At 42.7% G+C, this 238269-nt stretch overlaps 3 protein-coding genes across 3 annotated transcripts in view; 2 read left to right on the forward strand and 1 right to left on the reverse strand.

Moving 5' to 3' along the window:
* Positions 1-56176: 56176 nt before the first annotated feature.
* Positions 56177-203177, reverse strand: LOC109881958 (espin-like). The gene is made up of 14 exons (XM_031804181.1): positions 202136-203177; positions 195725-195918; positions 174699-174885; positions 167877-168059; positions 164255-164386; positions 159757-160006; positions 158463-158737; positions 153037-153198; positions 142519-142738; positions 120702-120847; positions 113225-113578; positions 67192-67271; positions 62213-62224; positions 56177-57040 (listed from the first exon to the last, which is right to left on the reverse strand). Exons 1-14 carry the CDS (start codon positions 202427-202429, stop codon positions 56893-56895), a joined length of 2637 nt encoding a protein of 878 aa, XP_031660041.1. The 5' UTR covers positions 202430-203177; the 3' UTR covers positions 56177-56892.
* Positions 202207-229534, forward strand: LOC109881957 (transcription factor HES-2). The gene is made up of 4 exons (XM_020474054.2): positions 202207-202314; positions 228048-228346; positions 228461-228644; positions 228768-229534. Exons 2-4 carry the CDS (start codon positions 228257-228259, stop codon positions 229082-229084), a joined length of 591 nt encoding a protein of 196 aa, XP_020329643.2. The 5' UTR covers positions 202207-202314; positions 228048-228256; the 3' UTR covers positions 229085-229534.
* Positions 229535-237820: 8286 nt separating this feature from the next.
* Positions 237821-238269, forward strand: part of LOC109881955 (transcription factor HES-2-like) — an 860-nt gene continuing 411 nt past the window's right edge. Inside the window, exons 1-3 of the mRNA XM_020474053.1 lie at positions 237821-237910; positions 238018-238113; positions 238249-238269. The exon at positions 238249-238269 is cut by the window's right edge and continues 411 nt beyond it. Coding sequence (XP_020329642.1) covers positions 237821-237910; positions 238018-238113; positions 238249-238269 — 207 coding nt within the window. The remainder of the gene's footprint in view (positions 237911-238017; positions 238114-238248) is intronic.

Here is a 238269-nt window from a genome sequence, read left to right on the forward strand (position 1 = left end):
ATCAGCTGATATCTCAAAGTGCTGTACAGAAACCCAGCCTAAAACCCCAAACAGCAAGCGATGCAGGTGTAGAAGCATGGTGGCTAGGAAAAACTCCCTAGAAAGGCCAAAACCTAGGAAGAAACCTAGAGAGGAATCAGGCTATGTGGGGTGGCCAGTCCTCTTCTGGCTGTGCCGGGTGGAGATTATAACAGAACATGGCCAAGATGTTCATAAATGACCAGCATGGTCGAATAATAATACGGCAGAACAGTTGAAACTGGAGCAGCAGCACGGCCAGGTGGACTGGGGACAGCAAGGAGTCATCATGTCAGGTAGTCCTGGGGCATGGTCCTAGGGCTCAGGTCCTCTGAGAGAGAAAGAAAGAGAGAATTAGAGCGAGCACACTTAAATTCACACAGGACACCGAATAGGACAGGAGAAGTACTCCAGATATTACAAACTGACCCTAGCCCCCCGACACATACATTACTGCAGCATAAATACTGGAGGCTGAGACAGGAGGGGTCAGGAGACACTGTGGCCCCATCCGAGGACACCCCCGGACAGGGCCAAACAGGAAGGATATAACCCCACCCACTTTGCCAAAGCACAGCCCCCACACCACTAGAGGGATATCTTCAACCACCAACTTACCATCCTGAGACAAGGCTGAGTATAGCCCACAAAGATCTCCGCCATGGCACAACCCAAGGGGGGGCGCCAACCCAGACAGGATGACCACATCAGTGAATCAACCCACTCAGGTGACGCACCCCTTCCAGGGACGGCATGAGAGAGCCCCAGTAAGCCAGTGACTCAGCCCCTGTAATAGGGTTAGAGGCAGAGAATCCCAGTGGAAAGAGGGGAACCGGCCAGGCAGAGACAGCAAGGGCGGTTCGTTGCTCCAGAGCCTTTCCGTTCACCTTCCCACTCCTGGGCCAGACTACACTCAATCATATGACCCACTGAAGAGATGAGTCTTCAGTAAAGACTTAAAGGTTGAGACCGAGTTTGCGTCTCTGACATGGGTACGCAGACCGTTCCATAAAAATGGAGCTCTATAGGAGAAAGCCCTGCCTCCAGCTGTTTGCTTAGAAATTCTAGGGACAATTAGGAGGCCTGCGTCTTGTGACCGTAGCGTACGTGTAGGCAGGACCAAATCAGAGAGATGGGTAGGAGCAAGACCATGTAATGCTTTGTAGGTTAGCAGTAAAACCTTGAAATCAGCCCTTGCTTTGACAGGAAGCCAGTGTAGGGAGGCTAGCACTGGAGTAATATGATCACATTTTTTGGTTCTAGTCAGGATTCTAGCAGCCGTATTTAGCACTAACTGAAGTTAATTTAGTGCTTTATCCGGGTAGCCGGAAAGTAGAGCTTTGCAGTAGTCTAACCTAGAAGTGACAAAAGCATGGATACATTTTTCTGCATCATCTTTGGACAGAAAGTTTCTGATTTTTGCAATGTTACGTAGATGGAAAAAAGCTGTCCTTGAAATGGTCTTGATATGTTCTTCAAAAGAGAGATCAGGGTCCAGAGTAATGCCGAGGTCCTTCACAGTTTTATTTGAGACGACTGTACAACCATTAAGATTAATTGTCAGATTCAATAGAAGATCTCTTTGTTTCTTGGGACCTAGAACAAGCATCTCTGTTTTGTCCGAATTTAAAAGTAGAAAGTTTGCAGCCATCCACTTCCTTATGTCTGAAACACATGCTTCTAGCAAGGGCAATTTTGGGGCTTCACCATGTTTAATTGAAATGTACAGCTGTGTGTCATTCGCATAGCAGTAAAAGTTAACATTATGTTTTCGAATAACATCCCCAAGAGGACAAACCATTCACAGAGACAAACTGATATCTTTCCGACAGATAAGATCCAAACCAGGCCAGAACTTGTCCGTGTAGACCAATTTGGGTTTCCAATCTCTCCAAAAGAATGTGGTGATCGATGGTATCAAAAGCAGCACTAAGGTCTAGGAGCACAAGGACAGATGCAGAGCCTCGGTCCGATGCCATTAAAATGTCATTTACCACCTTCACAAGTGCAGTCTCAGTGCTATGATGGGGTCTAAAACCAGACTGAAGCATTTTGTATACATTGTTTGTCTTCAGGAAGGCAGTGAGTTGCTGCGCAACAGCCTTTTCTAAAATTTGAGAGGAATGGAAGATTCGATATAGGCTGATTAGTTAAAAAAAATATTTTCTGGGTCAAGGTTTGGCTTTTTCAAGAGAGGCTTTATTACTGCCACTTTTAGTGAGTTTGGTACACATCAGGTGGATAGAGAGCCGTTTTTTATGTTCAACATAGGATGGCCAAGCACAGGAAGCAGCTCTTTCAGTAGTTTAGTTGGAATAGGGTCCAGTATGCAGCTTGAAGGTTTAGAGGCCATGATTATTTTCATTGTGTCAAGAGATATAGTACTAAAACACTTGAGCGTCTCTCTTGATCCTAGGTCCTGGCAGAGTTGTGCAGACTCAGGACAACTGAGCTTTGAAGGAATACGCAGATTTAAAGAGGAGTCCGTAATTTGCTTTCTAATAATCATAATCTTTTCCTCAAAGAAGTTCATGAATTTATCACTGCTAAAGTGAAAGCCATCCTCTCTTGGTTAGTTAACTTTGCGACAGTATCAAAAAGGAATTTCGGTTTGTTCTTATTTTCCTCAATTAAGTTAGAAAAATAGGATGATCGTGCAGCAGTAAGGGCTCTTCGGTACTGTCTTTCCAAGCTAGTCGGAAGACTTCCAGTTTGGTGTGTCGTCCACCTATACCACTTCCTGTGGCCTCCCCTCCACCTTTCCCTGAGGCTTATCGTTCTCCTTCACCGCACTCTTCTGTTGATGTTGGTGATGACAATGAGTAAGTCATCCCTGTAAATAATTAAATGTCTTGTTATTACAGATGAATTGTAGGAAGTATCTGAGCTTTGTTATTCTGAATGTCTATTTTAGTGTTGACCTCCAAACACTGCTGAAGTTAATGAGATGCCAACAGAATTAACGTGATGAGGGACAACGTTTATGATTGTGCAATTGGAGGCTTTCAGAGAGCCTGCTTTAATCCGGAGGCAAAAATAGACACGGTCTTTAGGGATGCTGATGAGGGTGGTCCCTCGAGATTTTCCCCGGCTGCTAATGAGTGCCATCCATTCCTCTGCAATATTTGAGGGACCTGATTTGCAAAAATGCCTTTCTTGCAACTCTCAAGGTAAGTTACACTTTACACCAACAAAGACATGTTTGTTTATGGCATTATGTATGACTTGAGTAAGACATTTGATTTTTGTACGTAATGTGGCCTCTATTTACTGTTTGTCTTCTGTGTGACAGCACTCTGATGGCGTATACAAGCAGGTGGGCCACATGATTACTGTTTGTCTTCTGTGTGACAGCACTCTGATGGAGTATACAAGCAGGTGGGCCACATGATTACTGTTTGTCTTCTGTGTGACAGCACTCTGATGGCGTATACAAGCAGGTGGGCCACATGATTACTGTTTGTCTTCTGTGTGACAGCACTCTGATGGAGTATACAAGCAGGTGGGCCACATGATTACTGTCTGTCTTCTGTGTGACAGCACTCTGATGGCGTATACAAGCAGGTGGGCCACATGATTACTGTTTGTCTTCTGTGTGACAGCACTCTGATGGCGTATACAAGCAGGTGGGCCACATGATTACTGTTTGTCTTCTGTGTGACAGCACTCTGATGGCGTATACAAGCAGGTGGGCCACATGATTACTGTTTGTCTTCTGTGTGACAGCACTCTGATGGCGTATACAAGCAGGTGGGCCACATGATTACTGTTTGTCTTCTGTGTGACAGCACTCTGATGGCGTATACAAGCAGGTGGGCCACATGATTACTGTTTGGCATCTGTGTGACAGCACTCTGATGGCGTATACAAGGAGGTGGGCCACATGATTACTGTTTGTCTTCTGTGTGACAGCACTCTGATGGCATATACAAGGAGGTGGGCCACATGATTACTGTTTGTCTTCTGTGTGACAGCACTCTGATGGCGTATACAAGCAGGTGGGCCACATGATTACTGTTTGTCTTCTGTGTGACAGCACTCTGATGGAGTATACAAGGAGGTGGGCCACATGATTACTGTCTGTCTTCTGTGTGACAGCACTCTGATGGCGTATACAAGGAGGTGGGCCACATGATTACTGTTTGTCTTCTGTGTGACAGCACTCTGATGGTGTATACAAGCAGGTGGGCCACATGATTACTGTCTGTCTTCTGTGTGACAGCACTCTGATGGTGTATACAAGCAGGTGGGCCACATGATTACTGTTTGTCTTCTGTGTGACAGCACTCTGATGGAGTATACAAGGAGGTGGGCCACATGATTACTGTTTGTCTTCTGTGTGACAGCACTCTGATGGAGTATACAAGGAGGTGGGCCACATGATTACTGTTTGTCTTCTGTGTGACAGCACTCTGATGGAGTATACAAGTAGGTGGGCCACATGATTACTGTTTGTCTTCTGTGTGACAGCACTCTGATGGAGTATACAAGGAGGTGGGCCACATGATTACTGTTTGTCTTCTGTGTGACAGCACTCTGATGGAGTATACAAGCAGGTGGGCCACATGATTACTGTTTGTCTTCTGTGTGACAGCACTCTGATGGCGTATACAAGCAGGTGGGCCACATGATTACTGTTTGTCTTCTGTGTGACAGCACTCTATGATGGAGTATACAAGCAGGTGGGCCACATGATTACTGTTTGTCTTCTGTGTGACAGCACTCTGATGGCGTATACAAGCAGGTGGGCCACATGATTACTGTTTGTCTTCTGTGTGACAGCACTCTGATGGCGTATACAAGCAGGTGGGCCACATGATTACTGTTTGTCTTCTGTGTGACAGCACTCTGATGGCGTATACACGCAGGTGGGCCACATGATTACTGTCTGTCTGGTACATGGGGGTGTAGAGCCACATTTTGTCAGAGAGGCTCTACAGTGTGGCCTACAACCTCCTGTGCCAGAACTGAAAGAAATTGTGGAATATGACTTCAGAGAGAAGTTGGAGAAGGTAAGTGACTTTATACTGTGATGGATGTTATGCTACAGTTAATTTGCACTAAGTTTGAAAACAATTAAGATTGTAGTTCCTGAGAACTTTTCCACATGGATCTGGTTTCCTTTTGCTGGCAGTCAATCTTTAAGGGTAGTGATAATCCGTTTGTTTTGCTAATTGTCCCCCAAACACAGTTCGATAAACAATCTAAGATCCAGTTAGCACAAGCTGTTGATGAGGCACAGGAAGTGGTAATGTTGGGTCCAGTGTGATGCATTCGTACATTGGAGAGGCCCTGGTGGAGTCAGCCACTAAGTTCTATTTAGAAAGCAGGATACGGGATGCTCTTGAGCAGTGAGTTTCCATATATCTAAGGAATCTCAAGTTTAGTTCAATTCTTCAGGGCAAATTGAATGTCCCCCCCTTTCCTTTTATTCAGTGGGGAACACATTCTCTTCAACCACGGAGAAGGTTTTCACTTCGGGGGCTTCAGCATTCCGAGGCTGGGCTTGCCAGTGGAGTCACAGCTCTCTCTGCTACCTCACAGCAAGCAGTACCAGAGCGCCAAGTCTAGGTCCAAGAGGCTTCTAAACAGATTCTACCCCCAAGCCATAAGACTCCTGAACATCTAATCAAATGGCTACCCAGACTATTTGCTGCTACTCTATCTATGCATGTCACTTTAATATCTCTACCTACATGTATATATTAACCCGACTAACCAGTGTCCCCGCACATTCTCTCTACCGGTATCCCCTGTATATAGCTTCCACATTCTCTGTATTGGTATCCCCTGTATATATTTTTTTACATTTATTCTTATTTATTTAACCTTTATTTAACCAGGTAGGCAAGTTGAGAACAAGTTCTCATTTACAACTGCGACCTGGCCAAGATAAAGCAAAGCAGTTCGACACACAACGACACATGGAGTAAAACAAACATACAGTCAATAATACAGTAGAAAAATAAGTCTATATACAATGTGAGCAAATGAGGTGAGATAAGGGAGGTAAAGGCAAAAAAAGGCCATGGTGGCAAAGTAAATACAATATAACAAGTAAAACACTGGAATGGTAGTTTTGCAGTGGAAGAATGTGCAAAGAACAAACAAAAATAATGGGGTGCAAAGGAGCAAAATAAATAAATACAGTAGGGGAAGAGGTAGTTGTTTGGGCTAAATTATAGATGGGCTATGTACAGGTGCTGTAATCTGTGAGCTGCTCTGACAGCTGGTGCTTAAAGCTAGTGAGGGAGATAAGTGTTTCCAGTTTCAGAGTTTTTTGTAGTTCATTGGCAGCAGAGAACTGGAAGGAGAGGCGGCCAAAGGAAGAATTGATTTTGGGGGTGACCAGAGAGATATACCTGCTGGAGCGTGTGCTACAGGTTGGTGCTGCTATGGTGACCAGCGAGCTGAGATAAGGGGGGACTTTACCTAGCAGGGTCTTGTAGATGACCTGGAGCCAGTGGGTTTGGCGACAAGTATGAAGCAAGGGCCAGCCAACGAGAGCGTACAGGTCGCAGTGGTGGGTAGAATATAGGGCTTTGGTGACAAAACGGATGGCACTGTGATAGACTGCATCCAATGTATTGAGTAGGTTATTGGAGGCTATTTTGTAAATTACATTGCCGAAGCCGAGGATTGGTAGGATGGTCAGTTTTACAAATCAGCTGGGCTTGACAATCTGGACCCTCTATTTCTGAAACTATCCGCCGCCATTGTCGCAACCCCTATTACCAGCCTGTTCAACCTCTCTTTCATATCTTCTGAGATCCCCAAGGATTGGAAAGCTGCCGCAGTCATCCCCCTCTTCAAAGGGGGAGACACCCTGGACCCAAACTGTTACAGACCTATATCCATCCTGCCCTACCTATCTAAGGTCTTCGAAAGCCAAGTCAACAAACAGGTCACTGACCATCTCGAATCCCACCGTACCTTCTCCGCTGTGCAATCTGGTTTCCGAGCCGCTCAAGGTACTAAACGATATCATAACCGCCATCGATAAAAGACAGTACTGTGCAGCCGTCTTCATCGACCTTGCCAAGGCTTTCGACTCTGTCAATCACCATATTCTTATCGGCAGACTAGCCTCGGTTTTTCGGATGACTGCCTTGGTGTCTGGCTAGACTGTAAACTCTCCTTCCAGACTCATATCAAACATCTCCAATCGAAAATCAAATCAAGAGTCGGCTTTATATTCCGCAACAAAGCCTCCTTCACTCACGCCGCCTAACTTACCCTAGTAAAACTGACTATCCTACCGATCCTCGACTTCGGCGATGTCATCTACAAAATTGCTTCCAATACTCTACTCAACAAACTGGATGCAGTTTATCACAGTGCCATCCGTTTTGTCACTAAAGCACCTTATACCACCCACCACTGTGACTTGTATGCTCTAGTCGGCTGGCCCTCGCTACATATTCGTCGCCAGACCCACTGGCTCCAGGTCATCTACAAGTCCATGCTAGGTAAAGCTCCACCTTGTCTCAGTTCACTGGTCACGATGGCAACACCCATCCGTAGCACGCGCTCCAGCAGGTGTATCTCACTGATCATCCCTAAAGCCAACACCTCATTTGGCCGCCTTTCGTTCCAGTTCTCTGCTGCCTGTGACTGGAACGAATTGCAAAAATCGCAGAAGTTGGAGACTTTTATCTCCCTCACCAACTTCAAACATCTGCTATCTGAGCAGCTAACCGATCGCTGCAGCTGTACATAGTCTATCGGTAAATAGCCCACCCATTTTTACCTACCTCATCCCCATACTGTTTTTATTTATTTACTTTTCTGCTCTTTTGCACACCAATATCTCTACCTGTACATGACCATCTGATCATTTATCACTCCAGTGTTAATCTGCAAAATTGTAATTATTCGCCTACCTCCTCATGCCTTTTGCACACAATGTATATAGACTCCCCTTTTTTTCTACTGTGTTATTGACTTGTTAATTGTTTACTCCATGTATAACTCTGTGTTGTCTGTTCACACTGCTATGCTTTATCTTGGCCAGGTCGCAGTTGCAAATGAGAACTTGTTCTCAACTAGCCTACCTGGTTAAATAAAGGTGAAATAAATAAAAATAAAAATTACAAGGTTATGTTTGGGAGCATGAGTGAAGGATGCTTTGTTGCGAAATAGGAAGCCAATTCTAGATTTAACTTTGGTTTGGAGATGTTTGATGTGAGTCTGGGAGGAGAGTTTACAGTCTAACCAGACACCTAGGTATTTGTAGTTGTCCACATATTCTAAGTCAGAGCCGTCCAGAGTAGTGATGTTGGACAGGCGTGCAGGTGCAGACAGCGATCAGTTGAAGAGCATGCATTTAGTTTTACTTGTATTTAAGAGCAATTGGAGGCCACGGAAGGAGAGTTGTATGGCATTGAAGCTCGCCTATATAGCCTCCACATTCTCTGTACCGGTACCCCATGTACAGTGCCTTGCGAAAGTATTCGGCCCCCTTGAACTTTGCGACCTTTTGCCACATTTCAGGCTTCAAACATAAAGATATAAAACTGTATTTTTCTTGTGAAGAATCAACAACAAGTGGGACACAATCATGAAATGGAATGACATTTATTGGACATTTCAAACTTTTTTAACAAATCAAAAACTGAAAAATTGTGCGTGCAAAATTATTCAGCCCCCTTAAGTTAATACTTTGTAGCGCCACCTTTTGCTGCGATTACAGCTGTAAGTCGCTTGCGGTATGTCTCTATCAGTTTTGCACATCGAGAGACTGACATTTTTTCCCATTCCTCCTTGCAAAACAGCTCGAGCTCAGTGAGGTTGGATGGAGAGCATTTGTGAACAGCAGTTTTCAGTTCTTTCCACAGATTCTCGATTGGATTCAGGTCTGGACTTTGACTTGGCCATTCTAACACCTGGATATGTTTATTTTTGAACCATTCCATTGTAGATTTTGCTTTATGTTTTGGATCATTGTCTTGTTGGAAGACAAATCTCCGTCCCAGTCTCAGGTCTTTTGCAGACTCCATCAGGTTTTCTTCCAGAATGGTCCTGTATTTGGCTCCATCCATCTTCCCATCAATTTTAACCATCTTCCCTGTCCCTGCTGAAGAAAAGCAGGCCCAAACCATGATGCTGCCACCACCATGTTTGACAGTGGGGATGGTGTGTTCATTGTGATGAGCTGTGTTGCTTTTACGCCAAACATAACGTTTTGCATTGTTGCCAAAAAGTTAAATTTTGGTTTCATCTGACCAGAGCACTTTCTTCCACATGTTTGGTGTGTCTCCCAGGTGGCTTGTGGCAAACTTTAAACAACACTTTTTATGGATATCTTTAAGAAATGGCTTTCTTCTTGCCACTCTTCCATAAAGGCCAGATTTGTGCAATATACGACTGATTGTTGTCCTATGGACAGAGTCTCCCACCTCAGCTGTAGATCTCTGCAGTTCATCCAGAGTGATCATGGGCCTCTTGGCTGCATCTCTGATCAGTCTTCTCCTTGTATGAGCTGAAAGTTTAGAGGGACGGCCAGGTCTTGGTAGATTTGCAGTGGTCTGATACTCCTTCCATTTCAATATTATCGCTTGAACAGTGCTCCTTGGGATGTTTAAAGCTTGGGAAATCTTTTTGTATCCAAATCTGGCTTTAAACTTCTTCACAACAGTATCTCGGACCTGCCTGGTGTGTTCCTTGTTCTTCATGATGCTCTCTGCGCTTTTAACGGACCTCTGAGACTATCACAGTGCAGGTGCATTTATACGGAGACTTGATTACACACAGGTGGATTGTATTTATCATCATTAGTCATTTAGGTCAACATTGGATCATTCAGAGATCCTCACTGAACTTCTGGAGAGAGTTTGCTGCACTGAAAGTAAAGGGGCTGAATAATTTTGCACGCCCAATTTTTCAGTTTTTGCTTTGTTAAAAAAGTTTGAAATATCCAATAAATGTCGTTCCACTTCATGATTGTGTCCCACTTGTTGTTGATTCTTCACAAAAAAATACAGTTTTATATCTTTATGTTTGAAGCCTGAAATGTGGCAAAAGGTCGCAAAGTTCAAGGGGGCCAAATACTTTCGCAAGGCACTGTATATAGCCTCCACATTGACTCTGTACCAGTAGCCCCTGTATATAGCCTCCACATTGACTCTGTACCAGTAGCCCCTGTATATAGCCTCCACATTGACTCTGTACCAGTAGCCCCTGTATATAGCCACACATTGACTCTGTACCAGTAGCCCCTGTATATAGCCTCCACATTGACTCTGTACCAGTAGCCCCTGTATAAAGCCTCCACATTGACTCTGTACCAGTAGCCCCTGTATATAGCCTCCACATTGACTCTGTACCAGTAGCCCCTGTATATAGCCTCCACATTGACTCTGTACCAGTAGCCCCTGTATATAGCCTCCACATTGACTCTGTACCAGTAGCCCCTGTATATAGCCTCCACATTGACTCTGTACCAGTAGCCCCTGTATAAAGCCTCCACATTGACTCTGTACCAGTAGCCCCTGTATATAGCCTCCACATTGACTCTGTACCAGTACCCCCTGTATATAGCCTCCACATTGACTCTGTACCAGTAGCCCCTGTATATAGCCTCCACATTGACTCTGTACCAGTAGCCCCTGTATATAGCCACACATTGACTCTGTACCAGTAGCCCCTGTATATAGCCTCCACATTGACTCTGTACCAGTAGCCCCTGTATATAGCCACACATTGACTCTGTACCAGTAGCCCCTGTATATAGCCTCCACATTGACTCTGTACCAGTAGCCCCTGTATATAGCCTCCACATTGACTCTGTACCAGTAGCCCCTGTATATAGCCTCCACATTGACTCTGTACCAGTAGCCCCTGTATATAGCCTCCACATTGACTCTGTACCAGTAGCCCCTGTATATAGCCTCCACATTGACTCTGTACCAGTAGCCCCTGTATATAGCCTCCACATTCTCTGTACCAGTAGCCCCTGTATATAGCCTCCACATTGACTCTGTACCAGCAGCCCCTGTATATAGCCTCCACATTGACTCTGTACCAGTAGCCCCTGTATATAGCCTCCACATTGACTCTGTACCAGTAGCCCCTGTATATAGCCTCCACATTGACTCTGTACCAGTAGCCCCTGTATATAGCCTCCACATTGACTCTGTACCAGTAGCCCCTGTATATAGCCTCCACATTGACTCTGTACCAGTAGCCCCTGTATATAGCCTCCACATTGACTCTGTACCAGTAGCCCCTGTATATAGCCTCCACATTGACTCTGTACCAGTAGCCCCTGTATATAGCCTCCACATTGACTCTGTACCAGTAGCCCCTGTATATAGCCTCCACATTGACTCTGTACCAGTAGCCCCTGTATATAGCCTCCACATTGACTCTGTACCAGTAGCCCCTGTATATAGCCTCCACATTGACTCTGTACCAGTAGCCCCTGTATATAGCCTCCACATTGACTCTGTACCAGTAGCCCTGTATATAGCCTCCACATTGACTCTGTACCAGTAGCCCCTGTATATAGCCTCCACATTGACTCTGTACCAGTAGCCCCTGTATATAGCCTCCACATTGACTCTGTACCAGTAGCCCCTGTATATAGCCCCACATTGACTCTGTACCAGTAGCCCCTGTATATAGCCTCCACATTGACTCTGTACCAGTAGCCCTGTATATAGCCACACATTGACTCTGTACCAGTAGCCCCTGTATATAGCCTCCACATTGACTCTGTACCAGTAGCCCCTGTATATAGCCTCCACATTGACTCTGTACCAGTAGCCCCTGTATATAGCCTCCACATTGACTCTGTACCAGTAGCCCCTGTATATAGCCTCACATTGACTCTGTACCAGTAGCCCCTGTATATAGCCTCCACATTGACTCTGTACCAGTAGCCCCTGTATATAGCCTCCACATTGACTCTGTACCAGTAGCCCCTGTATATAGCCTCCACATTGACTCTGTACCAGTAGCCCCTGTATATAGCCTCCACATTGACTCTGTACCAGTAGCCCCTGTATATAGCCTCCACATTGACTCTGTACCAGTAGCCCCTGTATATAGCCTCCACATTGACTCTGTACAGTAGCCCCTGTATATAGCCCACATTGACTCTGTACCAGTACCCCTGTATATAGCCTCCACATTGACTCTGTACCAGTAGCCCCTGTATATAGCCTCCACATTGACTCTGTACCAGTAGCCCCTGTATATAGCCTCCACATTGACTCTGTACCAGTAGCCCCTGTATATAGCCTCCACATTGACTCTGTACCAGTAGCCCCTGTATATAGCCTCCACATTGACTCTGTACCAGTAGCCCCTGTATATAGCCTCCACATTGACTCTGTACCAGTAGCCCCTGTATATAGCCTCCACATTGACTCTGTACCAGTAGCCCCTGTATATAGCCTCCACATTGACTCTGTACCAGTAGCCCCTGTATATAGCCTCCACATTGACTCTGTACCAGTAGCCCCTGTATATAGCCTCCACATTGACTCTGTACCAGTAGCCCCTGTATATAGCCTCCACATTGACTCTGTACCAGTAGCCCCTGTATATAGCCTCCACATTGACTCTGTACCAGTAGCCCCTGTATATAGCCTCCACATTGACTCTGTACCAGTAGCCCCTGTATATAGCCTCCACATTGACTCTGTACCAGTAGCCCCTGTATATAGCCTCCACATTGACTCTGTACCAGTAGCCCCTGTATATAGCCTCCACATTGACTCTGTACCAGTAGCCCCTGTATATAGCCTCCACATTGACTCTGTACCAGTAGCCCCTGTATATAGCCTCCACATTGACTCTGTACCAGTAGCCCCTGTATATAGCCTCCACATTGACTCTGTACCAGTAGCCCCTGTATATAGCCTCCACATTGACTCTGTACCAGTAGCCCCTGTATATAGCCTCCACATTGACTCTGTACCAGTAGCCCCTGTATATAGCCTCCACATTGACTCTGTACCAGTAGCCCCTGTATATAGCCTCCACATTGACTCTGTACCAGTAGCCCCTGTATATAGCCTCCACATTGACTCTGTACCAGTAGCCCCTGTATATAGCCTCCACATTGACTCTGTACCAGTAGCCCCTGTATATAGCCTCCACATTGACTCTGTACCAGTAGCCCCTGTATATAGCCTCCACATTGACTCTGTACCAGTAGCCCCTGTATATAGCCTCCACATTGACTCTGTACCAGTAGCCCCTGTATATAGCCTCCACATTGACTCTGTACCAGTAGCCCCTGTATATAGCCTCCACATTGACTCTGTACCAGTAGCCCCTGTATATAGCCTCCACATTGACTCTGTACCAGTAGCCCCTGTATATAGCCTCCACATTGACTCTGTACCAGTAGCCCCTGTATATAGCCTCCACATTGACTCTGTACCAGTAGCCCCTGTATATAGCCTCCACATTGACTCTGTACCAGTAGCCCCTGTATATAGCCTCCACATTGACTCTGTACCAGTAGCCCCTGTATATAGCCTCCACATTGACTCTGTACCAGTAGCCCCTGTATATAGCCTCCACATTGACTCTGTACCAGTAGCCCTGTATATAGCCACACATTGACTCTGTACCAGTAGCCCCTGTATATAGCCTCCACATTGACTCTGTACCAGTAGCCCCTGTATATAGCCTCCACATTGACTCTGTACCAGTAGCCCCTGTATATAGCCTCCACATTTGACTCTGTAACCAGTAGCCCCTGTATATAGCCTCCACATTGACTCTGTACCAGTACACCCTGTATATAGCCTCCACATTGACTCTGTACCAGTAGCCCCTGTATATAGCCACCACATTGACTCTGTACCAGTAGCCCCTGTATATAGCCACACATTGACTCTGTACCAGTAGCCCCTGTATATAGCCTCCACATTGACTCTGTACCAGTAGCCCCTGTATATAGCCTCCACATTGACTCTGTACCAGTAGCCCCTGTATATAGCCACACATTGACTCTGTACCAGTACCCCTGTATATAGCCTCCACATTGACTCTGTACCAGTAGCCCCTGTATATAGCCTCCACATTGACTCTGTACCAGTAGCCCCTGTATATAGCCTCCACATTGACTCTGTACCAGTAGCCCCTGTATATAGCCTCCACATTGACTCTGTACCAGTAGCCCCTGTATATAGCCTCCACATTGACTCTGTACCAGTAGCCCCTGTATATAGCCTCCACATTGACTCTGTACCAGTAGCCCCTGTATATAGCCTCCACATTGACTCTGTACCAGTAGCCCCTGTATATAGCCTCCACATTGACTCTGTACCAGTAGCCCCTGTATATAGCCTCCACATTGACTCTGTACCAGTAGCCCCTGTATATAGCCTCCACATTGACTCTGTACCAGTAGCCCCTGTATATAGCCTCCACATTGACTCTGTACCAGTAGCCCCTGTATATAGCCTCCACATTGACTCTGTACCAGTAGCCCCTGTATATAGCCTCCACATTGACTCTGTACCAGTAGCCCCTGTATATAGCCTCCACATTGACTCTGTACCAGTAGCCCCTGTATATAGCCTCCACATTGACTCTGTACCAGTAGCCCCTGTATATAGCCTCCACATTGACTCTGTACGCAGTAGCCCCATGTATATAGCCTCCACATTGACTCTGTACCAGTAGCCCCTGTATATAGCCTCCACATTGACTCTGTACCAGTAGCCCCTGTATAAGCTCCACATTGACTCTGTAACCAGTAGCCCTGTATATAGCCTCCACATGACTCTGTACCAGTAGCCCCTGTATATAGCCTCCACATTGACTCTGTAACAGTAGCCCTGTAATTAGCCTCCACATTGACTCTGTACCAGTAGCCCCTTGTATATAGCCACACATTGACTCTGTACCAGTAGCCCCTGTATATAGCCTCCACATTGACTCTGTACCATAGCCCCTGTATATAGCCTACACATTGACTCTGTACCAGTACCCCTGTATATAGCCTCCACATTGACTCTGTACCAGTAGCCCCTGTATATAGCCCCACATTGACTCTGTACAGTACCCACCCTGTATATAGCCTCCACATTGACTCTGTAACCAGTAGCCCTGTATATAGCCACACATTGACTCTGTACCAGTAGCCCCTGTATATAGCCTCCACATTGACTCTGTACCAGTAACCCCTGTATATAGCCACACATTGACTCTGTACCAGTAGCCCCTGTATATAGCCTCCACATTCGCACTCTGTACCAGTAGCCCCTGTTAGAGCCACACATTGACTCTGTACAGTACCCCCTGTATATAGCCTCCACATTGACTCTGTACCAGTAGCCCCTGTATATAGCCACACATTGACTCTGTACCAGTAGCCCTGTAGATAGCCGCCACATTGACTCTGTACCAGTAGCCCCTGTATATAGCCTCCACATTGACTCTGTACCAGTAGCCCCTGTATATAGCCTCCACATTGACTCTGTACCAGTAGCCCCTGTATATAGCCACACATTGACTCTGTACAGTACCCCCTGTATATAGCCTCCACATTGACTCTGTACCAGTAGCCCCTGTATATAGCCCACATTGACTCTGTACCATAGCCCCTGTATATAGCCTCCACATTGACTCTGTACCAGTAAGCCCCTGTATATAGCCTCCACATTGTACTCTGGACCAGTAGCCCCTGTATATAGCCTCCACATTGACTCTGTACCAGTACCCCTGTATATAGCCTCCACATTGACTCTGTACCAGTAGCCCCTGTATATAGCCTCCACATTGACTCTGTACCAGTACCCCTGTATATAGCCTCCACATTGACTCTGTACAGTAGCCCCTGTATATAGCCTCCACATTGACTCTGTACCAGTAGCCCCTGTATATAGCCTCCACATTGACTCTGTACCAGTAGCCCCTGTATATAGCCTCCACATTGACTCTGTACCAGTAGCCCCTGTATATAGCCTCCACATTGACTCTGTACCAGTAGCCCCTGTATATAGCCTCCACATTGACTCTGTACCAGTAGCCCTGTATATAGCCTCCACATTGACTCTGTACCAGTAGCCCCTGTATATAGCCTCCACATTGACTCTGTACCAGTAGCCCCTGTATATAGCCTCCACATTGACTCTGTACCAGTAAGCCCCTGTATATAGCCTCCACATTGACTCTGTACCAGTAGCCCCTGTATATAGCCTCCACATTGACTCTGTACCAGTAGCCCCTGTATATAGCCCACATTGACTCTGTACCAGTAGCCCCTGTATATAGCCTCCACATTGACTCTGTACCGTAGCCCCTGTATATAGCCTCCACATTGACTCTGTACCAGTAGCCCCTGTATATAGCCTCCACATTGACTCTGTACCAGTAGACCCCTGTATATGCCTCCACATTGACTCTGTACCAGTAGCCCCTGTATATAGCCTCCACATTGACTCTGTACCAGTAGCCCTGTATATTAGCTCCACATTGACTCTGTACCAGTAGCCCCTGTATATAGCCTCCACATTGACTCTGTACCAGTAGCCCCTGTATATAGCCTCCACATTGACTCTGTACCAGTAGCCCCTGTATATAGCCTCCACATTGACTCGTACCAGTAGCCCCTGTATATAGCCTCCACATTGGACTCTGTACCAGTAGCCCCTGTATATAGCCTCCACATTGACTCTGTACCAGTAGCCCCTGTATATAGCCTCCACATTGACTCTGTACCAGTAGCCCCTGTATATAGCCACACATTGACTCTGTACCAGTACCCCTGTATATAGCCTCCACATTGACTCTGTACCAGTAGCCCCTGTATATAGCCTCCACATTGACTCTGTACCAGTAGCCCCTGTATATAGCCTCCACATTGACTCTGTACCAGTAGCCCCTGTATATAGCCTCCACATTGACTCTGTACCAGTAGCCCCTGTATATAGCCTCCACATTGACTCTGTACCAGTAGCCCCTGTATATAGCCTCCACATTGACTCTGTACCAGTAGCCCCTGTATATAGCCCCACATTGACTCTGTACCAGTACCCCCTGTATATAGCCTCCACATTGACTCTGTACCAGTAGCCCCTGTATATAGCCTCCACATTGACTCTGTACCAGTAGCCCCTGTATATAGCCTCACATTGACTCTGTACCAGTAGCCCCTGTATATAGCCTCCACATTGACTCTGTACCAGTAGCCCCTGTATATAGCCTCCACAATTGACTCTGTACCAGTAGCCCCTGTATATAGCCTCCACATTGACTCTGTACCAGTAGCCCCTGTATATAGCCTCCACATTGACTCTGTACCAGTAGCCCTGTATATAGCCCACATTGACTTGTACCAGTAGCCCCTGTATATAGCCTCCACATTGACTCTGTACCAGTAGCCCCTGTATATAGCCTCCACATTGACTCTGTACCAGTAGCCCCTGTATATAGCCTCCACATTGACTCTGTACCAGTAGCCCCTGTATATAGCCTCCACATTGACTCTGTACCAGTAGCCCTGTATATAGCCTCCACATTGACTCTGTACCAGTAGCCCCTGTATATAGCCTCCACATTGACTCTGTACCAGTAGCCCCTGTATATAGCCTCCACATTGACTCTGTACCAGTAGCCCCTGTATATAGCCTCCACATTGACTCTGTACCAGTAGCCCCTGTATATAGCCTCCACATTGACTCTGTACCAGTAGCCCCTGTATATAGCCTCCACATTGACTCTGTACCAGTAGCCCCTGTATATAGCCTCCACATTGACTCTGTACCAGTAGCCCCTGTATATAGCCTCCACATTGACTCTGTACCGTAACACCCTGTATATAGCCTCCACATTGACTCTGTACCAGTAGCCCCTGTATATAGCCTCCACATTGACTCTGTACCAGTAGCCCCTGTATATAGCCTCCACATTGACTCTGTACCAGTACCCCCTGTATATAGCCTCCACATTGACTCTGTACCAGTAGCCCCTGTATATAGCCTCCACATTGACTCTGTACCAGTAGCCCCTGTATATAGCCTCCACATTGACTCTGTACCAGTAGCCCCTGTATATAGCCTCCACATTGACTCTGTACCAGTAGCCCCTGTATATAGCCTCCACATTGACTCTGTACCAGTAGCCCCTGTATATAGCCTCCACATTGACTCTGTACCAGTAGCCCCTGTATATAGCCTCCACATTGACTCTGTACCAGTAGCCCCTGTATATAGCCTCCACATTGACTCTGTACCAGTAGCCCCTGTATATAGCCTCACACATTGACTCTGTACCAGTACCCCCTGTATATAGCCTCCACATTGACTCTGTACCAGTAAGCCCCTGTATATAGCCTCCACATTGACTCTGTACCAGTACCCCTGTATATAGCCTCCACATTGACTCTGTACCAGTAGCCCCTGTATATAGCCTCCACATTGACTCTGTACCAGTAGCCCCTGTATATAGCCTCCACATTGACTCTGTACCAGTAGCCCCTGTATATAGCCCTCCATTGACTCTGTACCAGTAGCCCCTGTATATAGCCTCCACATTGACTCTGTACCAGTAGCCCCTGTATATAGCCTCCACATTGACTCTGTACCAGTAGCCCCTGTATATAGCCTCCACATTGACTCTGTACCAGTAGCCCCTGTATATAGCCTCCACATTGACTCTGTACCAGTAGCCCCTGTATATAGCCTCCACATTGACTCTGTACCAGTAGCCCCTGTATATAGCCCCACATTGACTCTGTACCAGTAGCCCCTGTATATAGCCTCCACATTGACTCTGTACCAGTAGCCCCTGTATATAGCCCACACATTGACTCTGTACCAGTAGCCCCTGTATATAGCCTCCACATTGACTCTGTACCAGTAGCCCCTGTATATAGCCACACATTGACTCTGTACCAGTAGCCCCTGTATATAGCCACACATTGACTCTGTACCAGTAGCCCCTGTATATAGCCTCCACATTGACTCTGTACCAGTAGCCCCTGTATATAGCCTCCACATTGACTCTGTACCAGTAGCCCCTGTATATAGCCTCACATTGACTCTGTACCAGTAGCCCCTGTATATAGCCTCCACATTGACTCTGTACCAGTACCCCTGTATATAGCCTCCACATTGACTCTGTACCAGTAGCCCCCCTGTATATAGCCTCCACATTGACTCTGTACCAGTAGCCCCTGTATATAGCCTCCACATTGACTCTGTACCAGTAGCCCCCTGTATATAGCCACACATTGACTCTGTACTAGGAGCCCCTGGTAAGATAGCCTACACATTGACTTCTGTACCACGTACCCCCTGGATATACATAAGCTAGCCCTCCACAAGTGACTCTGTACCAGTAGCACCCTGTATATAGCCGCCACATGACTCTGTACCAGTAGCCCCCTGTTATATGCCTCCATATTGACTCTGTACCAGTAGCCCCGTATAAAAGCTCCGACATTGACCCTGTATCAGTATCCCACTGTATTAGACTACTGGACCGGTAGCCCCTGTATATAGCCTCCACTATTGACTCTGTACCAGTAGCCCCTGTATAAGCCAGCCTCCACATTGAACTCTGTACCAAGTAGCCCTGTATAGAGGCTCGCCACATTGACTCTGTCACCACTTAGCCCCTGTATATAGCCTCCACATTGACTCTGTACCAGTAGCCCCTGTATATAGCTCCCACATTGACTCTGTATACCGGTACCAAGTTAGTAGCCCTGTATATAGCCTCCACATTGACTCTGTACCAGTAGCCCCCTGTATATAGCCTCCACATTGACCTGTACCAGTAGCCCCTGTATATAGCCTCACATTACTCTGTACCAGTAGCCCCTGTATATAGCCTCACACATGACTCTGTACCAGTAGCCCCTGTATATAGCTCCACATTGACTCTGTACCAGTAGCCCCTGGTATATAGCCTCCACATTGACTCTGTACCGTAGCCCCCCTGTATATAGCCTCCACATTGACTCTGTTACCAGTAGCCCTGTATATAGCCACACATGGACTCTGTACCAGTAGGCCCCTGTATAATAGCCCCACATTGACTCTGTACCAGTAGCCCCTGTATATAGCCTCCACATTGACTCTGTACCAGTAAGCCCCTGTATAGTAGCCTCACAGTTGACTCTGTAGCCAGTAGCCCTGTATATAGCCTCCACCATTGACCTCTGTAAACAGTAGCAGCCCTGTATATAGCCTCCACATTGACCTACTGGTGACCAGTAGCCCTGTATAAGAGCCTCCAGCATTGACTCTGTACCAGTAGCCCCGTGTATAATTATCTCCAACATTGAACTCGGTACCGGTAACACCCTGTATATAGCCTCCACATTGGACTCTGTACCAGTAGCCCCTGTATATAGCCACACATTGGACTACTCTGTACCAGTAAGCCCCTGTATATAGCCTACACAGTGACTCTGTACCAGTACCCCTGATTATAAGCCTCCAAATTGACTCGGTACACTAGCCCCTGTAGATGCCTGCCCACATTGACTCTGTACCAGTAGCCCGGTATATAGCCTCCACATTGACCTCTGTTACCGGTAACACCCTGTATATACGCCTCCACATTGACTCTGTACCAGTAGCCCCTGTATATAGCCACACATTGACTCTGTACCAGTAGCCCCTGTATATAGCCTCCACATTGACTCTGTACCAGTACCCCTGTATATAGCCTCCCATTGACTCTGTACCAGTAGCACCCTGTATATAGCCTCCACATTGATCTGTACCAGTAGCCCCTGTATATCACCAGCACCACATTGCCCCCTGGTATATAGCCACACATTGACTCGTACCAGTAGCCCCTGTATATAGCCTCCACATTGACTCTGTACCAGTAGCCCCTGTATATAGCCTCCACATTGACTCTGTACCAGTAGCCCCTGTATATAGCCTCCACATTGACTCTGTACCAGTAGCCCCTGTATATAGCCTCCACATTGACTCTGTACCAGTAGCCCCCTGTAATATAGCCTCCACATTGACTCTGTACCAGTAGCCCTGTATATAGCCATCCACATTGACTCTGTACCAGTAGCCCCTGTATATAGCCCCACATTGACTCTGTACCAGTACCCCCTTATATAGCCTCCCACATTGACTCTGTACCAGTAGCCCTGTATATAGCCTCCACATTGACTCTGTACCAGTAGCCCCTGTATAGCCCACATTGACTCTGTACCGTAGCCCCCTGTATATAGCCTCCACATTGACTCTGTACCAGTAGCCCCTGTATATAGCTCCACACATTGACTCTGTACCAGTAGCCCCTGTATATAGCCCTCCCACATTGACTCTGTACCAGTAGCCCCTGTATATAGCCTCCACATTGACTCTGTCCCAGTAGCACCTCTGTATTGTATATAGCCTCCACATTGACTCTGACCAGTACCCCCTGTATATAGCCTCCACATTGACTCTGTACCAGTAGCCCCTGTATATAGCCTCCACCATTGGACTCTGTACCAGTAGCCCCTTGATATAGCCTCCACATTGACTCTGTACCAGTAGCCCCTGTATATAGCCTCCACATTGACTCTGTACCAGTAGCCCCTGTATATAGCCTCCACATTGACTCTGTACCAGTAGCCCCTGTATATAGCCTCCACATTGACTCTGTACCAGTAGCCCCCTGTATATAGCCTCCACATTGACTCTGTACCAGTAGCCCCTGTATATAGCCTCCACATTGACTCTGTACCAGTAGCCCTGTATATAGCCTCCACATTGACTCTGTACCAGTAGCCCCTGTATATAGCCTCCACATTGACTCTGTACCAGTAGCCCCTGTATATAGCCTCCACATTGACTCTGTACCAGTAGCCCCTGTATATAGCCTCCACATTGACTCTGTACCAGTAGCCCCTGTATATAGCCTCCACATTGACTCTGTACCAGTAGCCCCTGTATATAGCCTCCACATTGACTCTGTACCAGTAGCCCCTGTATATAGCCTCCACATTGACTCTGTACCAGTAGCCCCTGTATATAGCCTCCACATTGACTCTGTACCAGTAAGCCCCTGTATATAGCCTCCACATTGACTCTGTACCAGTAGCCCCTGTATATAGCCACCACATTGACTTCTGTACCAGTAGCCCCTGTATATAGCCTCCACATTGACTCTGTACCAGTAGCCCCTGTATATAGCCCCACATTGACTCTGTACCAGTAGCCCCTGTATATAGCCTCCACATTGACTCTGTACCAGTAGCCCCTGTATATAGCCTCACATTGACTCTGTACCAGTAGCCCCTGTATATAGCCTCCACATTGACTCTGTACCGTAACACCCTGTAATATAGCCTCCACAATTGACTCTGTACCAGTAGCCCCTGTATATAGCCTCCACATTGACTCTGTACCAGTAGCCCCTGTATATAGCCACACATTGACTCTTACCAGATATCCCCTGTATATAGCCTCCACATTGACTCTGTACCAGTACCCCTGTATATAGCCTCCACGATTGACTCTGTCCAGTAGCCCCTGTAATATAGCCTCCACTTGATTGTACCAGTAGCCTGTATATGCCTCCACATTGACTCTGTACCAGTAGCCCCTGTATATAGCCTCCACATTGACTCTGTACCAGTAGCCCCTGTATATAGCCTCCACATTGACTCTGTACCAGTAGCCCTGTATATAGCCTCCACATTGACTCTGTACCAGTAGCCCCCTGTATATAGCCTCCACATTGACTCTGTACCAGTAGCCCCTGTATATAGCCTCACATTGACTCTGTACCAGTAGCCCCTGTATAGCCCACATTGACTCTGTACCAGTACCCCCCTGTATATAGCCTCCACATTGACTCTGTACCAGTAGCCCCTGTATATAGCCTCCACATTGACTCTGTACCAGTAGCCCCTGTATATAGCCTCCACATTGACTCTGTACCAGTAGCCCCTGTATATAGCCTCCACATTGACTCTGTACCAGTAGCCCCTGTATATAGCCTCCACATTGACTCTGTACCAGTAGCCCCTGTATATAGCCTCCACATTGACTCTGTACCAGTAGCCCCTGTATATAGCCTCCACATTGACTCTGTACCAGTAGCCCCTGTATATAGCCTCCACATTGACTCTGTACAGTAGCCCCTGTATATAGCCTCCACATTGACTCTGTACCAGTAGCCCCTGTATATAGCCTCCACATTGACTCGTGTACCAGTAGCCCCTGTATATAGCCTCCACATTGACTCTGTACCAGTAGCCCCTGGTATATAGCCTCCACATTGACTCTGTACCAGTAGCCCCTGTATATAGCCTCCACATTGACTCTGTACCAGTAGCCCCTGTATATAGCCTCCACATTGACTCTGTACCAGTAGCCCCTGTATATAGCCTCCACATTGACTCTGTACCGTAACCCCTGTATATAGCCTCCACATTGACTCTGTACCAGTAGCCCCCTGTATATAGCCTCCACATTGACTCTGTACCAGTAGCCCCCTGTATATAGCCTCCACATTGACTCTGTACCGGTACCCCCTGTATATAGCCTCCACATTGACTCTGTACCAGGTAGCCCCTGTATATAGCCTCCACATTGACTCTGTACCAGTAGCCCCTGTATATAGCCTCCACATTGACTCTGTACCAGTAGCCCCTGTATATAGCCTCCACATTGACTCTGTACCAGTAGCCCCTGTATATAGCCTCCACATTGAACTCTGTACCAGTAGCCCCTGTATATAGCCTCCACATTGACTCTGTACCAGTAGCCCCTGTATATAGCCTCCACATTGACTCTGCCAGTACCCTTAGATAGTAGCCCCTGTATATAGCTCCACATGACTCTGTACCAGTAGCCCCTGTATATAGCCTCCACAATTGACTCTGTACCAGTACCCCCTGTATATAGCCTCCACATTGACTCTGTACCAGTACCCCCTGTATATAGCCTCCACATTGACTCTGTAACCAGTACCCCCTGTATATAGCCTCCACATGACTCTGTACCAGTAGCCCCTGTATATAGCCTCCACATTGACTCTGTACCAGTACCCCCTGTATATAGCCTCACATTGACTCTGTTACCAGTACCCCCTGTATATAGCCTCCACATTGACTCTGTACCAGTACCCCCTGTATATAGCCTCCACATTGACTCTGTACCAGTAGCCCCTGTATATAGCTCCAACATTGACTCTGTCCAGTACCCCCTGTATAGTAGGCCTCCACATTGACTCTGTACCAGTAGCCCCCTGTATATAGCCTCCACATTGACTCTGTACCAGTAGCCCCTGTATATAGCCTCCACATTGCTCTGTACCAGTTAGCCCCTGTATATAGCCTCCACATTGACTCTGTACCAGTAGCCCCTGTATATAGCCTCCACATTGACTCTGTACCAGTAGCCCCTGTATATAGCCTCCACATTGACTCTGTACCAGTAGCCCCTGTATATAGCCTCCACATTGACTCTGTACCAGTAGCCCCTGTATATAGCCTCCACATTGGACTCTGTACCAGTAGCCCCTGTATATAGCCTCCACATTGACTCTGTACCAGTAGCCCCTGTATATAGCCTCCACATTGACTCTGTACCAGTTAGCCCCCTGTATATAGCCTCCACATTGACTCTGTACCAGTAGCCCCTGTATATAGCCTCCACATTGACTCTGTACCAGTAGCCCCTGTATATAGCCTCCACATTGACTCTGTACCAGTAGCCCTGTATATAGCCCCACATTGACTCTGTCCAGTAGCCCCTGTATATAGCCACACATTGACTCTGTACCAGTAGCCCCTGTATATAGCCTCCACATTGACTCTGTACCAGTAGCCCCTGTATATAGCCTCCACATTGACTCTGTACCAGTAGCCCCTGTATATAGCCTCCACATTGACTCTGTACCAGTAGCCCCTGTATATAGCCTCCACATTGACTCTGTACCAGTACCCCCTGTATATAGCCTCCACATTGACTCTGTACCAGTAGCCCCTGTATTATAGCCTCCACATTGACTCTGTACCAGTAGCCCCTGTATATAGCCCCACATTGACTCTGTACAGTAGCCCCTGTATATAGCCTCCACATTGACTCTGTACCAGTAGCCCCTGTATATAGCCTCCACATTGACTCTTGTACCAGTAGCCCCTGTATATAGCCTCCACATTGACTCTGTACCAGTAGCCCCCTGTATATAGCCTCCACATTGGACTCTGTACCAGTAGCCCCTGTATATAGCCTCCACATTGACTCCTGTACCAGTAGCCCCTGTATATAGCCTCCACATTGACTCTTGTACCAGTAGCCCCCTGTATATAGCCACCACATTGACTCTGTACCAGTAGCCCCTGTATATAGCCTCCACATTGACTCTGTACCAGTAGGCCCCTGTATATAGGCCTCCACATTGACTCTGTACCAGTAGGCCCCCTGTATATAGCCTCCACGATTGGACTTTGGTTGGTTCTGTACCAGTAGCCCTGTAATAGCCTCCACATTGAACTCTGTACCAGTAGCCCCTGTATATTAGCCCTCCACATTGACTCTGTACCCCGTATAGCCCCTGTAGATAGGCCTCCACATTACTCTGTACCAGTAAGCCCCCTGTATATAGGCCTCCACATTTGACTCTTACCAGTAGGCCCTGTATATAGCCTACCACATTGACTCGTTACCGTAACACCCTGTATATAGCCTCCACATTGACCTCTGTACCAGTAGCCCCTGGTATATAGCCTCCACCATTGACTCTGCTAACCAGTAGCCTTACCAGTAGCCCATGTATATAGCCCTCCACATTGACTCTGTACCAGTAGCCCCTGTATATAGCCACACATTGACTCTGTACCAGTAGCCCCTGTATATAGCCCTCCACATTGACTCTGTACCAGTAGCCCCTTGTATATAGCCTCCACATTGACTCTGTACCAGTAGCCCCTGTATATAGCCTCCACATTGACTCTGTACCAGTAGCCCCTTGTATATAGCCTCCACATTGACTCTGTACCAGGTAGCCCCTGGTATATAGCCTCCACATTGACTCATGTACCAGTACCCCCTGTATATAGCCTCCACATTGACTCTGTACCAGTAGCCCCTGTATATAGCCTCCACATTGACTCTGTACCAGTAGCCCCTGTATATAGGCCTCCACATTGACTCTGTACCAGTAGCCCCCTGTATATAGCCTCCACATTGACTCTGTACCAGTAGCCCCTGTATATAGCCTCCACATTGACTCTGTACCAGTAGCCCCTGTATATAGCCTCCACATTGACTCTGTACCAGTAGCCCCTGTATATAGCCTCCACATTGACTCTGTACCAGTAGCCCCTGTATATAGCCTCCACATTGACTCTGTACCAGTAGCCCTGTATATAGCCTCCACATTGACTCTGTACCAGTAGCCCCTGTATATAGCCTCCACATTGACTCTGTACCAGTAGCCCCTGTATATAGCCTCCACATTGACTCTGTACCAGTAGCCCCTGTATATAGCCTCCACATTGACTCTGTACCAGTAAGCCCCTGTATATAGCCTCCACATTGACTCTGTACCAGTAGCCCCTGTATATAGCCTCCACATTGACTCTGTACCAGTAGCCCCTGTATATAGCCTCCACATTGACTCTGTACCAGTAGCCCCTGTATATAGCCTCCACATTGACTCTGTACCAGTAGCCCCTGTATATAGCCTCCACATTGACTCTGTACCAGTAGCCCCTGTATATAGCCTCCACATTGACTCTGTACCAGTAGCCCCTGTATATAGCCTCCACATTGACTCTGTACCAGTAGCCCCTGTATATAGCCTCCACATTGACTCTGTACCAGTAGCCCCTGTATATAGCTCCACATTGACTCTGTACCAGTAGCCCCTGTATATAGCCTCCACATTGACGCTGTACCAGTAGCCCCTGTATATAGCCTCACATTGACTCTGTACCAGTAGCCCCTGTATATAGCCTCCACATTGACTCTGTACCAGTAGCCCCTGTATATAGCCACCACATTGACTCTGTACCAGTAGCCCCTGTATATAGCCTCCACATTGACTCTGTACCAGTAGCCCCTGTATATAGCCTCCACATTGACTCTGTACCAGTACGCCCCTGTATATAGCCTCCACATTGACTCTGTACCCAGTAGCCCCTGTATATAGCCTCCACATTGACTCTGTACCAGTAGCCCCTGTATATAGCCTCCACATTGACTCCTGTACCAGTAGCCCCTGTATATAGCCTCCACATTGACTCTGTTACCAGTAAGCCCCTGTATATAGCCTCCACATTGACTCTGTACCAGTAGCCCCTGTATATAGCCTCCACATTGACTCTGTACCAGTAGCCCCTGTATATAGCCTCCCACATTGACTCTGTACCAGTAACCCCTGTATATAGCCTCCACATTGACTCTGTACCAGTAGCCCCTGTATATAGCCTCCAACATTGACTCTGTACCAGTAGCCCCTGTATATAGCCACACATTGACTCTGTACCAGTAGCCCCTGTATATAGCCTCCACATTGACTCTGTACAGTAGCCCCTGTATATAGCCTCCACATTGACTCTGTACCAGTAGCCCCTGTATATAGCCACACATTGACTCTGTACCAGTAGCCCTGTATATAGCCTCCACATTGACTCTGTACCAGTAGCCCCTGTATATAGCTCCACATTGACTCTGTACCAGTAGCCCCTGTATATAGCCTCCACATTGACTCTGTACCAGTAGCCCCTGTATATAGCCACACATTGACTCTGTACCAGTAGCCCCTGTATATAGCCACACATTGACTCTGTACCAGTACCCCTGTATATAGCCTCCACATTGACTCTGTACCAGTAGCCCCTGTATATAGCCTCCACATTGACTCTGTACCAGTAGCCCCTGTATATAGCTCCACATTGACTCTGTACCAGTAGCCCCTGTATATAGCCTCCACATTGACTCTGTACCAGTAGCCCCTGTATATAGCCACACATTGACTCTGTACCAGTAGCCCCTGTATATAGCCTCCACATTGACTCTGTACCAGTAGCCCCTGTATATAGCCACACATTGACTCTGTACCAGTAGCCCCCTGTATATAGCCTCCACATTGACTCTGTACCAGTAGCCCCTGTATATAGCCACACATTGACTCTGTACCAGTAGCCCCTGTATATAGCCTCCACATTGACTCTGTACCAGTAGCCCCTGTATATAGCCTCCACATTGACTCTGTACCAGTAGCCCCTGTATATAGCCTCCACATTGACTCTGTACCAGTAGCCCCTGTATATAGCCTCCACATTGACTCTGTACCAGTAGCCCCTGTATATAGCCTCCACATTGACTCTGTACCAGTAGCCCCTGTATATAGCCTCCACATTGACTCTGTACCGGTACCCCCTGTATATAGCCTCCACATTGACTCTGTACCAGTAGCCCCTGTATATAGCCTCCACATTGACTCTGTACCAGTAGCCCCTGTATATAGCCTCCACATTGACTCTGTACCAGTAGCCCCTGTATATAGCCTCCACATTGACTCTGTACCAGTAGCCCCTGTATATAGCCTCCACATTGACTCTGTACCAGTAGCCCCTGTATATAGCCTCCACATTGACTCTGTACCAGTTAGCCCCTGTATATAGCCTCCACATTGACTCTGTACCAGTAGCCCCTGTATATAGCCTCCACATTGACTCTTACCAGTACCCCTGTATATAGCCTCCACATTGACTCTGTACCAGTAGCCCCTGTATATAGCCATCACATTGACTCTGTACCAGTAACCCCATGTATATAGCCTCCACATGACTCTGTACCAGTAGCCCCTGTATATAGCCTCCACATTGACTCTGTACAGTAGCCCCCTGTATATAGCCTCCACATTGACTCTGTACCAGTAGCCCTGTATATAGCCTCCACATTGACTCTGTACCAGTACCCCCTGTATATAGCCTCCACATTGACTCTGTACCAGTAGCCCCTGTATATAGCCTCCACATTGACTCTGTACCAGTAGCCCCTGTATATAGCCTCCACATTGACTCTGTACCAGTAGCCCCTGTATATAGCCTCCACATTGACCTCTGTACCAGTAGCCCCTTGTATATAGCCTCCACATTGACTCGTACCAGTAGCCCCTGTATATAGCCTCCACATTGACTCTGTACCAGTAGCCCCTGTATATAGCCTCCACATTGACTCTGTACCAGTAGCCCCTGTATATAGCCTCACACATTGGACTCTGTACCAGTACCCCTGTATATAGCCTCCACATTGACTCTGTACCAGTAGCCCCCTGTATATAGCCTCCACATTGACTCTGTACCAGTAGCCCCTGTATATAGCCTCCACATTGACTCTGTACCAGTAGCCCCTGTATATAGCCTCCACATTGACTCTGTACCAGTAAGCCCCTGTATATAGCCTCCACATTGACTCTGTACCAGTAGCCCCTGTATATAGCCTCCACATTGACTCTGTACCAGTAGCCCCTGTATATAGCCTCCACATTGACTCTGTACCAGTAGCCCCTGTATATAGCCTCCACATTGACTCTGTACCAGTAGCCCCTGTATATAGCCTCCACATTGACTCTGTACCAGTAGCCCCTGTATATAGCCTCCACATTGACTCTGTACCAGTAGCCCCTGTATATAGCCTCCACATTGACTCTGTACAGTAGGCCCCTGTATATAGCCTCCACATGACTCTGTACCAGTAGCCCCTGTATATAGCCTCCACATTGACTCTGTACCAGTAGCCCCTGTATATAGCCTCCACATTGACTCTGTCCAGTAGCCCCTGTATATAGCCTCCACATTGACTCGTACCAGCTAGCCCCTGTATATAGCCTCCACATTGACTCATGTACCGTACAACCCTGTATATAGCCTCCACATTGACTCTGTACCAGTACCCCTTGATAGCCTCCACATTGACTCTGTACCAGTAGCCCCTGGTATATAGCCACCACATTGACTCTGTACAGTAGCCCCTTGTATAGTAGCCCTACACATTGACTCTGTACCAGTAGCCCCTGTATATAGCCTCCACATTGACTCTGTACCAGTATAGCCCCTGTATATGCCTCCACATTGACTCTGTAGTAACCCCTGTATATAGCCTCCACATTGACTCTGTACCAGTAGCCCCTGTATATAGCCTCACCATTGACTCTGTACCAGTAGCCCCTGTATATAGCCTCCACATTGACTCTGTACCAGTAGCCCCTGTATATAGCCTCCACATTGACTCTGTACCAGTACCCCCTGTATATAGCCTCCACATTGACTCTGTACCTGTAGCCCCTGTATATAGCCTCCACATTGACTCTGTACCAGTAGCCCCTGTATATAGCCTCCACATTGACTCTGTACCAGTAGCCCCTGTATATAGCCTCCACATTGACTCTGTACCAGTAGCCCCCTGTATATAGCCTCCACATTGACTCTGTACCAGTAGCCCCTGTATATAGCCTCCACATTGACTCTGTACCAGTAGCCCCTGTATATAGCCTCCACATTGACTCTGTACCAGTAGCCCCCTGGTATATAGCCTCCACATTGACTCTGTACCAGTAGCCCCCTGTATATAGCCTCCACATTGACTCTGTACCAGTAGCCCCCTGTATATAGCCTCCACATTGACTCTGTACCAGTACCCCCTGTATATAGCCTCCACATGACTCTGTACCAGTAGCCCCTGTATATAGCCTCCACATTGACTCTGTACCAGTAGCCCCTGTATATAGCCTCCACATTGACTCTGTACCAGTAGCCCCTGTATATAGCCTCCACATTGACTCTGTACCAGTAGCCCCTGTATATAGCCTCCACATTGACTCTGTACCAGTAGCCCCTGTATATAGCCTCCACATTGACTCTGTACCAGTAGCCCCTGTATATAGCCTCCACATTGACTCTGTACCAGTAGCCCCTGTATATAGCCTCCACATTGACTCTGTACCAGTAGCCCCTGTATATAGCCTCCACATTGACTCTGTACCAGTAGCCCCTGTATATAGCCTCCACCATTGGACTCTGTACCAGTAGCCCCTGTATATAGCCTCCACATTGACTCTGTACCGTAGCCCCTGTATATAGCCTCCACATTGACTCTGTACCAGTACCCCCTGATATAGCTCACATTGACTCTGTACCAGTAGCCACCTGTATATAGCCCTCCCACATTGACTCTGTACCAGTAGCCCCTGTATATAGCCTCCACATTGACTCTGTACCAGTTAGCCCCCTGTATATAGCCTCCACATTGACTCTGTACCAGTAGCCCCTGTATATAGCCTCCACATTGACTCTGTACCAGTAGCCCCTGTATATAGCCTCCACATTGACTCTGTACCAGTAGCCCCTGTATATAGCCCATCCACATTGACTCTGTACCAGTAGCCCCTGTATATAGCCCCACATTGACTCTGTTACCAGTAGCCCCTGTATATAGCCTCCACATTGACTCTGTACCAGTAGCCCCTGTATATAGCCACCACATTGACTCTGTACCAGTACCCCCTGTATATAGCCTCCACATGACCTCTGTACCAGTAGCCCCTGTATATAGCCCCACATTGACTCTGTACCAGTAGCCCCTTGTATATAGCCTCCACATTGACTCTGTACCAGTAGCCCCTGTATATAGCCACACATTGACTCTGTACCAGTACCCCCTGTATATAGCCTCCACATTGACTCTGTACCAGTAGCCCCTGTATATAGCCTCCACATTGACTCTGTACCAGTAGCCCCCTGTATATAGCCTCCACATTGAATCTGTACCAGTAACACCCTGTATATAGCCTCCACATTGACTCTGTAACAGTAGCCCCCTGTATATAGCCTTCCACATTGACTCTGTACCAGTAGCCCCTGTATATAGCCTCCACATTGACTCTGTACCAGTAGCCCCCTGTATATAGCCTCCACATTGACTCTGTACCAGTAGCCCCTGTATATAGCCTCCACATTGACTCTGTACCAGTAGCCCCCTGTATATAGCCTCCACATTGACCTCTGTACCAGTAGCCCCTGTATATAGCCTCCACATTGACTCTGTACCAGTAGCCCCTGTATATAGCCTCCACATTGACTCTGTACCAGTAGCCCCTGTATATAGCCTCCACATTGACTCTGTACCAGTAGCCCCTGTATATAGCCTCCACATTGACTCTGTACCAGTAGCCCCTGTATATAGCCTCCACATTGAACTCTGTACCAGTAGCCCCTGTATATAGCCTCCACATTGACTCTGTACCAGTAGCCCCTGTATATAGCCTCCACATTGACTCTGTACCAGTAGCCCCTGTATATAGCCTCCACATTGACTCTGTACCAGTAGCCCCTGTATATAGCCTCCACATTGACTCTGTACCAGTAGCCCCTGTATATAGCCTCCACATTGACTCTGTACCAGTAGCCCCTGTATATAGCCTAGCCACACATTGACTTCGTACCAGTAGCCCCTTTGTATATCGGCCTCCACATTGACTCTGTACAGTAGCCCCTGTATATAGCCTCCACATTGACTCTGTACCAGGTAGCCCCTGTATATAGCCTCCACATTTGACTCTTGTACCAGTAGCCCCCTGTATTTATCGCCCTCCACATTGACTCTTGTACCAGTAGCCCCTGTATATAGCCTCCACATTGACTTCTGTCCCAGTAGCCCCTGTATATAGCATTCCACATTGACTCTGTACCAGGTAGCCCCCTGTATATAGCAATCCACATTTGACTCTGTACCAGTAGCCCCTTTGTATCTAGCCTCCACATTGAACGTCTGTACCAGTAGCCCCTGTTATATATGCCTCCACATTGACTATGTACCAGTAGGCCCCTGTATATAGCCTCACACATTGACCTCTGTACCAGTAGCCCCTGTATATAGCCTCCACCATTGACTCTGTACCAGTAGCCCCTGTATATAGCCTCCCCATTGACTCTTTACCAGGTTAGCCCCTTGTATATAGCCTCCACATTGACTCTGTACCAGTATCCCCTTGTATATAGCCTCCACACTTGACTCTGTACCAGTAGCCCCTTTATATAGCCTCCACATTGACTCGTACTGTAGCCTCATATAGCCTCCACATTGACTCTGTACCAGTATCCCTGTATATAGCCTCCACATTGACTCTGTACCAGTAGCCCCTGTATATAGCCTCCACATTGACTCTGTACCAGTAGCCCCTGTATATAGCCTCCACATTGACTCTGTACCAGTAGCCCCTGTATATAGCCTCCCACATTGACTCTGTACCAGTAGCCCCTGTATATAGCCTCCACATTGACTCTGTACCAGTAGCCCCTGTATATAGCCTCCACATTGACTCTGTACCAGTAGCCCCTGTATATAGCCTCCACATTGACTCTGTACCAGTAGCCCCTGTATATAGCCTCCACATTGACTCTGTACCAGTAGCCCCTGTATATAGCCTCCACATTGACTCTGTACCAGTAGCCCCTGTATATAGCCTCCACATTGACTCTGTACCAGTAGCCCCTGTATATAGCCTCCACATTGACTCTGTACCAGTAGCCCCTGTATATAGCCTCCACATTGACTCTGTACCAGTAGCCCCTGTATATAGCCTCCACATTGACTCTGTACCAGTAGCCCCTGTATATAGCCTCCACATTGACTCTGTACCAGTAGCCCCTGTATATAGCCTCCACATTGACTCTGTACCAGTAGCCCCTGTATATAGCCTCCACATTGACTCTGTACCAGTAGCCCCTGTATATAGCCTCCACATTGACTCTGTACCAGTAGCCCCTGTATATAGCCTCCACATGACTCTGTACCAGTAGCCCCTGTATATAAGCCTCCACATTGACTCTGTACCAGTAGCCCCTGTATATAGCCTCACATTGACTCTGTACCAGTAGCCCCTGTATATAGCCTCCACATTGACTCTGTACCGGTATAGCCCCTGTATATAGCCTCCACATTGACTCTGTACCGGTACCCCCTGTATATAGCCTCCACATTGACTCTGTACCAGTAGCCCCTGTATATAGCCTCCACATGACTCTGTACCAGTAGCCCCTGTATATAGCCTCCACATTGACTCTGTACCAGTAGCCCTCTGTATATAGCCTCCACATTGACTCTGTACAGTAGCCCCTGTATATAGCCTCCACATTGACTCTGTACCAGTAGCCCCTGTATATAGCCTCCACATTGACTCTGTACCTGTATATAGCCTCCACATTGACTCTGTACCAGTAGCCCCTGATATAGCCTCCACATTGACTCTGTACCAGTAGCCCCTGTATATAGCCTCCACATTGACTCTGTACCAGTAGCCCCTGTATATAGCCTCCACATTGACTCTGTACAGTAGCCCCTGTATATAGCCTCCACATTGACTCTGTACAGTAGCCCCTGTATATAGCCTCCACATTGACTCTGTACCCAGTAGCCCCTGTATATAGCCTCCACATTGACTCTGTACCAGTAGCCCCTGTATATAGCCTCCACATTGACTCTGTACCAGTAGCCCCTGTATATAGCCTCCACATTGACTCTGTACCAGTAGCCCCTGTATATAGCCTCCACATTGACTCTGTACCAGTAGCCCCTGTATATAGCCTCCACATTGACTCTGTACCGTAATACCCCTGTATATAGCCTCCACATTGACTCTGTACCAGTATCCCCTGTATATAGCCTCCACATTGACTCTGTACCAGTAGCCCCTGTATATAGCCTCCACATTGACTCTGTACCAGTAGCCCCTGTATATAGCCTCCACATTGACTCTGTACCAGTAGCCCCTGTATATAGCCTCCACATTGACTGTACCAGTAGCCCCTGTATAAAGCCTCCACATTGACTCTGTACCAGTAGCCCCTGTATATAGCCTCCACATTGACTCTGTACCAGTAGCCCTGTATATAGCCTCCACATTGACTCTGTACCAGTAGCCCCTGTATATAGCCTCCACATTGACTCTGTACCAGTACCCTCTGTATATAGCCTCCTCATTGACTCTGTACCAGTAGCCCCTGTATATAGCCTCCACATTGACTCTGTACCAGTAGCCCCTGTATATAGCCTCCACATTGACTCTGTACCAGTAGCCCCTGTATATAGCCTCCACATTGACTCTGTACCAGTAGCCCCTGTATATAGCCTCCACATTGACTCTGTACCAGTAGCCCCTGTATATAGCCTCCACATTGACTCTGTACCAGTAGCCCCTGTATATAGCCTCCACATTGACTCTGTACCAGTAGCCCCTGTATATAGCCACACATTGACTCTGTACCAGTAGCCCCTGTATATAGCCTCCACATTGACTCTGTACCGTAACACCCTGTATATAGCCTCCACATTGACTCTGTACCAGTAGCCCCTGTATATAGCCTCCACATTGACTCTGTACCAGTAGCCCCTGTATATAGCCTCCACATTGACTCTGTACCGTAACACCCTGTATATAGCCTCCACATTGACTCTGTACCAGTAGCCCCTGTATATAGCCTCCACATTGACTCTGTACCGTAACACCCTGTATATAGCCTCCACATTGACTCTGTACCAGTAGCCCCTGTATATAGCCACACATTGACTCTGTACCAGTAGCCCCTGTATATAGCCTCCACATTGACTCTGTACCAGTAGCCCCTGTATATAGCCTCCACATTGACTCTGTACCGTAATACCCTGTATATAGCCTCCACATTGACTCTGTACCAGTACCCCCTGTATATAGCCTCCACATTGACTCTGTACCGTAACACCCTGTATATAGCCTCCACATTGACTCTGTACCAGTACCCCCTGTATATAGCCTCCACATTGACTCTGTACCGTAATACCCTGTATATAGCCTCCACATTGACTCTGTACCGTAATACCCTGTATATAGCCTCCACATTGACTCTGTACCAGTACCCCCTGTATATAGCCTCCACATTGACTCTGTACCGTAATACCCTGTATATAGCCTCCACATTGACTCTGTACCAGTACCCCCTGTATATAGCCTCCACATTGACTCTGTACCGTAATACCCTGTATATAGCCTCCACATTGACTCTGTACCGTAATACCCTGTATATAGCCTCCACATTGACTCTGTACCAGTAGCCCCTGTATAAAGCCTCCACATTGACTCTGTACCGTAATACCCTGTATATAGCCTCCACATTGACTCTGTACCGTAATACCCTGTATATAGCCTCCACATTGACTCTGTACCAGTAGCCCCTGTATATAGCCTCCACATTGACTCTGTACCAGTAGCCCCTGTATATAGCCTCCACATTGACTCTGTACCAGTAGCCCCTGTATATAGCCTCCACATTGACTCTGTACCAGTAGCCCCTGTATATAGCCTCCACATTGACTCTGTACCAGTAGCCCCTGTATATAGCCTCCACATTGACTCTGTACCAGTAGCCCCTGTATATAGCCTCCACATTGACTCTGTACCGTAATACCCTGTATATAGCCTCCACATTGACTCTGTACCAGTAGCCCCTGTATATAGCCTCCACATTGACTCTGTACCGTAATACCCTGTATATAGCCTCCACATTGACTCTGTACCAGTAGCCCCTGTATATAGCCTCCACATTGACTCTGTACCAGTAGCCCCTGTATATAGCCTCCACATTGACTCTGTACCAGTAGCCCCTGTATATAGCCTCCACATTGACTCTGTACCGTAATACCCTGTATATAGCCACACTATTGTTATTTTACTGATGCTCTTTATTTACTTTATTTTAAACTGCATTGTTGGTTAAGGGGTATTGAGGTTTGAGGTTTGAAAGCGCGGATATCCAACCTGAAACTGTCTTTACCTCGGTGTCATATAATACTATTTGACGAGGTAGATAAGCTTTTAATTTTACATGTCAAATAACACAATTGTATTATAGAATGTTATATGTGCTGAATTTGCACGTGCAAGCCAAGCGCCACCACTACTATCGGTACAGTGGTTAGAGTGGGACTTAGAGGTACCCAGCTTCATTGCTCCAGACCACCGATTATGCATTTGAGTCCCAATGTTTTTATATGACCAATCATATCGAGTGGTTCCAATGACGAATTTGACACGAGCCTCCCATCCCTGGTGACTTTCTCCAACAAAGATGGCTGACAAAACATTACGGTGGAACCAAATGAAAGTAGTTATAACGTCATAACGAGTCAATCAAAACATTTATAATTGAGAGGAATAGTTAGAGACAAACGTTTGTGCATACTTTTTTGTCATGAAGTTAATTTATGAAAATCGCCAGCTAGCGAGCTGGTGTTATGACATTGAGTATGGAATTTTAATTTGTGTGGTTTAATGTTTTAGGGACTCCTGAGAAAACCAGCAAACAGTGGATGTAAAGAATCTAGCTAGCTAAAGCATTTACTGTAAACTATACGTACAATTGTGTAAGCTTGCCTTGCAATACAGTTGAAGTAACATAGCTAACTATTTATTTGCTTATTGTGTAGTGGAGGATAAAAATAACTGTGTACCCGGTCTGTGTATGGACCCTGAAACGCTTAGTATGAATATTAGTTCAGAACCTATTTATTTATTTATTTATTTACCTTTATTTAACCAGGTAGGCAAGTTGAGAACAAGTTCTCATTTACAATGGCGACCTGGCCAAGATAAAGCAAAGCAGTTCGACAGATAAAACGACACAGAGTTACACATGAAGTAAAAACAAACATACAGTCAATAATACAGTATAAACAAGTCTATATACAATGTGAGCAAATGAGGTGAGAAGGGAGGTAAAGGCAAAAAAGGCCATGATGGCAAAGTAAATACAATATAGCAAGTAAAATACTGGAATGGTAGTTTTGCAATGGAAGAATGTGCAAAGTAGAAATAAAAATAATGGGGTGCAAAGGAGCAAAATAAATAAATAAATAAATAAAAATTAAATACAGTTGGGAAAGAGGTAGTTGTTTGGGCTAAATTATAGGTGGGCTATGTACAGGTGCAGTAATCTGTGAGCTGCTCTGACAGTTGGTGCTTAAAGCTAGTGAGGGAGATAAGTGTTTCCAGTTTCAGAGATTTTTGTAGTTCGTTCCAGTCATTGGCAGCAGAGAACTGGAAGGAGAGGCGGCCAAAGAAAGAATTGGTTTTGGGGGTGACTAGAGAGATATACCTGCTGGAGCGTGTGCTACAGGTGGGAGATGCTATGGTGATCAGCGAGCTGAGATAAGGGGGGACTTTACCTAGCAGGGTCTTGTAGATGACATGGAGCCAGTGGGTTTGGCGACGAGTATGAAGCGAGGGCCAGCCAACGAGAGCGTACAGGTCGCAATGGTGGGTAGTATATGGGGCTTTGGTGATAAAACGGATTGCACTGTGATAGACTGCATCCAATTTGTTGAGTAGGGTATTGGAGGCTATTTTGTAAATGACATAGCCAAAGTCGAGGATTGGTAGTCAGTTTTACAAGGGTATGTTTGGCAGCATGAGTGAAGGATGCTTTGTTGCGAAATAGGAAGCCAATTCTAGATTTAACTTTGGATTGGAGATGTTTGATATGGGTCTGGAAGGAGAGTTTACAGTCTAACCAGACACCTAAGTATTTGTAGTTGTCCACGTATTCTAAGTCAGAGCCGTCCAGAGTAGTGATGTTGGACAGGCGGGTAGGTGCAGGTAGCGATCGGTTGAAGAGCAGGCATTTAGTTTTACTTGTATTTAAGAGCAATTGGAGGCCACGGAAGGAGAGTTGTATGGCATTGAAGCTTGCCTGGAGGGTTGTTAACACAGTGTCCAAAGAAGGGCCGGAAGTATACAGAATGGTGTCGTCTGCGTAGAGGTGGATCAGGGACTCACCAGCAGCAAGAGCGACCTCATTGATGTATACAGAGAAGAGAGTCGGTCCAAGCATTGAACCCTGTGGCACCCCCATAGAGACTGCCAGAGGTCCGGACAGCAGACCCTCCGATTTGACACACTGAACTCTATCAGAGAAGTAGTTGGTGAACCAGGAACCTCAGCTATCATAGTTGTTGTATCGACTTCAAGTCTGAATGGCATTAATGAAGCCTATGGATAGAGTAGAATATAATAACTTTATTGGGCCATGTCCTATATACATGTACTGTAGTTATTACCAAACACGAGATCCCCACATTGCAGCCTGCACATTGAATATATTCACTGATCATGTACTCTTCCTTGGCAAATAAAGGTGTGGTTCAGGTATGAATATCTGGGACATTCTTTTTCAGTCATATCCAATACCAGGTGTATCAAACTCCATTATTTGAATGATGCTGTGTCTGCATGTAGGTATTACAATTATACACTTCAACAGTGTTTACCACTCCTGCTCATGGGACATGAATAGACTAGAAACATGATTTAAGTGAAGGCTGATTTGTAATTCATATATACAGAAAAAAACAGTACACCACACTTCCTATGCATATCTAACTCCCTTCATCTGCATTAATCTGAGGACACAGGATAGTATTTCAATGAGATACTTCATTTCAACCAGTGGAGAATGTGAAACGCTTTATTGAAAGTTCATTATCCAGGTGTTATAAATATTATAATTGTAATATTCTATTATGAATACAAGTTCAATCTGTACTTCAATGCACATATGTTTTGCATTATAAAAAGAGGAAGAAAGGTGGGGAGAGAGGTATAGAAGACAAAAGGAAAGAGGTAAGAACAGAGGAGCAGGGAAGACAGCATAAGATGAATGAATTCCAATGCTACCTAATACTCTCTCAGTTCATCACAATTATAGTGTCTCTTGTGGTGTCTCCTAACCAGGTTCCTAGTCGGCCCGAAGGTTATCTTAAGAGCGGGTGAGGTGGCGTTAAGGGGACTGGAACCGTCTCTCACATCAAAACATACCTGCAGACGAGTGACAGATAGAGAGAGCATGATTAAGCCTTGTTTTTTTTATTCTAACACGGTCAGTCATCATAATCATCAGGAGGTGAAATGCAAAACTGACCTTGGATCATTAACTCTGGGACTACTACATCTCTATCTGTATTTCAATGTAAAGCATCTCTTTAATAATACTTCCTGTTGACCCAACCAAGTAGCCTCTCACCTATGATCATGCTGTGTCAGCTAGTTAAGATGCGGGAGGGGTTCACCAACACAGCTGATATAACCTAGAGGATTTAGGGAGAATGGGGAGAGGGATGATGTGAAGGAGAGAGACTTATTGAGAAAATAAGGTAGTTAGAGAGACTGTGTTCAACAGAAATCTGTGTGTGTGTGTAGTCTCACCTGGTCTCTGTGGTCTTCCTCCATGAATAGTGAACACTGAAGTGGATCCGAGGTTATAGAAATGCAAGTTGTGTGTGCCTTTGAGTGGTTACTGACTGTATGTGACGCAGACACCTATGAGTGTTAATTTTTTTTATTTTTTTTTTACCCTTTATTTAACTAGGCAAGTCAGTTAAGAACAATTTCTTATTTTCAATGACGGCCTAGGAACAGTGGGTTAACTGCCTTGTTCAGGGGCAGAACGACAGATTTTTACCTTGTCAGCTCGGGGATTCGATCTTGCATTCGGTTACAAGTCCAACGCTCTAACCACTAGGTTACCTGCCGCCTCTATCGGAGTGTACCTGAAACATTTAAATATAGAGGGCTATGTGTCTCACCACTTGGTTATTGCAAGGCTAACCCCCAGCGAAATGATGACTTGGCATTAACAGATAGTCCAGTGAAAATGGCTGAGTTTATGTGGAGTAAATCTGAATATTAGCAGCTGACATCTTAAGTTTTTTTTTATTAATGCTTGTGAGACAGGTTCCATGTACAAGACAGGCAGAGAGGAAGAGAGAAAAAGAACACAGAACAGTTTAATTACCTCTGGTTATGGACACTTTTGCCAGCAATAAAGCTTCCACGGCCTGTTCCTGGGACAGTGAACATACATCTGAAAGTAAAGAAAATAGCTTATTTTTTGTAGATATGAAAACAATAACTGAGATGACCGTTCAATCTAAAGCAGCAGATGTCATTTTCAGGATACGTCAATACAGCCCAGAAAGATTAACACCAGACTGGTACTGTGGTTGTTCATCAGGTGATGGGAAATATTCAATATGTACACAAAATAATATACTCCCCTTCCTTGAAAATCCAAGAAAGCCAATCGGGCGGAGAATGAGGCGTGGAATGGGAGATGGGAGTAACAACAATTTGTTGCAAGTTGGGGAGGGGGGCTAATAGCTGAACAATAGACTATTCAACCTTCACTAAAGAATAGTCTAATAGCCGAGCTTGGTGTGAAACCCCTCATAGACCAGATTTGCCCTGACGGCCAAGGGGGAGGTACAGCACTGATTATGCTTCTGACTATGAATGGGCAGTATAAACCAAAGAATAAACTGATAATTGTGCACGACTTCAAATGAAACGGAGCAGGTTTTGAACCATCAGTCCAGCGCATTATCGGCAGTGCACAAACGCATGCTCAAGCCGCAGACTCGATAGAGCACGTCCTTGCAGTAGCTTGCTACTTAATGCAATAAAAGTAATGACTTTTCAAATAAGTTACTTTACACGTTATGTTGGCTGACAATTTGTTAGCTACACTGTCCTTACAAACCACATAGCATATCATTACAGCAGTATGTACCGGTATATTAGCTATCTACCTAATGTTAGTAGTTATACATCAAACTTGCCAGTATATTAACTATAGGCTATACTACTCAACGTTTATTGACTTGATCATTCTTAGCTTAGCTAAATGGTATAGTCATTGTGCGTTCTCAATGGACATTCGGGTGCTTTCGTAAATTTGCTTTGGCTCTCTGATTTCAGAGCACGCTCGTCTGAGTGTACCAGAGCACAGAATCATGAATTTGCGAGCGCTTCACACCCGTTGAATATGGTGTCAGTAAACGTCGGCAAAAAAACATATATAAATGGAATAAAATCAAATATATATTTTCTTGGTAATATTTTCCCAATATTAGTTTGTCACATAAAAAAAAAAAATCTTCCCATGTAGCCTCTGGGGACTTCCCACATACCCCTAGGGGTACACATACCCCCGGTTGGGAAACACTGTTCTAGACCAATAAACTACTGGGTGTGCAGGCTTTTGCTCCATCATAACACTCCTTATTCAACTACACTGAACAAAAATATGAAATGCAACATTCAACAATTAATATGATTTTACTGTGTGTTACAGGAAATCAGTCAATATAAATTAATGCACTAGGCCCTATTCTATGGATTTCATATGACTGGGAATACAGATATGTAATCTGTTGGTCACAGATACCTTAAAAAAAGGTAGGGGGGTGGAACAGAAAAAAAGTCACTATTTGGTGTGACCACCATTTGCCTCATGCAGCGTGGCACATCTCCTTCGCATAGAGTTGATCAGGCTGTTGATTGTGGCCTGTGGAATGTTGTCCCACTTCTTTTCAATGGCTGTGCAAAGTTACTGAATATTGGCGGGAGCTGGAAGAAGCTGTCGTACATGTCGATCCAGAGCATCCCTAACATGCTCAATGGTTGACATGTCTGGTGAGTATGCAGGCCATTCAGCTTCCAGGAATTGTGTACAGATCTTTTCAGGCAATCTCATCCCAAATTGGTTTAGACATGATTCTTAGCGCCCCCTGGCTGAGTATAGAGAGATATGTTCTATTGCCCTGGAAGAGGTGGTTGACATGATGCTAGCCCTTTCAGTGAATTGGCTAGCAGAGATGTGAACAACCAAACCCCCTCTCCTGTTAGGAGGGGAGGAGGGGCAGTTTTACAACTTAACACCCACGTCATACATTCCGTAAAGAGACTCTCCCTGGCCATGCAGTATGGAGAGAGAGTTTCACAGTAAGTATTGAGAATTTTCCAGAACATGTGTGGCCATTATACATTTCAGGATAGTCAGCAAAACTAGTGCTCTCTATGGGTGCTCTGGGTCATTAGACATGTCTGGGAGGTGAACACGACTGGTTATTCCTGTAACTGTGTTATGGCCTAATATGTACTGTTGCTATGGTTACATCTCTTGGGTGTTTTCCAGAACATGGGTGTCCCTTTCAGAGGATGACATGACTGGTTATTTCTGTAAAATGTATCTATGGACTGTTGCTATGGTCCTACATGCATGAACCTGTCTTAGTCGAGAACATGTCTGTATTTTTGAACTATTGGTGTGGCTCTACAGGTTCAATGCCCTAATGTGAAACCAAACTAAAATTAGTGCAGGGCAATAAGATAACTGTGGCTAAATGCCAGAGGGGATGAGTCATTAAGAGGAGTTGCTGTGTGTGACGTCAGGAGGAAAAATGTATAAGAAGTATGTGCCAAGACTGGAAAGATAGTTGATTTCATGAACCAGCTCGGCTTGTATTATATTGTAATAAAAGTATTTGAACTCACAGGCTCCGGTACTTGAGAAATATGATTGACTGAAGGGATTCTCTGGCCCAATTCTACTACATTCCAGAATTTGAGAATGGAACAATATTCATATTTTGGAGAATGTGTAAAGGGTCGGTGGAGAAGCCAGCTACGTCCGTTTTGTTTCATGTTTGTGACCTCATGAAAGACAATACAGCCACATTACCCTAACTCTGTTTATATAGGAGCCTCAGTTATGAGGTTTGCATCTAATTCTTGTATAAAATAAATGAGTAAGGACAAAACTATTTTTTTAACCCTATAGGCTAGGAAGCGTGATAGATTGCGCCACATGTGAAATGGTATGAACTCTGAACTATTGATCACCTAAAGAAGAAGTGCATACTAAACTAGCATATATCAGACTGTAGCTGAATATATGTGCAAATCTAGTACAAGAACACTGACTGACATGGACGAATCTCCAGAGTGAGATGAACCTCAGACCACACGACGACCCAGAAGATTCCACAAAGAACAGAGCAAACCAGAGCCTCACATCACCAGCTTCACGTAAATACAGTGCATTGCTTTTCCGAATGAGCCTAGCGGCATATGTATTTATGTAAGAATAGCTTCTCAGCTCCGATAAAGACAAATGTTCCTTAGTCTTCCTTCCAAAACCCCCTTCTCTTCTCTCTGAATCTATCGTGTTATAGCCAAACTGTTTTTGTTTAGTCCACTAGGGAATCTTCCCTTCCATTGTTAGTAACCATTATCTACTGTTTGTTTGTTTATGAATTTCTGTGATTATGTAGTTAGTTAGTGAATAAATAATTGAGCCAATTGGTGTATGGATGATTTATAGTAAATTTACGAAGTTCAGATGAGACTGACGTGAGGTAAAGAATAAATAATTCATTAGAAGACTAATTGATCAGAAAATTATAACTTTGTAATTTGAAGATTTTCCGTGGTGCCCCAAATTCCTAGTTAATTAAATGTACATGATTAGTTTAATCACGTAATAATAATTACAGAGAATTTATTTGACAAAATAACAGTCTTCACCTTTAATGATGCCAAAGATACGACATGGTCTTCACTGATATATCTCTTAATGTAAACTACGCTTTGGTCTTATTATTGCTCACACAATTTATATTTGGCGCAAAATAAAAATAAAAATGTAATTGGAAATCGAAATGGCATGCCCATATATCCAATATTGACCCTCAGGGAGTTAGATGGAGACATGCTGGCTGTGTGGGGTTGGGGGAATGGGATGGAAGGTTGGGGATGGAGGCCCACTTCTTTTTTGTTTTCTGTTCCTGTTTATACTGAAGGTATTATTCAACTCTATAGTTATTTCTTACAGTTTTTTGTTGTTTATTTTTAGGGACAGTGTCACGACTCACGCCGAAGTTGGCTCCCCTGCCTGTTCGGGCGGGGCTTGGCGTTCGCCGTCACCGGCCTACTAGCCGCCACCGATCCCTTTTTCTGTTTGTTTTGTCTTATTAATTGCGTTTTCCTGATGTGCTTCCTTATTTAAGGCTGGTAAACCCGCCCGTGTTTTGTGCGGGATTATTTTTGTGTTACGTGTTGTGTCGTTGGGTGTGTTCATGCTCCGAAACCGTGTACCCTGTGTTTTGGGTTGGTCAGTATTTCTCGCACCCTGTGTTTTGGGCATTGTATTTTGGTGCCAGATTAAAGTGCACTTTTCCCTTTGGAACTCTGCGCCTGATTCTTACCTCACACACCCAGTCCCGCGTGACAGAGCCTACACATAGATTTTATAGACTTATAATTTGAAACGGATAAATGTACCCCCCCCCCCCCCCCCCAATGTACTCCAAATCCATAGAGGAACATTATTACAGTATTTCAACCAGCAGTGTAGCCAGAGAAGATCGCAACAGAGTTCAACACCACACCCTATTTTTGGTAGTAGCATGAAAATGATAACAATGCATTGTTGACACTGTTCACAAGTGTAAGTCAGTAAATTCTTCCTGTTTCACTACGGCAAACATATCACAGGTCTCACAGTTCATGGCTTCACCGTTCATCTCCAAATCGGACTCCAAATCAGAGGAATCCGACATGCTTATACATAGGTCAGAAACATCAGTCCTGTGACAGCCAGGTAACCTAGCTATTCGGAGCTAACCGGGGCTAGCCGGCCAAAGTTAGCTCCAGGTGACGGTAAAATCCAACCAACATGATGTGTTCAGAACAGTACGAACACCGTTGTCCAAAACGAAAACAAGTGTTTTAAAAAGTAGAAAATACAGAAGCGATGTACAACTGAAGTCGGATGTTTACATACACTTAGGTTGGAGTCCTTAAAACTCATTTTTCAACCACTCCACAAATTTCTTGTTAACAAACTATAGATGTGGCAAGTCGGTTAGGACATCTACTTTATGCATGACACAAGTCATTTGTCCAACAATTGTTTACAGACAGATTATTTTACTTATAATTCACTGTATCACAATTCCAGTGGGTCAGAAGTTTACATACACTAAGTTGACTGTGCCTTTAAACAGCTTGGAAAATTCCAGAAAATGATGGCATGGTTTTAGAAGCTTCTGATAGGCTAATTGACATCATTTGAGTCGATGTTGAATAAAATTACATTTAAACTTAGTCTACCGGTTGTAGAGAGATGGTAGGTACAGTGCTTTCAGAAAGTATTGTTTACCTGACTTTTTAGAGAGATGGTAGGTACAGTGCTTTCAGAAAGTATTCACACCCCTGGACTTTTTAGAGAGATGGTAGGTACAGTGCTACAGGTGCATTAGTGAGTACAGCGAGGTAAACTAGCTGCTATGAATAAAGAAATGGTTTTGAAGTTGGACTTCTCACCTCCTGACTGATTCTTCATCTCAAGAAGGTCAGCTAGGGTGGGTATAATTTGGGGAACGTTCCAACAGGAATCTGCAACACAAACTTCGGAAAGTACAAGGTTGCCAACAATCAACGCATACGAAGTAGCATGATCAATTCACCTAGCAAACTAGCTGCCGAATAGGCATCAACTCACCACGTAGCTTCTTATTCTTATTGTTTGTCCATAGGCTGCCAGAGTGTTGTTATTTAAGACGTTGTTGGAACGTTGCACAAATGAAACCAGTCAGCTAATTCAGTTGTTGGCTAAAGCCTGCACTGACCCTGTGTTTAATCAAGCTGACAGCACCTGGCTGGCATAGCTTGGTGATAGCTGCAGCTGGCTAGCCTATCTAGCTAATATTTCTTTGTTAAATAAGTCATGGTAAGATAGCAAGAGCCAGTGTCTGGAATGTGTTTCACAAGACACTCGTTATACAACGCCTTGCTATGAAAGTAGCTTGCAACTTAGTTTCAACGTTTCATCAAGGTATGTAAATACATGTTTGAAAATAAGAGAGCCGCACACTCTAGGAGCTCGGATGCAAACATTTAATTACCAACGTTTCGACAGCCAAGCTGTCTTCATCAGGGTATAATCACAAACACTGCGGGATGACTCGTTTATATAGTGTCAAAAGACACAGGCGTCTGTAATCATGGCCAAGAGTGGCCTAATATCATTGGTTAATTCTCAAATATTAAAATGGCATACAAAGAACACCATACAAACAACAAATGGATAGCATACGATCATAAATTCATTTTTGACTACACAAGCTTACAAAAAATTACAATGGCAGTCACAATAATCACAAGAATGGCTTCAGATCAAAGTCTACGTTGAGACCGAAGGGAGCAAGGGTCTTTAAGTTAAAGATCCAGGGAGCCTCTCGTTTTAACAATAAATTATCAAGGTCACCCCCTCTCCTAGGGATGGTGACATGTTCGAGGCCAATATAACGCAGAGATGAAATCGAGTGGCCTGCCTCCAAGAAGTGGGCCGCAACTGGGTAAGTAAAGTTTTTACACCTAATGGTGCTACGATGCTCTGAGATACGTACTTTTAATTCGAGCTTTGTTTTACCCACAATTTGTTACCACAAGGACAAGTTATAAGATAAATAACTGCCTTAGGCGAGCACGTAATAACACCTTTGATTGGGATCGATTTCCCGGTTTGTGGGTGTTTGAAGGATCTACATTTATAAGTGTCATTACATTGAGCACATTGTTCAGGAATATCTTGGGGTGGTAAATCAGAGTGTACCAATTGGTCTCAGATTTCTGCCCCGCGAGTATACGACCAAGGGAAGGTCCGAAAACACATTACCGAGACTATCATCGGATGATTCCCTTAATTTGTTCAGAGTGCTTTGAATAGCGGGTAGTTAAGAACACAACAATGCATCTTTTTGCGAGACTGACCTTGAAAAAGGTCATGTTTTGTTTTGAATTTTCTCAATAGCAATCTGATAATTTTTGTAGCCCTTCTCCTTGAACTTTCTTTGCGTCTCAGCCATATTTCTGTCGAAATCTGATTGTTTTTTGCAAATTCTTTTGATTTGACAGAATTGGCTGTAGGGCAAACTATTTTTCAAGGGAAGTGGGTGACAACTATCAGCCCTCAACAAACTGTTACGATCAGTAGGATTCCTGTAAAGATCAGAACATTATCTTCACACAAGATCAGAAGATCAAGGAAACTGATTTGACGTGTATCAGATTGCATAGTAAATCTCAGATGTTCAGAACAGGAGTTAAGAAAAGCATGGAACGCCTGGAGCTGTTTTGCATCACCCTCCATAGAACAAAAATATCATCAATATACCGTTTCCAAATAATGTTAGGCAAGAAAACAGTTAGACACAATACATGTTACCGTGGAAGCGATATCAACTACTGTGAGTTGAATGCCCGTGGTCTTCAGTCAGCTCAGCTGTCCTAGAACAATACTATATAACTGGCTATAACTTATCCGTTGACGTGTAGGCTACATGTGGACATTGCACAAATGCCGCCCAGCTTGATACATTTTCTGTTGTACATATCATATTGATGTGCTTCTAAAGACAGCATGCCTACACTTTACCTAACAAATCAAAATCTGTTCTGTGTAGTGTACAACTTCAGCTGCCTAACCAGAAGTAGAGTGGCATTTCTATAGTCTATTTGCCCAAATCTAAAGATGTGGCTGTCTAACACACTGGCATGCACAGGTCTCTGAGTGACGTTCTGTGTTCAAGTCTCCAGTGGGCGATGAAACCCCTTCCATCTATTTAATGTATTACAGGTTATGAACAGTCAGTCAGGTGGCAGGAGGGGTGGAGTACATCCATCCTGGATATGACAGTTTGCCTCACTGGTCCAGCAGGCAGAGTACAATAACTACAGTAAAATAACTATTACCATTTGATTGTTATAAAATACAATAAAAAGTCATATGTGTCTTGTTTAATTGTAATGTTGAGTACAAGGTATTTCCCTATTCAGACATCAGTATCAAATGGTCTTTGTCAGAGGAATGCGTTTACAAGACATTCACTCTTTCACGTCATAGAAGAGCGTTTTGCAACGGAAAATAAGTCCACTAAACAACAGAGTATGTTGTCCATTGAAGTTGTCTCTAGGTGTTTTGATATCAGATTCAGGATGAATAATAACTAGGTTTGAAAGGGTTTGATACACCTTAGGCCAGGAGTGTTTCCAATTCACATTACCCGACAATAAAAGCCCTAGCCCTAGGCTCATAGCTTACGAATAGGATCCAGAGTATGACTAGGTCATGAGATCAGTGCAGTCAGGTGTAATGACCAGGGGCCTCATTTACGTGTGTACATACAAAATATACCCCAAAATGTGTGTGCGCCAGTTCACGCAAATGGGAATTTATCAATGTATCAAAAGTAACTTGGCGTGAGAATGTGCTCACCTCCCTGCAAACTTTAGACCATGCGTACGCACATCTGCTAGTGGCTGAAATATTCTGTTGCAAGCTGGCAAGTAAGTATTTTGTGCAAATCGAGGATATGATGAAAAGGTAATTTTTTTTAAACTGGAAAACATATGAACAAGAATGCACCCATTTGCTGTTAGGGAGAAGAGTGAAAATCTGTTTTATTTTTAGAATCTAAAATAATTCGACATAGGAATCTTTTTCCTATTTTGTATAACAAACTCCTCACCTTTTCTGGCTGTGATGGGTTCATATTAGAGGTCGACCGATTATGATTTTTCAACGCTGAGACCGATTATTGGAGGACAAAAAAAGCCGATGCCGATTTATACAAATATATTTGTAATAATGGCAATACTGAATGAACACTTATTTTAACTTAATATAATACATCAATAAAATCAATTTAGTCTCAAATAATAATGAAACATGTTCAATTTGGTTTAAATAATGCAAAAACAAAGTGTTGGAGAAGAAAGTAAAAGTGCAGTATGTGCCATGTAAGAAAGCTAACGTTTAAATTCCTTTCTCAGAACATGAGAACATATGAAAGCTGGTGGTTCCTTTTAACATGAGTCTTCAATATTCCCAGGTAAGACATTTTAGTTTGTAGTTATTATAGGAATTTTTCTCTCTATACCATTTGTACTTCATAGACCTTTGACTATTGGCTGTTCTTTTTAGGTACTTTAGTATTGCCAGCCTAATCTCGGGAGTTGATTGGCTTGAAGTCAAACAGCACAATGCTTGAAGCACAGTGAAGAGCTGCTGGCAAATGCAGGAAAGTGCTGTTTGAATGAATGCTTACGAGCCTGCTGCTGCCTACCACCACTCAGTCAGACTGCTCTATCAAATCATAGAATTAATTATAATGCAATAACACACAGAAATACGAGCCTTAGGTCATTAATAAGGTCAAATCCGGAAACTATCATTTCGAAAACAAAACGTTTATTCTTCAGTGAAATGCGGAACCGTTCCATATTTTATCTAACGGGTGGCATCCCTAAGTCTAAATATTGCTGTTACATTGCACAACCTTCAATGTTATGTCATATTTATGTACAATTCTGGCAAATTTATTACGGCCTTTGTTAGGAATAAATGGACTTCACACAGTTCGCAACGAGCCAGGTGGCCCAAACTGCTGCATATACCCTGACTGCTTGCACGGAACACAAGAGAAGTGACAATTTCCCTAGTTATAAGAAATTCATGTTAGCAGGCAATATTAACTAAATATGCATGTTTAAAAATATGTACTTGTGTATTGATTTTAAGAAAGGCGTTGATGTTTATGGTTAGGCACATTGGTGCAACGACAGTGCTTTTTTCGCGAATGCGCTTGTTAAATCACCCGCTGTGATTCAATGATAAATTAACAGGCACCGCATCGATTATATGCAACGCAGGACAAGCTAGATAAAAACTAGTAATATCATCAACTATGCGTAATTAACTAGTGATTATGTTAAGATTGATTGTTTTTTATAAGATACGTTTAATGCTAGCTAGCACCTTACCTTGGCTCCTTGCTGCACTCGCATAACAGGTAGTGAGCCTGCCACGCAGTCTCCTCATGGAGTGCAATGTAATCGGCCATAATTGGTGTCCAAAAATGCAGATTACCGATTGTTATGAAAACCTGTAATCGCCCTAATTAAATCAGCCATTCCGATTAAATCGGTCGACCTCTAGTTCATATTCCCGAAGGAGTCATACAATAACTGACAGTCCTTTTCATACAGGAGTAAAAAAGGCACTAATTTTGTGAGATTAAAAAAAAGGGTTTCACACTGATGTACAATGTAGAGAAAACAGTGCAATTCAAGAGGGTAAAATTTGTCCATTTTTCTTTGCCCTATGTCATAAATTACATCGAATTCAGTGTCGGTTGGTGCCGCTTAATTTTTTTTATGAGCATGTCAGTTCATGCTGCAAGAGTTCTGATCGGTTGGAGGATGTCCTCCGTAAGTTGTCATAATTACTGTGTAAGTCTATGGAAGGGGGTGAGAACCATGAGCCTCCTAGGTTTTGTATTGAAGTCAATGTACCCAGAGGAGGACGGAAGCTACACCATGGTGTGCCACCTTATCGAGTGCTGTTGAGGTTACTGTATACCTTCACTGCAAAACTGTATTTTAATACATTAGTTGGTGACGTGAATATATTTAACATAGTTTTATCTAAAAAGGATAACTTAAATGTTTCACTATTTAGATTTTGTTCTGAAATTCACTGAGGATGGTCCTCCCCATCCTCCTCTGAAGATCCTCCATTTATATAATTATTCATTATATTGTTCTCCACAATATTATAATCTTAATATACTTGTACTTGATAGTATTGATGAAATAAGAATGACCATTTGCTGTGACTGTTGCTAGTTTAGACTGTGCTGCTCTTGGTTGTATCTTTTCCATATTTGGCGTCGTGAGGTGGTACATGATTCCAGATCCTTGGCTTTCATTGCCTATATTGGAGATCAATATGTGTTGAGAGGGGCCGTTTCTATGGCGGCACAAATACTCAATACAGGAACAGATTGTGTTCCCGGAGGGTGGATATTGAAATTCAGTCTCCTAGCTTTGTAAATAAATATATGGATCACAACCTTAAAAAAAAGCTCATTCTGATTTATCAGAGGCTGCTGCAGCACCCCGTACTTCCTGCAGGTCCTTTTCCAGGTATAAATTACTGCTAAAGATTTATCAGAGGCTGCTGCAGCACCCCGTACTTCCTGCAGGTCCTTTTCCAGGTATAAATTACTGATAAAGATTTATCAGAGGCTGCTGCAGCACCCCGTACTTCCTGCAGGTCATTTTCCAGGCATAAATTACTGCTAAAGATTTATCATCCTGCCAACAAAATAGACTGGTAGTTTATGTGAAATGTTTGACAGTATGGGTATGCTACAGTATTGGTGTGAGAAAGTTGCATATTTAATCTGAGCCTATACCAAGCCAGGGTATAGAAACTCAATAATCTATTGATAAACTAAATATTAAACAACAATTAATGCCAATAGTTCCACATTAGATAGCAAATAAGGGCGTTAATGTCACCATAAAAAGTGAATGGAAGTTCTAATGCTCCTTCACGCAGTTTTATGACAAGGTCTGATTTTTAACAGGAAACTTGCGCTTGTATGGTGTGGGCAGACTTTCAGAAATGGCGCAGGCAGAAATTGTGTGAAATTTATGCAAGGTTTATAAATGAGGCCCCAGAAAATACATGTATGAATTTTGCAACACCACTTTTGAACCAGTGGTGCCACCTCTAAACAAAACAATTGCATATACCCACACTGAAAACGCCACCATTAAATCAATTAGAAAGGGGTGTGAGTGTAGCGCCCCACGGTCGACGACTGCTGTGTTATTCCCTCTTGACAAAACGTAATTAAAAACTATTCATAAAAGTACAGTACCTGTCCAACTCGAAGAGATTCTCTTGCAAACAACTTAGTGTGACATAACGTTCAGTTGTTCGGCAATTGTCCAGCAGAATTTCAGAGAAATTGTAGGCTCACAGGCTGACCACACAGCTCGTGAGTGTTGCAAAATACATTTAGAAATCTATGTTATTCAATTATCGCACCCACACTGCTCGCACGCGCCAACAAGTGTCTGCGACGCCAAGGGCTAAAATAGAAATCAGTTCTATTTCTGACGCAGATTGCGCTGCAAGTCCTGCCTCTCCCAGCTCCTCATTGGTTTACAGAAGCAGGTACCCACATGCCATCTCCTCATTGGTTATACCCACGTGGGTGACTGAAAGACGAATGAGCTCAGTGGCGGTAATGTACCTAATTTATGAAAGTTGCCAATTGCAATATAGACAAGAGAAAAAGCCTGGAAAGAAGAGAGATGACTCGAAACGATTCGGTTGACCGTTTTATGTATGGATTAATTGGCGGAGTAAAGGACCTTGTGCATTTCAGGTAAAATAACAACTCAATGTTTATATCCCAGGACAAATTAGCTAGCAACAGCAAGCTAGCTAAATAGGACAAATGAGTTAGCAAGTGCAAGCTAACTAGCTAAATTGCCATAAATGTTCAATGCTTTTCGAACCTGTCCCCAAATTAATATAATTGGTTCAGAGTTTGTTTTTGATATTTCAACCTGCGTGTCGTGATCGCTTTTGGTGTGGGGGAACAAAATACATTCATGCACAATGGCGCACGCACGCAGACGGTTAGTATTCTGTAACGAGGAACTAGCTGTTGCTAGCTGACACGCTGTTGCTAGCTCCAACGCATTCAGAAGGAAATACATTCCACAAATTAACTTTTAAGAAGGCACACCTGTTAATTTAAATGCATGAAGCTGGTTGAGAGAATTCCAAGTGTGCAAAGCTGTCATAAATGCAAAGGGTGGCTATTTGAATCTCAAATATAAAATATATTTTGATTTGTTTAACACATTACATTGTAATGTTTTTAAAATTGTATTGCTGCCTTAATTTTGCCAGACAAAAGGTCAAATATTCCATTTGACAATCTGAAATTATAGTTTTACATTCATGAACCAACAATCTATGTAAGCAAGGCTGAGAACTGTAATATGGGAACAATGAAACAACAAAGTATTGAGGGTTACTATATACAGTATTAAATGTTTAGAACATCTTCTAATGGCAATGACGTTTACTTAGTTTGACATTTTCACATCAATATGCCATCCAATTAATTGAATATTTCCAAATAGTTTCTCAACAAGGACCATGCATTTCATGATATATTATGTTTGATACACTTGCAACAATGTGTCAACGGTCATTTCTAAAAAAGGAGAATGCCCGAGTTACCTATAGTTTGGTCCCTTGACCAAAAAAAAACTACAACATTTACCTAGAAAAAAAAACAGTAGGTGGATTGAAAATATAGTAAGTGAGAGAGAGAGAGAACTCTCCTCTAGTAAAAGGATCTGCTCATAAAATATTACATTCCACTGGTGAAAGCCAGATAAAGGACACTGATATATTTGTGGGACTTTTGCAATATTCAGTGTGCTGATGAGACTTCTGTTATGATTGTGCTCCTAATATTTTATACATCGATAAAAGAAAACTTGTTTGCTTGTTGAACTCATAGCGATTTGCTAAATGTTATGTGTTTTTTAATTAGCATGATTGTGGAGTGTTCAATCCTCTTGGATAACAAGAGATGTGCTTTTGGTTGGACAACACAGTCAATTATGACATCCATAAGACACATGCAACACAAACAATTCACCATGATCACAATAAGGGCATTGAAAAGTAAAAAAAAGAGTTAAATGCTCAAACTGAACAAAAGTATAAAAGCAACATGTAGTGTTAGTCCCATGTTTCATGAGCTGTTTCACTTCCTCTTAAATGTTGTGCACACGTGTTTACAAAGTTAACTAGCTTTCCTAGTTAAATAAAGGTTAAATACAAATTCTTAAAAACTATTCACATCCCTGTTAGTGAGCATTTCCCCTTTGCCAAGACTATCCATCCACCTGACAGGTGTGGCATATCAAGAAGCTGACTAAACAGCACGATCATTACACAGGTGCACCTTGTGCTGGGGACAATAAAAGGCCAATCTAAAATGTGCTGTTTTCTCACACAATGCTACAGATGTCTCAAGTTGAGGGAGTGTGCAATTAGCATGCTGACTGCAGGAATGTCCATAGCTGTAGCCAGATACATTAAATTCTCTACCGTAAGCCTCCTCCAATGTCGTTTTAGAGAATTTGGCAGTACATCCAACCGACCTCACAACCACGTGTAACCATGCCAGCCCAGGACCTGCACATCTGGCTTCTTTACCTGCAAGATCAAAGAATTTCTACACGAACTGTCAGAAACCTTTTTGGGGAAACTCATCTGCCTGCTCGTCGTCCACACCAGGGTCTTGACCTGATTGCAGTTCGACTTTGTAACTGACTTCAGTGGGCAAATGCTCACCTTCGATGGCCACTGGCATGCTGGAGAAGTGTGCTCTTCCTGGATGAATCCCGGTTTCAACTGTACCGGGCAGATGGCAGACAGCATGGCTTCGTGTGGGTGAATGGTTTGCTGATGTCAACGTTGTGAACAGAGTGCCCCATGGTGGCGGTGGGGTTATGGTATAGGCAGGCATAAGCTATGGACAACGAACACAATTGCATTTTAGATACCGTGACGAGATCCTGAGGCCCATTGTCGTGCCATTTATCCTCCTCCATCACCTCATGTTTCAGCATGATAATGCACGGCCACATGTCACAAGGATCTATACACAATTCCTGGAAGTTGAAAATGTCCCAGTTCCATGGCCTGCATACTCAGACATGTCTCCTCAATGAGCATGTTTGGGATGCTCTGGATTGGCGTGTACAGCGGTTTGTTTCCGCCAATATCCAGTAACTTCGCACAGCCATTGAAGCGGAGTGGGACATTCCACAGGCCACAATCAACAGCGTAAAGGAGATGTGTCACAATGCAAATGGTGGTCACACCAGATACGGACAGCTTTTCTGATCCACTACTTTAGAAAAAAGTTATCTGTGACCAGTCTGTATTCTCGGTCATATGAAATCCAAAGATTAGGGCCTAATGAATTCATTTCAATTGACTAATTTCCTGATATGAACTGTAACTCTGTAACATCATTAAAATCATTACATGTTGCTTTTATATTTTTGTTCAGTGTTATTTTTTTACTTAAATTACGTTATCCACAACTAACAATATTAATAAACCCATTTTAAATTACTTATGGTTGCAGTTAACCATATGATATTAATGTACAAAATAACAGATACAGGAGGGACTTTATCTATTTCCTGTTTCAACAATATCTCTGGAAGTTCAGATGGGCTCAATGAAAAATAGCATCATTAAGTAGAATATAGGTCTTTGTGCAATACATGGAGATGATATATACAGTATCAAAATGCCATTGCTTATTATGTTAACCATGACATTTTCCATCCTAAAAGCAAACCTACAGTAGAATACAACAGTCTAGTTTTAGAGCTCAATTATCAATGTAAGTGTGGGTGAATCAAATGCAGAGAAAACAGATCGTGGACAGTTTTTCTATTTATGACAAACTGCTCAACCTATAGCAATGACAACTTTTCCCACAATGGCCAACAAGACAGACCAACAGATCAACATTGACAAAGGTTGTTCAAGTGTGTGGAATTGTGTGGGAAATTCCGACAGAGTCATGTTAAATAATGTAAAGTAAAGCTAGTGTATATGATTCAAGTCTAAGGGTCTCATACAGTAGCGATACGTACAGTAATTTAGCCAAATGTTTTGACAGGAAAAAAGGGGTAGGAGCATCTATTCAATGTGCTCATGTTGTCCTTTGAATCAGACACCGCTAACGTTGCGACACGTACAGTTTTTGTCCACGGGACCTTGGTGCGGCCACACCATTTCAGGATGGCAGAGCTGCAAAGCATGTTGGGAGGTGGCATGGTCCTGTTTGGTGGGTCGTCACTAGTTAACACAGCCACAAAGTCATAATTATGGCTAAACTCTGCCTATTTCTATAATTTCACGTTTATTTTCAACCTAACCCTAATAACCTTAAATTAATGCCAAAATGCACATTTCTGTAGCTAATTTTGCCTTTTTGTGGATCTGGAATCTGACTTTGTGGCTGTGTTATCTAGTGGAAACCTGGTTGGGGTGGGGTGCGATGAGGGTTGGGTATGGGAGGGGATTTTGGTAGTGGTTGGGGGTTGGTTGACATTGAAGGGGAAGAGGGTTGGATGGGGAGGCCCTATCTACTGTTTCGCTATGTCTCCTTTCTTCAGGATGATCTGCCGTTGCCATGGCGCCAACTTGCTCTCGTTGTAACCCATGGTCCGTAGTCGCTCCTGCTCTTTCTTCTCCCCGCTCTCCTTTGCCTTGTTTGCAAGCTCCTCTTCTTTTCTGAGTGCACCAATAAGAGGGAAGGTGAATACAAGGTGTCAGTGTGATTCAATGCGTGTCTGTTTCAGCTTGTATTAAGAAACAATTGCCTGATTCTGGGCCAACCCGAACTCTACTGTGCTGTCTCTGATATGTTATTTTTACATGGTAACTATGGTGCATGCGTTACCAGTATAGCTTGCTCGGTTTGGCCCTGTTGAGTAAATAAAAAGGTCACTATTACCCTGGGACCCAGTCTGTTTAGCTCACCTCTCCTTGTCTGTCATGACACGGAGTACAATGAGTGGAATGTAAGCACAAAACAGATTCTGGATTTTAGGCTAGGTCACCACAGTCAAATGTAAATATTTGAGATGGGCTTAAATTAGCTGGGAGTTTAAACTTTTGGGACAATTCTATTGGTTCCATTGTACCGGGCAAACCAAAGCTCAAGTATTTGACCCTGGTCTGGTAACAATGAATACTTTTGGTACCTCCTATAACTGGTTACCACCTGGTAAACATACATTACGGTGTCATTTCTAAATACATACCAGGTAAAGAGACTTCTGCCTTAAGGAGGATGTAACTAACTTTTAAACGTGTCGTATTACAATGAGCAGGATCAATGAGTTAGTCACCTAACGCTGATTGCTGATTGTTAATGACCGAGTCCTATTGGATCAAAAAGGCAGAAACATTTGAGGGCTGATACGTCAATATAATGCCATGCTTGCCTCTAGTTGATCCATTTTATATGATGTCTTACGAATATTTATTATATGAGAGTTCGACTGCTTCATTATAACTCTGCAGGGGGATGTATGAAATGATGGGTGTTATTCTAATATTACTGACCAGTAGTTGGAAACCTTGATCTTTTCAGTCCATGTGAAACCAAAAATCTGCATGCTATATGGCATCACTACTAACCAGGATTCCCATGCAACCTTTTTATGTGAGTAAAGTACGTGTCGGATAAAGAATGTCACAACAGGGATAATGGAAATCAGCCAATTTTTTGGTAAACATTCCAAATGTTGACAAAGCAAAACACGCTAGACAATGTGGGATCTTTTTGTCTCGGTAAAATGTATTATGCGAGAAATGGTGGCGTAAATGCGCAAATATTGATATAATAACCATCATATCGAAGTAAACATGAAGTCACGCAATGATATGTTGTGTGGTGCTCCCACTACGACTTGGGAAAGCATGCTGTTTATTGGGCAGGTGTATTGTTTATTGGGCTACGGATTCAATCATTTGCATTTTATTATTGAACCTTTACTTTGGGAAGACATAGTGAAACCTAGGTCTCCTTTCCAAATGCGCTCTGTATAATACAACATACACACACATACACAGTGCCTTTGGAAAGTATTCAGATCTTCACTTTTCATACTTTACCCCCCGTTACAGCCTTATTTAATAAGCCTTACAGCCTCGTTAAAATTCAGCAATCTACACACTATACGGCATAATGACAAAGCAAAAACAGGTATCGACATTTTTTGCAAATTTATTTAAAATTGATATTTAAAAATGATTATATAAACATAAGTATTCAGACCCTTTGCTCTGAGACTTGAAATTTATCTCAGGTGCATCCTGTTTCCATTGATCATCCTTGAGATGTTTCTACAACTTGATTGGCATTCACCTGTGGTAAATTCAATTGATTGTACATGATTTGGAAAGGCACACACCTGTCTATATAAAAAGGTCCCACAGTTAACACAGTTAACAGTGCATGTCAGAGGAAAAACCAAGCCACAAGTTTGAAAGAATTGTCCGTAGAGTTCCGAAACAGGATTGTGTCGAGGCACAGATCTGTGGAAGGGTACCAAAACATTTTTGCAGCATTGAAGGTCCACAAGAACACAGTGGCCTCCATCATTCTTAAATGGAAGAAGTTTGGAAACCACTAAGACTCTTCCTAGAGTTGGCCGCTCGGCCAAACTGAGCAATCGGGGGAGAATGGACTTGGTCAGGGAGGTGACCAAGAACCTGATGGTCACTCTGACAGAGCTCCAGAGTTCTTCTGTGGAGATGAGAGAACCTTCCAGAAGGACAACCATCTCTGCAGCAATCCACCAAATCAGGCCTTTATAGTAGAGTGAACAGACGGAAGCCACTCAGTAAAAGGCACGACGGCCCGCTTTAAGTTTGGTCTGATGAAACCAAGATTGAACTCTTTGGCCTGAATGCAAAGTGTCACATCTGGAGGAAACCTGACACCACCCCTACGGTGAAGTATGGTGGTGGCAGCATCATGCTGTGGGGTTGTTTTTCAGTGGCTGGGACTGGGAGACTAGTCAGAATCAAGGGAAATATGAACTGAGCAAAGTACAGAGAGATCCTTGATAAAAACCAGCTCCAAAGCGCACAGGACTTCAGACTGGGGTGAAGATTGATCTTCCAACAGGACAATGACCTTAAGCACATAGGCAAGACAATGCAGGAGTGTCTTCTGGACAAGTCTCTGAATGTGCTTAAGTGGACCAGCCAGAGCCCGGACTTGAACCCAATCTAACATCTCTGGAAAGACCTGAAAATAGCTGTGCAGCGACACTCCCCATCCAACCTGACGGAGCTTGAGAGGATCTGCAGAGAAGAATGAGAGAAACTCTCCAAATACAGGTGTGCCAAGCTTGTAGCGTCACACCCAAGAAGATTCGAGGCTGTAATCGCTGCCAAACGTGCTTCAACAAAGTACTGAGTAAAGGGTCTGAATAATTATTTTAAATGTGATATTTCAGTAAAAATTTGTCTGAAATTTAAAAAAATGTCTGTCATTATGTGGTATTGTGCAGTGATTGATGAGAGAATCAAACAATTGAATACATTTTAGAAAAGGCTGTAAAGTAAAAAAAGTCAAGGGGTCTGAATACTTTCTGAATGCACCCACACACATACACACACACACACACACACACACACACACACACACAACATTTGGGCACACCTACTCATTCCAGGGATGTTATTTTTACTTTTTTACATTGTAGAATAACAGTGAAGATGTCAAAATTATGAAATAACACACAGAATCATGTAGTAACCCAAAAAGTGTTTAACAAATCAAAATATTTATGACAGCTTGGCACACTCTTGGCATTCTCTCAACCAGCTTCAGCTAGAATGCTTTTCCAACAGTCTTGAAGGAGTTCCCACATATGCTGAGCACTTGTTGGCTGCTTTTCCTTCACTCTGTGGTCCAACTCATCCCAAACCATCTCAATTTGGTTGAGGTTGGGTGATTGTGGAGGCCAGGTCATCTGATGCAGCACTCCATCGCTCTCCTTCTTGGTCAAATAGCCCTTACACAGCCTGGAGGTGTGTTGGGTCAGTGTCCTGTTGAAAACAAATGATAGTCCCACTAACCCCAAATGCGATGACGTATCTTTGTAGAATGCTGTGGTAGCCATGCTGGTTAAGTGTAGCTTGATTTCGAAATAAATCACTGACAGTGTCACCAGCAAAGCATCCCCACACCAACACACAACCTCCTCCATGCTTCACGGTGGGAATGAGATGTCTGTTACTTGAACTCTGTGACCTTATCCTCTGCAGCAGAGGTAATTCTGGGTCTTCCTTTCCTGTGGCGGTCCTCATGAAAGCCAGGTTCATCATAGTACTTGATGGTTTAAGTGACTGCAATTGAAGAAACTTTCTTGAAATGTTCCATATTCACTGACCTTCATGTCTTAAAGTAATGATGGACTGTCATTTCTCTTGTTTGACCTGTTCTTACCATAATACGGACTTGATCTTTTACCAAATAGGGCCACCTTCTATATGCCCCCCCCCCCCCAACCTTGTCACAACACAACTGATGGGTTCAAATGCATTAAGAAGGAAATAAATTCCACAAATTAACTTAAGGCACACCTGTTAATTGAAATGCATTCCAGGTGACTACCTCATGAAGCTGGTTGAGAGAATGCCAAGAGTGAGCAAAGCTGTTATCAAGGCAAAGGGTGGCTACTTTAAAGAATCTAAAATACATTTAGATTTGTTTCACACTTTTTTTGGTCACTTCATGATTCTATATGTTTCATAGTTTTGATGTAGAAAATAGTAAAAATAAAGACAAACCCTTGAATGAGTGTGTGTCCAAACTTTTGACTCGTGTGTGTGTGTGTATATATATATATATATATATATATACACACACACAATACTTATTTTACACCATAATTTGCAAATAAATTGATTAAAAATCCTACAATGTGATTTTCTGGATTTTTTTTTCTCTTTCTGTCTGTCATAGTATAAGTGTTCCTATGATGAAAATTACAGGCCTCTCTCATCTTTTTAAGTGGGAGAACTTGCACAATTGGTGGCTGACTAAATATATATACAGTGGGGAGAACAAGTACAGTATTTGATACACTGCCGATTTTGCAGGTTTTCCTATTTATTCCCTGCTGCAGTGTGTGCAAACCTGGTCAAGAACTACAGGAAATGTATGATCTCTGTAATTGCAAACAAAGGTTTCTGTACCAAATATTAAGTTCTGCTTTTCTGATGTATCAAATACTTATGTCATATGCAATAAAATGCTAATTCATTACTTACAAATCATACAATGTGATTTTCTGGATTTTTGTTTTAGATTCCGTCTCTCACAGTTGAAGTGTACCTATGTTAAAAATTACAGACCTCTACATGCTTTGTAAGTAGGAAAACCTGCAAAATCGGCAGTGTATCAAATACTTGTTCTCTCCACTGTGTGTGTGTGTGTGTGTGTGTGTGTGTGTGTGTGTGTGTGTGTGTGTGTGTGTGTGTGTGTATATATATATACACACACACACAAACACAGTCTGGGAAGCACAAATAAAACAAAAGTCACACAGAAAAACAGCTGCATTACTCCACTAAAAAGCAATACTATAAATTGCATCAGAACATCAAGATTAAATGTATTTTGAATTTTGATCCAAAACTACAGTGCACATTCTCTATTTAACACATTGTTATTCGGTACATTGGAATTTAACTGCCAAAGTTGTTTTTTTCCCGCAATACACACAACCTTTTGTAGGTTGTGGGAAAATGCACATATTGTTTTTATGTGGATTTTAGAATATTTGCATTTAAAATCTGTTGCAAATTGGATGGAAACCAAGATCATGATAATAGTTTGTGGCATATTATAAATGAACATTTTATAGAAAGTTTTCTTACCTTTTTTGCCCCCTGTCCGACCCGGAGAAGTTAGGCACAAAAAGGAATTGAAGGAAATAAAGTATTAATACATTCCAAACGTTACTTAACGACTACAGGAAATGATGTGTATAGTGGTTATACAGTAGGTAGCTAGCTATATGCTCTAAATATTTCAGGATCTACATTTAAGGAAATAAAGTATTAATACATTCCAAACGTTACTTAACGACTACAGGAAATGATGTGTATAGTGGTTATACAGTAGGTAGCTAGCTATATGCTCTAAATATTTCAGGATCTACATTTAAGGAAATAAAGTATTAATACATTCCAAACGTTACTTAACGACTACAGGAAATGATGTGTATAGTGGTTATACAGTAGGTAGCTAGCTATATGCTCTAAATATTTCAGGATCTACATTTAAGGAAATAAAGTATTAATACATTCCAAACGTTACTTAACGACTACAGGAAATGATGTGTATAGTGGTTATACAGTAGGTAGCTAGCTATATGCTCTAAATATTTCAGGATCTACATTGAAGGAAATAAAGTATTAATACATTCCAAACGTTACTTAACGACTACAGGAAATGATGTGTATAGTGGTTATACAGTAGGTAGCTAGCTATATGCTCTAAATATTTCAGGATCTACATTTAAGGAAATAAAGTATTAATACATTCCAAACGTTACTTAACGACTACAGGAAATGATGTGTATAGTGGTTATACAGTAGGTAGCTAGCTATATGCTCTAAATATTTCAGGATCTACATTTAAGGAAATAAAGTATTAATACATTCCAAACGTTACTTAACGACTACAGGAAATGATGTGTATAGTGGTTATACAGTAGGTAGCTAGCTATATGCTCTAAATATTTCAGGATCTACATTTAAGGAAATAAAGTATTAATACATTCCAAACGTTACTTAACGACTACAGGAAATGATGTGTATAGTGGTTATACAGTAGGTAGCTAGCTATATGCTCTAAATATTTCAGGATCTACATTTAAGGAAATAAAGTATTAATACATTCCAAACGTTACTTAACGACTACAGGAAATGATGTGTATAGTGGTTATACAGTAGGTAGCTAGCTATATGCTCTAAATATTTCAGGATCTACATTTAAGGAAATAAAGTATTAATACATTCCAAACGTTACTTAACGACTACAGGAAATGATGTGTATAGTGGTTATACAGTAGGTAGCTAGCTATATGCTCTAAATATTTCAGGATCTACATTTAAGGAAATAAAGTATTAATACATTCCAAACGTTACTTAACGACTACAGGAAATGATGTGTATAGTGGTTATACAGTAGGTAGCTAGCTATATGCTCTAAATATTTCAGGATCTACATTTAAGGAAATAAAGTATTAATACATTCCAAACGTTACTTAACGACTACAGGAAATGATGTGTATAGTGGTTATACAGTAGGTAGCTAGCTATATGCTCTAAATATTTCAGGATCTACATTTAAGGAAATAAAGTATTAATACATTCCAAACGTTACTTAACGACTACAGGAAATGATGTGTATAGTGGTTATACAGTAGGTAGCTAGCTATATGCTCTAAATATTTCAGGATCTACATTGAAGGAAATAAAGTATTAATACATTCCAAACGTTACTTAACGACTACAGGAAATGATGTGTATAGTGGTTATACAGTAGGTAGCTAGCTATATGCTCTAAATATTTCAGGATCTACATTTAAGGAAATAAAGTATTAATACATTCCAAACGTTACTTAACGACTACAGGAAATGATGTGTATAGTGGTTATACAGTAGGTAGCTAGCTATATGCTCTAAATATTTCAGGATCTACATTTAAGGAAATAAAGTATTAATACATTCCAAACGTTACTTAACGACTACAGGAAATGATGTGTATAGTGGTTATACAGTAGGTAGCTAGCTATATGCTCTAAATATTTCAGGATCTACATTTAAGGAAATAAAGTATTAATACATTCCAAACGTTACTTAACGACTACAGGAAATGATGTGTATAGTGGTTATACAGTAGGTAGCTAGCTATATGCTCTAAATATTTCAGGATCTACATTGAAGGAAATAAAGTATTAATACATTCCAAACGTTACTTAACGACTACAGGAAATGATGTGTATAGTGGCTATACAGTAGGTAGCTAGCTATATGCTCTAAATATTTCAGGATCTACATTTAAGGAAATAAAGTATTAATACATTCCAAACGTTACTTAACGACTACAGGAAATGATGTGTATAGTGGTTATACAGTAGGTAGCTAGCTATATGCTCTAAATATTTCAGGATCTACATTTAAGGAAATAAAGTATTAATACATTCCAAACGTTACTTAACGACTACAGGAAATGATGTGTATAGTGGTTATACAGTAGGTAGCTAGCTATATCCTCTAAATATTTCAGGATCTACATTTAAGGAAATAAAGTATTAATACATTCCAAACGTTACTTAACGACTACAGGAAATGATGTGTATAGTGGTTATACAGTAGGTAGCTAGCTATATGCTCTAAATATTTCAGGATCTACATTTAAGGAAATAAAGTATTAATACATTCCAACGTTACTTAACGACTACAGGAAATGATGTGTATAGTGGTTATACAGTAGGTAGCTAGCTATATGCTCTAAATATTTCAGGATCTACATTTAAGGAAATAAAGTATTAATACATTCCAAACGTTACTTAACGACTACAGGAAATGATGTGTATAGTGGTTATACAGTAGGTAGCTAGCTATATGCTCTAAATATTTCAGGATCTACATTTAAGGAAATAAAGTATTAATACATTCCAAACGTTACTTAACGACTACAGGAAATGATGTGTATAGTGGTTATACAGTAGGTAGCTAGCTATATGCTCTAAATATTTCAGGATCTACATTTAAGGAAATAAAGTATTAATACATTCCAAACGTTACTTAACGACTACAGGAAATGATGTGTATAGTGGTTATACAGTAGGTAGCTAGCTATATGCTCTAAATATTTCAGGATCTACATTTAAGGAAATAAAGTATTAATACATTCCAAACGTTACTTAACGACTACAGGAAATGATGTGTATAGTGGTTATACAGTAGGTAGCTAGCTATATGCTCTAAATATTTCAGGATCTACATTTAAGGAAATAAAGTATTAATACATTCCAAACGTTACTTAACGACTACAGGAAATGATGTGTATAGTGGTTATACAGTAGGTAGCTAGCTATATGCTCTAAATATTTCAGGATCTACATTTAAGGAAATAAAGTATTAATACATTCCAAACGTTACTTAACGACTACAGGAAATGATGTGTATAGTGGTTATACAGTAGGTAGCTAGCTATATGCTCTAAATATTTCAGGATCTACATTTAAGGAAATAAAGTATTAATACATTCCAAACGTTACTTAACGACTACAGGAAATGATGTGTATAGTGGTTATACAGTAGGTAGCTAGCTATATGCTCTAAATATTTCAGGATCTACATTGAAGGAAATAAAGTATTAACACATTCCAAACGTTACTTAACGACTACAGGAAATGATGTGTATAGTGGTTATACAGTAGGTAGCTAGCTATATGCTCTAAATATTTCAGGATCTACATTTAAGGAAATAAAGTATTAACACATTCCAAACGTTACTTAACGACTACAGGAAATGATGTGTATAGTGGTTATACAGTAGGTAGCTAGCTATATGCTCTAAATATTTCAGGATCTACATTTAAGGAAATAAAGTATTAATACATTCCAAACGTTACTTAACGACTACAGGAAATGATGTGTATAGTGGTTATACAGTAGGTAGCTAGCTATATGCTCTAAATATTTCAGGATCTACATTTAAGGAAATAAAGTATTAATACATTCCAAACGTTACTTAACGACTACAGGAAATGATGTGTATAGTGGTTATACAGTAGGTAGCTAGCTATATGCTCTAAATATTTCAGGATCTACATTTAAGGAAATAAAGTATTAATACATTCCAAACGTTACTTAACGACTACAGGAAATGATGTGTATAGTGGTTATACAGTAGGTAGCTAGCTATATGCTCTAAATATTTCAGGATCTACATTTAAGGAAATAAAGTATTAATACATTCCAAACGTTACTTAACGACTACAGGAAATGATGTGTATAGTGGTTATACAGTAGGTAGCTAGCTATATGCTCTAAATATTTCAGGATCTACATTTAAGGAAATAAAGTATTAATACATTCCAAACGTTACTTAACGACTACAGGAAATGATGTGTATAGTGGTTATACAGTAGGTAGCTAGCTATATGCTCTAAATATTTCAGGATCTACATTTAAGGAAATAAAGTATTAATACATTCCAAACGTTACTTAACGACTACAGGAAATGATGTGTATAGTGGTTATACAGTAGGTAGCTAGCTATATGCTCTAAATATTTCAGGATTTACATTTAAGGAAATAAAGTATTAATACATTCCAACGTTACTTAACGACTACAGGAAATGATGTGTATAGTGGTTATACAGTAGGTAGCTAGCTATTTGCTCTAAATATTTCAGGATCTACATTTAAGGAAATAAAGTATTAATACATTCCAAACGTTACTTAACGACTACAGGAAATGATGTGTATAGTGGTTATACAGTAGGTAGCTAGCTATATGCTCTAAATATTTCAGGATCTACATTTAAGGAAATAAAGTATTAATACATTCCAAACGTTACTTAACGACTACAGGAAATGATGTGTATAGTGGTTATACAGTAGGTAGCTAGCTATATGCTCTAAATATTTCAGGATCTACATGACTTTTTTTAATCAATCCACCCAACACAACTTGAGGGGGGAAAAGAGAAGATACAAAAAAAACATTAACCGAGGCAAACAGACAAACAACCAGAGAAATTGAAGAGATAATGGAGTAACAGTGTAAGCTCCTGATTGGAGTAATGGGATGGGTAGCACCGCCTCTCACTCACTTCTCTTCATCAAGCTTTTTCTTGATGATGTCCCTTCGCCATCCTGGCATGGACGCCAGGCGCGCCACCTCCTCATCCACCTGCAGAGGACCAAACGCACAAGAGCCCGTCACAATGGGGCCCACACTTTAAACACTGTCCCTGCCCAACTCCACTACTACAGTCTTCCCATTAGCCTCCAAGGAACTGAAACTTTTCCCATCCTTTGTTGTTTCTCCAATGATGTAGCTCACAAAGGTGAAGCACCTGATTATGGACCCTTTATAATGCTGACATAGTATGGCTGAAACATACACTGTGAAGAGCTGGCATCGAATACCATTTAAAAAACATTTCAAATACATTATCTGTTGCTTTGTTGAGCTTGCGTGGCGCAAGGTTTTGTAAATCTTTTCTTAACTCATTTCTTGAACTGCATTGTTAGTTAAGGGCTCGTAAGTAAGCATTACACAGTAAGGTCTACACCTTAGGTAAGGTCTACACCTGTTGTATTCGGCGCATGTGACAAATCAAATGAGATTTGGAGAGCCAGTTTTAAGTGACTGAAACCCAGCTCATTGCAGACAGGTTGTGGACAGTGCACACACACTGCCTGAAACCCGTCTCTTTCAGGTCCTAATTAGAGGATGGGAGCAATCTTGGATTTCTCATTTTCACCTGGCTACAGATCCATTATCCCTTGCATCCCTCTCACCCCACAGCGTTTCACTGGCCCTAGCCAACAGTATCCGTGTAAGCTTAGCTCTCTACACATTGCATGTCTTATGGTTCCCCTGGGAACTCTAGAATGGGAGTAAAAATATGTGATGTAATTTGATAGAAAGTGAGACAAAGCCAGTTTAATGCTACCTATACAACAGCACAGCAGCCATTGTAGATGTACATGGTTGTATGCTAATTGCATCATATAAAAGGCGTGCACTGCCGCAGTCGGAAGGCATCCATTCATACCTGGACGAGTAACAAGAACGGTTGCTGTTTAGGGAATGCATGGAAATTCCTTGAAGTCTTCATGTTGCAAGGCAGTACTCTTGAGCTAATATACTATGAACTGATAGGCAAAGACCAATACTGTGTCTTATTGTATATACACGTGTGCGCTGAATTTGGTAAGAAATTGAAATATGGATTGTTAAATGGTCCTTTGAACATGGTGGCCTTTCTTGCCATGATAAAATATGGACATTTAGATTAGAGGTGACACAAAAACCCAATTGATAAAATCCACTCAGAGGGAGAATTTCTCGTGTCAGCTCTCTTAAGATTCCTTCTCAAAACCCATTGGATGAGAAAGCCAGAGGTCCCACCCCTGTGACCTTCTCCTCCAATGGGGTTGAGAAGGAGGCGATGAGAGAGAAGACGTGAGGAGTATTCAATTAAGATTGTCCTAGAGCCTCAGACCTACTCATTCAATTCATTCAAGAGGCTTTATTGGCATGTAAAATGAACAGTAAATATTACACACAGATCCAAAAGAATAAAGACATTTCAAATGTCTTTGTCTATATACAGTGTTGTAACGTTGTGCAAATAGTTAAAGGAAAAAAGGAAAAATAAGTAAATATGTATTTACAATGGTGTTTGTTCTTCACTGGTTGCCCTTTTCTTGTGGCAACAGGTCACACCTTGCTCCTGTGATGGCACACTGTGGTATTTCACCCAATAGATATGGGAGTTTATCAAAATTGGATTTGTTTTCAAATTCTTTGTGGATCTGTGTAATCTGAGGGAAATATGTGTCTCTAATACGGTCATACATTGGGCAGGAGGTTAAGAAGTGCAGCTCAGTTTCCACCTCTTTTTGTGGGCAGTGAGCACATAGCTGGTCCGCTCGAGAGCCAGGTCTGCCTATGGCAAACTTTCTGAATAGCAAGGCTGTGCATAGTCAAAGCTTTCTTTAATTTTGGGTCAGTCACAGTGTTTCTGCCAATGTGTATTCTCTGTTAAGGGCCAAATAGCATTTTAGTTTGCTCAGTTTTTTTGTTAATTCTTTCCAGGGGGTCAAGTAATTATATTTTTGTTTTCCCATGATTTGGCTGAGTCTACTCACTACACATCATTTTCCTCCCCTTGAATCTCTGGGTTGGTAAAGATACAGCAGGTGGACTCGATGTAGCTCACCCAGCACACCAGATGTAGCTCCCCCAGCACACCAGATTTAGCTCCCCCAGCACACCAGATTTAACTCACCCAGCACACCAGATTTAGCTCACCCAGCACACCAGATTTAGCTCCCCCAGCACACCAGATTTAGCTCCCCCAGCACACCAGATTTAGCTCCCCCAGCACACCAGATTTAGCTCCCCCAGCACACCAGATTTAACTCACCCAGCACACCAGATTTAGCTCACCCAGCACACCAGATTTAACTCACCCAGCACACCAGATTTAGCTCACCCAGCACACCAGATTTAGCTCACCCAGCACACCAGATTTAGCTCACCCAGCACACCAGATTTAGCTCACCCAGCACACCAGATTTAGCTCACCCAGCACACCAGATTTAGCTCACCCAGCACACCAGATTTAGCTCACCCAGCACACCAGGTGGGCGGGGATTCCCATATGGAAAAGATAAGAATTCTGTTAAATTATTCTATATGTTCTACCTGGAACTTGTGATTAATATATATGGCAGCAGTTTCATAAAATATTCTTGTAATATCTGACTTGTATGGGTGGGTAACATTTAGACAGAACAGAAATGTTTTGTATAAAAAAATACAAGACATAGAAGGCTTAGCTTACAAGGTCTCATATACATGGGACATACACATTTCAAAGCCCTTGCACTGTCTGACATTGATGCACAAAATATCCCCCTTATTGAAAAAAGAAGCATAGTCCGCCGTGAGGACGAGCAGGAGCTGGAATGCCGAAGGAGGGAGAACAGGGGAGAGGGCGGAGCAGCAGGAGGAGCAAGGGGGAAAGGAGGGAGAACAGGGGAGAGGGCGGAGCAGCAGGAGGAGGAAGGGGGGAAAGAGGGAGAACAGGGGAGAGGGCGGAGCAGCAGGAGGAGCAAGGGGGAAAGGAGGGAGCAGGAGGAAGGGGGAAAGGAGGGAGAACAGGGGAGAGGGCGGAGCAGCAGGAGGAAGGGGAAAAGGAGGGAGAACAGGGGAGAGAGCGGAGCAGCAGGAGGAGGAAGGGGGAAAGGAGGGAGAACAGGGGAGAGGGTGGAGCAGCAGGAGGAGGAAGGGGGAAAAGAGGGAGAACAGGGGAGAGGGCGGAGCAGCAGGAGGAGGAAGGGGAAAAGGAGGGAGAACAGGGGAGAGGGCGGAGCAGCAGGAGGAGGAAGGGGGAAAGGAGGGAGCAGGAGGAAGGGGGAAAGGAGGGAGAACAGGGGAGAGGGCGGAGCAGCAGGAGGAGGAAGGGGAAAAGGAGGGAGAACAGGGGAGAGGGTGGAGCAGCAGGAGGAGGAATGGGGAAAAGGAGGGAGAACAGGGGAGAGGGCGGAGCAGCAGGAGGAGCAAGGGGGAAAGGAGGGAGCAGGAGGAAGGGGGAAAGGAGGGAGAACAGGGGAGAGGGCGGGGCAGCGGGAGGAAGGGGAAAAGGAGGGAGAACAGGGGAGAGAGCGGAGCAGCAGGAGGAGGAAGGGGGAAAGGAGGGAGAACAGGGGAGAGGGTGGAGCAGCAGGAGGAGGAAGGGGGAAAAGAGGGAGAACAGGGGAGAGGGCGGAGCAGCAGGAGGAGGAAGGGGAAAAGGAGGGAGAACAGGGGAGAGGGCGGAGCAGCAGGAGGAGGAAGGGGGAAAGGAGGGAGCAGGAGGAAGGGGGTAAGGAGGGAGAACAGGGGAGAGGGCGGAGCAGCAGGAGGAGGAAGGGGAAAAGGAGGGAGAACAGGGGAGAGGGCGGAGCAGCAGGAGGAGGAAGGGAAAAAGGAGGGAGAACAGGGGAGAGGGTGGAGCAGCAGGAGGAGGAAGGGGGAAAAGAGGGAGAACAGGGGAGAGGGCGGAGCAGCAGGAGGAGGAAGGGGAAAAGGAGGGAGAACAGGGGAGAGGGCGGAGCAGCAGGAGGAGGAAGGGGGAAAGGAGGGAGCAGGGGGAAGGGGGAAAGGAGGGAGAACAGGGGAGAGGGCGGAGCAGCAGGAGGAGGAAGGGGAAAAGGAGGGAGAACAGGGGAGAGGGCGGAGCAGCAGGAGGAGGAAGGGGGAAAGGAGGGAGAACAGGGGAGAGGGTGGAGCAGCAGGAGGAGGAAGGGGGAAAAGAGGGAGAACAGGGGAGAGGGCGGAGCAGCAGGAGGAGGAAGGGGAAAAGGAGGGAGAACAGGGGAGAGGGCGGAGCAGCAGGAGGAGGAAGGGGGAAAGGAGGGAGCAGGAGGAAGGGGGAAAGGAGGGAGAACAGGGGAGAGGGCGGAGCAGCAGGAGGAGGAAGGGGAAAAGGAGGGAGAACAGGGGAGAGGGTGGAGCAGCAGGAGGAGGAATGGGGAAAAGGAGGGAGAACAGGGGAGAGGGTGGAGCAGCAGGAGGAGGAATGGGGAAAAGAGGGAGAACAGGGGAGAGGGCGGAGCAGCAGGAGGAGGAAGGGGAAAAGGAGGGAGAACAGGGGAGATGGCGGGGCAGCAGGAGGAGGAAGGGGAAAAGGAGGGAGAACAGGGGAGAGGGCGGAGCAGCAGGAGGAGGAAGGGGGTAAGGAGGGAGCAGGAGGAAGGGGGAAAGGAGGGAGAACAGGGGAGAGGGCGGAGCAGCAGGAGGAGGAAGGGGAAAAGGAGGGAGAACAGGGGAGAGGGCGGAGCAGCAGGAGGAGGAAGGGGGAAAGGAGGGAGAACAGGGGAGAGGGCGGAGCAGCAGGAGGAGGAAGGGGAAAAGGAGGTAGAACAGGGGAGAGGGCGGAGCAGCAGGAGGAGGAAGGGGAAAAGGAGGTAGAACAGGGGAGAGGGCGGAGCAGCAGGAGGAGGAAGGGGAAAAGGAGGGAGAGGGGGAAGCAGGAGGTGAAGAAGTGGGAAAGCAGTCTTGTCCCATCGCTGCAACTCCTGTACGGACTCGGGAGAGGCAAAGGTTGAGAGCCGTGCGGCCCCTGAAACACAACCCAGACAAGCTGCACTGCGTCTTGACACAATGCCCACTTAACCCGGAATCCAGCCGCACCAATGTGTCGGGGGAAACACCGTACACCTGGCAATAGTGTATAGTGTCGGCATGCATTGCGCCCAGTCCGCCACAGGAGACGCTAGAGCGCGATGGGACAAGGATGTCCCTGTCGGCCAAACCCTCCCCTAACCCGGACATCGCTGGGCCAATTGTGTGCCGCCCCATGGGTCTCCTGGTCGCGGCCTGGAACCAGGATCTCTAGCGGCACATCTAGCACTGCCTTAGACCACTGCACCCTTATATTTGAATGTGAAACTTATAAAGGAAAGCATTTATTTTGTATAGGTTATATTGTCAGAACGTATACCTTTTCTGTAATATTTATAGATGACTCATGTATTTTGTCTCATATGTCATACCATATCTATGTAGGAAATTAAATCATGCATGTCATATATGGCAAACAAGTTAACACATATGCGCCACTGACATAAGGAAAAACTTGCCAGATACTTAGGTTACTTCATCAATTTTTGTACTCATCTTCTGCCATACAAGATTCTTATCGGATTTTCATCATTCTTTACCATACGGGTTGGTACATTAGGACTGATGGAACAGACCCAAAAGTGAAAAACATGGCCAAACGATGCACTGGGTGAGTTAAATTGAGAAAACCTAGTCATGCTAGCATTGAAAAGTCGTACTCTAGGGATGTTGTAGAACCTGCAGGAGCAAGTCACTGCTTTGATGTTTGCAGAGAACAACAGGGTGTTGTCCAGGGTCACGACAAGGTTCTTTGCACTCTGGGAGGGGACCACTGTGGAGTTGTCAACCGTGATGAAGAGGTCATGGAGCAGACATGCCTTCCCCGGGAGGCAGAGCAGCTGTTTGGTCGAGGTTGCGCAAAGGTGGTGGGCCGATATCCAAGCCGAGATGTCTGCCAGGCACGCAGAGTTGCATGTTGCCACCTTGTGTGTCAGAAGGGGGGGAAGGAGAAGAATAGTTGAGTGTCATCCAAATAGTAATGATAGGAGAGACCATGTGAGGATATGACAGAGCAGAGTGACTTGGTGTGAAGAGAAAAGGGCCTAGAACCAAGCCCTAGTGGACACCAGTAGTGAGAGCACATGATGAAGACACAGATCCTCTCCCCACCACCTGTTAGGAGCAACCTTCCAGGTAGTGTGCAATCCTGGAGTGTGCAAGGCGTGAGAGGGTGGAGAGGAGGATCTAATTGTTCACGGTGTCGAAGGCAGCGGAAAGATGTCGGAGGATGAGAACAGAGGAGAGAGAGTCAGCTTTGCAGAGCATCTGTGACACAGAGGAGAGCGGTCTCAGTTGAGTGAGCCGCCCTGAAGCCTGACTGGTTAGGGTCAAGAAGATCGTTCTTAGAGAGATAATGAGAGAGTTGGTCAGAGACATTACGCCAAAGTGTTTTGGAAACAAAAGAAAGGGACATGGGTCTGTGGTTTAATGTCAGAGGGGTCGAGTGTTAGTTTCTTGACAAGGGGAGCGACTGGCCATCTTGAAGTCAGAGGGGACGCATCCAGTGGTCAGGGATGAGTTGATGAGGGAAGTGAGGTCTCCAGAGATGACCTGGAGAAGGGAGGATGGGGTCAAGTGGGCAGGTTGTTGGGCGGCTGAACATCACTAGTCACAGGATTTCATCTGGAGAGAGAGGGGAGAAAGAGGTCAAGGTGTAGGGTAGTTCTGTTTGAGTTGGATCAGTGGACAGGTTGTAAGGCGGCTGAACATCACTAGTCGCAGGATGTCGTCTGGAGAGAGAGGGGAGAAAGAGGTCAAGGTGTAGGGTAGTTCTGTTTGAGTTGGATCAGTGGGCTCAGTAAGCAGAGTGAATGAGGTCATCAACCTTTTTTCCAAAGTGTTCGTCAGCAGAGAGGGAGGTGGTGGATGGTTAATGAGGTATGGGAAAGTGGAGAATGGTTTCCCAGGGATGGAGGTTAGAGTGGTAGAAAGTGCCTTTAGCAGCAGATCCAAAGTGTTCGTCAGCAGAGAGGGAGGTGGTGGATGGTTAATGAGGTATGGGAAAGTGGAGAATGGTTTCCCAGGGGGAAGGAGAGGGTTAGAGTGGTAGAAAGTGCCTTTAGCAGCAGATCCAAAGTGGTCGTCAGCAGAGAGGGAGGTGGTGGATGGTTAATGAGGTATGGGAAAGTGGAGAATGGTTTCCCAGGGATGGAGGTGGTAGAAAGTGCCTTTAGCAGCAGATCCAAAGTGTTCGTCAGCAGAGAGGGAGGTGGTGGATGGTTAATGAGGTATGGGAAAGTGGAGAATGGTTTCCCAGGGATGGAGGTTAGAGTGGTAGAAAGTGCCTTTAGCAGCAGATCCAAAGTGGTCGTCAGCAGAGAGGGAGGTGGTGGATGGTTAATGAGGTATGGGAAAGTGGAGAATGGTTTCCCAGGGATGGAGGTGGTAGAAAGTGCCTTTAGCAGCAGATCCAAAGTGGTCGTCAGCAGAGAGGGAGGTGGTGGATGGTTAATGAGGTATGGGAAAGTGGAGAATGGTTTCCCAGGGATGGAGGTCAGAGTGGTAGAAAGTGCCTTTAGCAGCAGATCCAAAGTGGTCGTCAGCAGAGAGGGAGGTGGTGGATGGTTAATGAGGTATGGGAAAGTGGAGAATGGTTTCCCAGGGATGGAGGTCAGAGTGGTAGAAAGTGCCTTTAGCAGCAGATCCAAAGTGGTCGTCAGCAGAGAGGGAGGTGGTGGATGGTTAATGAGGTATGGGAAAGTGGAGAATGGTTTCCCAGGGATGGAGGTCAGAGTGGTAGAAAGTGCCTTTAGCAGCAGATCCAAAGTGGTCGTCAGCAGAGAGGGAGGTGGTGGATGGTTAATGAGGTATGGGAAAGTGGAGAATGGTTTCCCAGGGATGGAGGTGGTAGAAAGTGCCTTTAGCAGCAGATCCAAAGTGGTCGTCAGCAGAGAGGGAGGTGGTGGATGGTTAATGAGGTATGGGAAAGTGGAGAATGGTTTCCCAGGGATGGAGGTCAGAGTGGTAGAAAGTGCCTTTAGCAGCAGATCCAAAGTGGTCGTCAGCAGAGAGGGAGGTGGTGGATGGTTAATGAGGTATGGGAAAGTGGAGAATGGTTTCCCAGGGATGGAGGTCAGAGTGGTAGAAAGTGCCTTTAGCAGCAGATCCAAAGTGGTCGTCAGCAGAGAGGGAGGTGGTGGATGGTTAATGAGGTATGGGAAAGTGGAGAATGGTTTCCCAGGGATGGAGGTCAGAGTGGTAGAAAGTGCCTTTAGCAGCAGATCCAAAGTGGTCGTCAGCAGAGAGGGAGGTGGTGGATGGTTAATGAGGTATGGGAAAGTGGAGAATGGTTTCCCAGGGATGGAGGTCAGAGTGGTAGAAAGTGCCTTTAGCAGCAGATCCAAAGTGGTCGTCAGCAGAGAGGGAGGTGGTGGATGGTTAATGAGGTATGGGAAAGTGGAGAATGGTTTCCCAGGGATGGAGGTGGTAGAAAGTGCCTTTAGCAGCAGATCCAAAGTGGTCGTCAGCAGAGAGGGAGGTGGTGGATGGTTAATGAGGTATGGGAAAGTGGAGAATGGTTTCCCAGGGATGGAGGTCAGAGTGGTAGAAAGTGCCTTTAGCAGCAGATCCAAAGTGGTCGTCAGCAGAGAGGGAGGTGGTGGATGGTTAATGAGGTATGGGAAAGTGGAGAATGGTTTCCCAGGGATGGAGGTCAGAGTGGTAGAAAGTGCCTTTAGCAGCAGATCCAAAGTGGTCGTCAGCAGAGAGGGAGGTGGTGGATGGTTAATGAGGTATGGGAAAGTGGAGAATGGTTTCCCAGGGGGAAGGAGAGGGTTAGAGTGGTAGAAAGTGCCTTTAGCAGCAGATCCAAAGTGGTCGTCAGCAGAGAGGGAGGTGGTGGATGGTTAATGAGGTATGGGAAAGTGGAGAATGGTTTCCCAGGGATGGAGGTGGTAGAAAGTGCCTTTAGCAGCAGATCCAAAGTGGTCGTCAGCAGAGAGGGAGGTGGTGGATGGTTAATGAGGTATGGGAAAGTGGAGAATGGTTTCCCAGGGATGGAGGTTAGAGTGGTAGAAAGTGCCTTTAGCAGCAGATCCAAAGTGTTCGTCAGCAGAGAGGGAGGTGGTGGATGGTTAATGAGGTATGGGAAAGTGGAGAATGGTTTCCCAGGGATGGAGGTTAGAGTGGTAGAAAGTGCCTTTAGCAGCAGATCCAAAGTGGTCGTCAGCAGAGAGGGAGGTGGTGGATGGTTAATGAGGTATGGGAAAGTGGAGAATGGTTTCCCAGGGATGGAGGTCAGAGTGGTAGAAAGTGCCTTTAGCAGCAGATCCAAAGTGGTCGTCAGCAGAGAGGGAGGTGGTGGATGGTTAATGAGGTATGGGAAAGTGGAGAATGGTTTCCCAGGGATGGAGGTCAGAGTGGTAGAAAGTGCCTTTAGCAGCAGATCCAAAGTGGTCGTCAGCAGAGAGGGAGGTGGTGGATGGTTAATGAGGTATGGGAAAGTGGAGAATGGTTTCCCAGGGATGGAGGTGGTAGAAAGTGCCTTTAGCAGCAGATACAGATGAAGAGGAAGTGGAAGGACGTTTTCCTCTATTTCAGCTCAGCTGCCCGCAGACCTACTGTTAGCACGCAGTCGATCAGCCACGGAGTGGGAGGGGAAGGTCGCGGACGAAAGTGGACCGTGAGAAACAAAGGATGCGGAAAGTGAAGAGAGTACGGTTGAAGAGCCGGAGTCAGGAGACAGAAGGATTTAGCAGACGGGAGAGAGGATAGGATAGGAGAGAGAACTGGATGAGAGAAAGCAAAGATTGCGGCGGCACATGACAATCTGGGTAGGGGCTGAGTGGGTAGGGTTGGGGGAGAGAAAAGGAAACAAAGTAGTGATCAGAGACCTGGAGGGGGGTTGCAGTGAGAATAGTAGGTGAACAGCCTCTAGTGAAGATTAGGTCAAGCGTACTGCCTGCCTTGTGAGTGGGAGGTAGGGCTGACCACAATTAGTCGACTGGTTTATTGTTAGGCTGTTGGTCGACCGAGATTGTTTTAGTCGAGCAGTAACAAAAATATATACAGTACCAATCAAAAGTTTGGACACACCTACTCATTCCAGGGTTTTCCTTTATTTTTACTATCTTCTACATTGTAGAATAATAGTGAAGACATCAGAACTATGAAATAACATATGGAATCATGTAGTAACCAAAAAAGTGCTAAACAAATCAAAACACATTTTCTATTTGAGCAATCCTTTGTCTTGATGACAGCTTTGCACACATTTGGCATTCTCTCAACCAGCTTCATGAGGAAGTCACCTGGAATGCATTTCAATTAACAGGTGTGCTTCAGGAAACTAGGCGTATGTCACAAGTCACGACTTCACAGGAGAGCCATTTTAACATAACAATTTTTTTTATTTGATCAAAATGCATTTTTTTTGCAGAAATTCCTTGTGGAACATGTTAACTTTAATAATAACAAACATGTATACCATCTGTAAATACAAATAAAATGGTTAAATTACAAGCCTAGTTGGTTTAGCCACAGAGAAAGAAGCAACCTTTCCACTAGCCATGATTGGCTGAGATAATGAGTTAATTTTTTATTTGACCTTTATTTAACTAGGCAAGTCAGTTAAGAACAAATTCTTATTTTCAATGACGGCCTAGGAACAGTTGGCTGGACATGCCGAGAGAGGAGTTCAGATTGGTCTGCCATATAGAGAACTTCTGTCTATTTGAGCTGGTCACTCTGTTGGTAATCCTGTCGAACGCAGCTTTAAAAATGTGTTGGGTAGTGGAGTGCTCTCCACTTTCTGGAGGATCGAGTCTTTTGAAATCAGTGGAATTACAGTATGATAGCTAAAGAGATGGAGAAAACACCTGTCTCCGGATTACATCTTCAAACGAAGGGCACTCACCCTCTAAATACACCTCTGCTGTTTTCAATCAAGATCTCAGCGATCACTGCCACATTGCCTGCATCCGTAATGGGTCTGCGACCAAACGACCACCCCTCATCACTGTCAAACGCTCCCTAAAACACTTCTGCGAGCAGGCTTTTCTAATTGACCTGGCTGGGGTATCCTGGAATGACACTGACCTCATCCCGTCAGTAGATGATGCCTAGCTATTCTTTAAAAGTGCCTTCCTCACCATCTTAAATAAGCATGCCCCGTAAAAAAAAATTTGAACTAGGAATATATATAGTCCTTGGTTCACTCCAGACCTGTCTGCCCTTGACCAGCACAAAAACATCCTGTGCCATTCTGCATTAGCATCGAATAGCCCCTGTGATATGCAACTTTTCAGGGAAGTTAGGAACAAATACACACAGGCAGTTAGGAAAACTAAGGCTAGATTTTTCAAACAGAAATGTGTATCCTTTAGTACTAACTCAAAAAGGTTCTGGGACACTGTAAAGTCCATGGAGAATAAGAGCACCTCCTCCCAGCTGCCCACTGCTCTGAGGCTAGGAAACACTCACCACCGATAAATCCACTATAATTGAGACTTTCAATAAGCATTTCCCTAACGGCTGGCCATGCTTTCCACCTGGCTACCCCTACCCCGGTCAACTGCCTGGCACCCTCCACAGCAACCCGCCAAAGCCCCCACCATTTCTCCTTACCCAAATCCAGATAGCTGATATTCGGAAAGAGCTGCAAAGTCTGGACCCCTACAAATCAGCCGGGCTAGACAATCTGGATCCTCTCTTTCTAAAATTATCTGCCGAAATTGTTGCAACCCCTATTACTAGCCTGTTCAACCTCTTTCGTATCGTCTGAGATTCCCAAAGATTGGGAAGCTGCCGTGGTCATCCCCCTCTTTAAAGGGGGTGACACTCTAGACCCAAACTGCTACCGACTTATATCTATCCTACCCTGTCTTTCTACGGTCTTCGAAAGCCAAGTTAACAAACAGATTACAGACCATTTCGAATCCCACTGTACCTGCTCCACTATGCAATCTGGTTTCAAAGCTGGTCATGGGTGCACCTCAGCCATGCTCAAGATCCTAAACGACATCATAACCACCATCGATAAGAGACATTACTGTGCAGCCATATTCATCGACCTGGCCAAGGCTTTCGATTCTGTCAATCACCACATTCTTATTGGCAGACTCAACAGCCTTGGTTTCTCAAATGATTGCCTCGCCTGGTTTACCAGGCTGAACTTTATTTTGATAAAGTTCAGTGTGTCAAGGGCCTGTTGTCCGGACCTCTGTCAGTCTATGGGGGTGCCACAGGGTTCAATCCTAGGGCCGACACTCTTCTCTGTATACATCAATGATGTTGCTCTTGCTGCTGGTGATTCTCTGGTACACCTCTACGCAGACGACACCATTCTGTATACTTCTGGCCCCTCTTTGGACACTGTGTTAACTAACCTCCAGACAAGCTTCAATGCCATACAACTCTCCTTCCGTGGCCTCAAACTGCTCTTAAACGCAGGGAAAACTAAATGCATGCTATTCAACCGATCCCTGCCCGCACCTGCTAACCCGTTCAGCATCACTACTCTGGATGCGTGGACAACTACAAATACCTAGGTGTCTGGTTAGACTGTAAACTCTCCTTCCAAACTCACATTAAGCATCTCCAGTCCAAAATTAAATCTAGAATCGGCTTCCTTTATCGCAACAAAGCATCCTTCACTCAAGTTGCCAAACATACCCTCATAAAACTGACCATCCTTACGATCCTCGACTTCGGTGATGTCATCTATAAAATAGCCTCCAACACTCTACTCAACAAACTGGATGCAGTCTATCACAGTGCCATCCGTTTTGTCACCAAAGCCCCATACACTACCCACCATTGCGACCTGTACGCTCTCGTTGTTTGGACCTCGCTTCATACTCGTCGCCAAACCCACTGGCTACAGGTTATCTACAAGTCTCTGCTAGGTAAAGCCCCGCCTTAACTCAGCTCACTGGTCACCATAGCTGCACCCACTCTTAGCACGCGCTCCAGCAGGTATATCTCACTGGTCACCCCCAAAGCCAATTCCTCCTTTGGTCGTCTTTCCTTCCAGTTCTCTGCTGCCAATGACTGGAACAAACTGCAAAAATCTCTGAAGCTGGAGACTCATATCTCCCTCACTAGCTTTAAGCACCAGCTGTCAGAGCAGCTCACAGATCACTGCACCTGTACATAGCCCATCTGTAAACAGCCCATCTAGCTACCTCATCCCCATACTGTATTTATTTATTTGTCTTGCTCCTTTGCACCCCAGTATCTCTACTTGCACATTCATCTTCTGCACATCTACCATTCCAGTGTTTAATTGCTATATTGTAATTACTTTGCCACCATGGCCTATTTATTGCCTTTAACGCCCTTATCTTACCTCATTTGCACTCACTGTATATAGACTTTTTGTATTCTTTTGTTCTACTGTCTTATTGACTATGTTTTGTTTATTCTATGTGTAACTCTGTGTTGTTGTTTGTGTCAAATTGCTATGCTTTATCTTGGCCAGGTAGCAGTTGCAAATGAGAACTTGTTCTCAACTAGTCTACCTGGTTAAATAAAGGTGTTCTCAACTAGCCTACCTGGTTAAATAAAGGTGAAATAAAAAAACTTAAAACGTAAAACATTTATGCAGGGTAGTAATTATATGTTCATTGTTGTTTAACTAGTTAACATTAGATGGCTGGCTTGCTAGCGAACTTCACATGATAGGTGTACAACACAAACCCTTACATGTTGTTTACTTAGCTAGCTACATGTGTTAAGCTATGGTGTACAACACCTGTTGAATATGACCGGTGTCAGTAAACGTCGGCCAAAAATAGTAATAAAATTGTTGCCAGCAGAGCTGGTTAGGCTGTTTTCATTTCATCCAGAGAGAAACAAATCATCAGCTAGAGCGTCAAGCGCGGGACTCTAAACTCTCCCAAGAGCGAAACGAGATGGGTGGGGCTAAAGCTTAAGAGGGTGTGAACAATGCTGAATGGGTGCAGACAAAAAAATAGCTCTTCACTAAAGGCCATTTTCTCAAAAGTGAGTTTACATGTTTATCAACTTTCAAAGCAGAATTACTTTCTCATTGTTCCTCAAAAATGCAGTGCATTTCGTAGCTCTGAGTCTCTACTTTTATCTCATGTAAAAAAACAATTTCAAATGTTGCTACATAAGACCAGATCCAGATGGCAAGAACAGCTCAAATAAGCAGAGAGAAATGACAGTCCATCATTACTTTAAGACATGAAGATCAGTCAATTCTGAACATTTCAAGAACTTTGAAAGTTAATTCAAGTGCAGTTGCAAAAACCATCAAGCACTATGATGAAACTAGCTCAAGAGGACTGCCACAGGAAAGGAAGACCCAGAGTTACCTCTGCTACAGAGGATACATTTATTAGTTAACTGCACCTCAGATTGCAGCTCAAATAAACAATTCACAGAGTTCAAGTAACAGACACATCTCAACATCTTCTATTCAGAGGAGACTGTGTCAATCAGGCCTTCATGGTTGAATTCATAAAATAAATAAAAACATTACTAAAGGACACCAATAAGAAGAAGAGACTTGCTTGGGCCAAGAAACACAAGCAATGGACATTAGACTGGTGGAAATCTGTCCTTTTGTCAGATGAATCCAAATGTGAGATTTTTGGTTCCAACCGCTGTGTCTTTGTGAGACGCAGAGTTGGTGAACGGATAATCTCTGCATATGTGGTTCCCACCGTGAAGCATGGAGGAGGTGTTGTGATGGTGCTTTGCTGGTGACACTGTCAGTGATTTATTTAGAATTCAAGGAACAGTTAGCATTCTACAGCGATACACCATCCCATCTGGTTTGCGCTTAGGACTATCATTTGTTTTTCAACAGTACAATGACCCAACACTCCTCCAGGTTGTGTAAGTTCTATCTAACCAAGAAGGTGAGTGATGGAGTGCTGCATCAGATGACCTGGCCTCCACAATCACACTGACCTCAACCTGGTTTGGGGTGAGTTGGAACGCAGAGTGAAGGAAAAGCAGACAAGTGTTCAGCATATGTGGGAACTCCTTCAAGACTGTTGGAAAAGCATTCCTCATGAAGCTGGTTGAGAGAATGCCAAGAGTGTGCAAAGCTGTCATCAAGGCAAAGGGTGGCTACTTTGAAGAATCCAAAATATATTTTGATTTGTTAAACACTTTTAGTTACTATATGATTCCATATGTGTTAATTCATAGTCTTCAATATTATTCTACAATGTAGAAATAAAGACTTTCGATTGGTACTGTATGTGTGTGTGTGTGTGCCCATCTCAGTGAACTAATCCATTCTGGAGGCCTAGACTAAAAGTCCATTTATGCTTGAATCTAAAATGTGGTGGGAGGCTCCATATGGAGGGTATGGACGCAACTGTACCGCATCACCATGCGCCTCCCAAATTTTGTAACAATGTGGAAGGGTGTGTATAGCTTGACATGACTGGTTGGCAGTAGGTGGGGGCGGTACATCCTGTATAAACACTTCTTGGTCCCGTCCCTCAAGTCCGTGAGTCAACACAGGAAGGAGTAATGGATGGATAGTTAATTTATTTCCAAAGCTGCAATCATGGGACACACAGTATGGATGAATGATTAGTAGTAGACGGGATATAAACAGCACTCCCACAGCAATTGACAAAAGAACATTGTCATTGTATAGTGGATTTAATAATATCTAATCATTCCTAATTTACTATAATAAAAATATATATTGTTTCCATGTAATCTCATTCACAACAGAATAAACTATCATCCATTTTAGTATAAAAAAAATACACATTTGTCAAAATACCTGCAATCATGGCCCACACACAGTATGGATGAGTGGTGAGACAGGATATAAACAGCACTCCTAAAGATGCATTCTCAAGATAGCTACCAACTTCAGAGGGAACATTAGCTAGCACAAAACCCACATGGCAAATAACATTTAAAGGGTGGCTTATTTGACACCAAACCAACAACATTAGTTACGAATAACATAAATTGCTAATGTATTATGTAAAATGTGGATTTTATGATGTAATGTCAACTTTATACAATTCTATCCCGGGACCATTCAATTTTCAACTCATCCATAAATCTGCAGTGGATTACCCAGAATTCCATACTTTTATCACTGTGTTAGACATTGTAAACACACTAATCCACCAGGAGGTGGCATAACACCCATTTTATGCAGGAATTTAAATCACACTGCTACACAGGCACGCATAGAAGTAGGCCTATAGGCTACCTGGCTTGTGCGCAAATGTAGGCATAGAAATGTGCCCATTTGGGACTGATAGTATTTCTGATTGGCTTAACTCATCACCACTAATGACCTGTGGAGCTTCTCAAAGTAATGTTTTCTTCACCTCAAACAGCAAGCAAACAACGTCTGTTTTTACGTCCATTGAGAATGACAATAGTTCCTCAATGTATTTGAAATATCTTTCCAGCTCTCTCACTTTCAATAACCACTCAGCGTGAAAGGGAAAATGAAAGGGGGAAATGTCATGCTCCGATACAGTGGATAGGTCATAAAATAGGCTTCTTATCAGTGCTTGACTTGGACTGAAATAGGTTCCGGTCCTCATTTTGGGTGTTGGTACTGTTCATATGTAGGTGCAGGAGTTCCACAATACTTTTGAGCTAATATTCTATAAGAGGAACGGGAGCTCAAGCAGGAGAACATTTGAGGTGCCGGTACTCAGCTCCAGTGAGCTCCTGTTCAAGTCAAGCACTGCTTCTTATCCCTGTAGGCAAATAGCCTACAGCTGTGTCTGTCCCAAGTTCACTGGAGCAGAATATTTTATACAATGTTGCAAGTTTGCTAGCGCAAGCTTCAGGCCGGAGCCAAGTTAATAGTTGATATAATATTTCAAGTTCGTTGCAGACAGGCCATGTGTAGCCAATATGATTTATAGGATATTTATTTTTTTATCTAGTATGTAGACAATTTTTACATAAACTCAACAAAAAAAGACATCCCTTTTTCAGGACCCTGCCTTTCAATGATAATTTGTAAAAATCCAAATAACTTCACAGATCTTCATCGTAAAGGGTTTTTAACACTGTTTCCCATGCTTGATCATTGAACCATAAACAATTAATGAACATGCACCTGTGGAACGGTCATTAAGACACTAACAGCTTACAGATGGTAGGCAATTAAGGTCACAGTTATGAAAATGTAAGACACTAAAGAGGCCTTTCTGCTGACTCTGGAAAACACCAAAATAAAGATGCCCAGGGTCCCTGCTCATCTGTGTGAATGTGCCTCAGGGATGCTGCAAGGAGGCATGAGGACTGCAGATGAGGCCAGGGCAATAAATTGCAATGTCTGTAGTGTGAGACGCCTAAGACAGCGCTACAGGGAGAGAGGATGGACAGCTGATTGTCCTCGCAGTGGCAGACCACGTGTAACAACAGCACAGGATCGGTACATCCAAACATCACACCTGCGGGACAGGTACAGGATGGCAACAACAACTGCCCGAGTTACACCAGGAACACACAATCCCTCCATCAGTGCTCAGACTGTCCGCAGTAGGCTGAGAGAGGCTGGACTGAGGGCTTGTAGGCCTGTTGTAAGGCAGGTCCTCACCAGAAACAACATTTTCTATGGGCACAAACCCATCGTCGCTGGACCAGACAGGACTGGCAAAAAGTGCTCTTCACTTACGAGTCGCGGTTTTGTCTCACCAGGGGTGATGGTCGGATTCGCGTTTATCGTCAAAGGAATGAGCGTTACACCGAAGCCTGTACTCTGGAGCGGGATCGATTTGGAGGTGGAGGGTCCGTCATGGTCTGGGGCGGTGTGTCACAGCATCATCGGACTGAGCTTGTTGTCATTGCAGGAAATCTCAACGCTGTGTGTTACAGGGAAGACATCCTCCTCTCTCATGTGGTACCCTTCCTGCAGGCTCAGCCCTCCAGCATGACAATGCCACCAGCCATACTGTTTGTTCTGTGCGTGATTTCCTGCAAGACAGGAATGTCAGTGTTCTGCCATGGCCAGCGAAAAGCCCAGATCTCAATCCCATTGAGCACGACTGGGACCTGTTGTGAGGGCTAGGGCCATTCCCCCCAGAAATGTCCGGGAACTTGCAGGTGCTTTGGTGGAAGAGTGGGGTAACATCTCACAGCAAGAACTGACACATCTGGTGTAGTCCATGAGGAGGAGATGCACTGCAGTACTTAATGCAGCTGGTGGCCACACCAGATACTAACTGTTACTTTTGATTTTGTACCCCCCGTTGTTTAGGGACACATTATTCAATTTCTGTTGGTCACGTGTCTGTGAACCTTGTTTAGTTTGTCTCAGTTGTTGAATCTTATGTTCATACAAATATTTACACATGTTAAGTTTACTGAAAATAAATGCAGTTGACAGTGAGAGGACGTTTCTTTTTTAGTTTAGTTGGCGATAGAAGTGACATTTTTAGGTTTGTTTAATTTTCATTCAGATTTGGATAGAATTTTGAGACATCAAGACGTTATTATAAATTAAATTAAACTTTCACGAATGTGCATATGAATCGGTAGCAATGGTAAGATAAATTGGCATTCCACATGAGTCAACCCACATGAGTCAGGTTGCCCATTACCGTCAACTTCAGGAGAGTAATTGCGGAATCTATCTTTGCTGTCATGGGGGTGTCTGTTGCAGTAGAGGAATGTTGGTTGACGAATGTTAATACCTACATCGACTGACTGGCTTTTTGTGGTGTGGTACTTTAGTTGTGCGACAAAGCAAAAAAAATAAAAAGGGCTAATTGGGTATGGGGAGCCTTGCATGACCTTTGACCTTTTACAAAACCGTAGAGCTCCAATCATGAACAGTAGTGATGTGGGAGAAAATTGATAGTTACATATCTGGATAAATATTATTTTGGGCGATATATTGTATCGTTTTAACAATATCACATGATTATTTATGCGGTATTTGGCTGTATCTCCACCAAAAGTCCAGTATTTTTCCTTCATAGCCTGTTCTCCATCTTCTTTTTAAATAGGGAGCCAATTTGTTTTCAGCACTTAATTCCATGACTGATCTAAACTAGTTTTCTCATGGCTTTCTCATCCCTCTGCAGACCAAATATCCACAGACAGCGCTAACTGGCTCCTCTACCAACGGTGAGTGTTTTTTGTACAACAGAGGGCAGGGACACCGGGGACAACACCCCTAGCACGTAAGAGGGATTCGGCGCATACGTCTGGGGAAGGAGAAATCCACTACCACTCCGCGACACGAGGGAAGGAGGTTCTCACCCAAGATTTCAGGCCTCTTTGATGCAGTGAAGTTGTCCTGTCCCCTTAGCAGAAAACACCCTTAAAGCATAATGTTTCCACCTCCATGTTTGACGGTAGCGATGGTGTTCTTGCGGTCATAGGCAGCATTCCTCCTCCTCCAAACACGGCGAGTTGATGCCAAAGAGCTCAATTTTGGTCTCATCTGACCACAACACTTTCACCCAGTTGTCCTCTGAATCATTCAGATGTTCATTGGCAAACTTCAGACGGGTATGTATATGTGCTTTCTTGAGCAGGGGGACCTTGCGGGCGCTGCAGGATTTCAGTCCTTCACGGCGTAGTGTGTTACCAATTGTTTTCTTGGTGACTATGGTCCCAGCTGCCTTGAGATTATTGTCAAGATCCTCCCGTGTAGTTCTGGGCTGATTCCTCACAGTTCTCATGATCATTGCAACTCCACAAGGTGAGAGCTTGCATGGGGCCCCAGGCCGAGGGAGATGGACAGTTATTTTGTGTTTCTTCCATTTGCGAATAATCGCACCAACTGTTGTCACCTTCTCACCAAGCTGCTTGGCGATGGTCTTGTAGCCCATTCCAGCCTTGTGTAGGTCTACAATCTTGTCCCTGACATCCTTGGAGAGCTCTTTGGTCTTGGCCATGGTGGAGAGTTTGGAATCTGATTGATTCATTGCTTCTGTGGACAGGTGTCTTTTATACAGGTAACAAGCTGAGATTAGGAGCACTCCCTTTAAGAGTGTGCTCCTAATCTCAGCTCGTTACCTGTATAAAAGACACCTGGGAGCCAGAAATCTTTCTGATTGAGAGGGGGTCAAATACTTATTTCCCTCATTGAAATACAAATCCATTTATAACATTTGACATGCGTTTTTCTGGATTTTGTTGTTGTTATTCTGTTTCTCACTGTTCAAATAAACCTACCATGAAAATTATAGACTGATTATTTCTTTGTCAGTTGGCAAACTTACAAAATCAGCAGGGGATCAAATACTTTTTTCCCTCACTGTAACCCTCAACACAAAATCACAGAGCACATAACTCTCATCACAAAATGCACACAATTGGATGCATTGGCACAGACATCTGCTCACACTAGTCAAAACACTCCAGAGAACTACTTCCCTGGCTCTGTCCAACCACCCTTCAGTTCTGGAAAGAAATAACACCCTTTCGGGTCTCATCATCCGACCTACCTCCCAAACATCATCAGTCCTTTTTAATCGCCTTAGCAATCAGCAAAAAAACAATATTACTCAACTGGAAAAACAGAAACCAATTTTCTGTTTTTCAATGGCCACGTCATAAAGGAATAAATGACAGCATCCACCAAAGACAAGATTCAAATCATTCAACATAAACTGCACCCCAGTACTCAACTCCCGATGAGCTGATCCCCACCTTAGTGTTTCCTCGAACTTATTATTATTATTATTATTATAAAACAATGGTATCTGTGTCTAATCAGGTTGACATAACCAATTACTTCCCCCAAAGACCAATATGAAATGTTATCTACATGTCCGGTCCTGTCCGCCTGTCCCTACCAGTACCTGTTGAATAATTGTGTCTAATCAGGTTGACATAACCAATTACTTCCCCCAAAGACCAATATGAAATGTTATCTACATGTCCGGTCCTGTCCGCCTGTCCCTACCAGTACCTGTTGAATAATTGTGTCTAATCAGGTTGACATAACCAATTACTTCCCCCAAAGACCAATATGAAATGTTATCTACATGTCCGGTCCTGTCCGCCTGTCCCTACCAGTACCTGTTGAATAATTGTGTCTAATCAGGTTGACATAACCAATTACTTCCCCCAAAGACCAATATGAAATGTTATCTACATGTCCGGTCCTGTCCGCCTGTCTCTACCAGTACCTGTTGAATAATTGTGTCTAATCAGGTTGACATAACCAATTACTTCCCCCAAAGACCAATATGAAATGTTATCTACATGTCCGGTCCTGTCCGCCTGTCCCTACCAGTACCTGTTGAATAATTACTTCCCCCAAAGACCAATATGAAATGGTATCTACATGTCCGGTCCTGTCCGCCTGTCCCTACCAGTACCTGTTGAATAATTACTTCCCCCAAAGACCAATATGAAATGTTATCTACATGTCCGGTCCTGTCCGCCTGTCCCTACCAGTACCTGTTGAATAATTACTTCCCCCAAAGACCAATATGAAATGTTATCTCCATGTCCGGTCCTGTCCGCCTGTCCCTACCAGTACCTGTTGAATAATTGTGTCTAATCAGGTTGACATAACCAATTACTTCCCCCAAAGACCAATATGAAATGTTATCTACATGTCCGGTCCTGTCCGCCTGTCCCTACCAGTACCTGTTGAATAATTACTTCCCCCAAAGACCAATATGAAATGTTATCTACATGTCCGGTCCTGTCCGCCTGTCCCTACCAGTACCTGTTGAATAATTGTGTCTAATCAGGTTGACATAACCAATTACTTCCCCCAAAGACCAATATGAAATGGTATCTACATGTCCGGTCCAGTCCGCCTGTCCCTACCAGTACCTGTTGAATAATTACTTCCCCCAAAGACCAATATGAAATGTTATCTACATGTCCGGTCCTGTCCGCCTGTCCCTACCAGTACCTGTTGAATAATTACTTCCCCCAAAGACCAATATGAAATGTTATCTACATGTCCGGTCCTGTCCGCCTGTCCCTACCAGTACCTGTTGAATAATTACTTCCCCCAAAGACCAATATGAAATGTTATCTACATGTCCGGTCCTGTCCGCCTGTCCCTACCAGTACCTGTTGAATAATTACTTCCCCCAAAGACCAATATGAAATGTTATCTCCATGTCCGGTCCTGTCCGCCTGTCCCTACCAGTACCTGTTGAATAATTGTGTCTAATCAGGTTGACATAACCAATTACTTCCCCCAAAGACCAATATGAAATGTTATCTACATGTCCGGTCCTGTCCGCCTGTCCCTACCAGTACCTGTTGAATAATTACTTCCCCCAAAGACCAATATGAAATGTTATCTACATGTCCGGTCCTGTCCGCCTGTCCCTACCAGTACCTGTTGAATAATTGTCTTGTGTGTCATGTTCGCTTGTTATTGTCGTTTTGGACTCACATCAGGTGAATAGGTTAAGCAAGTGTGGTGGGTAGGCAGGTCTGTAGATGTGGGTATGTTGGAGGGATGGAGACGGTGCAGAGAACTAACAGAGGGATGTTTTTGGTTGGGGTATTTGGAGCGGCTTCACTTTTAGAAAAAGGTATGCCCAAAACGTCCAATTAAAAAGAAAAATAACCCTTGAACTCATGTCAGGCTCTAAAGGAGATTCTTGAAGAACACATTTTATGCTCCAGGCAGAAAGTTAACACCGTTGATATCTAATGACGAAAGCAATCCAATGTCAAGATTGGCTACATCTGGGGGTAATTCAGGAGGGTGCCCCATGTTTACACATTGTTCAGACAATGCAATCTCCATAGACAAACATTGGGTAGTAGAATAACAGCACTTACAGTTGACTGGGGCAGCTGAAGAGCTCAGTGACCTTCAATGTGGCACCGTTATAGGATACCACCTTTCCAACAAGTCAGTTCGTCAAATTTCAGCCCTGCTAGAGCTGCCCCAGTCAACTGTAAGTGCTGTTATTGTGAAGTGGAAATGTCTAGGGGCAGTTTTTCAGGATTCGGGCTAAGCCCCTTCGTTCCAGTGAAGGGAAATGTCAACACTACAGCATACAATGACATTCTACACGATTCTGTGCTTCCAACTTTGTGGCAACAGTTTGGGGAAGGCTCTTTCCTGTTTCAGCATGACAATACCCTGTGCACAAAGCGAGGTCCATACAGAAATGGTTTGTCAAGAATGGTGTGGAAGAACTTGACTGGCCTGCACAGAGCCCTGACCTCAACCCCATTGAACACCTTTGTGATGAATTGGAACGCCGACTGCTAGTCAGGTCTAATTGCCCAACATCAGTGCCTGACCTCACTAATGCTCTTGTGGCTGAATGGAAGCAATGTCCCCACAGCAATGTTCCAACATCTAGTGGAAAGCCTTCCCAGAAGAGTGGAGGCTGTTGTAGCAGCAAAGGGGAGGACCAACTCCATATTAATGTCCATGATTTTGTAATGAGATGTTCAGCCTCCAGTATTAATGCTGCAGTAGTTTATGTGTCGGGGGGCTGGGGTCAGTTTGTTATATCTGGAGTACTTCTCCTGTCCTATTCGGTGTCCTGTGTGAATCTAAGTGTGCGTTCTCTAATTCTCTCCTTCTCTCTTTCTTTCTCTCTCTCGGAGGACCTGAGCCCTAGGACCATGCCCCAGGACTACCTGACATGATGACTCCTTGCTGTCCCCAGTCCACCTGGCCATGCTGCTGTTCCAGTTTCAACTGACCTGAGCCCTAGGACCATGCCCCAGGACTACCTGACATGATGACTCCTTGCTGTCCCCAGTCTACCTGGCCATGCTGCTGCTCCAGTTTCAACTTCCACCTGACTGTGCTGCTGCTCTAGTTTCAACTGTTCTGCCTTATTATTATTCGACCATGCTGGTCATTTATGAACATTGAACATCTTGACCATGTTCTGTTATAATCTCCACCCGGCACAGCCAGAAGAGGACTGGCCACCCCACATAGCCTGGTTCCTCTCTAGGTTTCTTCCTAGGTATTGGCCTTTCTAGGGAGTTTTTCCTAGCCACCGTGCTTCTCCACCTGCATTGCTTGCTGTTTGGGGTTTTAGGCTGGGTTTCTGTACAGCACTTTGAGACATCAGCTGATGTACGAAGGGCTATATAAATAAATTTGATTTGATTTGATTTGATGTTCGACGAGGTGTCCACATACTTTTGGTTATGTAGTGTATTAAAACATTTCAAAAGTGTGATGAGATATATATATAACTGTATGTATTATCAACAATCTAAAGGTTTATTTGCTAATGTGAATATATGAACATGTGAAAGTGTAGATGCAAAACAACACAGTAACAAAAATCATGATTCATTTCCATTGAATACAAACCCCGCTATTATTATTCAACAAGCTCCTAATCTGTTCTGAAAGGTGTGCATTGTTTACATCCTGATAAGGTCACAGACTGGGTAAAAATTATAGCGTGTAAGCCATTGCGTAACCCAGTTGAAACAAACACTGGAGACCTACTTTCCTCATCGTAGAGCTCATGCAACAACCAGCACCATGTGAGACCGAGGAAAATATGGCTCTGTTCTGGTTAACATTTTGTAGACGGCAAAGTGATCATCGTTCTTGATAATAAAGCCATCTTCATGGTCAATAATTGTATATGTAAGAAGCAATTGGTTTGATAGTCCATTGTGAGTATCAGGGGAATATTTGTCTAACCTATATGATGTTACTGTATGCATCTCTGACTAATGACAGCACAGTGCATCTCATGTAGAAGTTGAACTCCTACAGAGGTGAAACAGCACCCTAAAAATACACTAGTATAAATGTCATTAGAATGTTACTCCAGCATGCCAAGGGTGCAGTTTCTTGGGGGGTCAGGATGATATCAGTATACATGTCATTAGAATGCTACTCCAGCATGCCAAGTGTGCAGTTTCTTGGGGGCTAGGCGTAGGGTCAGGATGATATCAGTATAAATGTCATTAGAATGTTGCTCCAGCATGCCAAGGGTGCAGTGTCTTGGGGGGTCAGGCTTAGAGCCAGGATGATATCAGTATTGCGATACTTGTTACTATCGTTGCAAGGAAACAAAACACAAAGTAGATTTTAACTTTAGGAAAATCTTTTAGTTATTTTCCAAGCTATAGCACACAATATAGAGCAGGATTTTAAAGGACCGAAGACTTTTGGTCTGCTTAACATTTTCATTTTTGCCATGGAAAAAGATCTTGCGATACTGGTATGTTCCTGGCCCTTGTCTGCCCCCAACTGTTCTCTACAATATTTGACATTTTCAATGTTTACCCTCTCTGGGATAGGCAGGACAGTCCCACTTGGCCAATTGCCAGGGAAAATGCAGAGCACCAAATTCAAATAAAATACTATAAAAATCATACTTTCATTAAATCACACATGTAAGATACCAAATCAAAGCTACACCTGTTGTGAATCCAGCCAACATGTCAAATTTCAAAAAGGCTTTTCGGCGAAAGCTTAAGATGTTATTATCTGATGATAGCACAACAGTAAACAAAGAGAGAGTAGCATATTTCAACCTTGCAGGCACCACACAAAATGCAGAAATAAAATATAAATCATGCCTTACCTTTGACGAGATTCTTTTGTTGGCACTCCAATATGTCCCATAAACGTCACAAATGGTCCTTTTGTTCGATTAATTCCGTCGATATATATACAAAATATCCATTTATTTGGCGCGTTTGATCTAGAAAAACACTGGTTCAAACTTGCGCAACGTCACTACAAAATATCTCAAAAGTTATCTGTAAACTTTACCAAAACATTTCAAACTACTTTTGTAATACAACTTTAGGTATTGTTAAACGTTAATAATCTATCAAATTGTAGACGGGACAATCTGTGTTCAATACAGGAAGACAAACTCACGCTACTTTTCTAGTCATGCGACTTCTCAAAAAGGTCACTTCAAATGACACACATTCAAAATGGCAGGTACTTCTTCATTACACAAAGGAATAACCTCAACCAATTTCTAAAGACTGGTGACATCCAGTGGAAGCAGTAGGAACTGCAAACAAGTCCCTTCCAAATCTAGTTTCCTATTGAAAACTCATTGAATAGACAGTGACTTCAAACAAAAAATCATCTGAATGCTTTGCCCTCAGGGTTTTACCTGCTACACTCACAGACATGATTCAAACAGTTTTAGAAACTTCAGAGTGTTTTCTATCCAAATCTAGTAATAATATGCATATCTTATATTCTGGGGATGAGCAAGCAGGAAGTTGAATTTGGGCATGCTATTTATCCAAAAGTGAAAATGCTGCCCCCTATCCCTAAGAAGTTTTAAACATTTTCAGCAATACTCAGGTTTGATCAAATTATGTTACATAGCTTGCATTGCCTAAGTACAATATGTTCTATAATGTTTTTAATGACAAACCACCTCCTACACAACATTCTCCAACATAGGATCAGTCTTTTGGATTTCAAAGAACTACAACACATAAGAAACATAAACAAAGCGGTCAACCTGCCACTTGCTTTGGTAAACAACTGAGGGATGGGGCTTGAGAAATACCACTCAAATTGAACCACTCAAATTCATAGACAAAGCTATGGATGCAAGGACTGACCATCATGTTTTGAAGCCACAGTATAGTGTTTGTTTGAATTTACTTTGTTTACAAACATTGGAGTAAAACAAGCTGAAATTTTGGGTTCTGATGGGGTACGACCATTTAAGCTCAAATTTATACGCTTTATTCTTCAAGAATCAACGTCAATAACATTTATTTAACAGCCCAACAATTGATGTTTCAGAATTCAGGGAATCATTACTGGAAGCACATTTAGAGCCCTCTTCTATCATTACATCAGATTGTCTTGTCGACCACTGATGAGCAAATAAAAAAGTGCATTGACAGCCGCACATCCAATCACACACTGGATGCTCCTTTCCTTACTAAAACCACGTGTTACCTGAGACCTCAAAGCTACAACCCAGATTAGCTTTCTCTCCCTAGCATACGCCACTGAAGTTAGTTTCCTTGACCACGTCCTTCGTGGCATTGCTGCCTGCTTCTAGCCTAACACTTTTGTGTAAAGAGTATTCCACATATCTTTTGCAGATCCAACTCTGATGGTCAGATAAACAGTTCAGCCTTTTCCTTCCAGAAGGCAAAGATGCGCTTAATGTATCTGTTGATTGCTGAACTTTTTCAGTTCATAGATCAGTTTGATTGAGTATTCATTGTGCTCTTCTCTGGGTGGAAATTCATGTACCGGTGTGACTATGGTAAATTGAACTGGAGCAATGTCCTGCATCACACCCTTCCCTACACTCTGTACTGTGGTCTCCGCTTTCACAGCCTGGACTACGGAGTCTTGCACAGCTTCATGATCAGTATCCTGCCCAATGTTCTACGCCAAATCCTGCACAGAAGTCTGAACTGTGTCTTTGGGAACACTCTCCTGTGCTACACTTTCAGCTTTCACAGGATCCTGCACAGGCCCATTTATTGGCCTGTGCCCGGCCGGGGTGAGAAGGGGATGTGAGGGGGTGCTGTGTGATTATTTAAGGTACTCTTTGAATAGGTAGGGTTTCAGATGTTTTTGGAAGATGGGCAGGGACTCTGATGTCTTAGCTTCAGGGGAAAGCTGGTTCCACCATTGGTGTGTCAAGACAGAGAAGAGCTTTGACTGGAAACCAATGCAGTGTGCGGAGGAGCAGGATGACATGGGAGAAAGTGGCTAGGTTGAACACCAGGCATCCAGCAGCGTTCTAGATAAGTTGCAGGGTTTTGATGGCACAAGTGGGGAGCCCAGCCAACAGTGTTGCAGTAGAGATGACAAATGCCTGGATTTGGACCTGCGCCGCTTCCTGTGTGAGGTAGGGTTGTAGAGCATGAACCTGCAGGAGTGACTCACTGCTGTGATGTTTGCAGAGAACAGGGTGTTGTCCAGGGTCATGCCAAGGTTCTTTGCACTCCGGGATATGGACACCGTGGTGTTGTCAACCGTGATGGAGAGGTCTTTGAGCGGGCAGGCCTTACCCTGGAGGAAGAGCAGTTCTGTCTTGTCGAGATTGAGGTGGTGGGCCGACATCCAAGTGGAGATATCTGCCAGGCACTTAGAGATGTGTGTCGCCACCTGGGTGTCAGAATGGGGGAAGGAGAAATGTAGTTGAGTGTCATCAGCATAGCAATGATAGGAGAGACCATGTGAGGATATGACAGCGCCGAGTGACTTGGTGTATAGAGAGAAGAGGAGAGGGCCTAGAACCGAGCACCGGGGGACATGATTCGTAAGATACGTGCTGCAGACACAGATCCTCTTCATATCACCAGAAATCGTCTGGAGAAGGGAGGGGTACCACTGGACAGATACTAGGAGTCCCAGCAACTGATGCCAACTGCAACGTGGGATCCAAACTAAAAAGTTAGCTAGCTACTAAGAAACTTCCCAATATACTTTCTAAACAACAAACCGAGCTCTCCCTCGTGTCACGTTCAACAGGAAGTGACTCTCAGTTCATAGATCAGTTTAAAAAAAAAATGTTTTTACTTGAGTCCTCATTGGGCTCTTCTCTGGGTAGACATTAATGTGACTATGGTGACTTAAATTGGAGCAGGTGCAATGTCCTGCGTCACCCTGTACTACACTCTGTATTGTTGTCTCTAATGTCACACCCTGTACTACACTGTGTATTGTTGTCTCTACTGTCACACCATGTACTACACTCTGTATTGTTGTCTCTACTATCACACACTGCCCTACACTATGTATTGTTGTCTCTACTGTCACACCCTGTACTACACTCTGTATTGTTGTCTCTACTATCACACCCTGCCCTACACTATGTATTGTTGTCTCTACTGTCACACCCTGTACTACACTCTGTATTGTTGTCTCTACTGTCACTCCCTGTACTACACTCTGTATTGTTGTCTCTACTGTCACACCCTGTACTACACTCTGTATTGTTGTCTCTACTGTCACTCCCTGTACTACACTCTGTATTGTTGTCTCTACTGTCACACCCTGTACTACACTATGTATTGTTGTCTCTACTGTGACTCCCTGTACTACACTCTGTATTGTTGTCTCTACTATCACACACTGCCCTACACTATGTATTGTTGTCTCTACTGTCACTCCCTGTACTACACTCTGTATTGTTGTCTCTACTGTCACACCCTGTACTACACTATGTATTGTTGTTTCTACTGTCACTCCCTGTACTACACTCTGTATTGTTGTCTCTACTGTCACACCATGTACTACACTATGTATTGTTGTCTCTACTGTCACTCCCTGTACTACACTCTGTATTGTTGTCTCTACTGTCACACCCTGTACTACACTATATATTGTTGTCTCTACTATCACACCCTGTACTACACTGTATTGTTGTCTCTACTGTCACACCCTGTACTACACTATGTATTGTTGTCTCTACTGTCACTCCCTGTACTACACTCTGTATTGTTGTCTCTACTGTCACACCCTGTACTACACTATGTATTGTTGTCTCTACTGTCACACCCTGTACTACACTATGTATTGTTGTCTCTACTGTCACACCCTGTACTACACTATGTATTGTTGTCTCTACTGTCACACCCTGTACTACACTCTGTATTGTCTCTACTGTCACACCCTGTACTACACTCTGTATTGTCTCTACTGTCACACCCTGTACTACACTCTGTATTGTTGTCTCTACTGTCACACCCTGTACTACACTCTGTATTGTCTCTACTGTCACACCCTGTACTACACTCTGTATTGTCTCTACTGTCACACCCTGTACTACACTCTGTATTGTTGTCTCTACTGTCACACCCTGTACTACACTCTGTATTGTTGTCTCTACTGTCACACCCTGTACTACACTATGTATTGTTGTCTCTACTATCACACCCTGTACTACACTCTGTATTGTTGTCTCTACTGTCACACCCTGTACTACACTCTGTATTGTTGTCTCTACTGTCACACCCTGTACTACACTATGTATTGTTGTCTCTACTGTCACAACCTGTACTACACTATGTATTGTTGTCTCTACTGTCACACCCTGTACTACACTCTGTATTGTTGTCTCTACTGTCACACCCTGTACTACACTATGTATTGTTGTCTCTACGGTCACTCCCTGTACTACACTCTGTATTGTTGTCTCTACTGTCACACCCTGTACTACACTATGTATTGTTGTCTCTACTGTCACACCCTGTACTACACTCTGTATTGTTGTCTCTACTGTCACTCCCTGTACTACACTCTGTATTGTTGTCTCTACTGTCACAACCTGTACTACACTCTGTATTGTTGTCTCTACTGTCACACCCTGTACTACACTATGTATTGTTGTCTCTACTGTCACACCCTGTACTACACTCTGTATTGTCTCTACTGTCACACCCTGTACTACACTCTGTATTGTCTCTACTGTCACACCCTGTACTACACTCTGTATTGTTGTCTCTACTGTCACTCCCTGTACTACACTCTGTATTGTTGTCTCTACTGTCACACCCTGCCCTACACTATGTATTGTTGTCTCTACTATCACACACTGCCCTACACTATGTATTGTTGTCTCTACTGTGACTCCCTGTACTACACTCTGTATTGTTGTCTCTACTGTCACTCCCTGTACTACACTCTGTATTGTTGTCTCTACTGTCACACCCTGTACTACACTCTGTATTGTCTCTACTGTCACACCCTGTATTACACTATGTATTGTTGTCTCTACTGTCACACCCTGTACTACACTATGTATTGTTGTCTCTACTGTCACACCCTGTATTACACTATGTATTGTTGTCTCTACTGTCACACCCTGTACTACACTCTGTATTGTTGTCTCTACTGTCACACCCTGCCCTACACTATGTATTGTTGTCTCTACTATCACACACTGCCCTACACTATGTATTGTTGTCTCTACTGTGACTCCCTGTACTACACTCTGTATTGTTGTCTCTACTGTCACTCCCTGTACTACACTCTGTATTGTTGTCTCTACTGTCACACCCTGTACTACACTCTGTATTGTTGTCTCTACTGTCACACCCTGTACTACACTATGTATTGTTGTCTCTACTGTCACACCCTGTACTACACTATGTATTGTTGTCTCTACTGTCACACCCTGTACTACACTATGTATTGTTGTCTCTACTGTCACTCCCTGTACTACACTCTGTATTGTTGTCTCTACTGTCACTCCCTGTACTACACTCTGTATTGTTGTCTCTACTGTCACACCCTGTACTACACTCTGTATTGTTGTCTCTACTGTCACTCCCTGTACTACACTCTGTATTGTTGTCTCTACTGTCACACCACACCCTGCCCTACACTATGTATTGTTGTCTCTACTGTCACACCCTGTACTACACTCTGTATTGTTGTCTCTACTGTCACTCCCTGTACTACACTCTGTATTGTTGTCTCTACTGTCACACCCTGTACTACACTCTGTATTGTTGTCTCTACTGTCACTCCCTGTACTACACTCTGTATTGTTGTCTCTACTGTCACACCCTGTACTACACTATGTATTGTTGTCTCTACTGTGACTCCCTGTACTACACTCTGTATTGTTGTCTCTACTATCACACACTGCCCTACACTATGTATTGTTGTCTCTACTGTCACTCCCTGTACTACACTCTGTATTGTTGTCTCTACTGTCACACCCTGTACTACACTATGTATTGTTGTTTCTACTGTCACTCCCTGTACTACACTCTGTATTGTTGTCTCTACTGTCACACCATGTACTACACTATGTATTGTTGTCTCTACTGTCACTCCCTGTACTACACTCTGTATTGTTGTCTCTACTGTCACACCCTGTACTACACTATATATTGTTGTCTCTACTATCACACCCTGTACTACACTGTATTGTTGTCTCTACTGTCACACCCTGTACTACACTATGTATTGTTGTCTCTACTGTCACTCCCTGTACTACACTCTGTATTGTTGTCTCTACTGTCACACCCTGTACTACACTATGTATTGTTGTCTCTACTGTCACACCCTGTACTACACTATGTATTGTTGTCTCTACTGTCACACCCTGTACTACACTATGTATTGTTGTCTCTACTGTCACACCCTGTACTACACTCTGTATTGTCTCTACTGTCACACCCTGTACTACACTCTGTATTGTCTCTACTGTCACACCCTGTACTACACTCTGTATTGTTGTCTCTACTGTCACACCCTGTACTACACTCTGTATTGTCTCTACTGTCACACCCTGTACTACACTCTGTATTGTCTCTACTGTCACACCCTGTACTACACTCTGTATTGTTGTCTCTACTGTCACACCCTGTACTACACTCTGTATTGTTGTCTCTACTGTCACACCCTGTACTACACTATGTATTGTTGTCTCTACTATCACACCCTGTACTACACTCTGTATTGTTGTCTCTACTGTCACACCCTGTACTACACTCTGTATTGTTGTCTCTACTGTCACACCCTGTACTACACTATGTATTGTTGTCTCTACTGTCACAACCTGTACTACACTATGTATTGTTGTCTCTACTGTCACACCCTGTACTACACTCTGTATTGTTGTCTCTACTGTCACACCCTGTACTACACTATGTATTGTTGTCTCTACGGTCACTCCCTGTACTACACTCTGTATTGTTGTCTCTACTGTCACACCCTGTACTACACTATGTATTGTTGTCTCTACTGTCACACCCTGTACTACACTCTGTATTGTTGTCTCTACTGTCACTCCCTGTACTACACTCTGTATTGTTGTCTCTACTGTCACAACCTGTACTACACTCTGTATTGTTGTCTCTACTGTCACACCCTGTACTACACTATGTATTGTTGTCTCTACTGTCACACCCTGTACTACACTCTGTATTGTCTCTACTGTCACACCCTGTACTACACTCTGTATTGTCTCTACTGTCACACCCTGTACTACACTCTGTATTGTTGTCTCTACTGTCACTCCCTGTACTACACTCTGTATTGTTGTCTCTACTGTCACACCCTGCCCTACACTATGTATTGTTGTCTCTACTATCACACACTGCCCTACACTATGTATTGTTGTCTCTACTGTGACTCCCTGTACTACACTCTGTATTGTTGTCTCTACTGTCACTCCCTGTACTACACTCTGTATTGTTGTCTCTACTGTCACACCCTGTACTACACTCTGTATTGTCTCTACTGTCACACCCTGTATTACACTATGTATTGTTGTCTCTACTGTCACACCCTGTACTACACTATGTATTGTTGTCTCTACTGTCACACCCTGTATTACACTATGTATTGTTGTCTCTACTGTCACACCCTGTACTACACTCTGTATTGTTGTCTCTACTGTCACACCCTGCCCTACACTATGTATTGTTGTCTCTACTATCACACACTGCCCTACACTATGTATTGTTGTCTCTACTGTGACTCCCTGTACTACACTCTGTATTGTTGTCTCTACTGTCACTCCCTGTACTACACTCTGTATTGTTGTCTCTACTGTCACACCCTGTACTACACTCTGTATTGTCTCTACTGTCACACCCTGTATTACACTATGTATTGTTGTCTCTACTGTCACACCCTGTACTACACTCTGTATTGTTGTCTCTACTGTCACACCCTGTACTACACTATGTATTGTTGTCTCTACTGTCACTCCCTGTACTACACTATGTATTGTTGTCTCTACTGTCACACCCTGTACTACACTATGTATTGTTGTCTCTACTGTCACTCCCTGTACTACACTCTGTATTGTTGTCTCTACTGTCACTCCCTGTACTACACTCTGTATTGTTGTCTCTACTGTCACACCCTGTACTACACTCTGTATTGTTGTCTCTACTGTCACTCCCTGTACTACACTCTGTATTGTTGTCTCTACTGTCACACCACACCCTGCCCTACACTATGTATTGTTGTCTCTACTGTCACAACCTGTACTACACTCTGTATTGTTGTCTCTACTGTCACTCCCTGTACTACACTCTGTATTGTTGTCTCTACTGTCACACCCTGTACTACACTCTGTATTGTAGTCTCTACTATCACACCCTGCCCTACACTATGTATTGTTGTCTCTACTGTCACACCCTGTACTACACTCTGTATTGTTGTCTCTACTGTCACACCCTGTACTACACTATGTATTGTTGTCTCTACTGTCACACCACACCCTGCCCTACACTATGTATTGTTGTCTCTACTGTCACACCCTGTACTACACTCTGTATTGTTGTCTCTACTGTCACACCCTGTACTACACTCTGTATTGTTGTCTCTACTGTCACTCCCTGTACTACACTATGTATTGTTGTCTCTACTGTCACTCCCTGTACTACACTATGTATTGTTGTCTCTACTGTCACTCCCTGTACTACACTATGTATTGTTGTCTCTACTGTCACACCCTGTACTACACTATGTATTGTTGTCTCTACTGTCACACCCTGTACTACACTATGTATTGTCTCTACTGTCACACCCTGTACTACACTCTGTATTGTTGTCTCTACTGTCACACCCTGTACTACACTCTGTATTGTTGTCTCTACTGTCACACCCTGTACTACACTCTGTATTGTTGTCTCTACTGTCACACCCTGTACTACACTATGTATTGTTGTCTCTACTGTCACACCCTGTACTACACTCTGTATTGTTGTCTCTACTGTCACACCCTGTACTACACTCTGTATTGTTGTCTCTACTGTCACTCCCTGTACTACACTCTGTATTGTTGTTTCTACTATCACAACCTGTACTACACTCTGTATTGTTGTCTCTACTGCCACACCATGTACTACACTATGTATAGTTGTCTCTACTGTCACACCCTGTACTACACTCTGTATTGTTGTCTCTACTGTCACTCCCTGTACTACACTCTGTATTGTTGTCTCTACTGTCACTCCCTGTACTACACTATGTATTGTTGTCTCTACTATCACACCCTGTACTACACTATGTATTGTTGTCTCTACTGTCACACCCTGTACTACACTATGTATTGTTGTCTCTACTGTCACACCCTGTACTACACTATGTATTGTTGTCTCTACTGTCACACCCTGTACTACACTCTGTATTGTTGTCTCTACTGTCACTCCCTGTACTACACTCTGTATTGTTGTCTCTACTGTCACTCCCTGTACTACACTATGTATTGTTGTCTCTACTGTCACACCCTGTACTACACTATGTATTGTTGTCTCTACTATCACACCCTGTATTACACTGTATTGTTGTCTACTGTCACTCCCTGTACTACACTCTGTATTGTTGTCTCTACTGTCACTCCCTGTACTACACTATGTATTGTTGTCTCTACTGTCACACTCTGTACTACACTATGTATTGTTGTCTCTACTGTCACACCCTGTACTACACTATGTATTGTTGTCTCTACTGTCACACCCTGTACTACACTATGTATTGTTGTCTCTACTGTCACACCCTGCCCTACACTATGTATTGTTGTCTCTACTGTCACACTCTGTACTACACTATGTATTGTTGTCTCTACTGTCACACCCTGTACTACACTCTGTATTGTTGTCTCTACTGTCACACCCTGTACTACACTCTGTATTGTTGTCTCTACTGTCACACCCTGTACTACACTCTGTATTGTTGTTTCTACTGTCACACCCTGTACTACACTCTGTATTGTTGTCTCTACTGTCACACCCTGTACTACACTCTGTATTGTTGTCTCTACTGTCACTCCCTGTACTACACACTGTATTGTTGTCTCTACTATCACACCCTGTACTACACTCTGTATTGTTGTCTCTACTGTCACAACCTGTACTACACTATGTATTGTTGTCTCTACTATCACACCCTGTACTACACTATGTATTGTTGTCTCTACTGTCACTCCCTGTACTACACTATGTATTGTTGTCTCTACTGTCACTCCCTGTACTACACTATGTATTGTTGTCTCTACTGTCACACTCTGTACTACACTATGTATTGTTGTCTCTACTGTCACACCCTGTACTACACTATGTATTGTTGTCTCTACTGTCACACCCTGTACTACACTCTGTATTGTTGTCTCTACTGTCACACCCTGTACTACACTCTGTATTGTTGTCTCTACTGTCACACCCTGTACTACACTATGTATTGTTGTCTCTACTGTCACACCCTGTACTACACTATGTATTGTTGTCTCTACTGTCACACCCTGCCCTACACTATGTATTGTTGTCTCTACTGTCACACTCTGTACTACACTATGTATTGTTGTCTCTACTATCACACCCTGTACTACACTCTGTATTGTTGTCTCTACTGTCACAACCTGTACTACACTATGTATTGTTGTCTCTACTATCACACCCTGTACTACACTATGTATTGTTGTCTCTACTGTCACTCCCTGTACTACACTATGTATTGTTGTCTCTACTGTCACTCCCTGTACTACACTATGTATTGTTGTCTCTACTGTCACACTCTGTACTACACTATGTATTGTTGTCTCTACTGTCACACCCTGTACTACACTATGTATTGTTGTCTCTACTGTCACACCCTGTACTACACTATGTATTGTTGTCTCTACTGTCACACCCTGTACTACACTATGTATTGTTGTCTCTACTATCACACCCTGTATTACACTGTATTGTTGTCTCTACTGTCACACCCTGCCCTACACTATGTATTGTTGTCTCTACTGTCACACCCTGTACTACACTCTGTATTGTTGTCTCTACTGTCACACCCTGTACTACACTATGTATTGTTGTCTCTACTGTCACTCCCTGTACTACACTCTGTATTGTTGTCTACTGTCACACCCTGTACTACACTATGTATTGTTGTCTCTACTGTCACACCCTGTACTACACTATGTATTGTTGTCTCTACTGTCACACCCTGTACTACACTATGTATTGTTGTCTCTACTGTCACACCCTGTACTACACTCTGTATTGTTGTCTCTACTGTCACACCCTGTACTACACTATGTATTGTTGTCTCTACTGTCACACCCTGTACTACACTCTGTATTGTTGTCTCTACTGTCACACCCTGTACTACACTCTGTATTGTTGTCTCTACTGTCACACCCTGTACTACACTCTGTATTGTCTCTACTGTCACTCCCTGTACTACACTCTGTATTGTTGTCTCTACTATCACACCCTGTACTACACTCTGTATTGTTGTCTCTACTGTCACTCCCTGTACTACACTCTGTATTGTTGTCTCTACTGTCACTCCCTGTACTACACTATGTATTGTTGTCTCTACTATCACACCCTGTACTACACTATGTATTGTTGTCTCTACTGTCACACCCTGTACTACACTATGTATTGTTGTCTCTACTGTCACACCCTGTACTACACTATGTATTGTTGTCTCTACTGTCACACCCTGTACTACACTCTGTATTGTTGTCTCTACTGTCACTCCCTGTACTACACTCTGTATTGTTGTCTCTACTGTCACTCCCTGTACTACACTATGTATTGTTGTCTCTACTGTCACACCCTGTACTACACTATGTATTGTTGTCTCTACTATCACACCCTGTATTACACTGTATTGTTGTCTACTGTCACTCCCTGTACTACACTCTGTATTGTTGTCTCTACTGTCACTCCCTGTACTACACTATGTATTGTTGTCTCTACTGTCACACTCTGTACTACACTATGTATTGTTGTCTCTACTGTCACACCCTGTACTACACTATGTATTGTTGTCTCTACTGTCACACCCTGTACTACACTATGTATTGTTGTCTCTACTGTCACACCCTGCCCTACACTATGTATTGTTGTCTCTACTGTCACACTCTGTACTACACTATGTATTGTTGTCTCTACTGTCACACCCTGTACTACACTCTGTATTGTTGTCTCTACTGTCACACCCTGTACTACACTCTGTATTGTTGTCTCTACTGTCACACCCTGTACTACACTCTGTATTGTTGTTTCTACTGTCACACCCTGTACTACACTCTGTATTGTTGTCTCTACTGTCACACCCTGTACTACACTCTGTATTGTTGTCTCTACTGTCACTCCCTGTACTACACACTGTATTGTTGTCTCTACTATCACACCCTGTACTACACTCTGTATTGTTGTCTCTACTGTCACAACCTGTACTACACTATGTATTGTTGTCTCTACTATCACACCCTGTACTACACTATGTATTGTTGTCTCTACTGTCACTCCCTGTACTACACTATGTATTGTTGTCTCTACTGTCACTCCCTGTACTACACTATGTATTGTTGTCTCTACTGTCACACTCTGTACTACACTATGTATTGTTGTCTCTACTGTCACACCCTGTACTACACTATGTATTGTTGTCTCTACTGTCACACCCTGTACTACACTCTGTATTGTTGTCTCTACTGTCACACCCTGTACTACACTCTGTATTGTTGTCTCTACTGTCACACCCTGTACTACACTATGTATTGTTGTCTCTACTGTCACACCCTGTACTACACTATGTATTGTTGTCTCTACTGTCACACCCTGCCCTACACTATGTATTGTTGTCTCTACTGTCACACTCTGTACTACACTATGTATTGTTGTCTCTACTATCACACCCTGTACTACACTCTGTATTGTTGTCTCTACTGTCACAACCTGTACTACACTATGTATTGTTGTCTCTACTATCACACCCTGTACTACACTATGTATTGTTGTCTCTACTGTCACTCCCTGTACTACACTATGTATTGTTGTCTCTACTGTCACTCCCTGTACTACACTATGTATTGTTGTCTCTACTGTCACACTCTGTACTACACTATGTATTGTTGTCTCTACTGTCACACCCTGTACTACACTATGTATTGTCGTCTCTACTGTCACACCCTGTACTACACTCTGTATTGTTGTCTCTACTGTCACACCCTGTACTACACTCTGTATTGTTGTCTCTACTGTCACACCCTGTACTACACTATGTATTGTTGTCTCTACTGTCACACCCTGTACTACACTATGTATTGTTGTCTCTACTATCACACCCTGTATTACACTGTATTGTTGTCTCTACTGTCACACCCTGCCCTACACTATGTATTGTTGTCTCTACTGTCACACCCTGTACTACACTCTGTATTGTTGTCTCTACTGTCACACCCTGTACTACACTATGTATTGTTGTCTCTACTGTCACTCCCTGTACTACACTCTGTATTGTTGTCTACTGTCACACCCTGTACTACACTATGTATTGTTGTCTCTACTGTCACACCCTGTACTACACTATGTATTGTTGTCTCTACTGTCACTCCCTGTACTACACTATGTATTGTTGTCTCTACTGTCACACCCTGTACTACACTCTGTATTGTCTCTACTGTCACACCCTGTACTACACTATGTATTGTTGTCTCTACTGTCACACCCTGTACTACACTCTGTATTGTTGTCTCTACTGTCACACCCTGTACTACACTATGTATTGTTGTCTCTACTGTCACACCCTGTACTACACTCTGTATTGTTGTCTCTACTGTCACACCCTGTACTACACTCTGTATTGTTGTCTCTACTGTCACACCCTGTACTACACTCTGTATTGTCTCTACTGTCACTCCCTGTACTACACTCTGTATTGTTGTCTCTACTATCACACCCTGTACTACACTGTATTGTTGTCTCTACTGTCACTCCCTGTACTACACTCTGTATTGTTGTCTCTACTATCACACCCTGTACTACACTCTGTATTGTTGTCTCTACTGTGACTCCCTGTACTACACTCTGTATTGTTGTCTCTACTGTCACACCCTGTACTACACTCTGTATTGTTGTCTCTACTGTCACACCCTGTACTACACTATGTATTGTTGTCTCTACTATCACTCCCTGTACTACACTCTGTATTGTGTTGTCTACTGTCACTCCCTGTACTACACTCTGTATTGTTGTCTACTGTCACTCCCTGTACTACACTCTGTATTGTTGTCTCTACTGTCACTCCCTGTACTACACTATGTATTGTTGTCTCTACTGTCACTCCCTGTACTACACTCTGTATTGTTGTCTCTACTATCACACCCTGTACTACACTCTGTATTGTTGTCTCTACTGTCACAACCTGTACTACACTCTGTATTGTTGTCTCTACTGTCACTCCCTGTACTACACTCTGTATTGTTGTCTCTACTGTCACACCCTGTACTACACTATGTATTGTTGTCTCTACTGTCACTCCCTGTACTACACTCTGTATTGTTGTCTCTACTGTCACAACCTGTACTACACTCTGTATTGTTGTCTCTACTGTCACACCCTGCCCTACACTATGTATTGTTGTCTCTACTGTCACTCCCTGTACTACACTCTGTATTGTTGTCTCTACTGTCACACCACACCCTGCCCTACACTATGTATTGTTGTCTCTACTGTCACTCCCTGTACTACACTCTGTATTGTTGTCTCTACTGTCACTCCCTGTACTACACTCTGTATTGTTGTCTCTACTGTCACTCCCTGTACTACACTCTGTATTGTTGTCCCTACTGTCACTCCCTGTACTACACTATGTATTGTTGTCTCTACTGTCACACCCTGTACTACACTATGTATTGTTGTCTCTACTATCACTCCCTGTACTACACTCTGTATTGTTGTCTCTACTGTCACACCCTGTACTACACTCTGTATTGTTGTCTCTACTGTCACTCCCTGTACTACACTCTGTATTGTTGTCCCTACTGTCACTCCCTGTACTACACTATGTATTGTTGTCTCTACTGTCACACCCTGTACTACACTATGTATTGTTGTCTCTACTGTCACAACCTGTACTACACTATGTATTGTTGTCTCTACTGTCACACCCTGCCCTACACTATGTATTGTTGTCTCTACTGTGACTCCCTGTACTACACTCTGTATTGTTGTCTCTACTATCACACTCTGTACTACACTGTATTGTTGTCTCTACTGTCACACCCTGTACTACACACTATATTGTTGTCTCTACTGTCACACCCTGTACTACACTCTGTATTGTTGTCTCTACTGTCACACCCTGTACTACACTATGTATTGTTGTCTCTACTGTCACACCCTGTACTACACTCTGTATTGTTGTCTCTACTGTCACACCCTGTACTACACTATGTATTGTTGTCTCTACTGTCACACCCTGTACTACACTCTGTATTGTTGTCTCTACTGTCACACCCTGTACTACACTCTGTATTGTTGTCTCTACTGTGACTCCCTGTACTACACTCTGTATTGTTGTCTCTACTGTCACACCCTGTACTACACTCTGTATTGTTGTCTCTACTGTCACACCCTGTACTACACTATGTATTGTTGTCTCTACTATCACTCCCTGTACTACACTCTGTATTGTGTTGTCTACTGTCACAACCTGTACTACACTCTGTATTGTTGTCTCTACTGTCACTCCCTGTACTACACTATGTATTGTTGTCTCTACTGTCACTCCCTGTACTACACTCTGTATTGTTGTCTCTACTATCACACCCTGTACTACACTCTGTATTGTTGTCTCTACTGTCACAACCTGTACTACACTCTGTATTGTTGTCTCTACTGTCACTCCCTGTACTACACTCTGTATTGTTGTCTCTACTGTCACACCCTGTACTACACTATGTATTGTTGTCTCTACTGTCACTCCCTGTACTACACTCTGTATTGTTGTCTCTACTGTCACAACCTGTACTACACTCTGTATTGTAGTCTCTACTGTCACACCCTGCCCTACACTATGTATTGTTGTCTCTACTGTCACTCCCTGTACTACACTCTGTATTGTTGTCTCTACTGTCACACCACACCCTGCCCTACACTATGTATTGTTGTCTCTACTGTCACTCCCTGTACTACACTCTGTATTGTTGTCTCTACTGTCACTCCCTGTACTACACTCTGTATTGTTGTCTCTACTGTCACACCACACCCTGCCCTACACTATGTATTGTTGTCTCTACTGTCACAACCTGTACTACCGAGTCTTGCACAGCTTTATGAACAGTATTTTTCTTAATGTCTTCGAAGCTGTCCACCCAGTCCCGCTTCCCTCACTCAATGTCCAGGACCTTGCGGTGGAACTGGCGTTTCAGCTCCCAGCTGTAGCTGTCCGATGCGGTCGAACATCTCGCAGCATAGCAGGTGTCGGAACTTGCGCTCGCTGTGTGACATGTTCATCTCTAGGAGCTGGAAGTAAACCCGCATAAAGAGGTCTAGGGTCAGGGTTTCGTTCACGACCGATGCTTTATTCATGTGTGGAAAGACGTGCTCTGACCAGTAGATCATCTGGGACTGGCTGAGCTGGCAGATCTGGTGTGTGGGCACCTGGCTCATGATTGTCCTCCAGTGGCCAATCAGCGTCACCACCACTTGCCTGGACTTCAGGAAGAGGAGTGTTTTGTCATCCTGTCTCTGCATGTCTCCGTCCATCTCAGGGGTAAACCAGTTATCGTCATCCAGACCAACCCCTAGACTTCCCCGTCTGTGTACTTTGGCCTGTAGGACTCAGAGGGTGTACTTTCTCCAGTGTTCCAGCAACAGGAAGACGATAAGCTCATTCTTCATCTCTATGCACTCCCGGACGTAGCTCATGTCTGTCTGCACCTCCAGGCTCCGGATCAGCTGCTCGTTGGTCAGTATAAGGTCTGTAGACAGAACCTGTTTGAACTGATCCGACTAAGGGATCACTTTGTAAGACTGGTATGTAAGAGGAGCATGAGATGGTGTGATTACAGTTTCCTCCACTAGAGGTGGAGATTCCTGGACTGGAGGAAGGACTTTGTTGTTAGGAGACTGGAGCACAGAATCCAGTCCTTCTGAATAGTCTCGGGGTGATAACTGGACTTGCTTGTTTTGTCGTAGGCAAACTAGGACAGTTTCTGAATCTCATAGTTGGCCTTCAGTTCTTTCACAGAGAGATCACACTGCTTGATCTCCTTCTCCACCTCCTCCCTGGTGGAGAACGACTGGGATTGACCAATGACACCAGCGGACCCTCTGGCCCATCCTATTATTACTCACTTCCTCCTGAGCTTATCCGGGAGATATCAAATCCAAGAGGTCTATAGTCTTTCCTCCGAGAGTGGATAGGAGGATAATGCTGCTCAAGAGCATGGCTGAGATTTTGCTGCACCAGGCTGGTAGATCTTCCACCTGCTCGTAGACTTTGGGGTTGATGGAGAAGTTCTGCTGGTTGAGGGCAGCAGACACGGGAAGGAGTGTTGAAGCTCTCGCTCCAGCTCTTCCAGCTCCTTCTCCCCCTCTGTCATCTTGTGCATGACCTGCAGGTTCTCAATTTGCGTGAGAGTAGTGTCACTCCTGAGGCTGACAATGTCCACTGGCCGCAAACTAGAACAGAGGTCAAGGGACAGCAAAGAATAACATAAAAGAGGAGGGAAGGGGGAGGTTCCTTCAGCTTGCACTTCCTGGTGTACTGTACACACACAGCGCATGGTCAAACTTCATCACAAATGATTTACATGGATTTAGTGGTGCACTGCCTCAGTACACGCTTCATAACTCCTAGATTAGCTGAGATTCAGGGCACAGCCTTCTCCTTTACGGAAGCAGGGTGGCAAAATCACCAGCACACAACTGCTGCCTGAACATGGCTGAGTATGTGGGTTTATGGGATACACTTTTTTGGAGGTCTGCTTATAAACTGCTAACAAATAATTATTTATCAATATTAGTAAATACATGTGTATGTAAAAATCAATTATGGCAAGAACAAAACAAAAATGTGTGCTGTTGGGGATAATCGAGGACTTGAGTTGGGAAACACTTTTAGAATGTACTCATTGATAAATGAGGAAATTGTTACATCAACATAACATGTATGGTTCCTTAATAGGCTTGAGAAGCAATTAAGGCATCTGTCCCTATATTAGTACAGTAGCCAATGTCTACCATCTTGGATGGAACACGTACTGACTGTTAAGACTCTGAAATCTTATTTAACATTCCAGTCAAAACAAAGCAACACGTTTACATTAAATATAGATTATATAAATAAACAAACACATTCAAATGTCTGATAGGACTACCTTAGTAATAGCACTTAAAGAAGGGCAATGGCAAAGAAGCTCTCAAACTGCTTAAGGGGCATTTTCCCTGTGGGAATACATAGGCTTCAGGGTTCTAACCTGTCAATCATGTTTATTGTTCAAGACTGTGACGTAGAAGTCCGTCACTGGCCGAGGGCAGCATTTGGTATTTTAACGCACACACACATCCATCACTCCTCCCTGCTCCATTATCAGATAAGGTAACAATGTGGGTCGACACACAAATTAACTTTTTATTTTTACATTTCACACTTGTCAATGTTCATATTCAATATAAGCTATTTGTATTTTACTTATCGATGTTATGGATGAGCGCGTTTGTTTGTTCTGTTCCTCTCTCTCTCCATCTCTGTAGCTTCCGGGTATGCTGGATAAGGACACGAGCAAAGGGAATTGGGCTGACTTTGTAGTGCCTGTCCCAAATGGCTCATTAATGTAAATGGGCATATTAAAAGACACTGTCAGTAGTGATGTAATTTTGTAAATGTTATGTGGTGATATTGTTTAAAACACGTGTTGCAATGTATATCCTTTAGTATGTTTAGTTAATGGAAAATGTAGGTTTGACTAGGTAATTGCTTAATTAATTAGGGTTAATTGTTCTGAGGGGAGGGGGCTAGCCCTACAAAAGGAGCCTCTCTTTCAGTTCATAGAGAGGCCATTTTGGATTGAGCTGTGAATGGGGCAGCATTGTGTTTAGCTGGCCCATAAGGTATATGTTTGATGGCAGTACTGTTGTTTTTGTTCAGGAATCACTATGTAAATAAACACCCTGAAGCACAGAAGACCATTTGCGGCTTCGCCATCTTTTTATTTTGATAGAGGTGAAGTTTTCCAGTATAGCCTTCTGGCCTACTCTACGTGACAAAGACGCAAGTGTGTTACTTGTATTATGATAGAACTGCTGCCAATGTACAGCATCCTTTATGTTCAAGCTCCTACAGGTAATAGTATCAGATAATAAGGGCACAGATACTAGTAGCTAGCAGCCAGGCAGATCAGAGAGTTCAACTTTACATACCAACCTAATGATCATTAAAAAAATACATCATTCATTCTAATCACAAAACATGGGTATAAAAGCTTAAAAGTGAAAAATTAAAGACTGCTCGCGTAAAAGTCCTCAAAACCAACCAATCAATCATCTGACTACAACCTGTAGGCCGACTTCTTATGAGAGCCAGAAATAGATCAAATCAACAGTCAGATATTGCATCAACACCAATAAAACATGAAAAGCACTACAACTACAATGTTCTTACTCAAACCAAACCCAGGCATAATCATAACAACAGGTATCAGGTTGCGTTTCAATCCACTGCATCTGCCTATGTTGGCCTTTCATCATCTGCGGTGGAAGGTGGCCAAGCTACAGCGGTGTTTTTCAGACCATGAGACTTCCCAAAATGTGGTCCTCTCACAAAAACATCTAACTTCAGAATAGTTTACAAACTATTATGACCACTCAATGGAAAGGGGAGACTCTCACGAACACAATGTTGTTTTGCTCTGCAAACCCCATAAGTGCCATGGGACTCGTCTGAAGGTAACCCATACAACGAATGGAAGGATCGAGGTAGTTTTGTGCCAACAAAAATAAGAGGTTAAATATGTGTCCCAAAAAACTAAAATACTCCCTGAGCTTTCTTATTTCTCCTAGATTAGGACAGAAACTTCATTTGCCAATTTTGAATGTGTTAGTCAATGTTTATCAAATAATATTTCAAATTTTTTTTGGGGGGGGGGGATCCCTTTCAGGGTACTTAAATTCTAAATAAAATAGCTAAATAAAAAAAACAATTCCATATGTTCGCTAAGTAAACCCATTTAAACACAAAACAAACCCAGCCCAACCCACATTTCAGCTCAACCCTTTTAACCACTTCGACCTTGTTTTCCCCTCAGTGCCCGTTCTGTGACAGCAGCACAAAGAAAAGAGCTGAAATTGTAAATGTTTATCATCACACTCCTTTCTCTCATACCTCCTCCATTCACGCCTACCTTGCGCTTGTGTTCATCCTCCTCCTGCATCTTCACCTGGAGCTTGCGCACCATCACCTGCCTTTTCCATTCAGGGATGGCTCGGCCCTGCTCGTCGTGTGTGGGCACTAGGGCCTCCACGTCCGCCAGGCTACCCTTCCGGGTCTGTCCCATCAGGCTTGCTGCCCCGCTGACGTTCTTATTGAGGTGCTGCTCGCTGCTCTTGGAGGTGGAAAGGGTTTGGGGCGCGCTGGTGCCCACAGGGCTTGGGGCGGTGGGTGGGGAGGTGGCGCTGGCGGTGGAGGGCGGAGACATGGGCTTGGCTGTGGACGGGCTGACCGTGTGGGTCTGGGGCGGTGACATGGGGCTCTCTCCCTGGGGGGTTGGCAGAAAGAGGGGAATAAAGTTCAAAAGCTTCATTGTTCATTATGGTCAAACAGGAATGTCTTTGGCTTTAACTAAATAGGCTCAGTTGCGATATACATGAACTACACAGGATGTGCAACATTGAGGAATGACAGAAACCAAGACACACTATATATACAAAAGTATGTGGATTCAGCTATTTCAGCCACACCCGTTGTTGACAGATGTATAAAATCGAGCACACAGCCATACAATGGCCATAGACAAACATTGGCAGTAGAATGGCCTTACTGAAGAGCTCAGTGGCTTTCAACATGGCACCGCCATAGGAGGCCATCCAACAAGTCAGTTTGTCAAATCAACGGTAAGTGCTGTAATGATGAAGTGGAAACCTCTAGGCGCAACAACGGCTCAGCTGTGAAGTGGTAGGCCCCACAATCTCACAGAACGGGACCGCCGAGTGCTGAAGCACGTAAAACTCGCCTTTCCTCAGTTGCAACACTCACAGAGTTCCAAACTGCCTGTGGAAGCAACGTCAGCACAATAAGTGTTCGTCGCAAGCTTTATGAAATGGGTTTCCATGGCCGAGCAGCCGCACACAAACCTAAGATCACCATGCGCAATGCCAAGTGTCGGCTGGAGTGGTGTAAAGCTCGCCGCCATTGGACTCTGGAGCAGTGGAAACGCCTGAATCATGCTTCACTATCTGGCTTCCAGGAGAACGCTACGTGTCCCAAATGTATCGTGTCAACTCTAAAGTTTGGTGGAGGAGGAATAATGATCTGTTTTTCATGGTTCGAGTGCGAGCCAGGTCTAATTGTCCAACATCAGTGCCCAACTAATGCTCGTGTCTGAATGGAAGCAAGTCCCTGCAGCAATTGACAATGGGTGGAAAGCCTTCCCAGAGTTGAGGCTGTTATAGCAGCAAAGGAGGGACCAACTCCTTATTAATGCCCATGATTTTGGAATGAGATGTTTTACGAGCAGGTGTCCATATACTTTTGGTTATGTACGTATGTATTTGAAACAAGACTGACTGCCTATAGAATAAAAGGAGAACCTAACAAGTTGCTTCGGTGTGTCACACGTTGCAAATAACACCCACACAGAGCACCACTCATATTGAATTGCTTACTCATTGGTTTCACGGAGTGGAAGCTTTGGGCTAATTCAGTGTAATGCAAGCAAGCGTGGCGGTGAAGGCCATGCCAGCTCTGAGGGGGAGAACAATGGGTTGAGTCATCAAGTTAGCACTCCTCACTTCTTCTCCACGATGACAGAGTGAACAGTCAAAAGCATTAAAAACCACCATGGAGTGACATGTTTGTTCAGCCATCAGTGAGTCACCATTTGACCAACTGTTAAATGGTCATATTGTGATAAGTGCAAATGGCTGTGCAAAACTTTTGTACTTTTAAATGTATTTCTTTGTCGGGCATAAAATACTGTAAAAACACCAGGAAATCAGCTCCAAGTTATTTTAATTTAAGGAAATCTGTTCCAGAGTATTCTACCACATAATAAAGAGACACATGATCATATACCAGATGTAAGCTTGGTTTTATTTATTTTTTAAAAGTATGTTCCAACATATCTGTTTGAGTTTCTCGTGGTGAATTTACAGTCTACAAATTATTTGTAATTGTGTTCCCAGATTGAGAACATAATTACATAATTATCTGCTCAAGAAGAAAAATCAGCCCGTGGCTGAATCTAGTTGATGATCCCTGACATGTTGATCATGTGGGATGAAAGTCTCATGTTGCCGAGTGTGTCTCGTCACTTCAATGAGGTTTCACAGGTAAATGCACTGTTAGCACTCAATCTGGGATCCTTCTGATGCCTGAAAAACCCTTTGTTCCAGAATATAATATTTTTATCAGAGGCCACTGACTGACATTACATAATAGCAATATAAAACTCATCGCCACAGAAGCAATGAACGATATCATAGGCGTATTGTTTCTCGTTAAAACCCAGAAGGGGATACAAATACTTGCCAACACAGCAGCCTTTACAATTTCAGATGAGGCACCTTTGTGCCACTAACCTCTAGTCTTAGTTGTGGCTTGCAAAAGTATTCACCCCCTTCACATTTTTCATATTTTGTTGCCTTACAACCTGGAATTAAAATATGTTTTGGTGGGTTTACATAATTTTATTTACACAACATGCCTACCACTTTGAAGATGCAAACTATTTTATATTGTGAAACAAGCAAGAAATAAGACCATTAAAAAAACACTGTAAAGTCAATACTTTGTGGAGGTACCTTTTGCAGCAATTACAGCTACACGTCTCTCTTGGGGTATGTCTCTATAACCCTGGCACATCTAGCCACTGGGATTTTTGCCCATTCTTCAAGGCAAAACTGCTCCAGCTCCTTCAAGTTGGATGGGCACTGCTGGTGTACAGCAATCTATATGTCATACCACAGATTCTCAATTGGATTGAGGTCTGGGCTCTCACTAGCCCATTCCAAGACATTTAAATGTTTCCCCTTAAACCACTTGAGTGTTGCTTTAGCAGTATGCTTAGGGTCATTGTCCTGCTGGAAGGTGAACCTCCCATCCCAGTCTCAAATCTCTGGAAGACTGAAACAGGTTTCCCTCAAGAATTTCCCTGTATTTAGCGCCGATGAAGAACATCCCCACAGCATGATGCTGCCACCACCATGCTTCACTGTGGGGACGATGTTCTCGGGGTGATGAGGAGGGTTGGGTTTGTGCCAGATATTGCGTTTTCCTTGATGGCCAAAAAGCTCAATTTTAGTTTCAGCATTCTTCCCTATGTTTGGGGAGTCTCCCACATGACTTTTGGCGAACACCAAACGTGTTTGCTTATTTTTTTCTATAACTTCATTGGGATAGGGGCAGCATTTTCACTTTTGGATGAAAAGCATGCCCAGATTAAACAGACTGCTACTCAGTCTCAGATGCTAATATATGCATATTATTAGTAGATTTGGATAGAAAACACTGAAGTTTCTAAATCTGTTTGAATGTTGTCTGTGAGTATAACAGAACTCATATGGCAAGCAAAAACCTGAGAAAAAAAATCCAACCAGGAAGTGGGAAATCTGAGGTTTGTTGTTTTTCAACTCAGCCCCTATTGAAGATAGTGGGATATTGGTCATCTTGCACTTCCTACGGCTTCCACTAGATGTCAACAGTCTTTAGAACATTGTTTCAGGCTTCTACTGTGAAGGGGGGCTGAATGAGAGGGGAATGAGTCATAGGTCTGGCAGAGAGCCACGGGCTCGTGACGCGCGGTCATGTGAGAGTTAGCTCGCGTTCCATTGCTTTTCTACAGACAAAGGAATTCTCTGGTTCGGACAGATTTATGTTAAACATCCTAAAGATTGATTCTATACTTCGTTTGATATGGTTCTACGACCAGTAATATAACTTTTTGGACTTTTCGTCCGACCCGCTGGGCTTGCACGCGCGCTTGGATTTGTTTACCAAACGCCCTAACAAAAGGAGGTATATGGACATAAATGATGATGAACTTTATCGAACAAATCAAACATTATATTGTGGAACTGGGAATCCTGGGAGTGCATTCTGATGAAGATCATCAAAGGTAAGTGAATATTTATAATGCTATTTCTGACTAATGTTGACTATACAACATGGCGGATATTTCTTTGGCTGGTTTGGGCTCTGAGCGCCATACTCAGATTTTTGCATGGTATGCTTTTTCCGTAAAGTAAAAAAAAAAAACTGACACAGCGGTTGCATTAAGGAGAAGTTTATCTAAAGTTCCATGTATAATAGTTGTATCTATTATCAATGTTAATGATGAGCATTTCTGTGAATTCATTTGGCTCTCTGCAAAATCACTGCATGTTTTGGAGCTACTGAACATAATGTCAATGTCAAATTAGATTTTTGGATATAAATATGCACTTTATCGAACAAAACATACATGTATTGTGTAACATGAAGTTCTATGAGTGTCATCTGATGAAGATCATCAAAGGTTAGTGATTAATTTGATCTATATTTCTGCTTTTTGTGACTCCTCTCTTTGGCTGGAAAAATGGCTGTGTTTTTCTGTGACTTGGTGGTGACCTAACATAATCGTTTGTGGAGCATTCGCTGTAAAGCCTTTTTGAAATCAGACACTTTGGCTGGATTAACGAGAATTTTATCTTTAAAAAGTTGCCTAATACTTCTATGGATCTCCACTGTGGAGCTTTGCAACTCCTTCAGGGTCATTTTTGGTCTCTTTGCTGCTCCTCTGATTACTGCCCTGCTTGCCAGGTATGTGAGTTTTGTTGTGGTGCCATATTCTTTCCATTTTTTAATAATGGATTTAAAAATGGTGCTCAGTGGGCTGTTCAAAGTTTTGGATATAAAAAATAAAATAAAAACTCTAATCTGTACTTCTCCACAACTTTGTCCCTGACCTGTTTGGAGAGCTCATTGGTCTTCATGGTGCCACTTGCTTAGTGGTGTTGCAGACTCTGGGACCTTTCAGAACAGGTGTATATATACTGAGATCATGTGACAGATCATGTGACACTTACATAGTCCACCTGTGTGCAATCTAACTAATTATGAGACATCAGAAGGTAATTGGTTAGACCAGATCTTATTTAGGGGCTTCATAGCAAAGGGGGTGAATACATCTGCACTCACCACTTTTCCGTTATATATATTTTTAGAATTTATTGAAATAAGTATTTTTTTTTCATTTCACTTACCCAAAATAGTCCAAATTGGTGATGTCCATTACATGAAATCCAAATTAAAATCCATTCAAATTACAGGTTGTAATGCAACAAAATAGTAAAAACACCAAGGGGGATAGATACTTTTGAAGACACTGTACATCCTGGTTATAATGACAAACCTTTCCCTCAGCTACCAGAAAACAATTACTATTTGTTGGTAGTCTACAAAATGTATACAAAGGTAGTCTCTCCTCAAACTCAGGTCTGACTACTTCTACTACTGTCTATGAGGTGAAATGTCACTGATATTAATATTTCTGTCCTCTGCCATGGATTCCCAGTCAGTAGTAAGAGGATAACTATTGGGCAATGTCAAAGGGGGTGTGTACCACTGTTCTGCATCTGCTAACTCCTGCTTTGGCAAGTAGATACAGTAGCATGGCACAGTTTGTTTGAAAATGTCTTATGGTCAACAGACCAAATGATAGAATGTTGTTGTAATGCCTCTTTATGAAGGACCGGTGATCCTATATGACCTCCAACACATATTACTGAATGAGTCAAACTGCTTTGCTAATACTACTGTATCCTTAGCAACATATATAAAAAACGTATCTATATCACCAACCAAAACAGGACTTTGCATCTACACTCTTAGAAAAAAAGGGTACTATCTACAACCTAAAAGGGTTCTTCGGATGTCCCCTTAGGCAAACCCTTTGAAGAACCCTTTTTGGTTTCAGGTAGAATCCTTTTTACATGGAACCAGGGTCCTACCTGGAACCAGAAAGGGTTCTACTATGGTGACAGGAGAATAACCCCTTTTTCAAAGTGTGTATTGCTCTGATGGCTGGAGCCGTTGGTTGGAGCCTGCTGCAGCTTATAACAGCACCAGTTTTCCTTGAATATGTACTTCAGTGGAAGTTATGATTCGCACCTAAGTCAAATTTTCACTTTGTCTCCTATTGACACCAAAGCATGACTAGGTGAAAATTCTACTTAAATTGGAGTTAGGATTTGACCCATACAATATGATTGCATATTCTGTGGTGTGTGGATAAAAGTGTCTGCTACAATGACCATATCTATTTATCTATCTAGTGTTGGTGTTGTCATGACTGCCCTTGGGGGAGGATCATAGGTGCCCCCCCTATCTCTCTCTCTCCACAGTTATATGACTTAACGACAGGTCATAAATTCCTTGAAGAGACCCTCTCCCCCTTTGGACATGCAGTATGGGGAGAGAGGATTTCACAGTGGAACAGAGAAGCCATCAAAACGTCTATTTTTGAGATTGTGGAACCGGTCGGTGGGGAAGCAAAGAATGACCATGTTGAATTTGTTTCATTTGATGACCTCGTGAACGACAAGAGACCCACATTACTGTATCTTTGTTTGTATACACTTCTCAATTATGGGGTTTGTATCAATGTTGTATGAAATACATGATTAAGTATAAGAATACTTTTGGAAAGATGATAATGTGATCTTAGTCTTCTAAATGAGAATGGTTTTTCATAGTAACGTATGATCATAGTGGCCACGCCCCTATAAGCACAGACATTATACCCAAACGTCATGGAACGCCCCTTTCCACAGAACTAATAAAAGGACTTGTGACAAAAATGTACATTTAGTCAAGAGAACGCAGGGACGGGGTCCCCACGTTGAAATGGCTACTACTTATTGACCAAGCAGACTAAGGCATGAGCCGGATGTTGCAAAATGGTTTAAACTACAACTCTACCTAAGGACAAGACCAGAGAACGTAGGGATCATCCCCATGCTGAAATCTACAAACTAAAGAACAATTATTCAGTCTGCAGCTGTTTAAGTACTTTAGACTGGTAAACACAACCGATCGAACAACCGAATGGTACGCCTGACGTATCCATTATAACAAGCTACAACTACGAAAGACTGATCTCTGATGGACAAACCAGAGACTTTCTATCTACTGACTCTCTAGCAGAGGGTCCACTGAGTTTCCCGCTCTTGAGCTGTCCCCACCCCTTTCCTTAGTCTACCAAGCTGTCATATCGGTTTCGTCTACTAGGGACTTTTCATTGTATCATGTTAGTAAACAACGTATGACATATCGTGTGTGTGTTTATTTAGTTAGTAAATAAACAAGCCAATTTTAAATAAAGGTGAAATAAAATTCATTTAAAAAATAGTTTATCCCTGATTCATGATCTATGTTCGGGTTCGTGCAGATATTCAAGGGTTTGTGACATTCAGAATATGACTGATGAGGTAATAATACATTAATAAGTGACTAATCGATAATATATGAAAATATCTGAAGTTACATTTTCCCGTGGTGCCCCGACTTCCTAGTTAATCACTATTCCGTGATTAAACAAATCACGGAATAATTACACGGAGAATTGATCACATAACAGTCTTCACATTTAATAGTTATGTTATGACAGTGTAGAAGCCACATACATTATTGCCCGGCAGGCCGCTGTTGGAGAAGACTGTTGTGTAGCCTTTACTGTGTAGGGTGGGCTTCAGGTTCTTCCCCGCTTTTATTTCAGCCAGCAACTCCGTGTTGTCTCCGGTGCGGGACATCATGTTGAAGGATTTGTTGCCTGGGGAGGACAAAAGAACAGAGGAAAAAGTGAGAGAGAGAGCGAGCGAGAAATACATTCATTAGATTTATCATAAAGCAGCCACAAAAGCACATTTATGCAATAGACCAAAAAATAAACAATTCTAATTGGAAACCTCAAAAAGAGAAATGGTTGGATGGTAATTGTAAGCTCAAGGAAAAAATGTTAGATATTTATCCAAGACAAAACATTACCAACCACAAGATACAGATGTTCGGCAAGAATAATTGTGACACATTGAAAGAATACAAACATAACCTAAGAAATGAAAACATTTGAACATCTGAAACTCTATTGATAGAAACCAGTTCTGGGAGAAATGGTCTGAATGGAGAATAGAAGAATGATCATTCAAAATGACTACATTTGGAAAGATCATCTCTATGGAATAATAACATCTGAATTTAAACCAAATAAATATCCAGTAAAACTCAGCTCCCTAGAAAACACAATTAAACACTTCCAATTGACTATCAAATTACACAAGCTGAATTTTCAAATAAATTACAAAGCCTTAGGGTGGATTTACATGAGTAAAATATGTCTAGTGAGATCTATTTCTCTTCAACATCAAATGTTCTACTTTTCTGTTTACACTAGCCTTGGAGGTGGTGTGGCCAAAGCCACTTCCTTGCTTCATGAGTGCAGCTATTAGCATACCATAAATAGCATAGTATATAGACAAACAAAATAAGGATAGCAATTCAAACTATACAGGAGCTTTTCATTGAAACCATATTGTACATAGCATTACACACTTGATTAATGTAATGATTCACAAATGTGTGGATATTTTAAAAGCCTTTCATTTTTCATTTGGCTAACAGAGCAAAAATGCTGTCTACTGGTATTAAGGTTGTTCTTGCAGGGACATGTGGTGTGGGAGAGCCTTTTCCTTTACACTAACACTCAGAGGGTAGTGTGGGAGACGTCTCAGAGTTTTTAAGGTCGGTGCTGCAGTGGATAGCGGTAGTTTTATGGGCTCCTGACCAATTCTGCTATTTTGTGTGATTTTTTAAATCTATCTTTATCTATCTTAATTATCTGAACTATTTTTGTGCATAATGTCTCTGCCATCATTTCCTATGACGGAAAACAGCTTCTCGACATCAGCAACCACTAACCTCGGTTTGAGCACTGGCTTCATTAATAAGAGCATCAACAAAAGTCATCCCCACAGTGATAGTACGTACATATCCCAACCAGAAGCCGTGGATTACAGGCAGCATCCGCATTGATCTAAAGGCTAAGGCAGCGTCTTTCAAGGAGCGGGACACCATTTGGGACTCTTATAAGGAAACAACCTATGACAAGTCATCAAACATTTAAGAACGACTCCTACTACGCAGGCTCTGACGCTCGTCGGATGTGGCAGGGCTTGCAAACTATCACAGGTTACAAAGGGAAACCCAAAAGCCTTCATGCCTTCTCTGCTTGCTTTAAAGACAAGCAACACTGAACCATGCATGAGAGCACCAGCTGTTCTGGACATCTAATCTCGCTCTTAAATGTCTGATTTGAGTAAAACCTTTAAACAGGTTAACATTCACAAGGCGGGGCCAGATAGATTACATGGCTCACAACACCATCATCCCAGACACCCTGGAGCACTAACAGTGCCTTCAGAAAGTATTCACACCCCTTGACTTTTTCCACATTTGTGACCCGATTCAGGAAACTAGGCATATGTCGCAAGTCACGACTTCACAAAAGAGACGCTTGAACGTTTTTTTTTTTAGCAAAATGTGTTTTTTGCCAGAAATGCCTTCTCGAACATGTGAACTTTCATGTGCCTTAATAACAAACTTGTATGCCATCTGTAAATACGAATACAATTGTTACATTACGAGCCTTGTTGGTTAAGCCACAGAAAAAGAGGGGAATCTTCCCAGTAGCCATGATTGGCTGAGATAATGAGTGGGCTGGACATGCCAAGAGACAAGTTCGGATTGGTCTGCCATATTGAAGACGTCTGTCTATTTGAGCTTGTCGGTCTGTTGGTAATCCTGTTAAACGTGGCTTTATAAAAAAAATTATTGCGTAGTGGAGCTACATAAGTGTTGCTCTCCACTTTCTGGAGGATCACGTTTTTTGAAATCAGTGGAATTAGAGTATGATAGTTAAAGAGATGGAGAAAACACCTGTCTCCGGATTACATCTTCAAACTAAGGGCAGCTGTGGAATGGGATTCCTAAAAGGGCGACGCGTCCATGATGCACGTTGATGTAAACAGGTAAGATAGTCTAACTACATTTTCAGATATTACACGTTTCTAAATTTGACAAAGTGGTTTCATTTCAAGCTAGTGTACTGTTAGCTAACATTAGCTGGCTGCCTAGTTGACGTTGTTATAGGTCTCCCAGAGCCGTTTGCTTTTCTAGTTAGAGCCTAATGTTAGCTAGCCTAATGTTTTATCTTAAATTGTAAAAATTACACTGACATTGTGGTAGTGTATAGACCAGTGACAACATAAAAAAAAAATTGCAATTGAATACATTTTCAATTTCATTTTTTATTTAAACTTTATTTTACTAGGCAAGTTAGTTAAGAACAAATTCTTATTTACAATGATGGCCTAGGAACAGTGGGTTAATCTCCTTGTTCAGGGGCAGAATGACAGGGACAGATTTTTACTTTGTCAACTCTGGAATTCAATCTAGCAACCTTTCGGTTACTGGCCCAACAGTCTAACCACTAGGCTACCTGCCTCCCCAATTCAGGCTGTAACAACAAAATGTGAAAAAGTCAAGGGGTGTGAATACTTTCTGAAGGCACTATATTTATGTATGTGAGAATGGTGTTCATTCACTACAGCTCAGTACTCAACACCATAGTGCCCTCCAAGCTCATCACTAAGCTCAGGACCCTGGGACTGAACACATGCCTCTGCAACTGGATCCTGGACTTCCTGACGGCCTCCCCCAGGTGGCCACACTGATCTTCAACACGGGAGACCTCCTCCTGTACTCCCTGTTCACCCATGACTGCGTGGCCTCACACGTCTCCAACATCATCATTAAGTTTGCTGATGTCACGATGGTGGAAGGCCTGATCACTGATGACGAGACAGCCTATAGAGAGGAGGTCAGTGACCTGGCAATGTAATGCAAGGACAACAATCTTTCCCTCAATGTCAGTAAGACAAAGGAGCTGATCATGGACTGCAGGATATGGAAGGCCGAGCACACCCCCATCCAGGGCTGTAGTGGAACGGGTCGAGAGCATCAAGTTTCTCTCTGTCCACATCACTAAGGAATTAACATGGTCCACACACACCAACACACTCGTGAAGAAGGCAAGACAACGCCTCTTCCCCCTAAGGAGGCTGAAAATATTTAGTATGGGCCCTCAGATCCTCAAAATTGTCTACAGCTGCACCATTGGTAGCAGGCTGAGTCACCGCTTGGTATGGCAACTGCTTGGCATCCAATCGCAAGGTGCTACAGAGGGTACTGTGTATGGCCCAGTACATCACTGGGGCCAAGCTCCCTGTTATCCAGGAGCTCTATACCAGGCGGTGTCAGAAGAAGGCCCTAAAAATTGTCAAAGACTCCAGCCACCCAATTCAAACTGTTCTCTCTGCTACAGCACGGCAAGCACCAAGTCTGGTACCAACAGGACGCTGAACAGCTTCTACCACCAAGCCACAAGACTGCTAAATAGTTAACCAAATAGCTACCTGGACTATCTGCACTAACCTTTCTGACTCGTCACATATGCTGCTGCTTTTTATCATTATCATCACCTTACCCCTACCTATCTGTACATATCTATCTCAATTACCTCATAACCCTGCACATCGACTCAGTACTGGTTCCCCGGTGTACAGTATATAGCCACATTATCATTGTGTATTTATTCTTTGTGTTATCTATTATTTTATTTTTATTCTCTCTGCATTGCTGGGAAGGGCCCGTAAGTAAGCATTTCACTGTTAGTCTACACCTGTTGTTTTCAAAGCATCTCTTTACACTACATAAGTATCTCTCCTGGACCTAGTTTGTGTCGCCAAAGTTGGTTCGTGTGAAAAGCCCCTTGAAGCTGGAAAGGCATGTGGCCCTGATAGCATCAGGAATGAAATGCTTAAACACAGTACTCCCGAGCTGTAGAATGTCTTCGGCCCTATTCCCACTACGAGAGATGAAGGAGAGTCTGAGGAGGGGAGTGACTAAACAGATGTCTACTTTTCAATTCACATGACATCCTCTCCTTACCTTTCGTGGCAACCTGACATTCTTGGTCCGCAGTTCAAGTTGACCGTAAATATCCCAGTAGCCACAAGCCAGTAAGTACAAACTATTTAACAACCCAAGCAACTTTTAATCTAAAACGTATTACAAAATGCAATAATGCAACCAAACCATATTACACTCTTGATTAATGCAGACAATCCACAAGCATGTGCAGACAAAGGGTTAATTTCCCGGTCCATACACATTAAATTAGCTGACAATCCACAGCTAACTCCTGCTAGCTAGCTAACTAAGAAAGCTAACGAACAAACATGCTTCGTGATCAAGTAACGTTAGCAAATCGATAAAGTCCCCCCCCCCCATACGAATATAAATGTTCAGTAAGTTATCATATTGTCATTCATATTACTGCATAAATTAGGCTACACAACTTGGTAAACAAAATCATTTCTGCATCCTCACAAAAATGTGCTGACTGTAGCTACGTAAATGCGGATGTTTAGCTCAGGGCACACCAACCCTGTTCCTGAAGAGCTACCGTCCTGTAGGCTTTTGCGCCAACCCTAATCTAGCGCAACAGATTCTAATAATTAGCTGGTTGATAATCTGAATCAGGTTAGTTACAACTGGGGTTGGAGTGAAAAACTACAGGAGGGTAGCTCTCCAGGAACAGGATTGGAGAGCCCTGGTTTAGCTGAAAGGCGCTTTTAGGCTTACACTAGCTACCGTATTAAAGTTACCTTAGAACAAACCAGGCTTCATTTGATCAATATCATGGAAGTCATATGAGGTAAAAGCAAATTGCATTTTAAGAATGCTTTTGATTCCATTTGGCATGAATCATTTGCATTCTTAAAATCAACAAAACGTGCAAATACTTTCCCTCTGTTGTTCTGATGAACATGCTGGTTTATTAATAGCATGTGAATGTTCTGTGTTTGGGTAGAAAGACAACATTTTTTGCTTAGAGCATTATGTTTTGTGAGGAAGGTCTGATTATATTACAAAACCCTATAAAGCATCACTGGGGGTAGACTACACAACGTCATTAAATCCATTTATGTGAATAACAAATGTTGCATTAAACTATAAGAGAAAATAGTTTTTTGCACAAGAGGGGCCAGGGGTGTGGGTGAGACAGCGGTGCAGTCCAACCCTGTTCAACATCTACATCAACAAACTACCGATGTTGGACCAATCTACAACTACCGGGGACAAAAAAATTGGTGCCTCTGGTCTGGCAAAACATTTTATTCCATAAAAATACAATTTTCCAAAATAAATATTCCAATCCAAATCTGGTGCAAAATATTTTACCAATTTCACTATATTGAAGTGAGGTTTAGGGATCAACCTGCAATTATGATTATAAGCAATGGGAGGGGAAAAAAACAGAGAAAGTACCAAATAATGCCTGCAGAGCGGAAGACGGAATATTTGCTCTAATTGATAATATAAAGAAAAGGACACTAACATTTTGGCACTATTTAAAATGAAGCCCCAAAACATCCCTTCAATTCAAAGCACTGGAAAGCCAAGAGCTGAAGCTTGAAAAGAGTCCCCTATGTCAGTTGTTAAAAACACAATCAAACACACAGGAACATTAATTAGATTGTTACAGAAATTAAAACCTCCTATTTTAAATTGGGAAATTGAAACAAAAACACAAAATTTGCTATTTGGCTCTAAAAAGATCATACAAATTGGCAGAATATCTCTACTCTGTCAGAGATACAAAACAGAGACAGATCCTGACCAAATACAGGCTTAGTGACCACCAATTGGCTATTGAAAAGGTAGACAAAAAATAGTGCACTTCCTAATCCATTGCAAAAAAATATTATTCAGCAAGAGTAATTCTTCTAAGAAATTACAAAAATGACTGTCCCATTGCGTTCTAGCGACTCCTTGTTGCGGGCTGGGCGCATACACGCTGACTCGTGTCGCCAGTTGTTTCCTCCGACACATTGGTGTGGCTGGCTTCCGGGTAGTGAGCAGTATGTCAAAAAGCTGTGCGGCTTGGCAGGGTCGTGTTTTGAAAGATGCATGGCTCTCAACATTTGCCTTTCCCGAGTCCGTACGGGAGTTGCAGCGATGGGACAAGACTAACAACCAATTGGATGCTAAAATGCTAATTTTGAACAAAATCTGAATTTTTGGAACACTGCTGTACACCTTTTAAGATACACACTCCAAACCAACTTTAAATTAAACACTCCAACGTTTTAACTCCAATAACTCCCATTAGTTTTAACATGGTGTTTCAACCAGAGTGACTTAGAGAAGCAATTGATGATGATGAAATGCGTTGCTCAAGGGCACAGAGACTTTTCACCTGCAAACTTCTTCCACTAACAATAATAATAATAATAATAATAACACTTTCAGGCAGCTGAGACTACCTTTTCTAGTTATCAATATAATTATTGTTATTACTGGCGGGAATACCAACTACATTTTCACTGTGGGACAATGTAAAAATGCACCATTTCGCCCGGTGCTGTTTAAATCCACCATTTTAGACTGCCAACACTCAAGTTTCTGTGGCTTAATGTGAATGACTTCCACATCTACTGACCACAACCACACAACTACTGACCATAACTACACAACTACTGACCACAACTACTGAACAAGTCCATACTATAGGACCCAAAGAACCTGCAACACAACCACACTAGTACTGACCACAACCACACAACTACTGACCATAACTACTGACCACACCCACTGAACAAGTCCATACTATATGGCCCAAAGAACCTGCAACACAACCACACAAGTACTGACCACAACCACACAACTACTGAACAAGTCCATACTATAGGGCCCAAAGAACCCGCAACACAACCACTGACCATAACTAATGACCACAACCACACAACTACTGACCCTAACTCGGCTACTGACCACACAACGACATTCATATTTCTCTAGCTAGCTAGCACTGTGTTAACAAATATAGACTAACTTGTTAGCATGCCATCCTTCAATCTAATCTGGAAATGTAGCTAGCAAGGTAACTAGCAAGCCAGAAATAATCAACTACGTTTTCACTGTGAGACAATGTAAAAACACACCATTTCGCCTGTTGCTCTCTAAATCCACCATTTAAGACTGCCAACACTCAAGTCTTTGTGGCTTAAATGGTAACGACAATGGCTTCCACCCCTATATACCAGGGTTTCAATCCTGCTTGTGGCAAAATAATTATCATAGCTTTTTAAGTATATAAATTACAATTACTGTTGGGTTAAGGTTTATTTACATACAGTAGATTGAAGACTACTCCCTCATTCCACTAATACCACAGGATCTTTGCAATTCTTAGAAGCCCACTGCTCTTACACTGGTAGAGATAGGAACACCAACTTCCTGATAGGTCTCATGTTCAGAATACTCTAAATGAAGAACCCTGAAATTAAGGACCCTGACACTGGTAGACACCTGGCTGTTGAATATTTTCTCTTCGTCAGCAGACAATACTGAAGTAAGGCATGTGTGAAACGCAAAAGGGGAGACGAGAGAAATGTTTTGATGCAGGTTGTATTGTCTTTTTAGAGTACCTGCCTGGCTGCACTTGTAGTAAAATGACACTCTCGTGAAAGGACTATAGTGGGGCCTCCACTTTCCATTTAACTAATCGCCATATGGTTTAGAAACTAAAACAAAACAATTTTGGGCAGAGGGGTCATGTGCACCGAATTATATATTTCAGCAAATCTGCAAATAATCTGTGAGTGCAGCATCAAGGGAAAAAACAAGACTTTGCACCACTCTAGAACCAATGAAGAGATAAGATTGACACACTGCCAATTTGCTGCTATTGAGAGAAAGGGGCAGCAAATGATTTCACATGACCAATTCGGAACACAATCAAAATGCACAGGTTAGGGATGCTCCGGCACAGCTCATTGTGTAAAACTAGTTAAAACAAAAAGGCTGCCACGAGCCCTAATCCCCTTACAACAGAACAGTGCCCTAAAATAGGGTCTGCTAATAATTGCGGTCTTTATTGTTAAATCCGGGAACAAAAGCACTTTGTTTGGAAATTGTAACAGTGTAAAGGACAGTAGAGAAACAACAGGGGGTTTCCATCTGGTAAAGTAATGAATAGGCTACACAACCTGCGATGCCAACAGGTGATTTGTCTGAACTGTCATAATGTAACAAGTGACAATGGTGACAATGTCTATTACCGCAATAACAGTTATAAAACAATTGCTATGTTACCTGGGAAACATACTTATGCAATGCCTGCCATATTGAACAGCTAAAGTGATTTATAAAAATGGAAAATGCACTAAGTCAATGTAAAGAAATGAAGCGCAAACAACTCAATTTGATCAAATACCACAAACGTATTCAAATAACATTAACAATTAAAAAGGTACATTCAACAGGGCTGCCTGAACCCTCACAACAAAATCACCTGCTAAATGCCTCAGACTGACAGCTCAATCAGCAGGTGAAACTCTTACCTATATGATACAATGAACACGAGCAAATAACTACAGACTCATCATATAAAGGTAAAACTTTATTTTATTTTAATTCTAAGACACCAAAAGGTCAAATCTTTAATGTCCCAATGACAGACAAAGCATAAGTCTTGACACAAATAAATAAAACAGTAGGATAGATACATTACCTGAATTTATGGAACTCCTTTCAATTTGACGACCCAGTTCACTTTAGATCATTCATTCATTCCTACCCGACTGAGGCAAAAACAAGACTTGCTGCGAGGCAACAGAAACAGGAGGCAATGGCAACAGGCTGACTGAGCAACCGGGGCAAAGCTTCATGCAATCACCCACCCCTTCTTACTCCCTCTCCTCCCCCTCGCCCTCTCTCCCTCCTGTGCTCTCTCCATCTCTATCCTCAGAGAAAAGAGAGCAGCCATCTATAAAAGACCAGGGAGAAATATAAAGGAATCAGTGGTAATTGGCGCTGGCAGCGAGCAGCTTGCCAAACTGGGCCTGGATTTAAGATCCAGCCTCACCCCCCCTTCCCCTTCTCCCGTTTGCCTTACCCTGCCTCGTCCAGCACCACCCCATGCTCAAAGAGGCTCTGAGGGTGGATTAGTGGGAGGGAGAGAGTGATCTCAGTCAGTCAAGCTAATGAGCAACCTGACCACCCGCCTACCCCGGTGCAGGCGCACAGAGCCAGCCTGACCATTGATATAAGGCGAGATCAAGAAGCAGGCACCTATCAGCTCTTAGACACCATCCCGGACCATCATCCATTCAAAACCTAAAGGTACACGTCACATTCACCGGATTTCTTTCAATTGGACTGATTAACTATGTTTCATACATATATTTACATATAAATCCTCAAAGACCATAGACAAAATATCCATAAAATAGAAACCCCTGACAACTGATGGTATTACTCTGGGCCTACTTTCGTCTAATTGGTCCTAGTAAATCTTCATTGAGGAGCACAAGCTAAACTTTAGCAGTTCACAAATGCAGACAGGCTTAGGTTTGCATGGTGTGGTATTTTCTCTAGAGGCAAGAACGATGGGTGTGGATTGGTGTGTGTGTGCGAACACTATGTGCATGGCTGTGTTTAGGCTGAGGGTGTGGACATAGGACGTTTGCCAGAAAGGCAATAAGTAGGTGAAATAACTACTGACAGGTGCACTACTCAGTAAATAGCCATCCACAATGGAACGGTAATGGGACCACAATGTAACAGCAATATGATCACAATGGGACGGCAATGGGGACCAATGGCAACAGGTTTAGGGTTAATTTCTAAGCGTTATTGCTGCAGACTGCATCTGGGGGGGTGGTGATTTAACAGTCTTTAGTCTCGTTGACACCCCCCCACATTAAAGGGGAATTTCACCCTGGCTCTGCCACAACATATAGTCATTACTATATTACTATATTCTTGTTCTGAGAAATGAAGGTTATTCCATGTGAGAAACTGCCAAGAAACTGAAGATCTCATACAATGCTGTGTACTAGTCAGAGTTCCTCTGTGTTCTTTTTCCCATCTTAATCTTTTCTTTTTATTGGCCAGTCTGAGATATGGCTTCTTTGCAACTCTGCCTAGAAGGCCAGCATCCTGGAGTAGCCTCTTCACTGTTGATGTTGAGACGGGTGTTTTGCGGGTATTATTTAATGAAGTGGCCAGTTGAGGTTTTGTAAGGCGTCTGTTTCTCAAACTAGACACTAATATACTTGTTCTCTTGCTCAGTTCTGCACCGGGGCCTTCCACTCTTTCTATTCTTGTTAGAGCCTGTTTGTGCTGTTCTGTGAAGGGAGTAGTACACAGCGTTGTACGAGATCTTCAGTTTCTTGGCAATTTCTCACATGGAATTGCCTTCATTTCTCAGAACAAGAATAGTTTCAGAAGAAAGCTCTTTGTTTCTGGCCATTTTGATCTTGTAATCGAGCCCACAAATGCTGGTGCTCCAGATACTCAACTAGTCTGAAGGCCAGTTTTATTGCTTCTTTAAAATCAGGACAACAGTTTTCAGCTGTACTAACATAATGATCAATTAAAATGATCAACTTGGATTAGCTAACACAACGTACCACTGGAACACAGGAGTAATGGTTGCTGATAATGGGCCTCTGTACACCTATGTAGATATTTTATTAAAAATCAGACGTTTCCAGCTACAATAGTCATTTACAATATTAACAATACCTACACTGTATTTCTGATCAATTTGATGTTATTTTAATTTACAACATTTTTTGTTTTTCTTTCAAAAACAAGGACATTTCTAAGTGACCCCAAACTTTAACGGTAGTGTATATACTGTATTCTATGCTATTCTACAGTATCTTAGTCACGTAATGTTTACATATCTTGCATTACTCATCTCATGTGTATATACTGTTTTCTATACTATTCTACGGTATTAGTCACTTAATAATGTTTACATATCTTGCATTACTCATCTCATATGTATATTCTGTTTTTCTATATTATTCTAATGCATATTAGTCTGTCCCGCTCTGACATCGCTCGTCCATATGTATATAGTCTTAATTCATTCTTACTTAGATTTGTGTGTATTGGGTTATTATGTTGTGCAGTTTGTTAGATATTATTTGTTAGATATTACTGCACTGTCAGAGCAAGAAGCAGTAGTGTTTGTGTTATGTGTTTACAGGTGGTTAGGTAGCCCGAGGACCACACAGTACCTTCCAGACCATGTAATCAATATAGTCTACCCCTCTTCTCTTTTTACCTTTTCTTTTTTGTAAAACTCAGGTTATCTGGAGTTATTCCACAGTGACCAGCTGACAAATACCCCAAAGTGGAGGCATTTTGGGCACACAAACATTATGGATCGAATACACCTTGCGGTTATGGAGCACAAGAAGATAGAGAGACAGAAACCAGCAAGGGACACTGAAAGATATAAAAACAAGACTATAACAGTAATGACAACCACCTCATTCTTCTCTGTGCAGAATCTCAAAACACAAAAGACATGCCAAGGTCTACTATATGTCAAAGTCAATGGGCTGGGGGGATGTTTACATACAGTACTTTGAGATGAGGAAGGTTTTTTTAGTTGTGCTTAGACAGTAAATGAATTGTTGTGTATGAGAGCGATTGAGGTGCCATTTCTCCTCAATTTCCCATACACAACCATTCATACTGTGTTAGAACAGCCTTCCTTAGATTTTCACATCTTCTTTAGCCCCCCTCAGCCCATTCACTTTGTTGACTGATCTTTCCTCTAAAAAGCAGCTCTCATTGTCCCTTAACAATACGCTAGCCAGTCCCATTTGATTGATACATATACCAACAAAGGCGTGTTGCCCTACATCCCTTCCACAAAGAGTGTAAAATGCCAACACCACAACCATGTCTTTCCAGGAGACGTGCAGTACCAGCAAATGTTCTACTAGAGCACCAAACAGTTGGTGGTTAAGAAGCTCGAAACCACTTTCGACAGTCTTATCCAGTTGGCCGTTCACCGCAGACAGGACAAGCCCATTGCCATAAGAATAAAGAGTCTCCGCTTCCTCAGCCCGCCATGCCAAACACAATTGCCAATGTACTGAAGCCAGATAAAGGACCATGTTTGCATTTACACAGGCAGCCACATTCTGACCTTTTTTTTTCACTAATTGGTCTTTTGACCAATAATATCAGTTCTGAAAAAGATCTGATGTGATTAAGACCAATTAGTTGAAAAAAATATCAGAATTGGGCTGCCTGTGTAAATGCAGCCAGTGTGGCTCAGGATAAGACCATGTAGAACAGGGTTGGAGAACCCTGTTCACGGACAGCTACCCTCCTGTAGATTTTCTCTCCAATCCCAGTTGTCAATAACCTGGTTCAGGTTATCAACTAGCTAATTATTAGAATCAGTTGTGCTAGATTAGTGTTGGAGTGAAAACCTAAAGGACGGTAGCTCTCCGTGACTAATAAACCTACCCTAACCAGAAACCGTGGATAGATGGCAGCATCCACGCAAAACTGAAAGTGCGAACCATCGCATTTATCCATAGCAAGGTGACTGGGAATATGGCCGAATACAAAAAAGTAGTTATTCCCTCCGTAAGGCAATAAAACAGGAAAAACATCAGTACAGAGACAAAGTGGAATCGCAATTCAACGACTCAGACAAGACGTGAGGCAGGGTCTACAAGACAAAGGGAAAACCAGCCACTACGCGGACACCGACGTCTTGCTTCCGGACAAGCTAAACACCTTCTTCTCCCGCTTTGAGGATAACACAGTGCCACGACGTGGCCCGCTACCAAAGACTGTGGGCTCTACTTCTCCGTGGCCGACGTGGGTAAGACATTTAAGCGTGTTAACCCTCGCAAGGCTGCTGGCCCAGACGGCATCCCTAGCCATGTCCTCAGAGAATGCGCAGACCAGCTGGCTGGTGTGTTTACGAACATATTCAAACTCCCTTTCCCAGTATGCTGTCTCCACATGCTTCAAGATGTCCACCATTGTTCTTGTACGCAAGAAAGCTAAGGTAACTGAGCTAAACGATAATCTCCCCGTAGCACTCACTTCCACCATCATGAAGTGCTTTGAGAGGCTAGTCAAGGATCATATCACCTCTACCTTACCTGACACCCTAGACCCACTTCAATTAGCTTTCCGCCCCACAGATGATGCAATCGCACACTCCCATCTGGACAAGAGGAATACCTATGTAAGAATGTTGTTAATTGACAATAGCTCAGCATTCAAAACCCTAGAACCCTCCAAGCACATCATTAAGCTTAAGGCCCTGGGTCTGAACTCCGCCCTTTGCAACTGGATCCTGGACTTACTGACGAGTTGCCCCCAGGGTGTGAAGGTAGAAAACAATACCTCCACTTCACTGATCCTCAACACTGGGGCCCCACAATGGTGTGTGCTCAGCCCCCTCCTGTACTCCCTGTTCATCTATGACTGCGTGACCATGCATGCCTCCAACTCAATCATCAAGTTTGCAGACGACAACAGCAGTAGGCCTGATTACCAACAATGATGAGACAGCCTACAGGAAGGAGTTGAGGGCCCTGGGAGTGTGGTGCCAGGAAAATAATCTCTCACCAAACATCAACAAAACAAAGGAGCTGATCGTGGACTTCAGGAAACAGCAGAGGGAGCACCCTCCTATCCACATCGACAAAGCTTCAAGTTCCTCGGAGTACACATCACTGGCAAACTGAAATGGTCCATCCACACAGACAGTGTGGTGAAGAAGGCGCAACAGCGCCTCTTCAACCTTTAGGAGGCTAAATCAATTTGGCTTGGCAAACTACCCGCCATCCAGGACACCTACACCACCCGATGTTACAGGAAGGCCAAAAAGATCAACAAGGACAACAACCATGTCACGTTCTGACCTTTATTTCCTTTGTTTTGTATTTATTTAGTATGGTCAGGGCGTGAGTTGGGGTGGGCAGTCTGTTTGATTTTCTATGATTTGGGGATTTCTATGTTTCAGCCTAGTATGGTTCTCAATCAGAGGCAGGTGTCATTAGTTGTCTCTGATTGAGAATCATACTTAGGTAGCCTGGGTTGCACTGTTTGTTTGTGGGTGATTGTCTATGCTAGTGGCTTGTGTCAGCACAGGTCTCATTTGTAGCTTCACGGTCTTTATTGGTTTATTGTTTTTGTATTCAGTGTTCTGTACTTTCTTTAATTAAATATTCACTATGAACACATACCACGCCGCATTTTGGTCCTCTGATCCTTCTCGCCTCTCCTCTTCAGATGAAGAGGAGGAAGATTGTGACAAACCACCCGAGCCACTGCCTGTTCACCCTGCTATCATCCAGAAGGTAAGGTCAATACAGGTGCATCAAAGCTGGGACAGAGAGACTGAAAAACAGTTACTATCTCAAGGCCATCAGACTGTTAAAAAGCCATCACTAGTACATTAGAAGCTGTTGCCCTACATACAGTTGAAGTCAGAAGTTGACATATTTAACAGTATAACTTTAGACCGTCCCCTCGCGCGAACCAGGGATCCTCCGCACACAACAACAGTCACCCACGAAGCATCGTTACCCATCGCTCCACAAAAGCCTCGGCCCTTGCAGAGCAAGGGGAACCACTACTTCAAGGTCTCAGAGCAAGTGACTTCACCGATTGAAATGCTATCAGCGCGCACCACCGCTAACTAGCTAGCCATTTCACATCCGTTACACATATACCTTAGCCAAATACATTTAAACTTAGTTTTCACAATTCCTGACATTAAATCCTAGTAAATATTCCCTGTCTTAGGTCAGTTAGGATCACCACTTTATTTTAAGAATGTGAAATGTCAGAAGAATATTAGTGATTTATTTCAGCTTTTATTTCTTTCATCACATTCCCAGTGGGTCAGAAGTTTACATACACTAAGTTAGTATTTGGTAGCATTGCCTTTAAATTGTTTAACTTGGGTCAAACGTTTAGGGTCACCTTCCACAAGCTTCCCACAATAAGCTGGGTGAATTTTGGCCTGTCCCTCCCGACAGAGCTGGTGTAACTGAGTCAGGTTTGTAGGCCTACTTGCTCGCACACACTTTTTCAGTTCTGCCCACACATTTTCTATAGGATTGAAGTCAGGGCTTTGTGATGGCCACTCCAATACCTTGACTTTGTTGTCCTTAAGCCATTTTGCCATAACCTTGGAAGTATGCTTGGGGTCACTGTTCATTTGGAAGACCGATTTGCGACCAAGCTTTAACTTCCTGACTGATGTCTTGAGATGTTGCTTCAGTATATCCACATAATTTTCCTACCTCATGATGCCATCTATTTTGTGAAGTGCACCAGTCCCTCCTGCAGCAAAGCACCTCCACAACATGATGCTGACACCCCCGTGCTTCACGGTTGGGATGGTGTTCTTCGGCTTGCAAGCATCCCCCTTTATCCCCCAAACATAACAAAGGTCATTATGGCCAAACAGTTCTATTTTTGTTTCATCAGACCAGAGGACATTTCTCAAAAAAGTATAATCTTTGTCCCCATGTGCAGTTGCAAACTGTAGTCTGGGTTTTTTATGGCGGTTTTGGAGCAGTGGCTTCTTCCTTGCTGAGCGGCCTTTCAGGTTATGTCGATATAGGACTCGTCTTACTGTGGATATAGATACTTTTGAACCTGTTTCCTCCAGCATCTTCACAAGGTCCTTTGCAGTTGTTCTGGGATTGATTTGCACTTTTCGCACCAAAGTATGTTCATCTCTTGGAGACAGAACGCACCTCCTTCCTGAGCAGTATGACGGCTGCGTGGTCCCATGGTGTTTATACTTGCGTACTATTGTTTGTACAGATTCATGTGGTACCTTCAAGCATTTGCAAATTGGAAGGATGAACCAGACTTGTGGAATTTTTTTTCTTAGGTCTTGGCTGATTTCTTGATTTTCCCATGATGTCAAGCAAAGAGGCACTGAGTTTGAAGGTAGGCCTTGAAATACATCCACAGGTACACCTCAAATTGACTTAAATTATGTCAATTAGCCTATCAGAAGCTTCTAAAGCCATGACATCATTTTCAATAATTTTCCAAGCTGTTTAAAAGGCACAGTCAACTTAGTGTATGTAAACCTCTGACCCACTGGAATTGTGATACAGTGAATTATAAGTTAAATAATCTGTCTGTAAACAATTGTTGGGAAAATTACTTGTGTCATGCACAAAGTAGATGTCCTAACCGACTTGCCAAAACTATAGTTTGTTAACAAGAATTTGTGGAGTGGTTGAAAAAGGAGTTGTAACTACTCCAACCTAAGTGTATGTAAACTTCTGACTTCAACTGCACATAGACTTAATCACTGGCCACTTTAATAATGTTTGCATATTTTGCATTAGAGCTATTTGAAGTCATACACAACAGAGATGCTGCCTTTGCCAAAGCTACATTCACAGACTCATTTTACACACAGAAATCTGAAAACTAGTTAAAAGCCTGGTCATTATGTTGTTAATACGCTCTCTGAATGTACTGGGAACCCAGCTACGTCACTGAAGGGTTGTGTCTCCTCTTCTGGTTGTGTCTCCTCTTCTCTCCCCCAAGAAATGTATTTAGATTCTGGCCCCATTACTGACAAAATGTATATCATTAATGCAATTAATCACCATTTTATCTCTGTGAGATATCTATATATATAGATATGTGAATGTATTTCAAAGCCATTTCAGAATTATCTTAGCGACAGAACTCAGGCCATCTGGGTTAAATCTGAATTTTAGATTCAAAAAGGTGTTCCTCAGGGTTCTATGTTGGGTCCATTATTGTTCACCTTGTATATTAATGACATAGGAAACACTGTTGATACTTGTAACATTCATCTCTATGCAGATGACACAGTTTTGTATTCCACCTCGGTGCAGCAGGCAATTCGTGAACTTCAACATGACTGATTCATTTCAGAAATCACTTTGATCTTAAATTAGTGTTAAATACAAGTATAACCAAGCTCCTGCTGTTCTCTAGGTCATGAAATGTTGACCCTGATGACCTGCATAATTGCGCTACAAATGGAGCCCAAATTGAGCTCGTTTCTCAGTATAAGTACCTGGGTGTCTGGATTGATGACAAGTTGTCCTTCGTAACACATATAGAAAACTAAGAAGCTAAGATAGTTTTTTTATATCGAAATAAATCATACCTTAGTATTAAAAATAGGAGAAAGATTGTTCAAACAACACTTCTCCCTGTATTGGATTTGTGTGGATATTGTTTACATGTATGCGGCACAACCTCCGTTTTAAAACCTTGGACAATATGTTTTATCACAGGGGACAATTTGAGGACTCATTGTAGTCTGTATAAAATGTGGGATGGACCTCTGTCTGTAAGAAGAGAGCTGCATTCTCTTTCATTTATTTACACAGCAATCTGACAAACTCCCTGCATATGTAACTTCATTAATTAAGTTAAGAATCATAACTTACCAAACCCGTTCTCAGGAATGGATAACACTAGAGATCCCTTCAGTCTCCACAGATTTGGGAAAATCTGCATTTAGTTTTATTGCCCCTAATTTGTGGAACAATCTCAAAGTTCACAGCAGTTAGATGTGCTGGTGCTACTCAGGCAGTTTAAATGATTGATTGAGGACTATGTAGTTTAATGCTTTATTAAAGATGTTTATTTTGTGATTATTTATATGAATTGTATTGTTTTATATGTTTTATTATTCTGTTTTAATTGTCTACAGGACTCTTGTAAAAGAGCTGTTTAATCTTAATGCGAGTCCCTGTTTAAATAAAGGTTCAATTTAAAAAAACAGTAATGGAAAATCTTTGGATAAATAACATTACAATAAAAGACAACTTGAATTTGCCACCATTGTCTCAAGTTTTGAGGGAGCGTGCAATTGGCATGCTGACTGCAGGAACATCCACCAGAGCTGTTGCTGGAGAATTGAATGTTAATTTCTCTACCAAAAGCAGCCTCCTCCAACATCGTTTTAGAGAATTTGGCAGTACGTCCAACCGGCCTCACAATCGCTTCTTGTGGGTGAGCGGTTTGCTTATGTCAACATTGTGAGCAGAGTGCCCCAATGGTGGTGGTGGGGTTATGGTATGGGCAGGCATAAGCTACAGACAACAAACACAATTGCATTTTATCGATGGCAATTTGAATGCACAGAAATACCACCATGAGATCCTAAGGCCCATTGTGAGGCCCACTTTTTCTTTATGTATGTGACCAACAGATGCATATCTGTATTCCCAGTCATGTGAAATCCATAGATTAGGGGCCAATTAATTAATTCTTCATATTTTTTATTTTTTTACCTTTTATTTAACTAGGCAAGTCAGTTAAGAACAAATTCTTATTTTCAATGACGGCCTAGGAACAGTGGGTTAACTGCCTGTTCAGGGGCAGAACGACAGATTTGTACCTTGTCAGCTCGGGGGTTTGAACTTGCAACCTTCCGGTTACTAGTCCAACACTCTAACCACTAGGCCACCCTGCCGCCCCAAATATGACCTGTAACTCATGCAACAATTTCAAAGATTTTACTGTTGCGTTTATATTTTTATTCAGTATAATATACGCTTGTACTTGCCTTTTAAACAAAGCATCAAATCGTTACAGCTCTGAAGTGCACAAGCAATGTTATTCAATTCAAAATGTTGGCTAGACATTTCAATTCTGTATGGCAAGTGTGAATGTGACTGAACTTTGATGCTGCTTTACGCCACTGTTTGTTGTAGCTACGTTAAATCTAATCACACAAGACATGGCATCGACAAACTTGACAACCAAGTGAAGAATCTTGCAGTGCGTGGCCCCCGTCTGTGCTGCATCATTTAGTGTGCGCACCACTACGTTGGCAAGACAAAAAAAATCTAATTTGATTTCTCACATGCGCCGAATACAACAGGTGTAGACCTTACAGTGAACTGCTTGCTAACAATGCTTAAAAATAGTCAAAAATGGAAAATAAAACTAATTAAATGTAGTATACACCCTGGATTAGGCAAATATTTTTATAGTGAAACCAGCTTTTGTTTTAGAGATTTACAACAGTAAATTGTTCTATTATTGTTTCACCTCGCTGTTTGCTAGTAAACGTAGCTAGCTAGCTTGCTGGATATACTTGTAATTTACATCTGTTTGGAATCCTCTTGCGTCATGCATACCATTTTGTGAAATTGAAATGCATCCACGGTCATAATCATAACCAATGTCAACCCTCATCAAATTATGTTACATAGTAAAATTATTTACAGTTGTTGATGGCCTTTCTAGGGAGTTTTTCCTAGCCACCGTGCTTCTACACTTGCATTGCTTGCTGTTTGGGGTTTTAGGCTGGGTTTCTGTACAGCACTTTGAGATATCAGCTGATGTACGAAGGGCTATATAAATAAATTTGATTTGATGTTACAAGTTTGTTAACAAGTTACAAATGCGAGGCGTGGCACATGACAAGTTAGCAGGTGTCAGGCTAACTAGTTAGCCAATTCCAGTCATGTCCTAATGTTTGCTAGTAAACCAAGTTTTAGGAGGCTGGTTGTAATGTTGTAGTTTGCTATTTAGTAGCTAGCCATATCTACGACTAAAAAGAGAATAGGTTAAACAATAGAGACAAAAAAATTGCAGATTGTAAAACGTTATTTTTGGTCATACCTATGGCTACCGGTAGATGTTTAGCTAACTTAGTTAGCTAGCTACCTAACGAGCGAAGTTAATAAACAGAAAAATAACTTGATTTCCCTCCCACAATAACACAGTAGTAAGTTAGCCAGCAATACACAATATGGGCTAACAAAAGTTAGCTAGATATCGTATTATGTCATCTGCCCTCATGCTGGCATCGGCCATAGCTGAGCTTCTAATGTTTGCTAAATCCAACCCTTTGTTTCAAATCAGCTATATTCAGTTTGAAGCATGTATGGTTGAATGTCACCATGTAGCTAATAGATGCTCCATCTTCGAATTCGTGTTGATGAGGGGAATCACTTGAAGCCATTGCATCTGGTCAGTTCATTCAGTTTTGCCCAAAGAATTGTTGTTAAGCCTCTTCTTCGAAAAAGCCCATCTTGGGAAAGGGACAGGGGCCAGAGCACGAAGCACCGCCCAACACAAGTTGTAGTCTTTCAGAGACTGAAAAAAATGTCTGCTCTTATATTTAACAATGAATCTGCTGATAGGAACATCGCTGAAAGACGTCTCTCTATCGAACAAGGACAACCATATCTGAACCCACAAACAGTTTAACAGCCTACGCCAAATGCCAAAGAGCTGGACTACATCAATACACCGCAAGGCGTCATAGGGTGCATCATTCTGCGGGGGAAGCCCTGACCTGCCTTCCTCCTGTGCAATTATGTGTGAAACATCTCACGGTCCTAGAAATGCCTCAGACATGATGACCACAAGTCCAGATTCCACAGGGTGAGATTCCCCTTTAACTCCCTCTCGTCAGGAGGAAACGTGTGTTGCTGGGCTTATTGGGACTACTTCGGAAGATTCAGATAGAAATGTGTTGTGCAGAAAGGGTATGTTCAATGCTTCTCTGCCATGTTATTGACCAGAATCATGTCTGCTCTGTATTGTATGTCTTTCTGTGACGCTCTAAACTTTGCACACACCTAATTTGAATAAGTTCTCTGGTCTCTTTGTTCCACACCCATCTATAATTACAGCTTTAATTCACTCTTATTACCTCTTTATAACCCATGTATTGCCCATTTATTACATGCATCAACCAACCAGGGTACAGCCTCTGACCACATTTGTTTTGTAGTTTTCTGCCTAATCGACTGTGTCGCCAATGACAAACAGTCTCCAGCAGGCAGACGGTGAGACCAAGGCAGGTGGATGTGAAAGAAAGGAGAGGAAGAAAATAAAGGAAATGGTTTGTATGGGTTAAAAGAGAAGTCTTCTGCCCAGAGGGACGACAAGGATGTTGATTTGAGACGCACCTTAATTGCCCATGAGGGGATAAATAAAGTTGAATTGAAGCCACTAGTACTTACTCTTTATCACCCTAAGTGGGCCGCCTTCAGGCTGAGGAGAGGGGGACAGAAACTCCACACCTTTAGATAGGCAGCAGTGGAGAGAGAGAGAAGAGGAGGAGAGCGAGAAGGGGACAGACAGCAGGTGTTCCGGAGGGCAGGAGAGGAGAGGAGAGAGGGATAGGACCATTGACCCAATTGAAGGAGGAAAAAGAGAGCTTGTTAGTAGACGACCGTAATATAAGACAGATGAGTGTCAAATTCAACAGGACAAATCAAATATGAGAACGTTTTCTCTCTATGGTTTGGACTATAGAGCGGCTGACATCATAGTGCTGACGCAACGCCCCAATGCTCTGGAATGGAACAATTGAACATATTGGAGTCTATTGACACTGGTTTTGCCATCTGTGAAACTAGTAAATGTAACATGAAAAAGAACATGTTCAGAATGGACTGCAGTTACAAGAGGAGAGAAGAAGCACAATGCCAGAAAGAAAGGAAGGGATAGTGAAAAATAGAGAGAAAGTGAAAGATAGCAGGAGTGATGACTCACTTCCTGAAGAGGAGGAGGGGCGTCGCTGGTTGGTGCTTGAGGAAGGGCTGTACTGGAAGGTGGGCATTTCTGAGGGCAATGGCGGGGGAGGAGGGGGTGCCGGGGTGGGATTGCTGATGGGGAGTGGGGGCAGGGGAGGAGGGAGGGGCAACTCTTCGGTGGTGCTGTTCTGTGGGCTGGGGGCGGGGCTGTCGGCTGACTCCTCCAATAACAGAGAACCCTGATTGGATCATAAAGAATAGAAAATGGTTAGTTCATATCCCACCAACCAAAACATATAACATGAGGAAAATGATAAGGGTTGCCTGTCCATCTTAAATATAAAGGGCTCCATTTTGACAGAGTTAAAATGCAGAGATTTCAAATACTTGATCGAAAGCATATTTTTTCATTGAATTGCCTACACGGTACAGTTATCTTTAAAACCAAATCAATCCCTTTCCATGGACATTGTGAAAAGAATAAATGCAGCTAAAATTGTGACACTTTTTTTTGGTAACATCTCCCCATTTTTGCACAGTCAAAACATCACCCATCCGGATCTTATTGTGATCTCATTCCTTGACAGCTGAGAGGAAGTTGTCATAATGGTAGGAGCCAATGAACCATATCACTCCTGTCTTCACAGAAATACCTGCTAAGACAGTCCACAGTAGCTGTGCTGTGCTGGGCCAATAACATTATTATAGTGGGAGGAGAGGGGGGGAGTAATACTGTGACAGATGTATGGTACTATAGTTGACTCTGAAATGACGGCTCAATTAAACATTTGCTGTCTTAAATCTACACAAAGACATTACACCCAGCGGGAATAATAATTGAGTTAATCTAGTGTCCTTCTGGGGTGTGGGGGGCATCTGTTGCTGTGAGGAATAGAGTAATAGCCCCCCACCCCTCCGCACCACCCCCCACTACAGCCTGACAGTGACACTAACACAGCTGTTACAGAGTTAATGGACCGTGACATTTAACCCCTTTCCTCCTCCTCTTTTTACACGCGTGCCTGTCATTATGCCCCTCTTCCCCTATAATGAGGGGTCTCACGGGGGTCGCTCTCCAGCACGTGCCGGGCCCCAGCTGGCGATAATGATTAGACGTGGGGCGCCATCTGTCCTGTCCTTGGGGACGTGTAGGGGTTAGGAAGCCCCACGGAGTTCCTAATTGGCTCAATGTAGATTACACCAAGCTGATACCCATGAGATTTTGGGCCGCTCCCTGGGGGGCCTGTTGACTGTGCGTGCAAGACCTGATTGATCCGTGTCTGTGGAACTATTTGTCTGCTCAATTGTTTCTTCTGTGTTGACCGCAAAAATGGACATTTAGCTTATTTTATTTATTTGAGACAATATTCTTTAGGTTTAGTGAGTACAACAAAACCATAAGGTTTATACAAATTCAAGTCTGCATTTAAAGCATTTAATTTCCCTGGTAGTGATGACCAAAGTGTACACTAGTTGTCCTCCTTGCCTTTTCAAATCAGAGACTAAATTATAAATCAAATCAAATCAAATTTATTTGTCACATACACATGGTTAGCAGATGTTAATGCGAGTGTAGCGAAATGCTTGTGCTTCTAGTTCCGACAATGCAGTAATAACGAACAAGTAATCTAACTAACAATTCAAAAAAAAACTACTGTCTTATACACAGTGTAAGGGGATAAAGAATATGTACATAAGGATATATGAATGAGTGATGGTACAGAGCAGCATAGGCAAGATACAGTAGATGATATCGAGTACAGTATATACATATGAGATGAGTATGTAAACCAAGTGGCATAGTTAAAGTGGCTAGTGATACATGTATTACATAAGGATGCAGTCGATGATATAGAGTACAGTATCTACGTATGCATATGAGATGAATAATGTAGGGTAAGTAACATTATATAAGGTAGCATTGTTTAAAGTGGCTAGTGATATATTTACATCATTTCCCATCAATTCCCATGATTAAAGTGGCTGGAGTAGAGTCAGTGGCATTGACAGTGTGTTGGCAGTAGCCACTCAATGTTAGTGGTGGCTGTTTAACAGTCTGATGGCCTTGAGATAGAAGCTGTTTTTCAGTCTCTCGGTCCCAGCTTTGATGCACCTGTACTGACCTCGCCTTCTGGATGACAGCGGGGTGAACAGGCAGTGGCTCGGGTGGTTGATGTCCTTGATGATCTTTATGGCCTTCCTGTAGCATCGGGTGGTGTAGGTGTCCTGGAGGGCAGGTAGTTTGCCCCCGGTGATGCGTTGTGCAGACCTCACTACCCTCTGGAGAGCCTTACGGTTGAGGGCGGTGCAGTTGCCATAACAGGCGGTGATACAGCCCGCCAGGATGCTCTCGATTGTGCATCTGTAGATGTTGTTGCCTACCCTCACCACCTGGGGGCGGCCCGTCAGGAAGTCCAGTACCCAGTTGCACAGGGCGGGGTCGAGACCCAGGGTCTCGAGCTTGATGACGAGCTTGGAGGGTACTATGGTGTTGAATGCCGAGCTGTAGTCGATGAACAGCATTCTCACATAGGTATTCCTCTTGTCCAGATGGGTTAGGGCAGTGTGCAGTGTGGTTGAGATTGCATCGTCTGTGGACCTATTTGGGCGGTAAGCAAATTGGAGTGGGTCAAGGGTGTCAGGTAGGGTGGAGGTGATATGGTCCTTGACTAGTCTCTCAAAGCACTTCATGATGACGGGTAGTCGTTTAGCTCAGTTACCTTAGCTTTCTTGGGAACAGGGACAATGGTGGCCCTCTTGAAGCATGTGGGAACAGCAGACTGGTATAGGGATTGGTTGAATATGTCCGTAAACACACCGGCCAGCTGGTCTGCGCATGCTCTGAGGGCGCGGCTGGGGATGCCGTCTGGGCCTGCAGCCTTGCGAGGGTTAACACGTTTAAATGTCTTACTCACTTCGGCTGCAGTGAAGGAGAGACCGCATGTTTTCGTTGCAGGCCGTGTCAGTGGCACTGTATTGTCCTCAAAGCGGGCAAAAAAGTTGTTTAGTCTGCCTGGGAGCAAGACATCCTGGTCCGTGACTGGGCTGGGTTTCTTCCTGTAGTCCGTGATTGACTGTAGACCCTGCCACATGCCTCTTGTGTCTGAGCCGTTGAATTGAGATTCTACTTTGTCTCTGTACTGGCGCTTAGCTTGTTTGATAGCCTTGCGGAGGGAATAGCTGCACTGTTTGTATTCAGTCATGTTACCAGACACCTTGCCCTGATTAAAAGCAGTGGTTCGCGCCTTCAGTTCCACACGAATGCTGCCATCAATCCACGGTTTCTGGTTGGGGAATGTTTTAATCGTTGCTATGGGAACGACATCTTCAACGCACGTTCTAATGAACTCGCACACCGAATCAGCGTATTCGTCAATGTTGTTGGCTGACGCAATACGAAACATCTCCCAGTCCACGTGATGGAAGCAGTCTTGGAGTGTGGAGTCAGCTTGGTCGGACCAGCGTTGGACAGACCTCAGCGTGGGAGCTTCTTGTTTTAGTTTCTGTCTGTAGGCAGGGATCAACAAAATGGAGTCGTGGTCAGCTTTTCCGAAAGGGGGGCGGGGCAGGGCCTTATATGCGTCGCGGAAGTTAGAGTAACAATGATCCAGGGTCTTTCCACCCCTGGTTGCGCAATCGATATGCTGATAAAATTTAGGGAGTCTTGTTTTCAGATTAGCCTTGTTAAAATCCCCAGCTACAATGAATGCAGCCTCCGGATAAATCGTTTCCAGTTTGCAGAGAGTTAAATAAAGTTCGTTCAGAGCCATCGATGTGTCTGCTTGGGGGGGGATATATACGGCTGTGATTATAATCGAAGAGAATTCTCTTGGTAGATAATGCGGTCTACATTTGATTGTGAGGAATTCTAAATCAGGTGAACAGAAGGATTTGAGTTCCTGTATGTTTCTTTCATCACACCATGTCACGTTGGCCATAAGGCATACGCCCCCGCCCCTCTTCTTACCAGAAAGATGTTCGTTTCTATCCGCGCGATGCGTGGAGAAACCCGCTGGCTGCACCGCTTCGGATTGCGTCTCTCCAGTGAGCCACGTTTCCGTGAAACAGAGAACGTTACAGTCTCTGATGTCCCTCTGGAATGCTACCCTTGCTCGGATTTCATCAACCTTGTTGTCAAGAGACTGGACATTGGCAAGAAGAATGCTAGGGAGTGGTGCACGATGTGCCCGTCTCCGGAGTCTGACCAGAAGACCGCTTCGTTTCCCTCTTTTTCTGAGTCGTTTTTTGGGTCGCTGCATGGGAACCATCCCGTGGCGCTGGTTGTAAGGCAGAACACAGGATCCGCATCGCGAAAAACATATTCGTACTGGTGGTGAGTTGACGCTGATCTTATATTCAGTAGTTCTTCTCGGCTGTATGTGATGAAACCTAAGATGACCTGGGGTACTAGTGTAAGAAATAACACGTAAAAAAACAAACTGCATAGTTTCCTAGGAACGCGAAGCGAGGCGGCCATCTCTGTCGGCGCCGGAAGGAGACCCCTGGCCTATCAGTGACACGAAGGCATCCATTAAATGCCAGGGAACAATTCAAACTAGGGATGCACGAAATATCGGTGAGCATATCGGAATCGGCCGATATTAGCAAAAAATCCAACACATCGGCCCGATGTCTAGTTTAACGCCGATGTGCAAAACCGATGCCAAAGCTGACGTGCGTACGTATATAATGTAAGTAGATGACGTAATGACGCCATGAAAAATACAGTGCTACACAGAACAAAAGCAGAAATACTAAGCGCACACTTCCAACAACTAAACAAGTTCAAGTTGAGCAGTCATTTGAAAGAGTTGAGCGAGAAAACTCAAAAGGTGAAATCCATTAACGCCATGATAATGGAATTCATTATGCTACTTGCTATGGGCGTCACGATGACATTTGGACCAGCGATGTCAGCCCCATCAGCATGCTGAGTCTGATAGCACAGTGGGTCGACAAGGATTTCGTACTGAGGAAGATTGTATTGCTCAAGAATGTGCTGGTTCTCATACCGCTGCTGCCATTTCAATGGCATTTGAGAACATGTTTGAAACATGAACACACTTCTAGCGCCATTTGAACAACTGACTCGGGAAATAAGCTCATCAACTGCGTCTGCAGCAGACGTGGTACCCTCTGTCATGGCATTGAAACGCCTGCTCAACAAAACTGCCCACAGGCCGTGGGGGTAAAACCTACAAAAGTACCCGAGGCTGTGAACAAGGGATTCAGTGGTGTTCTCTGAGCCTCTTTACTGTCGCCACCATGCTCAATGCTTGGTACAAGGACCGCTAATTCGATGCGGACAAGAAACAGGGTTTAACGTGAAGTGTTACATAGACAGCTGGACAAGATGGAAACGGACACGGTGACAGTGCGCACAGACGAAGAGAGACCACAGACAGAGCTGAAACTTCACTACTTGACATGTATGATGAAATCCTGGTTGAGAATGAACAATGAAACAGCACAGCAAGTAAGTGAAAGAAACAGGGTTTGATTATGTTTTACTGGTAATGGGGACATACCTAAACACAGACAAATAACTTTTTGGTCAGTGTGGTGTGTGTAACCTTTATTTAACTAGGCAAATCAGTTATGAACAAATTCTTATTTACAATGACGGCCTACCCTCTGCCAAACCCGTACGATGCTGGGCCAATTGTGCGCCGCTCTATGGGACTCCCAATCATGGCCGGATGTGAAACAGCCTGGATTCAAACCAGGGACTGTAGTGATGCCTGATGCATTGAGATAATAAAGGTTAAATCAATTAAAATTTTTACCAGGAAGGGCACTGGCCAAGATAGGCAGCACCAAGTCATTACAAAAAAAATACAGACAGACAACATGAAAAACTACAAGTAATCTAGTAAAAACCATTGAATTCACAAGAGAATAAAATAGCAAATTAAAAACATTGACAGGTCAGGGAAACAGCCTCAAAATCCTTCATCAGTGATTTAAAAACACCAATCGGGACAAGTTCTTCCAGTTTAAAAGTATTTTGTAAGGTGTTCCAAAACGATGGCGCAGAGTACATGAAAGCCCCTTTACCAAATTCAGTTTGGACATTTGGAACAGTTAGTAGGATAAAGTCCAGCGAAAGAAGAGACTACCCACCACATTTCTGAACAATAAAAATGCCCAAATTAAAAGGTGGTAAACCTAAAATAGCTTTGTAAATAAAAGTATACCAGTGCCTGAGCCTAGGAGTGACTAGAGAAGGCCAGCAAACCCTGGTATAGAAAGTGCAGTGGTGCGTAAGGGTTTTGCAGTTTAAAATAAATCTCAAAGTGCCATGGTAAAGAGTGTCAATTGATCTCAAACACTGAGCGGAAGCATTCATATATAATATCCCCATAGTCTAGTAAAGGCATAAATGTAGCTGAAAACAGGCCTTATTCCTAAAATAAAATCCCAATTTCAGCTTCTGAAAGATAGTAATAAGTGAACGGTTCAGAGGTCTATTTCTTGCATTAGAAAACACCATTAGTTTAGTTTTGTCAGTATTGAGGATAAGCTTCAATTGACACAAGACAAGGTATGTTGAACAGTATAAAAAGCAGTTTGCATGTTCTGGAAAGCTTTTGTAAGAGACGAGGCACAACAGTAAATAACAGTATCATCAGCATAAAAATGGAGTTGTGCATTTTGGACACTTTTGTCTAAATAATTTATATAAATAGTGAATAAGAGAAGACCAAGTACAGAGCCTTGGGGCACACCATTAAAGACAGACAATTTAACAGACATAAGCCCATCAAATTGAGTGCATTGAGTTCTATCATGGTTAGGTAAACCATGCAACTGCATGCTCTGAAAGACCTACACTCGACAATCCCTGCCTTAGTATAGCATGATCAACTGTATCAAAAGCCTTACAGAAATCAATAAAAAGTGAGACACAGTGCTGTTTTTTGTCAAGGGCTTCAGTGATATAATTTAAAACCTTCATGGCTGCTGTAATTGTGCTATGCTTCTTCCTGAAGCCCGATTGGTACATTGATAAAATAGAGTTAGTAAATAAAAACTATTTTAGCTGTTAACTCAAGTATTTTCACCAGGGGTGACAGCTTTGAGATTGGCCTATAATTATTTAAAAGAGTTGGATCTCCCCCAGTTAAAAGTGGTAGGACAAATGCTGATTTCCAGATCTTTGGAATTTCATTACATTCCAGGGTTAGATTGAACAGATATGTAAGTGGTTCAGCTATGAAATCAGCTGCCAAATTTAAAAAGCAGGGATCCAAAACATCAGGACCTGCAGGCTTTATCTGATCTAAGGATTTCAGGGCTTCATGTACGACCTGCACTGAGAATGGCAAAAAGCTAAAAGTTTGACCAGCTCTCACTGGTTCATCCACACAGGGTTGTACAGAGACAGAGGACACTGAATCAAACAGCCTACCAGATGATACAAAGTGCTCATTGAAACAATTCAGCATTTTTTGTTTTTTTCCAGCAACAGAGTCCTTCAAAACACATGACGGTAATTCATTAACATTACTGTTACCAGACATAGACTTAATAGCCTTCCAAAACTTTCTAGGGTCATTCAGGTTATCAGTGGTAAGACATAAAATATTCAGACTTGGCCTTCCTGAGAAGAAAAGAACACTTGTTTCGTAACTGCCTAAAAATAAGCCAATCAGCATCAGAACGTGATTTCCTTGCTTTAGCCCAGGCTAGATTACGGTTGTGAATAATACAAGACAGCTCAGAAGAAAACCATGGATTAACTCGCCCTTTAACCCTGAACCTGCGGAATGGGGCATGTTTGTTTATTATTTGGAAGAAAACATAATGAAATAATTTCCAGGCAGTTTCCACATCAGGGATAAACTCAATCTGCTCCAGTCAAAATAAAACAATTCATGAAAGAAAGCCTGCTCATTAAAACTCTTCAGATTTCTCTTACGAATAAAACGTGGGTTTGTTTTAGGAACCTTAGTATTTCTAACAGCAACAACAGCACAATGGTCACTTAAATCATTACAAAAAACACCAACCGCAGAATATTTATGTGGAACATTTGTCAATATCAAATCAATCAGGGTAGATTGATCTGGGCATTTAAGATTTGGGCGAGTGGGTGAGTTAATCAACTGGGTAGGATTCATAGAATTACAAAAAAAAATTAAATCATCAGACACAGGCTTTAACCAACACCAGTTGAGATCACCAATCAAGATCATTTCACTGTAAAGAAGTTTAGACATAAGGTGCGTCAAAGAAGAAAATGCATCACCGAGAGCAGAGGGGGGTCTATGACAGCCAATCACAGTTATAGAGAGTTATAGAGAGACCCTTTGAAACGTCAATATTCAAAGCAAGAAATTCCAACTGTTTACATAGTTTCAGACTTTGCCACACTTACAGGGAATTTAGTTTTTACATATATATGTGGGGGTGTGGCTATATATATATATATATATATAGCCACACCCCCAAATTTCTTAACTCGTTCAGTGTGATTAACATTGTAACCACTTATACAAATATCCTTATCAAAAACAGACTTGCTGAGCCAGGTTTCAGAAAACACAATTATATCAGCATCAGTTGATTTAGCCCAAATCCTAACCCCATCAATTTTTGACAACAGGCTGCGTACATTTAAATGAAAAATACCAAAACCAGATCTTGATTTAAAATCAGAGGGGGTTTGGAGACATTGCATATCAGGGCCAGGGTTAGGTTGCACGTTACCTGATATCAACAAAAGAAGAATAACTAGGCACCTCGGTTTAATAACATTGTACGGCTTCTCTTTTTTAAGAGACCTACTGCAAGCGAATTCTCCAAGTGAGTTTCCAGACAATACAAAACAGTCACTTAAAACCATTAGACTTTGGTAGTGACACAAATTCGTACTGTTCACATCATGCCACAAATACATCGGCACTTGGATGAGTGGGCCGAGTGAAAAAGAGCGAGTTCCTGCAGACAAAATGTCTAATGGACGGGAGGGCACATTGTCAGATGTCCTCACCCAGCAGCAATGTTCGTTTTCTCCAGAGTTCAGTAAAGTCAGTGCACAAAGCAACAACACGAAAATTGTAATTTTCTCTGACAAAAAAATTAGAGGCCAACGAAGGTACGGGGAGAGAGGGACAGCGTGTATGTATGAGTCTGAATGTGAGTGTTTGCGCATGTGAGTAGATTGGGTGTTGAGGTCGATAGAGAGAACGTTGAGATTGTTGAGCTGCCACTGACAGCCAGGCGAAGAGCAAAAAAGGAGCAGCTTGGACGAGACACTCCGCAGACGAAGGAGGAACTCAGGCCAGCCAGAGCTAGGGTTACTTTGGTAAACTTCAAGTAATGAAGTGTCGAGTTGAGGACCCGTGATCTTTACACCAGCAAAAACAAAATAGTTTGCACTACACAACAACGAAGTTACGCAACCATAAATCATTTGGTTATTAGTAGGTTAAAATGTACTAGTCACAGACAAACGACTTGACATGCTGTCATCTTGGAAATGGATATATTTCAAAATCAATGATGTTATGGAAGATGACCAGGGGCCAGCGGGCAGTCATCCTCCTGCAGCTGTAAGTTCAAATCACCATGCAGTGCCTTAGACCGCTGTGTCTGTGTGTGTGTGTGTGTGTGTGTGTGTGTGTGTGTGTGTGTGTATGTGTGCGTTTAACTATTTAACTGTGGCCTCCTGAGTGGTGCAGTGCATCGCAGTGCTAGCTGTGCCACTAGAGATTCTGGGTTTGAGTCCAGGCTCTGTTGCAGCCGGCCAGGACCGGGACACCCATGGGGCGGCGCACAATTGGCCCAGCGTCGTCCGGGTTAGGGGAGGGTTTGGCCGACAGGGACATCCTTGTCCCATTGCGCACTAGCGACTCCTGTGGTGGGCCGGGCGCAGTGCACGCTGACACCGTCGCCAGGTGTATGGTGTTTCCTCCGACACATTGGTGCGGCTGGCTTCCGGGTTAAGTGGGCTGTTGGTGAGTTGGATGTGCTCTGTGTCAAAAAGTAGTGCGGCTTGCTTGGGTTGTGTTTTGGAGGACGCACGGCTCTCAACCTTCACCACTCCTGAGTCAGTATGGGAGTTGCATCGATGAGACAAGACTAACTACCAATTGGATACTACAAAATTGGGCAAAAAAGGGGTAAAACATTTATTTTTTTAAAGAACTGTACTAGAATGCTTAAAAAGGCCACAAAAATGTAAAATATCAATATTGGGTTTTTTTGGGCAAGGAAAATATTGGATATCGGTTTCGGCCAAAAATGTCATATCGGTGCATACCTAATTCAAAGCATAGCAATACTGCAGCCCTTAAGCCCTTACTGCAGCCCCCAAAACAAATGTCTCCCTCTTCTACAGTGAAAACACTATGGTCCTGGAGTGGCTTGTGTTCCAGCCCAGTACACCTGTTGATCAACTAATCATGGTCTTAGGCTGGACAACGATTAGTTTAAATCAGGTCTATAGTGCTGGCCTGGAACAAAAGCCTGCACATCCAGTTTGCTCTGCAGGACTGAAGTTGGAGAAGCCTGGTTGTCTGGTCCTGTTTACCTCCTTGTTAGGCACCATGGTTCGGACCCCACGGTAGTCGACCGTGTCGCTACCCAGGGCTTTGTAGTAGTCCCCCGTGCTGGGCTGCTTATTGAAGTTTCGAGACTTTCTGTTGGAGTCCACCCGGTGCAGCCTATCCTGGTTCTCTTCTGGAGTCAGTTGCTGGGTAGAAACAAGGGAGGGGCCAATGAGCAGTGAGTAAATAAATATGTTTGGGTTTGCGTGTTGTTTTTTTTGGCTTGCCATTTGGGTCTTTTGAAATACCGACAGTGTGGCCAAATGTGGCGTTTGGTAGCTGTGTGGAAGGAAGACTGAGCTATAAAAGCTAGGGTAGTTAAAAAGTAGGAGTAAGATATTTTAAGTGATCAGATAGTCTTTTGTTCTATATGATATATGTTTAGGCAAACAGTCGCAAAGCGTAGAACACAGAACATTCACAAAATAAAAATAAGTCTTAATCGCCTAACATGAAACCGATCTCCACAAAAAGGACATTGTGTTTTGTCGACATTTGAGGGTAAAAAAGATATAGTGTCACCTCTGGAGGATTCAGAGCAGAAGCAGCTTTAACAGCACCAGGAACAAAAAGTAGTTTCGTCTTTGCCTCTGGGTTAAAGCATCACCATTAATATTGCACAAAAGCCTTTGGGATCAAAGAAAATAAGATTTCACATTTACACAGTTCCTGTTTGAGGTAAGAGAGCCCTGTCGTGACCTCCCAGGAGGGGACAGAGATCAGTAACATGGCCCTCTACTCCATCTCGGGGCTGCTCCCTTACCCATTCCTAGCTCTCTAGGCCACCTGTTGAGAAGAAAGCTCAGACTTCTGACAACAGTTTATCCGAAAGGACCCATGTTTCAAAGATAGCTAGGCCTTTTCATGATATTATGGTAGTCCAGGGTTGGGGACAATTCCATTTCAATTCAATCAGTTCGGGAAGTAAAAATGTAGTGCTTTTCCACCTGTCTTTTTGGGGGTAGAGTATTTACCTAATGCAAACTATTGCATTAAAACTATTTACATTGCAAGTTTGACTCTAGCAAAAGCTGGGATGCGTCTGACTTTTCTTTCCATCTCCTCAACTCAGTTAAGCCACTTTTGGCCAGGCTTACTCAATGTGGGGAGCCTAAGGGTGATTGCTAAGGGTGATAGCCTAAACATGTTGCACTGTACAAAACAACACATGGCACCCAAGCAGCAGTTTGAGGTAAAAACTGTTTCTTCTTATGGGTTCTGTACTTATCACTATAGACATAAATATCTATACACACACAGAGTAACCAACCAGATACAGGATTATGCAATATTACTAAGTGTTATGCACATCATCATCTGCACATCTATCACTCCAGTGTTAATGCTAAATTGTAATTATGTTCACCTCTATGGCCTATTTATTGCCTTACCTCCCTACTCTTCTACATTTGCACACACTGTATATAGATTTTTCTATTGTGTTATTGACTGTACGTTTGTTTATTCCATGTGTAACTCTGTGTTGTTGAATGTTTCGCACTGCTTTGCTTTATCTTGGCCAGGTCTCAGTTGTACATGAGAACTTGTTCTCAACTGTCCTACCTGGTTAAATAAAAAGGTGAAATAAAATATACATATTTTAAAAAAAATGGCTGTTGAGTAGATCATTGTAGAAGCCATCAGATCAACTTCCTCAATTCAGACACCCACTTTTCCTGTCAAATCTCACCAAAACAAAAGCATCACAATTGCCGTCGCCATTTAAATTTGCATTGCATTCATTTAGTTTTCAAAAGGAACCGTGGCAAAAGCTAGAGACATTCAACAGATCAATAAATTGTCAAATCTAAGACCGGCAGAAATAATTGACCGACGTCCCCAACGTCAGTGACCTCTTCCCCTTTGTATTGTCCTGTTGTTTCTTCTTTTCTCTTGTCCTTTGTGGCTTCATGGGTGTTTCTGCATTGTTGGCTCACGTCTGCGGTCAAAGACGAGGTCCCCAAGCAGCACTTTGTGAAGTGTGGGTGTGCCCGTGCATACACACAGCGGGTAATGCATTTTACGTCATGAATCTTGTTCTGGGGCAGCTCTGCAGAGTGGTCACTATTTAGCACAGCCATAAAACCTTATTTTAAACATAACCACACTGCAAACCCTAATGCCTAACCCCAACAAAGTCTAAGACCAAAAAGCTAATTTTTGTTTTGACATTTTTGAATTTGAATTGTTTATTTATTTAACCTTTATTTAACCAGGTAGGCAAGTTGAGAACAAGTTCTCATTTGCAACTGAGACCTGGCCAAGATAAAGCACAGCAGTTTGACACATACAACACAGAGTTACACATGGAATAAACAAACATAGTCAATAATACAGTAGAAAACTCTATATACAGCATGTAAGGCAATAAATAGGCCATGGTGGCAAAGTAATTGCAATATAGCAATTAAAACACTGGAATGGTAGGATGTGCAGAAGATGAATGTGCAAGTTGAGATACTGGGGTGCAAAAGAGCTAGATAAATGAATAAATAAATACAGTATGGGGATGAGGTAGATTGGATGGGCTATTTACAGATGAGCTATGTACAGAGGCAGTGATCTGTGAGCTCAGGTCAAGACCTTTTACAACATAGCCAATTTTGGACTTTGCAGCTGGTCTATCTAAAGGGGTAATTGCTCAGTTCTGTGTCCAGGACAAGACTATAACCACCCTCAACACCTCCCACCACACGGACAGACCCAGTTATCCGTGTTCAAGCTGTTTCAGTCTTTTGTCTTTACTTTACTGTGGTCAGCGTGGTCATGCTGTGGCATACATCTAGTTTGCATGGGCAACTACTAGATTAGATCTACGGTTGGCTTCTCATGGTTGCAGAAGCAATGAGCATTTAAGTGTCCCATCATACATTGTAAATAATTTCATATTAAAGATATGAGCAAGTATGGTCCCATGTTTCATGAGCTGAAATAAAAGATTCAAGAAGTGTTACCTACACACAAAAAGCTTATTTTCTCAAACTTTTATTTATATCCCTGTTAGTGAGCATTTCTCCTTTGTCAAGATAATACATCCATCTGACAGGTGTGGCATATCAAGTAGTGGATTAAACAGCATGATCATTACACAGGTGCACCTTGTGCTGGGGAGAATAAAAGGCCACTATAATGTACAATGCCACAGATGTCTCATGTTGAGGGAGTGTTCAATTGGCATGCTGTCTGCAGGAATGTCCACCAAAGCTGTTGACAGATAATTTTGTTAATTTCTCTACCATGAAACACCTCTAACGTCATTATAGAGAATTTGGCAGTACGTCCAACTGGCCTCACCACAGCAGACCACGTATAACCACGCCAGCCAAGGACCTCCACATCCGGCGGGATGGGATGGTCCGAGACCTGCCACGCGGACAGCTGATTAAACTGTGGGTTTGAACAACCAACAAATTTCTGAACAAACTGTCAGAAACAGTCTCAGGGAAGCTCATCCGTGTGCTCGTTGTCCTCACCAGGGTCTTGACCTAATTGAAGTTCGGTGTCATAACCAACTTCAGTGGGCAAATGCTCACCTTCAATGGCCACTGGCATGCTGGAGAAGTGTGCGCTTCACACACATCCAAACCTAACCTAGCCATTTCCAAGACAGCCATTTCCAAGTTCAAGACGATTTAAGTCAACTTTAACTCGGCCACTCAGGAACATTACATGTTGTCTTGGTAAGCAAGTCCATTGTAGATTTGTCCTTGTGTTTTAGGTTATTGTACTGTTGAAAGGTGAATTCGTCTCCCAGTGTCTGTTGGAAAGCAGACTGAACCTCTAGGATTTTACCTGTGCTTATAGCTATATTCTGTTTATTTTTATCCCCAACAAACTCCCTAGTCCTTGCTGAAGACAAGCATACCCATAACATGATGCAGCCATCACCATGGTTTAAAATTTGAAGAGTGGTACTCAGTGATATGTTGTGTTGGATTTGCCCCAAACTTAATGCTTTGTATTCAGGACAAAAAGTTCATTTCTTTGCCACATTGCAGAATTACTTTAGTGGCTTGTTGCAAACAGGATGCATGTTTTGGAATATTTTTATTCTGTACAGTCTTCTTTCTTTTCACTGTCATTTAGGTTAGTATTGTGGAGTAACGACAATGTTGTTGACACATCTTCAGTTCTCATATTACAACCATTACACTCTTTAAAATCACCATTGGCGTCATGGTGAAATCCCTGAGCAGATTCCTTTCACTCCGGCAACTGAGTTAGGAAGGACGCCTGTAACTCTGTAGTGACTGTGTGTATTGATACACCATCCAAAGCCTAATTAATAACTTCACCATGCTCATAGTGAGATTCAGTGTCTTCTTGTAAAATGTTTACACTTCCACCCTTCTTTGTAAGGCAAAAAAAACACCCTGGTCTTTGTGGTTTAATCTGTGCTTGAATTTCACTACTCGATTGAGGGACCTTATAGATAATTGTATGTGTGGGGTACAGAGATTGGGTAGTCATGAAAAATCCTGTTAACCACTAACTTATGTGACTTGTTAAGACCTGTGAAACAGCAGAAACAAGAGATGAACTGATTTTGTACAGCCATGTATACACAATTTCCTTTGTACAGCCATGAAAACCTGCATTCACAATTACCTTTGTCAACTGAAGGCTCTGAGTGTACCATATCCTAATATGGAGTGGGGTAAGCTGGTCCTAGATCTGTATCTGAACTGTAGCTAAATTGTATCGGCGCTTCAGCTGTTTGAGCTTTTTGTTCTTATGGCTAATGGTCTGTTTGATCAGCTTACTGCACTGTGCTAGGATATTATCTTAGCGTGGCATCGAAAGGCAACCCTCTGTGAGGACTTGGCCATTTGTCACCAGCACCCAGAGAAAAAAACCTGGCGTCGGTGTCAGTGTGCACTGCCCGCCACAGGAGTCGCTAGTGCGCAATGGGACAAGGACATCTCTGCCGGCCAAATCCCCCCCGAAACCGGACAACGCTGGGCCAATTGTGCCTGGACTCGAACCCAGAATCTCTAGTGGTACAGCTAGCACTGCCTTGGACCACTGCGTGACTGGGGAGGCCTGGACAGCCATTTTTTTTCAATGGCATCGAATGGTTAGGTTGAGAGGAAATTGATCTTAATTCCTGATTACGGCATGTTCTCTCAATGGACACAGAAGTCTTCAAAAAAGCTTCTTAATTAATAGGACTGCATGTACAAGTGACTTAATAGTGTGTGTGTGTGTGTGTGAGAGAGAGAGATTAGGGTTAGTGTGTGAGACAACATGAAGCCTTGTGTGTGTGCAAGTGAGAGCTTGACAGTGTGTGTGCGCGCATTTTAATCTCTACACCAGGGATTGGTTAATAAAAACAACAGGACTGTGTCCCTTGAGGAACTTGAGTTGTGCCCTTCTGCTTTTCACCAGTAAAGGAAGAGAGAATGCTCACCACCTCCTCCACGTGCCTCAGGTTGCTCTTCGCCTTCAGATAGATATCGGCTGAGTCCGCGGGGGGCTGTGGCAGAGGGTATTCGGGGGGAGGCAGGAGCGGTTGGGAGGGGGAGTCAGGGGGAGGGGGCGTTGGCAAGGCCAGCAGGGGTGGGGGAGACGGCTGAGCGGTGGCGGCGGGCTCCTTGCACTTGGGAGCTCCGGGCTCCACGTCAGGGTTGAGCATATCCGTGTAAGTATGCATGTCATTTATGGCCGACTCCGCTGGGCCTCCGCCTGCGACAAGGACACAATGGGTCAGGGGTGAGATGGATGAGGTAGCTATAGAAATAGCTAGAATTCCTTGAACAGATATCACCATTCAAGTCAATGGGTGGGTGATGGGTGGACTAACAGCTGTTCTAGGAGTTCTATTTCTAAGGACATAGAAACACCCAGGTTGGGTATTGCACATTATAGCTGTTGAATGATTTTGTTTCATCCACATGCTTTGCGCACCTGGAAAAGCACTATAAAATCCATTACCTTTTTCTAATAATAGTGCAGGTGTGGAACAAAAGCCTGAACACCCAGTAGCTCTCCAGGATTGCATTTGGAGACACTTGGTTTGGATGCAGTGGTTGATTCACAAACAGATTATTTATCCTACCTGCCACTAGAGGGAAGCACTAGTATGGAGCGCTGTTGTGGCATCATACAAAGGAATGCAAATTGTTACATGGAATTTGTTCCAGTCTGATGAGTGGTGGTAGTTCCCACAATTGTTATGATAATAGTGTACACATTACCAAATCAAAAATGTCATGTTTGGGGTCACACACACACTCTAAAATTGGCGAAAGGGCAAACTGTTTTTCCATACCAGGCAAGGAAAAATCCTACAAATAGTGTATTCATAGATCCTGGCACCGATTGCCTCAACATAGCATGAACATGACTATTTTTTTCCCCTGTGTAATCTTAACTATTGTCCTTAATTCAATTTTCCTATAGTTCAATCCAGCTAGTTCAGAAAGTTAATGTGTGTGAGGGAGCGTGTGTGTGTGCACACACGAGTGTGGTGTGTGTGTAATCTGGGGTGTGGGCTGGGGTGCGTGTGGGGTGCATGTGTGTGAAATCTGGAGTGTGGGCTGGGGTGCGTGTGTGTGAAATCTGGGGTGTGGGCTGGGGTGGGTGTGGGGTGCGTGTTTGTGAAAGCTGGGGTGCGTGTGTGGTGCGTGTGTATGTGGGGTGGGGTGCGTGTGTGGTGCGTGTGTATGTGGGGTGGGGTGCGTGTGTATGTGTGTGTGACTGACCGGTGGGGGCTCGTGATGAAGGGGGTGAGCCGCTCTGCTTTTCTCCCATGCTACACTGGCTGGAGTTAGCTGAGTCGTAGTTGGACAGGGTGCTGGAGGGCGAGCCCATGTCGAAGTGGGCCGGTTGCTGGGTCTGCCGCGACCCCGCTGGGGACATTGTGTTGTTGGGGGATGACAGGCCCATGTTGGGCTGCTTGCTGTACTCCAGGTCGGCCGATGGATCCCTGGAAAGCACGCGGTGCGCCATACTCTGGATAAGACAACCATAACGAGGGGTTAACAAAACAAGGTCAACCAGGAACCGGGGGAGGGCAACCTAACGTAGACTGAAAAGGTACATTTCCTGAAGAAAATGAGTGTGCTTGCTTGTCTTGGGGTGTGTTCAGTGAAGTCAAACATTTTGAATGTTATATATCGAAATGTAACAGAGTTGACATGACTTCCTATTCTACACAACGATAATCATATCTCTTACACATGATACATTTCTATCTTGCTCTACATACTCAAGTTGTACAACTTACTGTACAATGGTTCCTCCTTTAAAAGTTGCGTCACACTGCGAGACACCTTGCATGCTGCTGCAGCATTCTGTGGCACATTATGTATTTGTCAACCATTTCTTCTGTTACTGCAAGTTATTGCTAGTTTGACCACCAGAGGGCATCTTTGAGAAGCATTTTATAGTATTCCGTATTGGCATTACCAGAGAATTTAAAACGTTTTTTTTTGTAATAACATAGTATATGGGATTGATTTGAAGAAATTTGGCTTAATTAATTTGATTAATATTATGTTGTTTCTATTCAGAGATAAACAAAAAACAACACTCAGGGGACAGATAGGATGGAATGGAAAATATGGCGCTGTACAACATAGGTTACAGGATTGGAGAATTCTAAGCCTTCATTAGACAACTTTGTTCCAATATTTCTGTAAATCAGGGATATTTATTCCCATAGTAATTCGTTATGGGTCCATAACCAACTCAATATCTGCCATTTGAAATAATATTTTTTATCATTAAATTATTAATGAAATGTGTTTGTTTATTAGGCTACTGTGCAGTCTACAATACATACTGCAGTAAACATGGGAAAGTGCCTAATTCTTTAAATAAGGGAGAGCAGGCCATGTCTGTACTACAAAATACGGGGACACCAGTGTTATTTCATAGTTGTGATCCAGAAATTAGTAGGTGTCCAAACTTTTGACTGGTACTTGCTTAATTAATATTATGGTGTTTCAATTCCATGATAATTGAAAAACACCCTGGGTTTCCGTTAGGATGGGACAGAAAATATGGCGCTGCACATTATCAGATTGTCAGTTTGTAAATTCAGACAGTTTCGCTCTCGTAGCACACACTGGACGTTCTGGCCTTACAACGGCAGTCAAGCACCCAAGCTAAAGTTTGCTAGCTACTTGCAGACACAAATGAGACTACTCTGACCATTTTACTCACCCTAGCAGAGCTGGTAAGGCAGTTTTCATGTTAACCGTTGGTGACTGTGCTGCTGGAAACAATTTAATTACGCTTTTTGCCGACATTTACTGACCCCAGCCATATTCAAGCTGTGTTGAGCGCTCATAAATGAATTATTCTGCGCTCTGGTACACTCAGACGAGCGCGCTCTGAAATTGGTGTAGATAGCCATAGCGAATTTACAAAAGCACCAGGATGTCCATTGGGAATGCACAACAACTATACCATTTCGCTAAGCTAAGAATGACGGGAATAATCATATCAATAAACGTTGGGTATTTAGATAAACTTGCCTGTATATTAACTATAGGCTGATGTATAACTACTAATGTTAGGTAGTTAGCTAACATACCGCTACATACTGCTGTAATGATATCCTATGTGATTCGTAAGGACAGCGTAGCGAAATTGTCAGCCAACATAACGTGTAAGGTAACTTATTTTAAAAGTCATGACTTTATTACATTGAGTAGCAAGCTACCCCTTGGTCGTTAGGACAAATCTGGTCTGTGATAGGATGAGGGTTTTCACACCTATTAGACAATTCTTTAGTAAAGGTTGAATAGTCTATTGTTCAGCTATTAGCCTCCCTCCCTAACTTGCAACCAATTCTTGTTGTTTCCATCTCGTTTCTTTCCCTCTTCCACACGTCATCATTCTCATTATGACGTTATAACTACTTACTTTTGGTTCCACTGTAATGATTTGTCAGACATCTTCACCCAGGGACGGGTGGCTCGCGTCAAATTCGTCATTGGAACCACTCGATATGGTTGGTCATATGAAAACCTTGGGACACAAATCCATAATGAGTGCTCTGGAGCAATTAAGCTGGAGCAATTAAGCCGTGACGCTGGGTACCGCGGTGCAAGCTCGCAACTTTGAAAAGAGGAACCACTGTATCTACAATGCAGAAAGATTGTTATGCAACAGAGTTTGCCTTTACAAAAGTAATTACACAACCCTATGGAGACACCGCTTGATGGTTGTGTAAACACCAGGTAGTGGGGAGATTTAACCTCTTGAAGCTAGGGGGGCACTATTTTTTTACTTCCCAAAGTAAACGGCCTATTTCTCAGAACCAGATGCTAGAATATTCATATACAGTGGGGAGAACAAGTATTTGATAACCGGCAAAATCGGCAGTTTCCTACTTACAAAACATGTAGAGGTCTGTAATTTTTATCATAGGTACACTTCAACTGTGCAAATTAATTACTTAAAAATCATACAAATGTGACTTTCTGGATTTTTGTTTAGGATTCCGTCTCTCACAGTTGAAGTGTACTGATGTACTGGCCTGTCTCCTGGTAGCGCCTCCATGCTCTGGACACTACGCTGACAGACACAGCAAACCTTCTTGCCACAGCTCGCATTGATGTGCCATCCTGGATGAGCTGCACTACCTGAGCCACTTGTGTGGGTTGTAGACTCCGTCTCATGCTACCACTAGAGTGAAAGCACCGCCAGCATTCAAAAGTGACCAAAACATCAGCCAGGAAGCATAGGAACTGAGAAGTGGTCTGTGGTCCCCACCTGCAGAACCATTCGTTTATTGGGGGTGTCTTGCTAATTGCCTGTAATTTCCACCTGTTGTCTATTCCATTTGCACAAGAGCATGTGAAATTTATTGTCAATCAGTGTTGCTTCCTAAGTAAGACAGTTTTATTTCACAGAAGTGTGATTGACTTAGAGTTACATTGTGTTGTTTAAGTGTTCCCTTTATTTTTTCCAGCAGTGTATTAGCTTTACAGTCAAGCTGGATTCAGGGCTCCCCCAGTTTAACTAAAAATGTTGCTGTGCGACTAATATATTTTATTTTGGGAGCACTGTGTATAATTGCATAACAATATTACACCGCAACACTTCTCTTCACTGCTCAAACAAGACAGGCTGAAACATTGTGTACAAATCATAACGCTACAAATGTTTAAATGTAGCTAATTAAATAAAATGCCAGGCACACAACCAATCTCTTTTCAAGCAAACTTTCCCTCAGAATTGTGCTGCCCCTTTCTGTCAGCTAAGTAATGGCATTAGCTAGCTAGCAAGAACAACAAAATGCAGCAGAATTGAAGCTTTCCTTAGCAAAAAACTAATTAGGAAATTATCAACACCAACCAGAAGATGGACAATGTCGGATATGCTGCTACCGATCCACCTCAGAAAAAGTCAAAGATCTACATGTTTCGAGAGGGGTGACTTCGTGAATTCAAGTGGCTAAGGAGGGATAAAACTACACACTGTCGTAAGTGTGGGGTAAAAGCAGCAGGGAAAACTTATTTTGCTTCTGGGTCCAGCAACCTAAAACACAAGTCATTGCTAAAACATAACTTATGCCAAAAGCACATCAATTTCCTGGACAAGTACATTGGGGAAGGGGGCAGGAACAACATCACTACGTCTACTACCAGACAGCCGTATTTGACAGGGAACAAGCCCGTGAACAGGCAGCTAACTCAGCTACAGATTAAATTGAACACCGCTTACTGCATTGCCAAAGAAGAGATGGCTTTTACCAAATTCAGACCCATGTTACTCATGCAGAAAAATGATGGATTACAAATCAACATATGGAAATTAGGTATCCTGTCAAACAGTTTAAAAGGTTCACCTATATAAAATGGTTTGATGTTGCACTTTAGAATACAGTTATTAAAAAGTTGTTTTTAATTCTGTCTTGCCCACTCTAGTGAGTTCTACATCAAGGTAACAGCTGATGACAATTAAGAATGATAGGACAGTCATTTGCAGTAAAAAAATAAATCTACATTTTGACTGGTGCTTCTTACTTTTGAAGTTCGGGGCAACAGTGCTACCAATGAAAAAAGTTAATTTAGTGCCCTGGCTGGAATAGACTTAATCTTCCTCTCATCTAGATATCCCCCCCGCCTACAAATTTCACCTGGGTTGTATTCATTAGGCACCAGTGGAAGAAAACGGACTACATTTCATTTTCCGTTGAAACAATTTCACTACAGTGTGTCCCGTCTAATGCATCCTGTGTCTCACCATGTTCTCAACGGTGCACAGGTACTTGGCACACTGGACGTGCCCGTTGTACTCTGCCAAGTCGGCCGACGAGAAGCCGTCCTGGTCCCGTATGCCCAGATCCACCCCATTCACCACCAGGATCTGACAGCACTAGGAGAGAAAGAGAGAGGAGAAGGACACACTGAACGGACAAAACTTTTTCTGTTCTTTTTAGGAGTAAGCCAAATGGCATCGGTAGGTTTGGCCGTTATCCAGATTGTCAAACCTTCATTCCGACATGTTGCTAACCAGGGATATTCGGTAATACTGGCACTGAACACAAGGGCCACTATTTTCAAGCCCCACTGACCCTCTGAATCCAAAGGTTAGCAATGCTAACAAGTACATGTAAAATCCCACAGTGAATGCTAGCTAAATGCTAACATGCACATTGCAAATATTTTATACAGTCTCTGACAAACCACTCTCAGGACAGACATCCCCAGATCAAAGTTATACAAGTAACAAAAAATGCTACTCACACAAAATAAATGTTTGACAGAAGGTTCTTGATCCAGGAGGGGATTCTCTGCTGTCAACTAGAGAAGCTTGTTTTTGCAAGAAGCTAACCACTTAGCTACTAAATTTGCTAACCAAACACACAACTGCAGAGAATTTTGCACATTTTATACCGTTAACTTAGTCATATCTGGCTGGCAAACCTTTAGTTGTGAATTCCATACTGTAACTAGATCTCCTGGAGTGCTGCAACAGTGAGTGATCCGGTCTGTGACAGGTGAAATGAAGTCTGCTTTATCTCTGTAACGGCATTCTTCCTCTTCTGAGGAGTAGCGAGAAGGATCGGAGGACCAATGCGCAGCGTTGTAAGTGTCCATAACATTTATTTTAAGATAAACTGAACACTATGAAATATAAAACAATAACCGTGAACATGAACGAAAACCGAAACAGTACCATGTGGAAACAAACACCCACAAACCAAAAGTGAAACCCAGGCTACCTAAGTATGATTCTCAATCAGAGACAACTAACGACACCTGCCTCTGATTGAGAACCATACTAGGCTGAACTAAAAAACCCAACATAGAAAAACACATATAGACTGCCCAACTCACACCCTGACCACACTAAATAAAGACAAAACAAAGGAAATAAAGGTCAGAACGTGACAATCTCCTAACGCAGGTGTTCCCATACTGGGATACGCGCAATGCCGTTGGGGATACTCCAAATAAAAATTAGATTTGTCGTTTTTTTTCACATTTTCAAACAGTCCATTTATATTTTCCAACGAGGCTATACATTTGGGTGAGGTTTTTTTCCTCGCTTTAGTAGCCTCGTTTCACTGCCAAAAAATTTAATTAAACCATCTCGTGTTCAGCGAAATAACAATGTCAAATACTGGTAGCCTAGTCAAATAATTAGCATCCAATCACATTAACCGTTACTCTCTCAGGGGAATTCCACTAATGGTCCATATGTAGCCAAACATAGTTGCTGCTCATTCCATTTGCTCGAAAATTGATAAATGGTTAAAAAAAAGTAAGGCCCGAGTCCATAGAGACACAGACCAGCTCTACTGGTAGTACTGATACTACTACTAGGACATCATACTGCTACTACCAGCTCTATTGATAGTACTGCTACTACTACTAGGACATCATGCTGCTACTACCAGCAGTACTACACCTGCACCTGTTGACGACACACAAGTTGTTCTGCTTCCACGACCACATCCAATGCTAGCATCAGTAATTCTACATTTGTTGTTAGCCCAGCTAGCATGGACACAGATGCAGCTGAAGAGCTACTGCCCCCTTACCCAGGAAAGCACTGAACAGACACGGACGTTGGACCATCGAAGAGGCGCACATATGATGAGAACAACATTGATTTTGGGTTCACTTATATTGGGAGTAGTGCCTTTCGTCAGCCACAGTATGTTATATGTGCAAAAGTACTCTCTCACAACTCAATGAAACCTTCACTCTTACACAGATATTTAGAAACAAAACATGCCAATTTGAAAAATAAGCCATGAAAGTGTTTTCAGAGATAATAAAGATGACTTTCAAGTAGTATAAAAGCAACAGATACAGTTAGTAAGGGCTAGAAGCGTCTTATATGGTGAACTACCGAGGGGCTAGGACAGGCAAGCTCCATACTATTGTGGAGGACTTCATTCTTCCTGCTGCCGCAGATATTACTGGGACAACGCTGGGGGAAAGGCCAAGAAGACTACACAGACAATATCTTCAAACACTACTGTTCACAATGCATTAGTGACATGGCAAGAGATGTTTTGAAACAATTACTGCTTTGCATACAAGCCAGTGAATTCTATGCGTTACAGCTGGATGAGTCAACAGACGTGGCGGGCCTGGGACAGCTCCTGGTATATGTCTGTTACGTTTATGCAGGGTCAGTTAAGGAAGACATCCCCTTCTGCAAACCACTGGAAACCAGGAGAGTTTTTAAGTACTGGACAACTTTGTGACATCAACTGGACTTTGGTGGTCAAGATGTGTTGGTATCTGTACTGACGGCGCAAAAGCCATGACAGGGAGACATAGTGGAGTGGTAACGCGCATGCAAGCAGTTGCTCCCGACACCAGGTGGGTACACTGCAGCATCCACCGAGAGGCTCTTCCTGCCAAGGGAATGCCTGACAACTTGAAAGAAGTTTTGGACACTACAGTGAAAATGGTTAACTTTGTGAAAACAAGGCTCCTGAACTCTCGTGTATTTTCTGCACTATGCAATGATATGGGCAGCGACAATGTAACGCTTTTACAACATACAGAAAAGTGCACTGGTTATCAAGCAGAAAAGTATTGACATGTGCACAGTATTATGTAGAGCCATGCCCACATGGAACTCTATTCCATATCAGGTAACTGATGCAAGCAGTATAAAAATACATCTTCTAGAACAGCGGGGACTGTGATGAGACACGCTTACACATACACATGATAAGACACGCAATCTACACACACACATGGATTTTGTATTCAGATATGTGGTAGTAGAGTAGTGGCATGAGGGCACACACAATGTGTTGTAAAAAGTGTTTTGAAATGTAATGTCATATTTTAAATTGTATATAACTGCCTTAATGTTGCTGGACCCCATGAAGAGTAACTGCTGCCTTGGCAGCAGCTATTGGGGATCCTTAATGAATACAAATACAGGCATGCGGCTCATACTCATAGCAAACATACAGAAACCAAAAACAGCAGGCGAACATACTAACAACATCGTCTCAGAGAGAGAGAGAGAGAGAGAGATGGGGAGAAGGAGTCAGAAACAACTGCAAAAGAGACGGAGGAAGAGAGAGACAGTGACAAAGACAGCAACACAGACGAATGTCAGCTCATTAAAAAAAAAATGTGCGTCTAACCTTAAGGAGACAATATCAACTTTCCTCTCTCACTCAAATGCATGGTGTAATGGGCTCCCTTGGCTATTTCTGGATTTGTATGAAGTTACCTGTTTGTAATTCCCATCCCCCTTGCTGTCTTGACTAGCCTCACACACAGTCCTATATGGTGTCTAACCCCATTGAACCATTGTCATGTGTTCTCCTACAGATCCCTCCCTATGTACGGTTATAAACTGGCAACCCCCCCACCACACACACCTCCAGCTCCCCGTTCTCGGCAGCATCGTGTAGCGGCGTTCCGCCCCAGCTATCGGTGATGATCTCGCCACCGTGCAGTAGCAGCCAGCTGAGCACCTTGGCATGGCCGCGGCTGGCGGCGAAGTGCATGGCCGTGGCACCGTCACCGTCCCGGTCTGACAGGCTGATCTCTGTGAAGCTCATCTGCAACGGACAATAGTAGAGGCTGAACAGTATGTAGCGCCAGCTGCCATTTGGTTCGGTAACACTTTGTTAGTTGGCTCCCCTTAGTTTATAGATGTTCAACTTCCCACCAACAAATTGGTATCCATTAATCCTAACATTAAGCATTCTCTATCAACCATTGGTAGTGGATGGGTGTTGCTCTGTAGACTAAAGAGCTTTAACTTCTTTGGTGTAGGGGGCAGTATTTTCACGTCCGGATGAAAAGCGTGCCCAGAGTAAACTGCCTGCTACTCAGGCCCAGAGGCTAGCATATGCATACTATTAGTAGATTTGGATAGAAAACACTGAAGTTTCTAAAACTGTTTGAACTATGTCTGTGAGTATAACAGAACTCATATGGCAGGCGAAAACCTGAGAAAAATCCAACCAGGAAGTGGGATATCTCAGGTTTGTAGTTTTTCAAGTGATTGCCTATCCAATATACAGTGTCTATGGGGTCAGATTGCACTTCCTAGGGCTTCCACTAGATGTCAACAGTCTTTAGAACATTGTTTCAGGCTTCTACCATAGTCACACACGCGGCTGTGAGCAGGAGCTCCGTCCCTTTCATTTCTAAGACAAAGAAATTGTCCGGTTGGAATATTATTGAAGATTTATGATAAAAACATCCTAAAGATTGATTATATACATCGTTTAACATGTTTCTACGAACTTTAATGGACCTTTTTTGACTTTTCGTCTTGTGCATTTGGATTACTGGACTAAACAAAAAGAAGGTATTTGGACATAAAGATTAACTTTATCGAACAAAACACACATGTATTGTCTAACATGGAGACCAGGGAGTGCCATCTGATGAAGATCAAAGGTTAGTGATTAATTTAATCACTATTTCTGACTTTTGTGAGCCCTCTCCTTGGCTGGAAAATGGCTGTATGGTTTTCTGTGACTAGGCGCTGACCTAACATAATCGCATGGTGTGCTTTCGCAGTAAAGCCTTTTTGAAATCGGACACTGTGGTTGGATTTACAATAAGTTTATCTTTAAAATGGTGTATAATACTTGTATGTTTGAGGAATTTTAATTATGGGATTTCTGTTGATTTGAATTTGGCGCCCTGCAATTTCACTGGCTGTTGTCGAGGTGGGTCGCTAGCGTTTCTAGCGTCCCACTTGTACCGGAGAGGTTAAGCACTTAGATGGAAGGGGATTATGTTAATCAAATGTGTTATTGTTGTGTATGTATGCGTGCATGTATGTATCTGGTGGTGAGCTGCTAATAAATTAATAAAACGCAAGGCATAATGTGCCATTTCTACTACAGGAACAATCATTCCTGGTTTTCTGGTCAAATGTTGCATATACATACATACATTACATACATATGTATGTCACCCCCCAACGCCAATTCCTCCTTTGGCTGCCTTTCCTTCCAGGTCTCTGCTGCCAATGACAGGAACGAATTGCAAAAATCACTGAAGCTGGAGACTTTTCATAATTTGCAAATAAATTCATAAAAAATCCTACAATGTGATTTTCTGGATTTTTCTAATTTTGTCTGTCATAGTTGAAGTGTACCTATGATGAAAATTACAGGCCTCTTATCTTTTTAAGTGGGAGAACTTGCACAATTGGTGGCTGACGAAATACTTTTTTGCCCCACTGTATCTCCCTCACTAACTTTAAGCACCAACTGTCAGAGCAGCTCACAGATCACTGCACCTGTACATAGCCCATCTGTAAATAGCCAATCCAACAACCTCATCCCATTCATCTTCTGTACACCTATCACCCCAGTGTTTAATTGCTAAATTGTAATTATTTCGTCACTATGGCAAATTTATTGCCTTACCTCCCTTATCTTACCTCATTTGCACACACTGAATATATACTTTTTTTCTAATATGTTGTTGACTGTATGTTTGTTTATTTCATGTGTAGCTCTGTGTTGCTGTTTGTGTCACACTGCTTTGCTTTATCTTGGTCAGGTCGCAGTTGTAAATGAGAACTTGTTCTCAACTAGCCTACCTGGTTAATTAAATAAAGGTGAAATATATATTTTTAATTAAAACGTACTTTGGTGCGAAAAGTGCAAATCAATCCGAAGCATGGAGGCCTACAAACCTGACTCAGTTACACCAGCTCTGTCAGGAGGAATGGGCAGAATTCACCTAACTTATTGTGGGAAGCTTGTGGAAGGGTACCCGAAACATTTGACCCAAGTTAAACAATTTAAAGGCAATGCTACCAAATACTAATTGAGTGTATGTAAACTTCACCACTGGGCATGTGATGAAAGAAATAAAACCTGAAATAAATCTCTACTATTGTTCTGATATTTCACATTAAAATAAAGTGGTGATCCCAACTGACCTAAGACAGGGAATTTTTACTAGGATTAAATGTCAGGAATTGGTAAAAACTGAGTTTAAATGTATTTGGCTAAGGTGTATGTAAACTTCCGACTTCAACTGTATAAAGGTCCCACAGTTGACAGTGCATGTCAGAGCAAAAACCAAGCCATGAGGTTGAAGTAATTGTCCATAGAGTTCCGAGACAGGCATGTGTCTAAGCACAGATCTGGGGAAGGGCACCGACACATTTCTGCATTGTTGAAGGTCCCCAAGAACACAGTGGCCTCCATCATTCTTAGATGGAAGAAGTTTAGAACCACCCAGACTCTTCCAGGAGCTGGCCGCCCAGTCAAACTGAGCAATGGGGTGAGAAGGGCCTTTGTCACAGATCTAGAGTTCCTCTGTGGAGATGGGAGAACCTTCATGAAGGACAAAGATCTCTGCAGCACTTCACCAATCCGGCCTTTATGGTAGCGTGGCCAGACAAGAGGCACTCCTCAGTAAAAAAGCACATGACAGCCCGCTTGGAGTTCTACCATGAGAAACAAGATTCTCTGGTTTGATGAAACTAAGATCATGCTGTTGGGATGTTTTTCAGCAGCAAGGACTGGGAGACTAGTCAGGATTGAGGCAAAGATCAATGGAGCAAAGTACAGAGTTCCTTGATGAAAACTTGCTCCAGAGTGCTCAGGACATCAGACTGGGGTGAAGGTTCACCTTCCAACAGGACAACGACCCTAAGCACACAGCCAAGACAACGCTGGAGTGGCTTCGGGACAAGTCTCTGAATGTCCTTGAGTAGCCCAGCCAGAGCCCAGACTTGAACCCGATCTAACATCTCTGGAGAGACCTGAAAATAGCTGTGCAGCAATGCTCAACATCCAACCTGACAGAGCTTGAGAGGATCTACAGAGAAGAATTTAAGGAACTCACCAAATACAGGTGTGCCAAGCTTGTAGCATCATACCCAAGAAGACTCAAGGCTGTAATTGCTGCCAAATGTGCTTCAACAAAGTACTGAGTAAAGGGCCTGAATACGTATGTAAATGTGATCAGTTAGATTATTTCTTTTTTTAATTAGCAACAATTTCTAAAAAACTGTTTTTGCTTTGTCATTATGGGGTATTGTGTGTAGGTTGCTGAGGGGGAAACAATTTAATCCATTTTTGAATAAGGCTGTAACGTAACAAAATGTGTATAAAGTCAAGGGGTCTGAATACTTTCTGAAGGCACTGTATGTCCTTTATGGTTAAAAGGGTACTAAAGTACATGTAGGTCTGTGGCGTCATGACATTTTGTCAGCTGATTATTGGCATGCAAAAAACTGCCAATCTCACGGTAATTGACCCTTAATTAGCATAAACATGTTTAGCATCTCCAAGCCTCCACTCATACAAGCCGCTGATGTGCCTTTTCTAACATCTACATTAAAAAATAAAAAGTATTTTAAAAAATCTATTTCATAATACACCATTGCAATAAACCCATTATTTTAGGCAGGTCTAAAGAAACATGACATAAATGTATTTCAGAAGAACAGAATATGAGCAGGCCTACTGTATGTTATCTGGCTATGGGCCATAGGCTGCAGGCTTGTTCAATTAGCAGACAAGATATGCAACCAGTCCTGTGCCATTATTTTATAGTAAAAATAATATAATTGAAGTGAATAAAATGGAAAAGGACATTTTATATACTTTTATATATTTATATTCTGGAGTGAGTGCGCATATGAAGTGGCTGTGTTGAGCGTAAAAGTGATCTAAAACAACTCTAAATCTAACATATAGAACCGATTTGGCATCTTCAGTTGTGAATGATACAAACCTTAAAATGCCATATATATATATATATAAAATTTTCTTTTTTCTTTATTTAACTAGGCAAGTCAGTTAAGAACAAATTCTTATTTTCAATGAAGGCCTAGGAACAGTGGGTTAACTGCCTGTTCAGGGGCAGAACGACAGATTTATACCTTGTCAGTGTAACGGCGTTCTTCGTTTGTCGAAAGAGAGTCGGACCGAAATGCAGCGTGGTGGTTACTCATGTCTTTAATGAAGAAAAAAGTGACGATACATGAAATAACTAATAAATACAAAACAACAAACGGAACGTGAAACTATTACAGCCTATCTGGTGAACACTACACAGAGACAGGAACAATCACCCACGAAAGACAAAGCGAACTCAGGCTACCTAAATACGGTTCCCAATCAGAGGCAACGAGAAGCACCTGACTGCTGATTGAGAACCGCCTCAGGCAGCCAAGCCTATACAACACCCCTAATCAGCCGCGATCCCAAATACTACAAACCCCAATACGAAACACAACACACAAACCCATGTCACACCCTGGCCTGAACAAATAATTAAAGAAAACACAAAATACTAAGACCAAGGCGTGACAGTCAGCTTGGGGATTTGAACTTGCAACCTTTCAGTTACTAGTCCAGCGCTCTAACCACTAGCCACCCCATATATACATGATGCAACTATAAGCTACTGATGATTTGAGAAAGTCGCAAGAAAAGCTTCCCTCAGGCTGCACATGCTCTTTCATCAAGTGATCGTACTTTCACCCATCAGACTATTCTCAATTCAAATGTTGTCTTTACTAATATATAAAATGAGTTGTGATTTAGAATGGCCCATTATCAAAGGGCCAGGTGCAAAAAGACATGTCATCTGTATGCAGTCAAGAGCGAATGGAGGCCGCTTTCCTACCAATTCATTTTTCAATCATGTTGGATAGTCTACTTCGGCCTGGTAGTCTACCTCAGCCTCTCGCTACGTGACAGGTGATATTCCGCCCAAACTCATGGTCGTGAGATATGATGTCGCTAAAAAGGTAAATGTGTGGGTGTTGAATTTATTATGGATTTATTATGGATAAATGAATAAACAATATCCCCATTTTAAATAGAATTGTATCTAGGTAAACTTATTCTCTGTTGTATAAGTAATAGACAATATGAGTTCATAAGAAGAAATTGTGTGACAGGACAAGGAGGAATAAAATGTTAATGAACACCATTTCTACTAGGCAGGAACAAATGGGTTGTGTGCTGTGTAAACACATAAGGTCGTTAGCCTATGGTTGACCCAACTGAAACTTAGCTCTGGGTTTTTTAGATAAGGCAGTGAGTGCATTCCTAGGGTTTCTGTTAATTAAAACTGTCAGTTCAGTGGTGATCGATAATGTTGAGGGGTCAAAAGTTATCTGGGAGTGTGTTAGTAAGTTAGAATGAACTTTTCACCTTACTTTGTCCCGGTCGAGAGGAGGGGGTTCGGTTAAGGCAGTGAAATGACGTCATGATCTGTATATAAACTGATGCATGTGTTTGAGTGGGAGCGCGCTCCGAGAATAAATTATATTACCTATTATTTAAAGACTGGTCTGCGTCTATTTTATGCAAACAAGAAATCTTACAAATTCTCATAAAATAGATGAAGAGCTTTCAATTGATGAAAGCACATTGGCATAATTAAATTATACTAACAGTGGGCCTAGAAATAATGAAAATATTAAAAAACATCCCTTTTACTAGGTTTTTTAAAATCACATTCACTATAATGGTAGGCTAACTCTGTAAGCCACCCTGCACAATCAATGAACCAACAGCATTGCGTAGACCTAGACGTTCTCTCCCAGACTCATGAATAGAACGTTAGGAGCATAGCATAATGTAACCAGTCCATCCAGTATAGGACTATCTATACTAGGACCTGATGGAGGGACGGTAGATCCCTAAGTACCAGGCCATTAGGACCTGATGGAGGGACGGTAGAGCCCTGAGTACCAGGCCATTAGGACCTGATGGAGGAACAGTAGACCCCTGACTACCAGGCCATTAGGACCTGATGGAGGAACAGTAGACCCCTGACTACCAGGCCATTAGGACCTGATGGAGGGACGGTAGATCCCTAAGTACCAGGCCATTAGGACCTGATGGAGGGACGGTAGAGCCCTGAGTACCAGGCCATTAGGACCTGATGGAGGGACAATAGAGCCCTGAGTACCAGGCCATTAGGACCTGGTGGTATTTAGAAAGTTGGGTACTACCAAAACATGTTCAGAGTGCATAGAGTGCATATTACCATGACTCAACGGTCACGTGAATTTTGACTGCGGTCATGATTCATGACTGCCGTTGTGGCAGTAATACAGTCACTGCAACAGCCCTATGTACACCCACAGTGGATTTATGTAGTGCTTGTCTAGGACCCAAACACACAATACAATATTACAAATACAGTAGAAGAAATGACAAAAGCAGACCGTATGAATCAGGACAATGACCTACCAGCCAGACAATGACCGTGTTATGGCCCATTTGGGCGGCAGCATGCAGAGCTGTCATCCCGTCATTGGCTCTGATGCTTGGCTCCGCCCCGCAGTCCTTCACCAGGTATTGGACGACCTCCAGGTGGCCCTCCTGGCAGGCCAGGTAGAGGGGTGTGGCACCATTCTTTGTTTGGGAATCGACAACGCTAAAAGAGGATTAACAGACCTGTATTCAACTGTATTGAATGAATTACCATGTAAAATTACATTGTGATTCTTGAACAAGGGTTTCTGAATACCCAAACTAATCTAATCACTGACAGGTCAACCATAACTTCATAACACCCTCAGATTGGGCTTGGTCAAAGTTGGAACCCTAAGTAGCCTTTCCATGAGGCTCCAGTCCAAGTCACCATAACTGGGGGAGTATTCTGATTAGCACATCAAGCCAACTCCACCCCCTGGAGCCAAACTACACCCTCAATGTTCTCACAGTTCCCCAAAGGCCAACAGGATAGACCATCCAAAGACAATTCCCACACTTGCCCCAGATCTCCTAGTCACAGCGGGAGGTCAAGCAGTGAACAAGTGCTTCCCCTCTAAATCCCATAAGGCCTTTCTTTATTTGGACACTGACTGACAAGCAGGCAATGAGCCCGTTAAGAGGCTTACCGCCCCGCTGCTTCTGCTCCTCACTACCCCAGGGTTAACCAGGCAGCAGTGTGGTGACAGGCCAGAAATGGAGGGAGGGACGGGGGACAGGTGGAGTGGGTAAGAGGGGGAGGGGGAGGGGTAAAGGAGGAGTGTCTCTCATCAAACCAAACAACTCCACCCCGTTTCACCTCACCGGACAGAGACAACATAGAACCCAAGCCAACAACTAACTTGACCGAGTAAGCCTCCCCCTTTGTTTTGTGTCTCAAAAACATGACAAAACTCCAAACAGTAGGTGTTACTGACAGGGCATCCTTAGGATTTGGGGTGATGCTCCAGGTCAAACCAATCACCCCTTAAATATTTCACCACAGGAAAGGGACCTGCAGTTCTGTCATCAGGAAGTGGGCAGACAACTGCATTATTCAGGAGTGTAACTAAAGTGTAACTAAAGAGCTCTCCTGCATCCCGGGGTCTGGAGAGGGAGAACATAGGTTTATGGAAAGGGGCTGGTGCTTATATACTAACATTCACACAACCCCCCTCAAATACTACTGGAGAAAAAAATGCACCAAGATGTCCATGTGCTCTTATGAGATGCCTCATAACAAGGGGGACTTACTGAGTTCTAGCCTAAACAGACTCAGACACTCCTGTAAAGGAAGTGCTTTTGGAGTACAGGTGTAGATTTCAAAGGGCTAGTCCTTGTGAGAGGGCAGCAATACAAAGTGCAACAGTAGATGACACCGTCGCACAAACGCACACACCCAATATATATCAATTTTTTTTCAAGCTATCAATTAGTCAACTTGAAATTACTGGATGTAGAGTGTACAAATACACACCCTTCTCCCCTTCAAGGCCAATCTTATCATTATTTCATAGATTATCTCACACACAGATCAACCTTTGTGTGAGAAAGATGGCTTTACATGGTCATACTAGTGCAAAAATCACTTACATTTTTGACATTCTCAATTATTTAGGTGCTACTATTTCAGTTTTCTAGCTTGCTGTGGCCTGCACCCTTAGTCTCAACAGGTACAGTTGCGGCCAAATACACTGCTCAAAAAAATTAAGGGAACACTAAAATAACACATCCTAGATCTGAATGAATGAAATATTCTTATTAAATACTTTTTTCTTTACATAGATGAATGTGCTGACAACAAAATCACACAAAAATTATCAATGGAAAACAAATTTATCAACCCATGGAGGTCTGGATTTGGAGTCACACTCAAAATTAAAAGTGGAAAACCACACTACAGTCTGATCCAACTTTGTAATGTAATGTCCTTAAAACAAGTCAAAATGAGGCTCAGTAGTGTGTGTGGCCTCCACGTGCCTGTATGACCTCCCTACAACGCCTGGGCATGCTCCTGATGAGGTGGCGGATGGTCTCCTGAGGGATCTCCTCCCAGACCTGGAATAAAGCATCCGCCAACTCCTGGACAGTCTGTGGTGCAACGTGGCGTTGGTGGATGGAGCGAGACATGATGTCCCAGATGTGCTCAATTGGATTCAGGTCTGGGGAACGGGCGGGCCAATCCATAGCATCAATGGCTTCCTCTTGCAGGAGCCACATGAGGTCTAGCATTGTCTTGCATTAGGAGGAACCCAGGGCCAACCGCACCAGCATATGGTCTCACAAGGGGTCTGAGGATCTCATCTCGGTACCTAATGGCAGTCAGGCTACCTCTGGCGAGCACATGTAGGGCTGTGCGGCCCCCCAAAGAAATGCCACCCCACACCATGACTGACCCACCGCCAAACCGGTCATGCTGGAAGATGTTGCAGGCAGCAGAACGTTCTCCACGGCATCTCCAGACTGTCACGTCTGTCACATGTGCTCAGTGTGAACCTGCTTTCATCTGTGAAGAGCACAGGGCGCCAGTGGCGAATTTGCCAATCTTGGTGTTCTCTGGCAAATGCCAAACGTCCTGCACAGTGTTGGGCTGTAAGCACAACCCCCACCTGTGGACGTCGGGCCCTCATGGAGTCTGTTTCTGACCGTTTGAGCAGACACATGCACATTTGTGGCCTGCTGGAGGTCATTTTGCAGGGCTCTGGCAGTGCTCCTCCTTGCACAAAGGCGGAGGTAGCGGTCCTGCTGCTGGGTTGTTGCCCTCCTACGGCCTCCTCCACGTCTCCTGATGTACTGGCTTGTCTCCTTGTAGCGCCTCCATGCTCTGGACACTATGCTGACAGACACAGCAAACCTTTTGCCACAGCTCGCATTGATGTGCCATCCTGGATGAGCTGCACTACCTGAGCCACTTGTGTGGGTTGTAGACTCCGTCTCATGCTACCACTAGAGTGAAAGCACCGCCAGCATTCAAAAGTGACCAAAACATCAGCCAGGAAGCATAGGAACTGAGAAGTGGTCTGTGGTCACCACCTGCAGAACCACTCCTTTATTGGGGGTGTCTTGCTAATTGCCTATAATTTCCACCTATTGTCTATTCCATTAGCACAACAGCATGTGAAATTTATTGTCAATCAGTGTTGCTTCCTAAGTGGACAGTTTGATTTCACAGAAGTGTGATTGACTTGGAATTACATTGTGTTGTTTAAGTGTTCCCTTTATTTTTTTGAGCAGTGTATATTGACACCTGTGTACTTTTCGTAAATAATTCCCTATTTCATCTAATTTCAGTAGAAATTTAAAAGAAAAACTGTCTCCACACCTTATTTGATTTTCAACATATCAGAACCAATTTTATTTTTGTAAACTTAAGTTTCCAAAAACATTTATAGAAATGAAAGACAAATGGAATTTACAAAATGATTGGCACCCCAGAGATAGTATTTGTATTTATTAAGGCAACATCCAGCAACATTAAGGCAGTTCTATACAATTCATAACATTACATTTCATAACACTTTTACAACACATTAAGTGTGTTCCCTCAGGCCACTACTCTAGTATCACATATCTACAATACAACATCTCTGTGTACATGTTTGTAGAGTGGTGCAGCGGTCTAAGGGACTGCATCTCAGTGCTAGAGGAGTAACTACTGACCCTGGTTCAGCGGTCTAAGGGACTGCATCTCAGTGCTAGAGGGGTCACTACAGACCCTGGTGCAGCGGTCTAAGGGACTGCATCTCAGTGTTAGAGGGGTCACTACAGACCCTGGTTCAGCGGTCTAAGGGACTGCATCTCAGTGCTAGAGGGGTCACTACAGACCCTGGTTCAGCGGTCTAAGACACTGCATCTCAGTGCTAGAGGAGTCACTACAGACCCTGGTTCAGCGGTCTAAGACACTGCATCTCAGTGCTAGAGGGGTCACTACAGACCCTGGTTCAGCGGTCTAAGACACTGCATCTCAGTGCTAGAGGTGTCACTACAAACCCTGTTTCTATTCCAGGCTGTATCGCCACCAGCCGTGATTGGAGTCCCATAGGGCGGTGCACAAATGGCCCAGCGTTGTCCGGGTTAGGGTTTGGCCGGGGTAGGCCATTATTGTAAATAAGAATTTGTTCAACGGAGTTGCCTAGTTAAGTAAAGTTCAAGAAAAATAAATAATGTGTAAGCGTGTATCTGTGCGTCTCTTCACAGTCCCTGCTTTTCCATAGTGTTAGTTTTTATCTGTTTTTTAAATCTGATTCTGCTTGATGTGGAATAGAGTTCCATGTAGCCATGACTCTACGTAGTACTGTGTACCTCCCATAGTCTGTTCTTAACTTCAGAATTGTGAAGAGACCTCTGGTGGCATGTCTTGTGGGGTATGCATGGGTGTCCGAGCTGTGTGCTAGTATTTAATTTTAAAAAAAATGTAAATGGACATTCAGCATGTCAACACTTCTTACAAAAACAAGTATAGATGAAGTCAATCTCTCCTCCACTTTGAGCCATGAGAGATTTACATGCATATTATTAATGTCAGCTCTTTGTGTACATTTAGGGGCCAGCTGTTTTGCCTTGTTGTGAGCTAATTGTAATTTTCCAAGGTTCCTCTGTGGCACCTGACCACACGCCTGAACAGTAGTCCAAGTGAGACAAAACTTGGGGCTGTAGGCCTTTTGATACTGTTGTTAAAGAGCCAGAGAAGCACTTTATGATGGACAGACTTCTCACCATCTTAGCTACTGTTGTATTAACATGTTTTGACCATGCCAGGGTTACTCCAGAACAGTTCAGTCACCTCAACTTGCTCAATTTCCACATGATTTATTACAAGATTTAGTTGAGGATTAGGGTCTAGTGAATGATTTGTCCCAAATATTCAAAGCCATTGGCATGTCATTCTTTTTTTTATTTAACTGGGCAAGTCAGTAAAGAACAAATTCTTATTTCCAATGATGGCCTACCAAGGCCAAACTAACCCGGATGACGCTGGGCCAATTGTGCGCTGCTCTATTGGACTCCCAATCACGGCCGATTGTGATACAGCCTGGAATCAAACCAGGGTCTGCAGTGATGCCTCTAACACTGAGATGCAGTTTCTTAGACCGCTGCGGAACTCTGGAGAACAAGATTGTGAGAAAAAATGTGTAAAGTAATTGGTAAAATTAGTAGTGACTGAGAAAAATAAAAAAGCATAGACAACTGCCCTGAGGAATTCCTGATTGTAACTGGATTATTTATTTTTATTTTACCAGATAAATTGACTGAGGACACATTCTCATTTACAGCAACGACCTGGGGAATAGTTACAGGGGAGAGGAGGGGGATGAATGAGCCAATTGTAAGCTGGGGATGATTAGGTGACCATGATGGTATGAGGAACAGCTTGGGAATTTAGCCAGGACACCAGGGTTAACACCCCTACGCTTACGATAAGTGCCATGGGATCTTTAATGACCTCAGAGAGTCAGAACACCCGTTTAACGTCCCATCCGAAAGACGGCACCCTACACAGAGCAGTGTCCCCAATCACTGCCCTGGGGCATTGGAAAATAGAAAAGAATTAAGAACAATTCTGGAATGAGTAGGTGTGTCCAAACCTTTGACTGGTACTTGCTTAATTAATTAGATTAATATTATGGGGTATCAATTCCATGATAATTGAAAAACCCTCTGGGTTTCCGTTAGGATGGAACAGAAAATATGGAGCTGCAGAACGTGACGCTCATAAATTTAGAGCATTGTCAGATTGTCAGTTTGTAAATTCAGAGCATTTTGCTCTTGGAGCACACTGGACGTTTGGGCCGAGGAGTAGGGTTGATTTGAGCATTCTGGCAGTCTAGCACTCAAGCTAATGTTGGATAGCTGGCAAGCTACTTCCAGACACAAATGAGACCACTGACCATTTTACTCACCCTAGCAGAGCTGGTAAGGCAGTTTCTCATGTTAACTAGAGCATTGGTGACTAACTGTGCTGCTGGAAACAATTTAATTACGCTTTTTTGCCGACATTTACTGACACCAGCCATATTGAATGGGTGTTGAGCGCTCATAAATGAATTATTCTGTGCTCTGAAATCGGTGTAGATAGCCAGAGTGAATTTACGAAAGCACCCGAATGTCCATTGAATGTCCACGACTATACCATTTAGCTCAGGGCTGAGTCACTGGCTTACTGGGGCTCTCTCATGCCGTCCCTGGTAGGGATGCGTCACCTGAGTGGGTTGATTCACTGATGTGGTCATCCTGTCTGGGTTGGCGCACCCCCTTGGGTTGTGCCATGGCGGAGATATTTGTGGGCTATTCTCAGCCTTGTCTCAGGATGGTAAGTTGGTGGTTAGAGATATCCCTCTAGTGGTGTGGGGGCTGTGCTTTGGCAAAGTGGGTGGGGTTATATCCTTCCTTTCTGGCCCTGTCCGGGGGTATCCTCGGATGGGGCCACAGTGTCTCCTGACCCCCCCTGTCTCAGCCTCCAGTATTTATGCTGCAGTAGTTTGTGTCGGGGGGCTAGGGTCAGTTTGTTATATCTGGAGTACTTCTCCTGTCCTATTCGGTGTCCTGTGTGAATCTAAGTGTGCGTTCTCTAATTCTCTCCTCCTCTCTTTCTCTCTCTCTCTCTCGGACGACCTGAGCCCTAGGACCATGCCCCAGGACTACCTGACATGATGACTCCTTGCTGTCCCCAGTCCACCTGACCGTGCTGCTGCTCCAGTTTCAACTGTTCTGCCTTATTATTATTCGACCATGCTGGTCATTTATGAACATTTGAACATCTTGGCCATGTTCTGTTATAATCTCCACCCAGCACAGCCAGAAGAGGACTGGCCACCCCACATAGCCTGGTTCCTCTCTAGGTTTCTTCCTAGGTTTTTGGCCTTTCTAGGGAGTTTTTCCTAGCCACTGTGGCATCTACACCTGCATTGCTTGCTGTTTGGGGTTTTAGGCTGGGTTTCTGTACAGCACTTTGAGATATCAGCTGATGTATGAAGGGCTATATAAATACATTTGATTTGATCTAAGCTAAGAATGATGGGAATTATCAAGTCAATAAATGTTGGGTAGTTAGATAGCCTATAGTTAATGGCAAGATTGATGTATAACTACTAACGTTAGATAGCTAACATACCGGTACATACTGCTGTAATGATATGCTATGTGGTTCGTAAGGACAGCGTAGCTAACAAATTGTCTGCTAACATAACATTTAAGGTAACTTATTTGAGATGTCATTACTTTATTACATTGAGTAGCAAGCTACCCCTTGATCGTTAGGGCAAATCTGGTCTGTGATAGAAGGGGTAGTTTTCACACCTAGTTCTGTTTAGACTATTCTTTAGTGAAGTTTGAATAGTCTATTGGTCTATTGTTCAGCTATTAGCCCCCCTCCCCAACTTGCAACAAATTGTTGTTACTCCCATCTCATTCTTTTCCCTCTTCCACGTGTCATCATTTTGCGCCTGAGTGGCTTGCTTGTGGGCGTGCTGGCAGGATATGGCAGCATCTTCAGTTGTGCGTCAAGAATTCTGCATACAGTAGCACGTTTGTATGAAGGTGTGGTTATTCACAGGCAAATTGTTATATGCTATGGAGGTACATTTGTGTGTTGTTGCAGAGAGCAAAACTTTTTACTTCCAATCAAAAATAATTGTTCTGAAAGCAACTTTTATCCGACACAAAGGAAGTCATAGCGGACACCTACGAAGGACTGTGTAATGGCATCTCAGGTAAGCAGCACTGGGTTAGACCAGAAAGTCAGGGACATTAAGGCAAGGATGCCCCATGCGGGCTTTAGAATGGTCAAAGGAAGTCTCCAAACAATGGGTCATCGTGTACAATGGCGAAGAGTTAGGGAGTCTATGCAGCGTGTAGATGGGGAATATGCAATGATACCTGCACCATCATCTAATGAACAACCACAATACCAGTCTGGTGTTAATCTTTCTGTGCTGTATTGACGTATCCTGAAAATGTCATCTGCTGCTTTAGATGGAACGGTCGTATCTCAGTTATTGTTTTCATATCTACAAAAAATAAGCTATTTTCTTTACTTTCAGAGAGCGAGCTGATCAAGGGGTCGAAAATGTAGATATTGCCAAATGTTCACTGTCCGAGGAACAGGCCGTGGAAGCTTTATTTGTGGCAAGTGTCCATAACCAGAGGTAATTTAACTGTTCTGTGTTCTTTTTCCCTCTCTGCCCGTTTTATTGTACATGGAACCTGTCTCACATGCATTAATTATTTTTTAACTTACGATGTCAGCTGCTAATATTCAGATTTACACCACATAGTCCAGTGAAAATGGCTGTGTTTATCTGTTAATGCCAAGCTTTGATAAGTCAGTGTCAACGCAGCCATATAATGCTGTGAAAGGATCCAGAAACTCTAAATATTTGGGTGGATTCCATCCTCCTACAATTTGGCTGTATAGCCTTTTGCCAAGATACAGTTGAAGTCGGAAGTTTACATACACCTGAGCCAAATACAATTCCTTACAGGTCTTGGCTGATTTCTTTTGATTTTCCCATGATGTCAAGCAAATTGCCACTGAGTCTGAAGGTGGGCCTTGAAATACATTCAAAGGTACACCTCCAATTGACTCAAATGATGTCAATTAGCCTATCAGAAGCTTCTAAAGCCATGATGATATTTCTGGAATTTTCCAAGCGGTTTAAAGGCACAGTCAATTTAGTGTATGTAAACTTCTGACCCACTGGAATTGTGATACAGTGAATTATAAGTGAAATAATCTGTCTGTAAACAATTGTTGGAAAAATGACTTGTGTCACACACAAAGTAGATGTCCTAACCAACTTGCCAAAACTATAGTTTGTTAACAAGACATTTGTGGAGTGGAAAATTAGTTTTAATGACCAACCTATGTGAATGTAAAACATCCGACTTCAACTGTAACTGCCAACAAATTCTTCTTGTAGCGATCAATGAGCTTACTGCAATGTTCTACTTGCAATTTGAACCACTCGTCAGCAGAAAACTGCTCGAATTCAATGTCGAGGTGTGCCCACCACAAACTGCTGTTTTCAGCTCGCACCATAGGTTATGGATGTGACTCAAATCCAGCATTTTTACTTGCACCATTCCAGGGTGCTTTTAATGTGTGTTTGGGGTTGTTGACCTATTGGAAGATCCACAACCTTCAGAGACAGTTTTTGGACACTGGTTTGAAAATTGCACTCCAAAACACCTTGGTCTTGCACACATTCAAGGCCCCCAGTACCAGAGACAGCAAAGCAACCCCACAGCATTATCGAACCTCCCCCATATTTGATTATAGGGAGGGTGTTCTTTTCTTTGAACACTTCATTTGGGCATTGGTAAACATAGGAAGATCCCACTGCTGAGGGAGACACTCAAAATCCCACCAACATTAAACAAGCCTACATTTTTTGGGGGAAATGTTCAGTGGACCATTGAAAACATTTGAGCTCTTTGGCAGTACAGATCAGCGGTGTGTTTACTGACAACCAAATTAAGCATTCCATAAAAAGACCCTACAATCAAAGATGGGGAGGTTTGATAAAGTTGTGTTGGTTTGCTGCCTCTGGTACTGGGGGCCTTGAACATGCGCAGGGCATGAAATCGGCACATTATCAGGTGTTTTGTAGTTCTATGCTCAACCCAGTGTCTAAAAAAAAAAAAAAAAAAAATATAGGGCTCCAATGAAGGTTGTGGGTCTTCCAGCAGGACAACGACCCCAAACACACATCAAAAAGCACCCAGGAAGGGTTGAAAAAAGATGCTGTACTGTTCTGGAGTGGTCAGCAAAAAGTTGAGATCTGAAAACAGCAGTTGGTGGAGGGCACCCCTCAAATGTTGAAGAATTAGAGCAGTTTGCTGCTGAAAAGTGGGACAAATTGTCAGTAGAAAGGTGCTACAAGATGCATTTTGTCTGTAGTTATCTTGGCCAAAGGCTGTGCAACCAGGCACTAGCTCCAGAATGACAATAATTCTGTCTTAATGTTTTTATTAAAATGGTAAACTTATGTTTACAAAATAAAATCTGTGCTACAATGTAGAAAATCCAATAAGGTGTGGTGACCAAAAGCTTTCAATTTCAAATTTTTTAGATGAACTAGGTAATTATTTGTTGAGAAAACTGCAAGGGTGCCTATCTATTTGGCCCAAACGGTATATTACATTTCAGTCATTTAGCAGACAATCTTATCCAGAGCGATTGAAAAGGTATTGATAAACATCAAGTGGTTAATAGACTTGGATAAACCCAGACAACAATACACCTTGTTAAAATTTTGAAGTTGTAACAAAAAGCAATACAGAAAAGTATTTAGGCTAATCCAAATCCTACACTTTAGACCCAGAGAGAGCGAGAGACACAGTTGAAAGTTCACCCACTGTCACTTAGTCTAAAAGGTTTATTTTATGGCCCTGTCGCTGTGCCTCCCTTGACCACATTCTGCAATTAAGCTCTGGCAAAGCTCTTAATCTGCTCTAATTAATTGTGAAACATGTTCACTGTGTGTGACCATCTCGCAGAGGGTTTCCTTGTCTTTTATGTTCCAGTAGCACTATCAGCAGAGACTCATCCTGTTAGCTTTGTTGAGAGACAGGATGACAGTGGAGGACAAATTCACTGATTCAGCCCTATGAGCCCAGGCCCATAACGAGTAAATAAACATTTTAAAAAGATAATGTTATTTTTGTATTTTCTCAAGCTCCCCCTCGTCTCTCTCTGCAGCAGACCAACTGTATAGTGAGAAATATGTTTGGAACATCAAATCGCAATATCCAGTCATAATACATATTGTATCGGCATCCAACATGCTGATTAGCATTGTATGCAAGAGCATTGAAGAATAAATGTACACGTTATTCAACCATTTCATCCAAACTGCTCGTGTGCGTCAAGCGACATCTGTGTAACCAAGAACTAAAATAGAACGTGGTTTCATTTCAGACGCTTGACGTGCTCCCTTCAACGCATTGGTTTATACAAGCATATAACCACGTGGGTGATTGAAAGATGAATGCACCTTAAAGTTGGTTGCAACCACCATATATACAGTGGGGAGAACAAGTATTTGATACACTGCCGATTTTGCAGGTTTTCCAACTTACAAAGCATGTAGAGGTCTTTAATTTTTATCATAGGTACACTTCAACTGTGAGAGACGGAATCTAGCATTGTCTTGCATTAAAAACAACACAATGTAACTCCAAGTCAATCACACTTCTGTGAAATCAAACTGTCCACTTAGGAAGCAACACTGATTGACAATACATTTCACATGCTGTTGTGCAAATGGAATAGACAACAGGTGTAAATTATAGCAAGACACCCCCAATAAAAGAGTGGTTCTGCAGATGGGGACCACTTCGCAGTTCCCATGCTTCCTGGCTGATGTTTTGGTCACTTTTGAATGCTGGCGGTGCTTTCACTCTAGTGGTAGCATGAGACGGAGTCTACAACCCACACAAGTGGCTCGGATAGTGCAGCTCATCCAGGATGGTACATCAATGTGAGCTGTGGCAAGAAGGTTTACTGTGTCTGTCAGCGTAGTGTCCAGGGCATGGAGGCGCTACCAGGAGACAGGCCAGTACATCAGGAGACGTGGAGGAGGCCGTAGGAGGGCAACAACCCAGCAGCAGGACCGCTACCTCCGCCTTTGTGCAAGGAGGAGCACTGCCAGAGCCCTGCAAAATGACCTCCAGCAGACCACAAATGTGCATGTGTCTGCTCAAACGGTCAGAAACAGACTCCATGAGGGTGGTATGAGGGTCCGACATCCACAGGTGGGGGTTGTGCTTACAGCCCAACACCGTTCAGGACGTTTTTCATTTGCCAGAGAACACCAAGATTGGCAAATTCGCCACTGGCACCCTGTGTCCTTCACAGATGAAGGCAGGTTCACACTGAGCACGTGACAGACGTGACAGTCTGGAGACGCCGTGGAGAACGTTCTGCTGCCTGCAACATCCTCCAGCATGACCGGTTTGGCGGTGGGTCAGACATGGTGTGGGGTGGCATTTCTTTGGGGGGCCCGCACAGCCCTCCATGTGCTCGCCAGAGGTAGCCTGACTGCCATTAGGTACCGAGATGAGATCCTCAGACCCCTTGTGAGACCATATGCTGGTGCGGTTGGCCCTGGGTTCCTCCAAATACAAGACAATGCTAGACCTCATGTGGCTGGAGTGTGTCAGCAGTTCCTGCAAGAGGAAGGCTTTGATGCTATGGACTGGCCCGCCCATTCCCCAGACCTGAATCCAATTGAGCACATCTGGGACATCATGTCTCGCTCCATCCACCAACAGACTGTCCAGGAGTTGGCGAATGGTTTAGTCCAGGCGGGGAGGAGATACCTCAGGAGACCATCCGCCACCTCATCAGGAGCATGCCCAGGCATTGTAGGGAAGTCATACAGGCACGTGGAAGCCACACACACTACTGAGCCTCATTTTGACTTGTTTTAAGGACATTACATCAAAGTTGGATCAGCCTGTAGTGTGGTTTTCCACTTTAATTTTGAGTGTGACTCCAAATCCAAACCTCCATGGGTTGATAAATTTGATTTCCATTGATAATTTGTGTGATTTTGTTGTCAGCACATTCAACTATGTAAAGAAAAAAGTATTTAAAAATAATATTTAATTCATTCAGATATAGGATGTGTTATTTTAGTGTTCCCTTTATTTTTTTGAGCAGTATATATATATATATATATATATATATATATATATATATATATACACACAGTGGGGAGAACAAGTATTTGATAACCTGCAAAATCAGCAGTGTTTCCTACTTACAAAGCATGTAGAGGTCTTTAATTTTTTATCATAGGTACACTCAACTGTGAGAGACGGTATCTAAACCAAAAGTCCAGAAAATAACATTGTATGATTTTTAAGTAATTAATTTGCATTTTATAGCATGACATAAGTATTTGATTACCTACCAACCAGTAAGAATTCCGTCTCTCACAGACCTGTTAGTTTTTCTTTAAGAAGCCCTCCTGTTCTCCACTCCTTACCTGTATTAACTGCACCTGTTTGAACTCGTTACCTGTATAAAAGACCTGTCCACACACTCAAACAGACTCCAACCTCTCCACAATGGCCAAGACCAGAGAGCTGTGTCAGAACATCAGGGTAAAATTGTAGGCCTGTAAGTAGAAGAACCTGCAAAATCGGCAGTGTATCAAATACTTGGTCTCCCCACTGTGTATATATATATATATATCATTCTATAGTCTATACAACCTTACCAGCTCTGCAGATTTTGCTGCGAGGAGGCATTAGATCATTTATTTTGGTACTGTCCACATGTACATGTAGCTCATTTTTGGTCACTGGTCCAGGATTGGCTGAAGAGTTGCAACATTTACCTGGAGCTAAAGCTGCAGATAGCAATACTGAGTGATTTGAAAAGTTAGTCAATCGATCAATACTATAATAATTATTTTTGCAAAAAATGTTATTTCATTTACAATCTGTAGAAACTATGAGAATATAACAGGTTCAGAATTGAGGATTGAGGATTGACCACAAGTTCTCAATGAGATTAAGGTCTGGGGAATTTCCTAGCCATGGACCCAAAATATTAATGTTTTGTTCCCCGAGCCACTTAGTTATCACTTTTGCCTTATGGCAAGGTGCTCCATCATGCTGGAAAAGGCATTGTTTGTCACCGAACTGTTCCTGGATGGTTGGGAGAAGTTGCTCTCGGAGGATGTGTTGGTACCATTCTTTATTCATGGCTGTGTTCTTAGACAAAATTGTGAGTGAGCCCACTCCCTTGGCTGAGAAGCAACCCCACACATGAATGGTCTCAGGATGCTTTACTGTTGGCATGACACAGGACTGATGGTAGCGCTCACCTCGTCTTCTCCGGACAAGCTTTTTTCCGGATGCCCCAAACAATCGGAAAGGGGATTCATCAGAGAAAATGACTTTACCCCAGGACTCAGCAGTCCAATCCCTGTACCTTTGCAGAATATCAGTCTGTCCCTGATGTTTTTCCTTGAGAGAAGTGGCTTCTTTGCTGCCCTTCTTGACACCAGGCCATCCTCCATCCTCTTCACCTCACTGTGTGTGCAGATGCACTCACACCTGCCTGCTGCCATTCCTGAGAAAGCTCTGTACTGGTGGTGCCCCGATCCCACGGCTGAAGCAACTTCAGGAGACAGTCCTGGCGCTTGCTGGACTTTCTTGGGCACCCTGAAGCCTTATTCACAAAAATTGAACCGCTCTCCTTGAAGTTCTTGATGATCCGATAAATGGCTGATTTAGGCGCAATCTTACTGGCAGCAATATTCTTGCCTGTGAAGCCCTTTTTGTGCAAAGCAATGGTGACAGCACGTGTTTCCTTGCAGGTAACCATGGTTGACAGGAAGAACAATGATTCCAAGCACCACCCTCCTTTTGAAGCTTCCAGTCAGTTATTCGAACGCAATCAGCATGACAGAGTGATCTCCAGCCGTGTCCTCGTCAACACTCACACCTGTGTTAACGAGAGAATCACTAACATGATGTCAGCTGGTCCTTTTGTGGCAGTGCTGAAATGCAGTGGAAATGTTTTTTGGGGATTCAGTTCATTTGCATGGCAAAGAGGAATTTTGTTATCAATTGCAATTCATCTGATCCCTCTTCATAACATTCTGGAGTATATGCAAATTGCCATCATACAAACTGAGGCAGCAGACTTTGTGAAAATTAATATTAGTGCCATTCTCAACTTTTGGCCACGACTGTAGGTTCAGAACTTTTGTGAAATAGCACAGTTACAAAAATGTGGCAAATATAAATCAAACTGGATGGACATCAGAAATAGGAGGAAGGCCAGGACTAAAAACAAACTGGATGGACATCAGAAATAGGAGGAAGGCCAGGACTAAAAACAAACTGGATGGACATCAGAAATAGGAGGAAGGCCAGGACTAAAAACAAACTGGATGGACATCAGAAATAGGAGGAAGGCCAGGACTAAAAACAAACTGGATGGACATCAGAAATAGGAGGAAGGCCAGGACTAAAAACAAACTGGATGGACATCAGAAATAGGAGGAAGGCCAGGACTAAAAACAAACTGGATGGACATCAGAAATAGGAGGAAGGCCAGGACTAAAAACAAACTGGATGGACATCAGAAATAGGAGGAAGGCCAGGACTAAAAACAAACTGGATGGACATCAGAAATAGGAGGAAGGCCAGGACTAAAAACAAACTGGATGGACATCAGAAATAGGAGGAAGGCCAGGACTAAAAACAAACTGGATGGACATCAGAAATAGGAGGAAGGCCAGGACTAAAAACAAACTGGATGGACATCAGAAATAGGAGGAAGGCCAGGACTAAAAACAAACTGGATGGACATCAGAAATAGGAGGAAGGCCAGGACTAAAAACAAACTGGATGGACATCAGAAATAGGAGGAAGGCCAGGACTAAAAACAAACTGGATGGACATCAGAAATAGGAGGAAGGCCAGGACTAAAAACAAACTGGATGGACATCAGAAATAGGAGGAAGGCCAGGACTAAAAACAAACTGGATGGACATCAGAAATAGGAGGAAGGCCAGGACTAAAAACAAACTGGATGGACATCAGAAATAGGAGGAAGGCCAGGACTAAAAACAAACTGGATGGACATCAGAAATAGGAGGAAGGCCAGGACTAAAAACAAACTGGATGGACATCAGAAATAGGAGGAAGGCCAGGACTAAAAACAAACTGGATGGACATCAGAAATAGGAGGAAGGCCAGGACTAAAAACAAACTGGATGGACATCAGAAATAGGAGGAAGGCCAGGACTAAAAACAAACTGGATGGACATCAGAAATAGGAGGAAGGCCAGGACTAAAAACAAACTGGATGGACATCAGAAATAGGAGGAAGGCCAGGACTAAAAACAAACTGGATGGACATCAGAAATAGGAGGAAGGCCAGGACTAAAAACAAACTGGATGGACATCAGAAATAGGAGGAAGGCCAGGACTAAAAACAAACTGGATGGACATCAGAAATAGGAGGAAGGCCAGGACTAAAAACAAACTGGATGGACATCAGAAATAGGAGGAAGGCCAGGACTAAAAACAAACTGGATGGACATCAGAAATAGGAGGAAGGCCAGGACTAAAAACAAACTGGATGGACATCAGAAATAGGAGGAAGGCCAGGACTAAAAACAAACTGGATGGACATCAGAAATAGGAGGAAGGCCAGGACTAAAAACAAACTGGATGGACATCAGAAATAGGAGGAAGGCCAGGACTAAAAACAAACTGGATGGACATCAGAAATAGGAGGAAGGCCAGGACTAAAAACAAACTGGATGGACATCAGAAATAGGAGGAAGGCCAGGACTAAAAACAAACTGGATGGACATCAGAAATAGGAGGAAGGCCAGGACTAAAAACAAACTGGATGGACATCAGAAATAGGAGGAAGGCCAGGACTAAAAACAAACTGGATGGACATCAGAAATAGGAGGAAGGCCAGGACTAAAAACAAACTGGATGGACATCAGAAATAGGAGGAAGGCCAGGACTAAAAACAAACTGGATGGACATCAGAAATAGGAGGAAGGCCAGGACTAAAAACAAACTGGATGGACATCAGAAATAGGAGGAAGGCCAGGACTAAAAACAAACTAAATATAACAATTGTAAAATAGATGATGTCCGTACACACACACACACACACATATTTACACCCAAAAAATATATGGGGGATTGGAAATGATGCAGACAATTACAATGATGAAAGTTGCAATATTAAAGCTGAGCCACCTCCTAGAAAAATATAACAAATCAAAGAAAGAAAGAACACTTTTCCCAGTATGGGGATATAATCTACATGCATGCAGCAGCCTCTGTTTTAAAACCTTTACATTCAGTCTGTCATTCAGCACTGTGTTCTCTCACTGGGGACAATTTTCATACACGTCACTGCATTTCGTATAGATCTGCTGGCTGGGAGTCTGACTACCAGAAAGGCCCAGCATAAGCTACTTTTTGTATTGTTGGATACAGACTTAAGCTCGTTTCAATATAATTGTATAATTAGTCTAAAAGTAGTAATTGTGTTATGTGTTAGATGGAATGGTCTATGTGCATTGTATTTGGGCAGAGGTAAAGTACAAAAGTGGGCCCGTCTCTAAGGGGAAGAATGATTCCATAACACGGAACCCAAACCGGCTACGCGCGTGTGACATCGCGCCCACATTTATTTTGTCCCTCCACACCAAAACGCGATCACGACATTGCAGGTTAAAATACCAAAACAAACTCTGAACTAATTACATTAATTTGGGGACAGGTCAAAAAGCATTAAACATATGGCAATTTAGCTAGCTAGCTTGCACTTGCTAGCTAATTTGTCCTATTTAGCTAGCTTGCACTTGCTAGCTAATTTGTCCTATTTAGCTAGCTTGCACTTGCTAGCTAATTTGTCCTATTTAGCTAGCTTGCACTTGCTAGCTAATTTGTCCTATTTAGCTAGCTTGCACTTGCTAGCTAATTTGTCCTATTTAGCTAGCTTGCTGTTGCTAGCTAATTTGTCCTGGGATATAAACATTGAGGTGTTATTTTACCTGAAATGCACAAGGTCCTCTACTCCAACAATTAATCCACACATAAAACTGTCAACCGACTCGTTTCTAGTCATCTCTCATCCTTCTAGGCTTTTTCTTCTCTGGACTTTATATTGGAATTGGCAACTTAAATAAATTAGGTGCATTACCACCACCGACCTCGTTCGTCTTTGTCACCCACGTGGGTAGAACCAATGAGGAGATGACACGTGGGTACCTGCTTCTATAAACCAATGAGTAGACGGGAGAGGCAGACTGACTTCTATTTTCGCTCTTGATGTGTGGGTCCAATAATTGAATAATATAGATATCTAAATTTATCTTGCAACTCTCGCGCACGCAACGTGAGCGATGTAGTCAGCCTGTAAGGGTAGAATAGGAGCCTTAGCACTGTGTCTGGAGTTAGATCGTAATTACTGTTCTATAAAAAACTGTCATATCTTCAATGTTTTATACCATTATATATTCTCGTAATATGAAGATACATTCTTAGGGATGGAAAGTGGTGTTAGGTTTAAGTTCTTTGTGTATGAGAATTATCTAGTGGACCGCGGTAGACTGCAAGAATGTGTACTACCTGTAACTTAAGGCTTCTCCTGACTGATAAGACCTGTAATGCGGAGGAGTACCTGACTCAAGCTGGGAAGATCAATCAATCTCTGGGCAGATGGAGTTTTCATCCTAGACACAGAAGGGGGGCCTAGTCAGAGATGATAAATATATGCGTTTGTGACTTTATATCATGTCTTGAAGCTATAACACCCAGTGTGGTGAATAAATCTAGCCTGAGCTTCCTTTGGCATTTGTCTGGATTATTGAAGCAGACTTTAACAGTATAGAAAACAGTTATTCAGAGACTCACTACCTCAGCTCACATATTATCTGGAGATCCAGTCATTTTCTCTTGTCTGGCTGGTTCTGGAGGTCCCACACTGACCAGGGGAAAAAGCTTTTAGTTGTTATGCCCCCAACTCATGGAATCGCCTTCAGGCCACCTTGAAATTAAATTTGCTTGTTACCATTGAACAGTTTAGATGGAGTTTAAGGGAGGTGATATGACAGAGTTGTGTTTGGTTTAATAAATCTTAATGTATTGATATTATTTATTGTATGTTCACAGCGGTCCCTTGCAAATGAGACCCTGGTCTCAATGGTGACACACCCAGTATATAAAAAAATGAAATTGCACCTTGTGTACTCTACTATTCTAATCCTCAACAGTAAGTTAAGACTCAGATGGAGTTCCAAATTCTTTTTTTGGGGAAAAGCTGATTCACGGGCTTATAAAAGTGGAACAGTATGTTGTGCTGTCAGAACTGTGAATTAGATGGATGATGTCAACTTACAAGTTTTATAGTGGTTAGCCTAACTCAAATGTGTACAAAGTAAAGGAACAGTGGGTTAACTGCCTTGTTCAGGGGCAAAATGGCAGATTTGTACCTTGTCAGCTTGGGGATTTGAACTTGCAACCTTTCGGTTACTAGTCCAATGCTCTAACCACTAGGCTACCCTTCCACCCCACGGAACACGGAATTTCATGCCTTGAAGTCAATTATCAAAACACACGGTGATCTGTGGAATGGATTTCAGGGAATATAGGGCCTTACATTTTTCCTGCACTGTAAATTGAGCAAATGTTTAGCATGTAGATTTCCAAGGCCTTGAAACCATCGGTCTGTAAATAACATGCTTTAGACAAATCTAATCCTCACCACGTACTGTGCAGCTAGCTAAGTCTGTGGAAAAAAGGGAAACTATAAGGAGCAAAATCATGATGCTGAATGCAAAGCTTTTTACATTTCGCTAACTAGTGCTCAATAAAACAAATGAAGGAACGGTGTTGCATGATAAAGGAGACATGCTTCCTTGGGATTTCTGTCAAACAGGCAAATTACCCTTCGAAATCCATAAGATAACATTCTGTTCTACAGTATGTTGCATCATAAACCCTGACATAAGAATACTATCTCCCCACAGGAAAAAGCTTTGGTTAAACAATGCCAGAGACAACTAGAAAGTGGTCCAGTTCTTCATGCCCATATTCGTTTCCCTCATTAGCGTATCGCTAGTTAGCTACTAGGCTCATCCAAGATGGCGTAGCAGTCAGACGTCTTTGTCCTTCGTCTTGTCGTGTCCCACGTCTGTCCCGAAGCAAGCACCAATTAGCCTGGAGCTAGCCCATGCTAGGCCCAGTCTCCCGGCTAGCTGAAGAGACCCATCAGCCACCCCTGGGCTACAATACCCGGACACTTTCTACTGCTGGTTCGGGGCACGGAACCCCGCCGATCCCTCACGACTGGACTACCGATGTAACCTGCTCGAGACCGTAACCTGCTCAACTGGCCCCTATGCCGCGATGTCCCCTTTATGCCCATCTGCTAGCCGCAGCCCGCTAGCTGTCTAGAGCATATTGGACTGTTAGCTGAATATATCCATCGGCCAATTTCTTGGGCAACTATACCTATTTTGCCAATTGGACTTGCACCCCTCTGCTACTCGGAACCCTACTAATCCATCACAACTGCTAGCTGTCTGAATCGCCGTGTCTTCAGCCAGCCCAACCACTCACTTGACCCCTATGACCCCACTTGGCCATGCGTGCCTTTCCCTAATGTCAATATGCCTTGTCCATTACTGTCCTGGTTAGTGCTTGTCTTATTTCACTGTAGAACCTCTAGCCCTGCTCAATATGCCTTAACCTACCATTTAGTTCCACCTCCCACATAATGCAATGACATCACCTGGTTTAAATGTCTCTAGAGACAATATCGCTCTCATCATTACTCAATGCCTAGGTTAAACTCCAATGTACTCATATCCTACCATCCCTTTGTCTGTACATTATGCCTTGAACCTATGCTATCACGCCCAGAATCCTGCTCCTTTAACTCTGTTCTGAACGTACTAGACGACCAGTTCCGTTAGCCTTTAGCTGTACCCTTATCCTACATCACCAGAGGAACAGAGGAGAGGTTTTTTAAATGTGATGACATTGAACCAATGAAGAAAACTGGTTGAAATCAATAACTTTTTTTCTTTGAAAAACATGATGACATTGTAGCAATTAAGAAAACTGGTTGGATTTGAAAAAAGTCAATTTTGTATTTATTTTACACCCAAATTGCAAACTAAATCCAATGACATTGTGACTTTTGAAATCACCATGCGGTAAAATGTGTTTATTGACAGAGTTAAAAACCTCTGCCAATAACTGAAAACTTAGATGTTTTCTGCTTCCCACTCAGAAAGTCCTAGCAAAATTCTTACTTCAGAAATGTTTTTTTGATAAAAAGCTATTTGTGCATTTTAAAGGAAATATATTATGCTAAGTTACTTCATTGTTACCCAGAAATGATTTTTAAAATATATATTTAAACATCCCAAAATTCTGTCAGGGTTAGCCATATTAGCGCTGTTTGTGGATAATAGCTAGGTAATTGGGTAGCTTAGTATTAGCATTGGCACTCTTACTTTGGGATGTGTCTCAACAGGAGTCGGAGGGAGGGCAAGTCTCCCTTGGCAGCAGCATAGTGGACAGCCAGGGCCCCAGTCTCTGTGGACACCCCGGCATCAGCCTCCCCGCTCTTCAGCAACCAATCAGTGATCTCGTGATGGCTGAACCGGGAGGCGAGGTGGAGAACGGTGGCTCCGGAACTATCCCGGTCCTGAAAAAGATCAGAAACGTGGAAAATATCAGAAATAGGCGTCAGGGCTTATGTGTCGGGTTAGCTCAGTTACATCCTAGTAGTAGCCTAGATCAAGGACACGTGTTACAGCACGTACGTACACAGGACTATTCAATGTCTGGTTTGTGCTAATGTATGCCTTGTATCGTCCAATCAATTCACTGGACTCACTTCACCTTTATGTCAGGAACAAGAGAGTACTATTTCTAAAACAACAAAATAGCTCCATACAGCATTAAAAAAGATGACATCATTACTCTGCATTCAAGTCATTTAAAAACAGATATGAAACCATTATTAAAAAGAGATGGGGTGAACCTGAAATAATTTGAAAGACGTTCATATATTATCTGAATATCTGAACACCGTGCCTGAAACCACTCACAAAAACAAGAGGTGTCAATGACACAGAGTGGAAATGAACAAGGACCACCCACCGTGTCAAACTTAATCTAGACTACATTACTAATGGTAAGAGAGGCCATATACAAATGTTTGCCATCACTTGCACACTTTGTGGTGGCTGTATAGTCTGTCAACCACGTAAGCCTAGCATTGAATGGTGAACACGTAGCGGTAATGAAGGAAGCTCTTATTAGGCTGCTCCTGTTACTAGCACTAGTTTATTGAGCAGAAAAACGGGCAAAATAATTGTAGTAGTAGTTGTCATCAGCAGTGTGTTTTCATGGACGCAAAGGGAAGCAATGTCTCCGTTTCATAATTTTCCATCAAATCACAAGAGGCTGAATGTATCTTACAGGAGAAAGCATCCAAGCGAGTGAAACAGCGGCCTTCTGTCTCTCTACATGTAGGCCATTTATCTGATGCTGTCTGGTCCAAACGACTATGACATTGTTGCGGCCCGTAGCATTGAAGGGATGAGACACCACCGAGCATCTGGCCTCCCTTGACCAAAAAAAATAACTAAATTAGCCACATCAGCGTTGAGCTAAACTGGGGATGGTCCTGACGCACCAAAAAACTACATGTTCAAGGAAGCCAGCTTGGATTTGGCAGCACATCTATCAAATCCCATTGAGAGCATACGGCATTGACAGAAAAACTACAATTGTTGCATCTCATTGTGTTGGCCAATTTTAGCTAGCTAGCCACCGGAGGGCCTTTCCTAAATTAGCCATGGATGTAGATAGGGATTTGAACTTGTGGTATAACTTAATTCTCTGTACTGGCCAGTGATTATGACGGTGATTCTGATCCAAACATTAATTCATACATTGTTGTGCCCCTGGCCTGAGAGGATGGAAGTTCAATATGTAGCTAGATGTAGAAGGCTAAAGTTAACTAGCTAATGTTTCCCTTGAATGGAAGTTAGGCTAGCGAGCAAGCATTTTAGGCAGGTAGCCTAGGACAACAAAAACATAAATAAATAAGAGTGTACTATATAACAGAGTGATAGACTGTTGTCAACATGAGAGGAGGATGGCATTGACATTGCAGTGCTGTAGTAGCGGAGGCAGCTCCTGTTTTCTTTGCGCTTTGCAGTAACTCTCCGTGGTTCTAAATCAATAGTTGTTAAGTGGTCCGAAAATGTCGGAAAAATTAACTTGCTTGACCATGCTGTAGGTCATGTAACTGTCTGTTACATGCAATATGCTTTGTGGACTTCACTGGACAGAGGTATCTATCCAGTTTTGTGATAAAACAAAAAAAGTTATGGTTGAATTTCTTCTGCCACTGTTTTCTTACTGTCTCAGCCTTTAGGCCTATACATCACGGACGCAAGGCATATGAATTAACGGGTAATAAACAATGCAATTATCACAACAAGTTGTAATATGGCTTTTTTTCAGGGGGGTGTTTGGCTTCCCCAGTGATTTTACCCATGCACCGCTACTGGTAGTCGTGCCATTGATTTGGGGAGAGTAACCACTTATTTAACCCCCCTAAAATGTTGGTGGACGGACCATCATGAGAATTTAGCTGCGTTTATTAAAAGTTGCTTGATGATGCATAGTATTAGTGAGAATGATGGCATACAAGTCACTCATCCCTCCTTTCCATGTACCCTCTCTCTAAAGCATGAGACACGCATGGGAGAACAGCCAGAGGAGTCACTCATCCCTCCTTTCCATGTACCCTCTCTCTAAAGCCTGAGACACGCATGGGAGAACAGCCAGAGGAGTCACTCATCCCTCCTTTCCATGTACCCTCTCTCTAAAGCCTGAGACACACATGGGAGAACAGCCAGAAGAGAGAGAGGCTCCATTACTTCCTTTTCAGTACTAGCGTCAAATTTATGCAAATTCAGTACTAGCGTCAATCCCGCCATTCAATTGAAGGAGCATGGGTGTGTACACCTTAAATAATAATTTGTGGTTCTTCAAAATGCAAGGCATTCTTTGGACCTCCTCCCTGTTTATTTTGTTGTCAACCCTTTGTATCATGTATAGACAAGCTCAGACATGTGGTACTGGGGGCTGCATTAAACACTGAAAGGCTAGTGGAGGTAAGCTCAATGCACACACTGGCACTAGTCGCCGCCTCCTCAATTCCATCATAAGTAGCCAACTCCCTGAGACCAATTTATGAATGAGAAAAATGATCCCTAGGTTTTCTGCTGCATTGGTCAGTGAACAAAGCAGTGTGAATTAGAGTTCTTCACAGGCGCAAGTTGAGAAGACTAAACTGCTTGGAAGTAACCCTGGATTGTAAACTGTCATGGTCAAAACATATTGATACGACAGTAGCTAGGATGGGGAGATGTCTGTCCATAATAAACAGCACTATCAACAAGGCAGGTCCTACAGGCCCTAGTTTTGTCGTACCTGGACTACTGTTCAGTCATGTGGTCAGGTGCCACAAAGAGGGACTCAGGAAAATTGCAACTGGCTCAGAACAGGGCAGCACGGCTGGCCCTTGGATGTACACTGAGAGCCAATATTAATATGTCAATCTCTCCTGGCTCAAAGTGGATGAGAGATTGACTTCATCAGTACTTGTTTTCATAAGAAGTATTGACAAGCTGAATGCACCGATATATCTGTCTAAACTACTGGCACACTACTCGGACACCCATGCATACCCCAGAAGACATGCCACGAGAGGTCTCTTCACAGTCCAGAACAGACTATGGGAGGCACACAGTACTACATAGAGCCATGACTACATGGAACTCTATTCCACATCAAGTAAATCATGCAATCAGTATAATTAGATTGAAAAAATATAAAATACATCTTATGGAACAGCAGGGACTGTGAAGCAACACAAACATAGGCACAGACATGCGCATACACACACACACACACGATAACATACACGCTAAACACACAGATTTAGTACTGTAGATATGTGTTAGTGGTGGAGTTGGGGCCTGAGTGCACACTGTGCTGTGAAATCTGTGAATGTATTGTAATGTTTTAAAATTGTATAAACTGCCTTCATTTTGCTGGACCACAGAAAGAGTAGCTGCTGCCTTGGCAGGAACTAATGGGGATCCATAAATAAATACAAATACCCAAATACCTGAGAGGGTCTGGATCCAGAATTCTAAATAATGTCACAGGTCTGGGTTGATTTTGATATGATTGTCACCGGTCTCTGGCATGTGTAATATAAACGGACTTGTCCTGAAGGGCCCGTACAGATCCGAACGTGACAGCGTCGGTCGAAAGAGATCATTTTTCATTTATGCTGCTGCTCTTGCTTTTCACAAGAGTGGAGCGTGGCGCATGTATTTTGTCGTTGGCCAATCATAAGTCAAAGCAGCAATAGGCTACAGTGTGTGGCAAAAGTTAACAGGTATCTATCTAATCAATGGAATTAAAATGACGGAATCAAAAGTTAAAGGATAGGCTACAACGACCAACAGGTAGGCTGCTACTTAATATTCTGACTGTACTGCAGACTCAATTAAGCTAACGTTAGCTAGTAAGGCTGCAGTGCATTCAGAATGTTAAGTTGCAACTTCTCCCAGGTTTGTACTTATTAGGGAACCAAACACATTAAGATTACACATAAAACAGTACATCATATAACATTACTACACATCTACAAAACAAACTGTATAATACCACCATACAACAATGTGCGTGTGTGTAGAGTGCGCGTGCGAGTGTCATGTGTTCATGTGTCTTCACAGATCATGCTGTTCCATAAGTTGTATTTGTATCCATTTTTAAAAATCTGATTCTACTGTTACCTGATGTGGAATAGAGTTCCATGTAGTCATGTCTCTGTGTAGTACTGTGTAGTAAAGGTTTCATTAACCTTTGACTATTGGATGTTCTTATAGGCACTTTAGTATTGCCAGTGTAACAGTATAGCTTCCGTCCCTCTCCTCACTCCTCCCTGGGCTCGAACCAGAAACACAACGACAACAGCCACCCTCGAAGCAGCATTACCCATGCAGAGTACGGGGAACAACCACTCCAAGTCTCAGAGCGAGTGACATTTGAAATGCTATTAGCGCGCACCCCGCTAACTAGCTAGCCATTTCACACCGGTTACACGAGCCTAATCTCGGGAGTTGATAGGCTTGAAGTCATAAACAGCACAATGCTTGACGCACAATGAAGAGCTTCTGGCAAAACACACTAAAGTGCAGTTTGAATGAATGCTTACGAGCCTGCTGCTGCCTACCACCGCTCAGTCAGACTGCTCTATCAAATCATAGACTTAGTTATAACATAATAACACACAGAAATACGAGCCTTAGGTCATTAATATGGTCGAATCCGGAAACTATCTTCTCGAAAACAAGACGTTTATTCTTTCAGTTAACTACGGAACCGTTCCGTATTTTATCTAAGGGGTGGCATACATAAGTCTAAATATTCCTGTAACATTGCACAACCTTCAATGTTATGTCATAATTACGTAAAATTCTGGCAAATTAGGCGGCCCAAACTGTTGCATATACCCTGACTCTGCGTGCAATGAACGCAAGAGAAGTGACAAGTTAACCTGGTTAATATTGCCTGCGAACCTGGATTTCTTTTAGCTAAATATGCAGGTTTAAAAATATATACTTCTGTGTATTGATTTTAAGAAAGGCATTTATGTTTATGTACACATTGGAGCAACGATACGCACCGCATCGATTATATGCAACGCAGGACACGCTAGATAAACTAGTAATATTATCAACCATGCATAGTTAACTGGTGATTATGATTGATTGTTTTTTATAAGATAAGTTTAATGCTAGCTAGCAACTTACCTTGGCTTGCTGCATTAGCGTAACAGGCAGTCTCCTCGTGGAGTGCAATGAGAGGCAGGTGGTTAGAGCGTTGGACTAGTTAACTATAAGGTTGCAAGATTGAATCCCCCGAGCTGACAGGGTGAAAATCTGTCCTTCTGCCCCTGAATGAGGCAGTTAACCCACCGTTTCTAGGCCGTCATTGAAAATAAGAGTGTGTTCTTAACTGACTTGCCCAGTTAAATAAAGATTAAATAAAGGTGTAAAAAATAATAACAATTAAATAAATAAATAAATAAAAACAAATAAAAAATTTACATCGGTCAAATCGGTGTCCAAAAATACAGATTTCCGATTGTTATAAAAACTTGAAATTGGCCCTAATTAATTGGCCATTACGACTAATCGGTCGACCTCTACTGCAAACCAACCCCAGAAATTACTTATTAATTATACAAGGGGTCACAAGCTCACTACCCAGCAGCTCCATAAGTTCACCACAAAAATTCTACTGTTTCACATTTTATTTCAGTTCAACAAGGTCCACACATCGATCAGGTCATTACTTTTGCTTTACTTTGATGAAACAGCTGCACTATCATGTCACATAAGCACACCCTTAAAAAGGAAGAACACAGCAATAGCTCAATCAATCACTTTTTGACACATACCGTCTACTTCATTATCTCTCTCATGAGTGCCTGGGGCCGTAACAATTCAAAAATCAGAGAAAGGGTTCAGACAAATAACTCTTTCTCAAGCTGTTGTAAAGCTCATATACAATTAGTCCAGCAGATATGTGACATTGTTATGCACTATAAGTTTGGAACTTAGCACTCTGGAGTGCCTGCTGTGGTGAGTAATGCTTCACTTCCCTTTGATTGGGGCTTGGTGATAATTACAGTGTAATCACTAATAACAATCTCAGCTGGATATAGGCCTGTAGTGAATTACGTGATGACTTTAGGGAACTAATCAGACCATTTAAAAAGCTACTGTACTGTATGCTTGAGGCGAGAAAATAACTTGACTCACCGCGGTATGACATCCCCCTTGAGTCAATAGCCACTGTAAGCAGGCCAGGTTACCAGTGGCAGCCGCATCGTGTGCGGGGCTGGCGCCATTATTCGCCAAACCGTTGCCCGGTAAACCCACTTCTTCCACGAGGAAACGCAGGCAAGTTAGTTTTCCAGTACGGGCTGCATGGTGGACAGGTGAGGCTCCCAAAAGGTCCTTTACTCCGCTGTTCAGTACTTTCTCCGCTAATTGCACTTTCAGAGTTTGTACATCCCCCTGCCTTGCGGCAATCAGTGTCCTTTCCACCACCATAACTGCGGCTCGACAACTCCTCCGTATTTATAAACGCACCCTCTAAATGAGGTTAATCTCTATTTAACTCGAACTATTTTCTTCGCAGATAAATCATGTGTTCAGTACAGGAACATAAATGCATGTCCAGTCTTTAGAAGCCGATCCTGCTCAATTGACATATCTAAATGCATCTCTAAGTAAGCCTACTTTTTGAGAAACACAAAAAGCCTATTTCTTTTGACATGTCTTTTAATGCGCATGTATTGTCATTTTACTAGTTAACATATTGTTTTGCTTTATATCCACAGATTTGACCAAGTACCAGTCGTGTTCGTGTAATTGAGCGAATGAAGGTTATCATTATTGCGTACCGGTGATTTGTAATTGCATTGCGCACGACGATAATGTTCAACTGATGACTACCTTGTCCTCCGCTGCCTCCAAACCATAGCTCAAACACCCGCTGCAGGGATATTCCCTGGTCTTAATGTCGCCTTCTTTCTTAGATATTACTCCGCTTTGAGAACGTTATCGAAGTTGTAGCCCATTGAATTAGCCACGGAGAATATTGCGCACGGCTGTCTTGGCTCATGTATCTGTGTCTGCAGATTGCGATTTGGGACTCAGCACCTGTTAAATAATCCATCAGGGGAAGATCACTCCTGCAGTAACAGGTTGGTCTCTAGAAATCGGATCAGTAGTTAAGGAGACAGTAGCCAATGTCAGGGGTGGCCAGTCCTCACGGAGAGATACTTGTTTCTCAAGGTTTTTGCACCAACCTACAGCCTTATACACTGACACTGCTAATCAAATATTAATCAGCACCTTGATTAGCAGAATCAGGTGTGTTAGAGAAAGGGTTGGTACCAAAACCTCCAAACCCCAGCTGGTCTGCAGGAGGAGACTTGACCACTTTTTAGTTTGTGATTGTGCTTTTTCAGTGGTCGATAAATAACATTGTAGCAAAACCTATCCACCCTTATAAGCAGTGCTTTGGTAAAATCACTTGGGAAGCCAAGCCAAAAAAAAAGCCATATTACAATTTATGGGGCATTGATAATTTGATTGTTTGCTGTATAACCTGTTAGTTAATATGCCTTGCGACCGTGATAAGGTCGAGACACAGCGGTAGAATAAGTTCAACCACACCTTTATTCATCACAAAACCAGAGAGGAACCTCTTGTCTGGTGATTGCCACAAAACATATTGCATGTAATAAACAGTTACATGACCTACAGCATGGTCAAGCAACTATTGAGTTAATACAGAGTCAATGTGGAGGCTATATACAGGGGCTACTGGTACAGAGTCAATGTGGAGGCTATATACAGGGGCTACTGGTACAGAGTCAATGTGGAGGCTATATACAGGGGCTACCGGTACAGAGTCAATGTGGAGGCTATATACAGGGGCTACTGGTACAGAGTCAATGTGGAGGCTATATACAGGGGCTACTGGTACAGAGTTAATGTGGAGGCTATATACAGGGGCTACTGGTACAGAGTCAATGTGGAGGCTATATACAGGGGCTACTGGTACAGAGTCAATGTGGAGGCTATATACAGGGAGTACCTGTACAGAGTCAATGTGGAGGCTATATACAGGGGCTACTGGTACAGAGTCAATGTGGAGGCTATATACAGGGGCTACTGGTACAGAGTCAATGTGGAGGCTATATACAGGGGCTACTGGTACAGAGTCAATGTGGAGGCTATATACAGGGGCTACTGGTACAGAGTCAATGTGGAGGCTATATACAGGGGCTACTGGTACAGAGTCAATGTGGAGGCTTTATACAGGGGCTACTGGTACAGAGTCAATGTGGAGGCTATATACAGGGGCTACTGGTACAGAGTCAATGTGGAGGCTTTATACAGGGGCTACTGGTACAGAGTCAATGTGGAGGCTATATACAGGGGCTACTGGTACAGAGTCAATGTGGAGGCTATATACAGGGGCTACTGGTACAGAGTCAATGTGGAGGCTATATACAGGGGCTACTGGTACAGAGTCAATGTGGAGGCTATATACAGGGGCTACTGGTACAGAGTCAATGTGGAGGCTATATACAGGGGCTACTGGTACAGAGTCAATGTGGAGGCTATATACAGGGGCTACTGGTACAGAGTCAATGTGGAGGCTTTATACAGGGGCTACTGGTACAGAGTCAATGTGGAGGCTATATACAGGGGCTACTGGTACAGAGTCAATGTGGAGGCTTTATACAGGGGCTACTGGTACAGAGTCAATGTGGAGGCTATATACAGGGGCTACTGGTACAGAGTCAATGTGGAGGCTATATACAGGGGCTACTGGTACAGAGTCAATGTGGAGGCTATATACAGGGGCTACTGGTACAGAGTCAATGTGGAGGCTATATACAGAGGGTACTGGTACAGAGTCAATGTGTGGGGGCACCAGTGTCAAGGTAATTGAGGTAATATGGACATGTAGGTAGAGTTATTAAACCCTCTGTAGTGCTTTGCAGTCGGTGGCCGAGCAGTTGCCATACCAGGCAGTGATGCAACCCGTCAGGATGCTCTCGATGGTGCAGCTGTAAAACCTTTTGATGATCTGAGGACCCATGCCAAATCACAAGTCACAAAGAAAACAGGAGCTGCCTCCACTATTCCAGCACCATTTCAACTATAGGTCGACCGATATTATTTAAACCAAATTGAACATGTTTCATTATTTACTTGAGGCTAAATGGATTTTATTGATGTATTATATTAAGTTAAAATAAGTGTTCATTCAGTATTGTTGTAATTGTCATTATTACAAATAAACAAATAAAAATCGGCCGATTAATCGGTATCGCCTCTTTTGGGCCTCCAATAATCTGCGTTTGAAAAATCATAATCGGTCGACCTCTAATTTCAATATCATCAAATCACATATGTTTAGTCTAATACAGTCTAATACAGTGACAACTAAAAGATACCAAAAGTATCAGTTTAGTCCAATCAACGTAACCTAAATATGATTTGGCTGTCCATGGTTGTGATTTCTGTTTGTGCATGCGTTCGTGTAATGCCATCCTTTCTTTCATGTTGAGAAAATGATCTATGACTCCGTCATACAGTATGTTTTTAGTTTTTGTTGTCATAGACTACCTGGCTGAAATGCTTGCTTGATAGCCTAACTTCCTTTCATGGGCTACGAGGACCCAGCTAGTTTACATTAGCCTACTACAGTTAGCTAGATATTGATCTTCCATCCCCTCAGGCCAGGGGCACAACAATGTATGAATTAATGGTTGGATCAGAATCACCGTCATAATCATTGGCTTGTACAGAGAATTAAGTAAAACCCACAAGTCCAAATCCCTACATCCATCCATGGCTAATTTAGGAAAGGGACACTTTTAGCTAGCTAGCCACCAGAGGACAACAACACAATGAGATGCAAAAGTTACATTTTATTCTGTCATTTGATGTTTTGCTCCTGATGTTATTGGCGTGAAGCCAAATCCAAACTGGCTTTCCTTGACACTATTTTTGGGTGTGCCAGGGCCATTCACAGTTGAGCTCACTCAGTTTAGCTCAACGCTGATTGGGTATTATTAGCTTCCCTTGCATTCAATGCTACGGACGGCAAAAATGTAATAATATTTTTGACCAGACAGCATCATATAGAACTAGATGGGATACACATACGGAGGCAGAGGGATGCTGTTTTGCTCACTCGGATGCTTTCTCCGGTGAGATACATTGCCAAAAGTATGTGGATGCCTGCTCTTCGAACATGTCATTCCAAAATCATGGGGATTAATATGGAGTTGGTCCATCCTTTGCTGCTATAACAGCCTCCACTCTTCTGGGAAGGCTTCCACTAGATGTTGGGACATTACTGCTGGTACATGCTTCCATTCAACCACAAAAGCATTAGTGAGGTGGGGAATTGATGTTGGGCCATTAGGCCTGGCTCACAGTCGGCGTTCCAGTTCATCGCAAATGTGTTTGATGGGGTTGATGTCAGGGCTCTGTGCAGGCCTGTGCAGGCCAGTCAAGTTATTCTACACCGATCTCAACAAACCATTTCTGTATGGACCTCACTTAGTGCACGGGGGCATTGTCATGCTGAAACAGAAAAGGGCCTTCCCCAAACTGTTGCCACAAAGTTGGAAGTATAGAATGTCATTGTATGCTGTAGCTTTAAGATTTCCCTTCATTGGAACTAAGGGGCTTAGCCTGAACCTTGGAAAATAGCCCCAGACCATTCCTCCTCCACCAAACTTTACAGTTGGCACTATATTACAAGCATTTCGTTACACTGGCAATAACATCTGTTAACCAAGTGTATGTGACCAATAACATTTGATTAGATTTTTGCATTCGGGCAGGTAGCGTTCTGCTGGCATCCACCAAACCCAGTATCGTCCATTGGACTGGCAGATGGTGAAGCGTGATTCATCACTCTAGAGAACGCTTTTCCACTGCTCCAGAGTCCAATGGCGGCAAGCTTTACACCACTCCAGCCGATGCTTGGCATTGCGCATGGTGATCTTAGACTTGTGTGCAGCTGCTCAGCCATGGAAACTAATTTCATGAAACTCCTGACAAACATTTATTGTGCTTATGTTGCTTCCAGAGGCAGTTTGGAACTCGCTAGTGAGTGTTGCAACCGAGGACGATGTTTACGCGCTATGCACTTCAGCACTCGGCGGTCCTGTTCTATGATCTTGTGTGTGTGAAACCAATGTGAAATGGCTAGCTAGTTAGCCGGGTGCGCGCTAATAGCATTTCAATTGGTGACGTAACTCGCTCTGAGACCTTGAAGTAGTTGTTTCCCTTGCTCTGCAAGGACAGCAGCTTTTGTGAAGCGATGGGTAACGATGCTTCGTGGGTGTCAGTTGTTGATGTCTGCAGAGGGTCCCTGGTTCGAACCCAGGTAGGGACAAGGAGAGGGACGGAAGCTGCACTGTTACATGTAGCCTACCACTTCCCTGCTGAGCCGTTGTTACTCCAAGACGTTACCACTTCACAATAACAGAACTTACAGTTGACTGGGGCAGATCTAGCAGGCCAGAAATTTTACAAACAGACTTGTTGGAAAGGTGACATCCTATGACGTTGCCACGTTGAAAGTCACTGAGCTCCAATTTTTGTGTATAGAGATTGCATGGCTGCGTTTGTTCGAATTTATACACCTGTCAGCAATGGATGTGGCTGAAATAGCCAAATCCACTCATTTGAAGGGGTGTCCACATACTTTTGACAATGTAGTGTACATTCAGCCTATTAAATTGAAGGAAAATTATGAAACGGAGATACGAAAATGTGATAATATTCGGATTTTCTTGGTCAATTTTTTGGGGACGCCTGGCATTTTTGGGGGGACGCCTGGCTTCCCTTGACATCCATCATTACACACCACTGCTTATAAGGGGTTGTCTTTCAAAGCAGTTAGTCCTATGTATGTTTTAATTCCGAAATCCTTTTACATAAGAGAGACTTTGCATTACCCAATATAATTAGTGGTTTGCATCAGCGGACACACAGCCAGTAGGCCAGGTAGCCCGTGCTATATCAGAAAACGTTTTAAATCATTTTTGCTCATATCAAAAACCATATCTTATTGTTGATGTAGTCCAGAAACAAAATGTATGACTTGCATCATGTAAAGGGACCCTGCAATAATATTTATTGGAAGTAGGGGTGGATCAACACGTGGGAGAGTCGTGCGTTTTCTCATGCATTTGTAGGCCTTTTCAATATAAGGAGATGGCGCTGCAGTGGATAGCGGCTGTTTTACGGGGGCTCCCGACCAATTCTGAAACTTTGTGTGGGGGATTTTATTCCTTTTAACTCTGCTTTGGAAAACGCTTGTAAGTAAGCATTTCACAGCAAAGTTTACACCTGTTGTATTCGGTGCATCTCACAAATATATATATATTTGATTCTCCATAAGTTCAAACCCCCGAGCTGACAAGATAGAAATCTGTCGTTCTGCCCCTGAACAGGCATTTAACCCACTGTTCCTAGGCCGTCATTGAAAATAAGAATTTGTTCTTAACTGACTTGCCTAGTTAAATAAAGGTCAAATAAAATTGTATTTTCAACCAGCAACTATCAGGAAATAACACTGATCACATTTTTTCTCCCTTTTACACTTCTAACACTGAAACTAACAGTGTTAGTTTCATCAGCTGTTGTACAATATGATATAAAACCCAGGAACATAATTTTGACTGCATTGGGGCTTTAAGGCTATATCTTATTCACCTACCTCATCCCCGTACTGTTTTTATTTATTTACTTTTCTGCTCTTCTGCACACCAATATCTCTACCTGTACATGACCATCTGATCTTTTATCACTCCAGTGTTAATCTGCAAAATTGTAATTATTTGCCTACCTCCTCATGCCTTTTGCACACATTGTATATAGACCCCCCCTTCGTTTTCTACTGTGTTATTGACTTGTTAATTGTTTACTCCATGTGTAACTCTTTGTTGTATGCTCACACTGCTATGCTTTATCTTGGCCAGGTCGCAGTTGCAAATGAGAACTTGTTCTCAACTAGCCTACCTGGTTAAATAAAGGTGAAATAAAAAATTAAAAATTAAAAATTTTATCCAATATTGATGCATACCCAGCTAGGTTGCTTGTGTGAGCTGTGGTCCAACATATGATGATTTCCTGTCACCCTCTGGTAATGAAACATATTGCAATTTATCACAGTCAACCACGGAGAGGCATATGCAGAGGTATACTTTTTTTTTTTACCTTTATTTAACCAGGCAAGTCAGTTAAGAACAAATTCTTATTTTCAATGACAGCCTAGGAACAGTGGGTTAACTGCCTTGTTCAGGGGCAGAACGACAGATTTTTACCTTGTCAGCTCGGGGATTCGACCTTGCAACCTTTCGGTTACTAGTCCAGCGCTCTAACCACTAATTAGAGCGTTGGACTAGTAACCGCCCCAATTAACACAGGACCTTATAATCAGCAGGCTTGCATGAGTTTCGGGTTTCCATGGTAAATTGGCTAATAGACCAATAACAAAGAGTTCCAAACCTCTCTGCCAATAACAGTTCGTTTTCCGTTTCCACCTCCCCACTCAGTCTTAGCCCTAGCAAAATTATTGCTTGAGAGATGTTTTCTTGCTAAAAAGCCATTTTTTTACGATTTTAATGGAAATCTATTATAGTAAAGTACTTAACTGTTACCCCAAAATGATTTGATATTAATTTAAAAACAGCTGCATTATTGGGTCTTTAGTGAGACTTGTATGTTAGGCTGCTCTTTACCCCAAAAGCATTATTGAGGTCTTATAGTTCCTAACATTTTTATAGCCTAATATAATATTTTTAGGCTATATATGATATTCTTTCAGAGACTTGAATCATATTCGTTTTGTTTAGTTCGACTTGCAAGAATCATATAATGGATTTTAATGGAATTCCAGCGCATGATTTAACAAACGGTTTTATTTAAGCACATAAATATGAGCATTGTTGCTGCATTTGACTTCTCATGTTATCTAGTTTATCACTTTCTGCTCAAGCACACTCTGTTGGTTGGGTCTCTATGGGTTGAGCCCCGTGCTTAACTCGTACCTCATGGGACAATCTGTTGCCATAAGCCCAATTGTTATAGACACCATGCTTGCTAAGAGGAGGTGCTTATTAAATGCTCAGTGCGGTCAAAAACGTGATTTTCCCGTGTTTTCTATATATTTCCACACTACGAGTTTGGAATAATACTGTGAGATTGTGAAAATGAGGATAATGCCCTTTTAGAGTAAGAGCTGTTTGAAAATACTGCCTGAAGTTTCCGCCTGTTGGATGGAGGCTGTAAATGAGTTAACAGACCAATAAGAAAGAGTTTACAAACCTCTCTGCTAATAACAGCTACTTTTCAGTTTTCCCTTCCCCACTCAGAGCAATCCCTGACAGTCATAGCAAAATTATTGCTTGAGAAATTGATCTTTGTTAAGTGGCTGTTTTTGTAAAAAATAATATATTTTTTAAATTGAAAATAAACTTGGCAAGGTAGCCTCTTGTTACCCAGAAAGGATTTGATATTGAGATTTTTAAAAACAGCTGCATTGGACCTTTAAAACCCCATGAGGGACTGACAATTAATTGATGGCACAAATAAGGAACAATAGTTTTATTGCCAGAAATAAATGGATATGTTTTGCGCAATCGTAATTATTAGTCTAAAATGTCTAGAACACATAGGCTATAAAAAAGAGACCTAAACCTATATGCTTTATTTTATTGTTGTAGAGAACAGCTGCTGTATATAATCTACCATTTATAGCACAAACATTTCGAGTAATAAGGCTATATAGACCATATAGAGAAATGAAGCACTATAGCGCTAGACTAGTCTTTTATGGGTATTTGTTTCCATGGTCATTTTAAGCGCCCCTATTACCCCAAATGTTTGGAAATCCCGATTGAATTGGAACAGGCTTTCTAACGGATTTTCAATGTGAACGTTGAAGATGACGTCTGGGAACGCGGGGGTATTCCTTGCACGCGTCTGACGTGTGACAGTTATTCAAATTGGTTGCAATTCCATTCAGAGCCAAACTGAAGGCCCGTTGTTATGGCCATCTGCTGCTTGCCTGCGCGGGAACATTCAAATCAGGAACGCTGCTTCTCCCTGGGGAACATCAGTGACGTTTTGGTTTCCAATATAGGCCTATTTGTTTTCAACATTTTAGTAACCTATTGAAAATTGTGAAAATTAGCAATGTAGGATATTACAAATATATTTTGATGGCAATTTAAACCAAAATTATGGGTGGAAATAGCTAAATCTATAAGACAGATCAAATTAAAAAAGATAACAAAATTGACTCGAATTAAAAACAATAACATGAGCAACAAATCACTGCATATTATACCCTGCAATTAGGCCTAGGCCTATATTGTATGTTTGTGTTTTACATTCAAATGAAAACACGTATTTACATTTTTGGCTAAATATAAACATGTTATTAAATACATTTTCCAGTGTAGGTCTACTGCAGTTACCAAATTCCTTTACTAATGGCAGTGCCTCCACACAGCCTCCGCAAAGAGAGGTTGGCCCATCTGTCCAAATGTTCAGCGGGGTGGCGCGTGCCATCAATTAACCTCGGTTGAGCAAACAGCACGCGTGCAGTTGGAGGCCTATTCATTGATTCGCTTCTTAAATCAAGAGCCTCTCATATAGAACCTTAAATTTCGATTTTGAAATCAAGCTACAAATAAATGGCTTTTAAATTCGATTTTGAAATCAAATTGCAAATAAAACGGCCACCACGTGCTCTTATTTATTTTTTATTCAGAGTTAAATTGGGTGTTTATTGTCGTTTTTTTATGGTTCCATTTTCAACACTTTTCTTTTTAAACCTTTGTGACGCTCATTATTATCCCACCTCCAAGACGCCTACCGTTTTACATGCCTTTTGGCACAGTCTTGTGCGTCATCATCTAGTCTCTAAGGAGAGATTTATTCTCAGAAAAACCGATACCTTGACCAATTGGAATTTTCACATATAAAATAATCTAATGTAAATATGTTCTCAAGGAAATCACAACTAAATGTTCTTATATAATTGACAAATGGGATTTATATGCATCCCAACGCCATACTTTTCTGCAATCTACAAATGCCGCATTTATAACCCCAATCCATAGCGTACTATACATAAATAACCAGACCAGACATGAAATCTTTAATATTTCAGCATGTATGTGCGTATCAGTTTAGAGGAGTAGCTACATCATGTGAAATTGTCACAATTGAATAAGACACAAACGGCAAGAGATCACTTTATTTGGTCGTCCGGTTTGATCCTCTTGAGTACTTTAATGGTGAATTCTCTCTTGACATACAGACGCGTACTCACACACGTTGTGAAGCAATACCTAACTGTGTATATCTAACAGGTATACTGGGCGCAGACGTCAATCCAACGTCTATTCCACATTGGTTCAACGTAATTTTATTGAAATGACCCGTAAACAACATTGATTCAACCAGTGTGCCCAGTGGAATTAGTCAACCAGAAACAATGGGTTTTTGTTCTCTATATGGGGTTTAAAATGACAAGGTAACACTGCAATCTACATTCATGTGGTCCTCTGTAGCTCAGTTGGTTTAGGTTGGTGCTATGTCAGGATGGCAGATTTGATTCCCGGGACCGCGTGACTGTAAGCCGCTTTTTGGCATATATATATATATATATATTATTCATAAAGACTAGTCAATTCACTTGAAGATCCATAAAGGGGCAATCTGCTGTTGCTACATCCATTTGTGGACTTGTGAATAAATGATATGTATGCCTACCTATTGATTTTTGAAAAATATTACTTATAAATGCGCTGAGCTTAGTTCAATCATCATAACCCAAAATATACGCTTGTTTTACTCCAATGTTGTAAACAAAGTACATTTAAACAAACACCATGTAGCCTAAAACCATGGTTAAAACTATATGAGTGCCGCTTTAATGAAACATTTGATTAACCTCTTTTCCAAATAACTATGGGGTTTATAAACAGTTTATCTGACAGTTTTCCAATTATTTAAAAACAGTTAGTGAGTAAATGATTCATGCATATTTTTTTACAGATCAATTATAAATATATATATATATATATATATATATTAATTACATCTTAATGCAATCTCAACTTCCAGTTAAAATAATCTGCATAATGTGTTGTAAACTCCTTGTAGACCTAACTCTTATTTCCTCATATTTTTTGTACTAATAATGCATGTCTTTGACATATTACCATTTCATAAAGCAAAACTATCTGAGCTGTTTATTGAGATACCACATATTACGATACTACTTTAATGCATTTACAAATGTACTGATAAATGCTAATGACATTAATGTTTCTATGGTGCAACATAATGGACCTGCTCTGCCAATTCGAGAGTGCTCCAAATAATGAACAGTTCACACATTCGTTCAAGGAAAGCGTGTTAGTCTTTCCCAAAACACAGACAACATGTTCTGATAATACTATTTCTGATATTATTGATGATTACATACCAGAAATCGGCCTCCTTGCTTTGATGGAGCTTCGATGGAGCAGGAGCGTGGCGTTGCGCGTGGATGGCTGGAACAGTGGATTGTATTGAGCGCCCTTTTAGCGCACGAGGCTGGTGAACCAGTGTGGCTGGGGTGCTCTTTGTGGGCGGAGGCGATTGGTCCACCTCTTCTAAGGCTTGACTAAGCCCTCAGCATCAAAGCTTAATATCTGGAATATAGCCTAACCGTATGCATATTACCATATCAAAACATAAAACATGTTTTATGATTTGTTTCATGTTAAACATATTTAACATTAATGTTAAACATACATATCGATGGATTATTTTACAAAATGAGCTCAATATAGTTTATTAAACCAGTTCTTTCCTTCTCACACTATTTTCAGTAAAATAATGTTATAAGGTAGACCTTCTTTTAAAGATGTGATGGCTATCACTAATATGATCATATCGTTGGATGCCCATAACATTGAGCATTGTATTTAGTTTCAGTAGGCTATAGGTCTAATATAACAATATAATGCAACATTATCAAATAGAAAGATACCTCACCCTTCATGAACTATTTGATGGTCCAATTTCCTTCAAATTCTCCATAATTCATTAGATGAACCGGAGGGCCATCTGTCCTTTTGTTCCTCAGGCTCGTGTCGTTCTCGTGCCCCCCATATCTACAGGGGCCGCACAATGAAGACCCCTCAATGCACATATGAAATCGTGCATTCAAAAAACGCGCCATCGAGCCGTCTGTCCAATAACATCGACTATGTCTGATTGCAGCTTAGCCCACTTGTAATTCTGTATAGCGAAAGACAATGTCCAATACATAGGATTGAAATATGAAATACTGCATGATCTCTTTCATTTCAGTTATAGAAGCATAGGCTATAAAAAGGCCATAGGAGTAAAATTGTAGTTATTACTACCTAGAATAATGCAGACTACGGTGATCTCGTGTCTGATACAGGCTGGTGCGTCAGAGAGACTGCTGTTGGAAGAAATTAGGAATACAGTTTGAGTCTAATGTGACGCCATACAGCCATTCGACATGGTTTAAGGGAAAACTCAAGTTGAGGCACCAGATGTGTACCTTTTTTAGCTTGGATTTTGGCTTGGGTATTTACATTTCATGTCATTGATGAAGTTCATAGGCGCTTACAATCTGTCCACGCTTGGGGACTAAAGGGTGCCTTGGCCTATACTATTACATGATTTAGAAGTGAACGTTGTTAGACTTGATGGTGACATGTAAGCCAAACATATTATCCATGAATCCACAATACAACCTTTTGACTTGTTTTTCTAAGTCTCGTTAGCATGCGTAGCATTCATAGCATTCATTCTATGTTTTCAGGTAGTTCGGTGGCCTACAAACTACAAAGAATGTAAAGTTGTCATAAAGGCTAAATGGTAAAAAAAATACGGAGACAGTCTTTTGGGTTTGTTACATTCATCTTGTAGGTTATTGTGTGTGTCAAAAACACACTTGCGCAACCAACTGGTGCCCGAGTTACCCGGCTCGTGCAGTTCTCGTGACATTAATTACGTAGACAATACGACCCTTCATTTGGTGCTCAATCATTCAATTCAGATACATTTAGTCTATGGACAACTGTAGAATAGATACGAACGAGTTAAATTGGAGTTTTAAAATTGTCCTCACCTACACTGACCATAGATTTCTGAAGAACCTCCGATCAGTTAGACTACAGTCAGTTCAATTAGGAATCGTTGTTTCAGGAGGTCACTCGAATTCGTTTATTGTTTTTTCATGGCACAATCCAAAACAAAAAATATTTAGACAAATTATGATTTGATCAGTCTACACATGAGATATTACAGTGTCACCCACTCTCGTCTCATATTTTATTCAGCATTGCAGTTGATAAAATGTTTGATTTTGTTATTAAATAAACATGTCTATACAGTAATACATTAGTCACGTGTCGCTTTGTTGTTCCCCTGTGGACTCGAAATGATGCGGAAGCTTTGTGGCCAGGAGACGCGTCACCTGGTCGTATTGACTCGAGTCCTTCGCTACAGTGTAAAAATGTTACTATATGTTTGCGCTTCTAAGAGGCAGACGCTTCATGAAAATGACGTTGGTTTATGCTTGGCAAGCTGTTTTATAAATTCTTATACCAGTTTCTTGTTGCAAGCTCAAACACCTCCAGAGGCATATTCTGATTGACATTGCACTCACAAAAACAGATGGTAAATATATGATGCACCACAAAGGGCAGTGTAACATTGTACACACCAGATCTGGCTTGTTTAGGGTGTAATTGACTTAAATGCTATATAAAATGTACTTGATTGAGATTTATCATCTGATAATTAGTGTAAAAAGCATTTCACTAAACTACAGTATTGTAATTTCTACAATCTAATGAAACTCTGATAATTATGTATGAAGAGGAACTAGTTTGTACAGATCCAGAGGACTATACATTTCGATCAAAGCAATGCAGTTATATTGTAAAGTACCCAGATTTACACAGGATGAATTACTTTATGGTTGTTTGGGTTTACAGGATTCCACAATACTGATCATTTATAATACAACTACTCCATTTTTCCCTATAAAGAGAAAAACATACCATGTCTCAGTCCATTTGAACTTCGTTTTTTGACCATTGTCTTTCCTAGAGAGGCTACACAGACAAACACGTATACTCTTAAGGTTTGCAGTGCCATGTATCGACAATTTCTTGACAGTGACCATTCAAGTTGGCCTGAAATAAATTTTAACTATTATGATGCCTAGTATGATAGGGGAGACTTCTGTCAATGCTTCACCACTAAAACATTTAACAGTAATGAAGTTTGGTACTTCATTTCTTCCTATAGGAGTTGGACTTTTTTAAACCACTGTAAGATGAAATGGAACATTTACTAAATCAAAATGCATATGTCTCATTAATAAATACTTTTAAAGAAAGCTAAAGTCAGCTAAAGACTTACAGAAATCTCTGTTACATGCGAACATCTCTGTTGACGAGTCTACGATTGTCACGTTCGTTGAATGGAGGAGACCAAGGCGCAGCGTGATGTGAATACATTCTTCTATTTATTAACAAAGAAACACTAAACAAACTATACAAAACGAACGTGACGCTATAAATATATATATATATATATATATATATATATATAACAAGTGCAGACACAGGCAACTAACCATAGACAATAACCCACGAAATACCCAAGGAATATGGCTGTCTAAATATGGTTCCCAATCAGAGACAACGATAAACCGCTGCCTCTAATTGAGAACCAATCTAGGCAACCATAGACATACATAACGCCCATAGACATACAAAACCCCTAGACAGGAACAAAAAACACATACATCACCCTTGTCACACCCTGACCTAACCAAAATAATAAAGAAAACAAAGAATACTAAGGTCAAGGCGTGACAACGATACATAAAACACTAAACAAGAATGGTGTTCATGGGAGGACACCACAGAAAAAGCCACTGCTGTCCAAAAAAAAAACATTGCTGCATGTCTGAAGTACTCAAAAAGAGCACCTGAATGTTCCACAGTGCTACTGGCAAAATATTCTGTGGACAGATTCAACTAAAGTTGAGTTGTTTGGAAAGAATGCACAACACTGTGTGGAGAAAAATAGGCACAGCACACCAACATCAAAACCTCATCCCAACTGTAAAGTATGGTGGAGGGAACATCGTGGAGCATTGGGGCTGTTTTGCTGCTTCAGGGCCTGGACAGCTTGTTCATCGACGGAAAAATGTATTCCCATGTTTATCAAGACATTTTGCAGAAGAATGTAAGGCTATCTGTCCGCCAATTGAAACTCAACCGAAGTTGGGTGTTGCAACAGGACGACCCAAAACACAGAGGTAAATCAACAACAGAATGGCTTCAACAGAAGAAAATATGCCTACTGGAATGGCCCACACAGAGTCCTGACCTCAACCTGATTGAGATGCTGTGGCATGACCTCAAGAGAGCGGTTCACACCAGACATCCTAAGAATATTGTTGAACTGAAACAGTTTTGTAAAGAGGAATGGTCCAAAATTCCTTCTGACCATTGTACAGGTCTGATCCGCAACAAAATAAAAAGTTTGGTTGAGGTTATTGCTGCCAAAAGAGGGCCAACCAGTTATTCAATACTTATACTTTTCCCACCCTGCACTGTGAATGTTTACACAGTGTGTTCAATAAAGACATGAAAACATATTATTGTTTGTGTGTGATTAGTTTAATAAGCACACTCTGTGTTTGTCTATTGTTGTGACTTAGATGAAGATTAGATCAAATTTGATGACCAATTTATGCAGAAATCCAGGTAATTCCAAAGGGTTCACATACTTTTTTCTTGCCACTGTATAGCCTACATTAATGTGATTTAGACCTGTGCAATTCATTGAACACTGAATGTCAGTGAATGGACATTTGTCATTCCAAAGGGCTGAACCATTACAAAAACAGTCATTTTTAAAACACATGCCTTATGTCTTCTTAGTCACTGATGCAGATGGTCTCTTGCTCCTTGGTTACACATCTTTAGCATATGCTTTTTATTTCCTTATTTTTGTAAATACAAACACTAAGGTAGAAAATGGCAGCACTTCGTCTTGTGCTTCCACAAATAATTATGTAGAACCTTGTCTATAATATAAAGTATGGACAAAGTTCCACATGATTTATGAGTAATATCAGCAATAAAATGTTAATTATCAAGTTGTGATCAGGTTTAGGGAACATGATAAAATCCATTTAAAGCTACACATTTAATTCAAATAAAATGTGCTTTACCGTGTTAAATTGATTGTATTCCATTACTGTGCATTTACTTGAACAAATTATATTTGCTTGACAAAAAGAAAATAAGTAAACTGTTTAGCTAACATGTTTCATTCATGTGGAACCGATGTACACATTTGAATTAAGTCAATTCAAATAATTTTTTCAGTGTAATATTCAACAAATAGCATTGGTTTTTCCCATAGGAAAACGGCGGCACGAGAGCAGCAACACAGATGAATAAATAACAGAACACATGGGAAAATTGAGCTTATAATGTGATCAATGGAAAATAGCCTACATGAAAGTAAGAGTAAACATTGTTTCCAGTTGAGGTTCGTTACAAGTCAAGTGTCCTGGCTTCGCATCAGTTAAAAAGATGGACGAGTGACTGAAGTGACCGACTGGAAACTATGTGGGAGAGCCGGGCAGATCAGATCAAGCAAATTGCATGACATATCCTGCGTGTTTAGGATTGGACAAAACAGACGAAAAGGAGCTTCATGTCAAATAAAATGTCCATTAGTCTCGACTCATATTTTCGACTAAAATGTAAAGTCATTTGTAATAGTTATCGTTTTTCCCCCCCAGGGCATCTCGTTATCATCATAGTTTTTGTCAGGGAAAATAGGTAATTGCAAAGTATTTTTCGTCATAGTTATTGTTGACGAAATGAACACAAACCCAATGAATATCCCTTTGAGCACAGTCAAGTTAATAATTAAGCATTGGATGGTGTATCATACCACTCAGACCCTACACAAATCCAGATGTCCTTCCTAACTGAGCTGCCAGAGGAAGGAAACCGTTCAATGGCTTAGATGGGAGAAAAATTTCTTGGTCACTACACAAAACTCGTGTGAGTAAAAAGGAGGCCTGTACTGAAAAAACAACATTCCAAAACATGCATCCTGTTTGTAAAACTGTTACTGAAGAAAAAAGAACACCAAAGGAATTGACTTTTTGGCCTAGGTTTGAGGCAAATCCTATCACTAACACCCTGCATATTTTCAATCATGGTGGTGGCTGCATTATGTTATGAGTGCTTGTCAAGGGCAGGGTCTGGGGAGTTTTTCATGATCAAAAGAAACAGGATGGTCAGATGGAACTAAATGTAGTAGATGAGGATCTGTGAAACTCACTACATAGCCTGAAGTGTCCCCACTTGCACTCCTGAAAGGCTGGCTTTTTGGTGGAGAGATAGGGTCACTCTTTAGGAGGGAAGTCACGTGTTTGCAAGCCAGAAGTCAGGATTTTGAGCCTCGTTAAGAGCCGAATCAGGAGAAAGCTGTACTCATTAAGCAAGCAGTTTGATGTCCTTTAGTACTGTGACCCGGATCTGCATTTGCACATAGCTCAATTCTGTGGTTGCTGTGGAGTGAGATGGGGGATGAAGGTATCATATGGGGATTTGTGAAACTCACTTCTCAACCTAAATCAAATGTTATTTGTCACATGCGCCAAATAGAACAGGTAAATACAACCGTACAGTGAAATGCTGAATACAACAGGTGTAGTAGACCTTACAGTGAAATGCTGAATACAACAGGTGTAGTAGACCATACAGTGAAATGCTGAATACAACAGGTGTAGTAGACCTTAGTGAAATGCTGAATACAACAGGTGTAGTAGACCTTACAGTGAAATGCTTACTTTCAAGCCCTTAACCAAAAATTAAGTTTTAAGAAAAAAAGGAAGAAAAGTCACAAATAATTAAAGAGCAGCAATAAAATAACAATAGCGAGGCTATATGCAGGGGATAGAGGTACAGAGTCAATGTGCGGGGGCACCGGTTAATAGAGGTAATTTAGGTAATATGTACATGTAGTTAGAGTTATTAAAGTGACTTATGCATAGATAATAGCAGATAGTAGCAGCAGCGTAAAAGGGGGGGAATGCAGATAGTTTGGGTAGCCATTTAATTAGATGTTCAGTAGCCTTATGGATTGGGGGTAGAAGCTGTTTAGAATCCTCTTGGACCTAGACTTGGCGCTCCGGGTATCGCTTGCTGTGTGGTAGCAGAGAGTCTTTGACAATTTTTAGGGCCTTCCTCTGACATCGCCTGGTATAGAGATCCTGGATGGCAGGAAGCTTGGCCCCGGTGATGTACTGGGCCATACACACTACCCTCTGTAGTGCCTTGCGGTCAGAGGTCGAGCAGTCACCATACCAGGCAGTGATGCAACCATGCTCTCGATGTTGCAGCTGTAGAACCTTTTGAGGATCTAAGGACCCATGCCAAATCTATTCAGTCTGCTGAGGGGGAATAGGTTTCGTCATGCACTCTTCACGACTGTCTTGGTGTGCTTGGTCCATGTTAGTTTGTTGGTGATGTGGACGCCAAGGAACTTGAAGCTCAAAACCTGCTCTACTACAGCCCCTTCAATGAGAATGGGGGCGTGCTCGGTGCTCCTTTTCCTGCAGTCCACAATCAGCTCCCTAGACTTGATCACATTGAGGGAGAGGTTGTTGTCCTGGCACCACACCACCAGGTCTCTGACCTCTTTCCTATTTGTTGTCTCATCATTGTCGGTGATCAGACCTACCACTGTTGTGCCATCAGCAAACTTATTGATGGTGTTTGGCTACGCAGTCATGGGTTAACAAGGAGTACAGGAGGGGACTAAGCATGCAGCCCTGAGGGGCCCCCGTGTTGAGTATCAGTAGGCAGATTACTCAAAAGTCATGTTAACACCTTACTCTGCTTATCTGAATCGGCGTACGGTCAAAATCGGAGTAAGCATATGCCGATTAAAACATCTGGTTTTCTGAGCAATCTTTAGAATTATTAGGGTATGTAAACACCTTAGTGGGCGTTTCAGCAATGTATTTGATCTGCGCATGTGCCAGCACCAGCCGAGTGAGCCTCCCTCTTCAGGGCGAGTGAAGTCATTTCAGAACAACTGAATGTATGTGTCTTAGAAGTAGTTTTCACATTAAAACGTTATATGTCCCATCTCAGAATCAAATATGCTTCCCAAAAGTAACATGGTCGCTGTTCATTTTGAGGTTTTCTGCACTTACCAGAGTGCCATCAGGTAGACCGGTTTCAGATGTGTCCGTAAACAGGATTATTAGGGAATGTATCATTCTTGTAAAGCTTGTAAATCATTATTGTGTGCATGTAACAGTACTCATTGGCTGGTCATCACGAGGGTGTTGGATATAGATAAGTACTCCATCGTTCTGCTAAAGACCTATAGGGAGGGTAGCCTATGACTCTATATGCCACTAGAAAGGCAATCAATATCCGTTATGGACAACAATGAATCCATCATAGCACTATAGTTAATTTATGCTAGCAAATACAGTTTTGATGTAGGCCTATACATATTTAACATCTGGATCCATTTAATATTGGAATATTTACATTTCATGATGGCAAATCCATGGCATTCTTATAATATTCAAATAACTGCTAGTCTACCCCAAATAGAAGCTTGATGTTCAATTTTATGCTTCACTGAATTTTCACTTGACCCCCCATCTGTCTTGAAAGGTTGGCTCGTGTCAGTCTCATGCCGTTTTCATAACGAGTTCAATGAGGGGGTGCACTGCGTCTGCGAACCCGTTCAAACCCAGATTCTCACCATTTATGATGCATAGCATGATCTTATTTAGAACATAATAGGCCAATAGAACAAAATTCGAATATTTTCATTGTGTAATCCTGTACCACATTGACGTGAATTAGATAATGAAAATATGCCAATTTCATAAATATTGAATATGGTTAAATTAAATAGTTTAGATCTTCAATGTGCAAAATAGTCATTTGATGCTCTTAACTGGAAAAGGTTTGGTTTATTGCACTGAGACTACTGCCATACTGAAATAGATGCACTAGCCTACATCGCGTTAACAAACATGGATGTCTCATGTAGCCTATATCCTGATGCACACAGACATTATCCCAGCTAAAAGGAACACTTGTCTGTTCTATAACTGCTGTGTCACCCCTCATACAGCGCATCCATGATGCACAGCATCTCCGATACAGTGGCCAACAAAAACATGATAATTTCCTCCACATTTTGAGGTATTCCCCAACAAAGGACCACTGTCCATTCAGCTTGCACAGATGGGATACCCACGCCAAATTATGGACAAAGAGGCCCTCCAGGAAAGCCCTCCAGGATTTTGTGTTTGATATCGAAAGCCCTGTTCCCAAACTGGACTTCATGGCAGTTAATTTGGGTAAAAATGTGTAGGCCTACCCATTTCTGGCTATTTTTTTAATTGAACCTTTATTTAACTAGGCAATTTAGTTAAGATCACATTCTTATTTACCATGATGGCCTACGGGGGCTGGGATTAAAAAATAAATATATGTACACTACCCGTCAAAAGTTTGAGAACACCTACTCATTCAAGGCTTTTCTTTATTTGTACTATTTTCTACATTGTAGAATAGTAGTGAAGACATCACAACTATGAAATAACACATATGGAATCATGTAGTGACCAAAAAAGTGTTAAACAAATAAAAAATATATTTTATATTTGAGATTCTTCAAATAGCCACCCTTTACCTTGATGACAGCTTTGCACAGTCTTGGCATTCTCTTAACCAGCTTCATGAGGTAGTCACTTGGAATGCATTTCAATTAGCAGGTGTGCCTTGTTTAATAAAGTACAATTTTGGAATTTCTTTCCTTCTTAATGCATTTGAGCCAGTCAGTTGTGTTGTGACAAGGTATGGGGGTATACAGAAGAAACCAACTCCATATAATGGCAAGAACAGCTCAAACAAGCAGAGATAAATGACAGTTCATCGTTACTTTAAGACATCAAGTTCAGTCAATACGGAATATTTCAAGAACTTTGAAAGTTTCTTCAAGTGCAGTCGCAAATACCATCAAGCGCTATGATGAAACTGGTTCTCATGAGGACTGCCATAGGAATGGAAGACCCAGAGTTACCTCTGCTGCAGAGGATCAGTTCATTAGAGTTACCAGCCTCAGAAACTTCAGCCCAAATAAATGCTTCAGAGTTCAAGTAACAGACACAGAGAAGAGAACAGAGAAGACTGTGTGAATCAGGCCGTCATGGTCAAATAGCTGGGAAAAAACACTACTAAAGGACACCAATAGGAAGAAGAGACTTGCTTGGGCCAAGAAACACATGCAATGGACATTAGACCAGTGGACATTTGTCCTTTGGTCTGGAGTCCAAATTGGAGATTTTTGGTTCCAACCGTCAAGTCTTTGTGATACGCGGTGTGGGTGAACGGATGATCTCTGCATGTGTATTTCCCACCGTAAAGCATGGAGGAGGTGGTGTAATGGTGTGGGGGTGCTTTGCTGGTGACACTTTCTGTGATTTATTTTTAATTCAAGGCACATTTAACCAGTATGGCTACCACAGCATTCTGCAGTGATACGCCATCCCATCTAGTTTTGACTTAATGGGAACTTCAATTGTTTTTCAAAAGGACAATGACCCAACACACCTCCAGGCTGTGTAAGGGCTATTTTACCAAGAAGGAGAGTGATGGAGTGTTGCATCAGATGACATACATCCATAATCCCCTGACCTCAACCATATTGAGATGGTTTGGAATGAGTTGGACCGTAGAGTGAAGGAAAAGCAGCTAACAAGTGCTCAGCATATGTGGGAACTCCTTCAAGACTGTTGGAAAAGCATTCCAGGTGAAGCTGGTTGAGAGAATGCCAAGAGTGCGCAAAGCTGTCATCAAGGCAAAGGGTAGCTATTTGAAGAATCTCAAATATATTTTGATTTGTTTAACACTTTTTTGATTACTACATGATTCCATATGTGTTATTTCATAGTTTTGATGTACTCACTATTATTCTACAATGTCGAAAATTTTAAAAGTAAAGAAAAACCCTTGAATGAGTAGGTGTTCTAAAACTTTTGACGGGTAGTGTGTGTGTGTGTGTGTGTGTGTGTGTATACAGGGGGGCAAAAAAGTATTTAGTCAGCCACCAATTGTGCATGTTCTCCCACTTAAAAAGATGAGAGGCCTGTAATTTTCATCATAGGTACACTTCAACTATGACAGACTAAATGAGAAAAAAATCCAGAAAATCACATTGTAGGATTTTTAATGAATTTATTTGCAAATTATGGTAGAAAATAAGTATTTGGTCAATAACAAAAGTTTATCTCAATACTTTGTTATATACCCTTTGTTGGCAATGACAGAGGTCAAACATTTTCTGTAAGTTTTCACACACTATTGCTGGTATTTTGGCCCATTCCTCCATGCAGATCTCCTCTAGTGCAGTGATGTTTTGGGGCTGTTGCTGGGCAACACGGACTTTCAACTCCCTCCAAAGATTTTCTATGGGGTTGAGATCTGGAGACTGGCTAGGCCACTCCAGGACCTTGAAATGCTTCTTACGAAGCCACTCCTTCGTTGCCCGGGCGGTGTGTTTGGGATCATTGTCATGCTGAAAGACCCAGCCACGTTTCATCTTCAATGCCCTTGCTGATGGAACGAGGTTATCACTCAAAATCTCACGATACATGGCCGCATTCATTCTTTCCTTTACACGGATCAGTCGTCCTGGTCCCTTTGCAGAAAAACAGCCCCAAAGCGTGATGTTTCCACCCCCATGCTTCACAGTAGGTATGGTGTTCTTTGGATGCAACTCAGCATTCTTTGTCCTCCAAACACGACGAGTTGAGTTGTTACCAAAAAGTTTTATTTTGGTTTCATCTGACCATATGACATTCTCCCAATCTTCTTCTGGATCATCCAAATGCTCTCTAGCAAACTTCAGACAGGCCTGAACATGTACTGGCTTAAGCAGGGGGACACGTCTGGCACTGCAGGATTTGAGTCCCTTGCGGCGTAGTGTGTTACTGATGGTAAGCTTTGTTACTTTGGTCCCAGCTTTCTGCAGGTCATTCACTAGGTCCCCCCGTGTGGTTCTGGGATTTTTGCTCACCGTTCTTGTGATCATTTTGACCACACGGGGTGAGATCTTGCGTGGATCCCCAGATCAAGCAAGATTATCAGTGGTCTTGTATGTCTTCCATTTCCTAATAATTGCTCCCACAGTTGATTTCTTCAAACCAAGCTGCTTACCTATTGCAGGTCCACAATTTTGTTTCTGGTGTCCTTTGACAGCTCTTTGGTCTTGGCCATAGTGGAGTTTGGGGTGTGACTGTTTGAGGTTGTGGACAGGTGTCTTTTATACTGATAACAAGTTCAAACAGGTGGAATTAATACAGGTAACGAGTGGAGGACAGAGGAGCCTCTTAAAGAAGAAGTTACAGGTCTGTGAGAGCCAGAAATCTTGCTTTTTTGTAGGTGACCAAATATTTATTTTCCACCATAATTTGCAAATAAATTCATAAAAAATCCTACAATGTGATTTTCTGGATTTCTTTTCCTCATTTTGTCTGTCATAGTTGAAGTGTACCTATAATGAAAATTACAGGCCTCTCTCACCTTTTTAAGTGGGAGAACTTGCACAATTGGTGGCTGACTAAATACTTTTTTGCCCCACTGTGTGTGTGTATATATATATATCTTGTTGTGATGTGTGTTTTGTCCTATATATAGCACCCTTACCTGCCGATCGATAAATGATGTCTCCATAATCTAGCATGGGTAGGATGGTCATCTGAATCAGGGTTAATTTGGCAGCTGGGGTGAAAGAGGAGCGAATACCATGCCCCAGGACTACCTGACATGATGACTCCTTGCTATCCCCAGTCCACCTGACCATGCTGCTGCTCCAGTTTCAACTGTTCTGCCGTATTATTATTCGACCATTCTGGTCATTTATGAACATTTGAACATCTTGGCCATGTTCTGTTATAATCTCCACCCGGCACAGCCAGAAGAGGTCTGGCCACCCCACATAACCTGGTTCCTCTCTAGGTTTCTTCCTAGGTTTTGGCCTTTCTAGGGAGTTTTTCCTAGCCACCGTGCTTCTACACCTGCATTGCTTGCTGTTTGGAGTTTTAGGCTGGGTTTCTGTACAGCACTTTGAAATATCAGCTGATGTACGAAGGGCTATATAAATACATTTGATTTGATTTGAATACGATAGAGGAAACAAAGTCTAGATTTAACTTTAGTCTGCAGCTTTGATGTCTGCTGAGAGAAGGACAGTGTTCCATCTGGCCATACAGTGTACCGTCTAGTGCCCTAGCTGTCTCACAAAGAGACTACAAGCAAGGGCAGCTTGCAACAGTGTAAGCCTATATGATAACTTCCATCTCCCTTACACTATAAATGTAGCTAAGGATGCAAAATATATTTACAAAGCACATGGATGGTACAAGGTCACCTCGATAAGCAATATTGAATAACCAATGCATAAATGGTTTGGAGAGACTTTTTTATTTTCATTTAGCCTAATAAATTGTGTAGCTTAATGTAATCTAGAAGTAATGGACAAAGTATAGGACATATACTTTCGCACAGTACATTGTAGCATATAGGCTGCAATTGACTGTTAAGAAGCCTTCACAAGCCTGTTCAGAAGGTTTGACAAGCCAATGCAGTGCCACCAGCATTTAACAATCCAAAACCAGGTGTATTATGTCACATATTGACTGTCAGAGTTAATGCCTAACCTTAAGAATTTGGAATGAATGCCTGCACTTAACCCTAACCTTAAAAATTGGGGGTTAATGCCTAAACTTAACCTTAAACACTTGAAATTTGACGTTTTGAACTTCCAATTCTGGTGCAAAACTGTTAGAGATGACATTGTAAACCACTGTCCCTACCCCCACTCACCATCATGCAGATGGAATATAGGCTACTGACGCCAAATATGTTTGAAAAAACACGCAGACAGGTGACGGGAGCACAAATCAAGAACATGGGTAAGCAATGGGACACGGAACAAGTGCAGCGCAATGGCAGAGACGTGGGGGATGGGCGTGCAACAGACTCCCATCTGTTGCGCATCCATGGCGCGTGCCGAGCGCGTGAGTTTAACAGCGGCTCATAGCTGCACAGAGCAAATGAGAGCACTCTATTGACAAAGACTTACATAAAATACAAAATGTATAAATACAACTTCTGCATTTTGGTTCATATAGTGATACATGAAAAGTCCATCTGAGTAGGCTAACACAATGGTGTTTATTTGGAAATAAATCTCCTGTCATGCATTGAAATATCAACAGAATGTAGGCTATTTGACATAAATAATTCATACAATCTACATTTCATTATTTTATAAACATCTATGGTTCCACTGCATTGCTGCCCCCTCCCCCCCCCAATTTAAGAAGGGTCTTGGCCACAGGTGAATGTCCTTGTTCAGATAGACTGCATTGAAAACATGTTGATTAGGACAAGCAAATGTTAATCCATACATAGCGTGGCTTGGGGATCGGGTTTTCAACATTTTGGAATCGCTTACTATTTTAGAACGTTTGTCTGGCTACATTTGCCTGAGTCCTAACTCTGAATCAAGACTGAAGAAAACAAACCTAGACCATAATCTACATTTGAATAGAAGCATGATTATAAGAACTATTAATACAACTTGTTTGGTTGTAAGACTTCCCCCCCAAGTTCATTATGTTCCAGTAGCCCACTGAAAATAAAGCTGTCAATAGCCTACGTCTTGTTTATCTAATAAATACAACCGAATAAACCTTAATGCTGTTTATTAAACATGATGTTATCATACTTTACAGTTTTAGCTTTAAAATTGAATTTCAGGATAGTTTAGGATCCCACGTCTTATATAAGCATTTAGGTTATATGCAAGGATAGAGATGGTGCACATGAATGAATGGAACTTTAAATATCTTTATTGGTATTGCACAACATGCAATACCACCAGTGAGACATGCCAGTTGTGGAAGCCAAATGTCAACCCTATATCCCCACAGGCCAGATGGTCAAGTCGAGTGCATGTGTTGCTGTCCCAAAGGCATAGTCCCCTGCGTCAAGACTCCAAGACAATGGATGGAGGTCCCCCCCCTCGACGCGCGAAACTCGCATAAATACAGCGCTCTCCCTCGGCTCAGCACACAGCAGCTCACCGCCTCGCAAAGAGCACATCGCCTCTCTCCTGAAAGCACAACTTCTAGCTAAAGACATGACTCCAAGAATCACTCCTGAGACTACCCAGCTTGTCCCCTCAAGGTCCACGGTGGCCCAGAGGAAAGAAGCGAACGAACTGAGAAAGGTAAGAGAAACTAAGAGTCAAATGTGTTTATCACCAACTCACTATACTGTAGCTTTCGTTCAATGCTATATACACTTTTCGAGTTACTAATGGCTTTTTTATCGCTTCTTCCAGACACTAAAGCCTTTGTTGGAAAAGAAAAGGCGCGCACGCATCAACGACAGCCTCGGTCAATTGAAGACTCTAATCCTCCCTCTGGTCGGCAAAGACAACGCTCCATACTCGAAGCTTGAGAAAGCCAATATTCTGGAGATGACCGTCCGATTCCTCCGAGATCTCCCTTCATCTTCAGTCAAAAGTCAGTATTATTTCAGAAAGCTAATTCTATCATGTTGTGTATGTGTACGGTATTGTGTGAATAAGTTGTAGATTTGTCATTGGGTCATTAAACTAAACTTTCGCCAATTTTTTTCCCCCCCAGGTTCATCAGACAGCTACAAAGAAGGGTACAAAGCCTGCCTGCAGCGCGTCACCGCTCTGATCCCCAAAACGAACCTGGACAAAGACTCGTGTCAGCGGGTGAACGACTTCATCCAGCAGGCCATGTCTGCGTCCGTCGACCCAGCTTGTCAGAACTGTTGCGCTCAGAGCTCCAGGGCTTTCCCCCAGATTCAGCAGAGACTCCTGAGCCTCAAAGCCAACGTTGGCTCCAGAATCGAGAACCACTCGAACTCGCTTCCCAACCGGCCCCAGCCAGTGCCACAAGCTGTCAATGCTAACATGTGGAGACCCTGGTAGATTAGACTCCCTTAGCGAACATTGTTTTGTGATATATATATATATATAATATATATATATATATAACCGCTGTTAGATGTAGATATTAACTGGAAGAGATGAGGGAGTTATTTCACGTTTGACTAGTAATGCATTTATTTATTCACAGACAAATCAGATGAGCACAGACAAATTCTATGATCTTTGTTAGGCTAAATGCAATCCTCTTTGGGATTTCCAAGATTTGGGTTGTAGACAACACAATTGTAAAACCCCAAGGGTTATTTTGTTTGAGGTTTGCGCTATTGACTTAAGTACTTTTGGTCTGTGCAAAGGAGTAGACTGTAAACACTGTGTGTTATAGTAACGTATTATTTATTTGATGAAAACACAATTTAGTTTATGTGTCTTATGACACAAACGATTTTGTCATTGATCATAAACTTTGAATAAAAGCTCATTATAAAAAAACACTTTTGTTGTATTTTCTCAGTATTGGTAACATTATTCCAACAACAGGAAACATTGGATTGAACATGTGTTTATTTTAAAATGATATGAAATTAATGTGTTTATTTGCTGAAATGGCGCTATAGGAATAATGCTAGAACTGTTTGGTTGTTTGCACAGCAGTTGATCCCCATTCGTCCTATTGTGGGGTGGTGCGCTGCTCATAACTTCTGATCGTGAATTTGCTCGGGAAGAGGCCATTTGCTTGTTTGGTTTGGGGGTAAAGTATATGGGGGGTAGCCCATAGAGGCATTTCAAACAAAACGAATTAAAGAAAACATTTTGGTGAGCCCATATGAAGAAGTGTAATGAAGTGCTTCAAAATTCACCAGTATGAGTCCCATAATAGCACCATGATGGATTGTAATCTAAATAACCAATATTTATATGCACCATCAACATGACATTTTCCAGAAAATGTTTCTGTATAAAGACATCATTTAGGAGATGATTTTGCCTTCTGGTTGATGTGAAGCCAATGGATGGATTGTTCGGTCTTTGGACACATCCGTTTATGAGACCAGCTTGCTCTTCTTTATATTTCAATGTCTCTTTAGGGGTCAGTATAGATTCCAAAAATTATATTAACAAAATGTATATTTGTTATTCAAGTTAAAGGCACAACAGCCTGAGCCTGCCAGTTGTCTATCCTGAGCTGAGGGATGGGGCTAGAGAAATGTCACCAAATTCAGTCAAGGAGCAATAGGTGCAAGGAGGGGCAGGAGTCTATGAGATCTAGATGATAGTTCTAAACAACACACATATATATATATAGTCTGGCACATTATATACAGCACATTAGAGGCTGCTGCTTAGCACTTTAGAGTCTGCTGCCCTATATACATAGACTTGGAACCACTGGCCACTTTAATAATGGAACACTAGTCACTTTAATAATATTTACATATTTTCCATTACTCACATTACTCATGTGTATATACAGTATTCTATACTATATCTTAGTCTATGCTGCTATGTCGTTGCTTGCTCAAATATTTAAAACATTCTTCATTCCATTCATTTACTTTAGATGTGTGTGTATTGTTGTGAAATTGTTAGATATTACTGCACTGTTAGAGCTAGGAATACAAGCATTTTGTTACACCCGCAATAACATCTGCTAAACATGTCTATGTGACAAATAAAATATGATTTGAGTAAAATTACAACAAAACATATTGGCTTCACAACAGAACATATTTCCTTGGCATTTTCATGCATTGTGTCAGTTTCATACTAAGTACATGAGACCCCATTGCGCCAAAATATGTAGCCTACATCCTGTGATGCCATACAGCTATCTTCCCTATGTGGCAGATGGTCTTAAAGGGATACTTCTGGATTTTGGCAATGAGGCCCTTTATCTACTTCCCCAGAGTCAGATGAACTTGTGGATACCATTTTATTTGTGTCCAGTAGGTAGTTAGAGGTAGCAGATACCATAGACTTCCAGCCATTACATTAACGCTTGTGGTATCCACGGTTCATTTGACTCTGGGGAAGTAGACAACATATTCCTTTTGGTAAAGGGAATCTGAGAATCTGAAATGTGAAATATTAAAGGGGAAGTTTATCACAAATCTAGAAACTCCCAAGTGATTCCATACGTTAAAACTAGTTCAGTAGAGTTTACCCTCTCGCTCTCTCTACCTGTAGTGCAGTACTGAAAAGCTTCAAAAACGGGTCACTTGACATTGCTGGATGCAGGCCTCGATCTGCTATGTTGCCAGTGAATTCATAGTTCAGAAATCCGCAAAGTAGATGGAACATAGGCTACTGCTGGTGCAAAAGTTGATAGGCGTATCACAGGTAAACGTAGTTACGCAAACTGGAAAAAGAGATGGCAGCAAGAGCGAGCTGGTGTTCTGTTCCTGGCTACACTTTATACAGGATATTAAGGGAAAAAGGCACCAAACAAGATGGCGCCGGAGGGTAGAGCTGCCGTCTTACCTGGCTCTTAACCTACCATGCTATTTGGTTTGTTTTTTCGTGTTGTTCGTAACTTGTTTTGTACATAATGTTGCTGCTACCATCTCTTGTGACCGAAAAGAGCTTCTGGACATCAGAACTGGGATTACTCACCTCAAATTGAACAAGGAGTTCTTCTTCAACGAGCGGGATATACTACAGATACCCGATTTTAAACTGTAATATCTTATGCTTCACCGAGTCACAGCTGAACGACGACATTAATAGCATACAGCTGGCGGGTTATACAAGCTATAGGCAGGATAGAACAGCAGCCTCTGGTAAGACACGGGGTGGGGGCATTTGCAGATTTGTAAACAATAGCTGGTGCACGATATCTAAGGAAGTCTCATGGTTTTGCTCGCCTGAGGTAGAGTATCTCATGATAAGCAGTAGACCACACTATCTACAGTTGAAGTCAGAAGTTTACATACACCTTAACGAAATACATTTAAACTCAGTTTTTCACAATTCCTGACATTTAATCCTAGTAAAAATTCCCTGTCTTAGGTCAGTTAGGATCACCACTTTATTTTAAGAATGTGAAATGTCAGAATAATAATAGAGAGAATGATTTATTTAAGCTTTTATTTCTTTCATCACATTCCCAGTGGGTCAGAAGTTTACATACACTCAATTAGTCTTTGGTAGCATTGCCTTGAAATTGTTTAACTTGGGTCAAACGTTTCGGGTAGCCTTCCACAAGCTTCCCACAATAAGTTGAGTGAATTTTGGCCCATTCCTACTGACAGAGCTGGTGTAACTGTGTCAGGTTTGTAGGCCTCCTTGCTTGCATAGGCTTTTTCAGTTCTGCCCACAAATTTTCTATAGGAAGGAGGTCAGGGCTTTGTGATGGCCACTCAAATACCTTGACTTTGTTGTCCTTAAGTCTTTTGCCACAACTTTGGAAGTATGCTTGGGGTCTTTGTCCATTTGGAAGACCCATTTGCGACCAAGCTTTAACTTCCTGACTGATGTCTTGAGATGATGCTTCAATATATCCACATAATTTTCCTCCCTCGTGATGCCATCTATTCAGTGAAGTGCACCAGTCCCTCCTGCAGCAAAGCACCCCCACAACATGATGCTGCCACCCCCGTGCTTCATGGTTGGGATGGTGTTCTTTGGCTTGCAAGCCTCCCCCTTTTTCCTCCAAACATAACGATGGTCATTATGGCTAAACAGTTCTATTTTTGTGTCATCAGACCAGAGGACATTTCTCCAAAAAGTACAATCAGACTTTTTTTTATGGCGGTTTTGGAGCAGTGGCTTCGTCCTTGCTGAGCGGCCTTTCAGGTTATGTCAATATAGGACTCGTTTTGCTGTGGATATAGATACGTTTGTACCTGTTTCCTCCAGCATCTTCACAAGGTCCTTTGCTGTTTGTCCTGGGATTGATTTGCACTTTTCGCACCAAAGTACGTTCATCTCTTGGAGACAGAACGCCTCTCCTTCCTGAGGGGTATGAAGACTGTGTGGTCCCATGGTGTTTATACTTGCATACTATTGTTTGTACAGATGAATGTGGTACCTTCAGGCGTTTGGAAATTGCTCTCAAGGATGAACCAGACTTGTGGAAGTCTACAATTTGTTTTCTGAGGTCTTAGCTGATTTCTTTTGATTTGCCCATGGTGTCACGCAAAGAGGCACTGAGTTTGAGGTAGGCCTCAAAATACATCCACAGGTACACCTCCAATTGACTCAAATGATGTCAATTAGCCTATCAGAAGCTTCTAAAGCCATGACATCATTTTCTGGACTTTTCCAAGCTGTTTAAAGGCACAGTCAACTATGGTATGTAAACGTCTGACCCACTGGAATTGTGATACAGTGAATTATAAGTGAAATAATCTGTCTGTAAACAATTGTTGGAAAAATTACTTATGTCATGCACAAAGTAGATGTCTTAACCGACTTGTCAAAACTATAGTTTGTTAACAAGAAATTTGTGGAGTGGTTGAAAAACGTGCATGTAAACTTCCGACTTCAACTGTAAGTATCAAAGTAAATGTAGTTGCTAAAATATACTTAAGTATCAAAAGTAAAAGTATGAATAATTAAAAATGCCTTATATTAAGCAAAACAGACGGCACAATATTCTTGTTTTTTAATTTACGGATAGCCAGCACTCAGACATCATTTACAAACAAAGCATTTGTGTTTAGTGAGTCCGCCTGATCAGAGGCAGTAGGGATGACCAGGGATGTTCTCTTGATAAGTGAGTCCACCAGATCAGAGGCAGTAGGGATGACCAGGGATGTTCTCTTGATAAGTGTGCGAATTGGACCATTTCTGTCCTGCTAAGCATTCAAAATGTAACCAGTACCTTTTGGGTGTCAGTGAAAATGTATGGAGTAAAAAGTACAATTTTCTTTAGGAATGTAGTGAAGTAAAGTCAAAAATAGAAATAGTAAAGTATAGATACCCCAAACAACTTACGCAGTACTTTAAACCAATGATTTAAATTAGATCCCAATGCATGTCTATGGCAATAAAAGGGCCATAAACTTCCATGGTGAAAATGTTGGCATGCATCTCCTCTTACACCAAACCAACTTTGAGATGTTCAGACTGACCCGAATTAGATTGCTTGCATTTTTAAAATAATATTTATACTTTTACAACTATAAACATTTACAAATGTGCATACTGTACATGAACATGGGTTTGAATGAGAACCATGGGAATACAGAGGTAGCTATTCAAAATGGTCCTGCTCCTTGGCCAATTAAGCTATAAAAAAACAAACAGGGTATCCTAACTTCAAATTCTTTAAAACCTTTATGAACTAGAGTTATATAAATGTGCACACATTTGTATAAAATAATTCACAGAGTGTAACTATTGAACACGAAACCAACTTTCACATGTTCAGGCAATCCTAACTTCAAATTCATCAAAAATCTTTATCAACCATGACTATTTTGGCTTAAAATAACTAACCAACAGTAACTCTTGAACCGTTTATGCTAGAGACACCAAACCAACTTCCAGATGTTTAGGCAATTCCATCATATCCTATGAAATCAATCAATATCTTTCCATCTACCTAATGTTTCTACTATAACCAGTCACTACCATTACTACTGCAGTCATTACTACTACTATTATCATTTATTTCATAACCATAAATACTTTAAAACAAGCTAGCAAACACACCACATTTACTTCAAGAAATGTACTTTTTTTCCATTCCCAACCATCCATCCCTCAACCACTCACTTATCTTAACTGCTTCAACTTCCATCTTCAATTACAATTTAAACCTCTTCCACTTCCATAGAAATACTGGGAGTTCTTAAGTGTTTGCATCAAAGTCTAGCTGGTAACCCCTGGATAAATAAACCCATCAAAATGCATGTTGAACATTCATCTGTTTTCACACTTAATCACAATATATCTGCTGCAACTATATGAAGTGAGTTCTGGCCCCTTTTCCCAGCTGTGTTCCATCCCTAAAACGTCAGATTCTGCACCTGTCACCAGCTCATATCACTGTGGTCTGAGAAGCTCGACAAAAACGGTTTAGATATACTTTACCGAGGTTTTATATCTTACTATATTTTATGACATGAAATGTTTTGGATGGATCCCGACAAATGTTATAAGGTGCACATTGTACAAAAGAGCTTCCAAACTCATTTGATGTACAATAACCGTTATGTGAGTTATATATACACACACACACAACTATTGTATTCAACCACATGACAATACTACTTTACCATCTAATTGGTTTGGTTGAGATACAATAGATCTACTATTGGGTATATGCTACATTGGATCTCACACAAGTAAACCAGACATGACCTGAGAGGTTGTTTTTTCCCCCATTCCCATTTGTCTGGCTAAAGAGACGCTGGTCATGCCATGACAAAAGAAGTGTAGAGCCCAACTCAAGCTACGCAGCTCTTCGTCATGGACAGTCGTGGTGCGGCTGACATCCTCCCCCATCCCAAAAGCTGCATTTTTTTCATTCTCACGTATCAGAACATTCTTAGACAATAGGTCACTGTCCATTCAGCTTGCACAGATGGGTTACCCACGCCGAATTTGCTGGGAAGACAAAGGGGGCCCTAACCGTAAGCTCTATATGGAAAAGTTCTGGATTCATACAGCCGAAATGTTAATTGAAGGCCCCGCGGGGGTGATAGGGGCGCATGCAGCAAATGCGCGTATCAATTTCAGGGCTTCGTTTTGTTCCAAGCCAAGCGTCCGCTTAACTGCATCGTTAGAAGGTTCTGTCTCCACAGAATTAGAACGATGATTATCTTGGAAGTATTTCGATTATCTATCTTATTAAAAATGATTTGTGATAGCAAATATCCAGTTTCGAACAATCTGTAAGTTACTTGAAAATATACAAGGCTTATAATGAAAGGCAATGTTATTTGTTTGATTCTGTGTCTCTTAAACTACATCGATGCAACCGGGCTCTGAACTAGGGCATCGACCATCATCAATTCGTTACACTTAAACAGGCTTTTACGCACAAACATTGAAAAAGACACTTGCAAAAATATAGCTTGGACGCTATAAAGTATGTAAAAGTCAAGCCAACAGGACTATGGCAATATGGAGAGAGCATCTATAGAAAGGGGGGTGTGGGGGGAAATCTATTTTGGCATTCTAGTATTTAATCGTGGATACCATGGAGACCATCACCCAATCGCATGCAGATTTGTAGGCTACCGACGCCAAAAGTGTTAGCGAAACATGCTTCATAAAACGTAATGCAGAAATAGTTTAGAACAAGTAGGGTGGGGGCTTCTTTCCTTATAGTAGGGTGACACGGGCTGGTAGTAGGGGGATGGTAGTGGGGAGGAGGGGGACATGGGAGAGGTGGGTTGGGGGGGGGGGGGGTGTTCGGGTCGGTAACATACGCCCATCTGGTCTCCATGGCGCGTGCTGCACGCGTGATTCCCATGAGAACCGTCGAGTTTGATAGGTCGTTAACACTGGAGTAGTGATTGTTGTTAGAAACTGGTAGCCTATGGAAGACATGCTAAAGGCATTTCTGAATAGAATAAACGGTAAATGGTTTGTAGGCTATGCCACATGGACTGTATACATCATGACTCGAATCAACAATGGTTTGTAGGCTATGCCACATGGAATGTATACATCATGACTCGAATCAACAATGGTTTGTCTACTAAATGTGTCTCAGGATATAGGCCGAATGCTAAACAGTTCTACATTTGCTTTGTTCATGTAGGAACTTAAACGAATTTCAGTTCATACCCATCATCTGTCGTGCAACCCCCCAAAGTCACGCCCCTCCCCAGGCAGCACAAGTAGGCTACAGGTAAAGACAGCGTCCATCAGAAATGTAAGAGGCCTAGACATCACACACTAAGAAAATTGTTGATCACAATTTACAAGCAGATGTTATTTGAAGTTAGCTTGGCTTGGGTATCTGTCGGTGTAGATGTAAATGATGCGTAAAGCCCAGTGCCCCCTCCATCGTCTATCCATCCATAGCCCCTCGACCAATGTTAGACTACGATACAGAATGGATATCAAACAACATCTGTGCAAAACATGTTTAATGCTATCAAACAAACAAAACAAAACGTGAGAGGCTGAACGGTATATTTGAAAAACGTGTATTGAATTGAACCATATCCATCTACAATAACCTGCATCTATTTATCGAATTGAACGTGAAATTGCATACACGTTTAATATTCATTCAAATAACATGTAGGCCTAATGTGTGGTTGATATGTTTCTAAATCACTAACCATGAAAGGTGTTACAATGCGATATGCTTTCCATGGAACATTGGTTATGCGTAATTACGCATGGGTATCGAATCATTTAACTTATTTAAAACCGTAAATAATAAGCTGTACATAAAAAACTATGCAATTCAGAATAATCAGACAATAATGAGAAATATTTTACGTTAAAGACTGCTTGTATACAATAGCATTTGATGTTCAAATCACTTTGACCAAAAAGCAACGCTTATTTACGCAGACGTTTTGCAAGCTTTGTATCATCAAATTTAGCTTGCACAAACCATAGTTGTTATGCTTGGATTAAATGGGGAGGCAGATGGTTATTATTGTACACTTGGTGCTCGTGTTGTTTCAAATGCAAAGGTCCTCAGTCAAAATTACTTGACGGTAGCTTGGGGGCGTACCCGTGACGCACAGAACCGACGCTCGAGACCTCCATATAAACTGCGGCCCGAGGTCGTTGGAAACATATCCTATCCAATCTCAAAGATTCCCACTTGAAAATTGTCCTCCTCCACATACGAGAATGAAAATGATTCCAAATATAACCTCCGAATTTATCCAATCCTTCGCTCCAAGGCCAACTGTGGCCAGGAGAAAAGAGGCGCTTGAATTGAGAAAGGTAAGGGTCTAAATAGATACAATAGAATAGAAAATACTTTGTGTTTCTAAATTCTCGTGATAAATGGTTTTGCAACGGATTCTAAAGTGTGTGTTACCCTTTTTCAGACAATGAAACCCTTGTTGGAAAAGAGAAGGCGCGCTCGTATCAATGACAGCATCAACCATCTGAAGACTCTGATCCTTCCACTCACAGGAAAAGATGTAAGTTCCAAATAACCAACAAATAGGCTATGCTTTATACGTGTCTAGAATACACAGCTGTAAACATGTCATCATCGAAGTTATGCGTATAGATAGATAGTGGTCTAACCATCACCCTGTTCTCTTTTTGTGCAGAATTCTCGGTACTCGAAGCTT

Source organism: Oncorhynchus kisutch, linkage group LG24 (genome assembly GCF_002021735.2).
Source record: "Oncorhynchus kisutch isolate 150728-3 linkage group LG24, Okis_V2, whole genome shotgun sequence".
NCBI classification, from domain to species: Eukaryota; Metazoa; Chordata; class Actinopteri; order Salmoniformes; family Salmonidae; genus Oncorhynchus; species Oncorhynchus kisutch.

Excerpts from the sequence above, each read along its gene's own strand:
- LOC109881958 (XM_031804181.1), bottom strand. The coding sequence starts at position 202,429 with ATGGTGGTGGAAAGGACACTGATTGCCGCAAGGCAGGGGGATGTACAA. Across the intron at positions 168,060-174,698 it reads ACACGGTCATTGTCTGGCTG|ATGAGCTTCACAGAGATCAG; the intron begins GTAGGTCATTGT and ends TGTCCGTTGCAG. Across the intron at positions 160,007-164,254 it reads TGTGCACCGTTGAGAACATG|AGTATGGCGCACCGCGTGCT; the intron begins GTGAGACACAGG and ends TGTCTTATCCAG.
- LOC109881957 (XM_020474054.2), top strand. The coding sequence starts at position 228,257 with ATGACTCCAAGAATCACTCCTGAGACTACCCAGCTTGTCCCCTCAAGG. Across the intron at positions 228,347-228,460 it reads AAGCGAACGAACTGAGAAAG|ACACTAAAGCCTTTGTTGGA; the intron begins GTAAGAGAAACT and ends CGCTTCTTCCAG. Across the intron at positions 228,645-228,767 it reads CCCTTCATCTTCAGTCAAAA|GTTCATCAGACAGCTACAAA; the intron begins GTCAGTATTATT and ends TTTCCCCCCCAG.